Source organism: Chroicocephalus ridibundus, chromosome 6 (genome assembly GCF_963924245.1).
Source record: "Chroicocephalus ridibundus chromosome 6, bChrRid1.1, whole genome shotgun sequence".
In the NCBI taxonomy this organism is placed as follows: Eukaryota; Metazoa; Chordata; class Aves; order Charadriiformes; family Laridae; genus Chroicocephalus; species Chroicocephalus ridibundus.
In genome coordinates, this window is record NC_086289.1 from 6,691,768 (window position 1) to 6,920,724 (window position 228,957).

A 228,957-nucleotide genomic window follows, 5' to 3' on the forward strand; every position below is an offset into this window, starting at 1 on the left:
CTAAGATAACTTCATGAGACAGTTATTCACTGTATCGGAACTGTTTCCTTTGTTTCACTCGCCAAAAAAGTCTCACAGTGAATAAGGCTTAGTTTTGCAGAAAATCAGTGATTTGTTTTTCTTGTGTTTGTACACAAGGAAGCAGACTTAAACTGTATGGACATGATTAGTGTCTGATACTTATTAATTATCTGACTGTTTTTGAACAAGGGCACAAGTCTTTGTTTTAATCACATGTTTCCTGGTCAGCAATAAAAGATTTTGTTGCACTGTTCTTACATTGCAAGATACAGGCAATCTTTTATTCAGTATACTTCAAAAAAATGGATGGCATTTGTAAAGAACTGCTTTGTTCCAACTTAAATCTTCGTAGATTGATACAGTTTGGGATCTGGATTGCTGCTGTAATATCTGATCATATGTGGTGCCTGTTCAACATTGTTAGATTTAAGGGTTTCGCTATGTAATAATGTTTCTGTTCATAAAATGGCAACTGCAGCGCAATAGCTGCTGGGAAGGTCTTTGTCGTGTTTCATTTCAGCCAACTTTCCTGAATCCAGTTGATTGTTTAAAAAAAAATAAATTAAGAAGATAACTTGTGTTTTTCAGTATCACATGCATAAAATCCCCCCACACCTTTACCATCACTACAAATCAAAGAAAATGCTGAAATGTTTACTCAACGTTTTACTTTAAAAAGAAACAGGACTTTATGTTGATAAATGAGCGCTGATTTTTGTCATCTTTCTGGGGATGTATGCTGATCTAGACCATGGATGTGAATGATATGCTCTGCTCACTGACATTTAAAGGGTAATGACTCAGTTAATTTGACATCAGTAATGATTATTTGAATACAAGTTACTCTCGCTTAAATACACAGCCAGTCATGCTTTGATTGAAGCTGATCCAAATCTTGGCTATTAAAGAATTTTTGATATGCTGTGGGAAGAAATATTGCTTTACCTTGTATCTTAGTATTCAAGCTGTCAATGAGACATCAGAGTTGCATAGATGGTATTTTTTTGTTTAGAAGAAAAACGGCGTTGTGACAGGGAATTCAGTGTAAGCTGACTTTTCTGTAGTGATGGGTGATAGCATTTGAATGTTTCCCTTTGAAAACAAAGGGTCAGTCTCTGTTCTTTGCATGAACCCGGGTTCTCACTGGTCCCAGATACTTGGCAGCTGTCCTTCCCAGCCGCTCGCAGGGAAGGGAGGAGAAGGAAAGGGAAAAAAGGTGAGACGAGGTGGTATGTACGCCAGACTAGTGAGCACGATGCAGCAGCATCAGTGCCAAGTCATATTGTCAAACATCTTTAAAATCACGACAGGCTTACGCAGATACCATGGCAGTATCTGAAGGATTGTCATTGTTCAGACACAAACTTGCTTTATCTCCTTGCTTAAAATAATGTTGCTTTAAAATTGCAAAAATAGAAAACACATAAGCTTTGGCCATTTTCTTTCTGGTTCCTGAGAAAATAGATGCACATTAAACAGCCAAGTGAAAATGCCTAAGTTGACTAAACAAATAAAGAAGACTTCAAGGAGCAACTTGCACTGAGCGTCTGAATTTGTAGACATTTTCTTTAATTTGGACCTCTTAGCTTGGCATTCTGTTTGCCTGCATTGACCCTTCTGTTTGTATAATTGAAGTAGTTTGAGGCATGCACGGCTGCTTGTTGAATGTCTTCCCATTTTTAAACGTGTAACTTCTGGAGCCAGGCGTGGGTAGGAATTGAATAAGAATCACAGGTCTACCACATGAAACAGTGAATAATGCTTACATTTCCTAGATGGAAATCGACTTACCAGAGCCAACTCTGGAAGTTCAGGTATCACAGGTGATGATAAAGCTGCTGTCCTCCGTCTGAGCAGCTAGTTCTTTGACCTTAATAAACGGAGAATTATTATTAGGGTGCTGTTACATGAAAAATGCTCTGTGTGGTTTCTCTGGTCCTTCCAATGAAGCAGTTCTTTTTAATTCCGCAAATGATTTGTTTCCTTTAATGTTGGGTTATCAAGTGTGGTGGGAAAGACCAACTGATACGATTTATTGCTTAGTTCAAATCTTCCAACTGGGGTACTGACTGCAGGGAAAGTAACCCTCTTGGTTATTAAAAGGACCGTTTAATTTTGCAATATACCTTTCTAGAACCATTTCTACTTGAGTTTTACTTGCACCTGGAAAGCACAAGGAAGCTACATGAGTACACCTGAGGCCGTAAAGATGGAGTCAACCTCTTGGAGCTGCTGTTATGTGCTACAGCTGCCGTACTGGATCACTGCTGTACAGTCAAATGCTGGAAGCGTTTATTATACCTTGCTGCTTGCTTTAAGTGCAAAGCTTGTGTTCTGTAGAGAATAAATCTGTCCTGTATATTTGCAAATACTCAGAGAAGGTTGAGGTCCAACATCATCATTTTCTGAACTCTTGCTATCTTTGAATTAGGGCTTCTTTCATTTACAGGTATATGCTATGGTTTTGTAGGAGAAATTTCTGTTGTATTTTTGACTAATTATCTAGAAATGTGGCAAGTTTCAGACAGACTTCTAAGATAAACAAACCATGAATGTTTCTGGGATACTATTCCTAGATGAATCTTGCCTCCTACTTGGGTTTATGTACTTCATGGAATGAGGATATGAAAGTCTGTGAAACACCTCTCAAATTGCTTAAAAGGAACATTTTCAGAAGTGAGCAAATGACTATAAACTTGCAGTGTGCATATGACAAGACCTTGTAGAAGTGTAACAGCTCTTCGTGTGTATTGCTAATTTATTTTGAAATGGTCAATACCTAAGGTCAGAGGACCAACGTATATTGCTGAACATATGTTGCATTTTGAAGAAGACTTAAGGCCAGTATACAAGGGGATGCTGTGTTCACATTTACTTCCGAGAGCATTCCTTCCAGCATCTTTTTGCTTTATGGCCTTTTAAGAAACAATATAGAACCTGTCCTTCAGGATGTATACATGGAAATTTGGCAAAGTATGTGGTATTATGCTTTAAGTACATTTTACAAGGTCTTATCATCTAGCAACAAGCGTCTGACAAGCTGCATAGGTTAGAGAACTGATGTTTCATTGAAATGCTTCTACAGCAAAATACTGGAAGGTATTACCAAAATTTTTTTTTCCCTGTCTGTATGACTTCTAAATAAAAGGAAGGCAAGATGCAGTCTCCTTAGAAGTATCCAAGTATGTCCACAACTTAGTTTACTGAGGCTGTAGAAACAGACATGCCTTCAAACTATTTTCATTGTACAATATGCATGTGGAAACCTAAATTGTGGGTTGTGATTCAGTTATTGTTAGTGCTATAGAACTCTCATTTGTTGTACCCTGTTTTCTTGTTTCTCAATTTAATTATGTATGTTTCTAGTCAACAGAGTTGTACTTGGTTTTCATGCAGGAGACAATCTGTTGTATTTGCATCTGGTTCTTAGCAGGAACACACTGACCTCAGGTATCATTTTTAATGTTCCCCTGTATTGCAAAACTCTTTGACTTCTGTACTCTATGCGTGTTTTGATATTTGCAGATGGATGTTGAAAGCATGTGTTAAGTAACTTTTTTTTTTTGTATCTTCAGGTTCGTACAAGACTGGACATAATTCACAAAAATTGAGATTTCTTTACTGCACCTCCCCATCAGTCCTAAGTACATAGTCCAGAGAGGCTTAGAATGCTTTTAAGGTTTTGATGATGATTTCTTAATTCATTTCTAGTTGAATATATGAATATTGGTTTACCATGTCAAGATTTTTATGGCTGTAAAATTGATTATTGAAGAACACATCTCTTCATCTCAAGTTTTAATTCATGCTGCTGCTTTATTTTCTGAAAATTGTTTTTAAATTCTGCAGGTACCCTGGAGGCAAAAAAAAAAAAAGACATTTGCCTTTTTTTTTCAATTTAAAGGCAATAGAAAAGGAAAATAAAATTCCTTCTTAATTCTTTCTTCATCATAGAACAAAGAGAAACTCAAGAAGTAAGATTAGTTTAGCAGTCAGGTTTTTATCAAAGTTAAATATGCATTTAATATGAAGCTAATGAAACATTTTTACTTCTTCACTGTCAGATGCAAAGAAGAACATAAAACTTTGTTTTAAAAAAATTCACCCACTTAAATTGCAAACTTTGAAAGATTTGGTCGTGCTCTTTCCTCAGTGCAGTTTATGAAGAGATCCAGGTATAACTAGTACAAGGTAGGAGCAGAGCACTGCTGCAGTTACTTAGCCTGTGATTCAGTTTCTGCATGTTTAAATGTCGCTGCTAGAGTTTTGCAGGCTGTATTTTGGCATGCATAAAGCTGCTGGAGTTGGAGGTATTGAGGAATGTTCCACAAGATTAGGGATAAAAGTTGACCCTGTGAACCTCCTTATACTAGAAAGTATTACAAAGGAGTGAGTCAGAGCTTTCTCTGAGTTCAAAGTGAGGGGTTCTGGACGAATTCCCCTGATGTATTTAGGCAAGCCTGAAATAGAACACAGTTTTCTACCAGAATTCTCTTCAAAGCTGTTTGATGCTGTGTACCTTACAGGAAAGGGTGTATTTTCTCTCCGTGTATCTTATGAAAAGATTAAAAACATGTTTTAATGTCTGCTCTTTTACTCTGGTATTCGTGACTCTTCAGATAGTAAGTGCATTTAGCCGAGACTTAGAAAACTTGGCTTGAAACTAAAAATGGCTTGCTGGTTTAAGGTTAATATAACTAAATAGTGACTCTTGGCTTTGAACTGGAAAAAAAATAGCAGATCTTATCAACGTCAAATCACATTGCTTTCTCCAAAAGGAGTAGGCTTAACCACACTCTGGCGTATTCTAGCAGTGAGCCTGTCCCTGATTTCTTTGTGATTAAACTGTGAAAACAGGAGCTAAAATACTTCGATTAAAAATAAAATAAATCTGAGTCTCTAGGTTCACAGTACTCTGCATGCATTTCAGCATTGGCTGATTTGGAAGGAAAAACTTCAAAGCCATGTTTGCCAACCCACCAGGAACACTAAGATGAATGTACATGAAGTTTGAAACGTGGTTTTATGTGTTGAACCTGTGATACTCCAAACAGTCTGTGATTTTTATGGGTGTGTTCCCACTGATGAAAATGCCTTGTGTTTTCTGGCCAGAATGCAGTTCGCAGTGTGGCGTCTAGTCGTCTTTTCTACCGTTACCTAGAGTGTCACATCATATGACGCTAGGTTTTGCTCATCTATAGAATGAATTTAAACAGAAAGTGATCTGTTAGTATACATGTAAAAACATATCTGGGCAAAATTCTGAACTGTTAGCCATATTCAAAAAGCCCTTTGAAAGTTGTAAAATTGTAGTAATGTTTAGTTTTGCTTTCTGAGTCTTTTATAGAAGTGAGGATGAAGTGCTTAGTCCTTGGGTTTAAATGAAAATGAATTTTCTGAGAAACGAATACAGTCAAAAGCATGCTCATTTGCTTTAGAGATTTTCTGAGGAAATTTAAACATCTTGCTCTCTGTCTTTTCAGCTCATAAAACCTCATTGACAATTATGAGCCAAGACACTTAAAAGAGAAAAAAATAAAAAATTCTTACAAGGATGCTCTGGCTTTGGTAGCGCAAGCAGGAAACTTCCAATAGAATTCCCGGTGCATGGGCTTTTGAATCACACTGGTCTAGTCAGACCTTTCATGTGAGCTCTGCTTTTTCCATAGCGTCTGTTCTACCACACACCTTGGCAAAGAAAATGGTGCTGGGGACAGTGGTGCCATAAGTCTTGTACTGAGCTGAGGGAGCCAGAGGGTGTTTCCAGGTGGGACAGGATCTGACAGGGCAGCTGGAGAACACGCTGAAGCAGCAGCTCTTACTTTTTGGAGTTAGACTTGGAGCTGTTTGGAGTTAGAGCTGTTCCTGGGTAACTGTCTGAAGGAAACTTGGCAGCGGAAACGCTATTTACTGGTGAGTGTCGCCTCCAGAACAGGTGGCTGCAGCATAATGTAAACCAAGGGCTGTGAACCTAGCCTTTAATGTCCGTAGTAACACCTAGGCCATGCCGTGTTCTTGGAGTGCTTTAGAAACACATGTAGTATAACTGGAAAACAAACTTTGCAAGTCTAAAGTTAGATTCCAAAGGGGTTTTTTTTGTGTAGCAGATGGGAGTTTCCTACTTTGAATGCCTCTCCTCATTCTTAACATTTCAGATTTTAAGTTCTTACAGTCACATAAATAAGGACTACCTCTACTGAAACCAGTTGCATTATGTTGGTGTAAAGGAAATCAGGGCTTTAAATCATCAGTCAGGTTTCTCATAGTCTGTTGATTAGAGTCTTTCAACTGCAATTTGGCGTTGAAATGAGCCACACATTTTACTAATTTTCTGTGATAGTATTCTTAGTTCAGTATCCTCCAGAATAGATTTTTGCAATGGCAACAGCTAAGCACAACTGCTTCTATTTCTTTTTCAAAACCAGCTATTTAAACTTAAGTCTACCAATGACTCTTCAGGATACAAGTAAAATTTTACAATAGAATCCTTAATATCTTTGCCTGAAATCACAGATTTCTCAACTGTGTTTCTGCCTCTTTGGGTGTCTTGCACGTTCTCATTTTCTCCCCCTCACTCTCCCCTCCCACCATTCCTATCAATGTCAATGGGAAATTCGCTGAACTTCATCCAAATTTAAACTTGCCCTCATTTAGGATAATGAGTAGCCCAAGGCTTGCTGCCACACCGTATGCTGACATTTCATGTATGTACAGAATGGAGCAGGAGAGGGAGAAACCAGGCTCACGAAAGCTTTTATGTTCTATTTGAGTAGTGTTGAAAGCGAAAAGCTGAACATAAAAGATAATCAGATTGTATGATTTCATTGACTAAATGTATCTCTAAATTTCAGTACATTGCCATTTTAATGGTACACAGTTCTTCAGATGTAAGTGCAATGACTTGGTAAGTAGGCAGAGTGCATCTTCTGTATGCTGCCTGGCCTGGCCTGCCGCCTGGAGAACGTGTTGTGTTCAACAGCCAAAGGTTATCAGACAAACCCGTGGGTTACGTTAGCTTAATAATTCTTAAGGGAAGCTTTTGCTTGTGAAACTAAGGAAAAGCTGGTAAGAGAGTTGTGATGCGAGGTCAAAAAATCAATTTAAGAATGCATAGATTTGGCATGTCAACACTGGCACAGTATGAATTAAGTCATAATTAAAGTTGCATGTGGCTGTATACAGGTATTGCAGTTTATTCATGGGGAAAAAAAAAACACAAACCAAAACCCAAAAAATCCCCAGCAAATGAACCACGCATTAATATCTCCAGCAAATTCACCTGGAAGGAAGATTCCCTCATGTTATGTCTGATGAATCACAAGAGCAGGGCACGGGGAACAGGCATTGGGAACAGCGACCCTGACAGAGCAGGCACTGCTGTCCCCACCTCGGGGTACTGGCTCTGCAGGAGTAGCCCAAATGCTACTGTTTTCAAGGAAATGGGGCAAAAACAAGAAACTTAGAATTTTGTATGAAGGAAAGGAAAAGAAAATCACCTCCTGGCTTCTACAGATAGCTCTGTGGCAGCTCTGAAGGCCAGGTTTAGCAGTATACGAATGGAGTGCCAATGGGCAGCTGGACTCCGTGGGGCTTTTTGGAGACACTGGCACAGGAACAAGCACCGTGGGCACAGTCTTTGGTCTCCAAGCATTCTTGTATTTCTTAGGTACTCACATCTCCAAATCCATGAAGTTAAGTCTTAAAACTGCTCCATTAACCTCTTGTCAGTAAATTAGCTTGAAGATTATTGTCCTAGGAGTACTAATTCTTAACATTGAAAGTCAAAGGCTTTAGGGTTTTGTTACTTGATTCTTAAAATTAAAATCTGGTGGTGGCTGTATTGCTGCAGTGTAAATGTACTGCCCTGAAATTCCTGGCGTTAATGGGTATGACTGAAAAATCTTTTGGAGCGCATGTCCAAGCAGTCTTCTCCCGAATCTCACGCTGCGTATGTTGCTTTTGCGGTGCCTGTCCAGCTGCCTCACCTCTCCCGGCTGTGCCACCCGGGCACTGCTGCGGCCGTGGTTTTACCCTGTGCTCTTCCAATGCTTGCACTGAAATGCCAGTTGTGGTTCAGATACCATTGTGCCTGTCTCACACATCTGCTTGGAAACGCCACGTGCAGCTGTTGAGCCGTTCCCTCAGCAGCGTAGCAAACTTTTTTTTTTTTTTTTTTTTTTAAATCCACAGCAAGAGCCAAGAAATCTTCACCAGCTAACGCAGCTTTTGGCCCTGGTACTGAAGGCGGGAGTCCAGTGGCGCGCAGGCCAAATCACTTCAGCTGGAAGGTATTGTGCTGTTGTTTATTTTGGAAGCGCAGATGCAATTTATTCTTGCGTTCAGCATTCTGGTGTCACCAATTCCCAGGAATGAAATCTTGGCCTTGTGCGTGTCCGTGGAAAACATCCATACGTTTCAGGGAGATGGGGAGCCCATCCAAGTTCCCTCTGTGAACAGCGCTAGTTATAAATGCGTTACTGTGTGTTCAAGATGGGATTTGGCTTAGGTGGAAGTAAAACAAGTGTTGACTTGTCTGCTAGTGGTGATCCCTGTGACTTTTTAGGTATCAGTGCTATTTCCAGTGGGATTCAAGCACTCCTGTTGCCTCCTGCTACGGTTGTTCTGTGCTTCCTGAGATAATTGTCTGTCGATGGCTTACAATTTTGTTAGAATTATGAAAGTTTCTCACACTAGCTATATGCTGGATTTCTGATTAAATATTTTGGTTAAAAGTTACTTCTGAAAGTGTAAATACCTTTGTTAAAATCATAGTTGTGCTTTTCCTGTTGAGAAATAATTGTTCTATCTCTTGGAAGAGCAAAGGAGGAGCACAAGAAACTCGGCACTTCTGTTTTGGTAAGAAACGGCACAAATTCATAAAGGTGACTGTCTCGGGGAAGTGCTTTTGTTTCTTGCACCTGCTCGGCAAAGACTTCACGGTGCACGAATGCTCGGTGGAGAGCGGCCTGGTGTCCAAGAAAGGAGCCGGCTGGGGAGCAGGAGGCTTGAGGCTGGGAAGAGGAGGGAGAGATGAGATGGACGTGGGTGAACTGGAATAACGGTGCTGTCTGGAAGGGGATGGAAGGGGGAGAAGGCTGGAAGGGGCACGGCTGAGGCTGGGAAGGAAGGGGGGGAGAGGGAGTGAAGACCCATCACAGCCATGTCGCGTTTGACGGCCCGTGTCCCTCACGGCAGCGCGAAAACTCTGCTGCTCCCCCTCACCCCGTGGAGGAGCCGCCGGGCCCCGGCAGCCCCGGCCCTTTCCCGCCGTCCCGCCCCGGCCTGGCGAGCGCTGAGGGCCCGGCGGCGGGCGGGCAGCAGCGGGCGCCACCTCCCCCTCACGGGCGGCGGGCAGGGCGCGGCCACGGCGCCTGTCAGGGGGGCGGCGGGAAGCGGCGCGGGGAGCGGGGAAGGCGCGGCCGCCCCCTCCGGCTCCGGGCAGCCCGAGATGTTTAACCGGGCCGTCAGCCGCCTCAGCAGGAAGCGCCCGCCGTCAGGTAAGGGGGGAGCGGGAGCGGCCATCCCACCCCCGGCCGCATGAGGGAGGGCCGCGCGTCTCCTTCCACCGGGCGGCGGGGGAGGGAAGCGCGGCCGAGCCCCGTCCCGGCGGCGGGGGGGGCCTGGCACGGAGCCGGTCTGCCGGGCTGAGGGCAGCCGGGGGAGCTCGGGTCCCGTTACCTGGGCCTCGCCGGTTCCCGCCTCCAGCCGGGCTGAGCGGGCTCAAACTCATCCGTAGGGCGGTTCGCCGCGCTCTGGAGCGGTGCCTTGGGTTTCACATCGCGTCCGGCGTGGCCGCGGCTCTGCCCGCCCCTGGGTGACCGGCCGGCGGGGGTCCGTCGCGATGAACGACCCATCGGGACGGAACCGCGGCTCTGGCCGCTCCGGAGGCTGCTGTGGGGAACGGGGGTCTGCTCGGGTTTATGCCTCATCAGCCAAATTTTAATTGCCAGCTGCTGCCTGTCGCTGTAACTGGTAGCGAGGCGGTAGCCCAGAACCTGAAGAATCAGAGCCTGGTTCTTCAAGCTCTGAATTGTCTTTGGAGAGTTTGGAAGGGAGCGTTTTAAACCAGAAAGGAAGTTACCAAGGTGCAACAGATAATAGGACTTCGCAGTTCGCTCAGCAGACAGGCGTTGTAACGTCTATGTGCTCTTATGGAGCGCCCCGTGGCACGCTATTGCTGGTGCTGGAAGTCCATCGATTCAAAAAATATACGTCACTGCTAAAACAATTGGGGTAAAAGTTACAAAATCAGAATCCTGGAAAATAATACTGCGTTTTGTAACGTGCAGTAAGAAGTTACAACCTTTCTAAGAAAAGCCAAACGTCTAGAGTTGGGTTTTTTTGGGTATGTGTCCTTTTTTTTTTTTTTTTTGAAGGAGAGATGTCTGGTGAGCACTTCCAGAGATGCTACAAAAGCAGAACGTCCCTTTAGTTTCCTTCCTTATAGTTAAAAGTGGAATCCAATAGCCATCTGTTGTTAGAGACAGTCAAAAGAGGATGTTGAGGCTCATGCTTTGAACAACCAAAGCATGCAAAGGGCAGCCCTTCTGCAGGGAAAAGGTCTAAAATTCAGCTGCTACTAGGAAAAAATTGGTTTGTGAGGATTCATCCAGTGGCGCTTGGATACATGGAAAGTAAGGGAGTTTTCTCTTTTCAGCTGCCTACTTATGATTTTTCCCGCTGTTTCATAACCTTGGATTTATTAATTCCAGACTGGAGACTGTTGCTGGATAGGGACTCTGGTGACCGTAGGAGAAGACAAGGTATTCAGAATACGTTTAAAGTAATAATAAAGGTTTGTGGCTCGCAGCTTTATGATCTAGGTGACAAAGGGGAAAATGGAGGCGGTGTGATCAGAAGTTCTTCAAGAAGAAATTGTTAAGGCTTTTCTTAATGTTGCATATTTAAATATAGAATAAGGAATATGCTGTTTACATGGTGCTTTTGTCACATCTCCTGTTTGTGTGCCGGCTGTCTTGTTCAGGAGTTTGCAGAAGGTGTGTGGGGGAAAGAGGCAGTTAGAATAGGTGTTTAGGTGAGGGATGCATCCAGCAGGATCCTGCAAAGTGTGTGGGTCCGTGCCGCTGGATACGGTTCCACGCAGGCCGCTGTATCAACAGCCGGGGAATGACAGCAGCTTGGGACACCGCTGTAGTGCATAGCTCTTCTGGAAGGCAGACAGATTAGCATGTCTACCTCAATTAGCTACATCTGAATATCTCTAAAAGTTTGATGGATTCCCACTTTTTTTTTTTTTTTGTGGTTCTCAAAAGCCAGGGCCCAAACCATGAATTTTGACCTGCAAAGTTGTACATTTGGATGTTATTGACACTTTCTGTGGTTTCAGTCCAAGTTCCTGTTTGGAGAATGCAACTATTTGCCCCTTTTTGATACCGCACTTCAACTGATAATTAGTGTTATTAGTGCTGCACTTACCATTGTATCTGTCACTTACAAAGAGCCTTTATCCGCGGTCTAATGCGGCAGTACTATTGTGTGGTAGGGGACAGCAGCTTCTCTAAGAAGCTTCTCAAAAATAACCCTCCAGCTAATGTAACTGCCTATTTGTTGGCTTAGCATAGGGCTCTCCTCTAAAATAATGCTGCTGTTAAAATAAGCACTTAGTCATTTGCTGCGTTTGTAGGAGCAGCTGCACGTCGTGCGGGCAGTTGTGCGTTACGGCCGTACACTCAGTGGAAAGTTTGCTTCAGCAGAGGCTCTGCAATTGTGCTCTGCTTTGTTGGCTTTCTCTGCCTCTTGGTTTCTGACCTGTCTATAGCAAGCGCTCTCCTGTGACATTAAGAAACGTAGTTAGCACATCTATAATCTGTCATACGTTGTGTGTGTTCCTTTACAGAAATATTGGTGGAAGAGCTGCCATTTTGTAATACTTTTTTTTGAGGCACAAAATTATCTCCTACTTTTCAGTAACAGCAAATGTCTGCCTTCCTCATTTAAATGATCATATTAATGTATACGTTTTCGTTGTTAAACATTGGTATTGAGCTTTTTGTTTCCAAGCATGTATTACATAATTTCGTCACTAGGTGATTTTAACAGGAGAAAGTTACCTTTATAAATAACAAACAGAAAAATAGGTTTCAGGAGGGTCATTCATGTAATTACATTTATTGCAGTATTGCCTTCTGAAATAAATTGTTTCAGACTTTCATTAAATTGAACTTCAGTGGAAGTATAATTTTTAAGGTAATTTAGTAATGTGTTATGGGATATGAATTTGGAGATTAGCTTCTTGAATCATTTTTAGGGAAGACCTCTTTCCTGTCTTTTAAGCTCTTAAAATAATCCAGAAATCACACATCAAATCTGCTAAATGAAACGTGCCCGTGGGGTGGGAAGTTGTGATCCTAACTGGGGAGGGTGTCACTTTTGTATCAGAAGAATTGTTTGTGATGGTGTATTTAATGGGTCATGATAAAAATACCAGCAGTTTTAATATCCTTGTAAAATTTCAGGGCGTTTCCTACTGTCATGTGTCACGTACAGCCTGTCCACACTTGCGCTGAGGGGGGGAACGTTCATAGAATCATAGAATCATAGGGTTGGAAGGGACCTCTGGAGATCATCTAGTCCAACCCCCCTGCCAGAGCAGGGTCACCTAGAGCAGGTTACACAGGAACACGTCCAGGTGGGTTTTGAATGTCTCCAGAGTTGGAGACTCCACCACATGTTTTATGGCAGTGGCAAAGGAACACTGAACATGGGGATTAATGGTACTCAGCCCGGAGGGAGAGACCTTGATCAGTGCCATGTCCAGCACACAGACCTGAGCCCTCCAGAGCTGTTGGCACGTTCCCTGGGGTGGCTTTGGCCCCAGCCAGCCGAGTTGCCGCTGGCATGGCTGGCAGGGTGGTACCCGCCAGGCGATGTCCCCAGCAGGGCTGGTTGGATGCAATTGCTGTGTTTTTTGGGGACTGCTCAGGAGAAGAGCTGTGCTGCACTACCTGGCAGCAGGATCTAAGAGCGTTCTCTGGCCTCCTGTGTTTATTGTGTACAAGCAGTCCGAGGGTCTGCCTCCAGCGGGACACTACGGCTGGTGTCCCCTTTCCTCGGTGTGGACTGATGCTGGGAGCTGTAGCCTGGGCTGAGCTGCGATTGCGGCTGCTCGTGGCACAGTACTTTTTGGGTTGTGGGGAGATGATTAAGTGGGGAAACAAACTAAGTATCAAGAGTCCTGTACAACAAGGCTCAGCAGAGGGGACATTAGGAAGAAGTCGTGCAGGTCCTCCCTTCAACACCAAATTACTAAGGCTGTAGGAGGGAAAGGTAGGGAGAAAGGGAGCAGGTCATAGGAGAGCGCAGGGTTTGGAGGGTGACAAGGAGGAGTGAGGGGAACGTGGATGGAGTTGGGTTGTGCTGGATAGGCTGGAAGTGAGAGGAAGCTGGGGAGAATGATGATCAGGGAGGATAGAGAATGGCCAGCAACATCATGAGCGACCAGTGAAAGCAGCCAAGGGGAAGCAGGCTGAAGTATCCTGGGTGCGTGGAAGCACTTCTTCCTGCCTTTTTGTCTGCTCACCAGAAATTTTTTTTTAGGTTCTCATGGTGCTGGGTCTGCCCTGTATTGCACTGGCTCATTGAAATACATGCTTTTCAAAGTAATCATTAATGTCCACTTAAAATTTGTTTGGAAAAGGAACACTAGAATTAAAATCTCACTCCCATATGTTCTGTGCTAAATCATATATTAAATAAGGCAATGGCCTGGTTCTTCAGGCCGTTAGCAGCTGTATACACAGAGCTGCCATTGTGCTTGCAGGCGAGAGCGATCAAAACAAGAGATTCAGGCTCCTCAGAGGTAATTGTGTTCTGCTCCAATGTACTTGTCTATTCCCACTTAAATCTCACAGATTTTATTGAGATTAGGTGCTCAGATACTTTGAGTCAGGTTCCTAAAATAAATTTTGCAAGCGATAATTAAGAACCACATCCTTTTGCATGAGGGGAGGGGAAACCGAAGCACAGTTAACTTGCTGTGCTCTTGTGTCACGTGTGAAGTCTGCAGTAGTGGTTTGGAGACGATCCTCAGGTTCTGTCTCTTGACCTTTAACCAGCAGACTGCATGTTTCTCATGCAGAGCTGTAGCTATACTTGCTGCTTTGGAGACCAGTCTGCTACAGTCCTTCCCCAAATTGGTTGCGATCTTGGATCCTGAAAGGTTTTGCGCAGGCATAGAGCCGTGCTTTCAATGTGATGAAATTTCAGGTTGGTTCTGTAACTGCATCCGAGAGCGAGAGCAGGACAGGCAAAGGAGAGACAGGATCTACATGTGAAAAATGTAGCTTGCAGCAACCATTTGCTCCATCATTTCAGATGCGTTCCTTTCGTTTATGTCTGTATTTACTTGGGGCCTGAGTGTAGATCTCTCAGTATTAGGCAACGGGTATGGAATCCACAGCTCCTGAAAGTTTACCTTCTTTCCAGCATTGTACCTTTTCCTGTATAAACCGCCCCCCGCCCCCCATTCCTACGAAGGGAGAAGAGGAGATGTTCATTCATTTAAAACCGTGGTCCATCTCACTGTTAGAAAAACAAATAGACTCTACAGGTCCCTACCGACCAAAACTCAGTAGGCTTTGCTGGTGTGCCAATATTTTGTAGGGCTTTAGCCTTAGCATTTATCATTCTAGCTACCAGCTGAAAAGGGCATCTGATAGCATAGCTCTGCATCGATAGTTTTTTGAGATACTTGCTGAGGTTTAGTTTCATGGTGGAGGAAGGGTTTTTTAACAGAGCTGCAGCAGAAGTTACTAAGATCCGTATTTCCAATAAGTTGGTAGGGAGAAAAGAAGGGGTTATAAAAATAAACAGAAGATGTACTGATTACAGTAAGAGTTTTGTGCACCTTCCCGGGGTGTAGAGGAGCTCTTAGCCTGACTTCTCATGGCCTGCACTCCTGCCGCCTTCCCTGGGCGTTTCGTGTGTGAGAGGAAAGGAGGCCAAGTGCTTCATGTCTGTTCTAGAGTTTTTCAGATCAGCAGTAAAATTCCTGGAGTCTTCCCGAGTAATAGGTTTTCTGATGGGTGGCCAGCAAGCATTTTTTGTGGCATCACCAGCCTTGGATGTAACGTACTTGTCCCTGGGATAGGAAAATTCAGAAATGTGTACCATCTCTCCTACCTGTGAGAACGCTGGCTGGCAGATAAGATGTGGGCACAGTCCAGTGCACCTTATAAAAGCAGAATTTCAGTGGACTTGAAAATAAACAAGCAACAAATACCCGAATACCACTTGCCCCATAGCAGGTTGACTCAGCTGGAATGAGGCTCCTCTGCCAGCTGTCTTTCCTCCCGTTGGGCTGGGTTAGCATATTGGACTTGTTCTCGGGCTAAACAAAGCATTATTTTTCTTTCTCTCTTTGCCTTTCCTGACCAGGATTTGCTTGATAGAAGCCAATGTCGTTGACAGTGCCAGAACAAAAGGCAAATGGTCCTTATAGTGCACAGGCTGTGGTCATTGTGTTCCACATGCAAAAGGTGCTTGAACTCCTATAAAACAGTGACAGTGCCTGCTTACATGCTCATGAATTATTTAACTGCAAGGCATTTTTGCCTCCTTACAGGCAAAGCAGATTCAAATATGTGTGTGTGTTTATTTTCAGTTTTATGGTGTTTCCTTTAAAGAGAGCAGCTGTAATCCAAGGGCGCAGAGGGCAATGGGGAAGAAATGCATGTGACATTAATCACTTCTAACAAAGATATAATTTTTTCCAGAGATAAATGACAGCGAGGGTCATCCAAGCAGCAGCCACCAAACCTTGAAAGGAACCTCCAAATGGGCTACATCACTGGAGAACCTCCTCGAAGATCCAGAAGGAGTGAAACGATTTAGGGTTGCTATATTAACTATGGATATTTATATAAACTGAAATTAGGATTTAAAGCTGACTGAGTCTCAGCATAAATGGCGTAGTTGTGCCAGTGCTGCAAGCACGTAGGCATGCATCCTTCTAGATACATACCCTGAGCAGAGGTGGCAGAGTTGGAGCTGTGGCATTTGCTGAGCTTCTGAGGTAGTGCCTTTTGCCTGCTGCTGCTGCAGCTTGCTCTCGTAAGGCACAAGGGAGACTTTTGGTTGCATCTTTCTAATTGAATCTATCAGCTGTTGTAAGGATGAACAAGTTACTGTTGGATAAATGGCAGTCCCTGAGCCCCTCATCTCTCTTGCCAAGTGTTGTTTATCACTGAGGACTGATCCTGCGCTCTTTGTTCTCATATGTTGTTCTTACTTAAGCAATGACTTACCACTGACAGCTCCTGAATCCGAGAACTCTGTGTGGCCCTTATTCTGTGTTGCGGCAGCTGTACTGAAAAGAATTCCCTTTAAGTTTACTACAAAGTGTGGGTTCATGCAGCTCAAAATGCTGGCTTGAGGCTTAATTAGGTGAGGGTGGCGAGTTGGTTTTTCAAGGACTTCTTGCCACATTACCTACAGGAGTAGGAACTACCTGCTTGAAGATGGTTTTGCCCTACCACGCACTGATAAAATGCACTGGGATAAAATGGTTTCCTGCCAGACTGGTTTGAAAAGTGATGTAAACCAGAATTACAAAAAACCACTGTGATTCAGAATTCTTTAGAAAAAAAAGTAATCTTGGTGCTATTTAATTCTTGGCATTGCTTAACCTCTATTTTCTAAAACTTGAAAGTGAAAACTGATGATCTCAGAGCTATAAATATTTAATTCATTATTTTTTATAAAGAACTTTAATGTACGTTTTTTCCCCCATTTTAAAACATGCCTCACTTTTGGAGGAATGTGCTTTGTTTAAACACTGTCTAGAGAACGTAAATACATCTTCTCCTTTAGTTTACTTGAGTGAATTTATTGCCACTGATGATCATGTTTAGAAACACTTTTGTTTGTAGAGATTTTACTCATTAAAAAATCAGAAAGATACTAGATGAGAATCTCAAGTGATCTGTGGCTCTCATTAAAATAGTTCATTATGCTCAGCTGCTAATGAATTCGTATATTTTTGGATTTCCCTTTGAGTCATGACTGTAAAATTGCTCGAATTATTTAAGGGAGACTGAAGAAACTCTCTTGTTAGTTGCTGATATGCTCTGGGATTAAAAGTAGCTCATCATTCTCCAGGAATGGGCTTTCAAAGTGCTGAACATATGATGGTTTATTTGTGTCTTTGTAGTGCCTGCACTAATGCAGAAGTTTTGTTACACTGGATTACGTAAACTCATACCGTGGTAAGGCTAGCCGTAGGCGGCTTCTAGTTTTAATAGCTATAGTAGGAAGAGAGGAAAACAATTGAGAAATTGGATCCTAATGTTTGTTTGTTTGTTTTTCTTTTCCCTAGGAATTTTTAAAGAAAGAATTTAGTGAAGAAAACGTTTTGTTCTGGCTGGCATGTGAAGAATTTAAGAAAACACAGGGAAAAAAACAGGTATGTTTCCTAAATACATTTTACTTCTCAACAAACTTTCCATAGCAGAGCTGGAGTTATAACGTTTCTGTTGCATAATATGCTTCATATGAGTGCAAATAAATACATTTGAAGGAATTGCACTGAAATCAGGGTGGTGGAATTGTTTGGAAACAAAGCTGGTTCTATATCAAATCAAAACAAAGTGATGAAATTGTTAGGTTTCCCATGTTTTGAAAACTCTGGACTTTTTGTTGTTGCTTGGGAATAGCAAAAGGTTTAATTCAGTGATGTTGCATCATCATGCTTGAAAATATAAAGATGTTTCATTCAGGACTATTTTTGAAGCATGGTGGCTATTACGTGAAAATATACACCGTTATAATAATTTAGTAGAACATAAAAATAACGAATAGTGCAAACAAAAGGTTTTACAATACCAAAATGAAAAGTTTTGCCTTCTCAAGTTACAAGTTACAAAACAAAAGAAATTGAGGGTCCATTTAGACTTTTTAGTTTAAATATTTATTCAAATTGATACATACCTGCAGAGCATTTTCATTTTCATGAAAACTTTATTTTTCTAGTAGAAAATATTGTATTGGAAGTCTTTCAACCAGCCACTTCCAGTAAGTTTTTTCCACTGCTTGGATCTCTGTCTACATTTAGATCCACCAGGCACACAGGATCCGCTTTCACATTTAGGCTTTGAAGCCTATAGAGTCAGGCCTAAGGTATGTACCATGTTTTGTTTGCTTGTTTCTGAAAAAAAAAAAAAAAGTGATTTTTTAAAAATTTTTTTTTAGGAATTCCATATTTATATGATCTTTGAGACAAGGATTCTGTAAGCATGAAATGAAGTAGTTTCAAGCCTCCAGCTGAGCGTCATTGAGCAGCATTGAGAGTCAGGCTCCTAAATCCCATAAGCCCTTTTTTTGAAATCCTACCTTTATGCTTTCCATATGTGTGCAGCTCTTGTTGCCAAAGGGAGCATTTTAGAAGGCAACAAGTGCAAATGTACAGCCCCTTTTGCACTCTCCTGGCCAAAGTAAGCAGAGCTGGGAAAATACCATTTAAACCTTCTTCAAATGGGACCATACATGCTTTGAGTAGTGTCAGAAACGTCAGGGCATAGGAATGAAGTGGGGGAACTGGGCTACTAGGGGTCTTACAAAGTGCAAGTGTAAGCCCAAAAAAACCCTGGATTTTCATCAAAACGTTTTTTTGAGAGGGGAGCCTCCTTTCTGTAAACATTCTCTATTTTGTGCTGAAAAAGCATTCCCCTCAAAACAATTTGTTGTTTCAGTTGTGAATATTTTGTGGTATTGATAAATCCATCAAAAATACAAAAATAATAATTTTTGCAAGAAGAGGAAAACATTCAATTTGACTGCACTCTGTAATATTTAGCACTATTTCAGTTTTGTGTCTTTAGCTGCTTCCCTCCCTCATTAAGGTCCGCACACATAGTCTTCAGAAAAAAACAACTAATTGGGCTATTTTTCTGTAAGATGCTTAAGAGGCCTAAAGAGAAATAAAGCAAATAACATGGGATAAAAGAGGGAACCATGCTTGATGCCACTGTGATGGCAGCAGCGTCGCTAGCTGGAGTGAGGCCAGGAGTTCTCCTCTCCCCTTGCCTGTAAGGGGCTGTTCCAGCTGCAGGCTCTCTGGGTGGCACTGGAATTGCCTCCTGTCCAGGTGAGTGTGGTACCATCAGTCCCTGGTTCTGCTTTGGCACAAGCTGCAGATCTCATTATTGTCAGTCTGTGACACAGCATTTCCTCTCTTTTGTCCCCAAATGTCCATACAGCATGTCGGCTGATATGTTCGATATGCTGGGCTGGGGATCTGGGTATTCTGGATCTCTGCTCCCTTCTCCATTAAAAACTTTTGCAGTCTGAGCTGATGAAGCAGAAGTCAACATCACACTGCACGACCGAACAGGAAGAACCCTTTGCTTTGTACAGGGCAGATGTTTTTTCTATGTACATCATACACTGGCCTTGGTAAGAGATACGTAGCCTTTCCTTGGTACCCCTCAGACAGGTATCAAACTGCATTTTCAAATGGAAATGAAAGTGGAAAATCCTTCTGTTAAGGTCCCACGTTTTGCAGTGGGATAATAATCATATTTTCCCTTGCTCAATAATTTCAGTCTTTTTAGCTATTTTAGGATTGTGCATGCTAGTACAGGAAATGGTGAACTGATGTATAGAGGAGATATAACTTAATAAAGTTGTGAATGAATTGCCAAATGAATGGATAGAGACTTAACTAGGTTCCACTTAGCTTAATTATTCAGTACCAGTCATTACACAGTATAGTCAATCTGGACTCCAGTACTGCCAAAGCTATTACAACCGGCTAGAATAAACATGCTTTAGAATGACACAGATTTACAGTAAATTTTTATAGCTACTGCTTATGGATGGTTTTGTTTAGATAATTTACAAAGCTAGAAAAAGCACTAAAATTAGAAATCTTTCCAGTGTTTATGGTAGCATGAAGCATGAATTTGTCTTCTGAAAACGACTCCTGTAGAAATCACTTTATATCTATCTAATGTGAGCAAAATATTCTAAAAAAACTTTTTACTTATTTTGTAACCTGCTTCTCATTAAAACTGGTTTACCACAGAAACTAGCTCATAGACATTTAGACTTTTGGTCAGATGAAGCTGATTTCAATTTAACCCAGATCCAATGGGATTCCCCCCCCCCCCCATTTTTAAAGTAGAAGACAAACTTCTCATTACTTGACATGAGGGTGTTAGTGTGGGTTTTTTCTTGGTCAGTTTAAACTTGCAGGTAGGTCACCACCTGGTCAGTAGATTAAGTGTCCGTTGTGCCTGATGCTGTTGTCATCCCTCCAGTGGCAGCCTGGAACGGCGTTTGGTTTTGCATAGGCTGCTGTACCGTATTTACCAGGCTCACCAAATGTGCTGTCCTTCCCTCCTGTCCTTTCTGGTCATCACAGGTAGATGCAGGCTCACCCTGCTCCTGCTTTCTGTCGGTTCTGTGTAACTGTGTTAGTGCCATCCTAAGAATGTATCCTGGGCCTTTCCTCAGAGCTTATTATATTTGATTTGGTCGTCACTCTAACCGCAGTCACGAGGGCACTGCCTAGAAGCTGACATATCAAGCCAACACAGGCAGATCTTGCAAGATGCTGTGCAGATACATCTTCTCTGTCCCCTTCCTCTCGCGTGTGACCCACTGCGCAGGCAGGATTGCTCCATCACAGGAGCAGAGGCAGCGCTGGCAAGAAGCAGTCAGGCTTTTGGCTGTTGTGTTGGCTCTAGACTAATGGTGGGTAGTCAGGAGAAGGCAGAAACGGAGTTCAGACCAGACTGCTCCATGAGCCTGTGTTTGCTTTACTGTTATTTTCCTAATACAAAATGCATGCATGTTTCATGGACCAGCGGAGATTTTCAGCATCCGCAGAGCTAGACAGCAAGCAGGCTACGTTACTGGTCTAGGCAGGTTTTAGATGGACTGGATTCAGCCTGTCTTCTTGCAGCATGGAAGTCCAAACTCCTCCCCTTAATACACATTTATGTATTTTTAAAGATCCACATAATACACATGTATTTTTTAAAAAAAATTATGTTCTTTCTTTATCATTCCTTTACAACTGAAGTTAAAATAGAAATGTAATTTTTAGCGAAGGCTGAGGAAGGACTTAGGTCAAGTCCATTTGTAGCAGTGAGCTCTGCTGCCACCCATATGGTCCTCATCTTAGGACAGATATTTAATTATTAAAATGGGAGTGGTGGGGATAAGTGAATAAAATTTAACTTTAAATATTTTGTTGGAGTTAGTCATATGCTGTTGTGTTTGTGACTGTTAATGAAATAAACAACATGTCCATTGTGCTACTTCCTAAGGTTTAAATGTTTCTTCTGTTGCATCTGAGCTTTAAAAATAAATCACAGATTGTAATAAATGCTTCAAACAACAGGGACTCTTTTCAGCTATTGCTAAAACCCACCAAAATACCCGTGTCGAGAAGTTCTGTAGAGAACAATTTCAGAACAAAGGACACCTATTCAAGAGTTTCTTCTGCCACTTCCCATGTGGAATGTGGCCGTGGTTAAGCAGGACTGGGTAATGCTGCACAGCTGCTCACTGCTGGAGCCTGTTCTGATGAGCATCTGGGACTTCCATTTACCTCATTTGGGAACCACACATGCTTGAGAGCTGAATTTGACCTTAGGAAAGGAAGTGGGAAAGAATATTGTATCCACTTGAAATAGTGAGGGGGATTTCTGTAGACAGAACTTCATACTCCAAATGGGAGTTTGGCACGCATGCTGGGGCGAGCACACAGATGTAAGTGAAAAGTGCCAGAAATCCTTTAATAACCACCTGTGAACAAGATTCCAGTTTAAGTGTTTAAATTCCAGAGTAGAGTCCCCCGTGCTGAGGCATTCGTTTCAGACTGACGCAGAACCAAGAATGCCACCCACTGAACGGGGAATGTCGCTGTCTGCTCCGCTTGAACCTGACTCTCCCTGAATGTTACTTGGGGGATGTAGAAACATACCGGCAGCTTTAACTGTACTTTCTTAAAAAAAAAAAAAAATAAAAATATTGTAGTTAAACTGATGGTCTACTACTGAAGCACAGAGGTAGTGTAAGAGTTGTCCCGTGTGCAGCAGCAGCAGAACCTGCAATGTTTAGACGTGCATTTCCGTATTTCCCCATTACTATAAAGCCAGGTCCCTTGTGTCTCTCCAGCGACCCCATCTCCCTACCACAGCACTTTCACTTCCTTTCTTTGTCATTCTTCCCCACAAAATCCAGAGATCCTCCTCATTTCACCAACCTCCCACACAATGTCTTGTTTCCCCCTGTGTACTTTAAACTTCCTCTCAGCACTTCTGGTTTCACGTTTCTCCTCCAGCCTTGCTCGCTGCTCTTTCTCTGCAGTGCCCAGCTTGCTCCTGTGTTACTTCGGCAAGCAGCACCTTGTGTTGCAGCTGACGCGGAGCTACGCGTGCGTTGATTAGCCAGCCACTAAGTACCTGCTGGCTGTTCAAGTAGAGTAGATAACTTTTAAACATATATTGCAGCTTTTTCCTTAGTGCACGTGCTGCTTTTTCTCTCCCTTTCCTTTCTCTCACCCTTCTTTTTCATTGAATCAACAGAAGGGTAATTATTTCTCCGTCCTTTGCCCCTCTCTTAAATATGGTTGAAGGTGGACAGCAAGTTCAGAAGTTGTTTAGCTAGGACTGACAGACAGTACAGTCACTTAACGCTTGCTCATGTGATTGTAGCTAAAGGTACCTTTACTGTGTTTGCATTAGGGTATTAACTTTACCAATTAAAGCAGTCACACCTCTGATCGATTGGATTAATTGCTCATTTAGAACAAACATGGCTGACCGAGTCCTCCCTGATCTGTGAAAGTGAAAAGATTGGAAATTGTTATAAAACAGTTATTGTGACCTAGTGCACCTGACACATGATGTTTTACCCGCCAGATGAATACTCTGTATTAAACAGGAATAGTCCTGGAAAATATATGTCTACTTCAGCAGTGAGAGAGTTAACTCTTGAGGCCCTGTGAATTGTCAAGCACATGTAGCTTTTCTTCTAATTATCCCCAAATGTTGATTCTCAGCTGTAAAACATGAAAGAAATTCTGTGACTCCTTCATGGGCAAGAGTTTAAATGTTTCCTTCCTCAAGCCCGCTTCCCATGAAAGATGCAGCCCGTTAATTGGTGCTGGGCTGGAGATGTGGTTGCTCGTTAGATGTACAGTGGGGAACAGGGACAAGTGCCGGTGGCTTGTGATCGTACAGTGCCTGCTGCTGCATGGGCCTTGTTTTCACAGCATCATAGAATGGTTCAGGTTGGAAGGGATCATCCAGTTCCACCCCCTGCCCTGGGCAGGGACACCTCCCACCAGACCAGGTTGCTCCAAGCCCCGTCCAGCCTGGCCTTGAACCCCTCCAGGGATGGGGCAGCCACAGCTTCTCTGGGCAACCTGGGCCAGGGGCTCACCACCCTCACAGCAAAGAATTTCTTCCTGATATCTCATCTAAATCTACCCACTTCCAGTTTTCAGTGTGCAGAATTCAGATTGCAGCAGGGGAGCTCATCTCCTGGCTGCTTTGGCTCTCTTCTCTCCCACTGGCTTTCTCTTATCCGACTTTTTCGTCAAGGGGGAGCTTGCATTGAATTTCAGAGGACCGTGGCCACTCATTTACTGCTTTGAAGCCTAAATATACTAGGTGGGGTCAAAATGTTATCATTACTGATTTATCAGGAGAAGACCACTGAAACGGGATTGCTGAAATCAGGGCAAACAGTAACAAACTGCTTCATGCAAGTCACACCTTCTCTTATTTATCAGCTTTCAGAGGCTCTTGAGAGTCTTATCTTTACCATTAGCCAAAAAAATACTTCTTTTTTTTTTTTAATCATGTAGCCAGAGTTGCACGTGAGCTGCCCTGAGGTAAAAACGTGGTTATGACAAAGCATATAGTATGACAAGTCAGCAGCACTAACTTCACTTAGTTTTGCCTTGCAGCAAGTTTCCACAGTGCTTTTTCCCTCCGGGTTCCTTGCATATGTTGATTATCTGTTAGTAAAAATAGTCTTCTAAATAGTGAAGACAAGGCCTAGTTGATGAAGCTGAGCAGTTTTACACAGGATTCTCAGATTCAGACGTGACGCCCTGCTGTTTAATCGAAGTGCCAAATACTGGTAGCTTCCACTAATGTCAGTGCAGTTGGCCTGCAGAGATGTTTTTCCTCCAGTACAAATGAATATACACAAATAAGGTAATCTATGTGTATTTTTTTGTTTGTTTCTTGTTTTCTTTTTTAATTCAGACTATGTTGTGGTTTTAAGATGTGAACCTCAAGAAGTGACCCAGAGCAGTCTCCAATAAAACATTAACAAATACAGAGAATATTCCCACAGCAAATAATTCTGTAAATAAATATGTCCTTTTGCAGATGCAAGAAAAAGCTAAAGAAATTTACATGACTTTCCTGTCCAGTAAAGCTTCCTCCCAAGTCAACGTTGAAGGGCAGTCCCGTTTGAATGAGACCATTTTGGAGACACCTCACCCTCTCATGTTTCAGAAGCTCCAGGACCAGGTAAAGTTATTTCCTTCAAGAACAGAGTTTCTTTAGTTTTTGCCTGCTTTTAATGGGCTCTGCTTTCCAAGCACAAGCTAGCGTAGGGAAGGTGGGAATCTGCCTACTGCTACCTGTTGAATAGGTAGGCATGGAGCTGGGTTGCTTCCATATTGTGGATATTATTAATGCAGCCGCTCTGAGGCTGGATTCATCGTACCCCAGGTTCTTGGCCCCATCTAACTAGGGCCAATTAGTTAAAAGGCTCCACTAATTCCAGTTTAGGACTTTCCTGGAAAATTGGATGAAGTTTTGTCCTGGGTTCTTCTGCCAGTAGCTTGAGAATCATCCAGCTGACTGACTTTGTGCCTACGTTTTCCTGTGTATTCACTTGCGCTGAGTCATTGCTGATGTTTGTTTCCGTAGTTGCCACTGGTTTCCTTGAGAGCTCAAGATTCTTCACTTTGCTTTGTTTTGGTATTTATATTGATACGAATATAATGCCATTTCCTGAAGAGCCTCCTCTTCTGTAACACACAAAGCTTAAAAGAGGAGTTGGTATCTGCTTTGCCTTCTCCTATAGATCTTGGGAGGTCTGGTAGAAATTAGGTGGCATTTTGCAGGCATGTCTTTTGGTGGTAAATTTTCTTGATATTTAGCTTATTTTAATGCTTAATTTGTAAAGTGAGTCATTCTTATCTGCAGCTTTCCAGCACTTGCAGTCTGTGCTATTTTTAATTCCTGTACAATCCTCAGGACTACCTGTATTTTCCATTTGGCTCTTTTCTTTTGTGGAGAAACAGCACACTGATTTAAATAGTGTTTTCAACCCATTTCACATCAGATAGCGAATACGTTAGTTGGGCTGGATCAAGTGAAGTGGTCTAAGGATTAAAGGCTCTGCTGTCTTTCAAGCAAGTTCCAGGTCTTTAGCAGTGGGAATGTCTGAAACTCAATGCGAAGAAGCAAAGTTTTTCGTGGATGAACTTCTGACTTGAGAGAAGGGAAAGAAAATGTTGTGGTAAATCTAAGTACTGTGGTTCAGGGTGGGTGATTGCGAGGGTGAAGCTGGAGAGGCTACTGAAGTCATAATGTTTTGCAGTTTTACAGATGAACGTGCACATGAACAGCCAGGGATTTGTAACACCTGAACTGGAAACATGCTAGACCAGTGGTAGAGGAATCCCACTAGTGTGGGAAGAAAGTCTGTAAACTTTTAAAATCAAATGCAGGGCATTTATGGGTTGTTGCAGGTTTCCACTGCTTGAAGCTTCTGTTTATTGCTATGAGATAATAGTTCAGGAAGAGTTATGGTCGTCTCTGGTTTTCAATCCTTATAAAGTTATGAACAGTGGTGTAATTTGTTCTTTGAAGAACACTGTTAACTGCTGCTGGCACTGTGTGTCTGAAGTATAAAAAGGCAGAGCTTGAAAGCCACAGTCTGGTCTACAACATTACTGGTAACTAGCACTTCAGTTCTCCAGAGACCTCCTGATTGAAATGGGGCTGCTTGTGGGGTGCGGTTCTGTGCTCGTGGGATGCCCTGCAGCAAAGAGCTTGGAGGCAGTTCTTCAAGCTGAATTGTTTTAGAGTGGTTCATCTATAGATTTCAAAATATTATGGGGTAAATGTTCCCGCTCCACGGAGGCGATTAGAGGAGGGGAAGGAAAAAGAGAATTTTGCCTTTGCACATGGTTATAAAATCTGTCTATTCTGTGCATTTGGCTGACCAGACTCCAGGAGATTTTGATCTGAGAGTGCTCTTTTTCTCTGGGAGATGCTTTAAATGATACCAGGAACAAGAGGGGTCTAAGTTCTTGACACTGACTTACAACGTTTTAGCAAGTGATGTCTTCCTTACAATTTTTTTTTTCCCTTGAGGTAGTTGGGTAAATTTAATTGTGTTGTAGTTAGCCAACACCAGGAGGTGTAATTTGACTTTGCTTAACTGTATTGATTTGGGTCTACATTGAGAGGGTATTTTGGGATTTTTAGTCTTCAAACACGTAGCTTAGAAAGCATGATTTACACTGTTCTAAACATGAATTTAAATCTTTAAATATGTAAACAAACAGTGGTTAGTAAAATGCTTCATCTGATTTATTTGCAAGGGGAATATTTCAGCAAACGCACAGACAAGATCAGTCAAGTTTTGTGTGTTTGCCTTTGTCTGTCCAGGTTCCTTGAGGATGTGAAATGAAAAAGCAGTTTGAGGTTATTTTTTTTTTTCCTCCCAACTGACAGTTGTGTTGCCCAGTTGTACTAACAGTTAGAAATGAGGCCCGTAAAGGTAAAGCTCCAGTTATCCACACATGGATTATCCACACATGCAGGTCAGAATCCAGAAATCCCTCTTGGAAATTTAGTTACTCTTGAGTACCATAAAATGTGATCAGTCATGAAGCATGACTCAGAGAGGCTCCGCCAGTGAAATAATAGGCAGAGGGTGATGTAGGCTTTGGTTTTGCCTCAATTATAGTTTTGAGGTTTACTTTTTTCCTTCCCCTCTTTTTCAAGACCAAGCAAAATATAGTCCTGACCTTAACACCTGAACAGATTCCAGGCTTCTTTTGTGTTCAGAAAAACACCAAATGAGTTCTAGCTTTTTTTTGTCTGAAATGCGTATAAATAGAAGAGAAAGCAGTTGTGTTGAGGGACGAGCCTAAACTCCAGCCCTGGGAGAGAAAAGCTGTAGACCTTGCTGACTTCGTGCTTCCATGCTGTCTGCGTTACTGGCTGTGGGAATAAGGGCACGTCCTGGGCTAGTGAAAAGCCTGATGGCACAAGTTTAATCCATCACCAATTCTAAACCACACTAACTGGCAAATTACATCTGTACCAGATCAGCTTTTTGTGGCAGGTACCTACAACATTTCTGATCTGTCCTGAAACCCGTCTTGGCATTTGGTTGTGTACTAATCTAAAAAGGATAGGAGGATTGGCGTAAGTTTAAGAAACATTGGTTAAACAAGTTGTTTCAGTCTAGATTTCAGTTTGCAGTTTCAGTATTTGTGCAAAGTATTTAGTGGCTGTTCATAATTATCCAGTGTTCTGCGTGTATAACGAGCTGTTCTGTAATGTTCAAGAGTAACTGCAGTCAGAAGGTGCCTAAAAGGTACCTCTTTGTCTTCAGCTGTGCTTCGTCCCTCTCAGTGTCTTCCGACTACCCTGCCAGAAGGACGCCCTGGGTAGGCTGTGGTGGCTCTGCAGAGCTGAGGCTGCCGAGGGAGGGGACCAGGTCACGTCCTGGCTTGCCCACCCCTGCAGTTATCTGACCATCAGCTGTGAAATCCTACCTGGTGACCACGGCGTGTGACCTCCTGCTTTTCAGTGTTAGGTTTTCGAAGTTGGCTATTGTGAAAACCATAATCCGATTCTTAAACTAATACGGACATTATTGCAAAACAGCGACTGTGGAACCTAAAATATTGTTTGCGGCCCGTTTTGAGAGTTTGAAGTGTGTTTTAATGTCACGCTTTTTAGTAATGCTTTAGTACTAACAGAACAAAAATACATTAGAATTCGTACACTGTCCTCTCATTTAAAATCTAGTTTTGTTTAGGTTTTTGTGTTTTTTTCCCCTCTTACCAGATATTCAATCTCATGAAATACGACAGCTACAGCCGCTTCTTAAAGTCAGACATCTTCCTAAACCATAAGAAGTCGGAGGAGCAAGAGGAGAATTCACCAGAGGCTCAGACTGCAGCTAAAAGAGCATCAAGAATTTACAACACATGAGACAATGAATCTCTTCAGGAGAGGCAATACAATAACTAAATTACACTCAGGAACAGTCTAGGTTTATAGCAGTTACATGTAGGGCTTGAAAAGCTCAAAACCTTTTTAGGAGATACTTACCTTCTTAATTGCTTGAATGACTAATTGTTTTTGCATGATAGCTAATAACCAAACACCCATGGAAAGACTGTTTCTTAGCTAAAAGGCTGAGGTGTTCCTCCATAGCATGAATTGCATTTCATATTTCACAAGTTAAAAGGCTTTAAATTTTTGTATTTTCTTTTGTGAGGCATCATGATGATGAGAAATGGGAGACAGGGTGGCGATTTCTTTATTTTTGCCTTGTAATTTTTATTTGTGATCGGCTTTTACATCTGGAATTGCTGGGAGAAGCTATGGAGGAATGCATTTCACGTTACTTTGTGGATGAGTCATTCACAGCAAACTTAATCATGAAGGGACAGCATCTTTCAGGGCTAAGCTCAATAGAATCCAGTCCCTTCCTATGTAGCTTTTCTTTCAAGGTGATACCTGTCTTGCTTTGCCTTTGTTGTTGAATCAAAACACTTCTCTAGTCATGATTTTAATTTCTGTATTTCCTAAGTTTCCCCCATTTTTTTGCAGTAGACAATCACCTTCAGAGGATGGAGTGTCTTGTATTCCCTTGGGAACAAAATCTCTAAGATAGAGGGAATCTCTGAAGAACTTGTAACGGCCGTTAGGAAACCTGACAGTTAATATCCCACTCTGGGCACACTGATTTCAGCAAAGCTTGTCTGGGGCATGTCCTGCATGTCAGCGTAACACCAACCATCCAGTGTTGGATGCTGGTATTGGGAAGTATCTGGTCTCTTCTAGGTCTCCTGAGCAATCCTGCTCTGTGCAGCAAGAACACTTTGGCAAAGGACCGACCAACAAAGTCTGGCTTTGTTTTACTAAAATCTTTCTATTAAAATCACCTGGTCTAATTTTCTTTGCCCTAGAGAAGTGTTTCAGGGTTTCCTAATCATAACTTTTGATAGCTGCAGTGGAACAAGGGGTTGAGATTGTGGTTTAGCCATTTGCACATCAAGCATGAGACGAAGGGGAATTTATTTCTGCCCAGAGCAATCAAAGATGAAATGTCAGGGTGGTAAAGGAAGATGCTCCCAATGAGCCTTCCATATTGTCCTGGGACTGCGTCAGAGCTGAAAAGCACATTTTGGCGTACAGTTTTTCATGTGTTCATATATTTTTGAATTAATTCACTGCAGTGTTACTAAATTGCAGTTTAAGTTGGGAAAGCCTGTTAGCTACATGCTCTATTTACAAGCTTTGCAGTGTGTAGTCTAGCTGTTTCACATTCATTATTTACTCTTTCATTTTTTTGCACTGCTTTTCTTGAACTTTCGTTTATGTGCTGGCTAATCTAGATGCGCAGTTAGCTTTTGATCCTTTTATAGTTCTTTTTTTGTTGGAAAGGCCAGTTATGTTTTATACATTACTGTTGCTATCAACATTTTAAAACTAAGTCTAGGTTGTAATGTTTGAGGATGCAAACTCACTTGGTAGACTTGATGATTACTTTTAACTCTGAGCCACTCTTGCAGGTAATGCGTAAAGAAATTTTTTTCCGTGGGCTCTTCCCTAGTTAGATGTAAGAGCGGGAACAGGAGTTCTGATTCTTCCCCCAGACCTAAATGCCCTGTTCATTTTTAGGAAATCAAAGGAGAGGTCAGTGCCTCCAGGTGTGTGTTGAAGATGTAATTCTTATGCACTGAGTTTATTTTCCTTTTATGCTCTCAAAAGATCTAATGGTGAAGTCGTAATCTTGCTACAGATACTTTCAGTGGTATTTCACCTCATGCTTAAGTTGTATTTCAGTGTTTTGCTGAGTAGGAATGAAGTAAGCGCGTTCATAAATCCTTTTGTTGCGATGGGGTCTAGAAAACGGGACCATCCAGTTCTGGACCTGCCAAGTCTTTGTAATCTCAGGATTACCTCTTTTGAAAATTCTCTGTAATAACGAACTCTTAACACCTGCCACAGCAGAGGATGGAGCTTCTGAAACCATTGAAGTCCTTGGGAGGGGGCTGCTTAAACACGGTTAGGAGGTGGGATTTGTCTCTTCCCAGTTACTGCAGCAGAAGTCTTGGTGGTACAGAAACATGCAGGATGGGGACCTTCATGGGAAAAATGCAGAATGAGCTCTTACCACATTCATCACATGGATGCACAGTAGGTTCATTTTTAATCATATTGATTTTAAAAATGCATGAGTAAGGGAGAAGAGTCTTTGACTATCATGTTTTAAAATAATAATAATAATAATAATAACAACAATAATAATAATAAAAAATAAAACCAGAAGCTGTATGGACAATGGTAGGGCATTGAAAAGAGAAAATACTCATTTGTAGCTGCTCATAAACAACATTTTCCTTGGCAGTATGCTCCCTGTCAGGTACTCTACTATTTGCTTGTTAGGAGCAAATGCCCCATAGGAGTAGACACAAAGGTGCTTTACACTACTACCAACCGAAAGTTACTCAAATTAAAGTGTATTTTTAGCAGCATCTCAATGCCTGTGATGTTTATTTTGATACCTATGATGTTTCTAAGATAATACACCCGAATCCACAAAATTCTTGATCTTTGAATTGCTCTTTTGCCTCAGCAGTAAAACGTTCATTGCCCCATTGGCTGCCTTCCTTGTGGTGTCAGGTTTTGGTTTGTTTTTTAGAAGAAAACCAACAACTAGACTTGCAAGGAGCAGAAATCAAAGTGTTTTTTTCTATCCATTAGATGTATTTTCCAGTTAAAGAGAAATCAAGGTAAAGCCATGCAAGAAGATGTCTGTAATTGCAGCATGGATATACGTGAGAAGGTTATTTTGTTTCTGTTGATATTATCACTGATCAGACTTACTTTGTGAAATATATGACGTTTTCTCTATGTGCCATAGAACAAATCGCACAGACAGGAAAAGAACTGTTTCCCTATAAGTAAATCCTGCATTCCAGGAACAGCTGTAAACATTGCATCGGACCTCAGGCTGTAAGTGGGTACTCGGAGTTGCTTTATGTAGAGATTCAAGATAGGATCTACTCCTGTTCATAGAATTTACACTGAAGGTATGAGCACAAAAAGCAAGCAAGAGAAGTTTCATGCCTGATTGCATGCCTTAAACTCTACCCTATTGTGTGTTTCTCAGCTAAAAATTAAAATATTCTACAAATGCACTAAATCTGTGTGCTGACAGTTGTTTTGTCTTTTGAACACAGTTTGGGCCAACATCACTTCATATCCCGTAGTTATCCCATTTTCTGCTTTCAGTCCCTGTTAGCACAATCGCTTACCTTCTGTCAGTATGTTTTTCTCTCGGAGGACAGGAAGATGGGGTGACACAGTGGGTTTCACTTCCGAGTGAGCCCTTGTCTGAACAAATGCTAGAAAGTCACTTGAGCAGCAGCGGGTGCTTCTTGTACCTTCTTCACATCCTCCCATGTCTTTGTTCCCGCAGCATTTCTTCCATCCCTCTTGCTTCGCGTTGCTGATACGGAGAAGGAGGGTTTGAAAAACCATGGGGAGAGAGAGTAAAGGGTTTGAATGTTCAGGTTTGTCTAAAAGTTCAGAACGTGCTTATATTTTTACTGAAGATTCAGATTGATTTTAAGTGGGTAGCATTTGCATCTGGGTTAAGAGCTAATTAGGTCTATGATGCAGAGAGAGGTCCCAAATCATTCTATGATTCTTTGACTGTGGTTCAAAGCTGAAAAGGGGTATATTCCCCCTTTTATAAGTTGTTTATACCTTGTTTTGTCCTAAAACAGAGCAGGAGATCTTACAAAGTCACCCAGTTTTGGCAAGTATCTGTCCTTTGATACACCAGAACGATTGTTTACGTGACAGTGGTCGTTTCCCTGTCCCAGAGGCAGTCCCTCTTGTTTTAAATCCAACACAGCTAATGTCCGGGGGCTTCGAGTGCCCTTTTGGCACAACCACAGTTAAAAGCGAACTGCGGGGCATCGTCCAAACGATCTGTGTAACTTGACTGCGTGACTCCTGATCACTCCAATTTAGGAGCTTTATGATAATGAAGTGCAAGATGCTTTTCATCAGTGCTGCTGCTCATATCTTGGGCTGATGAGAGTGGCAAATCCATTCCAAGTCAGGAGTTAAAAAGCGTCTGATACTAAAGGGCTTGGGATGGTGGGGGAAGAAATAGGGAAGGGCGCTTTGCAGAGGGTGGTTGCTCTCGGGATGAAGGAAATAATAGCCAAATTTAACAGCGCCCTCTCCTGGCTCATGGCAGAATAACATGCAGGGCGGTTGGTCTCGGAGCAAGGCTGCAAGTACGGGGAGGTCGCAGCTGCTCCTTTCCTCCAACGGGATGGACTTGGTGAACTTTTTCTAGGCAATAAGCGCAGACAAGTTAAAATACTGCACTAAAATACTAAACCGGCTGTTTTTCATTAAAGGCAGTTAGTGTTGCTTTCATCAAAACTTCATCAAAACTTGAGGGGATCACCGTGTGTAAGAAAACTGATTAAAATTGCTTCGAAAGCTGGCATTATAGAGCAGATAATGCTCTCTGCCTCCCGAGCATACTTTGTGCCACAAAACAACTTCAGAAAAGGGCCAGCAGTTGTCCCTTCCCCCTGTCCTGTTCCTGCCCTGGGCTGGGAGCCTTTGAATTGCTCAAAGGCAGGACATTTCCCAAGGGACGCGGTGACCAGCATGCTGAGTATCGTAGCGTGGGCATGGGGAACAGATGCTGTTACACATTTGTTTCTACCCTCCTCTTCTATCACTTTAGCTTTTCCAGAGGTATCATAGAATCATAGAATCGTTAGGGTTGGAAGGGACCTTAAAGATCATCTAGTTCCAACCCCCCTGCCATGGGCAGGGACACCTCCCACCAGACCAGGTTGCTCAGAGCCCCGTCCAGCCTGGCCTTAGAAACTTCCAGGGATGGGTCTTCCACCACCTCTCTGGGCAACCATACCCCGAAGCCAAACCCGCTGCCTGTCCGCATTCCTGTGCTGCTCTCCGGCCTTGTAAAGCTTGTTTCACTTCACGCACAAATGTGCTAAACTGGAAAAAAATAGGTTGGTTGAGAAAAGCAGAATGGCAGGGCCAGGGCAGGGGGAGCGTTACCCGCTGGTTCATCTTGCAGGCAAAGGCTGCGATTGCCGTCCACGGGGTGTCCTGATGCCACCTGAGAAATGCTTGTCTTTTCCTTAACTACATTTCCAGCAGCATCTGGCTGTTTGTTTCCTTACCGGAGTGTGGCTGCAGCAACCCCTCAGTGCCTGTTTTCCCCAGGGAATCCCAGGTTTGTCTGCGAGCTGTTCTGCCTGGCCGGACCCCGCAGCCCGTGGGGAATGGCGGTGGTCGACGGGGCTTCGGCAGAAGGAGGGGGTTCAGCTGGCGGCAGCAGAGCTGAAGTTCTACCAGCGTTGACAAATGTGGTTTCCGTTTTTGTCAGGCCGATCTCAGCTGTCCGTGGGATGTGAGTGTTTCCGAGCGTTTGATTAGATAGGTTTCAAGTGTTTTTCCATGTCATTAACAAAAAGAGGTGGGAACTTGAAATACTTGAACAAGTTATGCTAACAATTGCAGCACTAAAGCTCTCCCAGTGTTACAAAAAACGTACCAACTTTGAGGTAAGTTAAAATTTTTCAGGTTCTTTTCCAAGCTACAGTCCAGAGGAACGGCCTGGCATAAATTTTTCTCGGTTCCTGTTCTGTATTTACTGACTTTGTAATTTTTCCATGGTTTGAATACTAGGTTTAGATGTTCTTTCACATCCGCAGCACACACAACATAAAAATGGCCTTTTTGCATACCTGAAATGTTACGGAGGTGGACCTGGCAGCAAAGAGTGTAGAGGACAAGCTCGATGTCCCTTTTTTTAGCCTGCAAAGAGATACTGAAGGATATGAAACCCCTGAAATTGAAGGACGAAGACGACACTGGTCCAGCTGTCACTGAGACCGAGTACCTCGGGACCAAATTGCAGGGGCAGGGCTTTGGAGCAAGTCACTCCCAAAACAAATGGGGGATCCATTTCTGCTGCTTTTCTTGCGCTATTCCGCTAGCCGCTATTAGAAGACAGGATTCTCGGCATCCTGACCTGGCTACTTGGCAAATCCGCGGGCCTAGAGAAGACCACTTGGATTAAAATTACAAGCTACCACGTAATGAAGATAATCAGGCTTGCGGAACACGTCAGGCTGCTGCTCACGCCACGTCTTCGACACCATTTCTCGTTGGGGAAGTATGAAGCTACCAGGGTTGTTGTTTTTTTTGTTGTTTTTTTTTTTTTTTTTTTAAAGCAAAGCTTTCATCCTGAAGCCAGAAGAGGACGAGCTGTGTGTTTCACCCTTTCATCCCTTTTCCCCACCCACTTCCTTTTCTACTGCAGAGAAATAAGTGAACTCTTTGTGATCTCTGCTTTCGGAAGGTTTCATCTCCCAAGCCGCTTCATAGATTATCAGCGGCGTCCCAGCTAACAGATGGCTGGAAGTGACAGCGGCGCTGCAAAGAATTAAGTAAATTATTTCCATCTCGGGATTGGTCTCGTTCACTACGTTATGGCGCTTTTAAGCATTTTCCATCCACTGGGATGAATATTTGTGTATCGTTTACGGAACACGAACAAAATCTCGCTGAACCAAAATTTCCAACCTCAAGGCGACTTGTTATTTTTGGAGTCATCATTGGGCCTCGGGCAAAGACTTAAGGGAAATCTTTTCCTCTGTAGTGGGGCCAATAACGCTGTAAACTTAAAGATGAACTGTCTTTTTCTGAGCTCAAGATTAGGCAATGAACCAACCTCTCTCTAAGCCGCTAGCAGCAGTCAGAAAAACTACTGAGTGGGGCAATTTTTTTTGGTAATTGTTTGTGTTTGTTAGTTTGACTCTTTGCTCTGGTTTGCTAAAAAATCCCTTTCATGTGCGAGTGTGGAATGTTCTTCTGTGAGAGGAGAGCTGCCAAAACCTGAATCAGTCTTTTTTTCCCTTCTTTCATTCCGCCCCCCCCTCCCCAACACACTTCAGCAGAGAGGCGACGAGCTAAAAAAAAACAGAATGTGGAAGTGATGAGTTTTTTCAGGACTCGGCGTTTTCAAAGAGGGATGCCCGAGGATGCGACCGACCCCCAGCAGGGTGGACGGAAAGGGAAAACCGCGCTGCTGAGCGCTGCCAAGAGCGGCTGGTGTTCAAGGCTGTGCTGCTGAGGCTCAGCTGTCCTTGCGCACGTAACTGCTGTCCCAGCAAAGCGCTCCAACTGGATCGGAAAAGAGAGCAGGGAGGGGAGTCGGTCTTTATCATCTGCTAAATAAAACTGAGCTGGCCAAAGGAGTGATCAAAGTGATGTAAATGAAGAAAAAGGGCATTAGTCTGCATTCGGATTAGTTTTGGCTTTGGTCCTGTGTGAGCTGACTGGTGGCACCACGGCTGTTAGAGCAGGGCGGCTGCAGCGGCGCTGGGAAAACTGTTACCGTCATCCCTCAATTTGCCTATGGATGAGTTCGGCTGGTGGCCAAGGTCTCCAAAAGCATGACGTGGGTACGTCCTGCCCACTCCAATTTTACTCAGGTGGCAGCAATCTCCTATTAGGCAGCGTCTCGCTTCGAGGCGCGTCTTGCTGCACCAGGTTGGGAGATTCACGAGCATCTGGACTGCAGCAGGACGAAGCACCCGCGTCCAAGGCGATGTGCAGTTCTCACACCCACCCGCTCTCCACTCTCGGTGGTCTCCTTCACCCCGCTCCTTTACCCCTCCAATTTCGCACAGGCATGACCCACACTGAGATTATTATCGTGCCCCCCCCTTCAAAGCTTATAAATACAATGTGTAGCGGTGGTTGTACCTCTGGAGGGCTGATGGATCACAAGCCCTCCTAGATACCCTATAAAAATCACCTTTTTTCATCGCAGGAAAGATGCAGTGCTGGGAAGAAGTGGTAATCGTTACTCAGCTTCTCAAAAAAGAGGAAATCATGGCTCACAGTAATGTGAGCATCACTGTTTTCCAGTGAAAAATATGTTAACTTGTTACAACATGTAACCTATTCCATAATTATTGTTTTTCCAAACATTTAGATGAATTACACAGTTCTGGTGCATTCATGTACCTCTGCGGTAGCCAGCGGTGGGGATTTTGCTAGCCATCCCCGGGCTCGCAGAACAGGCACGTGTCAACGTGGAGCATGAAGAGGAGAGAGTTACAACACCTTTTACCTGGGTGTGACCATTTTTTTCTATTTTGTGATGCACGCAAGCCATATACGAAATGTTTTTTTTACAAAGCAGTCCTTCTGCAGACATCAGCAAGGAGTTAAAGCAGTTGAAACAGATGGGTCACATCACACCCGCAAATTTAAGAGGACGGCCCCCGCATACTACCCTTGCTTCTCCGGCTCCCTTGGCTCGTCAGATACATTTGGTTCAAACTGGGCCGCGCTGAACCCCAGTCATCCCCGAGAAAGATCCCTGGGAAGGAGGAGGGCGCCCAGGGGAGCCGCTGCCTGAGCCTCTCAAACACAGGCACTGTTAAACGGGCCCCTGGCCGACCTCCGGCTTCCCACCGCGGCACGAGAGGAAGGCTGTCCCTACGGGGCAGAAGATACTGGTCAGAGCTTCAGCAACGTGGGAGGCTTCGCAGAAAGCGTGGGGATCACGGCTCATGCTGGTGAGTTCCCCGGGAACTGTGGCAGTGGGCATGGGGCAGGCGCGCGGGGGTGGTAAAGTGACTGTTGCTGGAGAAGGGGGCTGCTTTAAAAACAGAGAGAAGCTTTTGCTTGTGGGTATTTTTGTTTGTTTGTTTTTAATTTACTTTTTTGCTAACCAGACTAGAAACTAAGGTTTCAGTGTATTCCTGTTGTAGCTGGACTGATATAGCCTGAGCTGTGGCAAAAGTACGTTTGGCTATACCTTGCAGCAAATAATTTTGTGCGGCCAGCAGGGCCAGGGAGGGGATTCTGCCCCTCTGTTCCGCTCTGGTGAGACCCCACCTGGAGTGCTGCCTCCGGCTCTGGAGTCCTCAGCACAGGAAGGACATGGACCAGTTGGATGGGTCCAGAGGAGGCCACGAAAATGCTCAGAGGGCTGGAGCCCCTCTGCTGTGAGGACAGGCTGAGGGAGTTGGGGGCGTTCAGCCTGGAGAAGAGAAGGCTCCAGGGAGACCTTAGAGCCCCTTCCAGTATCTGAAGGGGCTACAGAAAAGCTGGGGAGGGATTTGGGATCAGGGAGTGGAGCGATAGGACAAGGGGTGACAGCTTTAAACTGGAAGAGGGGAGATTTAGATGAGATATCAGGAAGAAATTCTTTGCTGTGGGGATGGTGAGCCCCTGGCCCAGGTTGCCCAGGGAAGCTGTGGCTGCCCCATCCCTGGAGGGGTTCAAGGCCAGGCTGGACGGGGCTTGGAGCAGCCTGGGCTGGTGGGAGGTGTCCCTGCCCAGGGCAGGGGGTGGAACGGGATGAGCTTTAAGGTCCCTTCCAACCTGAACCATTCTGTGATTCTATGGTTTATGGGAGCCTGGACACGCCGCAGGTTGGCGCTGCCACGGCTAAACTGGGTAGGTATGCTTTCCAAACGCGTGTTCCACCCAGGCTGCTATCCCATTTATTTCTACAGATAACGGCACTAATTTAAAAGTGATTTAATCAGGTGACAGCTTTTGCATCTGCTGCAGGTTTCATTACATTAACACCACTAATAGATTTGCATTTTAGAGACCTGTCTTAGATGCCCGTTTGAACTGACAGAAGCCAGGGATGCAGCTGCCACCATTACGTTAATGCTGGGATTTTTCAGAGGCTCAGGCAGGACCTAAAGCTGCAGCTGGAGCCGGGGGGGGGATTGTGCTGATGGTGCCGATGGTGCTTCCACGCTTGGCGGAAGGTGGGATCTGCCGTATGTTCACGCTCCGTGTTCAACATCTTGGAAAACTCGGTTGTAAGAGACCGACGAGATCACGGCGGGAGGATGACGCTGACTGATAACGGGAAAAAAAGAAAAACCAAGGGCAACCAAGATGATTATGGGACTGGAGCACCTCCCTTATGAGGAAAGGCTGAAAGAGCTGGGACTCTTTAGCCTGGAGAAGAGAAGGTTGAGGGGGGACCTGATTAATGTTTACAAGTATCTAAAGGGTGGGTTTAAGGAGGACGGAGCCAGGCTCTTTTCAATGGTTCCCAGCGACAGGACGAGGGGCAATGGGCACAAGTTGGAACATAGGAAGTTCCGTTCAAATACACGGAAAAACTTCTTTACGGTGAGGGTGACAGAGCACTGGAACAGGCTGCCCAGGGAGGTTGTGGAGTCCCCTTCTCTGGAGATTTTCAAGACCCACCTGGATGCAGCCCTGAGGGATGTGCTTTAGGCAATCCTGCTCTAGCAGGGGAGTGGGACCAGATGATCTCTAGAGGTCCCTTCCAACTCTGAAGATTCCGTGAAAACGGAAAAAAAAAAACTACTATAATTCTGCATATCCCGCCATGGCCCTGCTCCGCTCCCCCCCGAGCTCCGCGGGGGTGCGGGGGGCAGGAGCCCTCACGGACGGGACACCCGGGTCCCCCTCGTCCCCCCCAGCCTCCCCCCCGCCCCTGCCCCGCCCCGGGCCGGCCGCCAGGGGGCGCCCCAGCGGCGGGTCCCAGCCGGCGGCAGCGTCTGCCTTCCTTGGGGCGGGGCGGGCGGGGGCGAGTTATTTCGGGTTTCGGCGTTGCCGTGTGTTGTTCTGGGGCGGCGTGAGGTGGGATCCCGGGCGTGAGGGTGTGTGATTTGTTCCCGCCCACCCGCCAGGCAGCGCAGCTGTGAGGGGACGGCACATCACACCCGGGCCCTCCCTGGAGCCACCCCCACAGGCCCAGAGGAGCAGGGACGTAGGATGGCAGGTGGGGAGGGCCGAGGTAAGGGCTCGGCGGAAGGGACACCTTGTCCTGGACCCCTCGGGTATCTCCCGGGAGAGCCGTCGGCCCCGTTGTCCGTGTGGGAAATCGCAGAGTCACAGCACGGCAGGGGCTGGAGGGGACCTCAGGAGATCATCTAGTCCAGCCCCCTGCCACAGCAGGGTCACCCAGAGCAGGCGGGATGAGTCCATGCCATGGGGATGAGCCAATGCCAGAGCGGCTTTTGGGCTGAGGGGAGTTTCTTTATGGGATGTCCAGGCGGGGAACTAAAGGCAGGGAAATGGAGGGGATGTAGGTCATTTAGGGGAGGAACAAGCGTGGGAAAATAGAGGGGTAAGGGATAAAAAGGGCTGGTCTCATCTAATTAGTTTTCTTGTTGGTACGCTTGCCATGGCCTGCGTTGGGCTGGCCCTGCCCTGCGCCCCGTCAGCGCTGGTTGGACGCCCCATGTGTCTGTGGTGGCAGCGCGCAGAGCGGGGTGGGTGGACGTAAGCGCCGTCAGCTGGAGTGGGAGCGGGGGGAGGTGGGCGCCCACGTGTCTGTGGGCCAGCGCGAGCGGGCGAGTGAGTGCTGGTGTGGATTTATGTGGTTGGACTCGATGATCTCAGAGGTCCCTTCCAACCGCTAAGATTCTGTGATCCCGCTGGCCAGTGGGTGAAGTTCGCGTGGCCGGGCTGTGTGTGAGTCTCTGAGGGTGAGCCTGTGGGCCGTCGGAGGGGCAAGGGGAGTCCCAGACGCTGCCAGAGAGACCGTGGGGTCTGGGGAGCTGTACGGCCATCCGTTTATGTATTTTTATATGCGTATATGTATACGTACGGTGTATATGTGTGTTCTGTGTGCGTCTGCCCACTGGTAGTACATCCTCAGCCTTGCTCCTGGTTGGACCTGGGGACGTGGAGCTGTGGCAGCTCTGCCTCTCCTGGGCTCTGGGATCCGGACCGGTTTCCCCCAACATGTAAACACCAAGTGGGGAGCTGCATCCCCGCCTGCCTGCACAGGGCTGCTGAGAGCACCGCTTGCCAGCCACGGGGGAACAGCTTCTCAGCGCTGGCTGTCAGGAGGTTATATCTGAAAGTGCTTTTAGCCCCGTGAGTTGCAGGCAGAGCCTCACCTCTGGCTGACCTGGGCAGCGGAGGGTCCGCAGAGGGGAAGGGGACACAGCGCCGGCATGCCAGAGCTCCGATTCCCACTTGCAGTAGGAAACGCCGCCTTCCCTACGCTCCCGTTTCAAGGCTTGTGATCCCCCAGTGCCAGCTGAGGTCGCAAGAGACAAGGCAAGGTGACTTAGCAGCGCAGGGGACGGCCGGAAGGAAAGGCAGGGTATTTCTGGAGGATTTTGCCCGTGTTCAGGTATTACCCATACAGTCTCACAGGCCCCAGACAGAACAGAATCCATGTGGATTTGAGGAGCTGTCTTATTTTTAACACTCCTTTGCTAACTTCAGTCCGCCTTTCTATCACTCCTCCTTTCCCAGATGGTTTAGCACAGGGGCTCTCCTGCTTTCCACGGAAAATTACCCAGAGGTCTTAGGGTCTGCTGAGAAACAGAGAGAGGTAACAGTCCTGAGGGTCTTCTCTGAGTCGGCCCTCCTACCCGCCAGCAGAGAAAGCAGACGTAACCTGCCCCTTCCTTCTCCAGCGGGACCCAGCTGCAGCAACATTGTCCCAGCAATGACATTTTTTCTGGCCACCAAGGGAGCAGTCCTCGGGAAAGCAACCAGGGCTTTCTAATTGTGCTCTTGACTCTCATTCTCTGCCTGCGATATTTTTGGTAGCACTGATAAAAGTTGACATCCTGGATGGGCTCTTTATTGACTTGCAAATACCGCCCTGGTACTGGTGATTGCCCTGTATCGGCTTCTTTCTGAAAAGAGACAGAGTGGTTTCCAGAAGGCGCAGGTGATCAGAACACCAGGCACTCACTGCCTGGGGGCAAAGGACACCACTTGTTAGAATATCGACCTGTTGACTTACGCGTCAATGCTTCTCTCTCTCTGCTTTCCTCTCTGTACAAGAGGACAATTTCTGCAGACAGCCGTGCTGAGGTGGAGCGTTCCAAGCTGAGCTTGCGTACTGTCAGCTTCTTTGTCACCATTTCTACAGGTGTCTTGGCCAACTGTGGCAAAGACGGACTAGGCATAAGGTTGTGAGAGCAGCAGAAACCGAGGTGGGGAGGCTGGTTTGTTTGTCTTTGTGTGAGGAGAGAGGAAACAGGGGGAAGAGCGTGGGGAGAAGAGGGAGGAGACGTCGATGGGAACAGAGCTGGCGGGAGGAAGGAAGGTGACGTGGTCATGTCTAGGCGTGCTACCAAGCGCAGCACGCAAGCGCCAGGAAAAATCCAGTGCATACCACCGAGAGACAAAGCAGAGAGGGAATCAGAGTATCTGTGAGCAGGTGAGACAAGAAATCAGCTGTGTTTTGGGGTTTTTTATGTATGTCCCAAAAAGTGGAGAAATCACCCCAGCTGAAGATGCAGGATGCCAGGAGGTGCCTTCCCCCTCCTGTGGCTCCGTGTTGCTGACACCACTTGGTGCAGCTGATAAACCTGTCAACTCTTCATTGCTCTCATGCTTTTGCAGCTCAGTTTGTCCCCAGGAGGCAACACCTGGTGAGGGCAGGACAGAAGTACGGTTGTCCTGAGCCTGTTGAGGTACCCAGACGAGTGTGGGAAGGTCCCGCACTGACGCGGTGCTTCAGCGTGGTCGGTCTGCGCAGTTTGTAGCTCCACACAGTTCAGGCACTGAATGCAGACAAAACGAATGTACCTGATGGAGCAGATCGGACCAGATCTCCGCCTGTGACAAGCAGTCACCTTCTTTATGCATCTTCCTCTACCCTGGATTTCACTCAGCCGTGGATTTGCTAATGCCTCCTTGTGCTTTAGAAGTTGCCGTGGGATGAAGCTGGAGACGAGGCACTTTGGGCCCGTGGAATAAGCACATTAGCTTAATGCGTCTGAAATACCTGGCAGTGTCAGCGCTGACATTGAAAGTCCACCTTTGGTTTCCAAAACTAATCCCTCAGAGAGGGAGGGGGCTGCTTTTATGCCTTTTAGAGCGCTTCTCTTGAAGATGTGCAATGTTGTAAAAGTGCTACAGAACTGTCAAGAGGTTCAGGTGAATTCATTCTCAGCACGGACCAGCTGCCAGCAGGGACGAGGCCATCCCACGCTGGACACCGCTGGCCCGCAGGGATCAGCGCTTTCCCTCTGCTTTCAGTCACCCAGCCAGGAAGCTCGGAAACCTGCGTTCAAAAACAGGAAAGGAAACAAAGAAAGAAAAGCCCTGAGAGCCTTGTTCTGGGAAACGCAGCAGCAAACCTCCCGGCTTCCCAGCTGCTTTATTCCGTGGCACGAAGGGTCACACCTGTCTGCTCCCATTGAGGTGCTCGTGTGGGAAAGGCTGTGCAGGACAGGAGGACAGCGGGGCGTAAATCAGAGCATTCATCACAAACACCCACAGCACTGCTCCCAAGTCAACTTCCCGTGTCCTGAGAAATGTGGGTCTTCTCCTCCTGTAGCTCTGCCTTAGATTGCGCTTCCCCTCCTAGGAGTGCAGGAGTTACATTTTTTATTCTTTTCCCATCTCTTATTTAACATCCACTTCTAATACTCCGCTTCCTGAACTCTAAGCATCCCTAATCCCTTTCCTGTACTTCAATCTACAGTCAATTTAAAAAAGAATCAGAAGGACTGAGAGATATAAATGTAATTGTGGCTCAACCTAGCCAGTGAATGTTTGCTTCAGGTTTAAAGCCGGTGATTATGACAGAAATCTCGCTATCTGGGCCGGGAGTCTCTGGTGAAAATCCGATAGTAAACATGCCACGTGAGGCGAGCATTTGACATCTGCGAACGGTGCCATCTGCTTCTTCTTTTAAGAGTATTAGCCATCTAAGAAGGGAAAAGAGAGGCATGAAACTTGGTCTGAGGTCAAAAGAGCGTGAGTGAGATCAGGGGTTTGATTGCCAAGTAAGATGGGGTATAGATTCACACCCCCAGACGCACTGGGGGGTTTTTTTTGCAAGTGGAGAGGAGATCCTTGCAATAGACACAAAGTCATGCCACCCGGATTTGGGGGAAGTCTGGATGCAGAGGCAGTGATACAGCCCCGGCTTATTTTCAGGGCTCAACCTAAGCCTTTTCTAAATGAGGAACTGAGTAACCGCAGAAGCCAAAAATTTTGACTCAGCCTTTTGCAGTTCTACTTCTGCTCCCACCCCCAGCCACTCGTCTCTGGGCAAGGAACGGCTCATTGCTTCTCTTTTCATGTCACGCTTTGCTCCCATGGTTACAAGCAAGGCCTGGCCGTCTCCTTGGCCAGCGGGTGATGGAGGTGGCGGGCTCCCCTTGGCCAGCGGGTGATGGAGGTGGCGTGCTCCCCTTGGCCAGCGGGTGATGGAGCTGCCGTGCTCCCCTCTCTTTTTCCTCGCCTCTTGGCGTTGCTTCAGGGTTGTCACGGGAGCCTCGGCGCTGCTTGGTCCCCTGCGATCCCGCCTGGCTCCGGCTCACCAAGGATTTGGGATGACCTTCCCTGGCTCCGGTCTTGGGAAACAGAGCACTTACAAGCCGGTACTTTTCACACTTTAACAAAAAACTCTTTGTAATTTAAAGGCTATGCATCATGTAAGACGGGAGTGCTCTTGATGCGAGACCGATGGCTGCGGGGAAGCAGCAGCCTGTTCTGTAGCTACCAGCTTATGTGGCAGCTCAGAGAGGTCTTGCTGAGCCCTGGGCTGTTGCAGCAGGAGCAGTGCTGGTCCTCAGGCAGACACTGGCACGTTTGTCGTACAGGACAGTAGCAGGGACACCCTTTTGACAGCAAGGAAGAAGGGATTTGCTGTGCAATTCACTTTGCTGTCTTTGTGAGTTTGCTTATGCCCACAGCCTTACGTGAGAGCATCTGTCTGGATTTTCATAGAATCACAGAATGGTTCAGGTTGGAAGGGACCTTAAAGATCATCCAGTGCCACCCCCTGCCCTGGGCAGGGACACCTCCCACCAGCCCAGGCTGCTCCAAGCCCCGTCCAGCCTGGCCTTGAACCAGGGATGGGGCAGCCACAGCTTCTCTGGGCAACCTGGGCCAGGGGCTCACCACCCCCACAGCAAAGAATTTCTTCCTGATATCTCATCTAAATCTCCCCTCTTTCAGTTTAAAGCTGTTACCCCTCGTCCTATCGCCCCACTCCCTGATAAAGAGTCCCTCCCCAGCTTTCCTGTAGCCCCTTAAGTACCGATCCCAGTTGTAGCAGCTTTTAAAGCTCCAGCTCCTGGAATGAAGGAATTAAGATGGAAACCTCCGGTTTCATTTAAAAACAAACAGCAGCAAATGCCCCTTGATTGTTCTTGTCTCTAAAAAATGAATTAAACCATCGCAAAATGTATTCAACTCATCTGGGACTCCTGTCAGACAAAGCGGCCCGTGTTGGGAACGGCAGGGTGACGCGTGTGGCAACAGCCACGCTGTGCAGGGATGAACCAAGGGTGAGGCCAGGGGGCAATGCCAGCGGTACCGAAATATTAGTAACAACATTACACAAGTAAATACAAGTAAGAATTAGTCTCAACTTAGTGGCAAATGCGGTCACAGATGGTGGCTTGGCTGGCGTGACTGGGGTGATGGAGTTAAGAGCCAGAGTGAGCAGCGGCTTTAGGGCTCTGACCGAGAAGAGAGGGCAAACCGCGCTGGACCGGCCCCAGTGCCTGTGCTGGCAAAACGACTGGTTCTGTGGACGAAGGGATGTCACACACCGCGGCTGCCGGGAGAGCTCGGCGGGTCACAGCCACGGCACTTACCCCAGTGTGGGTGGCAGCGACGGATGTTCTCGTTTGCTGCGTAAAACTATGCAGCCTTCGACGTGTTACAGCTTCACAAAGCCGATGCTGTGGGAATGAATTCATACTTTTGTAACACAAATTAGGTATCTTTAACTTGGGAAAATACTCATCGCATTGATGAATGAGCATAGCTTTCCTTATTGCTACAAGGAATTTGATAATCTATATATAAAGTGTGACACCGTGTATTTATTACTTGGTTTTGGATGTGATTTTGGATGCCACCCCCGGTTTTGGATTTGGACTTTTATTAACATCTGTGTCATTCACTGGTACTTTGAAAAATAAAACATTTCTGCTTTGCAATTTATGATTAATTTGGGATGTTATCAATCATTCACCTTACTTACGATACTTAAAGATTGGATATAAAAATAGACCAGTTCTTATTTGTTGGTAGTGGAGCAAATGCGAATGGTTGGCAATAGTAGGGGTTGTAGAAATCTAAATAATTCCTTGCATGATTTTTCTTTTGAGTGATTTACCCCCAAGGCAGAAGAACTGAGATTTGTGGCCACAAGCTGTTCATGCAAACTGCTGTAAGCAGCGCTGGCTGACCTGCCGTGAGGAATGGTATAATAATGTGACTCTCCATTTAAAAAAAAAGAAAAAGTTCTTTTTAAAAGAGTCTAAAGGTTAGGATATAAGGTGGGTAACTAATGAAGCCTATGTGCTGCCGAAAGTCGTGTTTCTTTTCACCGGAGCATCAAAGGATAATGTAAAGTTTCATGTTGAACAGGGCAGAGAGCTTTGCTGAAGGGAGAATGACCTGGGCCCCGCTGTATGCAGTAATGGTACGGTACAAGAAGGAACACGGGGTTATAAAAGGACAGACTCTGTGAGCTCCGATTTTAGACCACGGGAGCAGAATCAGAACCTCCCATTAGCACAGGAACGTGGGGCTTTTTCTTTAAAGCTCCACGCAAGTCACACGCTGTACATGGCGCTGGCATATTCATTAAGCACAGTGCGCAATTACAGATTAAAAGCTGCTGGTGTCTCACTTCAACCAGGCAAATGCTTTCACGGGAGAAGAGGGAATGAATTTTGATAATGAGAGGTTTTCAGGCTGCAGGTTTAAATGGAGAGAGGGAACTCTTTACCCTGTGGACAATCGCGGCGCGTTCGCAGGGCCCCTGCAAAGCCTCTGCTCTCACAATAGATCCCATCTCCCAAAGAAACTGTGTCAATGGCAGCGATTTCGCACAGCTCTTATTTCTCTGAATCGGACGACAGCTGTGGGCAGTGCCATGGATATCTTGATCTGGGAAATAACAAAGCCCTCCGTGGCCAGTGAAATCAGTTTCTCCTGCTGCCGCCTTGGTTTTTTTCTCCCTCTTCTCTCCGCAGGGTCAGGCAGGTTCTGCCGGCACTCGGGCTGCACCCTGCTTGTCCCGGCGGGGCTGAAGCAACGCAGACCTGCGTGTAGTGACGTGGCCTAAACGCTTACGGACGAGACCCACCTCCTGCCTGTCCACAGGGACTTATTGGTCCGGGTTTGGCTGGAACACGTCCCGAAGACAAAGATCTGGGAGGGAGAAGTAATAAATAAATAATTTTTTTTTTTTTTTTTCCTGCTAAATTGGACCAGGAAAGTCTTTCAAGGGGGAAATATGGTGCCATGAAGCCTTGTTAATGCTTTGCTAATTTTTCTCAGGTACTGCTAGCGAGGCCACGTTGTACTTACGTATTAAGGTATCATTATGTATAAAACAACAATGCAAATAATCAGGGCTGCATCAGGGATGACTCATAGTTCTATCACTTTGTGAGCATCGTGACATCTCTCCATGCAAGCTGTTACCATCAACCTCGTATTTGAATTCGCGTGTGGCTCACGCAGAGCTGTGGACGCAGCCCCTGCTCCCTGGTACCCCCCGGCGTGGGTGTAGCTGAAATGGTCACTCGCGCTGACAGCTCTGCTCTCTGCCTGACGACCGCTTTACCCTCAAATTCAACAAACGCCGGAGCCAGAACTGGTTAAAAAAAAATATGGTGTTGCCTCTTTGCATTTGGACAGTGGAGAGCTGGATGTAACTGCTTACGTGAGTTCTTTACTTATGGCTGACCTGCTTTGGTCCAGCAGCCGGGGGGGTGCTGTGGCCGGGGGTTCTGCCCTGAGCCTGCCGGGCTGCCATCTGCCAGCGCGTCTAAAGCACTAACCTGAATCCAGCTGATGGTCTCGTGGAGAAGATCCAAAGCTCTTTACGGCTCACAGTCAGCGCGTTGAATACGCGCATGCAAATATTTATGGATGCCTTGGATGGATATGGATTCCTAGCTCATCCAGGACACACAAATATTTGCATGCACGTTGCCAGAGCGTGCGAGTATTTATGGATGCCTTGGATAAGCTAGAAGCCCTGGGGGCTGAGGGGATTATAAACCCCCTCTGTCTACCTCCCACAAGCACCAGGGAGCACAGCAGTTACTCCACGGCACGTGATGGAGCAGAGGCGGTTCATCCCTGGCTACCGGTGCTCTGCAGGCAAACTGGCCACGGTGGGGCAGTGGACGGAGGTGCTGCCCTCCAAGCAGCAGGAGACATCCACTGGTCCTGCGGACCGTGAGGAGCCCCGTGCTGCCAAAGTTCATGACATACCAACTGTTGCAACGACATACATTTATCTGTCTCTAGCAGGTGATACCACTAACGTATCTTTAAATCAAAACCATGGAGCTGTTCCCCTGACTGCCCCTTCTCTAGGACAGTTAGGCTGTAAGCTCTTCGGGGCAGCTCTTGGTTCTTACTGTGAACATTTTCACAGCTTTGGCTGAAAAGAATCATGGTCTTACTGTGGCCACTTGCCAAATCTGCATTGGTGCTGGGCGGTTTGAATGCGGCACATCCCTCTCCAGACACGGCTACACCAGCAGCAAGGCAGTTCGGATCTCCTCAGATCTCCAGGGCTGTTGCCTGTCTCCAGCCATGAGGAATTTTTTGTTGCAGCTGTCTACCCTGTTTCTCTTGACCTGTCGGATGATTGTGTTGACTTACCTTTTGCCTCGCTGAGCAAAAGCCCTGAATGTTTGGCTGTCAGGGATGCCTAGCCAGCAGGGAGGGATCTGCCGGCTCCGATGTAAGCCGAGTGACAACTCCTGCGTGTGGGCTGTTGATCTTCTCTAATTGCCGTCGCGTCAGCAGTCTCATTAGGCTGTCTGGGATGACGGTATGAGACTTTGTAATCCCTGCAAATTCCCCCCCTCACCTGAACCCTTTGCGTTCGTGGTTTGGATTTACCGGCCTTCTGTGAAGAGCTTTCAGAGGTTAAAAGTGGCATTAAATGGGTTGAGGGTTCCAGACCTGAGGGAAGGCGTCACCTGCCAATGATCTCCAAGAATCCGGTTTAGGAAGAGCCGCGCTGCTCGGCGCTGTTAGCCTGTCTGCTGGCCCCAACGTTACAGATTGTCGAGGAGCTCACTAGCACGAGACCATGCGTTAGAGGAAAACTAGAAGAGAGTATTATTCTGGAACACACATCGCTTCCAACCTCTTCTGAATCGTGCTGAAATGGAGAGACCCACCTCAGTGATGTGCCTGAGAACCTGCTGTGTAAAAGACTGTAAACCGCTCTGTTTCACTGAAAATCTATCCAAGCTGGGACAACCCCAGCTCTCCAGGAACTGCAGTTTCTCTCGTAGGACGATGAAACAAAGGCGGTCAAACAGTATTACCATGTGCACCTTGCCCATCATCCCAGAATATCCAGGCTTTCAGGACATTAAGGTTTGTATGCAAAAACTCTCTTTATATGATAACTGCTGCCTGTTCTTCTCTTAGAGTTATTCCCCTACTTCCTGGTAAATTGGTATTTGATATGATGGTAAGTTTTGGGTTGTGCTTCAGTATAGAAAAGCTTAACTTAAAAGACTTTTGTTCTGCTACATTATCAAGTTGTTAAGTTTACGTTGATTATTAATTTTTAAACAACTTTTTAAAGTTTGAGGTGGGAAGGAGAGACTACTTGTTAATCAAGTCTTAGTGTTCTTCAGTCACCTGACTTATTCCAGAAGTCCGACCACTCTAGGCAGGGTCATTAGATTTGTTGGGTCCCTTCCAGAATGAAGTGTGATGGAATAGCGAGAGATCAAAAAACTGGGTTACTTTTCAGTTTACATGTCATGGCCAACCCATTATTTCTCATTTGCGCTCAATGTTTTTCATTCATTACCAGCAGGCGACACGCCAAATGCTGGTGATGGAGTGCCCTACTGAGACATTGCTGGGCTCTGAAACCAGATTTGTGGCTGGACCCTTAGCAAGTATCTAGACTTAATTAGCAATTGTCAAAAACGGCATGAATGATGGCTTTTTTTTATGCCAAAGGCATTGTTAGGCATAATAAGTGATTGCAAAATGTTCTATGGTCCTGCTGTGGCTGTCATCTACATACAGTATAGACTTTTTTAAAATTTTTTATTGACTTGAAACAGTAATATAATATAAACCAGTTCTTCCTTCAAGCTGAACTGTTAAGGATTTTCAGAGAAAAAGCCACGGTCCGGTCTAACTTGGTGTACAGAAACCGGCTGTTGCCCCTGTAGCTTGAGATGGATTGGGCTGTCTCGGAATACCTGTGGGCAAGGTGGGAATGGCGGAGCAGGAACTTTACAAACCCCAGGGGACACTGAGCTGTGGACATGGAAAGGTAATCTTTTACATAGTGAATTTCTAGCAGAATTTTCTCTCGCAGCCAATAAAAGGACTCGCAGCAGGGATCATCTCTTTCTTTGACTCTTCGAGTAACTCCAGTATTAATTTATTTGGCTGGTTAGAAAGGAGATTGGCATCCTATGGTGGGAAAGGAGGAGAAAACTCCATGCACATCTACAATATGCTGCGGGGTAATGGTAATAAACTTCATAGTTTTAAGGTGTAGAAATATATTGTGTGTGAAAATTGCAATTCTTGTAATAATACGCTGCAGCTCAGAACGGAGTTACCTGGGAGTAAGGGAAGGGAAGGGAAAACAAAGAACAAACCTCTTGCAAGTGGGATCTGGTTTTACCATGGGAAACAGCAGCTTGTCAGGCTGATGAGGTTTGAAAAGGATAAACCTGAAGTTCTGTCGATACAGACAGGTGAGAGATTCTTTCAGAAAAATAGATTTTCAGAGAGGCTACATGAAATTGTGGCAGCACATCAGAGTCAGTGGGAGGTAAAAATGCTCAGCGTTGTTAAACCTCAGCCCAAAGGACTTCTCTTCCAGGGAGGGATTGGAAGAAAACTGCTAGGTCTTCAGGGAATTTGGGTTAAGAACCTAAAACCTTCCCTCACCGCTGTTTACTGTATGGAACCATACACTTAAGATCCTTTTGCTACTTGAGCCAGTGTGTTTTAATTCAGATTTCCTTCTCCCTTCTGTCCCCAATCCTGCCTCTCCCTCCCTCCCCTATTTTAAACAGTCATCAAGAAATTATTTGGAAACTCCATCTTTCAACCAACTTTTCCAGGACTTGGAAAGAGGAAAGAGCTCCTCCTCACAGCTGAATCATTTTCCGGGCAGAGCTTCCTTAGTCCATTGCTTGGGGAGCTCCTCGAAAGGCCACCCGATGACCAGCAGTGGCTTCCACGACAAACCATTGCAAGAGTATTTCGACGAGAGGCTGATGGAGCTCAGGAACTATGAAAGTAAGAGGTCTAATAGGAAGACAAAAGTATTTGCTGATAAGAACCAGAACCCCTTCCTCGCCCGCAGAGGCTCTCGGCGCAGAAGCAGCTGCAGCGCTGTGGCGATGGTCGGGCACGGCCAGGAGGGCGAGGAGTCCTGCAGCGCAGCAAACCACGATGACAAAAAGGGGCTCGAGCGTAGCCATCGAGAGGAAACCCAGAGCGTCCCAGACCTCTACAAGGGTGACTTCTTGGGCCTTTTGACAATGTACATCGCTGCTCCCCTAGAAGCATTTGTGCAAAAATAATGATACCGGAGCTGGGTATGGCTTTTCGTGCAGTCCTGAAAATGAGGGGGAATTGTCCTTGTTCAGCACCATTCCGACTTAAGTAGTTTGCGTCTGACACAGAAATGTGCTTGTCTGTGGGAGAAAATATTCTCGCATTCTGTGTTCTTGATTAGCATTGCATATATTTGTTTTCAATTTTTTTTCGCAAAGAATCAGTATCATTGGGACATAGTTGTGACTTACTATATACAGAGTGTTCTAAATACATGCACGTTACTTGAAATTTAAGTTGCCTTAAAAAAGGTGATTAGTGTCAGAGAAGCAGCTTGGTTTCCTATTATGCAGTTTGTATTAGCTAATCTGAAGAGAGACCGTTGCATTCTGCCTAGTTACTTTGCTTGTTTTAAGCCTCTTGGTTTTTATCGTGTCACTTCGGTCCAACTCCTGGCGATGTTTTGCACAGGTGCAAATAGTTGATGAGAAATGATTGATTTTCACTCTTTGCCACATGTAATCACCAGGTGGATCACCGTAAGTGTTTGATGCACGAAGAAGCAAACACAGACATAAGTTTTAATTTTGAATATGATCAGCCATTATGGGTTCATTTGCAGACTCAAAAACCTTTGACTTAAAAAGCACTACGAGGGCAAAGAGGAGAAAATGCTAGACTTAAGTGGGAATGATGGAAGTAAGTATGAAAGAAGGCTCCTTCCCTCTTTCTTACCATGAGAACAACATGGCAGAGTCCTAATGTAATCTGAACTTCAAATTGTTTATTGTATTGAAGTGTTTATCGTGGTCATCTAAGTATACAATGTCAGCTGCAGCTGAATCTTTTCATTATGTGGAACGTCAATGTTTAATTCCCCAGCAGTACACTGACTCAACATCGGACCCAAAACAGGCAATTTTTTTAAGCTTCCAGAAAGAACTACTGCTGCCTGTGGTGTCACTGGCAATAAATTCCTCATTACAGTGTTGGTTTGAGTTCATGTTTCTGTCTTTGCTTTCAGACTTGTTTGAACGTGAGCTAACAAGTAGGCCATGTCCCTGGCTAGACCTCATCCCTTCCAGTGCTGGCTTCTCCCCATCACTTTGACCTCCCTCTTCCTCCCATTTCTCCAGCCCTGGTGAAACTCGCCCCAAGGTGTGTCTCACCCCTCCTGCAGTTCATACTTCCCCTCCTCCCCATACTTACCTATATGCAGAAGTGTTTCTTCTATTGCACTGCCTCCTCAGCCCTTGGGCCTCACAGCTCAGTCTTTCAGAGTGTGTGAGGGAATATATGCGGAGAGGAGAGGGCAGATTAAGGAATCTCTCGCATCCCTCCTGCCATCCCATCCCTGAGGAAACAACCAAGAGTTTCCCCCCTAAAAGGGAAGCGAAACAGTTAAGACTCATGACACATCTCCTTCCCAATCCTGGGATCAACAGCATCTAAGGGAACCAAGGCGGGATACTGAGAGCTCTCGTTCCTTTCTGTGTGGGAGAAAGCTTTACATTCTTAGGGTAAATGAATTTTTCAGAATTCACAGTTGCCTTACTGCTGCAAATGGAGGGGAGCAGCCAATTAGGTGAGATTTTTCCCTGAAGGAAAATATTTTTTTTAGATTCAAATGAAAGTCTGAAACACACACTATATTAGCAGATGCCATAGAGGGGATGCATCTGGTTTTCATTGTAAATCTGCCAGAGGTTAGTTTCTCCTCTAGGAGTGAACGCACAATAATAACACAGTATTAGGTGAGGGCATAAGGACAAGGGAACAATATTAATGGAACACGGGCAATCTTAATTCTTTCTTTTCTTAACCTTGTGGCTTTGCACCCTTAAATATGTGCTTTTGAAGTTCAGCTCTGCACGTCGCTTCCTACCGACAAGCTTTTTACAAAAGGCAAACTGCCTGCCTTCCTGCTGCTGATAGTTTACTCATTATCACACTGCAGTGACCCAGTGACCAGACATTAGCGGGTCTGGGGCATCCCGAGCCTCTCCGCAGACCTCTGCCATAGAAGCTAACAGAGGTACATGGAGCCTCGTACTGTTGGGGTTCTGCTGGAGTTTGCTGACACCAGAGGAAAAAGCTTGCCTTTAATTAAGAAAAAATTTAGCAGTGATAAACTGTAATAAAAAAAAAAATAGAAAGTCAGGTAAAATTTACCCAAGTGTCAATAAATGGGCTATTCAAGCTGCTCAGCCTCTGCGGCGGAGTTACTCTTCTCTACTTAGGACAAGTCAGAGCACCAATTTTTAATAGGCCCTATTTTCATTTTATTTTTTACTTTTACTGTATACCAAATATAAAATAGAATTACAAAAGCCAACGGATTAGACTCTGACTGGGGAGAAGCTTGTATTGTCTCCTCCCCTAGAAGCACCCCATAGACCCGAAATTGCCCAGTCAGGCCCATTTATGGTATTTTTTTCATCTGTAAAGCACCCTACGGGATTAAATAAGTTGTCATGTTTTTTTTAATTGGCTTTCCTTCAAAATAGTGTTATGACTTCCCTCTGAGAGGCTGCGCATCTCATGCCGGAGATAGTGGAAAAATCTAAGGGAGATTACATCTCCCAAGAGGGAACATATCTAGATGCTGCTGTACGGAAAGGACATTAAGTTACAGAGAGAACAAAACCACCAAGAATGTTAGAAAAGGAATAAAATTTCATCTCACATCCTCTCAGATTGTTAAAATGTTGTGAAAAATGGCTTGGGTTTGTTTGGAAAGTGATAATACGCATGACCTGAATTTATGCAGTCTATTACCTTAGGTTTTACGGGGTTTAGCTGTTGGATGTAGCTGCTGCTTTTGTGTAGATAATCTGTTTTCACAATGCTCTTCCATGAAACTTGATGCAAACACTGTTTGCCATTAGCAGCCTCATAAAAATATTCTCTATGCCTCCATGAAAAGGTCTTCTTTCTCCCCTTAAAGAAAAAGCACTGCACCACTTTCCTCCTGGTGACTTTGCAGCTACTCTTTGGTTTAGGTCTTTCTGTACGGCATCCAGAAGAGCACCCTTGGTTGGCTGTGGTTGTTGGTTTCCTTCTCTAACCACTTTGCCTCTGCCTAATTGGAGCTTAGGGTAAGTCCTCTGTAGGGCCTCGTAAATCAGAGAGTGCTCAACTTCAAAAAACAATAGTTCGTGTCTTCTGAAGCTTGTGTTCCTACTAGTGATTTTGTCATCCTTGAACTTGTTTCTAAGGCCATAAAGAGTTGTTTCTAAGGCCATAAAGAGTTGTTTCTAAGGCCATAAAGAGTTGTTTCAGCCGAGAGCGTGCAGTGCAGCGGAAGGCTGGGGATGTGAGGATGGGAGGCAGAGGGAGGACACCTCAGGGGAAACACAACCTGCTTGCAGATGAGAATCTGAACTTCCACAAAGTGAGATACAACCTCAGGTTGGTTTTCAGTTTCTTCAGTCTCTGTGAAGATGTGATGGGCCAGAAAATACAAAAGATGGTAATAGTAAAACATATGAATCCACAAAGGCATCTAGCAAGATCTGAGCTTCATCCCACTCTCACTGCAATGACCTTCAAGATCCCAAGGACTTGAGGAAGCTCTGTTTGATTACATGCCTCATTAAAGCAAAAAGAATAGTTTTCATGTATTTAAATTAAGGAATTTATTAAAAAAAAGCCAAAAAAACAATCAAAACAGTGGTTTGATCTAGATACAGCAGCACTGTGACATTACTAGGACATTATGTACGAAGAATCCAAGCAGCCATAGAACACAGAAGCCTTTATCTTCAGTAACAATCCCAAAATGAAACTAGCTTCATCAAACAATGTTAAAGATCTCCCTGGAAAGAGAAACAAAACCAAACAGACCCTCCCCACCCCTAACCCTTTGGATACTAGAATGATTTTTTTTGTACAATACCAACAGCCACTAGCTCTTCTAATTGAGAACACTTGCTTGAATTTATTACAAAAATGATCTGTTGCCTCAGTTATGAAAGACAACTTTTAACATTGCTTTAGAAGTGTCTGCTCCTCTTATAGACTACAGTATTAGAAGTGCTTAAAAACATTTAATCCTGGATATGCTCTTGAAATTCAACCAGAAGGATACTCTGTGTGTGTTTATATACCAAATATGATTTTTCATTTTTAAAGCAGGTGAAAAGACTAACCCTAATATGAAACTGCAATTTCACAATTTAATTATTAGTCAGATATGGGCAACCACATGATAGTTCATGAAATCTTTAGGTCTATCTACATTGCTCAGAAACACAAAATAAAGTTTTTACAACTTTCGCCTTCAAAAGGCTAAAATGTTACGTCTCGTAGAAGAGTGTCCAGTGTTTAAAAGAAATGCAATTAAGGGAGACCCCATTCAATACATGAAACATAACTCATTTGAGCTTGCTAATAAACATATCTAACAGCTGCGTGTGGGGTGACGAGACAGGAAAATGCATTTGTCATCCAGCCACTACCTGAAATGTTTCTTCTCTGGGAGTGAATCTTCTCCACAGGACCGCCGATTCTCCAGAAAACCTGGAGTTGCCCTTTGGAGCCCGCTCATCCCAGGCATGCGGTCGCCTCTTTTGTTTCCACAGCTGGGCAGTGAGTTGACCCAATGTTTGCCACACGTGCATCTTTGGGACTTCACACAGCATCTCCCTTAATTGGTACCTAGGGATTCGTTTGCAGGCTTGGCCAAGAAAAGTTGACCCAACGAATGTTATTTTGTTCCCTTCCTCATAACTATTTATTTCCAACATTAAAAAAAAAAAAGGGGAAGTGTTTGTGAATGCTGCAATTACTCGCTAGCTCTTACATTAGAAATGAATACTTCAACATTTGCACTGTCGTCTTATCCTCTGTTGGAGATGTCTTTACAGAAGTGCAGGGCATTCTGCTTCAATACCTCCAAGGAACAAAGACAAATGAATAACAAAAAAGAGCCCTAATTTACAAGAGTCATCTCCCTATTCATGTAAATAAGAGTAGCTATATTAAGCCTATTTCACTTAAATAATAATACAAAGAGTTGATATTGATGTATTTTATGCACAGACTCCAAAGTGCTTCCTTTTGATAGACAGAGAGCATCCCTCCATGTTTAAGAACGGGAAAACAAAATCGCCCAGAGGTTTGCCCAGGGCAGTGAAGAAAAACACGGGCAGAACAGGAATAGAAACCACCACTTCTGGCTCCAGCACCCAAACCAAGGAGAATACATTTGCGCCAGCAGTAATATTCATTTTAGTGAATAGGCAGCAATCTGTTGCAAATTGTTTCTTTCATAAAGCCCGTTTGTCAGTACACTAGCTTAGCTGAGCCAACTGCAGCAGCTTGTATTTGTATTATCACAGCGACGTTTGGGGGAGGTGAGCGTACAATAACTGTAGCATACTGTTGGCTTTCACCTTCTTTGGTGGTTTCCCTAAAGGAAATAATTCGCAAAATTCTCTCAGCCAATTTCTTTCTCTTTTCTTTTTGCAGTTAAGGACAGAAAGTTCTTACCAGCCAGCACTGCATAAACAATATTATTTAGTATAAAAAGAGATTGTGTCCTGCCCAGCACACAGAAGCGAAGAATTGTTTTAAACTTATGCAGTCTTTCGCTCAGCTTTGGCAGGAGGGTGTCAGTCATTATTACCCTTACTCTAAAAAATTAGTAGTATTTAAATTGCAGGTCGTATCTGTGGAAGGCTTTGCCATAGACAACTCTGGAACCTTCTGTCTTCCACGGAGCCACTGAGCAGACTGATTCTCCCAAACTTCACTGCCAAACGTACCTCCCCGCAGCCAAGACAGGCCAGGACCATCCTTGGGCAGAAGAGCCTTTAAGTCTCTGTGTCCTGTTACATCCATCACTGGACCTCTTTGTTGCAGGGCAAGACAAAAAGTGGAGTTTTATGAAGTTGGCACCTATTACCTCAGTATTATCAATTTTAGACTGGACTTCTAGAGCTCCGCAGGCTACTTTGTGCTTCATGCTACACACACGAAGGAAGATGGTCTACATCCCAAAGGGCAGATGAACCCAAGGATGTGCTTTCAAAGTGAAGGCCAGTCTTTTCAAAGATTGTACGAGAAATGCCTAGAAATGCCTGATGGATGATCTCATCTGCACTGAGATATTTAACAAGTGAGTATCACAAATCTGAACTGAAAAAAAAAAAAATCACAACTGTGGAGGAGAAGTTAAAACACCTATATCTTGTCCACAATGAAGTCAGGTCTTGCAGCCAGCCGTTCCATGGATGTCCATAAGATGAAGCAGCTGTGCTATAAGGGTGTGCATTTATTGCTCTTGCAGAAAAGTCTACATAGGGAAGTCCTGACCGAGGCTCGGATACATGGCAACAGAGCTGTGCGATGGCTGTTCATGCAGGCTGAGTGGATACCCACGTGCCTCGTCAAACTGTTACACCTGACTCTCACAGCAATCGTGTCTTTGAGCCACGGGCCAGACCCTATGCTTAATATGACCTTGTGTGGGCAATTTCAAGGTTACTCAAAAAACTGTGAGCAACATACGATGAACCAAGGAATAATGCGCAGCGATGTGTGATAATAGCTGCCATTTGACACTTGCTGAAGATTCACACACTGTGGTAGTTTTCACACTGTCCTCCAGAGCTCTCAGCTTCTCCGTCTTCCATGTCCTGCCCATGGTTTTGTCAGTATCACAGATTGATTTTCTGGTTTTCTTTTTAGCTGAAGCAACTTTAAAAGATCAACAGCAACCAGATTTGAAATGGGAGGCTTTGACAGATGAAGCAAAGAATTCAAACTGGATCATGAGGTCTGGTTGAACAACGTCAAGAGTCAGTGTCTTCAAATCAGATGCTTCAGTGGGTCAGCCAAGTCTGATTCCCAGCTGCTGATGGCACTGTTAGCCACAGCTTCTGGGGGAGGGGGATGACTGCAAACTGAGACGGTACCAAACTGTTCTTACGGATAGCTGGTATTGCCTCCAAACTGCCAGTTACCGGGCACCCCTGATCAGTAGGGCCAGACGAATGCTGCGATATTGAATTCTGCAGCTCCCTAACGCTCAGTTTGATCTCCAGTACCTGTTTGCTTTGATTATCTTCACACCTTTCCAAGCTTCACAAGCAGGTTTTTGTTCGGAAACACAACTGGGTCATGGTCATTCTTGTAAAAAAAATATCTCTCTTTAGACAATCCAGGCCAAGAATGCACACGTAAGAGTTCATTATTTGTTATTTTTTTCCTTCATTGTGCCTTTGTTTAAAAAAACCTCTCATCCAACCAGAGAGTGGGAAAAAATGCTACGAGACTTAAATGAATGATGAGACACTGTAGAAAATGAATAGCAAACATCTGAATCATAAAAACCCATAAACTAATTAGTGTTCATCAGACTACTCAGTAAAGATTTTAAAATAAAAAACATGCTTGCATAATTCCGGATCAGATTGCAAAAGACTTCTGATTCTTAAAAAGAGCTAAGTTTGCTCATCTGTCTGATAAAACAAGCAACCAGATCCGAATGTATGCATTTTTTTGAAAGAATTTGTATTGCAATCGGAAAGGAGGTACAGAAAATGTATCAGTCTGGAAAGCTATTCAATAATTACTCCTTTCTGATCCTTTGTTATGTGCAAACCTGCCTGAAAAACTATTCACTTTGAACCAAAATACTAAAAATCCCATTGCAAATGCTCTCCAAGGTTGTATGATGAAACTACAAGTCTTTTTTTTTTTTTTTTTCCCCAGAGCTCCTGCACAACCACAACTCCCAGTGTTTTTTGAATTTGGGTCCACGAAGCCAGATGCCAAGTGTCTAGGCTCAGATTGCACCTGGTCACACAGTGGAAGTGAGAGGACCGTGGCCCTTGGGTACAAGGTGAACTAGATAATTTAAAAAAAAAAAAAAAAAAAGAGAGAGAAAGAAAGGAGTAATGAAAAAGAAAATCCTGCAGGTTTTGTTGTTGTAGGCAAATCCCGACTAGAAGATTCCTAGGACTTCATTATCACTCGTAACATATGATACTGATTGAGTCTTTCAGGGCTTGGATACTGAAAGAGTACAACAATTCTGCTGCCTCTGCTGCTGTTTAAAGTTTGTCAGACAGGACAGCAACACTTGAGGGATGTGGCATGAAATCCCCTCAACTGGTTTTGTTTTCTGTCTCTCCCCTTACTCACTGACTGCTCCCAAGGGGCTGGGATCCCGAGGGACTTCATCCCAGGCTTGAAGTGCATGTAAGCATCCTTCCTCCATACCATCTTGAGGATTCAGGATATCTAACCCTAGCATAATGTCCTCCAAGCATCAGGACTCAATGAATGCCTCTCTCACCATCCGAGGACTTCGCACTGTCCCCGTGTCTCTGCTGCTAGAGTCCTAGAGGTGCCGAGTAAGGAACTGCCCCAGCTGAAAGGAGAGCAGGAGAAGGCACATTTGCTGTCATTCACTGTTGTCGTATAAAAAAGTCATCCACCACTAGTTAAGGCTGATAGCATCTAAAAGGTATAAGACCATCTACAACCTATTTGCAATTTGTTCACCAACTTTCAGGAAGGGGTTTGTTGTTATTAGGATTTTATTTCCCAAGTGGGAACTGGTACAGAAAGAAAATGTAGTCTTTGTGTGCCAAACTGGTAACATGTAGGAGATGAAGACCTTGGGCCAATAACTGCAGCTTCATCAGATTTATCCAATGAAATAGTAATGGACTAAGCTTTCCCCAACCGTCTTTTTTCCTTTCTCATGGTGGTAGGTAGATAGTATCAGCCACATTTTTCTGATGCTTGTCTCTTGCTGCAAAGTGAGATAATGGCAGTAGTGGAATAAAAGAGCTTAGTCTTTCTCTCTAGCCCCCAGCCAGCACCCCCTTCCCCTAGCATCAGTGCACAGGATGAAATCAACTGAGGCTGCAGAAGCGTATGGTATACCATACTGCTAGAAGGTGATGTCTTAAGAGCGACAGAAACAGATCAGAAATGCACAAAATCTGCAGTTCTCCAAGAAGAACTAAGATGTGTGTCTTGTCTTGTCTGAGGTACACTGATATACATCAGTTGTCTGGCTAAGATCTGTTCCTCCACTTCTCACCTACATTTCTTGAAATCAGGTGAAATCCCACATGTGAAAATCTCCTAGAGCAAGTATGTCTTCATCCAGAGCGTGCTCAAGTGACTGATCAGATTCCTGTTGACTTAGGCAGCTTTACATCAGGCCATGAGAACAGAACTGGAGGTAACAGTCCCATCTGTGCATAGTGGCTTTCGCCTCTACAATATTTCATTCCCCTCCTGTCAGGAAGCTGAAACCATTACAGATTTAGTTTGTAGCTGATACACACAGAGAAAATTACTTAAAATTCTCATCTATTACTGTCTAAAATCTTGCATCTTCCGTAAGATCTGCAATGCCATCATCTGACATGGGAGAGTGGTTGAAGCTCTCCCCGAGCACCACCACTACAGGCAAAAGGAATTTCTGGGCCACACTGATGTGAAGGAAAAAGAGGAAGAACTTCTTGGTGACATTATGGCACACTTACACAGCTTCACTAGATGTCTGCTAGGGATCAGGAAAACTGGAGGCTTGCATCTTAACATACTTTACTCTTGATAAAGGTGCCAAAGCCCAATCTCCCTTTCTTGACCTTTCTCTGTCAGCTGCTTTATGCCAGCTCTGGCCTGTTCTGTCTCTCTCCCTCATAACCTCAAGTATGTCATTCCTGTGACTTTCTCACTCAAAGCTTTGTCACTACTAACCCCATCTTTTTTCCCTTCTGCATTGGCCAGAGAGAACACATACATGACAGTTTAATTAACTTTGGCTACGAAGACTTCCGCTGGAATAGTGCTTCCTTGTACCCTGGGATAACTGCACTACTAGCCAACAGGGTTTTAGACACACCAGGCTGACCTTCAGATGTTCCTGATGACCCAAAGGTGTCAAATCACCAGTCTACTCTAGATGACACAGTAAAGAGCACAGCGAACCAACCTGTTTTACAGAACACAGTGGGCTATGGAGATTCTGCCTGCACTTAGGGGACAGACGTTTTCTAATTCCTGTTGAAGAGCAGTAACCATATTTTTGATCTGGTGTTCTTAGTAATAATAGATAGCGGCATATTTGAGAAGAGCATGATTCTGATACCTGAGGTACTGCTACTGATCCTGACTGATTCTGTTTATACTAGTGGGAACAATGTTTTTGTCAATGGTTAAAGGATCCTGGACAAAGAATGATGGAACCAAAAGTGGGAGGTATTATTTCATAACTGATTTTCTTCAATTAAGTTGAGGACCTAACTGAGGGGACGAGTCATGGTGTGTTCGGCATGACACGTGGAAGAACTCTCAAGTGCAGACACAACCTACGGGTTCTGCTACTGCTCAAAAGCAGCTCAGATCCCACTCTGAACCTCCACAGCTCAGCTCTAGAAAGCTGGCATGAATTCATGGTCAGCACAAACCAGACTACTGAGTTTCTCTCTTGCTACCTGTTTTGATATGAGCAACTATGGAAAGGCCTCGGACTTTTGACTGCACCATGGAGAACACTTTGAGTTTTACTCTCATTTCAGCAAGTGCAGGTTTCAAGTCCTTGGAAAACAAATGGTCACTTGCTTTCCTGGTCACCTCTCACTCAGTTTTGTTCTTGCTGTCATTAGAAATGGCACAAAAACTAGTGAAGGAGAAGGGCTTAAAATAGGGTTCCCTTTCTAACCAAAAGGTTTTTGATGAGCTAACAATGTAAGTGCAAATCTCAGCTGTGCTGGCCCCATGACATCACAAACCTTAGGCATAGCAAGTAGCATTCTTGAATGCATCAAAATCTTGTCTTTTAGCATTTAATGCGAGACATTACAAACTAATGAAGAGGAGAAATGTATGCAGTGTTGCTGTAAACCAAATATACAGATGTAAAATAATTAAGAATAAACTGTTCCATAAAAATGCGTGTCAGTAAAACCCAGTCTGATAAAGTGATTTATGAATAATTTTCTAGAATTACTAAAAAGAATGATTTCTCATTTGAGGCTCTGGAAGTCTTGAGTCACATTTTTTTTTTCTTTTAAAAAAATGTCTTAAAACACATGGCTTTACAGCTGCTGCTTGGAAAATATACACCTCCAAAGTCTGACTTTCATTTAAATACAAATGTACAAAATGTAAACTGAGACAATAGAGAAATTTACAAAACTTTTCTTTAAAAATAATAAAGACAAAATTCAGTTCTAGTATGATGCTGTTTAAATACGTGCAAGTAGTCATGTTCATTGAATTTCTATTGCAATGTTCTAAATAGACAAATTTGATTCACACAGTCTTGAGTGCCACCTCCAAAAACAGACCTGAGTGGAAAATTCTTCTTAAAATGCGAGGCTCCACTGAAGGAATGGATAGAAAATCTCCATTTTGGGGAGATAATATTTTTTCACTCAACGGTGGAGGCTCTCTCATCCATAGAAGCTCCATAGATTATAGTGGAAGGATGTAACGTGTTGTTTCTTAAAACTGAGTTGGAACTAGCTGCTTCCAGTGGAGTTTGAACTTACATGATTTGAATTTATGTGGTGATTTAAACTGGCCTTTGAATTTGGAGAACTCTTTGAATTGTTCTGATGCTGTAGAAAAAAGAAGACAATGCCGATTAGATTCCCCAAATATGCAATGCTTTCTTTTAGTCCAACATTGTTCATTTTATGGTGATAATGTACTGACTGGGCTGCGAGATTTTGTTTGAAGGTCTTTGGATGTAAAATATTCTTCACTTTCTTACCTGCATTCTCTCTAGGTCAGGAGGACCATGGCATTTCTTGAGGAATGCAGCAAAGAAGTCACACTCGAGCTCCAGGAGCCAAATCAATTCACTGCAAAATGTCAGTATCTGCTAAATCTGCCTAATACAGAGGATACGTGCCAATGCTCAGGCATGGTTTTAACCAGACAGAAATAGATCAGTCTAAGATTATTTAGATTTGCAGTTGGTGCCATGGTGCCTCATGAAAGCTGTATATCACTTTGTATATCACTGGTCTGCTCTCTTCTCTAGTGTCTTGGTTTCCTGACGTGACTACCTCACTCAACATTTGCATTTTCTTTTTTGTGTTTTGGTTTTTTTTTAACACTTAAATCAAAAATTTTCACAAGGAACTTATTAAAACCATATAACCGTTTTGAAAGGAATTTCAGCATATCACTGATGGGAAACCTGGGATAGGCAGTATTAGTCAGGAAATTACCAGGTAACTGTGACAGCAAGCCCTCTCTAAGAAGTACTGTCTTTCTCCTACAAAAATACCACCAGAATAGGGCTGTGACACTGGGCATCTATGGGATGCTCGTTGTCTTAGTCATAAAAGATCTCACCTGTCGTTTAAATATTCTCTGTAGCAATCCCTTCTTGGGTGGCTCTGGGGGGTAGCTTTTGTTTAGGTCTGGTGAAATAGTACCATTTGGTCCAAATACATTCAGTTCTTTGAAACACTCTGTTTCTATCATCTAGTGGAATACCATAAGAAAGAAAAAAAGAAGTTACACATCTGCATTAAATATACTGCAGTAGTGCTAGGTTATTCAAAGTCAGGATCAGGACCAGCAGCTTGAGCTATATGTCAGGAGAGTTAACAGTTGAATTCCTGCTGGTGACTATAGAAGGTAACTAGGATATATCAAAACAGAGGCTGGGGCTGCTCTGCATGTTTGCACATCAGTCATCTTAGAAGTTGCCCCATAAAGCTTTCTGTTCTTTTCTTTAGCACTGTGGAGAATATTGGGTAAAGACAGGCACGCTCAACATCCCAGCTATTACCACCCCTCTGCCCAAGTGGATCTGCAGTTTGATCCAGAGTTGGAATATAAAATCCACTGTTGGCCGTGTTTTGATACCAAACGGAAACAAAGACCCAGATCTGGAAACCTGGAGCTGCAGCGGGGACCCGGTGGAGGTACAAGACCATGGGTGAGATCATGAGATCAGGATCACCAAGGGAGGAGCCTCCCATTAGGACTTCCAGCCATCCCACGGAAGTTCCTCAGAGCTGTTGTTGAAACACCTCTGTAGAAATCCAGGAGAAGGATGTACAGGAGGATCCTTGCCAATATACACAAATATGCAGAGCCAACAGGTACAGTCACCTGAACCTGACATCTGTGGTACATTACAGATCTTGAAAGAGGCCGTTTGTAATTTATGAAAGCATTAGAGCCTGGCAAGTTACCCAATAGCTATATATTACTGGAAATATACAGCTCCTCTTAAACCACCTGTGTTAGAGGTTTTATTGGAGTACTTTTACTATGATACATCCTTACCTCATTTTGCCATGGAATAGACACTGATCCTGTGGAAAACTTGGAATAGAAATCATCATCTGTTTGGTCCAGGTTAACTCCTTTCACTGTGGAGAATTGCTCGATGTCTAAGACATCCTTGCAGTACACTGCTCTGGGCTATCTCAGCAGAAAAAAAAAAAATAAAACAGCAAGAGAAAAAATACTTCTGAGTCTGACCATGTGCTTTCATTCACAGATTCAGTCAAGTGAGAATGCCTAACAACAAGTGACTCTCTGCACTCTGCTTCTCTAGACTTGCTCTGCCCACATGTTTATCATCAAAGGCTGACTTCGCTTTAAGCATGTTAAGCTTCCCACTTTGAAGTCCTTAAAGCATCAGCACAGCTAAAGTGGGTTTTAGTCATCCATGTACCATATGGTTAAGAGGTGAGGGGAAAAGGACAGAGAGGACAAGAAAACAAAAATCAAATCCTTCTGTAGTCTTTTCTTTTAGAGAGGAAACAACAGAAAACCAGAATGTTTATGAGTGACACGCTGGAGACAGCCCTGAAAAGGGACCTCAGGTAAAAGTGTCCTTCTGCTCAGACAGCTGCGGAGTTTGCAGCTTAAAAGTTTAAAGGAATGTATACTAATTGCTAAAGAAAACAGAAGAGGTTTGGCATTTTTCCATTGTTTTTATTAATAGCTGGGCTGCTGGAAGCCGTCCAGAATCACCTCTATTAACTCTTTTAACTTGGCTGCCTTTCTTCAAACAGTCAAATGGCCTTGCCTTTTTAAACTACTTAATTTTCTGGGATGACAGAGACAGGACTCTTTGCAGTGAAGCTGCTTTTAGCTCATATTCCAGCAGTCGGCCACAGAAAGCAGAAATAGTCATCGCTGGCTACCTGTCATAGCGTGGTCATCTGCGTGCCTAGACAGCTCTCATCCACAACACATTTATCCTTTGATGCGCAGGAATAATTGAGGGGTGGCTTGTGGGACTAGCTCAACCTGCTGAACTCAAGCACGTGTTGAATCCTACTGTCTACACATGGCACCATGAAGGCACAGCCCAGAGGGCCAACCGAGCACTATTTTATCTAGATCTGAGCACTGTGACCAAACAAATCAAGCTGATTCCTGACAGAAGTCCTAGTTGCTGGTGGCTGCATCCCTCTGCATTCCTGACGGCTGCAATCCATAACATTTTTGTGGAGACAGAGTAGTCTAGAAGAGGATGGAGAGACATGGGATGGATTACAACCCCTGCCATTAGCTATATAGGTTTGGGTGATTCAGCTGACTTCAGTAAAGACTTGGAAATCTATGGATGAAATGCCAAATAAATTAAATTAGGGGCAGCTCTTGAGTTCCCAATAAATAGCCATAAAAATTTATGTGCCTCTGCTTTAGCAAATATGTCTATAAGTGGTGCCTTCTAGGCCTTACATGCCACAGTTAAGCTTTTAATACACTCTGGCGGATCCCAAATTTGAGCCCAGAATTTTCTAATTTTCTACATCAGAAAGAAATAGTAGCTTGTCTCCTATTTCTTCCCACTAAAGCAGGTTGTAACACCATGGGCTAATTGGCAGGAATAACTAGGCCGCATAGTAAAATGTAAAGCAAAACCAGAGCAGCTAAAGTAAACTTTTGTAGCGTTCAGACCACTTTGGTTTGGTCGAGTTTGCAGCAATGTGAATGAGAGCTGCCAAGACGTTACTTTCCTTAATACGTTAAAATGGCAGTGTTTACTTAGAACCATATGGGAACTTTAAGGATAGAAGGCCTAGCCAGAAAGAGAGCCCTGCAGGAGGAAAATAATCAGATAACTCTGTGTGCTGGGGTAGAGACCAATACCACAAAAGGGTGGAAAAAGTTTTGTTCTTGCCAATGCAACAAAGACTTTCAGTGTGTGCAAGACTGGTGCGTAAACCCGAGTAAGGACTCAAGGCTGGTTTCTGTGTCCCATGAACACTAACACTAGCAAGTTCAAAATGCTCTCTCAGGTCCCAGTCCCCTCCTCTGCTTGAGGTGACACTTGATATCTGAACCTGGTTCAGACTCTCTGTAAAAAATGCCTGTTTTATCCAGTCTATTCCTCAGTTCTGTAGAGCTTCAGACTTTGTAATTCTGGTTTCCCCTCAGCATATCTATCTATATATCCGTATGTGTACATGTGGCTTTCATTGCTGATTGTTCCAAGCACCACCTGGTCCTGAGCACACTTATTCTCACACTACTGCCATGGATAAGGGAACGTAAAGGTTCCCATTTTAAAAGTTTGTGAAATGAGGCATGAACAGATCAAGTGGTGCCTGTAGTGTCACAGAAGACGACTGCGGTAAAGTGAGCGGGAATGAATCAAGGCCCAGGTTACCACCCTACATGGAGGCTCACCCACCCTTCATGCACATGTCTACAGAGCAGCTCCCCTCTTCCTCCCAGCCTCCCCACGCCACCCCTACTGCTTATCACATCTTCCTAGGGCGGCTACCCATGCAGGGAGTGATGACAGCTCTAAGAGAAAGAAGTTATTTTCAGAAACAAATCTCTTGAAAGAGGCCACTGGGGGTTCTTCCTATTGTACTTACATCAGGGACAAAGGGCGGATCCAGCATTCCTGCTTCTAACCGCTTGAAATTCATGCTCTTGAAAAAGGGGTGTCTCTTCACTTCTGCTGCACCTTCCCCTTGACATCCCAGCCGCTGCTTCACATCTTTGGTGAGGAGCTGAAACATGCCAAGAGGAATGGTAAGGGTGTCAGAAAAGCAAGAGCTCCACAAAGATATTTTTATCTCTAGTTGGTTTTGAATGTGCCCAGAGGGAAGTACAGAGGGGAACTGTAATTGCTGTTACCTAATGGCCAAAGGTAAATGGATTAGGACTGCACTGTTCGACATGCTGGTGTGAAACCCTTTGAAAATTACCAGCTGTAAAGTGTTCACAGTCAAAATAGAGACTGTTGCTTCTGCTTGCTTTCAGTGAACACTTTCAAGAAGAGGTCTGACATACCCTAATAACATATATAAATGCATATTCATAAGTCCCATGTGCTTTTTCTCTGTCCTTTTTTTTTTTCTTACTCTTGTGAGAATAATTTTCCCATGTTGCTTAGGCAGGGTGACTTCACTATCAAATTCTACTTCCCCCCACCTATCACAGTATATTCCAGTACATCACACGACACATTGAACCAGCCCTTTCTGCTCATGGGCCTGTCTCTGCTGAACTCAAGGGGAGTTTCGTCCATGGAGTCAGTGTTGGTAACCATCCTTAGCTCAGCCTTGTTTGTTTTCAGAGAAGGGCAATGCACCACTTCTATCTGCTACAGCAAGTCCTGCCTGTTTCCTGGGTACCTCTAATGGAGCAATGGACACTAACTGAACTCAGCATCCTTGGTCCATTAGATAAGCAGGTCCACGAAAACAAAACACAGGGGTAGTAGGTCCTTGAAGACCTTGCATGGATGGACTAATTTATCTGCAAGACAACAGGTCAATGGAAGAACAATTCTGGCACAAACTAGTTGGTGGATGAGGAGACAGAACATTTAGCCAAATCTTCACCAAAATTCCTCTTCTTTTAAATCATATGCATAGAATCAAGTAGGATAAATCAATGCCTTAAGGTACCGTGTCTAAACAGTTGAAGAGAGGCATAGCTCAGAACGTAAATGACTGGCACAAAAAGACCATCACTTGGGACAGTGACCTTTCTAAATCTACCACTGACTTCAGGCAATCTGCTGAAAAGTGAAGGTTCACATATTTGTTTCCTTTTTTTCCTTACATTCATCTTTGAGGAAGCCTGCATGATGCTCTCTTACATAGAGGAGGAAAAATGTAACTCCGAACTCACTATAATCTGCCCAGAGATTTCAACTGCCTATTAAAGAGATGCGTAACATGTGCCTTAATACAACAGAAAACTAAACATGCATTGAAAACAGTCAAGGCTAGCTTTGCTCGAGTCTCCACTTTGGGGAAAAAACCTACATACTTACACTGCAACATCATGGAGGAAATCAGAACACCAGCTCTATTCCACAGGAAGGATATGCCTCCTGGAGCCGGGCATTCAGCCAGGCAGACACCCCACCGCTCAGCACTTTTGGTAACCTGATTTCCAAGCGTCTGCTGAAGGAAGGGGCTGACCCAGCCTGCCCTGACACCACGGCTGTGCGGCAGCCGCTGGCCCCGCCACGACCCACCGCCGCCGGCTGGGGAAGGGAGAGGGGCAGGAGGGGGATGCCCGGCGCGGCCCCGGCGGAGGGGAGCGCGGCTGCCGGTCGCGGCGGGGCCGCCGGGGGGCAGCAGAGGAAAGGGCAGCGCGGCCGGGCAGCGCGGCGGGGCCGGGGCGGCGGCCGGACGGCGCGGGGCGGCGGCGGGGCCAGGCCGGCGGCGGCGAGGCGTTCCGCGCCCTCGGGAAAGGATCCCGAATAAGGGGTCTTGGAGCTGTGTCGGGGACTCTTCCCGGGGGCAGGAGGGGGCTGGGGACCGCGTGCCCGGAGGAGGGAAAGGTTCACCGCTCACCTTCTCTCCGTCTTTGCTGCTCCCAAAGCGAGAGCTGAAAAGCAGCGATGACCCCTCGCCCCGCTCCCCAGGTGGGCTGTGCAGATCAGTCGCACTTAACGGATTAGCAAAACTCCCCGGGACCGGCTGCCCACGGGGAGGCTGGTCGCCCGTGCAGGACAGTGGGGTGGTTTGGGTTCTCTGAGCATCTGAGTCCGTGAAGGGACTGCGCCCTTGGAAATCCCCTGGATAAGTCCCTGGGTATCTTAATAGCTGTACCTGACAGCCAGGGCAGTCAGCAAACTGAGCTGTACCTTGCAGCGCCTGGCTGGGTCTCACTTAGGAGAGCAGGAGGCAAATAGCTTTGGGAGGGCTGGAGAGGAAAAGTGGTCCAGGAGATCAGGTGCAGCCCTGCAGGAGGTTGGGAAGAGGGAGCCAGGCAGCTTCCCTGCTAAGGCAGCGTTGTCTGGAGATGTGGCTCATAGGCTTTCCACCTCAGGATATGCCCCAGAACCCTCTGGATGTGTTGCTGACTCAGCCACATCACTTCAATGAGGAGGAACCTTGAAAGAGCTGTTTGTTGCTAATGTGAGGTTGGTAATCTTTCCTCTGGTGTCTGCCTAGAGCTGGGTTTTCTTGTCCTTATCACATGTTTACAGGGTCACAGCTCTTTAGGCTTCTCCGAATGCTCTGCTACCCCCTGGGCATCAGTGGCTTTCTTATCTGACTTCCACAGCCTCCTCAGTTCTGCAATTTTGCTAGGGGCCTCATTTCCAGCCTGAGACAGCAAATGGCTTTGACAATCAGCGTGCCCCCTGTATGAAGACGCCATCCTCCAGCCAGTCCTAAGCAAGCTACAACGGCAGAGGCCAAGGAGCCAGAAGAGGCAGTGAAGGGGTTTGTGGGACATAAAAGAAGAGTCTCCTACTCAGCTCCTTCTGCCTCAGCAGTAGCAGCAGCAATAGCCAGAGGAGACTGTATGGATTGAGGGATGGTGGGAAAGCTAGTAGTTCTAGCCACAACAGCAACTTCCAGCTTCCAGATAGCAATGTCCCTTTCTTCCTTACAGATTCCTGTGCCTCTGCTGCTGTCTAGGTGGTGACATCTGGTCTGACTGGTCACCACGACTGGTTGGTTCATAGATGGAGAAAGACTTGAAGAAACATCACTATGCCTTGCCATCATCTGAGCACATAGATTCACGTGATGCAACACCATATTGATCCAGCTCATAGGAAAAGATCTTTCTCAGGGCACTTCTCTGGAGCTTGCTTTCCCTGGGTAGAAGGAAAGAGGGATGTTTTGCTTTCAAATCTTTGCATAAGACTTTTGAGTTCTCATGGTCTTGAGGAAAGGTTTTTTGTTGTGGAGTTTTTAAATCCCAACAGGCATATGGATTTAGGTTACGTGAAGAAGATTGCTTTGGAATTTCCAGTCAAGATCTGGTTTGCTGTATTGTGGCTGGGCAGAGAAGACAAAAGTTCTTTTTATCTTCTGTTCTCATGTTGAGAGGACTTTCCTGACAGGTGGAAAGAAGATTCTCAAGGCAGAAGGACCACTTCGGCTTTGATATACTTTTGGAAATTATGTCTTGAAGCTTTCAGGGACAGTGCTTCTGAGGAGCAAAGGAATAGGAAGGGGCAGATTTGGATTTGCCTGGAGATGATAAAGGAGACCTGTGCAGTTTCTGCTCTACAAGTCAGCTGTGAAGGGAAGACAGGGTGTTACTCTTCTGTCTGTGCAGCCAGTAATTCTCCTGCCTCTGGAGTAAGTGGGAAGACCAAGCTAATCTGGGAATTTACCTTTGCCAGCTGTTAAATGTTCGAAGTTGTTCGGAGTGTGTGGTCAGAGGATAGGGTAGTTAAGGATAGAAAGAGGCTGTCTGGGGATTCCTGGGCTCCTGCATGATAAAGAAGAAAGTATTCAGTAACCTCAGATGCAAGAAGGAAGCCTCTGGAGCATGAATGGAGTTGGTCATGGGTGGTTGGCCACTGCAGACTGAAAGATACAAAAGGGAACAGGCCACTGGGAAACGGCTGGGACTGAAAGACCCCAGAAAGGAGAGGATTCTCTTGCAAAGCCATGCTGCAGGGGAGCAGCTGTCTACCTCTTGAGGAGAGTTCCAATGGAGAAAAAAAGTAAGAAATCAATGGAATTTGGTAAGCTGCAGCTGCAGCCAGCTCTAGGGATGGCAACAGGTGAAACGAGACACTTCTGGTTGTGGATATTAAGAGATAGCATGGACTAGAGTATTTTCCAGAAGGGAAAGTACTTGCTTTCTCCAAGGAATAATGAGTCTTGTACCAGTTCCTGCAGCCCCATCAGCTTTCTGCAATAGAAAACCTGCGTAATAGCCTGAAATATGCATCCCATTTGGGAATCTGACCAGGGAAAGAAAACGGAGATAACAACTGTATGTTTTGAGTCATCTCTACACTTTTGTTTAATTCAGTTTCAAAGGTTGTATTTAATCTGAATAGAGAGCCAAACAAAAGCAACTACATCAGGCTGATGACAAGCCCTCCTGGGACAGCAGTACAAATGAGCCAATCAAACATAATTTAAGTGTAGTTCTACAGCCAAAGCCTATGGAGAATTCACAGAGCTTCAGATCTGAAGATGGCTTAGGCCATCCAACCATGCATGAAGTTGATACCAAGCAGCAGAGCTTTATGTTCTGGTAAGAAAGGCTCCAGATGTCACTGGATGTGTGTAAATGATGGCAGGATTTAGTCTACAGAGTTACGGGCAAAGCATGACTAGAACAGACTTTCAAAGAAGAGTCTTCAGTAGCAGTGGTGAAGTTACATTAAGATCTTTTTCTTGATATAAAGAACTCTCTGATACTCTCATGTCACTCATTTGATCCCCTCTGGGGATTCAAACTCTGCAATGTCTGAGACTTTTTCCACGACTTTGTTTTGCTTCCTTTACAAAAAGAAACAACTGTTGTGAGGATTGCTAAAAAAAGCCAACAGTCCCCAAGGCGCTGCTTTATTTATCTTCATGTGATCAGTCAGTTCATGTCCAGATCATACCATGTAATAAATAACTCCAGGTCCTAAGATGTTCATCCTAAAATTGTAAGAGTTAGGGAAACTTTTTGTAGGGTGAGAGTGCAAAAAATTGATGCTCATGAAAGGAGAAAAGGGGAACAGTAAAACCACGTCCATTGACCCAGCTGATCAAATAGTTGAAGGGATCACCTAGATAAATTTCAACTCTGAAACGGAAGTAAACATAGTATTTTTAACAATTTTTAGAGAATAGAAAAGTAATGCTATGGTCACTTCTCAATTACTTAAATGAGACAAGACAGTGATGTGGGAACTGAAGATGCCAGAATGACATAAATGGCTGTATATTGCACTGCTTATGCTTATCAAACAGCCCGATCTGGCCAACCGAAGAGTCATAACTCTCTCAGGCATGGGTGACAAGCAAAGGCTTGCTACAGAAGATTTATAATTATTATTAGCAATAGCAATGATAACCATTTGAAGAGCACCTTGATGTGTGTGAGGTGCCTCTCAAGACAGATGAAGGAGCAGTTATTCTCAGGCAGCACTGATAAACTTTAAGGTGTCATAACGTGTGGACAAGTTGGTTTCCAGGGATGAAAGCAGAGAGGAGGGATGAAAGCAGGCAGAAGTAGTAGCAGTATGATGACAGTTTCTGGTGGTGAGTGAGGAAGAGAAAAAATTGCATTTCGGGAAAAAAGAATCCATCATCTTTTAGTTGGCTGGGGAGGGGCTTTGCGAAGGGAATGGAGATCAGAATCACAGAACAGCTGAGGCTGGAAGGCACCTCTGGAGATTGCCTAGCCCAATCCCGCTGCTCAAAGCAGAGTCACCTAGAGCAGGTTGTTCAAGGCCATGTCCAGTGAGGTTTTGGATATCTCCAACTGTGGAGACTCCACAGCCTCTCCAGGCAACCTGTTCCAGTATTTGACTACCTGCACCGTGGAAAAGTGTTTCCTGATGTTCAGAGGGATGCTCCTGTGTTTCAATTTGTGCTCATTGTGTCCTGTCCTGACACTGGGCACCAAACCAAGAGTTTGGCTCTGTCTTCTTTGCACCCTCCAATCATAGATCTCTTTTGCAGAGTCAAATGGGAGCTGCAGGAATAAGAAGTGGCAGGGAAAACAGTCTGCGGGAAACGTAGATAAACAGGACACTGACAGACTGACAGAAGAGCCCAGCAATATGGGTCTGTCCAATACTGTTGAATACACTTGAAGTCACATCTTTGTATGCAAGACTGCACTTGTCAGGGAAAACACGCGTGTACATCAGTGAAGTACAAGTCATAACAACAACAAACAGGGAGCATTTCCTAGAAAGATTGGATTTTTTCACAGAAAAAAACACACTATGAAGCAGTTATGTTATATGGGAACTATGGGTTGGGGAGCTTCCCAGAAAGCCAGCTGCCCCTGTTCCTAATTATTTATTATTCATCTTTGTTTCAGTCCAAAATGAGGGCTGATTTATGGGAAATGACTTACAAAATGAAACATGGAAATATGGAATGGATGATGATTAATGGGAGCTATGATATGTGCCTGCAAAAATGCAAAGGGCATAAATGTCCAGGAGGGGAAGGTTGACTTGGGTGATACTAAAGGGTTTTCATATAAGTAAATGAATAAAGACAATATATTTCCTGATGGAGACGCTGTTAGCTCATGGAGTAAGTTTTGAAGAGAAGGTTAGGAGACATGGTGGAAAACATGCCGTTCCTCACTCCTGCCCTAAAGAGTCCGCTACAGGAAAGTCTTTTGTGTTGGATCTTTGTGAAGGCTCAAGTTGGATTTATGTACTGCAATGGTAATTTTAATGCATTAATGCTCAAAAAATGACAGAGTTATCTTTGGATGTCTTTGGTTATTAAGAGTTTGCACGAACCACCTAAATAAACATGCCACGTGATTGGACAGTGAAGCAGTTATGATCGAGTTGTCAGGAATGATTTACACATAGTTCATGGTTCCCTGAGGCAAGGGAATGAACTAGACAACTTCCTGAGGTCCCTGACTCCCTGAAACCATAGACTCTATGGCTTGAAGATGAAAATGACCGCTACAGTATAATGACTTTCACTGTCTTTTCCCCTGGGAGTAGTAGGTCATGTCCGGCACAGTCCCATCAATGCTACATTTAATTCTTCTCAGTTTTAAGTTCTCATGAGCTTGGTTATTTTCAAAGTATACTTTCATTCTATTATGCCTCATGCCTGTAACTAACTACAGAACAAGCAAACAAGAATACCATTTTGCCTCATGATATTTTCATTTCATGCTAACAACAGGATGTGCACAAACTCTCTGCCACTCCAGCAGATGCTGCTCCTCACCTGGTGGGAGTTGAGATGCTACTAGAGAAGAGATGTCGGGCTGTGTGAGCACATGAAATGGTCTGTAAGAGCCTGTGGCTGTCCTAGATCCTCCCACGCCGACTTCACTGGGGGCTCTGAATCACAGATTAAGGGCAGTGAATGGCCTAGAGTATCTATCAAGAGTGATGTCAGTTAATTACTACCTCTGGGATTCAGCAATGAGTTGGTGCACTGTGAGTTAATGACTTCCAGGCATGATACTTGGCAATACTACCATTATTATTTTGCAAGGAGACTTGAATGTCTCTTCATGAAGCCAGACAACCAGAATGTTGTTGATCTGCTGTTTGCTTGCCTGTTGCACAAGATATTGGTGAAACTCTCACTACCTATTTGTTGACCTTTCTTTCCCTTCATTCTCTCTCTACCAGTACGCACAGATATGTCATTGTCTCCAAAGGAGACTTCACTCTTTAGCAGACAACATCAAGAAAAAGGCCACATCCCTTTCCAAATTACAATTCAGTCTTCTAAAGATGGATGTTGACAAGACACTGATGAATTCAGACACAACTTTGAGATTTCTCAGAGGGTTTGAGGATTTCCATTGTCAGACATGGCTATTGTGCTACGAAAATGACTCCCAGCTGAAAGAGTGAGAAAACATTTTAAAGGACAGCTTAACAGTATTAAAAAAAGCTGGATACCCTGGCACCCCGGGGGAAAAGTTGCTAACAAAGTTAGTGAGATGGGGTGGGACAACATTTGAGTGTCACAATAATTTCATTGCATAATCTTTGTCCCGCTTACCCCCAGCTCTCACCAAAGACAATGGAAGCATGGGGTTTTCAGTTCCTTGCAGGAGACAATCAGAGTCTTGCATCATCAAGTCCTTTTTATTTTTTCTACAAGGTTATAGAAGACAGAAATGCATTCTTGACTGCAAACTAACATTCAAAGTCTCCCGAGAATAGATACCGCTCCCTTGGCCATAAAACTTTGGAAAGGACTCAAGTTGACCGTGATGAATCTCACAGAGAAGCAAGCCCAAATAAACACAATTTGAATGAATAGAGAATGCAGCCATCCCATCAACAGATGAGCTTGGTTAGTCCTTGTGTCTGCAGCCCCTCTACGGCACTGTGTTACTGCTCAAACCATGTCAGATACAGCTTGCTAATGAAGCTGCCCCACTGGGCCTTCAAGCCCCTTACCATTTTACAGATGGACTTGGCCTCCTCAGAAAACTTATGGGAGTACACCTCTTCTGTCTCCAGCACTCTTCTGTCCACTTCTTCCCTCTTCACCTTCTCTTTCCTTCCACGAAATGGTGATTGCCCAGCAATCATTTCATAAATGAGACAGCCTAGCCCCCAGTAGTCAGGGCTGAGTGTGTATCTCTGGTTGTTCAACACTTCTGGAGCTGTGGAGGAGAAAGATGTATCTTGTGGAAATGCTTGATATTTACATAGGCAAAAAAATTGAATTTCTAGAAGTTCTATTTTGGTGACTGAATACACGTGCACAGAGAATGGTGGGTAAAATATAAAAATACATCCTGATTTCTGTTGATGGCATTGCAGAAAATCCAGCATGCTACATGCCTTGGTTTTTTCTCTACATAGTACATGCTGTGTGCATGCTGTCTTTTGCATTCTCTACCAAGTCAGACCAATTAAAAAAATAATAAGAAGTTGAAGCTAAGTATTAAGCAGAGGGCTAATCTTAAGAGTCTTTACAGATTTCTTCATTTAGGGAAGAAATGACATACAAACACCCATTCTGTAAACAGCAGTCACATTTCTTCAAAAGCAAATTCTGTCTTTTTGCTCAATTTATAACTTTTTTTTTCCCCCCTTTAAAAAACAAATCCATTTATTTTGTGTTGCAGCCATCCAGTGTGCTTTGGGCATACAGTCACTGTCTTGCAGGCATCCTCACTTCCGTACACGGGTACAAACACAAATACACACATGCTCAAAAGCACAGAGCCTTAGTGCGCTCACAAACTTACACTGAGATAACAAAATTTAGAAATGACAACTGATTTGCTTGCTTTCATTAAACTTTTCATATGGTGTAACAGTGGCTCATATCAGCTAGTTTCTGTTTAGTCAAATAAGCATAAGCAATTTTTATTCCAAGAAATACGCCCACCCAGAGAATGCATGAAAATAATTACACTGGATTTAGAAAACAGATCTAGTTACATCAGAGGGTGTGTTTTTTACCACTGTACAAATCTCTTCTCTTCTTTTGTGCAGCCTCCCCTGCACATAGGGGAAGACTCTGTATGACTGTGATCAAGACGACCATAGGTGCGAACTTACCCATTTTACCATAAACATATAAATACATTTTAACTATTATACAAAGTAGCAACTAGAAAGAAACTTTTCATTTATGCACATAACCCTCCTAAAATAAATCTATGCTAAAATCACTAGTATCCCAGTTGTTGTCTCTTCCTTTAATTTTGTTTGCTGATTTAAGATTAAAGACCAGACTCATTAAGAGCTGCCGTGGTCCATCCTTTCGCCCACTTCTGATTTCCACTAGCATGACTCCGTGTGGGTTGCTGCAGGGAACTGGACCCAGCTGAACGTGAATCTTTTTTTTATTCTTTTTCTTAAACCTACATGGCAGAAAGATCTCAAAAACTCAAGTAATCTCAGCAAATTATCAAAAAGATAAGCTATGGAAGACTTACCCATATACCCTACTGTTCCTACTCTTCCACGGATTGATTCACCCTCAGGGATTTTAACAGCTAGACCCAAATCAGATATTCTAATATGGCCTGGAAGGAAAAAAGAAACAAAACACACAAAGCAGATATAACAACATGACCCAAATTAGTGCAAAACCACAACTGTTGTCATTGCTACAATACTCTTGCAATTTACTGTTCAAACGTTTTAAGAAAAGAGTGTTCTGAATCATTGAATTGGAGCAGTTTCATTGATAAGGAAAAGAGGAATTATTACGGGCATTACAATGCAGTGAAATTCATTTTAACAGTGAGGCTATGGACTGTGGATTGTGTTATATATTTTAAAACCAACTAAAAAAAGGCAATGATAAGCATGCTGTGGAGAAGTATCTCGAACTGATCGCAGGGGATGGATGGGCTGACATAATTCTGTAACTGGCTGATGGCTGAAGGGGCTACATCTGGTCTGTAAGTCAGCGTGAGGTTTGATTATCGCTGCCTTCAGCAACAAACGGGTACCTGGGTTTGCATAAAATGAGAGTTGGCTCAGCAAAGGATGAAAGTACTTTTGAAAACGGAGCGGGAAGCACAGATTTAGAAATCACAGCTTCCTCTGTGTTGTGTCAGCCTCGCAACAATAAGGATGGAAAAACAATGGGAAAAGGCAGGCACCCCCAGCAAAGCCGTGCTCTCGAGAACACACCCTCCAGAGCAGCGCGGCTGCTCCTTTCCACCCGTGCGGTGAGCTCCAGCGCGTCCCCCACCCAAGACAGGAGTATTAGTGTACGCTGAGCCTCTTAGTCACTTCAGAGCATTATTTGTCTTTGTGCAATATATATCCTAAAACTAACGTAATCTACTTTACTGTGAAAGCATGTCTGTAAACCTCTGAGACTTACCATAATCATCCAGCAGGATATTTTCTGGCTTCAAATCTCTGAAAAGGAAAGATAGCAGTTATTTGTATGAAGCTGGTTTTGATAACATAACCATACGACAGTGTGTGAGTGCATTTATTACAAGTAATAAACCAATTGAGTGTCAACTCAAACAGCAAGGAACTCATGAAACCAATGCAACTTTCTACAACTCACTTCACAGATAGACTGAAACCATATGCCTTTTTCTAAACTGGAGTTACATTTTTTCACTAAGCCAAGCTTTTAGTTCCTAATCCACTCCATAACGGACTCATCCATCTAGTCCAGTAAACCCTGTAAACCAAGCCCTGTAGTCCTGTGTGTTGTTCAATCTCTGTAACATTTTCTGTTATAAAATCTTTTGTTAAAAAGAAAAATATTTTAAAATTCAAAATATTTTCTTTGGATATGAAATAGCCAACTGTTGGGCTCAAATTTTCTATGCCTGGCATCTGACTCAGACCAAATATGCGAATGTGTGTACACGCACTTGTGCACACATGTAATAATTTCAGCGAGTTTGGAAAATGAGGGGCAGAGGGAAGAATGCTGTGCCCAGACTAAGATTTTTCTTACAAACATTTGTGAAACTCTAGTGCCTATGTGGTTTGGAGCAGCGCCATGAAAATTGGCAAGGTGGTCACTCTGATGTCAAAGATGTGCCTTTTACTGCTCTTGTGAAAAAAAAATATTCCCAAATCTGGCCAAGTTATAAACTCCTGAAAAAAACAATGTCAGTTTTCATATATTTAGCAGAGCCTTGGCAGGTCATTCTTCTGAACGCTTTGTCTGCACCAAACCCGCTCCACCAGTTGTGGCTTCTAGATGCTGCCCAGGCCAGCCACGCTCGGGTCCCCTCACTTGACCAAGGCTGTTTTACAAACCTGCGGAGCTGAGCACACCCTTGCAGCCGCCGCTGATGTTCCTGGAGGCGGTGGGCTGCTGTCGGGCCTCCCCGTGCCGCTGAGCAGGGACAAGACACAGCCTGCTGTCAGTGCAGAGCGGGAATGAAGCCAGCCTTCATGGGATGGGACCGGGAGGTGTCAGAGGGAAGATGGGGACGTGCTGGGCAAGGAAGCATCCCAGAAGGGCTGTGCGACAGGAGCAGGCTGTGACGGCTCAGGAGTCCAAATAAGGCACGAGTGCTCCTCGAGAGGCAGGGAAAAACATTGCTGCAATTCACAACATCGTGCCCTGACTTTTGTCTGATCAACTCCTACTGAAACACGGCGTTTAGCCTGGTGCAAATCCAGGTCAAAGTGCTTGGCCTCGTCTTTTTTTAAGGCCTCCTTGCATTTGTGAACCAGCTTGATTCTGTTAGCTTCCCAGCAAGACACATTTCTTTTCAAAGAGCAAAGAGAGGGGGGTGTACAAGAGAAGCCCTCGCATCGGGAGATCAGCACGTTGCACAGAGCCTGTGCAGGAGCCCGCCCTGCGTTTCAATCTGTACCACTTCAGTGTCGTGAATTTTCCTGTGAGCGGAGAGGGGTATTTTGTAGTTTTGACAACACTGAGATTAAAATTTCAAAACTTGTCTCGTTTTTATTTATTATTTCAAGCAAGAACATAAGAGAGCTGTGAACAATCTCCTTTTCTTGCTTGCTTCAGAGCCTCTTGACCTCTCAAAATAAACTTCACCGGGTGCCCAGTGGTACCAAGCCTACTTTTCAAATAAACAATACTGAAATATGTGAAGGGCAGCTGAATGCAGAGAAGAAGCTGTGGTTGTGTTTAACATACCACTGTGGGCTTTCCCTGCCTATCAGCAGAAGGTTTCCAATGCTGGAGCAAAACGGTCAAGGGCATTTCCTATTTATTTTTAAAAATTTATTCCAAATCCCTTAAGAACTATTTCCTTGAAGAACTCAGATTTCATTAGTTAGTTCATCTTCTGCTCCATTAGTCCCACTTAAAGCTCCAACTGTGGCCAAATGACAAGAATCCTGCACGCAAGTTGGGAAATGTTGTCTTTGAATGAGAAATGAGAGTCCACGGGGACTCTGAGAACAGCAGCTTCGTCCTTACAGTCCTCTGCGTTTAGAGCAACTAGGGCAGTCTTTCCTTCGCCCCAGACATCTGTTGTCGTTTCTCTTTTCAGATTTCTGGTTCCTCAGGATCAAGGCTGGTTTCCTTTGCATGGCCAACACCTCCAGGTGCCAAGGAGGAATGTGATTTTTGTACTGAAATGCCTAGGAGAAATAAAACTTCCTGGTGGACGCAGTTACTTGTAATGATTCTTCCCAATGGTACAGCTGCCCGTATGTAAACTGGCCTTGCCTAAATACACCGAAACATAAACTGCTGGCACCCTGCCCATGCTGGAAAGGCGATGGTACATTATATGGCTGTACAGGACAGCATAGCCAACTCAATTAATCACGGTGGACAAGTCTTCACGGTATGTTTGTGTAATGCCTAAGACAAAGTGATTTTGATGCTGACTGGAGCTTCCAGGCATAGCTATAGCATATATAGAAATAATATGTATAATATATAATATATGATATATATAATACATAATATATACATATAAAGAAAAAATTAATATATATATTTTTACATATAAATAATTCTAGGAGAACCAGCAGCTTTTTGTGTTTGCTTTCCACGAACAATCGACCCGTTGACCTTTACTAACATGGTGCAGTTGAGAAATGTAACGTAAGCGCCATGTTTAGCAAGGGAATTCTGAATTAGATAAATCTGACGCTCAGCCTGGTTGTTCTCTCGGGTCATGTCCACAGCGTGCGTCACTGGCCCATCAGATGGGGATGTATTTTCCGATGCTGTGTTTTACTCAGAAACATTTTGTTCATGGAAAATGAAATTAAGTCTGAGGAATAAGTGTTTTGTGATGAATTATTCACCTTGAGAAAGCGGTAGCATTTAGCTGCTATATTTTATTGACCTATATAGCACTTCTCACAGGTCCCAAAACATGGTGCAGTATTACAAATTAGGGGTCTCTGCAGATGCTCCTAAAATACTGCTAGAAAATGTCACTTACAAGGATATAATATCATTCATCACCAAAATGAACGTGCCATCTGAGGTGTAAACTAGCAGCTCTTTTAAGAGTAACATGGGAACAAGTGCTTAAGGAAGTAGGATGCCATTTATCGCAGAGCCACGTACTGTCGTAGGTGGCCAGATCTAATTTGTTTTATTAGCAAGTGGCATTAGTATGACATTTTAGCAGTCACGTTATGAATGTACCAGTCATTTTCATCACTAAAGCATGCTTGGAATCTAGTAGTTTTTGAAGTACTTTTAAAAATCTACCACTTTTTTGAATGTGGTAGGATGTTTTTTAAAAAGGGAAGCCAGACGTGTCATTCCTTATGTCATTCTTCAATTGACATTAAAACACTTAATTCCATTTTCTTCCTTGGGAAAAAAACCCAAAGCCTTCTTGGGCCAGCACCAACTAAAGCAGCATGTTATCTGCCTGCCCGCCTTACGCCAGTTAGCAAGATCCAAGTCACAGTGAGGCAACCAAGTGGCAGTTTCCTAGAGATTTCCTCCAAGGAACAACAATATCATAATTCCTATGTATACAAGCATATATATAATGATTATAATACATAGGCATATAAAATGATTTAAAGTGTGGCTTAGTTTTTAAAAACAACATATTATTGTCTATTAATCATTGTCCTTGGAAGTTCTTTCACCAAGTTACAGGACCTCTTTTGTTGTGAATTACAGCAATAATGATTTCACAAGCTGGGATGATGAAGACAAACATTAAATGTTGTTTACCACTACATTGGTCATTGATTAAAAAAAAAAAAAATCCTCATGGAGTCACAAGAGCTCTGTCTGCAATCACCCTGCTTATCCAGCAAGTGAACCCTATGACGCTCTGGAAAAGTGCTTGTACAGAGCTGCAAGCCAGGCTGGAAGCAGAGAAGCTGAAATTTGTCCTTCTGGAAGCTGGCTGCCTGTCGCCGCGCTGGGCAGCATCCTGCCTGCTGGCTGCCCCCGTGGCCGGTGGGACGCTGCCAGCAGGATGCCTCCGTCCCACGGCTGTGAATGTGCCTCCTGCCATGGCTGGCAGGCTACGGCCACCATCACCACCCAATCTAGCTAATCAAACTGGTTCCCGTCCTGGCGCGTAAATCCATTCCCTGTGTCTCCAACACCCTCTTGCGCTAATTGCGCTCCTTCTGGGATAGGAGAGATGGTTTTCCCGTATCTGACGTGCTGCAGCCCCTAATGCATTATAATCTAACTAATTAAAATAGAGGCTTGAATAGAATGATTTCCATTTCATACCAACTAGAAACTAGACTCCTTAATGAAATCCCTTTAAAGGAACTTTTATAATTTTCTATGTCACCCAGGGCACGCCGAGGTAGGGTTTGGGGAGCTTTGTGTTAGTTCTGTATAATTTAGACAGGATGCATTTAGTGAAGCAACTGCTTCCTTCCATGATTACTGAGTCATGCTGTATTTGTACAGGGCTCTGCAAAATTTCAGCCCAAGCACAGAGACGTCTAGGCTGTACAGCACCCCAATGAGCAGGGAGGATGCAGGCAATTCTTTTCTACCCAAAAAAGATGTCCCAAGACTCTAGAGAGTGCTTACCTGTACACAGTATTTTCTCTGTGTAGGTCTTCTAAGCCACAAAGAATCTCTGCTGCGTAAAACAAAGCTCTTTCCTCCTCAAAGCCTGGGTTTCCCATGTTGTAGATATGAAACTTCAGGTCACCTCCATTCATTATGGTCAGAACTAAACACAGTGCATCCTTTGTTTCATAGGCATAGGCTAAATTGACCTAGAAAAAAATTTGTTGCACAGTTGGGACAGTGCAGTGAGCTGCTAAGAAGAAAGCACTAATTTTTCATAAAAGATTTTCTCTAGAAAAGGAAAAAAAATACATTGACTGAATTTGCTATGGGACTTATTACAATAGCAAACATACATATTTTAAAAGTACAGAAAAATCAGATGTTAGGATTTTAGAGATTTAATTGTTGAATCCAGCCTATTCATCATAAGAGACCCTCAAGGTTAGTGCTCAGATAGCTTCACAGGCTGGACAAACATACTAACTCCAGGCATGCTTTTCCACGTAAGAGAAATCTTAATAACCAAGTGAATCTGTGCCTCCCGCTGCCCTGTTTTGCTGGGTAGCTGTCAAAACCCCATTATCTCAGTAGGTTCCCAGGAAGGCCCGGAGAGCCCTGTCCTTCAGTGGTCAAATGGACCATGACTGAGGCATGAAGGTCAGCATCACCCCTGAAAGGCTCTGGTGGGTGCCCCAGGAATGATCAGACATGCCAAAAGCCACCCATCACTTTTAACTACGTGCCACTGTCTTTGCGTCTGCCAGAGGTAAGTAACCATCTTGCATCTGTTGTATTCACAGTGTTTCCTAATATAAGTATAAAGAACACGACAGATGCTGAGATAACAACACCTTTTTCTTTTTTTTTATCCAAATCTAAGGCAGGTTTTTAAAGAGACACAAGAGCTGGCACGACTCAGGAAAGCCCTACGTCAGGCAGACCAGCTCCACGTCACTGGCTGGATGCTCCTACTCGCCAATCTCATCTGATGTATTTGGGTTGAATCTCCTTCAGTCTCCTCCAAGCTCCTCTCTCCCAGACACTGGGAATTCAGGTAATCACACCAGATAAAAATAGCTCAGCCTGATGCAAGCCAAGGCTGTAAAATGCATCATGTTCCCATGGTAGAAACAGGCACCTTGTTTGGTGCATTTGTCACAGACCAGAGACTAAAATGAGACTCGGCAAAGGAGCACGGAGCAGGACTAAGATGCAAAGTGAAGGAAGTCGGCTTCTGGCAGCTCTCCTGCAGCAGGAGTTGGGAGAGACATCAGATTCAACGGGAGACAGTGCTCAGCAGGTGAGCAGGGAGCTGAGCGCTAGGGAGTTCAATACTCACTACAAACTGACTATTGACTTTTTCTAAAATCTGCTTTTCATTTAGTGCCATGGATTCGCCTTTCCTCTTTTTTATTCTCTTCTTCTCTAATCTCTTGCAGGCGTACATCTTCCCCGTCGCTCGGACTTGGCAAGCGCAGACCTGCGAATTAAAGAGAACAATTGCTGGGTAAGTCGAAGCAAACGCTGCGGCTGGGTTGCACTTTGCTCCTCGTGATCTGATCCGATTTAGTCCTTTTAAGGTTAGAGACCGCGGCGTAGCGAATAAGGCATAGGCGGGGGCAGCTGGGGGACCGACTACTGTTTCCAAACCTGCTGTGTAATATTGGTTTAATTATTTCACTTTCCTCCGCCTGCTTCCTATCCCACCTCCTTTTGTCTGCGCTGATTGTGATCTGCTCAGCTAAAGCCTGTCCTCCCTTTTGACTCTGCTGCCTCGGCAGCGACCTCCAGCCATCAGTAAAATACAAATAAGGGTGTGACCCTAATTCCACTGTGAATGCAACAGTCGAATACAAAATAATTCTCAGAAGTGTTCTTTTGAGATTACAGTGTCATGAGAGGTTAAGTAAAACTGTCGGCAATTAATGAAAATCAACCTCGGTCGCATCAGGCTCCTGTAACCTGCAGTGCCTGAGAAGTAAGAAACACTCTTAACAGAAAACTCTCAGAATTACTCACCTCCCCAAAGCCACCTTTCCCTAGCACCCTGTACTGCCGAAACGTGTTTTTCGTTACTGGTTGCCTGCAAGAAAAGGAAATAAAAAAAAAATAGATAAAAAAAAAAAGACACACTACATTTAATGCACTCTCTGTGATTTATTTATTTCAGAGCATACTTTTGAAAAGCAAAATAGATAAATATTATATAATCACATTATTTCAAGGTAATCATATTATCTAATACAATATATAATTATGTAATTACATTACTTCAATACTATGTATGGCTTGAACTTTTCAATTCCAACATATTAAGCTGTAATAAAATACAACACATTAGTGAGTCACCAGTATAATTTCTGCTAGCATCTTAGGACCAAGGAGGGTTCTGAATCTCCATTATGTTGCTTTGGCCTTTGTTAAGCAAAGAGGAGGCCTGAGAGCTTCCAACAAGATGCTAGTTCTCATGATATATAGGAATTTTTTAAGGGTAGTGCTGGGCTAACACTATTGCTTTGCTTGGTCTTCAAGCTGAGAAGAAGAGATCCAAAATTCAATCCACCAGGAAATAGTTTTGGTTTCTTGACCTTAAGCAAATAGGAAACTGATGTGAAACACGGGAAGAAACAATCCCGGGAACCAGCGAGGTGGGTTTAGGTCCCGTTGGCAGGAGGGGAGAAGGCCGGACTCCAAGCCCAGGGGTACCTGCCTCCTGGAAGAGCATCACGGGCAAGGAAAGAGTGAAAGCATCCCTTTCCTTTTAAGGGCCAAATGAAGGGTTAAATGAGTCTGTCTGTCTTTCTGAGGGAAGAGTGCTCCCTAATGATCACTAGACACGATCCCTATACCATCTTACAGGATTCCCACAAAATTCTGCTCTAACAAAATGGCTCCAGCCCTACATCTAACTTATGTATGTTACCGTAAAAGTTTTATAATGCGACAGAAGAAGAACTCTAGAATCAGCGAGACCCAATTTTGTATCCACAGCTTCGTCACCAAAGTTTTACAATTATATTAGCAGTGGATATGAATATTCCTCCCAGCTTTGTTTCCCTCTGGCGGGCAGCCAGCCAGCAGAGGGAGCACAATAACGTGGCTGTTCCCACAACAGCGATGGTGAGGTTGATGACAATAAGGAATAAATGTTAAAGTGAATAGTTTCATTTATGTTCATTATTGTTTTTAGAAGTAGGAGAAGAATAATACGCAGCAGGCCAAAACAAGAAGAAAAGATGCTATTTTCAGGCTTCTATGAACATACTGCAAATGTTATTTGGGTTAAAAGCAACAATTAGCAGTGATAACTACAGGCTCAGCAATGTCCCTGGAATAAATGGACTGTTTGACTCCTCCGTTGGAGCCAGCAGGCTGTCAGAAGGAGCTGCTGATCACCCTGTGCTACTAACATCTCTTTGCTAATCCTAAAAACAGTTCTCCCAGCTTCTTAAACCAGACAGGCGCATCCAATAGCTTGTCACGTTTGTTGGGGGAATGGAAAAAACAAATCCTCAAAGCATTTGAGAAAATTCCTTAGCCGCAAATGTGAAAACAGATAGGAAATAGCCTGGCTAGAGATGAATCATCTGTTGTTTTTTTTAATTGAAATGGAAGAGTAAGTGCTGGATTGAGTAAAAATGGCATGTGGAGCATGTCTTGGCATGAAATGGCTCTTCCCTCTGCCCACCGCTTCCCTTCCCTCTTGTGCAGCAGCTTTGTAGCTTTCCAGGGAGAGGAACTGGCACAGCTCCTTTGATCTCCGAGGCATCATGCTGACACACACCGCTCATGGAACTGGCCCTAACTCATCTGCCGTAATTAATTCCATTTGTGGAAACTGGGGCTTCTCTCAACTCAAGGTCACTTACCCAGCAGTGCGCGTCTGCTACAGCCCTCACCGACAAGGAGAAGGCAAAGGCGCCTTTCCTTGAAAAGTAATACCCACTGAGGCTGTCTGGTTATTAAATATGCTCAGAAATGTCTAGCCAATAAATATGGTGTGAGGACTTACATGCCATATTTTTGTCTGTTTACAGTGATTTAATAATTGTGATAACTGGTCCAGACAAAAAGTCACATATTCAGAGCGTAGCTAAACAGAAAGACAACCGAAGTTGCTGAATGTACGTTAATCATACCTAATGTACCTAATACCATTAAATGTCCAAACACTTGAGCTTTAGAAGCCAAAACTGGCTCCCTGGTGTTTTGGGGTGGATTTCTGTTTTATTCTTTACTTCCCTAGGGAGCAGCATCTGTTTCAGTCTTGCTTGGGCACAGCGTTTGCAAATGCAAAAGCCAGAGGCTCGATGTGTGTCTTAGGTTTAGCATTCTAGATGCACAAGGGCATGTTATAAAAAACTGCAACGTGTCCTTCAAGCTGTACCATGAGGAGCTCATTGTGACAACACCTACAATGAAATTCACCCCTGACGTTTCTCAGATGGCAGGAGATTTGGATCCCTATTTTTCATAGTCTGTAGGTCTTGCCCTATTCACTTGCCGTGCACAAGCATACTGCGCAAAAATGGTGCCCAAGCTGCCTGCTGGAGTATGTCACCTTCAGGAGTGCGGTGTCCCTAAGAGAGAAGGGAGTGGCTGGAGAATATTTACGGGTGTTAGCACATGGATGGATGATGAAGGAGCACTATATATGTATCACAGACACCAATCGTGCCCGTTGAATGGTCACAGCTGGAGACTCAGCTCATGGTTAAATTGAGTATAATGCCAACATAACCATGACTTTTCTATGTGGCATCTTCCTGTGGCTAAAGCCATTACCTCTTTGTGAACCTTCTAACAATGAACACTTACAAACAAATGCTAAAATTAGGAAAGCCTTCCTGGAGCTCTCTGGGAGACCTTCCCTGCAGTACTGGTCAGGAAAATGGGGAATGAGTCTTGATGGACTTTCTTGAAGGAGAACAGTGAAAAGAGCAAGATAATTAATTGTTGCACAGAGAGGGACGTAAATGGCAAACATTGGGATGAGACACAGTAATGCTGAACAAAGGCCAAACTGTCTATCTTGAAGGCAAATGTATTCATTTTTAAATAAAAAAAAAATTTAAATAATAGTGACACTTACCTTTCCAACCACTTCCATTGGAGAAACCTGTCGAAGTACATGCTGTTTAGGTATTCTTGGAATGGTTCCCCACTGAGGTGGTCAAGGACAGATCTATCTCAGATGAAAAGGATATATAAGCATTTTATAATCCTGAACTTGGAGCAAAAGAGAAACAAAACAAGAGGAGAAAATCCAGACTTCTTGTATGGTAGGATTTGCCGAGAAAGGTTGGACCAGATGATCCTTGACCAGCCCTTCCAACCTGGTATTCTACGATTTTACTTCTACTTTATTTTGTACTTTATTTTACCCGTGGTTTCAATCTAGGAACAAAGTGATATGTTTGATGTATTTCATAACAGGAGGCCTTATACAAGCTGAATAGTAATATGTGCTTGTTTTGCTTGCTGAAAATTAACAGGACGTCTCCCACTGGCTTCAATGGACTTTTACAAATGCTGTTAGTCACTAGACAACAAATATCTTTGCTTCTGTAGTAAATTAACACAACACCCTCAGGAACCGAGCTCCTGAACTTTCGGGGATGTTTACATCTGCATTGAAAATTTCTGGCTTCAGCCCATTTCTACCAACGAGGGACCATCAGAGGCATTATTTTGAGAAAAAAAATCAATTTCGACTCCTGCTCTACAGAAGAAGTAATAACTGTGATTAAAGCCAAAGGGCTTTTCCTAACAGCTATGTCCTTTGTAGAGTAAAACAGGGGAAAGAACATCTGAACAGGGATGTGGATTTGTTTATGGATCAAGAAAAGAATTTGGGAACACACACAGTGGATGCGAAGTCTTTTGCATAATCAAAGGAATAAAGGAATAAAAAGGCCAATCTGCAAATATGAGAAATAAGTATGTTGCTTGTGGCAGGCAACAAGCAGCCAGAGACCAACAGACATCTCATAAGGAAGGCCAAGGGTTCAGAGCTAGGAAAAGATGGGCTGAGCTAAGAGAGCTGCCTGAGATGAAGGTGGTCACGTTGTTTAACAGTGGGTTGATGACCTGCTGGTTTTGGTTCTTGCCTTGCTTGCTGGGGCTGCTGCATCCACCTCTGTTGGCAGCATTGTCAGGGACAAAACTTGGGTTTGGGTGAAAAATGCCCACTGGAAACGAGTATTTCTGTCCTGGTGTACACACTTTTGTGTCTGTGTCTAAGGGTATACAGACACATTTCTAGATTTTGCTGGGGGAGGAAATCCTCCCTGAAGGACTAGTCTGGTTTGGGAATGGATAATCTATGTCTTACCCTGGGGCTGTTCTAGACCTGAGCAAACAATTCGACATGAATAACGTGTCTCCTCAGTTTAGTTCCTCCTCGTTCATAAGCTACTATTCATAAGTTTTTGGGATTTCTCAGCTGTTTGAATTTTTTTTGGTAATTCTTGCACCATCAATTTGGAACAGGCAGGTAATTGCACATATTCGATAGTCAGAAGTCAAACTGTTGTTGTCTTCATTAGCTGTGATTGGACACAGATCATACGGTTTCCCCTAAGCGGATTCAAGCTTACAAAATAAAATAAAAAGTAAGTCCTAATGAGCTTTAACAATACCCAAATTCAAAGCCAAAATTATAAGGGAAATTGGAGGGGGACAAGAGCAGACAGTCAAAATACTAAAGGTCAAAGCAGAAGTTAGAGTTATACACGCATTTCTCCTGCAGACTGATCTTATCTGTGAAGACGTGTCTGAAACTCATCCCTGTTCCCGCTCCTGCAGGATAGCAAGCTTCATATTTGTATGTATGCCTCCCTTTTTTGGTCTGACTGTGAACTCTTCCAAAATTAACATTATTCAGTACATTTAGTAAATACCTACAGCAAGTTTTTAAAACTTCCTTTTGACCCCATTTCAGTCCATGTGAAATGATCAGCATATTTATTAACAAGGTCTCAAACCTGGCTCATTTATCTGTTTCAGTTAAGACGAAGGAATGGCCGCCGGTGAATACGAGCCTGAATTAAGTGGTGTCCAATGCTAGCCTATTCCATTCAGTTAATTAAAAGCTGCACGTATTTTAAAGAACAATAGCTGCCTTTCAGCAGTTGTTTGCTTTTTAATTCCCCTCTTTGGCAACAACAAAGTGCATTTTAGAGGGAACTGTCAGCTTTCAAACCGATTCGAGAACTGGAAACAGGCATCAGGGGGGTTTGTGTCGAGCACAGCTCTGCCTTTGTCATTGGGACTGGCACACACAACTGGTGCGAGTTATACGAGCATCTCTACATGACACCAGGCCAATGCAAGGAAACTGGTTATGTTATAAGAGAAGGCCAGAAATAACCCACATCTCCTACCAACGCAAAGAATAACTGAAAACAGAAAAGGTCAATGAAATGAGTCAAAACAATGAATGACAGCGGAGCGAATTTTACAAATCCCCATTACATCATCCAGGGAAAACAAACCGTGCTCAGCCAGAAACCACATGGGCCAGCTTGCGATGATCCCTCCTTTTCATATTTTTATTGGTTTATGATCTACTGGCGTGAACGTACTCGGGTCAGTGTTTGCAAATGCAGATTGCATACCTGGAGCTTTAGCGCATAATAGTACAAATCGCCTCGCCGCTACAAAAACTGATAAGCCTTTTCCCAGACAAAGGATGAAATAATGCACGTTCGTTTGAACGCCACAGACAGACAGAAAGCATTAAAAAAGCCCCATTCTCCTGGTGAAGATTTTCTGGAAAAGCCATGCGGAGCAAGTTTGCACATTCCTCTGTCTAAATGGACTGTATAGCCACTTAATTTTTATTCACTTTGAAACAGAGATGTTTTCTTTGGATACATTATCATTGTAGCTCTTTTCACACAGCATGAAATCCATGGCTGGTTTACTTGGCTGGAACACTCTGTCAAATACCTGAAACACTAAGTGCCTGTGTGTAGTGTATATAATGGCACGGAAATATTTATTATATTTCGTTCAGGTGAAATGACTTCACCGCTTGTCAGCAATGCCTCTAGGATTATGAGCATAAGCCGGAGATACATGCTTCAGGTTCAAATTGAAATGTGTCTCTCTACCTGCCACAGTCTTTACAGGCTGCTGACTGCAGCCCTGTGATCTTTGGTTATCGTGTTATACTTACTTTGTACAGTGAGAGAACAGCTCTTTGCAGGGGCTGTTTTCGAGTTTCTCCTCTGTCTGTTGGATAAGATCTTGACTGACTTCGGGAACGCAGGCTGGAGACTGGGGAGAGAAGAGAGGGGCACGTTATCCCTGTGATAAGGTGCAGATTCTCCTCTCTTAACGTGTAAAAGACGCATTCATTATTTATGCCCTGAGCTGCTTCCATTCAGTTCCAGCGGTTGTGTAAAAGCAAAGGAGCTTTACGTCAAACAGCAGTAAAATAGGATACCGTGGCAACTCGCTCCACATTCCACTCTATCCTCACATTGCTTTTCTGCCTTCTCCTGTACCTTCACCTCCTTGCCCAGCCTCATGAATATGCAGGACCCACTCCTTGCCAATTCTTTGAACTGCTCCCTTGCATCCCATGAAAAATGTGCTGGCCTAAACTGTGTACAGGCCATTCTCTTAAACAAAAGAAAATTTGCCCAGTGTTTTCACTTCATTGATGATTCATTGTGCTGTCTGAAAAATCCATCTTCTTTTCTTTTTTTTTTTTTTTTTTACCAGCAAAGGAAAACAAGAGTAGAGCACTGGTATTTATTGATTTACATATAAATAATATAAAAAGATGCTCGCAGAAGTGTCTGGACACCTTAATTCATCATTAGAAGGACAAAAATAATCCAGCAGTTTTAAAACAATCATTTCAAAAAGGAATTCTGCCAACCAAGCACATGAACTCTCTTCATCCTCTCCTCCTTTTAGAGAGAATTGTACAGTCAGCCCCTTCGAAAAGCTCTTACCAACGTGAGGTCTGTTGCAGTATGCCCTGATGGTTAACCAGTTTAGGACCTTTGGGACTAATTATCTATAAAGACAGTTTTTAGGCAGTCCACATTCTTACTCATTGACAGTATACTGTAGCTATATAAAAAAGTGTATATCCATGTGCGTGTGTTTGTGTGAGTGCGTGTGTTGTCTGTACTTACTTATAGACATTTCTCCCATTCACATGAAAGCCCCTTTATATAACCAATCGGATTTGGGTATTTTCAATAAATCCAGCCATAGATGACAAAATCCTCTTTCCTAGCAGAAGCCTTATCACTCGGTAAGGTTCCCCATCCGTGGCCACCACCACCAGATGTGCCGAGTGGGTGTGTCACAGAGCATCATCACTCATTCCTGGCCAGATGTTCTCATTAACTCACCCTTAGTTGGGGATATCTTGGCAAGCACTGAAATGCATTGTAGGCAGAGTTCAAAAACACTGGGAATGAGGACAGAGGAAGGGGCAGAGGTGGAGCCAGAGAAAATCTCCAGCATGGTGAAAGCCGAATTAAGTCTTTTACCTTTTCCTTCCCACTGCTGAAATGTGAATATGATCCTGGTTGTGACATGAAAAACTAAGTTTGTTCCACTTGAATGTTTTTAAATAGGAACATGGTTTACGGAACTGTCTGTGCGTACTGCGTAATGCAGTCTCACTATTCAACCTCGACAGACAATCTGCAGAACACGCTGGATATCTCTGACCTCACTGAAATATTTCCTCATTTCCTCCATATATTCCTCCATTTCCTCAGCAAAAGATATATAGGGAAAACCCACTTTTAATCGCAGATAGAGTATATTGCCAATAATTAAGAAGTCTCACAGTTTCTTGAGAGGTAGATGAGCCCCCACGTTGTCATCTAAAAGATGAAGGCATTGAGAAAAAGTCAAATTTTTCTCAGCTTGATTGGCCACTACGGTTGACGGGAGCTGAGAGAGAACTGTAGAACAAGTCCCAGTAAATCAGAAAATGTAAAGAAATTCCTAATGGCAGATGTCCATGACTAAATCTAAGTCCCAGTTTTAGTTCAAGAGAGTAAGTAAAGGCAAGAATGAAGCAGTGAAAGAACTAGGAAAAACCTCAGAAGTCCTGTTTTCCAGTCCTACAGCTGCTGCATTGAAACTGATGATAAAAAAAAGGGAAAAAGAAAAAAAAAAGGCTTTTAAAGGAATATTCAGATAGGAACCCACGACTAATGATTAGCAGTTAGGCAGTTGATTTCGGCTAGGAACGATATGAATTAATACCTGTGATTTTTAGTTTGCATCCTCAATGGGGTGTGTACACAAGCTCATTGGCAGCCCAAAGCTTGTGCGTGGCTGCGTGAGTCCGCTGCTTGGAGACCTGGTTATCTTGAACATCTCTCTGATTTATAGGGTACAGCAACACCACTGAACTCAATCAGCAATGTCTTCTGACGTGAATGGAGTTGCACTTAAGTAAAATTGATACTAGGGCCTCTAATTGAAGTCACTACTAATTAAATCTAGAACAGGTTCTACATTTACAGGCCAAAATTGGGATCCAAAAACTAAGTACTAAACCTCATAATTAGTCATTTAGACCAAGTGACCTGGTTCTTAGTCACATCAGGCCACTTTATTTCCTTTTGGAAATTCATTTCCCAATGGGACGTAAACTGCCTTGAGGTTAGTGCTGAAGATCATGCCCATGATGCATTATTACAGTAATAATTCCATCAAATTTTGTCTGAAATCAAAGTACATTTAAAAAAAAAATTATAAGCATCAGCTAACTCTTTTCGTAAACAAGAAATGAAATTCTTAAAGGGAAAGGGGAGAAGAATGAGCAAAAGAAACTGTAAGACAATGTGGGAAGTATTTAAAAATGGCAAGAACTGCCATTCCTCTCTCCAAGTTTGTGGGAGATACAGTCACCACTTGGTTTTTCAAAACCACTCATTGCTGACCTTTGAATCTTTGCTTCCTCTCAACAAATCAAGAGCAAGCTAACAATATCAAGGTAGGTAAAGACATAAATACAATGACATCCTGTACATGGGCTAAAGCTTTAAAGTGTAATACAAACACTTTACTAGATCACTTTGCTTTTCTATAACAAAAAAACACTTTTTTTTTTTTTTTTTTCCACAGGCTGGTCATTTCCAAAGGTTTTGCAGGCCCAGCGAAACATTTTGTGTCATTATGCAGCCCTTCATAGTGTTCAGGGCAGAGCAGCTGCACCACGTGTATGGGAGGAGCATCCCCAACCATTTCCAACTCTACCTACGGTTCTAGGGAGTCTTTGTATGATCCTTCCTGAGATTTTCCTTGAGACTTCATAGTTCCCACTGCTCCCACTAAATACCCATGACTGCCATTTTCCCTCTTTGAGTACTGTGCATACCTGCAGCCTCCAAATGTTCAAACAAAGCCAGAAACAATTACAAGTCAAAACCCAACCCACCAACCTACTTTTGCTCCCTTGGAGAACAATTAGGTAGTGCAGGTTATGAGCGCAAGAAAGCATTTGGATCCCAAGAGCGAAAGCTTCCAAAGGTAACGCTTTGCCCACTTATGGAAGAAAAAGTTGCTTCTTCCCTGGAGAGGTGCAAAGATTTCTGCAGCTCTGATGAAACGGTTATTAACACCATTCTCCCACTGCATTGTGGGTAATGGCTGTAAAAGCAAATTTGGCTTTTACAGGGGAACAGAGACACCTTTTCCAACATAATAAATGTCCTGTGGCAGCTGAGAGAGCCATACACCGTGATTAAGACCATTACATCTGAGCATGTGACGAAGAATATTCTGCTAACTCTTCAGAAACACCTGCAGAAACCCGTCACATTTTCTTGTATTCAAAACAAAACGCTGGGTAGTTTTAACAGGTACAGTCCTATATTTCCCCTAATGGCTATTCTGTTTTCTGAAGGCAAAGAAAGTGATTCTTGATCTCAATTATGACAATGTAAATCAGAACTTATGCCAGTCAAGTCAACAGAGTAACACTAGGGTAAAGCTGATGGAACCGAAACCAGATTCATGGCCCAAGATTCTGGTAGTGCAAAAAGTGCTTAAATTGATCCAACAGCAAAAATTTCTCTCATCACGTTATCCTTTTCGACCAAACAGTTTAATAAAAGTCCTAAAGTCCCAACTACTTTCACCAGGTTTTAATCGAAATCTTCTACCTCCTGTATCTTCTCATTTATGGCCAGAAACTGAAGAAACCTTCTTATAAATATTTTGCTGGCAAAGCATCATCTCACTTTTATGATGCCCTTTTGTTTAATTTTTAAGAAAAGAACGCAACTAGGAATGGGATTAGCAATTATCTGAGAAACAAGAAATGGATGTTCAGTTACTTCTGAGTGCCATTAACACACTGAGAAAAAACTCTCCACTTCTAAATTTCGTTTTTTCTGATTTAAAAAACAAAAGAGATCCTCCCAGCTGCTCTACCATTTCAGCAAATGGCATGAAAACAGCTGAGATGTCACACGCTTGTTCAAGTTCAGTTGTGTTCATGTCCACAAAAATTTGGAGATTGCTGTTCCTTCCAAATTAAGCCTCTGGGCCTGCAAGATACTTTTCGTATTTTTGCAGAGAGGCTGAATGCAGCTTCTCCCCCTTCCTCTCCTGTTCCCTAAGATGCAACCATGGTGGCTAGATTTGATGCTGGATGCAATATCACCCATAAACACCTGGTTCTTGGTGGGAGCCAAGAGCATCACAAGCCGAACGCAATCTGGTCTCTCCTGTACCACCACAGTTGTCCCTGGCAGCCTGAGTGCCAGGAGACCCGCCTTACACAGCTCTGTGTGTGCCGCATCTGGTACCGTCCATGTCCCGGCACTCAGCACCTCGCTGAAGTACTGAAAAGAAGCGAAATCTGATTCAGATCAGATGAAAGCTTCCAGGCTGTGTAACTCGCCATTATCTGTTATTTTGGATGTCATGTTGCATCACTATACTTTAAAATGTAAACTTTCCTTTTTTGACAGCTCTGTAAGTTTTGCTACAGGCCACTTCAGTCAGCCCTTCAAGACACGGTATTTGTTGACCTTCACAGAACAGGGCAGCAAACAAATATGCCTTCTCATAAAATCATTTCTATATGTTTGCCCTGGTACTTAGAACATTTCTCTGATGGTGTTTCTCCTGTGACTGTGTGGAGGACACCTGACCTTTTGTCGATCTATCAGATAACCAGATTCTTGATAAAATAAGCTGAAACGCCAGCAGTACCAAGAGAGGCATTCCAAAGACCTTCTCTGATAATTTTACTTTTTCATTAAAACATATTATTTGTTCTAATTTTCTTTAAGACAGAAATTCCAAATGTTTAAAATGTACGACTTCGGTCAAGACGTAGTTCACTACAAGTGTTGCTTTTGAGCCTGTGGAAGTGAAAGCAGGCAGGCAACTAGCAGAGATTTGCAACTTCAGTGAGCAAAAGCATCTTCCTGACAAGCCAGCAGCTGGGGTTAGCCCTTCTGAAACTGGGGTGGGGGGAGTAGCAGGTGTCTCTGGTACTCGACTCTGATTCTTTCCGAGAGCTCTAGGCAGCCCAGAGCAGATGCACACACAACACTAACCTGCATGTGTGGAGTTGGTTTATTGTGTGCGACGCTGCTGCTTCTGTGGGAAAAGTGCTTAAGTGACAAAGAGGGATGTGCTGAGACTCCAGCTAGAGACACGTATCCAGTTGGAGTCACCACCGTTTGAGAAAGCTACAGAGAGCGGACGAGAACACCAAGTGTCTGGAGGGTTGAGAAACATGCTTGGGAAAAAAATGCCAAAGGGAAGCATTGAGGAACTAGATTTGTTTAGTCTGGAAAAGTAAGAGTGAAACATGATAAAGGTCATTTAATAAAGAAATGTTTTTAATAAAGAGGGCAGGGATCAATTATTCTGCATGTTCTGCTCTACACTGGGGGAATGACGTGAAAGAATCCACTTAATTGGCTATGAAGGATTTTTTTCTAATTTTCCTCACAGGGAAGCACAAGAACAGGCATATGAATATTGTGGAATCTGTTCTCAGAGGTCTGAAAGACCTCCAAGGGCAGACATCTGTTGATGATCTAAGTGTATTTGATCTCTGTTCAGTGCAAGAGGCTCTTGAGCCCTCTCCCAATCCTTTGTACCAATGATTTTGCAAAACACCGGACTCTGTAAAATGCAGGCACGTGGCATGGCCTTGAGAACAGATGAGGAAAGGAGTTTGTATGCTGAGTGCTCACCAAAGGAAACCTGGAGCTCTGAGCAAAGGAATAAGTATCTTCTTTGCAAATGAACAGTCCTGCTTCAAAGGCACTTGTCTCGATCATCATCATCTCCTACAAAAAAGAAATAGCTTGCAGAACCCTGAACTTCAGATCAGAAAAGGGAATAGCATTGACTTCAGCCAGACTGACTTTGCTGCTACGGATCAGTGCAGGTCCGTAGTCCGTAGTTAAATGTTTACGCTTACACAGTGCCCTCCACCTAAGAACCTCGAAATACTAAAGCTTCATTGCATGATTAAGTCTTCATGAGCTAGGTGGCAACCTCACAATATTTTACAGAACAGTGAACAGGGAGGTTAAGGGTTGTGTTTTGCAGAAGAGTTGATCATCGTCTGTGGCTGAAATCAAAGAAATCAAATAAAAGCTAGAGATGCTCAGATTCCTCAAATCGGTCCATTTGTAGCTTGCAATTAGTGAATAAGGAAGAGAAACCTAGAAATACAGGCTTTCATTTTATACCAACTCTTGCCAGTCGATGTGAGTCATCATGGTTCTTACAGCACGACTGGTCATCACTACAAAAATTATATGAACCAGAAAGATACCACACTCCTTAGACTGAACAGAATTCATGCAAACTTTTGATATAAACACAACTGCTTTCCTGGCAAGTTACAGACTTGCAGCCATGATATTGAAACATGATGAGCTATCTTAAAAGTAACTTGCACAAAACAAATAACATGTGCAGCATATGTTATGTCTCAGGTTATGAAAACATTCCACAGCAAACTAGCTTAAAACAATTAAAAATGTTCAGTCAATGGACAAAAGTTCAAGCCATAACTTTCCTTGAGCTGTCTCTGGTTCCAAGCACTTCTGTCTTCATGACACGTGTATTTTCAGATGTTGACAGCAATTTTCCACATATAATCTCTTTGCAAATCTCCACACAGATTCGCTACTAGTAGAGACCTCAAAATGATTGAAGAAACAGGCTAAAATGAACTTTGGTGTGAGATGGTGCATGATGAGATGAGAAGAAATACTGGCTTCATCCAGTTGTTATGCTGCTGCATTTGATTTGCTCTCACACGGCCGTGACCCAAGACCAGCAACGGAGAGCAATGGTTTGTGTCAGGGATGGGAAGTCTGCCACATGCAATGCCATTCCTGCTGCTGCTGTTGCGCAGTCACATCCTTCTCCAGATGTTTGAGGAAGGCTCAGCTATCCGGGGGGTAGTCACCAGGACAGGTAGCAATGGTATGACTATCAGTGGTGACTGTCCTCAGTCCTTTTGAGGCAAACACTCATAAGGAGTCACAATGAGGACTGTAATCAGAGCAGATACTAGAAAAAGGGAGAACAGGTAGATATATGCAAGTCATGTTGGTAGATGCAAAATCAGGGAAAGATAAATTTATGTGCTCAAGTAATGAATGTTTTCAAAGGGGAAAAGTAATGGAAGGCAAAACAGAGACCATGAAATTGTGCCTCCAAGGCTGATCTGCTACTTGTGGCTAGAGATTCACCACAAGAACTGCCTGCGGCATCTCCACTGGGGTCTGCACTGCTGCCCCCACAGCAGGAACACACCAGCGCAGGGTACAGTTGGGGATCTCCTTGCCCCACCTCAGGGAAACATCTGGAGCCACTTTGGGTTACTCTGATGCCCCCTCATCTCCCTGTTTTGGGCAGGGGAAGGCGAATGCCAACTGGGATTCTGTCTGAGCTACAGCCTGGGAAGTGCTGACCGTGCAGCTGGTGACCAACAGAGGGGAGGTGTGAAGAGGATGGTGGTGAAAATCACAGAATCATTTAAGTTGGAAAAGACCTTTAAGATCACCGAGTCCAACCGAGAAACGCAGAGGAAAGCAATGGAGGAGGAGATAGAGTGTCTTGGTGGTACTTTGATTTTGGGAAGTCCAGGTTAGGCATGTGTTTCAACCTGGTGAGGGAAGGGCTCCCAGCACTGTCACAGCACACGCAGTCTCCTGACGCTTTTTGGTGTTATGCACAAAAATGTTGGAACATTCTTTTTTCTTGCCCTGTGTCTGATCTTGTCTGTTCGGTTTTAGCTGTATATGTAGTAAACAGCCAATTCTACATCAGGAGCAGCTGCAACTTTTTAAGTAATCAACTTCTGCATTTTCTTTTTATTTTTTTTTCCTACCACAAAGTCATCTGGGTCTGTATGAGGCAAACCAGTAAAACACAAGGCTTCATAATTCCAGGATATTTGCTTTGAGATGACAGATGCAGGAATTGGCAGTGAGGTGGACGGGGAGCGTGGAGAGCAGCTGTGTTATTAGTAGCAATTTATCTATTACGACAGCATGTAGACATTATACCTGAGAATGGGGGCCCGTAATGCCAGGCGCTACATACACATGTCATGAGAGCTAAAGCTTCCAAAGCAAACCAATCACACTAGCCCTGGGAGTAGGAACAGGGGCCAAAGACATGAAATACCTCACCCGGGACTGTGGATTGGGTCAATGACAGAGAGAAAAATTGAACCCAACCCTGCTCTCTGATCAAATGGCATTTTCAGTACTGAGGGCAGGATCGCTTGCTGGTAGCTAAATGAAGCAAATCAGCAGTGCCTATCAACTGTGGGGTTTGTTTTGTAGCTGCAAGCTGATGTGGAGTCATGATGAATCTGTTTTCCCTCATATTCTACTAAACTATCAAAACACGTGTTGACACACAGAAAAATACAATGACTGAAGACAATAGAGACCTCAGCAAACAGCTGAACATGTTCTTCTGCCTGGAGGGGTTGTACTAATCCATCACAAAAGGCAATGTTAACCACCTCGGTTCGTGAACACATTTACTGTTGTATATCTGATGTGGCTTCAGGCTGACTTGCTTGCTCCAGGCTTGCTGGGTGCCTCCGGGGCCTCGGCAAGGCCACTGGTAGGAAAACGACAAGTTTCTTCTCTGGGTTTCCGGCATCCTTCCTCTTTGGTGCTGGGGTACAAGTTGCAGTCTTGAATTACGCCCGTCCTTGGACAAACTCAGCAACCACTGAGGTTTCCTTTCTGACAAGTGCGTAGTATATAAAGCATTTTTCTTGCCTCTCCTGTTAATCAGCATCAGGATCTGCTATCTAGCTATACCTTGTTTTTCCTGTTCTCAGCAGAACTTTTTGTAGCTGCTATCCCTGAAAGCAAAAATGCTCCGTTCTAGAAACCACATTTCTGTTCCTGATGGTGGCAAACAAGCAACTGCCATGCAAATGCTGTGAGTCAAAACGTTTCCTACATAAAGATCTGCAACCCAAAATGTGGTTCCCTTGGAATGTTGAATTATTTGATTCAGAGAAATTTGGGGGTGTAACCACAACGTGAGTTTCAGAGCAACAAAGGAAGAGAAAAAGATTGCCTAGATCAAGAAGGAGAAATTTCTTTCTGGCTCCTATAGGTGACCAGAGGAAATCTTAAACACTTAAAGCCCCATAGAAAGTAATTTCAAAATAACAAAATGTCCCGTGAGACAAAATTTAGTTGTTTCAACAGCTTCTTTTGCAAGCCCAATGAATCAGCTGCAGACTTTATACTCTTCGATTAAATAAAAACACTCACCATAATCCCAACCAGCTATGGGGTTTCTGGTGCAGCTTAGTTTAAGAACCTAAACTGGTCACCATGGAAGATATGCTTTTGACTTCAATTAGTGAGAAACTGGGCCTCACAAGAAGTGCTTGGCAAGATATTTTTCAGTATCTTTAAACTCTAGTCCTTCCCAACCCATATTTTTTTAATAATTCTTTGGAAACCTGCTTATAGAGGCTTCTTTACCAAATAAACAAATTTTTCCCCCTTTCTGTAGACACATAGGTTTATTGGTGTAGGGGTGCTCATAAACTAGCCAGATGAATTTTTTTTATATAAACCTGCTGTAATGAGGGGGAAGGGGAAAGTATGTTTTACCTGTTTTTGCCTTTTTTCCACTTTAAAAGCATTTTGCACACAGATTAAAGGAGGAAAACATAGATGAAATAACCCGTCCCAATAGCCGTCATCAGGATGAGGGGGGTAGCTTATGAAACAGAATAGAAAAAAATAGTCTAATTAATACTAATCAGGATTTTCTAGCTACCTTAAAGTTAGGGTATTCACACAACCCTTGGAAGCGTCAGTTCAAAAGGTAACCTCTTTTGCTGGCAACCCAAGTGAGCCATTGTTACAGCGCATTAGTACAAGCAGCCAGATGTTTGATAAAGCTTTTTGGGAAAAGAACAGTATTCTCACAATTAGTGGCAACACAAATGACAGGACAATTTTGAAAGCTTCTGTTCTCAGAAAGTTTTTTTCTCTCGTCACGTGTGCTTGATAGGTTTGGATAGCATCCAGTGTCCAGCCTCTTATCAGAACCTTTCTACCTTTTAACGTCCTCCCGCACTGATGAATAGCCTAAACATTAGCAAGCAACCTTATGTTGCAATAGTCATAGCTTGGCTTCCTCTGGTAAACCAAATGTCATTTGTTCCATTAAAAAAAATCCCTAAATCTATAAACACTCATTTACAACCTCAACATTATTGAATGGCTTTCTTGCAGGAAAACAAACAGATCCCTGCTTGAATTCACTCCTCTTAGACATAAGCCTGCAAACACGAGTAACCCTTCCCTTGCAGGCGTTCCTCACGCTGAAGTCCACACGTTATTTGCTTTGCATGAAGGTAGCTCATGCATGAAGGCCTGATCCAGGCTGCACTCGAGTCAGTGGCTGTCCTGGTAGCGGGGATTTTGCAGAATTTGCCTTCATCTTTTTCCATTAGCAGGTCAAAATCCTGAGAAAACACTGAATGAAGAAATGAAAACCCAAAAGAGAGTTCGGGAAGGCCTTGAAAAGGATTAGGAAGTGAATCAAATAAACATCAGGCAGGAACCAGTGTCCCACTCACAGAACGACTGGAAACGCCCACAAAAGCAAACAAAATCACTACCTAGCACTGCTGGAAACGGGGCATTCCCTAATCACCTGTGTCACACGATCCATTAAGGATCATACGGTAATCGCCATCAGCGAAGAATGGAGAGGGAAGACATTTATTGTAGGAGATGACACACTGTTTGCAGTTGCACATTCCGCTCTTCCTCAGCTTTGCTTGTTGGACAAACAGCATCTGTGCCAGGATAATCAACTTGCTATACACTTGATTTTTGACTCAGGTCAGAGTCTGGCTTGATTAAAAAATAATAAATTAACATACAAGCTGAGGCTTGGCATGCAGGTTAAGTGAGTTTTGTAAGTGTAACTGCATTACTGGGAAAAAAATTAAACATGAATAGTTTGAAGTGCCACATTTCCACACCTTAAACATGCTGGTTATTTTTAAATCCATTTGTAATCAACAGATTTTTTTTTTTAAATAATTCTTTTTTTATTTTTTTACACTTATCTAATGATATTTTAATGAACTGAAGTATTTTTGTTTTCCGTGAAATTTAAAACAGTCCTTATGGTAATGCCGTGATTCCTGGTTCCAAGTTAAAATAACACACTAACATTATTAGCTTAGTGATTCTTCTAGTTGCAACACCCCAGCCAAAGATGTCAGCCTCAGGCATCTCATTTGAATTTGCCTGGCCCATTCTTGTGAGACTACTCAGCTGCTGAAGTCTCTAGATGTTTTTCCAGAATCCTAATTTCCCATTACAAGGGAATCAGACGAGAAATAAGGGGCGTTTAACTTCCATTTTCATCATGTGCCTCTTTATTCTCTTCTTTGTTGGGATCAAGCATACAGTTACCTGTTACTGCTTTTGAGTTTAGCATAATGAATCCTGAGCTCAGAGAGACATTTGTTGACCCATTATGGTTTTAGCTGCAGAAAACCAAAGCTGAACCAAGCAGGAAAGTTGCTGCAAGTCGCAGTGGGTGGACAGAAGGGCTGTGGAGGTCAGGTGTTCAAAGGGTCCCACACTACTGAGAAACCGTGCACAGAAACCTGTGTGGACATGCCATGCAGTGTAATTTAATGTACGCTGCGTTATACCTAGCGTGGAATTCCCCTCATTGCACTTTAATCATCTAAAAAACAAGACACCCAAAGTCTCCCTGGGCTTCCTGTAGTCAGTGGGCGGAAAGCGGCACCTCATCTCTCCCGTTCCAATGCCTCCCTGTGTTTGGACAACCAAGGCTGCAATCCATGTGCTGGGAGTGTAAGAAGCTGGACTCACCAGAGGTCTATTTTAATGTCAGTCTGTGCAAATGAACAAAAGCCATCTTGTGCAGATTTCTGGATGTCTTGTCAGTGTTTCAGGCAGCTGGAAAAGGCTGAATCCTTTTTCCCATGTGGCAAAATTACCAGGCAGAAGAGGCTGTTTCTGAGAAAGCTGAATGAACCTTAAAGGTTTAGAATTAACTTCCCTGACCATTGGATAATCCGTATGAACTGAGTGTCAGTGATGAGGAGTATGCAGATGGGATAGGGAAAAGACGACCCCCTGAAAACGAGAGGAGGAAACTATAAAGAGGATATTCATTAGCCAAGGGCAGACAAGTACATCCTTCCCCTTCTCAGATAATCCTGAGCAGACTGCTCTTTATTTCCACAGTGTCCTCAGCCCTTTTGATGCCCTGGCTGGTCTCCGAGAGCAGTCACAGCAGCCTGGGGGGCCTGCCCTGCCTCAGCAGACAGATGTGAGCCAGGTTTACATGTGTGGTTGACATCAATTAGCCGAAGCAAGTTTCCATTTTGCAAAGGGTCGAGTCAGAGTAATTCCAGCAAACAGAGGGAAGCTAGAAGGCTTTTGCCTGCTGACCAAGTCATCCCAATGATTTTCCTGACCACAAATGACAAACAGTTAAGAAGCACGTGAACTTGGGAGTGTAATCTCTCCAAAAAACAAGGAAGGACAAGCAGAGCTCCAACTAACAGCACTGCTTAGTATAAAACCAGAGTAGCTAATGACTCCAGCCCAAACCTTCAACCAGTCTGAGCAAACACATTGCAAATCCTGAAATCTGAAGGATGGGACACAGGGCTGCCCAAGGACCTATCCTGGGACAGCATCACCGGGACAGAGCAGACACCATGTTGTTTCCATAGGCTCTCATGCAGTTTGGCACCATTGCAAGAGACAAAAATCCTCAGTAAGTGTTTAGTTAACTAACATTTGTATTATAAACAGTGGGTAAAGGATGAGGAAATAGGACTTGAGCAAACCGTGAGAAAATGCCTTTTAGTCTGAGACCACAGCAAAGGGACTCCTAATCAAGGCAACACTGTGATTTTTTAGATTCCTCTGCCACACTATATTACAGCCTGGCCCCAGTGACAGAAGAATGCTTATTAAAATAAATTCTGATTAGAAAGCATTAATTTGAGTAACAAGGTTGCCATTCTTCTGCCCAGATATTTTCCCAGAATTGAACTTTGGAAAGCTGAGTTTATGCAGAAAGTACGCTGAGAAGGTACTTTCCTGGACTAAGACATAGTGATCAGCAGAGATATTGATCGTGCTGTCTCTGGAACAACAACAAGAATTATGTATTGATTCCTCTGGGGACTGAATTATGTATCGATTATGCTAGCTGCAAAGCAGAGGCCTAAGTAATGCTATCATCTCTGGCTAAAATGGTGCCTGTAGAGTAGTGAAGTCAATAGAAAGGGGAGATGAGAAATCCATTCAGTCAAAGGGTAAAGTCTCAGGGCAATTAATTAAATGGCAAAACTCTCCTTGGCTCAAGTAAGGCCAGGATTTCTTCTTCAGTATTTAGCATCCTGAAAAGTCTCCTAATAGGAACCCAAAGGACACAGTGAATAACGCTTTGAGAAAGTAAATAATTCCAGCCCATCCTGAATCCATGTAACACACTGTGTTCAGACAGGCACTTCATTCATTGCTTACTTCAATTGGGTCATTAATGAAATGCATAGGGTTTAGAAAAATTTGAAAACTAGCTGTGGAGATAACTCTTGGACCTAGCCTTAAGGGACCATCCACCGTAGCCAGTGAAAAGCGATATTGTGTTGGCCTTTTATCAGCAAGATAATAAGCTTACAGGGGGACAGAGATGACTCGCTGGATATAAGTGATATAAGCTGAATTTGTACGAGAGAGGTAACAATGTAGAAAACAGTCCCTGAAGGCTCACCTTTCAAAACACAAAGCCTCTGTCTCATATTAAACTCTGCAGATTGCTTTACAGAAGCTTAATGTTTCCTTCTTTCAGAGCTTCCCTTACTGTGACATTCAGCTTTTGTTTTGGCCATTCCAAAAACTAATTATAACATGCTCCCTAGAAGGCATTTAGTAAAACTGAACAGTTAGAGGAAGAAGTCTCAGTACTTGAATCCAATTCTTGGTACGGTATGACCTGCCCTTCCAGGATTCAGCCAGAATCATTAAAAAGTGATACATGAAACTTTCCTTATGGGAGATGGAAGGCTTTAGTGATCAGCAAGGATGACTCACTCAGAAGCGCAAGTGCTGAAGTTTGCATTTATTTTGGTGGTGAAAAAAGGAAGATGGAAGGAAATCTCAAGGAGAGAGCAACCGAAGGCAAAGATCCTCAGCATCAAGATTAAAACAATGGTGTTCAAAAAGAAAACTACTTTTTGCCAACGCATAGAGCTGAGAGAGGGTGTTTGTGAGCCGGAGCCTGGACTCAGCTGCTGGCTTTGTCCAGCAGAAGGGCTCATATATCATTTTAATTTCACCTCACCCATATTACATAGATGTTCTCTTCTCCAGAAAAAACTGATTTGAGAGAAGAGAGCATTTTAGCCGGCAGACAAGTGGAAGGCCAGGCACTGCTGACCAGCTTCCCTTTCACAGGACTTTTCCCTCCCTTCCTTATCCTATAATTGTTCATAAAAACAAAGACATATTTTCATTTAGCAAAATACCCATTGCTAGCCTTAGACTGGAGTAAGGAGGTTATTGCTGTGTCCAGCCAAACTCTTGCAGAAAAGAAAGAAATTGCAAGCATAGCCTTTATTCTGTGCATTTCCTGGAGGAAAGGAGACCGAACAGGAATTCAGATAAGAAAACTAATGCTGTTGCTGTTCTTCATATTCTGTGAAGTACATTAATGGGGATAACAATACACATTAGACATCCTATTCAGTAACATTTTTAGTACCCAGCTGAGTCCAAATATAAACTATAATGGCATATGGAGACCTTCTTAAGAGCCATTTCAAATCAATTTCATTTTATATAGTGTCTCTCAAAGTATCTCAAGGTGATTTACTGAGAAAAAGAAAATAATGGGCTAGTGATTTAGTAGAGTAAGGCACGGCAGCTGTCAGGCAGGAAGGCAAAAATGCTGCATGGAGATGCAAAACTCTAATTTAAAAGCAGTACAAAGGTAAACCTATCTCTTTGCTCTTCCAGTAAAAGAAGCAGCCAGGTAATGAAGCCAGGCTGGGTGCAGTTTAACTCAACCGTTCCACAAAGCACTGAGGGCTTTTCCATTTACAGACAGAACTGGAACCGAAAACTGAAACATTCCCACTCAACTGTTGAGATTAGGAAAAGCCAGGAAAGAAATATTTGTGACCAATTCCTTTTAGCAGTTTTACCATCATATTTCACAACCTCAGAAATTTTAGACTTCCTGTGGGTTGGACTTTTGCCCTAAGGACTTATTAAGTCAAGAAGGCAGCTTTAAGTGCCTTTTTCATGGAAACTGTTAAAGCCTCTCTTGAAGAAGCAAGGCTCTAGTCAAAGAAACCTTGATCTCACCAGTGTGGCAACCATTGTGCTGCTCCTGTTAAGCCACAGCAGCCTGCAGATGGAGTTCCCTTTGGATTACTGAAGTGGTAGGTGCCTTGTTTGGTGTCTTCCTCTTAACAGTCAAGGTGGCACATGCCTTGTTGGGTCTCTTCCTCTTAATGGACAAGGCCCCCTCACCAGTGCTCATCCCTACATAGCCAGCTCACAGTCGGACCTCCTCAGAGAAGTAGGTTAACAATTCTTCACAGCATGTTTCAAGGATGGGCGGTGTCTACAGCTACAGGACACCACTTCTGTGGGTTTTCACTCCCCTGCTCACCACTCAAGTGAAGCTGCTAAGGAACCCATGAAAACACTTGTATTTTGGCATCCTAAGCATGAAGATCACATGTACTCCTTACATTTCCGTTCCATCAAATAGTTCAGAATTGCCTGTTGGATATGAATGTTTCAATGAACTTTAGGCAAGAGAGTGGGAATACTGATGTCTTCCCAGATGATAAACTGAGTACATAGAATCATAGAACTGCTCAGGCTGGGAGGGACCTTTAAGATCATCTGGTCCAACCTTTCATGGGAAAGGGAGCCCAAATGAGATTATCTAGCACCCTGTCCAATAGCATCTTGAAAACCTCCAGTGATGAGGACTCTACCACATCCCTGGGGAGGTTGTTCCTACGTGCCACTTCTTTGAGAGGCCTAAACTACCTGTTTTCCCTTCCAGGTGCCAGGACATATTCAGAATTTGTCATCGCTGTTGCCTGTAGGGCAGGGAGATGGTGGAAGCCTGACCCACTCATGCTGCCCCTGGTGTGAACCATGACAAAAGGCTGACAGACCTCTTCTCAACTTCCCCAGCGAGCACATAGGGGCTGTTCAGGATGTTAAAGCTGTGAAGAGCTTGAATCATGATTTCTTGAAAAAGCGCCTCCCCCCTCAATCATCTTGGCAAGTGCTGAGCTTGTTTAGCGGCCTCGGGGCTGATGCTGAATGTTCTCACACAGACGTCTCCACGCGGGAATTCACGGCTCCCACAGGTTTGAGTCTTGCCAACTGCACAGCGCGGTGTAGCACCATCTTGCAGACAGTGGCTGCGTGTGTCACATGAGGCTGTAAGTACTGGTGTGATGTCTATTCATCTGGGGAAGTGTTTTCTTTTCCTTTCTGCTGTGCAAGTCGTATATGTTTTATTAAATAAAGTGCATGTTCCCCATGCAAATGAATGCACTTTAGAATGATGATATACTGACACATTGTGTGTTAAATATGTATGACATTTAAAAATCCAAGCAAGAACTAAAAATCATGTATAAATATTAAAGAGTATGAAGTCTACTTTTTGTTTTCATTTTGCTTCTGATCCTGCACTCTGGGAAGAATACTCCTCACGTTATAAGACTGAACTATCTGTCCAAGAACTAAACCTATAATTTTATTCTATCAGTCAAGCTGTATGTCACGCTATTTTTATATCAAGACAATCAGGTTCTTTGAAGCACAGACACACACCTACTTAAAAGAAGTGTTCCTCTGAAAGCAGACAACTTTGGAATCAGCGGCAATTTGTATCTTTCAAGGGACTGATAACTAAATGGGGAAATGCAGCTCCTAAAAAGGATTTTTTCCTTTCCCTTAGGACATTTGGGTCCAGATTCATCCCTCTTGACTGCAGGCATCTAACCTGGCATTGAATCGTTGACTTCTGATGGCTTAAAACCTGCCCTCTGGAGATTCTTATTTCTCTTTCTTGACAAGAAAGAACAGTAGGCCGTCTGAACTCCTAACCTGAGTACCTTCGTTAGGTACTAAAATCTAAAAAGAAATTAAATTAAACCAGGCCTTGCTCTAGTTTTTTAACTATCTGTTGCGTGGGAGACCTGTTAGAGAACCTGGTATTCAACCCATTGCTATGGCACAGTCACACAGTCAACCTCGCCTCTAGGAAGTACGTTCTGCTACACAGGGCTTAAACACCCCTCTTGGAAGAAGCAGAAGTTTCCCATTAAGAAAAAAAAAGTGCAGCGAGACCAATGCAGACATTAAAGCGCCACCACCAGGGGGGCAGTTTTAGATTACAAGTGAAGGAGCACAACTTTGTGTTTCCTTCTGCTGAAAGATGGTACGGTAACTTGCAAATACCATAAAAGTTTCAGAACAGACTGTAAATATCCCGTGCCCGTTTTACGTAGTGAGAAACCAGGTACGCAGGTCTCATTTGAAGTGCAGGGCATGGCAGAGAATGGAAACACCAGCTCTGGAGGCCCAGTAATTTCCCTTCGTGTAGCACCACCATTTTTTCTTGATGAAGAAGCAGCTGCTCTTCACTGCACATTCACTTACCTCAGTAAACTATTCCATGTGCTTCTTCTGCACTATGGGGCTGCTGGCAAATGCACAAGGATGGCAGGAGTGCCACGGGACAGCAGGGAAGGGATGTGGCATCTGGAAACCTGTACCAAGACCATCTGAAACAAAGCAGTACTATCCTTCTCTCACTTTACTAGCCCTGCTACCAGCAAAATGCCTTTCTCCATTTCCAGATGAGAACTAGGGTAGTGGTATATGCTATTTTCCCTTATTATTTGTCCCTCATTCCTCTATCAATAGAAAATTTAAGACAAATGGTAATTACGGTGGATTTAAGCAGTGGAACTTCATGCCCTTAATGAGTGGGCAGCAGGAACTCATGCTGGCAGTGCTCAATGGCTGCACATGAAACTAGCCAGGCTCAGTAAATGAAACCAGATCCCAAAGTGCAGTCTGAGATAACCGAAAGTATGCATTGAAATTTATTGTAGGAAAATGACTGACTGGAAAAAAAGTGGTCTGCTCTGCCCCTGCACCTCTGAAACATATTGTACCATTTAAGCACTTTAGAAAGACATCTGCCAAAAATGCAATTAATTCTCCTGAAGGTCAAATGTATTTCTCTTGTAAAGCAGTTGCAGCAGCAATTGTAGATCTTGATTACTCTTATGAAAGCAAGTTAGGAAAAATCTTAGGATTGTTCTTGTGTTTGAAGTTGGATGTTTATTGCTTACTGGCAGTGACTTTTGTTGCAAAAGTTAAACACGGTCAGCAAATGATCGAACCCCCCCCCCCCAAAAAAGGGTTTGTCCCAATGCAGTCTGTCCAAAATTCCGGCAGCAGATTTGTAGTTCTGTTTGGAGTGCCACCCTGTGGACACAGCTGCTACCACGAGCTCCTCTCCAATGCCAAGGCAGCCCCAAGACCCAACGCTGAGGAACCGACAGTGGTAGAAACAAGAAGCGGTGATAGCATCTCTCAGCTCCAAAACACACTGTCCCAGGTAAGTCTTGCATATCCCTGGCTACACTGGGGCAAATGGTAGTGAGGGAATTTATATACCAAAATACAGTATCTGTTACCAAAGACCATTTTTGCTGGTACCATCTACACAACCATGTATGAAATGCCACCACCTCTTTTGAGCTGGATAGGAAATAATTGTGGCATCTGTTGATAACAGCTGAGGTCTCTTGCATTACACCACAGATGTAGAACCTTGCACACCAAGAGACCAGAGAAACCTCCTGCTCATCCACAGATGAATTAAGCTCCTGGTAAACTCAAGTTCATCCTTAGAAGTCAATTGCTGGATTGGATTATCATTTTTTTTCCTCTCTGTTTGTGTAAGACTTGAAGGTTTATTCACTGGAGATTGCCACCATAAGTTTTAGGACTCTGTTTTACAAAGCCTATAACAATCTTGTTTAGCAAAGGTGTGCCTTGCAGCATTCCTTCAGTAATGGCACTTTGGCTGCCCCTTACCTCTGGGGTGAGGTATTTCATCATGATTTCCTTTCCTTTCTCTCCCAGCTTTTCATCTGGAGCAATTTCATATTCTTCCTGGAACAGATACATATAAAAAAAAAAAAGTCAATATTTGCACTCATATTTCACCATTATAACTTCATTTTAGATGTGGCCTTAACGGAACGCTCTGTCTGAAAAATATGAAGGGTAAATACCATTTTCTGATGGAAGTAAAACCCATACACACAATCCTATTAAAAACCTTCCACTATACTTTGACCAAACCCTAGTGGTGCATTTTCTGAGACCACGGCTCTTAATTAACATCAATAAAATGTAAGTCATTTATATTTTATAGCCTTGCTTTCAGAAAGCATTCAGTGACTAGAGACAGCAACTTTGTTTGGTTTTGCTCAAAGGGAAGATGGACACAGACGGTAAAATTATTTCTTTGAGTAGTAGAGAAAGCAAATGTTTGTTGATTCTTGCCACAGTGGTATTTCAAGCACCAGGTGAACACCTTCAGTAGATTTGTCTTTTTGGTTGATTGTGTCCCTCTCATTTATTTACGTCTTCCCCTTGGTCTAACATGTTAATCCATGAAATTTTGGATCCATGGCAGGCATTTGAAGGAAACATGCGATGCGTGGGACCCCAATGGCTAAATGACAACGACAAGTTCTTAGAGACATTCCCACTTGGCACTACCTGGGATACAGAGCTTTAGCCTTAGAATCGAAATATTTTCCAGAAAAAAAAAAATAAAAAAAGAAGGCAGCCTAACAGTTTTCATGACTGCTCGTATTTGAAAAAGGATCCCAGAAAGTCCTGCCAAACCAATTAAGTAACCTGGTCCAATACAAGCTGTCTGAGATGATAAATGAGGAGGAAGTTAAAAGAAAAAGAAAAAGGTAAATCAGACTGAACTGGCAAACACTTGGAAGAACAAATTTCAGAACTACTGCCCGCTGGAAGATGTATGTACTGCTCCAAGCTTGATGCAATAAATCCGAAGGCAGGCTGTAATGGATACCCTAGCTAAGCAGACCTAGGAATGACATGAAACCACAATGTAGTAATAATGCTATTACCCATCTCTCTGGCCAGGGCTGATTTCGCTATTGCAGCTTAAGTCTGAAACTACATATTTATACACATACGTAGCAGGTTGCCTGAACAATCTAGAACTATGATCTGATTTGGTTTGGGAAATGACAATGACGGCAAATAGCAGAGAAACCTCTATTGCCAACGAAAAATACACTGAAACCTAAAATCCGCAAGTGCAGTACTTCTCTTTTAGTGACCATTTTTGCGATGAACTGATTACGTTTTCATAAAACTTAATATAAGGGTTTAAAAAAATCTTTCATCCAATTTCCTGTCCTTTTAGATGGTATCTGAATATGGGTCATTTCAGCTCTTACAGCACAGATGCTCTCAAATGTTTACAGCATCTTAACAGCATTTTTCTCCATGATTCCTTGCTAGGGGATAAAGCAACGGCAAGAGTAACAGAAGGAACAAGTTTTTAAAAGGTCAAAATTGCATCTTATTTGGACCTTACAGTTTATGGTTACGTTCACAGACAGACTAGGTGTTTTTCATGTAAAAGAGAACAGAAACAGCGTATTTTAATCAAAGAAAATAATTGTATTTAAACGTAACAGTCTGTGCAGAAAGAAGACTGCAAAGAAAGGAGAAGTCCTTGTCATTGCCTTGGCATGGAAGCATATAGGAGATCTTCTGAGTCCTCTATTCAATGCTATTTACAATTTATCCAATAATGACCATTTCTTTCTCCTTTATTTCCTTTTAGACACTGGATCCTGGTAATATGTTGGCTCCCTAGTAAATAAAAGCTGCCATTTGAATTGCACCAGGGAGATGTCAAAAAACGTGATGTCTTTTTTGCCACAGATAACCTATGAGATCTACATCCCATCCGAATTGTACAACAGGAAGCAAATCGGGTCAGATCAAAAGAAGACGGACGTTTAGCAGGAATTAGATCAGTGTTTTGAAATGCAATTCCTGATGGGATCCAACATACGCAGGGCTAAATGCACACACACATACACACACAGAGTCTCTAGTTCTGTCTCAAGACAGTTGGGAAGGAATAAAAGGAAATTATACTTGCACTTGACATTCTCAGAAAATGCGACACTGTGGTGGTGAAGGTAGGAAGTGACAGACAAGTGAGGATGTGAGAAGGAACCATAAGCTCCAACTGTGAACAGTGTTGATTTCACTGTAGCTTCAGTACTAGAAGCCTATTTCATTTTGTTTCTAAGTTCCTTATTATTTCTCCCGTCAGTGCCACTTCCAAGCTATTCAGCAACAGATACTGGCACATTTTCAGCCAGGGACTGTTATTACAGGAAGGATTGCCCATGTAGACAGACAGAGTGACGTCCCCATGCTCAATCTGCCGCATGCCTGGGAAGCGTACCAAGGTCCTCAACTCTCAATCTTGTGCTTAAATCACAAGATACATCCCCTTCTTCCACAATACTCAAAAGCACGGCTACAGCTTGCAAATCCCTAATTGCTAGAAATAACATCGTTACTTAAAATCCATGTGGAACAAAATATTTTCCATTATTGCTTTGATGAATCCAGGCATGTGTTTCAAGGCTCCTGCTCTGAAGTCTAATAGCTTCTCCATGCCCTAGTTAGGTCAGACAGGGCCCTATTCATAGCTCATAAATGAGGGGAGGATTTACGATCACCCTGACTGCATGGGACGAGCTGCAGGGAAGGCTCTTTCTGCGGGCAGGCGCGGATCCTTCAGTCCAAATGGCGAGAGGATGTGGGCTGGCCGCCGTTTGTTGCTAACTTTTCTTTTGGCTGCTGTTTCGGAGGTAGTAGTTACCTCAGTGGGTCCTGCTTCCCTAGAAGCAACCCTGGCTGAATGGGGGCACGGGGGTGGGAACCGTCCTTCCCTTCAGAGCAGCTGCCCTCGGGATGGGCTGAGTGAGATCGGATGGGAAAATGCACTTCCACTGGGAAAGGGAGCGATGTCCCCCCTGTGGCTGGCTCTGGGACGGGGCTGTGGGCTCAGGTACAACCAAGCAAGATGTTCGGGGGCTGGAGGGTGCCTGTGACTGATGGAGAGCATCACTAGGGCAATGGCAGAGGGACCCCACGGGGGCTCACATCAGCAACCTTAATTCTGACACATCGTTTTATCTAGTGTTTGATTTTCATCTTGATATTCTCTGAGGTCCTAAAACTCTACGGCTTAAAAATATGTGAAAATTGAAAAACGGAGCCAAAGCGATCTCTCTGCAGATCTGGGAGGACTCTCTCCCACGGCAGGTAGTTGCTGTTTGCCTGCAGGAGCATGGCATGGCCACAGGAGTCGGTCCCTTGTACCCACCAGGAGATGGAGATGGGAACAGACACTGCCACCAGAGCGGTTTCAGCTTCTTAGTATAAATCAGGAACAGTGGAGTCACCTTCTGAGCAAATGCAGGAGGCTACTGGCGTTTTGGTTCCAGTTTTACACCTCTGCTTTCTCAGCTCCCTCCTCTATTATCCCCAGCATCTCTCTCTGCTCCAGCTCCTGCTCACTCCTCCCTTGGACCCCAGGCTCTGCCCTGTTACTACTCTGTGCTCCAGCGACTGCCCTTGCACTTGCCTCCGCTGGAGATTTAAAATCTGTGACTGAAAATTGGAAGGCAAAACCCAAACAGCTGGGATTCATAATAACTCGCATTTCTAAATGAAAAGTGAACTTGAAACCACATTTTTCATACTTAAACGCAGGGCAAAAAGAGCCCTTTTGACTGTTTAAAAACACATTTTGAGTTAATGAGTTTGTTGATATCAACAAACTGGCATTTCTGATGGAAAAAGCCTTGAACAGCTTTAAGACACACATACACAGATGGTTTATATACCATGTAAGGGACTTAACCAAACGAAATCTCCCTAACAGCGAGACAGGGTTTTTACAAATGGCATTAAATGGATGCTCGCTCATCCTTTTACCCTAGATAAGTGTAATGTCTAGTGAAGCGTTCAGCTGAAAAGTCCACCCGAGGAGATCGTGCCTCTCACCCCAGGCCCCATGCCCGGATAGCACAAGCAGAAACAACCTGGAGAGGCAGTGGGGCGACTTTCCTCCAGAGGATGTATTTCTGTGTGACTTCAGTGCAAAGAAATAACATCGTACAGATTAAAGAGAAAATAATGTCGAGTTATTTTCTCCTTGACCAGAATTAGCCACGTTCTCCTGCAGTCAATCTAAATCTGGTCCACATTAACATGGTAAAAGCCCTCTCCCGGAAAAAAAAATAAATTAAAAAATGATGAATGTGATTAGATGAAACAGGGAAGGGAGTTCAGAAGCTAAAGTCTTCGTTATAACAGCACGCAAAAATCGCAGGAGAGAAGAGAAGAGGGAGATGTCAGGAGCTGGCAGCCCTGGGAATGTGCTGCTGAGAAGGGGACAGGGGCGAGAGGTCCCTGCTGAACTGCCGCCTTCTTGTGCTGGAGGCACGGGCTGCGGGGAAGGAAACGCACCTTGCTAGCAGATTCCCTGCGCACTGATCTGCCCTTCAGCACAGGAAACGTATCCCCTAACACCTCATTTCAATGGCTGTCTTTCAACAGCTCCGAAGTTGTATGAAGTCACTAAAATATTTGTAAGCACAGCAAAGGGTGCTTTAAGGCTGTGCGTGAATTCTTTGTTAACGGCTTGTAGGGGAGCTGATTTAATCATAAACCATGTTCATTTAATGATAATAGTTTATGTTCGTGTAGTTTCTTCATCTGAATGGCTACAAAAGGGTCTGGTGAACTATTCATAGGAGATCTTTGTGTTTACACGCACACAGATAAGCACGCAACGCATTGAGAGGCACAGGTTGCAGCCAGCGGTACTTCTTACTAGATATTTTATCTAGTCAAGTCAGGACCTCTGTCATGAAATGGTTTGCACAATATCCGTAATAAGAGATGGCTCTCTGTCCTTATAGCTTTACCGTACCGGCTAGCAGAAGTGGCTGCTGTTGCCCCATTTCCCAGACTTCCAGCCACACCGATGGCCACTTACTGGTCCCACAGCAGCGCTGGGAACCCAAACACCCACAGCTCCACCAGCACTGTGCTGCGAAGCTCTGCACCTCTCAGTTTTTATCGCTTTTATCATTTAATGTTGGAGCCTGCTGCTTACAAATCACATAACTTTGTAGTCTGTTGTACAATTGATAGATTGTGGCTAATTACCCAAACGCTGCTCTCAGAAAACACGTAGAAACTTTATGCCTCTGAGCACTTTAATCTCAATTATTGGTTGAAATTGGCCAAGGTATTCACAGGTTTCAGAGGGAACTGACAGATACACACCTACATGAATGCAGAATTTAATGATACAAATCCTTTTTTCTTCAGAAAGCAGCCTAACAACTGTTTAACTGCCCAGACAAAAAAGCCCAGATGCTGCTATAATTACATTTGCAGGAGACTACATCAGAGCAGGTTAGTTATTTCACCCAACAGCTGAAATAAATGCCCAGCAAAGAGGGGATTTTTTTATTTCTCTTTGTGTATTCTGGTCTGGAAGATCTGGTTGATTTTACCAGTCTTTGAAAGCAAAGGTGTGAGAGAGAGCTTGCGAAACTTACTCTCACGTAAGTATGGGAATGGAGGTTGTTGGTAGGTTGTTGAGTGCCTGACTCAGCTGCTGGTTTCCTCCCAGGAGCCCCGATTGCTGCTTTCTTTGCAGGTAGTTGAGTGCACTGGTTAAAAAAAATGTATTAAAACTTCGGAGGCATCAACTACTGGCTTCTGCCAATGACTTACTGCATGACCTGGTGAAGTTACTTAGCAGCGCTCTGTAAAAGAGAGGTGGTCCTACCTCTCAATGCACAAAAAGCTCTGTGAGCCTCTTACCAACAGCTAAATATTTTCCTCTATTATTTTTTTCTTTTTTTATTTGATATTACACAAGAGCTAGGTTTTGCATCTCATGTTAGAAAAATAACTAAGTCAAAAGAAAGTGGAGGCTCTTGGGTTTTTCTGCTTGGGGTTTGTTACAGCAGGTGGTCTCCAAAAGGTTTCGCATTCCTGGTGGTCTCGGAATAGGGCTGTAAAGTCAAACTTCTGGTCTCATTATAGGACTTTTTTGCCGAATGTAGGACTTGGCCTGAATCCCACTACTCACTCAACGCAGAGTGACCCCGCTGGGCGAATTTCAGTAGCAATCATCCAAGTTAATGGCTATGAGATGTGTTGCTTGACCTTAATATTGCCTAATACAGGGATTTTCGTGGACTGGGAGCAAGCTTGTACAGAATTTGAAATCAATAAACAAAGGAGGCTGCTGCTAATTAGCATTAAAAATAAGAGAGACAGAGTAAATATTCAGACCTCCGTGCAGCCAGGCATTTTGTTCATGAAATCCTCGTACTGCCAGTCTGAGCCTAACTGGGAACAGATCGCGGGCCCAGTAAAGGTACGGAGGGCAGCTCCATTCTGCAGAAGCAACCCAGGGATGGGTGCAAAGGACACCCTCGCACAAGGATTTGAGGATATCGGTCTGGGAGTGCTCGGGGGGGAGCTTTAAAACAAAGCCAGTCCCACCACAAGCTTTCGCAGGAACGGTGTCGCCTGCACTGCACGGATGCTGGGAGGACACGGAGTTTCAGTGCTTGGCACCACTCCACAGGGTTTCGGGAGAATGAAATGACACAGTGCCCTCAATTCTCGCAGCTGGAGGCGGGCTGGGCAGCCGGCGCTGCTGGGAGATGCTGGGAGAGACTGGGAGAGACTGGAGATGATGCCGGGCAGTGCTACAGCCATGACCCCACGCCAGCCTGAAGGTTATCATGCAGTGCTCTGGGGCTGGTGGCACTGGGGACACACACACGGGGGGACAGTAACATTTCCTTTTGGCCAGATGTTATTACCACTGTCAGCTTAACCGGTGTGCCCTGGGTGCTGCTGCCAGGTGTGTGCAGGGCTCGCACAACGTGGGCTTGTTCTCCCCAGCCCCTGGGCACTGCTGGAACCAAAATGTGATGCCGGCCACTGCAAGGGGGCGTGAGAAAAGCTCAGAGCCTCGCTAACCGTCTCCAAACTGAGGACGGCTCTGTCTGTTCTGTCTGAAACGAAAACCACTTGGAAGCAAGCTTTTGTGGCTGTCTCCCAAAGGATTTCTGCGGCTTCCTAGAGCGACAGCCATCGCCTGTCTCCTTGGGGCTGCGGGCATCACACTTTCTGTGGCATTTCTGCGGGCATGCCTCCCCCTGGACGGGCACGTGTTGTGTCACCAGCGGCGGATGCCTCACCTGATGATGCCAGTTCGGCACAGGACAAACACTCCCAGGGTACCCGAAATGTCCTCCTGCCCGCCTGCCCTTGAGTACAGCTGCACAGAGCATTTGTCAGATGTAGCAGTTTCACGTACCTCAATGGCTAAACCTTTCACTGGGGAAAATCATGACCAGTGCTAGGAATATCAGGTAGAAGTTGTGACGACCTAAAACTGATTTGAAAAGGACTTTATCCAACGATTTCTGTGATGCTGTAGATTTGCCATAGATACTGCAGTACTGCCATAAACTTTAAGTGACCATGTGTCCTCTCCCAGGCCCTTACTTTCACAACTTCAGTGGGATCCTCACATCTCCCTATACTTCAGAATAGCTTCACCGTGGTACAAACAAAAAAAAATACTCCTGTTGGTATGCGTCATTTTGCTTGTGACTGCCAGTGTTATCCAGAGAGCGAAGCCCCCCGGACACTCACACTCAGCAGTGACAAGTTCATCTCCCTCTCTGGTATGACTTAGCCTTTTGGCTCATCAACACCCTACCCTTCCGCAGGTTCCCAGCAAGAAAGCCACCGAGAGACTTTTCGACTGTGAACAGCTTCTCCTGCTGGCACTACACACAGCCAAGTGCTGCCAGATTGGGAAAGAGCATCAGGTCCCCCCAGGGCTGGCGGGAGTTTGCTCAGTGGCCCAGTTAACTGATAGCTCACTGATGCGGAAAATGGAGCATATTTGTTTCTTGGTGACCTCAACCAAGTCAACTCCATACCTTGTGCCTCTGTCTTCCTATTTGAAAAACCAGGATAACCATCAGGATGTCCTTTGTAAATCACCCTGAAGACTACCGATGAAAAGGCTTGGTAAGAGATAGATAGTAGTATTATCATACTCCTCATCGTCTCTTGTCAGTCCATTCATCATCTTCCCTTTCCTCTCAGTGCCTCCCAGCACTGCAGGCTTCACCCACATCAAAAGACATTACGCACAGCAGCTCAGCTGCTTGGGCGTTGACATGAAGGGAGGCTACGCCAATGCTGTTCCAGGGTGCCCGTCCTTCTCCCGCTCCAGTGGCTTGCGCTCCCCGAGGCTGGTACCAACCCCACGTACTGCCAATGATGCTGGGATGCTGACGAGGTCAGCCCCATCCTCTCCTTGCTTTGCTCAGGTGTGTTAGACACAAAATCACATCCCATGAAACAGCGATTTCTTGGGGTCAGGGGAGTCTCCTCTGTGCCACGAAGCACCCCAAAATATCACAAGGATTGACTTACCACTGCGTCAAGGAACCTAATGCAGCACTCGAGCTCGGGTCGAGTTTCACAGAACTGCCGAAAGAGAAGCCTTCCAATCGGCTGCTTTTCGCATATGCTGCAGTAATCTCTCTCTAGAGGCAATAAAAAGAAGAGAAGCATGAAAGTTAGAAGAGTTTTGCCTTTTGGGTTGGTTAGGAGTTTAAAGCGTTGCAAATGAGTGCAGAACTACGACCCCAAATCAGAACTGCTGCTTTCTCCCCGCCACCACATTTCGGGTATCCCAATACAAACATAATTAATGGCTTTAAGACTCACACAAGAGAGGCTCAGTTTTACAGGGCTGATGTTGGTAAGAGTCCCGCAAAAGCCATTGAGCTATTATGAAAAAATAAATTCACATTTTTCTGTGGTGGAAATATATGCACTCTGCAAAGGTACGGCTCAGACATTGTGGGAATGTGGGGAGCAAATTACAACTCCTTGAATTGTGAGTCATACATTAAAGGGTAGAGAAAGTTGGAATTTGTGGAGACCTTCCTGGATGCTTCCTAGATATACAGCGAAGTGCCCCTAGTCTCTTGAAATGCTCAACCCACTCTCTGCTAAACAATTATTGCAAATTATGTCTTTTCAAAGGTTTCAAAATTTCTATTTACTCGCTGAGCATTAACGAATGGATGGAGCATATGGCATCTAGCTGGTTTCAGTTTCACACCGCACTCCTTTACAGAACTGTATTTCCCCTTAAACGCCATGTTTAAATGCCTTTCCTCTGTGCTGGTGCATCCAGAACCATCACCCCCAGTAAAGCAAAAGGGCCTTTACCCATCACAGTGACTACCTGCAGGAAAACAGGGAGAGCAGGCATCGTTAACTGGCATTGCACCAGTACAAATGCCAAGGACTTTGGATATTTTTCTGGTGAGAGCAGCAGATCCCCCAGCCTGTTTGGAGCAGCAGTACTCGCTCGAGACACGTTATTCCTCTAGAAGCACACACATGTCAAACAACATACTGTGTTTCCTTGAGCGTTCCTCTCACCACCCTCCTCGTTGCCATATGGCACTTGCTGTTATTATGGAAACAACCGGCTTCTAAACACATAACATAGCACTGCAAACAGACATACGAAACCCACACAAGTTGTCAGTGCCTTGGTTACTTCTCTCTCAGGCCTGGAGTTGCTCCTGCAATGTCTTTTATTCCCCCTTCGCTTTGTCCCCCTTCGGCTCCATCCACTCCAAGGAGAACATCTGCAGGCACAGGGCTCGCTTTTGCTATGGAGGCACCCAGCTTGCTCATCACAGGTCATAGTCTGGGGACCACGTCCTGCAAAGGCAGGACATCCCTCCTGAATGGAAAATGCAGTACGAGATGTTGGACTTGCTGACCTGTAGCTGGGTGGCAGGTGAGCAGGAGCATCCAAGGCTGCCTCTTGCAAGAGGAAGGAGGGTGCTTGCCCAGGGCTGCGCCTCTGTGCAGGTATGGCTGTACTTCAGGAACCGGCCCCTGAAGCACCTACAGGGTGGTCACTGGAGACACGGGCTGGGGCTAGCTGGACTGTGCTTTTAATTTAGTATGGTCCTGCTCTGGTTCGGTCTCCTGAAGCAGTCTGGAACAATGGGGCACAGAGTCTAGTTGGAGGTCTTTTTCTGTAAGAAGATGACTGAGGGGGGATCTTAGCAATGCTTATAAATACTTAAAGCATGGGTGTCAGGAGGATGGGGCCAGGCTCTTTTCAGTGGTGCCCAGCAACAGGACAAGCTGTAGTGGGCACAAACTTGAGCATAGGAAGTTCCACCTAAACATGCGGAGGAACTTCTTTACTTTGAGAGCCCTGGCACAGGCAGCCCAGAGAGGTGGTGGAGTCTCCGTCTCTGGAGACACTCAAAACCCACCTGGACGTGTTCCTGTGCCACCTGCTCTGGGTGACCCTGCTCTGGCAGGGAGGTTGGATTAGATAATCTCCAGAGGTCCCTTCCAACCCCTGTCATTCTGTGATTCTGTGATTCTGTGGATGGTACTGCCGGTCTGTTTTGGATCCCTCAATCTATCCAGAAGATTGCAGTGCTTTGATACCCTCTAGCAAATAAAACTGGATCAGAATCACTGACTAAATCCTAATTTGACCTATCTAACTATCAGCAGCAAGCCCACGGCACTGGTTTGTTTGCCTGAGCTGGAGCCTTCAGCATGGAACATCCCGACACAGACACGTATGGCGAGAAAGCCAGCGGGCTCGTTTGGACGCTGAGCAGCCTTGGGGTGTCCTTGCGAGTCGTACAAGCTTGTGCCATTTGACCAAGTCGCTTTTTTAGTGGGAAGGTAACTGCTGAAGGAATGTGCAGGCATGCACGGCGCTAAGGTAAGGGAAGGAGTTTGGTAAGTGCCTGAGCAGACCAAAACCGCAACTCACAATGTCCCAGAGCCTGGCACAAAGTCAGAGGCTGCGCAGCTCAGGTGAGCTCTCTCGGCAGGTCTGGAGGTTGAAGTACATCTGCCTGATGCTGTTTTCTGCTACCTTGAATAACAACTCTTATGAAGGCATGAATAAAATATACACCCTGGATATCAGTAGCACACAGCTTGCCTGATCGCAATTGCAAATTCAGTCCCTCCAGAAGCCCAAACCCACCGCAATCTCCTCATGTTAAACAAGCAGTGCAAAAATTGCGACTGTCTGAATTTGTAACAGAATAAAACTCAAAGAACAAATACATTAATCAGCCACTTTGCCCTATATTTTCTCTTGTACAGCGCTATTTGACGCACAGTGGCAATGCTTGTTGTACAAAATGCAGTTAGTTTATCAAAGTTGCTATGATATGGTGACACTCACTGTAGCAGAGGATGCTCTTCTAACAAAAGGGCTAGTGATATCAGCTAAATAAGTGTGCAAATAACACATCCAAGAACTGTACTTTATAGCACAGCAGGAAAAGCAAACAAGCAGCTAAACACTATTACATATGTGGATAAATAAAACATAAAGCAGACATGAGCACAGACTTCCTCCTACAGTGCATAACTTGGCCAACACGTGAGAAAGGGGGACCCATTCGTAATGAGGAAAAAGGAAATACCAAAAATAATCTCTGAAAACACAAGAGCCAGAGCAGTCCCCTGGAGCCATCCCCTCCTCGGTCATGTTCATTTAAGTGCTGGATATACCAATACAGACGATAAATACATGATGCAACTGCTTTCGTTCCTTGTAGGTGACACAAAATATTTTCTTAGGCCCTGATCTTGCCGTTGGCCTCACTAAGTCAGCTAAAGGAGTCTGCTCTCAACTAATTCTTGGGATGCATGGGCGCTGGAGTGGACTAAGAAGCTAAAGCAGAAAAAAGGAGTGCATAGTTTTATTATAGTAAGGAAAGAAGGAAAGCAGAAGTGTTTTAACAGCGTGCTGTGCCCCGGAGGCCTGGCTGAAGCACCCTGAGCTGTGCCCAGGAGCTGCTGCACCAGGGGAGGGGATGGAGAACCATGGAACCATGCGGATACCGCAGACAGGGGCTCCCTTGGGCTGGGGCTCATCGTCGTGTCGCTCTCGGTCTGCCTGCCAGTAAAAATATCCATCCAGTTTCAAAAGTTTAAAAAATAGAAAGAATGATTTCCTGAGGAAATGGAAATGTTAAACACTTGGAAGTGAAACCATATGCTTATGATGATGAAGTGTAACTAAAACAGCTCTGAGAGCGGTATCTTTGGTAGTCAGACCCTCCTGCTTCAGCGCAATCCTGTTTAACACCTGCAAAGTCACCCAAAACAGGGGTGAAAAGCTGGGTGGGTCACGGCTCTAGGAAAGCAGTCGCTTCCCGCTGACGCCAAGCTCTTCATTTAGAAAATATGACTGGCAGACAATGTGCTCATGCAAGTGAATATCTTCCTAACATAGTAACGACACAGATTAATATAGAAAAGGTATTATACAAAATGCCATCATAAAGATTCATAAGATAAATAAAGATAAATAACATTTATTCTAAATTCTACTGACTCATTTTCCCTTTACTTCATAGCTTATGTCTTGAAATACTACTTTAAGGAGCACCCAGTACACAGAACCTACCAAAATAGTTACACCTGCATACAGGTAACGCCATCACCATTCAAAGTCTATGGCCAAATTTTTTGCCTGGCAGATACTCTGGTAAGGTTCTGAAAAAGATCTAAGCGCACACCTAGGAAAAACAGTCCTATTAATAACTTTTCGTACTGATCAAAACATGCCATCGATGAAGTGAAAAAAACCAAGGTAATAAAGAAACTTGCTGCTGATAAAATCTCTGATTTCCAAGTAAAAGGGAAAAAAAAAAAAAATTTAATTAGTTAAAATCTCCCTGTACCTTGTGAAGATTTTTTCGTCCTAATTTCCCATTTAAATACTTAGCATTTTTTTACTGGCTCAAAAATATCACCTTAGCAATTTTGGAAACATGGAGACCGGGTCTCCCCTCCTCTTTCCCATTTGCAATATACCCGTGGGTTTCGATGGGTTAGTTGTGAGCTACAAAACTGGGTGACGACTCTTGGTTGAAAACCAGTCTTTTCTGATATCGTTTCATTCAGCGTAAACTGCAGGTGTCTAAGAGAGGCTGCTATGGAAAGCCGTACTTCTGTTTGAAGGGCTACTAATCCAACACCTGCAACCAGCTGGGGAGGTTTCCTCCTGTAGATGTCTGCGGGGCGGGATGAGCTCAGTTTAAATCTCACTTTTCAAGCCTACAAAATATAGGAAAATCTTTTTGGCTTTTTGGTCATTACTGCTGTGGCCAATGATTGCACTTATGTACTATGTATTAAGTAGCATTTTAGTTTTCTTTTTAATATACTGGAATCCCAAGAGAAGATATTTCAAAGAAATGCATTGGAGAATCGCCAAGAAGACATGCACCATGCTGCTGCACAGGAAAATTTGGACTTGGCCTCTGGATCTCTGCTCTCCTTGGCATTAAATCAGCCTGGATTAAAAATGAGTAAGATTCAAATGCAACATAATTCTGCTGCCTAAAAAAAACCCAAAAAACAAAAACGAACCCACGCAAATAAAAAAAAACAAACCTGCTTAACACCTGGAAATACTAAACTGGATGCAGGAAGAATTAATTGTTCTTTCCCTCCTCGTGCTCAATGACCCCAGACAAGAACTCATCTTCCCTTCCCAATATTTTTTTTATTTCAGGTGAATCAAAATCTTTCAAACAGATGTTGATCCAAGTCTATTATTTGTCTGCTGCTGTCTTCCTCTAGCCTGCTTTGGTCCAGAACAACAAAAAAGCACACCAAACTCCTGGGAGAAAGCTTTTGAATACAAGGGAACCCTCAGTCCCTATGCTCAAGCTGGACAATAGGGAGCAGAGCAGAGCCAGAAGGGGCTAGTAGTCAGTTCGTAAGACTGTTAGCACACCAAAAAGTAAAACTTTCTTTTTCCAAGCGGTTGAGGCCTGTCAAAGCAATTCCCACCAGCCCTCCAGCCCTGAGATGGATGGAAACTTCACCTGGAGATGTCCCACAATCGCACACACTTCATCCTCCTCATTCAACCTCAGGGGAGATGCTGCTAAAAGAGATCCAAACCACCCCAGCCCAAATCTAAATCCATTTCTGGTTGTTTTGCCCATCTCTGCTTCCTACATGTAAGCTCTCTTACAGGGGCACACAATGAAAAAGGAGGACAAAAGCAGGAACTAAAAGCAAGATTAAAAAATATGCCACATGACTGAATTAAACAGACTCTCACAGCCCACTGTACAGTGTGCACTTGTAGCAATTTCCTTCTTTTTGTCAAAAAAAAGACCAAAGCCTTTAAAGTTTACAGATTTTTTTTTTGTGTCCAGTCAAGGTAATAATGGAAAACAAACTGCGTCTTTAAACACTGAATAACCCCATTTAGAGCCATATTAATATAAATACATTTTTAATTTAAAACCAGCAAGTCTAACACTAGTGCTTATAAATATGTCTTATAATTTACTGCTGCTCTTCGCCAGCTGAAAGTGGAATTACCACTGTCTACATATAAACTTAATAAACAGTACACACTAAACTGCCTAGTCTTTGAGGCTTATGAAAGTTGCTTCTTATCAAAGGCTCCTTTGTGGATGCTTTAAAAGGATTTAAATTGCTTTGATTGCATTATTAACAGTGTCTGTGTTGCTCTTGTATTTCAGAATAAGCTGGAAAGCTGGAACATTAGCTCTTGCATTCTATAAAAGATGGTTTTCCATCTCTAATAAATACGCTTCAATACAAAAGATAATCCTTACGTTCAAAAGTAAGATCCCAAGATTGGCTGCATCAAGGCTTCTGCAGACCCACTTATTACCTTCTGATTTTTTGATGGCCTTCAGAACTGGAGATGTCACGGTCAGTCAGAGCTTCCTAAACTTTGCTGGGAACCCATGTACTTGCAGTGAAAAACATATCAGGTTTCTTTCTTTGAGAAAATCAAAATATGGGCCCATTTCTGATGAAGAAACACAGATATTGCTGTTTAAACTGTAGAACTGCGCCCAAGCGCATGTACAGTAAGGTAGTGAGGGATCTCCTTTTCATGGGAATGTTGCAGGAATGGGGGAAGCAACAGAAGGGAAGATTCTTGTCATTTTTGTCTAGTTTTTTCTGGGTTTTTGGGTTTCTTTGGTGTGAGGTTTTGGTTCTTTTTGTTTTGTTTTGTTTTTTTGAATATGGAAACCTGTTGGTGAAAAGCTGAGGACTCTCCATCTGCCCTGTCTCCAGCAATGCATTTAGAAGGTGAGGCAAGCCAGATGGTCAGAGAATACAAGACAGGAATAAAAATGCCTTTTTTCAGTTCATGCAAAAATTCCCAGGAACTGTGGCAGTAAGTCACGTTATAAAAGCCCAACACAAGCAGCTTGGCTCCCGTGGGAGTTCAGTTACCAGTACAACTAATATTCTGCGTCCTGCAGACCTCAGTGGCATGCTGTATTTAGAAAATGGGGCTAATGGTACTGCCCTACCTCAAAGCAGCGTGGCCAGAATAAGTATATCAAAGCGTGTGAGCCCAGAGTGCTACCGGATAGCCCTGTGTCTCCTTGCTATTTACTTGCAATGCAAACCCCCGGAGTGGAAATTTAGTCCGAGAGAGCACAGCAGAGTCTTTTTATACATTAACCACTATACTGCTCCATAACTTCACCTGGCACTTCACAGAGATTAAAAATGACGACGGAGCCCCTGTCTTGGAGAGTGTTGATCTTGGCAGGGCCAGAGCTGCGCAGGTGCAGGACAGAAACTCTGAAGCCAAGGGCTGTGATGAAGCTGTGTTGCTGGTGGCAAAAGCACACTCCCTCTAACAATAAATATTTCATCTGCTTTCTTTATTTTTAATAAAATACGGAAATTGTTACTACTTATGACAGGATAATGGCTTGATAGATTCCTTATTTCAAACAGCAGCTCGTCCCGCTCTGCGGTTAAAACCAGCACTTCATCGCTGTAGAACACTCTAGACCTTACACATGAAGCCCCAGGGAAGAACACATTTTTTGGCCTTGGTTGATTTTTTTCCCCTTAAATTTAAGTTTTTCTACAAAAAAGACTTGGAGACTCTCATCTATGCTGTTACAGGGAAGGTTGCTTTGGCACTGGCTATCCACGTTTAATTAATTAAAAATACAAATGCAATCAAGCTTACTTGAGACAATGGAATTACTCCAAACTGGTTTTAAGTCCTGCCAACTTAATTTTCTCTGCTTGTCAGCTGTCTTTTTTAAAACAAACAAAATTGAATCTCCTGATCATCGAACATCTAATGTAATTATTCAGACGCAGACAGTGTTTGCTTTGTATAACTTTCCTTATTTCCACTCTTTTCATGGTATTACGCTACAGGGATAAACTCCACACATCACAGCAGCATTACACTGAAGATGGAAACAGTCCAAACCTTAGAGTTGGACCAATATGTAAAAAATGTTTGGAGAATATTGTAGCAAATTCGCAGTTAAATACACTCCGGTGATATATATGGATCTTCTCATTTGTTTTTTGAAAGCAGCTGTATTGAAGCTTTGCTCATGGAATTTTATTTGAAAGTCAAATCCCACAAACAGTTGCATAAATATGTTTGTACGAGTACTTGAACCAGAACCCTTATGTGGCTTTGTTGATTTTGGACAAAGATTTTGGCAGGAGTGATAACAACCCACCCACCCTTTTTGTAGCTGCAGCAGGAGGATCAAACGAGATCCTGTGAGCTCAATATAGTCACCGCACAGAAAAACACGAGTGGGGTCCGGAGCCTGGGGAGGGACCCTCAGCTGTCTCAGGGGAGGCATTTGGTCATCCAGCCTTGTGCCAGGAGCACGGTCAAATGGCAAAGAGCAAATGCTCTGCCCTGAGACCAGGCTGTTCGCCAGTGGAAGACAAATTCTCATCCTAACAAAATCTGAGTTACTCTGCCGAGTTATTCCAGCCCTCCTCCAACAATTCTGGTATCTTCTAAAAATTACTCATTCAGGCAACTGCATCCTTTCCACGTGGGTCACTGATCGAGCCCAGAGTTCAAACGCGGACTGCAGATACTGCAGGGTCACAAGAAGGTTTAGCTTGAGAAGATGGAACCTGCCATTAATGTTTGAGCCCCTTTAAATCATAGAAGCAAAAATATATATTGTTGCATGAAGTACAGGGTGCAGGGAAAGATGACAAACAATTCTCAAAAATAACGAAGGTGATCTTTAAGCCTGATGAAATGGATGCAGAGATTCCCACCAATTCCAGTGGGTCATCGATCATGCCGAGTTTTCCCACCTGTGTCAAGCACAATTTACATGAATAAAACACTCAGTCTGTCTCTCGGCTCCACAGCCAACATCAGCACGACAGTGGAAAGGCACGCACCATGATTAATCGTCAGGAAATCTGGATTGTGAACGTGCAATGGGAATATTTCAAAACCTTTTTTTTTAACTGAACTTGCCAGGTACCATGTCCTTAAACACATCCTTTCTTTTGCATTTGGCTACCAGTTAGAATAACAGTACAGAGAAAGGGAACAAAAAAGCAAAAAAAAGCAGGGAGATGGACTGACTGACTCATAGACAGACAGATGGACAGGTATGTAACACTTCTGCTAGTTCAAAAATTCAAATGACTAGTAGTAAGCACATGCCCTTGAGTCAATGCCTTTGATGAGGTTTCCTGAGCACAGTGTCTGAACTGTTGTCTTCATGGCTGGTCACAAAGCTATTCAGGGCATGGTGGACCTCCAAACTACTTCATACCGATCACAGAAGATGCACCATCACCAAAATTTCCCAGCACTTGAATGGGGTGTTTGTTCTGCAGCCCCAGGGGAAGGGCTGCCCACACCATAACCGTGACCACCACCCCGACTAGAAAAGGAGTTTGTCTTTATCTCCTTAAATGACTTTCAACAATATCTCTGCGGCAAGGCCAGAGGAATGGAAAAAATCCCTCAAATAAATATGAAAGCTCACCTCAGAAGTGCCCTGGGAAATTCGGGGAACAAACACTTCGTTGTTCTCATTTTGTTCTGCTTTGGATCGGGATGACAGAACTGGATGATTTGTCCTCAAAGAAGGTAGCTACTGAGATATTTTTATTATTTGGACTTTTATGTCCAATCATCTTCAAGATTTTAACTGAAATACCGAACTTATTTTCTGTCTAGTGCTGTTATTTAGACTCCTGCCTGGTGATATTCTGAGTAATACGTGCTGAAAGAAAATTTCAGTAAAAGTTGTAATTTGAATGTTTAAGGTTATGAAATCTACAGAACTGTTGCTGTTGTACATAGCACAAAATAAACATCTCGATTCCAGGAAATTAAAGGAGACATCTTGTGAATCACTTTCTTAAGACGAAAAGACTTCTGCAAAACTACTCTTTGACTCTGAACCAGCCTGGGTAGAAACCGAAGCAGCCGTCAAGACTAAACCTTTACCAGGTCAATAAAATGGCAGAACGCAGACAGCCACCAGCACAGTCACTCTGCGAAGGCATATTTAAGCAACGTGCGTTGCTGACAGGCACATAATAAAACTATTCACAGGGATTACTAACTCTGCATGCCATTCAGTAGTCACTGCAAGTTCTAAACATCCCAGCCATTTTATTAGTAACCTTTAACAAAATACTAGAAGAAGAATAACAAAATACTTTCTTTTTCCTTTCAATTTTTCTCCTGCTGTTTTGAAACCCCACATTTCAAGTACAACAAAACTCCACAATCCTACACTGGTAAGTTATTTTTCTAAGTGTTTGTCAATCACAACCTTCAAAAAATTGCAAAATAACCTCAACCATCAACCTAAATAATCAAAGAGACAATAATAGACTGAAAAAAAAATAATCAATCCTCAGCAGTTTTAAGGGGTATCACTGACCTTTGACAACGCTCCTAAATTACCACTTAACTGGATCTTTGGCCCAAGTACAAGTGGTCTACGGACACTGATTTTGCTTCAGTTTCTATTCACAGGCTGGTTTGAGTGCCTGCTGAACGACAGGCACCTCTGAGTGGGCATGAAGGAGCTGAGCTGCTGAGTAAAATTGATATCAATAGTGGAAAAGAGATTCTAAAGTCATTTAGAAACCCCAAATACACTAAAATGAACTCGTGCAAGAGGGGGATTGCCAACGGAAAGTATTTTTTTCTCCCGCTTGACAGAAGTCTGCCGTACCAAGGATCCCTTCACACTGAATTATTGAGATGAGCGTGGCAGCTGGTGTCCAGACACAAGAACCGTGAACGGTCTTACTCAGGTCTATAAAAAATAATGCAATTTTAGAGAGAACTTCCTCTTCATTCTTATGAAAACTGGTTCGTCATAGGGAAACCAAGTGAGCACTTCCGTAATCTTGAACGTTATTCTAGTATTTGTATTTTTTCAGTTTATGTCTTTTCATTTTTTCTGTCATTTCTTGGTTTAGTTTCACACCGTAATGTGAATAATGTCTCACCCAGACAAAGTGTTTTTTCCCCATAACATTTTGTTTCCTAAATTTCAACACACAACTACTAAATGTTCAGCAGCACAAAATAATGGTGTTCGGACCTGCAAAACAAGAAGCCCAGACTATCACCTCCAAAGCCACTGACAGAATTTCAGCGGACAGAAGACAAAATTAAGAAAAACTTCAACTAGGGTTGCCGACCTCCTAATTCGCGCTATGGTATTTAGACACTGAAAACATATTTATAGATAGACATTTTACTTCTCACTTGGAAGATGATACTTCAACATCCCTTTGTACTATATGTTAGATCTGAAGAAATACATCAATAACTGAGATCCTAATGCATGTCTGAAGTGTTCTCCAGCACCCTTTCAGCCAAGTGCTGACCCACTCAGACACTGCTTCACTCAAGCGTATCAGCAGGAGGCCTGTACACACTGCTTGGTAAAATAAGCAGAGTGTTGAAAAATCCACTGAAATCTAATCCGGTTTTCTCACAAACTTCTATACCAGACTGACAAATGGAAAGGAATAACACTGGTGTGATAAGAGCAGCATCGCAAGCAGATGTCATTAGTCATTTCAGAAACCTGTTCCCAAGTTATTCTGGTCAAGAACGTATAGGAAGGTGGGATGGATCAGGCTAGAAATAAGCATGGGCTTATTTCCACCCGTGGGAACTCTGACAACAGCTCATGCTGCCTTTTATCAGTTGGGTAACACCACCTTCTCTCTGTGTGAAGCATCAGCTCTGTGTCCATAAGTGTGATGTGATGCTCAGAGATAAAGTGCTCTTAGGACCTTTTTCCTGGGGAAAAGGATCACTATGGGGCAGCCACTTAGATTCTGGTTGCCCTTTCAATTCTACCACCAAAGAGAGTAGCCCCCTGTGCTTCCACCTCCACGCTGACCTCCAGAATGGGTAGGGTAGATGCTGTATATGGCTTTTTGGTGCTTGAATGTTTAGAGCAAGCTGTTGCTTCACCAGCTATATTCTGTGGCCCATCTGCATGGCTAGATTGCTCCTGTTACTTCATTAGTGAGTGCAACGGTTGCTAGGAGGAGTTCACAAAATATGGAAGTCAAGATTGCCCTGGGAAATTATACCCTTAGAGATATGCAGATTCTCCTGTAAGAGTGAGATATGGGAATGCTAAGTACAGTGAGCTAGGCTGGAAGAGAACCACCAGCTAAGAGTTAACACCTACGTTCCCAGGACTGAGGTGCACTGTCTTCTGAGTCCTCAGGTGAGCCCAGGAATTGCACAGAAGACAGAGATTTCCTCTTCTGCAGACACATAAAGTGTACTTCTATGAAAGGAAAAGGGAAAAAAGGGATGGAAAAGAAGAGCCACGTGGCTAATGTGAAAGGAAAGCATGTTTGCAATGACATTGAAACATTAGAGACATTGTTCAAGAGCAGTTCATCCTTGCAAAAATATTATCCTCGTCGTGATGCCAAGGTCGGTGAAAGTATGGGCTACTTGCCATGGAAGTGCTGGATATTTAGGCTAGACCTGTCACAGGGCTTATTTACTCTCTGTGCCCAACATTTCAGACACACTCAAGCATAGTGTTCATGTCTTGGCAGGAACTTCTCATTCATGCATTTTCTCCTGGTCCCCTTTGAGGAGTCTTCCTCCTCTGACATTGCAGCAGTTGAAATTTCTTTGCTTGCTGAGAAAACCAACACTGATTAATTTCATCCTACTTGCATGGAAGAGGTAAAGTATGCAGGTCTCTAGCCAGGGACAAGGAAATCCCTGCTGCTTACATGCCGCATTAAATAAGCAGCCCATGGTTGAGGCCATTGGACTTCAACGGTCTTCATTCCACCCGCAGGAAAGCAGCAATTAACCGTAGCAGCATGGGAAGCAAACAGGAAGTAACGCAACACATTCACGTTTGATTAGAGAGGTTTTCCTTTTTTTATAAGACATAATATTCCACAAGGAAGAATTCAGCTGTAGTGTTACATTGACACACCCCAAATTATTAAAGGAACGTGATTGAGGTTGCAAAGTTAAGCCTCAAAACCTAGGAAAAAACTAAATTAATGTTGCCCGTGTATGAATGCCATTCCTCACTGTGTGTGCGTTCTGGTACAGTCTTTAATTACATCACTGCAAACTGTTTTTCCCACAGGACCTTCGCCTCATTCAACGCACAGAACAGACAGTGCTTACTTAATGAGCAGCTATTCAGCATTTTGTTTTCTCCTCTGGTTCAATGTGTGGCCCTAGACTTTATTTACTGCACACCAGTCAGGCCTGCTCTGAAGACAGGGTGATTCATTTCCCCATGGACCTTTCTGTGGTATTCTCCACTGTAGCCTTTGAATACTTCACAAGTATTCATGGATCTATTTTCACACCACCTCTGGGAGACAAAGAGGATGTCATCAGTCCAATTTTACAGATGGGGAACTTAAACATATGAAGATTAAGGTAAAAAATATCCAATGATTGGTGCAACTTGATTTTCTGTGTATTTAACTTTATACGTTATTCTCCCCATTCACAACCAATCTTCCATTTGCTTCAGTTGCAGATGTTACTACTGAGACCCAGAAATCTCAAGGCAGCTACTCAGAAAATGAAAAATGCACAATTAGAGGGCAACTGTGAAAAACTCATTTTAAGTGACTTGCCTGTCACCACATAAGACCTAGTTTGAGCAGAGTGTATCCCTGTCCAATTCCCTGGTGTGTTACTCAATGGCTTTGGCCATGAGACAATTTCCTTTGATGCTGCAAATCCCTATTGAAATTTACCACACACCTTTTACATCATGCAATAAGTGAGTCAGTCATTCTGTCCTCCTTTATTAGACAACACAGTTTCATCCCCAGACTAACTCAGTCTTTTGAACTGACTGCATTAGGGCTCCTGGGGAAGAAAATTAAGTATGTGATATATACAGAGATATGAATTTAAGCTGCATGGGCAGCCTTAATTCAAAATCCATTTTAGGTGCTCATCATTTTACCACACATTTTCTCATGTTTAATTGCCTAAGCTTTTAAGGAACTGGAAAACTGGAGAAAAAAATAAAATTGCTATGGACCAAGAGAGAAGCCCTTGCTCATTAGGAAGAGATGACACAAAAGGCTGGGAACTTTCTACTTGGCAACTTGAAGAATGTTCTTTTATCACAGCTTTTCCTGAACTCTTTCCTAAGTTTCCTTTGAAACAGGAACTCCATCATGTTGACACCCATACTGGTACCCACATCAGCAGAGCTGAAACAGGGGTGTCGCTGTATCCACTTGTGCTGCTGGGAGCTGGGAAAGGAGCTGTAAATTGTGTTAGCTGATCATCCTCTGTTCTAGGATCTCTCTGGACCATGATTCCCGGTTTTTTTCTTTCACCTTCCCTCCCTAACTTCTCGCCATCTTTTCCAGCAGCACTGCTTCTCCATCCTAGTTCCCCTAAGATGAGCAAGTTCCCTCCATTTCTACATTCATCTTGTTATTTCTAGATAATGGGTCCCAAATCTCCCCCCATTTCAGCCCAGGACTTGTCCTACACTAGCAAGATAGTATGCAGCAGTAGCTTGTACTGCTGATATGGATTTACTGGGATATGGATTTACTGCATACTGGCAGCTCTGCAACAGCTCTCCAAGTGGACATCCTTTGGGAGACATCTGCTAAGACTTTGCATCTCAGTCTGAAGTGGCTAGCTTCTTTCACTGGAGGGAAAAGCATTCAGAGATGCACAGGATGGGATCCTTCTCTGAAATGCACACTAGCTGGCCTCTTTCCTTTTTGACTTAGAGGATGTACAGGTAGATGAGTTGCAGCAAAATCCAAAAAAATCCAAAAAATTTGTGAACTCCCTCAGCAATATGCAATGTAACTAACCTCATCTGGAAGTGGAATAAACTGTCTCGCACTTAGCCTGAATATTTAAGGGAATAGCTGTAGTGATGTTAATTCACCAGTGCTCATTCCCTCAGTGGACTGATGCTGCTTTTTCATCTCTCTGATCAATCCTGGCTCCTGCTTTCAGCCTGTTATTTTTTAATTTAAAAAAAAAAAAAGAAAAAAAAAGAAAAAAAAAGAAAAAAAAGAAAAAAAAAGAAAAAATATAGCACAGAAAACATTGGGCATGGAAAATTTCAGTCTACATAACTCTGGCAAAATCTTAATCTTGCAATGTGCAATATTAGGCAACCTTAATAATGGATGGTGCTACCCAGCCCACTAGTAACAGCAACCCTTACTCAGAGGTTTGGCTTTGGGAGGAGCGTCTTTATTATTTATGATGTGTTATGGGGCCAGTTCTGTCCTGCCTGCTGATGTTTTAGGACCTTGACCTGTGAGTAGTCTCACTGAATTCAGAAGGCTTGACTGGAAAATTCAAAGAGGATGCTATATTTGAGGGTTATACGGGAATCAAAACACAAGCAGCTTCTTTTCCAGAGATTTTTTTCAGCCTAAATAGATAAACATAAAACAGCAGAATATGAGGAGAAAGAAGAGAGATTTCATAAGATTTTAGCAATGTTTTGTATAATTTTATGATTCGTAATAATTAAGCATCACTATCAGCTTATCAGTGATTAATATTACCTTCCTTTCCTTGAACTCCGTTGGTTCTTACATTATGCATATTCCACATGAGCTCTCTCTTCTCTCAGTATTTTTGGCACAAACATGAGCCTCTTTGGTAAGGACTCATAAGGTTATGAATGTCTGGACAGCCTGAGTAAAGAAAGGCCATTTGGGGCTGAACCATTGACCACAGCTTTAACTTGCCAGGAAGGATAAAACATAAAATGTAAATTAGGTACTAATAACCCATTTTCCGTCTAAATCCTTGGTACAGATATGCAGCATGAAGTACAGATTATGTTTTGAGAGAGATTTTGGAATAATTTGCAGTTAAAAATATTGTATGGGACCTTGTGTTGTGGCCTCAGAAGAGACTGAATTGTGAGTTGTTACTGCTGCCCTTGAACCCACTTCAGTCAATGGAAAGTTTCATTGGCACCTGGATTTGTTGCTTTGGGTAGCTGCCTAGCTACCAGCAAAACCCAGCACATAATACTGTCACCAGGGAAAGAGGAATGTGCAGTCCAGCAAGCAAGACATGCGTGGAAAAGTACATTTCTCCCAGCATGTTTTGCAATCTCCACGCTATTCCCTCCCCATCTTCCTTTCCACTGATCTCATCTGTGGAGATGAAGTCAAGAAGAAAATGTAGGAAGTAGCACTTGCAGGGCAAGATCATTTTACTGCCTGTTGTATGACCAACAGCAGCCTTAACACAGCTCTGACCCTCTTAATGGGGCCAGCCCCTTGTGAAAAACAGACTTTCAGCTCTGCTGTTTGTCAGTCAAGGCAACTTGAGGTTGGCTGGGTGTGTTTAATTCACATAACGAATTTGGTATTAAAGCCATGGTGTTGCATTCTGCTAGTAACAGCGTGCACTGAACTGACGGGAAACAGTTAGTTACACGTTATGCAAGTTTATGCACAATATTTCTGTTGTGTTGTTTTCAGAAGACATAAAGACATGTTCTTCATGTGTGAGCTGCAGCCTCCAGTTACATTATGTAAGAAGGCTTGAGTCTTCAGTTCCCCGCTTAGAAACCATTGTTCTTGTTCTGTTCGCTGCAACCCAACTATGAGGAAATGATGAGTTTTCCTTTTCTCACCTGGGCCCGGGACTATCTATAAATATAACCTGTGGAACTAGCTTCTTGAATTAATTATGTTCCAGGTAAAAATAAGCCTGAGATATAAAATCGCACGCTCATGTACTTGGCCTTAACGAGAGCTATAACTGCTCCTCCACCCCATGGCACACATCTCTCTTATGTGACACCCAGAATCTTGCTACCTTTCAATAGGTCAGTATGCCTGACATGGCCAATTCAAGCCACCATTCTACAGTTCAGTAATTTCTACCATTCTTTGCACTTAGAAAATAAGATAGCTCAATCAATAGTTTTAAAAATGAAATGTCTGGCGTCGGCTTGCAAAGAGGGAAAAGTGTTAACGAAGCAGCCTGTGTAGAGGAAGAACTCTGTAATGCATCAGGGTACAGTTTGGGTTATCTATCAGCCTTAAGAGGGAAACTCCGGTGGAAATACTCAAACACCCCTATGCAGGCATTTTAATATTGAAAGTAGCGTGAGCAGCGCGTTCAGAATACTGGGTAGCCCACTCAACCTCTTGACAAGGGGAAAATCAGTGGCTACTTCACTGACATGAGACTTAGGAGAGGAGAGGGGAGGGGAGGGGAGGGGAGGGGAGGGGAGGGGAGGGGAGGGGAGGGGAGAGGAGAGGAGAGGAGAGGAGAGGAGAGGAGAGGAGAGGAGAGGAGAGGAGAGGAGAGGAGAGGAGAGGAGAGGAGAGGAGAGGAGAGGAGAGGAGAGGAGAGGAGAGGAGAGGAGAGGAGAGGAGAGGAGAGGAGAGGAGAGGAGAGGAGAGGAGAGGAGAGGAGAGGAGAGGAGAGGAGACCTCCATCCTTGCAGAATTGCTTTGCTGGAATAGAGCTCTGCCTGACAAATGTCCCAGAGGACCAAAGCAGGGAAAGCGAAGTCCTGCCTCCTCATTCACTCTTCCTGTTATTAATTTGTAACATTATTACCAATAAAGATTATTTTACTGTCCTAATGCCTAATCATGGCACGGGATCAAGATCATATGAGGGGGAGCATGGCGCTAGGCACTGAATGAACACAGAAAAACAAGGCAGTCCTGCCCCGGTGAGTGGAAAGGTTTATAGAGAATACGAATAACTATTCATTGCTTTTGGATGCCTGTCGGAGACACCTTCCAAGTCTTCTCAGGTTCAACTGCTACTATTGATGTAGCAAAAGAGAATCGTGGTTTATTCAGGTAAAGGAGACTCCCTAAAAACACACGTTTTGGCAAAAGAGAAACAGACTAAACAAGCCTCTTGAAGAAATATGCATTTGAGAAACTGCCCTGATTTAAAAGATATGGGTTTTATCCTTCACTTATTACGTGGACCCATGGCACGGCAGCATGCTGGAGATACATCGTGTGATAATTCAGGGACGCTAACGCTGTGGAAAAATGAACGATACTGCAAGAGTAAGCAAAGAAACCTTGAGATTACAAAGAAAAAAACCCAACACAATCCACAAGGTCTGGTGCATGCTATCATTATTAACGTGAATCACAAATTCATGGTCCTCAGAGGAGAGCTGATGTGCTTCCCCATAAAGCAGATGTTAGGGGCATATTCATTACTAACAAAAGACAAGCACCACAGTTTGCTCTCATATAATGATCCAACAGCTGCATTTCGGTAAGCAGAATATAACCCCCCAGGCTGGAATTTGGCCAGGACACTACATTTAACATCCTAGTCTTAAAAAGAAATGCCATATAGACTGCCATGTCCAAGCAGAGCAGACACAAGCCTAAGTAAAAGATCTGATCTCATGGTCCCACACACGGCAAACTACATAGACCAGAATTCACAGTCCTGGGCAACATCAAGTGTTGAGTTGACCCTGGCTGCAACTACAAAATGTGGTATAGCACTTGGAGAACATTTGTTGTGGAGGAAAGCAAGCGTATTTTGCCTTGGAGGGTCCCAGGTATGTCCCACAGAAAAAAAAAATTGTCTGCAAAACGCCTCTCTTCCTCCTTGTTTTGTTGGCCAACTTCCCTTGTGTGTACCATCATGCTCTCAAGTGAACTCACTCATAATGTGATGACAGCCTCCCCATTTTTTGGATGCCAGGCTTTAAATGAAAGGAAATTAGGGTGTTTGGAAGGTTGTCACCTTACCCTCTGCCAAAGACCAGGAGAATTTTCTTTCATTTTTTTTAGGAGTGGCCAAACCACTTTTGAAACACATAGTCAACATGGTGAGTATGGCTGACTCACCTTAAAACAAAACTGAACACATTTACTGCACATTTACTGAATTTCGTAATTGTCTATTATTTTTACTTTTTCTACCCACCCTTTTCTTCTGCTGTCTTTCTGTACTATCATTTTACATTCTCAAGCCATACTATTTCTAGTCTTGTCTACCTATCTGCCTCTCTCTGTCTTTACTTTTCTTGCATGCTACTCTCTCCTCTCACCTAACCTAACCTAACCTAACCTAACCTAACCTAACCTAACCTAACCTAACCTAACCTAACTTAATCTCTCCTCTTTCTTCCTTTGCTTATATTTCCTTTGCATATTTCCTATTCAAATAGGAATACAGGTTAGCTCCTTCCAACCTCAAAGTTACCATACTAGTGTGCCTTATGGCAATTCACCAACCAACAGAGAGATAATATGATATTTCAGAAGATAAAAATTGAATGCCAGGCTCATCATGGCATTTAGTTCAGTCTTGTTGGTCTAATTCCATTGAATTCAGCAGAGTTGCAATGACTGGAAAAATGTGATAACCAAACAGGCTTTGGGACTTTTGCTTATTCTGTGTGACCTCCGTTATTCCAGACAGAACTCCACAGGCATTTGCAAACTAGTGTAGACATGCCTTGTGTGTGCCTGTTTTTACTCATACCATGATATTCCCATCCTGTTCTATCTACAAACTCACAGGGACTAGCCAAACTGTTTATTTTCCATTGATAACGGTTGAAGGACTCTAACAAGGATTCTATTGCTATGCTGAATGTTACTATCTGAAATTAGCTGTAAATTTCTTGTGCTGCTTAAGCTCAAGGAAGTTCACTGATCTTGAAGTTTGGTATCTAGACAAAAATCTTCCTTAAATAGCCCATCCACAGATACAAGCTAAACAGAAAGGGAATAGACTCGAAAAACCTTGCAGAAATGACTTCAAGACATTTTGCAGGCAAGGTCAGTGACTCTGCCGTATCATTGACTTATTTAATACTATTTAATTCTCAGAAGAATATTAAAATATTAATCATCGCAATCATAATGAAGCATTTAGTAGAAAAGAGTCTTTTAAATTCTGTCTGCCATAGCTCATAGCAATACTGGTAGCCAAACAGATGTAGCACTAGATTGTACAAGGGAATGTTCAATTTATCAGTGAAGTTGGAATGGAAAATATTAAGAGCATCTGGAGACACTATTCCACATCTGCTGAGGTTAGACCTGGAATTGCACCTAATGGAGAAACTCATAAGAAATATATAATTTTCTTTTAAGTATTAGCAATCTACATTTAAATCTACTATTAAAAATGTGTAGGCTGTATAAATTAACTTGCTACTGCTGAGAGTAACACACAGTTTAGACTGTTACTACTCATAGGCTTGCCAGGACCCTGCAAAGTCACTAAGTCCAGTCCCTGGTTATTTCAGGGCACCATTATCGGAAGACACCTTAGAAGAAGAAGTAAAAATGGAACGAAATACTCTTGGTATGCTTCTCTATCAGACATCGTGACACCAAACAGCACTTTCAACAGGTACAGTACTTATAAGGCTCAAATAACAACAGAAGAGGTAGTGAGATTTTGTGTAGATGGAAGAAATGTGTAATATTCACTACAACCAATGCCTTGGAAAATAAAAATATCTGAGTCATGGAGTAGGAATTGAAGGCACCAAAGTGTTTCGAACCTATGTATCCAACACTCTTAATGTCAAAGGACTCGTCCTTGGAGAAAGGAAGACAAATTGTGATATTCTGAAGTAAATTATTTTATAGTGTTCATTCCTGCATGATGCATCGGTTTTGCAATGGGGTGTTAGGAAGCAAAAAACAGCTGAAGTGTTATCAACACTCCAACCGCTTTCTGTCATATAGTGAATTAGCAAACAAAATGTGTTTGAAAAGGCTGTCAGTAGAGCAAAACCAGAAAGCAACAATGGACAAGGTTAGATGCTGGTCAGCATCCTACAGTCATTCAGGATGCACGTAGGATGGGTTCTACACCGTTTACATTTAGGTATCAATATATTTTGCTTCTTCAAGCAAAGTTAAGTAGGTTTACCACTTAGAGCAAACTAGGATTCAAACCATAAGCTTCAATCAGTACAAGAGACTCTGTAAAAAAAGGTGGTGGAGGGTATTTCCAGAACACTCTTCAAGAGTGCTTCCTATCTGACTGCTGCTAGCTGACTGAAAACATTATAGAGCGCTAGCTGCAGCCATCAAATATAAGTAAAACGTTTAAATATGCATTTACATTTTCATTTATTTAAAGTGAGGAACAGAAGATTTGTAAGTAGTCAACTCTTGGGTTTCCTGATACATGCTCAAGGAAAGAAAATCATCAATGTGGCTACATCTAATTGCTGCAACTGCATTCATCACTACTTATTTGCCTTCACAGTCCATCAGGCAAACAGGTGAAGACATCACATGGCTACTGCTGAATGCCTCAGTTGAGTTAAGGTACCATAATACATATTCTGAGATACTCCAAGAATTCATACAAAGTTCATTGATTTCATTGTGAATACTTATACTGTGTAGTTCTCCAGATCAGACAATTGATCTCATTTAAATGGTTTGCTTCTCTTTTTTCACAATTCAGCATTCTTGTGTGGTGTTTTAGCTTGTGATCTACATCAGTTTCTTATCAGATTTTCCTGCATTCCTCACTCCAGCCTCCACATAATTTTCTGATTAAATAACTGAAATCACCTGAAATAGACCATGTCTTTCAGCCTGTACTCAGAGGGGCCCAAACACTAAATTTAAGTTAAGCTAATTTAAGCACTAAATTTAAGTTTAAGCTAAGCTTTAAATTTCCCATGTAGGTATCCACATTTCAGTTGGAATGTATCTGGGTTCTTCAAATCAAGGGAAAGTAAGAAATCACTGATTACAAGCTCTGAGTTTGTCAGTTCTCACCATGGAGACAGAGACCCCTTTTTATTTCTTGTGTCCAGTATCACATCATAGCTGCGCAGCTCTGCATCAGCCCAGCTACATTGAAGGCACTGACCTCATTTTTGGATCCCACGATTCTCAGTGTCTATGAGCAGTTGGCAGCTGAGTTCTGGGTAAGAGTAGCAATTTCAAAAAACTACAGTACGTCATTCATAACAAGAAATGCCTGAAATGAAGCCTTAACATATCCTTTCTCTAAAATTAATAGGGGCATAAGTTACACATGCTGCAAATTAGAGACCAAGTGGTCCATGTAAGATCTACTTTGTAGCACTCTATTTAAGCAGAATAGACCAACAACACGAAACGACAGTAGAAGTACACTTTGAGACAGCAAATGCCTACGGGGCTATATCGCAGCTGCAACGGGCGACGGCATGAAACACCATGGCATGTTCATCTTCAGTTTGGGTGGAACCCTTCAGAAACATTAGCTGCTCCTGCTACTTCTTAATGAGCCTATGCTGCCACTCTCTTCTGGCTGTTCCCATGCACACGGCATTAAACCACCGGCAATTACACCTGTAATTCATGGACTGCTTGGGAAGGGCTGTGGACAAATGGCTTCTGCTTATCCAATCAAGAGATCATGAGAGCTTCCACCACTACAAAACCAGAGTGCCTGCTGTGGTGCTGGTTTTGTTTGTTATTTGGTTTTGCCTTTTGATGATGAGTTTCCATGGTGGCATTCATTTTTTACTACTCACCTCACCCTTATGCTGCCCGAGAGATTACAGTTTTTGTATGCACTTTCCACTGCCTTGAATTAGAGCACAAGCTGTTAGCACGGCCATAGCTCTGTCGTTCTCAGACTCTTTAACCCTGATCTGTTTGATTCTAGGTCTGAATATGACCTAGAGGCCACATTCCTTGTATTGACTGATAACCTCCTCTAGGCCACAGATAACTATTTGTCCACAGCAGTCCTTTCAGATAGGTCAGCTATATTTATTACAGCACATTGACCACATGGCCTTCCCCTTCTTCAGCGACAGAAGCTGCAGAGCAATGCCAAGCACTGATTCCCTGACCCCAGGGATTTCCATGGGAGATCCATTTCACTCCTAGCTCTCTTTCACGTTCAGAGCTTCGATGGGACAGAAGGTTCATCACATCTGGGCAGCACTGGATGTGCTCTAGGGCAGGTGAGTGACAGGCCAATCCAGTATGATTCAGGGAGATAACTGGAGCTTATAAGCCTGGGGTGAGAAATAAAACTGATTTATTTAAGCATAATGAAAAAGCCAGCATTTATGAGAGGCCATGCTGAAGGGGGATGTTTTGTCGCTCAGGTTCAGGGCTGGGCTGGATTTGCCAAGTGGTTTTCTCCTTACGACTGATGAGAAAACTGTGGGTTTGACATGTGAATATGGACCTCTCCACGGTGATTCATGCCTCTGCCGGCTTCCCGCACGCCTTCTCCCCTTTCAAATGACTGAGAGCAGCACAACGCTTTTCAATGGATTTTTCTTCCTGGGTGCCCTGTTGGAGAATTGTGCTGTACAGGGTCCCCGTGACTGTCATTAGCTAACAGTTGAGTTCCAGCTCGAGTGGAAAACACCCAGCCATAACAACCTAAATACCAGACATCTGCTGCCTCCGTGCCCCAGGCCATGTCACTTGCAATCACTCGAAGAGCCGAGTATCAGCTCAGCAGCGTGGGCTGGAGAGCAGCCTGAGCCGCAAACGCTCCTGGTGGAAGGGTTGTCTCCTCTGGAATGCACTTCCCCACTTCAGCTCTAACAGGCCTGGATTTCGTGCCCTCCAGGTCATCCTGTAGGGTCCATCTGCTTTCCCAGGCTCTGAAGGGGGAGGAGAAATTTGGGAAATCATAAGGCTACTATAGGAAACGCTTTGTCGCAGCGCGGCAGGAAGAGCTTGTGCCTTGAGACGTTGACTCAGTGGGTAGAAATTGTACTGATATGGAGCAAATCTGCCCAGAAAGCAGAATGGGGAACTGTTACTGAGCTAAAGAAACAAACACTTGTTGACTTCGTGGGACAGAAGATAGACGATTTTTTATAACCTGATAGGTAAAATTGCCCCAATTAAAGTTTTAAAGTCTATAAATAAAAAGAAAAAGAGAACTAGCAGGAAACATAGATATTACAGTCGTAAAAGGCTGGGGGGGGGGGGGATTTCATTAAGGGATTGTTCCAAGAGCCCACTTAAAATATTTAACACTGATCCCTTTGCCTTCTAGCTCCTTAAAAGAAATCACCTCTTACATCATGCCATTCAAAATGAATTATGCTTTCAATTTTCCTTATTTCCTGCCATATTCATACTAAAGTATTACACTGTACACAGGAAAGAATCCAGCAAAAGCAACTCATCTTGCTGTATGCTAGGAATGGTTGTCTTCAGATGGCTTTAATGCTGAAGACAAAGGTCAGTAATTTACCCCAAACAAAGCACTGGAATTTAATCTTTCCTCTGCTTGTGAGCAGCATGCTTTCACGGCCTTCACAGCCTTCTTCAATTACATTCCTACTGAAAAGTAGGGCTTTAAACAACCCTCTATAAAGGCTGTTCAGTTTTTTTCCTGAGAGACTTGAAGCTGTGAATACTGTATTAGGGAGCTGCCAAGTTATCTGCAGAGGTCCTCTACCATTTTACCTCTTTCAGAGACTCTTGTTTAATTAACGCATTCCACAAGCTGTAGGACTCCTCGCAGCTGCGGGTTTCTTCTGCTTCAATGCACGATCGTGCTGGAGGATGAGGGCATGGACAGTTGGTGTCAAACCCCGCAGCCCCCTGACCAGCTTTGCCTCGCACATGGACTGCGCAGCCTGAAGACACATCTCAGAGCTACGCATGAAACCAACAAACTGTGCTGTGGAACTGGGAAGGAAGGGGAAGACAGCTGGAAATGTGCATTACTTAAAATGCTGTAGGATGAGAAACAGATGCTGGCATGGCATTTCTGGAGTTGCAAGTTACACAGCTTATGCTGGCAGTTGGCAAGCTGAACTGGTATCAGACCCACAGCGATGCAAAACCCACCACCACAACTGGCACCCAGGCTGGCAGAGCCAGCCAAGAGCGAGCAATCATGGGCGCTGAAATATTCTCTCTTTTGCCATTGTACCTCCACTCTGGAAGGGACCAGAGCGGGGCACGGGAAAACAGACTGCACCTGCCTGGGAGATAAACACATTTCCCTTTCAAGGGCTACCTGTGCATTACCTGTCACCAGGACTTAAATTCACTTAAATGAAGGGAAAAAAGGGAGGAAGAAAAGCAAAGGAGTGTATTTGCTCTCTAATTCAAGTCTTGATGACCCGTATCTCACAGGCAGAGCCTCCAGCTGAACTCCCAGTGGCTTCTCTGCTCTGAGGCAGTCGAAAGAAAGAGTTTCTGAGCCCTCCCCGATGCATGTTGTAAGTGGGTGAGCTGGCAGCAAGATGAGATTCCCTTCCTTATTGCTGCCTACCAAGAAGGGAAGCCCTGGAAAACTGCCAGATCCGGGGACTTGTTAGGGAAATTCTAGTTTGCTGATGGGAGGAAAAAACCAGATGAGGCAGAATTCCACATAATTCTGCCAGCTAAAATGTTGTTTTGACTTGCATCAGTAGAAGGAAGCTATCAGCTAATTTTCACAAAGGATAAAGGCTTTTGGGGAGACGTGATTTAGCATCATCACTCCCCAGCAACTAGTGAGACAGAAGGCTAAAATCACTGGGTCTTAGAAAGAAAACATATTCTCTCCTTGGGGATGGAGAAGGACAGGTTTTCAAATGGTCTCATATATGAGAAAAAAGAAAATAAAGGAATATCCTACCTATGCTGTGAGTTACAGTGAGCAATTATGGAGTTCTATAGATTTCAAGCAGTCTATAGGTGCTTACCTGTAACTGATTGTGGGTGATGGTTACTTTCCATGTAGTTCAACAGTGCTACTGAGAATAAAATCCTATCCCTTTTTTTGAACCAGGATGGCAAGTCTCCATCAGAGCTCCTTTAGGATTTGGAACAGCGGCCAGTGCCAGAAAACTTGCGAAAACCACAGGACTACAGGGTGGATCCATGTCTTCCCTCTCTCTGTGCCGGCCCTGTTGTAATCCCAGTCTGTACTAATCCATGAAGCCCATTGCAGCACGCAGTGGGAGTAACCACAACCTTGTGTGACCTTTGCATTGGCAGCTCCTCTGCAGAGTTTGAAACTTTGCATTGCCGCCTTCCACTCCTTAAGATCTTACCTAAACAAGTTGATTTTTAACTCATAAGAAAGGCTCTGGCCCCCGAGGAGACTTTGAAGTAGATTCTAAAAAAGACATTAGCCCTAGTCATAGGACTAGGGGTTGTCCATGGCAAAGAGCAAGGAGAAAAGGCTGTAATTCTCCCTCGCAGCTCTGACCACTGATTCATAGTCACACTGGCATAGACAATACTGGCATAGACAATATTTTTAGAAGGTTGGGGTTTTTTTTCCATAGAAGATAATGAGGTTATGGCGCCCCACGGACACCCACAGTCTCCTGGGCAGGGATGAAAGCAGTCTCAGAAGTGAAGAGTCTCTACCTTGGAGGAAGAAAGCCTCCATGGAGCTAAGGACAGTCATGAGGTCCACTCCCAACACAAGGGCTGCTTAATAGCTGCTCTTTTCATGCTGACTTTTTTCTCCTCTGCTAAGCAGTACAAGCCTCAGGAATACACCCACTGACTATGCAAAGGGGATGTAACCTTATTTACTTACAGAGTTTCCCCTCCAAGCCCACCAGCTCTCCTGTCTTCCATTCTCCATCCTCCTTGGGCATGGACCTGGGGCACACAGAGGCCTCCAGAGCACACAGCGCTGACCCATTCCTACCCAAGGGACAGATTAGCTCCCTTCCACGTGGGGCCCAACCTGTCACCAGCACAGAAGATATCCCACCTAGTTACTCATGCTCAGGCTGAGAAGGTTTGGCCAAAGAGATCTGAAAAGGATATTGCTTGAAGTGGCATGGTTGCCAGTTGGCTTTGGCTGTTGAAGAGCTGATCAGCATGAATATGTCATACTTTGCTACATTAAATCAAATATTCCATGCTATTCAGTAAGTTCCCCACCATAGGTTTCTCTCTTTTGGGTTTTAGAGTCAGTTGTACCTTTGCAGGGTGTCCCTACTTACTACTTAGACCTCACTTGAGGCTCAGCGCTTGAAGTCACTGCTCATGAGACAAACTATACCCATGCCAAAATGTTAAATGCGATGAAAGTGATACACAAGTGTTGAATATTATTTGTTTGGACTGATCAGAATATTTCTGAAGTGACTTACACCAAATTCTTCCTGTGCTCAAAACCATTTTTTCTCCATAAACCATGTTTACAAATGCCAAAAATATTTTGAACCAGGAGTTATGAAAGCCTGAAAGCACTTACTTATAGAGGGCTGTTTCAGCATTGCAAATACTTATATGCAGTTGAGCCAAGTCCTGGTGCTCACGAGAACAGAATTCACCAATGTGTCAACACTGCCTTGTCCTAACTTCTCCAAGCAAGAGCTCAGAAAATCAGTGTGACGTGGAGAGACCTTCAAGGTGCCACTGTGCAAATATAATGCTGGTGCGGGGCAGGAGGATGGTGAATCTGGCAGGTACAAGGAAGTTTGTAACTTTGCACAAATTATATTTTTATAGGTCATTTAATACCATAGAGACTTCCCATCTTTTGGAATCAATTATTCTTCTGGAAAGGTAAAAACCTTCACATTTTTCTTAATATACTAAATTTAATTGTGATTTAAATGTCTTGGTCCATAACATATTTTTTAAGGATTATAAGAGTTCAGGCTTTTTGTTGACCCATTTTTACACTGAACTTTACCAATTCCGGGACAACAGAGAGTTCTTCAACAAAATCAAATAGCAATCTACCTTCTTCCCCAAACTCAGGAGATTTTTCACAGTTTGCATTATACCATCTTGCTCTGTAATTTTGTTTCCTTTCCCTACACTGGACTTTCACTCATCCTTTCCATTACTTCAGCTAAGAGACAACAGTTTAGTGTACAGAGTTTGTTTTACTTGTCTTAGAATTCCCTGGCATTGATTTAGCATGGTAAAAATGTGATTAATAAGTAAATAAAAGTACTGGCATAACCAGGAACTCTATTAAGAAATGGTCTCATAACTCCATAACTTGGCCCTGCCAAGTGGGGGTTCTATTTCAATATCAATATTTAGCAGAATTCATGGCCATGCCCCAATTTCTGATGTACAGAGCACAGAGAAATATTTCCAATTATCACCTCCAAAGTGTTTTCAAAGCAGCATATAGTGATTACCTGAAAAATAAACTGAATCTCTCAGTGACTTCAGGGATTCAGCCAAACCACCAAAAATCAGGCTTTTAACATTCCCCATGTGAATTCCCCCACACTATGTCTCAAAACCAGAATTAAAAGGTATGTGTGGGATAACCCGAAAAGCTCTCAACCTCCCCTTTCCTCAAAAGCCAGAACTCAAGGGCACTAGGATAATAATGCGCCAGATCTGCACTAAGGCACTTTATCTGGGGTCTCGCTTCAGACATGGATTTACAAGGAGTATGAATACCAACCCTGTTAACCCACAGCATAATTTGCAGTGCCTTATATTATATTTAAAACTGAAATACTGCATTTACATTCATTTTATTGTCCATTTGCGTTGTCAGGAAAGCATAACTAAACCAGTGGAACTGAAGTGCACAGATCAAGGACCTTCACAACAAAGGCAGAAGTACACCTCGTGCTGAAGAAGGACGCTTTGTGGCAAAGAGTGCTTCAGTAAAATAAGTGCTAGGAAAATAGAAATGCAACTGAAAAAGTAAGCACAAGATTGCTTTTATATTTTGCAGATATTCAAAATAGCATATATATAAAATGCGAATTTTTCTTCACTCAAAATATTTTATGGACTTTGGGGGACTTTCATAAAAATAAAGACTAAAACTTATTTTCTGGTTTTAAGTAAAGAATAGGATGTTCCCTTTTCTCCCGTGCCTCTTCCACCAAAGAAGGGCATGGAAGGAGGAAATAAAAGAAGAAAATGCTGGATTTCAGGTTTTCACCAGAATAATAACTCCCACTTTCCTAGAACATGTATTTCATCCAAAAAGCCATTTTTTGGTACAAAACCCGCAGCATTTCAGCGTGCCATACTTCTGGCATGCCTGTTTCTAGTAAAGCCTAAAGCAAAGCCCCACCACAATCCTAGAGGCCTCTATAACAACTCACAGAAGCCAAGGCAAAATAATGCCTCCCCTACCAACTACTCCAAATGACTTATTTTCCTTGACAAGCATTAACTTAGGTTAATCCCATCCCTCCAGCCTTTTAGGGTTTGGGGCTGCATTCATGCATCCCCGAACGCGAGGATTTCAGGCTGCTCTTCCCATGAGTGCCCTTTACAGCATCCCTATGCAGGTCTGGCAGATCTTTACTCTCTCTTTTCCCTCCCCACAGTTCCCTCCTTGCATTAAAAGAGGGCTCCTGTACAATTTAATTTAAGGGAAACCTTCTCACTGACTCCAGCAGCGCTGAACAGTCTCAACCAAACCAGAGGCTTGCTCTGCCCTGCCACCTTCTTCTCATCGCTACCAGTAGCAAAGTTACAAGTGAGTTCAGCGGGGAGAAGAGTCAGTTTTTATCGTTAATGTAGCCCTACCTCTCATTCCCCATATCCAGCAAGTGCTAAATTGGTTTTAAAATAAATTTCCTTAACAACCAAGTACTACTATTTAACAGGACCCGTGAGCACTTCTATGCATTTTACAATTCCAAATCACTGCATAAGTATTAATTAGCCTTAATGACTCATATTACCTAATAAGATAATGAAAAACCCTGCAGCTCACAATATCTACTTCTATTTTCAGTGAGAGATGAAATGGATCTTTTAAAAGGATCCATTATATATATTCTCTTCTAATTCCTTTTCTGCACATCCTGGAATAACTTCTGAAAATACTTCAAAGTGTGTAGTGGAATTTTTTCTTCTTCTTAATTTGTGAAGACTAATTTATTGCACCAAATAGAGTCTTTTGCCACAAAATAAAAATACAGAGGTTTAGTGCTAATACTTCTTTCTTGGGAGGCTTTCTATTAAATGATGACCGGTGTGGACTCACTGTTTGGTAAGGAGATGTGGATTTGCTGCCTGTTCTTTATGGAGAATAGCAACGTCTGTCTTGGTTTCTGTCTGGGTTGCCACTGCTAAGGTAATACTTGATGGATTAAGTCTTGTGAAATAAATTCCGTAAATAGAATGCAGGCTGAGATCATTTCAACTCATTTCCCCTGTGTCCCCTTCCCGTCCTGGAAGCTGTCAAATACAAGCAGCCTGTTCCCCCAGTGTTAGTCTTGAGTCTCATTAGATGCATAAACCAGTTTGTTTTTCACATACTTTCTGTGATGGCATTAAAAAAAAATTGCAAGCAAAAAGCCCCAACCCTTCTCAATTCCACCCATCGCTATAAACTGGATACAGCTAATCTTGCAAGGGCACCACACATTGCTCTATTTGTCCATCATTAGAGCATGAGAAACCTATGTTTATGATAGAATTATAGTTGAATCTGAAGGATTTTAAAGAAAGGAACTGAACCAACTGTGGGTCTGTAAACAAACAATATGGTTTTGACGTCAGCCATATCATTTCATGTGCTGGAACAGTTTCTATCATGTGGCCAGTTCCTGCCCCTGAAGACTATCTAATTTAATTTAGATGTATTCATGATATAGGACAGCACGTTAAACCCAAGAAACTACAGGGTACTGCTGAAGGCAAGGTCTATGCTGGAAAGATTGCATAAGCTGAACTTCGAAGGAGCAACAGAGACTTTTTGGCTCAAGGAAAAGAGGGGAAAGTTGTGTCTACTGTGGAAGAAGGAAAAAAAGGAAGTAAAAGGGAAGGGAATTGTACGGAGTGGGGACTGTCAAGGGGAAGGACTTTGTTTCTTCTTTAGAAATAAATTGGTTTGAGGGTTTTTCTCTGTATTAATGTTATTCAAAAAAATCTGCATAAATTTTTCCAGAGCTATAAATCCTATCCTCAGCTTTCGGAGTTGTTCGAATATTGCTTTCAGCCCTTCTTGGGTTCCTCACTCTCTGTGCTCTTTCTGTATGCACCCCGCAGACAACCGTCACGGAGGACAACTCATCCGGGGAGATTCTCCCTTAGGTACCGCTCCAGCATCAGAGGGACCATCCTCAGCACAGCACCACGACCAGCCCTTGAGTCCTGGCGCAGTAAGTATGACCCCAAGGGACAACGCAGAGCTCCTGTGGTAGGAGCCCCACTCCTGGGCTGCTGACAAACACCGCCGTTAGGAGCTAACACTCGGGTGATGCAAGAACACCAGCAAGACACCACTTTGCTATTGCTGACAGTGACTGAAATATATCTTATGCTGCAGTTATCTAAGGGCATCGATGTGGGAAAATTTATTTTCATACAGAGCACAATTCTGATTGCTGAAAACAAAAAACCCATCTGTTGTCAAATTAATTTAAAGGGATTCCTTGTTTGGATAAAAAATTATTTGTGAGCCTATATGTTTATCAGCTTGGGCCTTAAATGATACGAATTTCTCTGGAAATATGTTTCAATGAACAGTATAACAATGATACAGTATGTTGTCTTTTTTTTTTAAGTAGGTACTATTTTCTACTCCACTGATTCCAGTTCCCCAGGTTTGCAGAAAACCTCGTGTCTCGCAGAGGAGTTGTAGAGCTCCATGCCGGGTACTCAGCTCTGGCTGTGTGCACACACACCCCACCAGCATCTTCCCGACACAGCTACCCGTATGCCTACACGTTTGGAAAGAGAATAGGACACAATTCCCCTTTCTGTTATTTCATGCCACGGAATCCCGACTACTAGTTGAAAAACTATTTCCCATAAAAATGTAAGTATTTTTCCAAGGAAATCTGATGCTTTCTAAAAAAAAAATATTTCTCAAAAACGTAAACTCTAGTTTTAGCCAAAAGCATGAGACCAGCCTTAGGTGTAGCATTCAGACTGGTACTATAAGACAATCACAGAAGTTATAACCAGTTGTGCTCGGTTATTTACAGTGGAAGCCACGCTGCAATTCTCTCCTTTGATCTGTTTGTTGGCTGCAGGATTACATTTCTAAACCCTGCTTTTTAATCACTGTAAACATCAGAGCTGAAGAATTTGGTGGAGAGAAAATTGGCTCCTTCTTTGTGGTTTTGATCAGACCGGGCTTTTGATGCCTTCTCTTTTCCAGTTTCAGTGCCCAAGCTTTATGAGCAACACCACCCCGCAGCCTCACATTCTGGGATCTGCACATGCACTGTGCTTCTTTGCCTACATCTCCCTTCCCGGAACGGATACACCCCCGGGGGGTGACACCATCCCCAGCTGAAGTGGGGCAGGGTGCCACACAGACACATCATCCTGCGATGAACATCGATACGCCACACTGTCACTTGATCTCTGAGAGGCAGCTTCCCTCACAAGGAAGGCTGGAAACTCACACTTTGCTTTCTCCAAGGGACCCCCGTCCATGCGTTTCTCTCTGCAGCACTGGCAAACCTCTGAAGGCAAGGCACCTGGTGGGACTCCATGAAAGATGTCCCAGCACCACGGAGCAGAGCAGATGTGCCCGAGCTACCTTTGAAGGAGATAACTGGGGTATAGTAGCAGTCTTTCTGCCACAGGATGGAGCTCAGTGCAGCCTGCAAAGCATTTGTAGGAAGCTGGATAAATACTCAAGCATCTCTCTGTCACTGATGTCCATACTGCTGCTTCTTGATTGCTATCAGCACCCATGCCAGCGGCTCAAAAAACCTCATTTAGGTAGGTCTGAATCCCACTGCAGAGCCTGCACTATCCGTATGCCTCCAGGTAGATAAACTCCAAAGTGACTCAAAAAAAAATCAGGTAGGTGAAGGTCTTGATCATGTCTGAAAAAGTACAATACAAAAAAGCGGGGGGAAAAAAAGAACCAGCTTTTGTAAAAAGTGAGCATGTGAACTCTGTGGCTTCGATTTTGTCCCACTTACTCTGTTCACCATCTCCACAAAGCGTTTCTCGCATAGAAGTGTATTTTTAACAACGCTGAAAAAACCTGCCAGAATTGGAAGCTCACGCTACTTTTACCCCGGATAAATGGGACGCAAATGTCACGTAAGAGGTTAAACCTCTTTTTAAACCAAGAATGGGAAAATAAGTATTAATGAGGCTGATCTTCCTGACTGTGAAATCTCACTGAATATCAATATTTAACAAGAGAAATCATCAAGAGTTCTCCTTCTACCCGAGTACAATGCACAACCAGAAACTGCTTTACTGAAGGAGTTAAAGTTTTCTGCAATAATGCAACAAATCACTCTAAGCAACAAACAGCACATTCTGTGGCGGTTTCCCCACAAACTTCAATCTATGGGGAAAAAAAAAATCGTGATTTATTATATAGCATTTGGACAGTTGCGAAAGAAAATTTGCCAAAGATCAGAATAATCAACTCTTTCACCCAAGCAGTTTTTTTATGGAAGAAAAAAGCACAGAATGGGTCTGAGCAAAATAAATAAAAATTCCACACTTTTAACCAACAGAACCTTTTGCGTCATTCAGAAATATTTACAGACATCCAGAATCTTATCATCAAAAAGACACTCTGGCCTTTAAAATTACAACTTTTTCTTATATTTTTGTTTACTGATGGCCTTTAAACTAGTGGGTATCCCTAACTTGTGGCATCTCTTCATGCCGTGTTTGTCAAATGTAGGAATTTTTAAAGCTGCGCCTTGCTATTTTTTCCATTCCCTTGAAACATCTCTCTTTTGCTAAGCTGTGAATTTTAAAGATAGCAGAACACCATCTACTTGCAGCATCCATCACATGAGTCACTAGTGCCCCAAACTCCAGTTTTCATGGATTGAAAGGGTCGCTAGTGCCCATATTAACCAGGAAAGGGCTAGCTGTTTTAATACAACTAAATACAGCCAGGAAGAGGGCTGCAAATAGAAACATACATTAGCCATTCATAGAATACAAGTATACATATACAAGCCTCTCTCAGAGCCCAGTAAAGGTATTAGCGTAGCATCCCTGTTCCACTTGCCTATTTAATTATCACACAATGAAGGCTACTGAATTTCCCGGCAAAAGGTGTTGCGTACTTTGGACAAAAAAGAAAGGAGAAAAGAAGTTGCTTTTAAGTGCAATCCAAAAAAATAACTCCTTGGCTAAATGGCACCTTTAATAAAGATGTTTCCAGTGTTTGTTTATTTATCAAAACACAGTGTTTCTCTCGGGTGTTTTGATTTTTGTTTCTGTGCACAAGAAGGAGGGGAAAAATGGGCTTTACTAAGCAAGTCTTTCAGTAAGACACCAGATGATGGATAGTCAAACACAGAGTCTCCTGTAAACACAGAGGGAACCAAAAGGTATGAACTGACTCATAATTGTGTCAACACAGGTTGCAGACCCTTGGTTTATTTCAGCCTTCCTGTTTTTCACAGATTTCTTTTCACACTACACTATTTTTTTTAAGACACAGACGCTTTTCAGTACACCTTAGTGGGGTGCAAAGGCACACACGTTTTGACACCAAAATGTGGGCATCTACACACACATGTAGGCTGTATTGCCACGATCACAACAGCAGTGTTTTCCATCAATGGCTTACAGCTGCATTAAACTGATCCGTGCCCTTCTTCACAGCAGTCCATGCCCACTCTAAATCAAAAGGTCCGTCCCATCCCTGCCTCCAGCTTTTCCACGGAGGCTCTTGGGAAGCATCCAGGAAAGAGGAGTACAACAAAACCTCAACAGCCTAGTCCTCCAGTTCATGCAACCCTCTAAGACTCAGTGTGATTTTTTTTCTTTAACATGTGGCAAAGTGGCAAGACTGTGTCTGACCAAAACTGCTGGGAGGCTGACAGACAGCAAAGAGGTCTGTGATGAGCAAAACCTACCAGTATTTGTCTTGGTCTCCAAACACATTGAATTGAGGTTGTAGCCTTTTCCTTGTATAAAGTTGTTCTTCTCTGCCGGTTGCCATAGAGATGGGAGGAAAAAGCCTCTCTGGGGTCTTTATTTCATTATCAAATTTGATTGGCGCTGACCGATGGGTTAAGAAGTTGTTAGGGGAGGGACTGATGGCAGCTGGATCTCCTGCAAGTCATAGAGCAGTTCAGCTGACTGACCGGTGGTTCAGGGCTATGTCAGTACATTCCCTCACAAAATCACCTTCAGAGACACCTTGTCACCTGAAATCCTGAGATTCTTATAAAGGGCTTGCAGAAAATAACCAATGGAGATGAGTTAAAGCCAAGGGAGTTGTTCTTCGTCAGCAGAGATAATAAAAGGAGTGATTTAAGGCCAGACTGCAATGATCGGTAACTTGGCCTGGGATGTCCATGAGCCGCACTGAGTCCAGTGCAATGGATCAATGGATCTGCACGTGCAACAGATCCATCCTGAGCACGTTGGATCAACCACAGATGTGCAAATGACTTAATGCTATAGACCCAGAGAGTATGGCTTATCCAAGGTGTGTCAGACCCCCTGTATGAGCAAGGAGAAACTTATAAACAGTGACTGTTTGTCCGGGACGTTTCAACCTCAGCAAGATTAACTGAAAAATGGTAGAGCCAGAAAGGACAGATGACCTTACTCAGGCTGAGCAGTGCCTCATCCCTTGTGCAATCACATCCAGCTCAGTGGGAAAACTACTCAATAAAAATCAGACTCTCAGAACAAGGATTTGGACCTTCTTTCCCATTGTGTAAAAGCCAGTTGCTAGAATTCCCACTCAACAGTAATTTCTGCAGTGAAGCCAAATCCACCAAGAGCATCACAAGGGCTCTTGCCCTTTACTTCCCCAATTCATTCACAAAAAAAAATTCAAAACAAATTACATTTAGGACAAAGCTGACACACACAAAAAAAGCCAGAAACAGCATTTCAGAAGCAAATCATTGGCACAATTGATTTTTTTATGACTACTCATTTTAGAATGTGACACCTTTGTAAAGAGCAAGCATTTTATCTGGTGCCGTTTTCCCCTATAGGAACCAAGATTGATGGAACAACAGAGGTAATTCCCTATGGAAATTACAATATACTAGGTCAGATTTGCTTCCAGCAGGTTCTGTTCCTTCAGAAATTGTTCCAGGGTTTGTATGCCTGTAGAGTGGCCATAAACTGGGAAAACCTACTCTCTTTTCCTCCTGCTTCCCCCTCCTTTCTTTACCTCCTCTTAGCTCTACAGAAGATGAGGGAAGGAAAATTTACTGAAGGAGACCATGAAAAGAGTTTCAAAACATTCCACATATTTTCTCTGCATAAACATGCTGTGAATTTTGAATGTATATAGTGCCAGGGCACTGTCGGTCAGACCCCAGGAGTTCGCCCAAGTCAGACAAATTATGCTGCCCGCTATCTCAGTTGTTACAGTTTCTTGCCTTTCATTCATTTATTGCCAGTGGCTGGATTTTATGTCAGTGTAGGGGAGAAAAGGAGCCTCAATTGCTGAAGTTAACCTCTTGTGGCGAGATCAGTAATAGTGGGCTTTCCAGTGGAGAATTCACAAGGAGATAGCTGTTAGCCTTGTTTGCCAAGGCAGCAGTCAAAAGAATGATGAATTTTGGCAGGTATGAGCAGGAAGAATGCTGTGTTATGGAAATGCCCACCGCAAGCTCCCTCCCAAATCTGCAGTGTTTGGCCCATATCGATAAAACAAAGTTAAAAAAAAAAATTTACACGTACTGTAAAAAACTACATGAAGTAGTGTTGTCGTTTGAATAGAGGATGGCACTGCTGAGCAAACCTGCCTGGCAGAGGGCAGCGGCTGCCACTTCAAACATCATATCTAGAGTATAATTAATATTAACCTTCAACTACCTCAGCAATCTCTCTGCTTTCATCAAGTCTCACTTCCTCTCTGATAAAGAGCTACCTACTACATGGGAATGCCGGATGTGATGAGGGGATTAATTTCTGAATGTCGTTTCACAGCCACGTTGGCCCTGGGAGGTACCAAGTCAAAGCACCTGCCCCATATACCAGGTACTAACGATGAAGTCCCTTTAGCTCCTAGAGCTCAGGCATGCAAAGCAAAGGGCCTGGCCACTGCTAGCCCCAAGCCCGGTCTTGCAAGTACATTATGCCAGTCCCTCCTGCCTAATCCCTTTAAGAACCAGGGAGAGTTGAGTTTGCACGGCAGCATCATGGGAGGTATATGCATCGCATGCCCATCTCTAAACTGATTCCATTTAATGATGAGTACCTTTAATGCTGTTCTGCTGCACCAGTTTTGATAACACATTTTATTTATGCAATATTTCCAAAGAAGGGAAAAGCTCTTACCTATTGTTCTTCGGAGATCTTCACATTGGCTAATGTGAGGGAATTTCAAGATTTCCTTCCACTTTTTGCTTTTGCCTTTGCGTTTCCCTCCACCCCCTGCAGAGAAAGAAATATCAGGATTAGATTGCTTTGGAGACTATGCCCAATCCAGAGTTTACCATCCCAGTCACAGCTTTCATGGATATCATTAATAATTAAAGCTGAGATACGGTGGGTAGATGTATAGATCAAGTCCGAGCTTGTCTGAGCTGAAACAGACCAAAGAGGTGGCATCTGGCAGAAGATCAGCTTGCTAAAATTTGGGAGTTCAGGCTTGTGGCCCACCAGGTCCAGTTCTGGTGACAGTGCTGAACTTATAAGCATCTCCAACATCATCTCTGCCCCAACTGACAGCCATTTCATGCAAGTCAAAGGAATCTGCAAAATTACAGCTCACATCTTTTCAACCTGGATCTCCCCCTTCTGGTTTTGGGACGTGCCCCGATTCCATCTGGAAAGAAGTGGTAGAAACTGAAGACCAAAATTCAATTCTCACAATCCATCCCTCACAATACCTATACCAACAATATGGCATTACCGCTGATGTTACACACTCTGGTCACTACTGCTTCCACAGGAGGAGAACAGGGGGAGAAAAATTAATGTAATATCCTCATGAAAAGAAATCTCTTTTTGGTTCTTTTTCCCCCTTCTCACTCTTCCCTAAGTTTTCTTGAACTGAACTGTCCTCAAGGTGAATGACCTAGCTGTCTTCCTCCAGCTCTGACAGGACCAGTCCAAGACCCTCAGCCGCTCCACATTGATGAATTTCCCTCATCAACGTTCCTTCACAAATACCCTGCTGGAGGCATCACTGGCATCTCTGAGTGCCACATCTGAGCTTATCCAGCCAAGCTACCTGCTCTGGGTGTTACTCTTCCATGCTGCCCACACTTGCCTTGTCTCCCCTTCCCTCCACTCCACCTCCCCATCTCTTTTCCCCTCTCTCCTTGTCCTCTGGTTTCTCAGTTCTTCTCCTTCGTCACTCACAGGTGTCCCTTTCTGCTTTGTCAACAGTGCAGCAAAACCAAACGTGACTCACCTTCATATATTTTTAAAGGAATCTTCAAAATCTACTAGCTTGATTTGGACCTTTCTATTGCTGTTCCCAAATCAGAGAAACCCAACCACATTCTCCAGCGCAAGGATACTTTTCCCCGTTCTTTTAAAACTTGTGATATTTGCTTCCCTGCTTTAATAGCTCAGAACCCCAACAAGGCTGGGATGGGAGACTTGGGCACCAACACAGCTGTCACTAGAGCACCACAGCTCTGAGGGTCTTGTCTGCTGCTCTTTGCTTGCAAGGGGGATGCTTTCTGCACTGGGCTCTGACCAGCAAAGGTGGCATTTCCAGCATATCTCCCTTTGCTCCCTGCTGGGGTCACTAGATGACTCAGTGCCTATGGGGCTCCCTCAGCCCAAGCAGCCTAATGCAGGCTGATGTGATGTGTGTGCTCCCCCCGCACCGTCTGCTAGATGGGCACTCGGATCTGAATCCACTCAGCTTAAGAGGAAGTTTTTAGATTTATCTTGTCTTTTTTTTTTTACCTGTCATCGGGTACTTTTTTACTCCAGCCCTCCCCCGGGTTTCTCTTTTATGCCTCCACATTTTTGATGATGCCACATCAGCATTACTGCAGAGGGCAGGAGGTGTGGTGTGGTGCTGGGGGATTCATTCCCTGTTCGTGTGTGTGCCCGTCCTGCATGGAGAGGCTGCACAGCCACCGGAGAAAGAGTATCCCTCCAGACACAAAAGCCCAGATGCAGACTGAGATTCTCTGAGTTGCTGTATTTACTGCAAGTCAGTCCCTGCACACAAAATCTGATTCACTTGAGTCTATTCTACATGCGCTGGCACGTCGAATGACTAATTCAGAGCTGAGTTAATTCTATAGAGGGGCTGGTAGAGTCACAATTGCAGATGGAGGGTGTATTGGGTACTACATGAGTTTGCAGGCTAAATTAGGAGAGCATTGACTCAAAAGGTAGCAGACCATTACAGAGAAAATACGAGCCTTGGAAAAAATTGTGAAGCGTTGCTCTCTGTGGGGCATTTCTGATCACACCTTCAGGACAGGGGTGTTTCTTCAGCATCTCAACTTTCATTCCTTTGCTTTTGGTGACCAATAGTTTTGTCATTGCAGAGCTTGCCTCGAATTATTTTAAACTCCTTATTGACAGGATTTATTGTCTGTCTACGTTATGCAATGGAGCGCAGAGATATCTGCCCTAGCCATGAAGGAACTAGCTTATTTAGACTACCAGGAGTACAGCTACGCTACCCTTTCCAGGAATTAGTCTCTGGCAAAGCACAGAGAGCTGCGACGACCTCCACGCTATGCTGTATTATGCAACGCAAATGTACCCTTTGGGTCTATGATGAACTCTTCCACCTCCCATCTTCAGTGCATCCCAAACACTGCTGCTAAAGTCATTTCCTCTCCCATCCCTCCAGCCACAGTATCGGAGAGTCTGCCTTGATCTCTTGCAGCATACGACAGCTGGTCTTGCGTGCTGAAAGTCTTAGGTATGCTAAAGGTGCTGAGAAGCGTTTTGTGGGGTGGAATGGGCACTGCGATGGTTCGTTCACCCTCTCTCCTGGAGCTCGCAGCTCTGCTGTGGTCACCAGTGACTGCAGGGGTTGGATTCAACAACCCAAAGCTGTCCTCCATTGGCTTTTGCCTCCCTGAAAGCCCACTCCTGCAATCCTGCACAGCTGCTCCTGCTTGCCAGGCTCCCATCTCCACTCACCCCTCTCCTTCTCTCCCAGCAGCCTTCCTGCACACTCCTTGGTGCTCCTGCCCTTATGCCTCATCAAACTGCACTTAGACGTCTCTGCCCCCTCCCTTCGCACGCTCCTCTGGGGAATGATCCTTCCTTCAGGAATTCCCATTTCCTTCTCTTTGCCAGTCATTCTCTTTGGCTGCATTTTCTTCCCTGAACTATTGCTTCACGGTTTTCCTCACACTCATTTATCTTGTAAACTTCGAGTTCTATGCCTTAATGTCAAACCTCCATGGGAATTAAATGAATTCAGTATATATTGACTAGCCCTGGGGGAGGGATGGGAAGCAAGGGGAGGGCAAGGAGGGACGAAAACAGCTGGGCTGGTGTTGCAGCAGAATCATCCCCCTTTGCGAGCCACAGGGTTTGAATCTGGCTTTCTGGATCCTCTCCTCAGGCTGCCAGCTCCCAGAGCAGCTCATCCCACCTCCACTTACAAACATGTGCCTCTCCCACTGCAGACCCACCCTGCTCTGTAAGGGGGCAGGCAGGAGCTCTCTGCTTAAGGTACAAGCAGGCACTGCAGGCAGCTGCTTGGGCAGTGGTGCCTGCTAGAACAGGATTTCCAATCATTTCTGGACACAGGAGGCAGCAGGAGTAAGCCAGATGAAAGCATCCTTTAGGCTGCATCTGCTCAACACCGGTACACCTTCACCCATTGAAGGTCTACCCACTGGGCAAAGCACTGGAGATTTCAGAGCACACCTGCTTCCCCAGCCACCTTTACTAAAGCCCTCACAAAATGGTTGCATCTTTAGCAGCATCAAACTGTGCAGAGCATTGCAAAATAGCCCTTTGCTCTAAATGACAGCTCTGAGATTTGTCCAGAGATGAAATGATTCTGCGAAGCTGGGCCAGAATGTTTTTCAAATCCATTTGATGTAAAATATATATTGATATATTTACATTGGATGATGTATTTCTGACATTAAATTTCCATCAAAACTGGAGAAGGGCTCTGCGGTCCCCTGTTACAACCGTGATCGATACAGCCAGCGTGCTGCTTCTCTTTTGTGGCCATCCTCCAAAAATAAGCAGCCTTGCCTGATGAATCATTTGCTCTTAGCTGAGCGTGAAGTAGCGTTACTGTTTTGCCTGTGACGTCTTTATGTTAAAGATTCTGATCAACCGCTTTAATCGACCTGACCTTTCCGCTCTCAGCTTTTCTTGTGGAGCCAGCAGTGTTTGCTGGCTCCAAACGTTAATTCTAGGGGGTCTGAAGGACATAATGCAGTGAGACAGCTGAGACAGGATAAATTGTCTAGCAGAGCTAAAAGCTAAAAGGGGAGGTTGCTCTGAATAGGTCAGTAATTGTGCAGGTTGCAAAGGGAAGCTTTTCACACATCGCCTTGATTGCTGCCTTTGCACTGTCTGTTCTGGACAGGAGGATTTGCAATCTTCAAGGCAGCTTCTCAGAGCAAGACTTGACAGACGTGCCATGTTTTAGATGTCAGTTCCATCACATGGTGCTGGAGGGTCTGATTGCTTTAAAATCTTGGTTTGCTGATGATGACAAAAGGTGAGCTCCCAGCAACAGTGTGAAATCTCAGCTCCACTCCCGTGCATGAACTTAACAACTCAGCATTTGCAAACCGAGGACTGAAGCTAACTCTCTAACATGTCAACCAGTCCTACAGGAAAAAAAAGCATTTGCTCTACATCCTACCTACTGAAAAATACATGGCATTTTTCATATCATCTTGTGATTTGGGATGGCAAATCTATCTCTGATCTCTGCCTTCAACGACAGAGACATAACCAGAGGCACACATGTAAAACATTTGCAGGCAGGAGCTACCCTTAGCCTAAGGTGCCTATTTTTTTTTTGCATCCATTATTCAGGATATACTTACTCTCCTAACACCCAGAGGAGGCAGGAAAGTACCTGCACATTGTTAACTCAGTGAGATATTAAGTGGCTTGTTCAAAATGACATGAGCAAGGAGACAGAGCAAGGAGCTGAAGCCAAGGCCTTGAGCCTGTTAATTCTGCTAACGACAGGATCGAGCCATGCTCCTGCTCAGCTGATTAAAGATATTTCATAACACAGAGTTAAACATAATGATGGGTCAATTCATCCCAGCATCATGCCTGTAGCATATTCCCTTCGTGCTTCATGCCACCATGCAGGGCGGTTTTTAAGCATGGCTAAGCTGGCTTCGTACTTGTGCTGTTCTCGCCCAAGTTGATGAGCCTGCATCACATCCCATGCTTCCAGGGCTGGCTAACCCAAGACGGCCAAACACTTCATTGCCTTCAACTGCATTATCTGCAATCTAGTTAATCCACAATTTAGGTAAACTCTCCACAGATCACTGAAGGACGACAACAGTTTGTGTCTTCCATTTCGCAACAGTAGCTAGGCTCTCATCCAAGTCCTTCCCAACAAGAGCACGGAGCTCTGTATGCCCTGACTGCAAGGCCTTGATTACACAGCACGTGAAAGCAGTGAAACAAATTCCAAAAAAATATTTGAAGTCCAAACATCATGGTTAGTATCCTATTTCCACTCAAAAGAAGTTTACATTTCTTCTCCTCTTCCTCTTGCCAGCCTTCCTTTACTCACTCTCCCATCAAAGCGTATGCAGCTATATGGTATTTATGGAATTGCCATATTAGATTAAGCAAATGGTCTGTCTAGTACAGGACAGACGACAGGCAGCTTCAGAGGAAGATCTTAGAAAGCTGTTCTAAAGTATTTGGAAATCAGGAACTTTTTCCATACGCTATTAATTAGATACGGCTAACAAAGCATGAAGGTATATTACTTAAAAAAAATTCTTTTTCTTTTTTAAAATCTATGCTATTTAAATTTAGGCTGTTCTTATGCTCCTGGTAAATGCCCTGGACTGTTGAATGCCCTTTTGCCTCACGTGGGTGTGAGTCCCAGAGATTAATTGCTTATTTGTGAAGGAAAAAACCACCAATTTTAAACTGCTTATTTTCCTGGAGTGTCTCTTCCTAATGAGATGGCATGAATAAAACTTACTGGCCCATCATTTTCCCCTAAGCATTTTTCATATCTAAAACATCTAGCCTCTAAGGCTAACCATTCCACCCTTCTTAGACCTGCTTCATGAAGAAGTTCACTCAGGTTCACCGTTCTTCTTTTGTATTAGTCCCATGTACACTTAGCTGTAGTAGTAAATAAAAACGGTTCGTTTCCAAAGAATGGAAGACACTGCTTGCTCTCTGCCCTTCATTCTGCTCTTCTCATCTGGGAGAGCAGAAAAAAACACAGGAAGCACAAAGCAGGTCTTAAAACAAGCACAAGACCATCAGGAACCTCTTTACGAATCCTCTTCTATGTCACCCCAAGGAAACGGAGCAGAGTAGGAGGGCTGGATTTTCAAAAGGAGGTAGGTGTCCACCATCCACTGGGACGCAATGCCTCTGCAAACCAGTCTTTAGAGGCTTTCATTTATAAGATACAACAAAAAGGCCACAATGTGCCCACAAAAGAGAATCACGTTACATAGCTCAAGTTCTTTTAGAAGCTAATCTGTCTTTATCTCCTGCGGCCTTTTCTGATGAACGTGACTCTCTGAATAGTCATAGACCATGATAACGGTTTTGTGCCCATCTTCCCTGCTGTCACGGCATGTTTGCACATAAATCATCTGGATGATGCTACAAATACATAAGCCTGACAACCGCTGTGTAAACCATCCCATTGCTTTTTGGAAATGAACAGCAGATGTATTTCATGTTTACGCCTTCAGAATCACAGAGATGGGAATTTCATAAGCAAAAATGCAAGCTTCTCCCCAACAGAGTCAGGCTGGCTCTGCAATCTGGTTGCCAGAGGACCAGAGGGCAAAACATTTTGTATACAACTGGCATCTAAAGTCCTATTAGCATTGGCTTACAGAAGTCACTGTTCATAAACAAGTATCTATTGCAGGAATATCCACCTATTATTTAAATAAGAGGTCAAGTAGTAGTGTAAATACCACTAGTATAGTGATGAGTGATGAGTGGCCGAAGCATGACTTTAATAACACATTTTATATGTTAATAATAATGTGTATGTTAATAACACGTTTTAATAATATACAATACCCTGAAGGGACAGCCGAAGCTAAGGGATTAGGTCTTTGAAGACTGATCCTCAGGGCTTGACTATCATATGTCAAGGCCATTTTGGTACGACTCTAGGAATATAAAGAAGTCTTTACATAACCTACCTTTATGCCTAGTCAGAGCACATTGAAAGGATCTTAACTAAACTGAAAACCATGCCTTTAATTTTTTCTGTTGGTCTCGAGTGGGCATCCTAAACTGTGGCCTATAAGACTCCATCCAAGTCTGCCTGCATCCTCCATTGGGTATTTTTAATGCACATTTGAGATTATTTCGACAAGTTGTCTTTGGGTTTTGTGGGCCAGTTCACATATGCCAGGTGCACGTTTTGCTGCTACTCATGTTAACAGGGAGTTGTTTGGTGATGTGATCTCCCTGGAAGGAGTTTAATTTTCCTTTGCACAAGCACCTTTAGTTTGTCTATTACAGCGTCTCTCTCTTTAATGTCTTGTATTTTGACTGTTTTATGTTTATCTGCAGCTGATGAATGACCAAAAAGAGATCACTGGCTTTTATGCCACAAAGAAAAATAATCCAAAAGACACAAAGTAAACTGAAGATTTACAATCTGTTTAGAAAACAAACAAAAAGTAAATCTTATAAAAATAAAACTAGCTATCATCTAAAATGGTAAAATTAAGCACAGCACAGCCCAAAATTTTAACTTCTTATTTTTGACCTCAAAGTAAACTAGGCTACTGGCACAAATCCAGTAATTTTAGTGGTGTTTGGAATGCATTACTATGTATTGGGTGGTTCAACAGGCTGCTGAGATGAACTGAGTTGATGGCTTCAAAGTGAAAGGTGCCTGGATAGTTTTTGGCATTGCAGTTGGCAACAAGAGCAGAAGAGAGAAAGCAACAAGTGACTCTGGAGTCACTGCGCTTCTTTAGAAGCTGTTTCTGGACCAGTAAGGTCTCTTAGAGGAACATGCAGAGGCTATGATGTCTGAGCCTGGGGAGTATTAAGAGATTTTATCCATCAATAGCGTAGGTAACAGAAAATATTTGTCTGCAACACTTCAGTTTAGATGATTCCTATGGGAGACCAACCTTTTCAACAGAGCTGTTGAGAATCAAGGTTATCACCCTGCTATAAATGCTAAGTATCTCACTGGAGTTTTCCTTCAAACTGGAGCTGAGAGCCAGTATTTCAAAGTTCTAGAAAATTCTGATTTAAAGACATTAAACCATTTCATTTTGATAACATTTGAGTCATCTCAGTTCTCTAACGTCAAAACATTATCATAGAACATATCAAATAGAGTATTAAGATATATTATATCATTCGAACAAAATGGGTACAGCAAATTGACATCCTTTGCTTTGTTAAAATGATGTTTCTATATTGTCAAAAAGAAGATAGAAAAAGCAAATCCTTTTTTCTTTTAAGTAGACACTTTCCTGCAAACCCTTTCATTTTTGACAAAACTTCATTCTCAGAAAGGAAGATTCTTTTGTCAGAAATGTTCTCAAGCATCACATGTTTTGAAGCACACAAGAATTAAACAAGGAATGCAGCCTCCCCGTATCTGAATGTTCAAGTGAAATCTAAAGTCTTGTATTCCTTACCGGTTCCCTTAAGTGAATTTGCACAGCTGCAATTTACAGTTACTGTAGGAGACCTGCTTCCCATTCTTCCAAAGAAAGAATGCAAATCCCTGCTCCAAAAATCCTGCTTGAATAGGACTTGATAACATCTTTCCAGGAAGGAACTCCTCTTTAAGCAATGGCTTTTTAAACCTATGACCTGTTCTGTGTATTTATTACCCTGTTTTAATGACACGTATGCAAGCTGCTAACCAATGCCTCCAAACCCAAACCTGCAAATGCAACTCGTCACCCACACATAGTCCGTGTGTTGCCCATTGCCCATGTAGATTGCACGAGCGCGTGTGTAGTGCTCCTGGATTCAGTGGATTCCTCAAGCAACCCAAATTCCTCCTGGATTCCTCAAGCAACCCAAATGTTCTTAGGGCTGGCCCCTAAAGCCAAAATACCTTGAAGCGCCTTGTGGGTCCTAGTTAGACACTGAGAGAAATGACTAGAAGTCTCCGAAGACTAGAAGGCTCTGCCGATTTGCTGCTCCACGTTGTGCAATTCTGATGTTTAGCGACACAACGAGCAGCATGAGACAGGCAGAAGGAACACACAAGGAAATCTGGCCCTGGTACAGGCAATACACGGGGCTCTTCTGAAAACTCTGGTGCCAGTTCTAGAGGGAGAACATGCAAAAACCCAGCCCTGAGCAGGGAATGATGTGGGTTCAGTCTGTCCCTGTCTAAGAGCTGTGTGGGCTTTTTCTCCTGCAAATAGTTCTGCAGACTCTAAAAAAAGAACTTAGCCTCTCTGTTCCTGACATTTGAGTTTTATAAGGAGTATTTCTGAACTGTGGGGAGGCGATCCAGCTGGATGGGAGGTGAGAATTCAAGTGTGTTCCTATCAGCAGTCTGTAGCCAAGCTCTGAGAATTATGTTCTTTTCTGTTTTTCTGCCCTCACCTAAATAAACTTACCAACAGGGATAAAGAAAAGAATTTTAGTAAATGTCATGAAAAATTAATGATTTGAGACAGGCTGTTTTACTAGGCCTGACTGATTTATTAGTTCCACCTAATTGGTAGAACCGGTAAAGCTTTGAGATGCTCTGATAAGAACCCAGAAATCCAGATGTGTTTTGCTTTCCGTACATAAATAACAGCATGCTCTTTCAGTTTAGATGGTTTATGTCTGAGTCAGGAAAACAGCCACCAGAAAAGCAAGAAAGAAACCATGTAGAGCCTCCGTGAAGGAGGCAGAAGAGCAAGTCCATCAAGCATCTAGACAGTTCACCTGAATACTCAGACCTGCTCTCTGGCAGTCAGACAGGAAGACCCCAAATGTTTAGAGATGCAACACACAGGTCTCAGCTACACAGAGCCTTAATCAAAGTGACTCTGCAGCCCCTTTGTGCTGCCTGTGCCTACAAAAACTCTACCAAATCGCTGCATTACCACAGTCTCTCCTCCCACATTTAATCCCACCAGAGAACCTGGCCCAGCAAAGATGCTGATGTGGACTCTTGAGTAAGGAGGGCATGGAGGAAGCATGGAGGAAGCCCAGTACATGTTTATCTTGTGGCATTTCTTTATTTTTGCAGTGGTCTAGAGGACCATTACATTGGTTTTGCGGTGCAGGAAGATAGCTCAACAGCCATAAGAAGTGTCCTTCAGTGATGCCTGGCTGGATTCACCCTTCTCTCTCAACACTTTTCCATTGATGTAAACAAGGTTAAAATTGTGAAAATTAGGCTGGGAACTTCCTGAAACCATGTGGATGGGCTATAGTGCCAGAACTGTTTTAGAGGAACATCACTTCTGGAACATCTAAGCCCTTTTTCTTCCAGAGTCAGCCACGAAGAGAAGTACAATCACAGAATCACAGAATGGTTGGGGTTGGAAGGGACCTCCGGAGATCGTCTGGTCCAACCCCCCTGCTAAAGCAAGGTCACCCAGCGCAGGCTGCACAGGAATGCATCCAGGTGGGTTTGGAATGTCTCCAGAGACGGAGACTCCACCACCTCTCTGGGCAGCCTGTGCCAGGGCTCTGCCACCCTCAAAGTAAAGAAGTTCCTCCTCATGTTTAGATGGAACTTCCTAAGTTCAAATTTGTGCCCATTACCTCTTGTCCTGTCACTGGGCACCACGCAACATGGTAATGTGTCCTAGATTGAGTCACCTTCTGTTTGAGATCAGGATCAGACACATCTTTCTTTGCCGCAAACGCAGATAATGACCCTGTCCATCTGCCCAGCTCTCCTTGCTTGAGTAACAAGTCAGAATCTCCCTTATAGACATACATATAAATCATAAATTGAACCCTGGATATATGACAAGCCTTCACACACTCCATAGAAGAAATGTGGAGAGGGGGATGAAACCACCTTGAAATGCCTGGTTACAGTCGCAGTGACTGGCTGTCAGAGGGGGAAAGGTGCTGGAACATGCTTCGGCGTTGGAAGAAAAAAGCACTTAGTTGATGGCAGGGCAAGGGTGGAAGAGGGTGCACAGGGCTGATGCGAATCGACATGGACAGCTTTGGAGGAGACCGAGGTTGCAGCACTGCCGGAGTTTGTGGTGTGACTGGTGCCAGGAGGATGGAAGGGTTAAGATCACAGCAGGAGGGAAACAGCGCGGGCAAAAATAAGCAAAGAGACTTGGCTCAGCATTTCACCTGAATTCTCCCCCTTACTTAGCTACAAAGCTTGGCTTTAGCCCCACCATCTTGTCCAGCAACAACACACCGACAGCTCCTTTCTCTGGATCTCGCTGTCACACCCTGCTAAATCACCCCTGAAACCATAGAAAACACTGTCCTCAAAAATCACTGACAGCCCAAGACACGATGGTAACACAATTGTATGCGTCAGCATTTAGGATCATTATTGTAAAAGGTTACAGAAGGGATTCAGGTTAATGGAGGTAATCTGTGATTATCTGATGTAACAGATTGCTCTGCCAGTGACTCATTCCTTCTGCCACAATATATTGCGGGTTGCAGCTGCAAATAGCAAGCAGGATGGAGCCGGCTCCCAAGCTAAGACTGTCCCTGTTGTTCGGAGAAACCCCTATATGAGAGGGTGCCAAGCCACTGCAGGCGTGTGAAAGCCCAGCAGCGCTTTACAGAGGGGAGCGGGTCATAGCGGTGTACTACAGTCACTCATTCACCGGTGTTACTATAGCTACCAGCTGAAGGACTCAACAAGGAAAGCTGAAATAAAAAGAGAAAATTAGGAGGTAGAAGACAAAAAAGAGGAAACTTGTCATAAAGCAAAAGGCAGAGGGTTTCTCTGGTGAGCTAATGAAGTGCTTCAAAAGCAGCGGCTGAAAAATGAGGCTTGAAGGCTGCATGGCGTAAGCGTCAGATGATGCAAGCAGCTGGCCTGCTCTTGTCTCGCCTCTCCCACCCACCCACCCACCCACTCCGAGAGTGGCGGTGGTAAGCACCATCTTAATAAACACAAAACAGCAGCTCTGTGCCAGGAATGGATTAACTATTTCCTTATTGCTCATAAAGTCCTGCACTTCCACTTGCTCTCCCCAAAGCCCTGGGGCCAGAATTAAAACAAGGTATTGATTTGGGTCAATGGCCCCCTGGGAGCAGCACGGAAACAGGCCACCATGAACAATGATCATACCACCAGGGACTCCAGGAGAGAGCAAAACCGAGGTACTGTCCTAGCCTGTGAGATGAAGGAGGAAAAAGACGAAAATGCCACCATACAACGATCCCACACCAACGACGTCTCCCAGTGTGAAGACCCTGACTCTGGTTCAGAGCGGTGCTGGATGCCCAAGCAAGCCCAATGCACCAAGAGCAGCTGCAGCCAGGGACAGACACTTCTAATATGTACATAAATCTAAATAAATGTATAATTCCTGCTCACATGCTTTCCTGACAGCCAGCTGTTCCCTTTGCTTTCTGTTATCCTTGCTTGGAGATTAATGTCAGTGTCTGGGACAGCTTATTAGCAATTTTTATTATGAAGCATATATATTTGGCTGGTGGTGGGCAAAAGCTAAGCCTTTGAGTAAATAAAATACTAGGGCAGCTTGCGGGGAATGACAGAGAACAGATATCTGCAGGGTCTTTAGCCTGGCTCTGAAAGCCAATAATGGCAGGAGGTCAGAGATCACTAGCTTAATTGTCCAACGAATTAATGGTGACGAACGTCTGTTTCCCCTCTTGTTAAAACTGACACCAGATATTTCAGAGAAAGCAGAAGGGCACTTGGCCACAAAGGAATGTTTTGATGGCTGGAGCTGAGATTGTTGCCAGCCCCAGCCCGTCAGAGCAGCGCGGGTCAAACTAAGTCATTGTAGGAAACTGCTGCTGACTCCAGCACAAAACAGAACCTTCTGGGCCCAGGAGAGAAGCCACAGCTTATCCTGCTCACTTTGGAAAGAAAGACCATTTTCTTAAATTTAAAAAAAAATTAGATCCAGGTCTTTGAATGTAACAAGTGTGAAAAAAAAATAAAATTGGAGGAGTGTGAATTGCACCATATAAAACAGTCGGAGCTTGTTTCTTCCTGTTTTGAAGAAAAATCGAGAACAACAGAAAAAAAATAAATACCAAAACATATAAAAAGCAAAATTTTTCTTTACATTTTCCCTCTCCAGAAAAAGTTTCTGTTTCATTGTCCTGTATAATCCCTTTTCAGCAATGCATCTTTGAATGGAAAGTGTCATCGTGGGAGGAATAACGAAACCAGGAAATACTAGGGGACCATTTTTATCCCGTTAGTGACATTTTGTGCAGCTGGCTAACACTTTTCTATTGAAACAACTTCTTCCGCACTTAAGAATGAGGTTTACTTACTTAGTTTCTTGCTGTTGCTCAATCTCATTTCGATTCAGATTTTTGTGTGGAGTTGTAGGAACAAGGATGAAAGCTTCCCTTTGTTTTACAGTGGTTATGTTAGTTTCGAGCTCTTGTGAAACAGACTGAAGGACACATCTTTCCCGTTCATCTGAATGTACGTGGACCTTTCTGGTGTTTAATTAAAGCTACCTAAACAAGAAACAAGCCATTCTGAATTTTAAAAACTACAGTATCGACCTACCAGTCAGTTTCCGAGATCTGTAAAGTGACTTCTTACGTCATAAGTCATTCCCCTCATTATGGTACATGCTGATACCTTTAATTAATAGCGGTAACATGTAACACTGTCAACAAGGATGTGTAACGTTGAATTAGGTGTCTAAAATCTAAATATTCTTTCAGCAGTGTATTTCCACAGAGGTCACGTCGACCAGGGAACAGACACGCTGGTCTTCAGTAAATCTATGTGCTCAGTCTCTGACTGAGCTAATTATAATGGTGCCTTTAGGATTGCTGTCTTTAAGTGTCTGCCAGCATGTCCCTAACAAACCACCAGGTTCATGTTTTTCTAGCCCAGATGGAAAAGTCTGATTATCAGGTCAGAGTCAATTCTAGCTCCAAAGCTGGTGTACTTAACATCCCGCGTGAATCCGGCTTGCTGAGCTTCAATTAGCAAAGGAGAAGTCAGTGACAAGCTGTCATTGAACTCTATATTTGCCTGCTTCTCGCTTCTGCGGCTCATCAATACCCAAGGGAGGAAGGCTGCTGGGTCTATGGGGCTAAACAGTCTCCCTGAAGACTTAACGTGGTCCTAAAGGTCTAAGGGACCTTTAGGAGTCCCAGTTTGCCTGACACGCTGCAGAGCAAGTCCTGGTGTGAGACTTGCTCTTGACTTCTGACTTGGCCTGTACAGAGGTACCAGCCCACCTGGCCTCTGCCAGAGCCAGCCGTCCCCAGAGCCTGTGTCTTACCAGCCAAGCAAAATTAACAGAGGGGCTTTTGCAGCAAAAGCCTGTAAACTGGTGCTTCAGACAAGGCGGTGGTCAGGGCACAGCCCGCCCCACCTGTGACAGCACTGGCAGCACAGGGCAGGCATGATTCTGATAAATGAGGTATATGCTGCTTGTGCAGCACCAAGAATCAGTTTGGAGCCGAACAAACCTACAGAAAGACACAATCTCTGCTGCAAGAAATGTTTTCTGTCCAGGTGTTTTATAAAATCCATATTTTGGGTTGTTATTATCACTCCTTTCAGGGTGTCAGGGAAGAAAAAAAAAAAATCAGCTATTGCTTTAGTTAGTATTCTGATTTTTAAACTCACGAGAGCAAAACTGCAAGCAATTACACAGAAAATCCAAGCTCCTTATCTCATTCAGCTTCCCCAGTGACGCAGCACGCTCTGCGCTGTGCAAAGCAACACAGCAGCAAACACTGATCTTCGTGTCTAAGCATCTAAGCCCAAGTGGCACATGTGCTATTTTAGCACCTCTTGGGACCGCTCTGCGAGATAATGTAATTAATATTATTTTGGTGACGGCTATTTACCACATCCCACTGGGAAACTGCAATCTGTGCTTATGGAACTTGAACCCAATTAATACTCACTTCCAACCAGTTTCAGGTGTCTCCTAACTTGAAGCCACGTTTACAGACAAAACAGGTCAGTAACTCTTCCCAGTGAGCCAAACAGTATCTTAATCACTTATGTTTAATAGGAAACAAATGACTGAGCACTGATAAAGTTCACCATTATGCTTTTGAGGAAAAGAAAAGTGACTACAGAACAATCTGATAACAATAGAATTTGCTTCCTGTGTAACTCGATATTTATAAACCTTCTCAGTAAAGGGGCAAAAAGGAAATAATTTCAGCTGGCTGAAGTTAACATTCTAAATTACATTTTAAAATGACAACAAAAACAGGACCCCAGCTGAAAACAGTCCTTATGGGAAAGATCCGCAGATCAGCAGGGACCCGTGCTCAGCCTCTCCCACAGCAATGGGACACGGGGCGTCAGGGCTGGAAGGTGGAAGCAGGATTGTCCTGGTCGCCTTTGCCATCTTTGATAGAATGCCTGGGTTTAATAGCCTCCTCCTGTCTCCAGTAAACATACAAGTGGCTCATACGCATGAAGACACGGGATTATTTTTTTTCAAGCTAAGGGCTAGACCTTCAGCCTTACCATACTAGGAATTTCAGTTATTTTCCATGCTTTTGTATATTTAATCCTCTTGAAACACAGGCAATGATTGCCCTACCGCCTGACTAGTGTCTCAAGAGCAGAACTAGTTCTCAACAATAATAGCCTCAAGTCCCGCTATGTCAAGCACCTAAACTCCAGATGATTTCAGCAGGAGCCACGCATGCCAGCAAGCCCTTAAACAAGCCCCTTGAGAGGGAGAGATAAGGATCCGAATTGAGGAGTCCCCTCTGCACAAATTTATAAGTGCAGATTGTGTCTGGAGTAAGTGCTGGTTTCTAAGGCTTCCTGGTACGGAAGTTTTTCATGGGAGAATAACGTGGGAGATGCGGAAGAGTGCTTACAGTGATAATAAAAATAAATATAAATTATTTGTATTTTATGCTTAAAAAGGCAGTGTTCTCAATTATTAAAAAAGAAATGGTTATCTCCCAGAAGTACAGAAGCAAAGACAGGGGAAAAAAAAGTAGAAGGTGTGTCCACTTCATTTCACGTTTTCCATGATAGTAAATGACAAAGCTGTTTGCTGCCTTGGCTTCAGGTATCAAGTAAAATATTTCTGAGTTGCTTTTAAAGTATATTAATAAAAGTAATAAAGCCAACACATCCCTTGGATTTTCAGCAGTGCCCTCTACTTAAGGATCCAAAAGCATTTTGCAAACAAATATAGCAAAAGATTTTCCAGCTTAAAGATGAATTTTGCCCTCACATAAATTAGCATGACTTTTACAGTCCTGTTGAGACACTTCACATGTACAACTGGGAAAAGAAATTATCACAGACAGTTTAAATGCACAGCTTTAATTAGAAAAAAAAAAAAAAACAACCCCAAAATAAAACCAGAGCCATTCTTCTTGAAAAGTTTTACAGTTGATACTGTCAGAAGACCTAAAATAACTAGGACTGCTAGATACTAGAGGGAAAAGCACTCTTTATCGTCTGTTTACTCTGTTTGTTTTAAGCAGCCCAGCTTTGTAGAGGAAAAGCACGGGGTGCTGCTGTGTGCACTGCACACATGCAGGTGTGGTGTGGATCCCCTACACCAGCTCCAAACTCCTGGTCACTTGTCAAGGGGGTTGCATTCTGCCTTCCTACTGCCGGAAAGAGAACAAGCAGCTGGGGAGAGCGAAAAGACCTGCTGAGAAAAAGGCTGACACTCATCCTTCACCAGACACCAGAGAATCCAATGGTACCAAAGTTTCATTACTTCCACTGCTCACAGGACAACTTGTTTAACATTTGCTTTTTTGCAATGCCTGGAGGCCAACAAATTCAGGACTTCTTTGTACAAGGCAATGCATGAACACAGATCCCATCCCCAAAAGCACTGCCCATGGCATCCTAGGCCCATTGCTGTCGCTGGGGATGCTGCCTTTGCTTTGAGCAAGGGCTAGGATTTCATCCCCCATGGCTTCAGAGGGTCACAGTTTTCCCACTCATCAATGTAACTGCTTTCTGAGGAAGACCCGTTTTTCAAAACGGGATGGTATTGCTGAAAAACCATAAAAAGTTGCCAGGAAAAATCAAGGACTGTAAATACACCGTTGTCCAGATCTGACTACATTTCAAATAGATTTAATAAAAACATGAAGATGGAAAGAACATTGAAGAGTAAGGGTGAGTCAGACCAGTTGTTTTCCTTCACTTCCACCTTGCCATCTCTTGTCTTTCTGTCTTCCCCAGTTCTGTCCATCTCTATCATGTCAAGCATTAAGTTCTTGCTTCTATTTTTCAGGTCTGTCCTCTTTTCACCTCAAAACCCTTGTTGACTATCAACATCCACCAGCATTTGATGCCACCTTCTGACTCTGACCTGTTGCAAGCTGAACTGCTACCCCTCTGCATCCTTCCAACTCTTGAAAGCAACCCTAGGAATAAGTACCTGGAGCCTCTTGCTCTTCTCTTCCCTCATTTGAGGGAAAAGCCTCTAGGAGTGGACTATACAGTCCTGTTCCCTCTCACTTCTCTCTCTCTCTGGTCCATGAACCCTAAATTCTCTTCTGCATACTTGCTTGCCTTCGGCAAGCAGGAAACCCTCACTACCAGCACCACCAGCCCAACCAGCCATCTGGTGTCTAGGACATCTAGGCCTCCCATCAGGATGAGGCAAAGCCTCGTGTTTCCTGCATGCAGGCTCCAACAACTAGGATACCTAAGTACGGGGGTTTTGGGAACAGTTTCTGGCCTGTATTGAACAGCCCCTGCACCAAGTTGTGCCTAAGACCTATACGGACCTGGTGTAGGCCAAAATTGTGCCACAAAATGTCCTAACGATAAACAGCGTGGACAATTGTGTGCCATCGCTCAACTCTCCTGCCATGGCTATACCTAGTTCACTAAGATAGACGTCTTCTGTGATATAAAGAAGAAATCCTTTGTTGGTTGACTTGATCATGGCCAAAGTTTCACCATAAGTTGCTACCAGGACTTGGCTATGGCCAGAACCGCCAGCTCACGCCGATGAACTCAGTCATATTTGGATGCCTTTCACCCAATGCTGACAGAGGCATGCATCCATCTCTGAAGAATAAAATATAAGGGACGGAGCCTGGCAGTTGAAATCACTGGCCACAGGCCTCTTCATCCTCTTCACGAGCTGACACATTAAGACAACTGAATAGAAGGAATTCATGGCAATTTGCTCACACAAAAAAAAAGCCAAGAATAGGACTTAGCCTTGTCCTGAAATCCAAGAAAGATACAACAGCAGATGTCTTTCATCTATATGACCTTTTCCACTAAGACAAAAGGGAGACAGGATATTAAATCACAGTTTAAGGTTTTTATGACTCTTGGCAAGCATTTATTTCTTGTGGGTTTGTTTGTTTTGGGACTTTGTTTTTAGGCAAAGGAGTGTTATTTTTTGCACTTTTCATGGAACTTCAACTGAAATACCATAAAAATGTCCGAGACAAATTTCTTTTGGGTGATTTGCACATTTTCAAAGTCACAAGCTGACTCCCCTTCCGACTCATATTGCTCAAACCAGTGTGTTTAAACCAGGATAACCATGTGACATGAAGACAGCAATTCATTTTTCACAAAGTCATGGAAAACCTTGATGGCATGTGCAGTTATGTTAGGCGGACCGAAAATCCTTTAACTGGCAGATCTAGATAAGGAAACATGCCTAAAGGCCGTAGCGTGTCCAATGCAAATCCCTCATTGACTCCAATGGAGAACACACAGTGACAGCAGGACGCAGCACAAGGAATTTGGGAGAAAGCACGGATTAACTGCATTTGTCTCTTAATTTGCTTATACCCTTCAGCAGAGGAGAGCTCTCCCTAGCATGCTCACCTTACCATGAAGATGACTAAGCAGATGGGAGGATAGGGATGCTACTAGGAAAGATAATCCAGAGGAAAGGACATTAACCTTGGACCCAGGGAGGATTAGTTTTAAGTCCTTCCTCAAGCACAGATTTCTCACGTGATTTTAGGCTAAGAGTTAGGCTATATAAATACCTTGTGAAACTAAAGGCTCCGGCTCACAGTCACAGATGGACTCAGGTGAGATGGCTGAAGCAGTTACGGGTCTGTTCACCCAGCCCCTCTGCCAGGGGCTACTACCCTTGAGCAACATGAGATTTAATGGGCTGTGCTCTTAATTGACAGCTGCTGAAATTCACAGTATCATGCCAGGCTATAAACCATGCCTGCAGATACATACCCTAGCTAAAGCTACCTACGATCTCAAGTCAGAGCCCTTCATCTTGCCCTCAAGCAGTTCCAAGCACATAACATGAACCGAGAGTATTTCCTAAGCTTCCCTTTGATATCGATGGGTCTAAATACATTAAAGACTGGGAAGCCCTAAAACCAGATGGAAATTTTCAGTGGAGCATTTTTTCCTCAGAAAATACCAATCAGCCATAAGTAAATGTTTCACAGATGTGTCAATTCTGATATTTATTTTTTTTAAAAAGGAGAAAATTAAAAGCTTTTCAATAAGGTTAACATAGACTCTTTTAACTTTGGGTTCCAAACTATTTTCCACCCCTTTTAAAATACTGCATTATGTCATACTGAATAAAATAAAAATGGTGTTATCATTCATTAGCAAATGAAACATATAGGCTGAGTTCAAACATTTTTTCTCAGATTTATTTTTCACAGCCAATTAGAAATGTTTCCATTCCCTTTGTCTTAGAATAGAAATATGTTTTCCTGAAATTTGAGAAGAAAAACAAACAAACAAACAAACAAACAACGCCCCCAAAAAACAGGACAAAACAGCAAAACTTTTGGCCCTCAAAACCTCCCTCAGGCCCTCAGCTCTCGCAATCGCGAGGGCAGGTGAGGACAGGCTGGAACTCCGCGTGTTCTTTCTGAGTGACTAAAACACAACATGGGCCAAATGCAACCACATGATACTTCCAAAACGAGAACACATATGGCAGAGCATTTCTGAAAAGTCAAAATCTGCTCGCGCTGAAATCAATGGGCGTTTTACTCTTGACTTCTGTGGAAGCAGGGTTAAGTCAACATTGGATAAGATGGGAAAATCCCAATTAGAGATCAAGCACAGCGTTCCCCCTAAAGATTATTCATAAAGTGTGTGTAGACGTCACAAGAAAACAGAAGGTGCTACAGAGCTGTTATTTTTAAGCTGAGGGTGAGAAAATAGGCAGTGAAGCGTAGAGCATAACTTCTTATGTTGCTTTGTCACCATTCTTGTTAAGGAGCACAGGGAAATTATTTTAAAGAGAAAAAAAACATAGTTATCTCTGCTTCTTCAGTTCAGAATAGACTTATTTTTTAATTTTTTGCAGATTTTTACAGGGTTTTTTAATACTTCTGAATTTTCTGAAACTATTTCTTTCTGAATACTGCTTTTCTAAGCCCCACCCAATTTACAAAACCACCAAAAATGCTCAAGAGTACTTCTTTAAACTACCTAGAAGATATCAGAAAATATGTTCTCCAGTCCCCTGTCTTGTACAGAATTTAAATCAGGTCATAGCTGCCTGCAATGCTTTTGCAGAATTGGATACTGTGTCTACCTTCTTTGGCAAAGAGCAATCAATTTGGAAAAGCTGAGGCAGACACTGAAGTGGATCTCAGGGAGCATCTGTGCACAAAGACGGAGACCAGTTCTAATCATCGGCATCACAGGGCTGTAATCCTCAAATCCAGGCATGAGCAATTATCAGTGTAAGAGCATAATTTATTCCTTGTAGTCAGACACAAGATGGATATCCCATAGGGTACCAGTTAGATTGCTATATTTATTTTAGAAGGCTTAGCAAGACCACTTACCATGTATGTGACAGGACTAATAGCAGGCAGCCTCAGCCATCAGATGAGTTTAATAAAGGGCTTCGATAAAGTTAGCAACGTGCTCTCATTATGCATGGGGTCGAAAATGCTGGCATGTAAATGAAAGTATAGCAGCTTCTTGGACCTTTGATACTATAACATTCATACGTTTCAAATCTCTCACCCAACATACCCTCGTGCATGCAAACTTTTGGAGTATGTCACTTAACGCACCAAGGAAAAGAAAACACAAACAACAAAAATGTAGGATTTTAACACAAGCACCTTAGATTAATATTTAACTGATGGCACTCAGGAGTGGTCCTGTCTCAACTATTCTTAATAATCCTCACAACTCACCCATCTGACGATTAACAAAGAAAAAACCCAGACACATCTGTCTGTATCTCACAATCTGAATTATAGCCACTGTTTCAATAAACGCACCAGCAGTTTACCGTCTGTAAGCAACAGAGCCTGGGGCCTTCATTTGCTATCTGCCCGGGGTGACGTTCTCCAAGCACCATCCCTTCCTCCCCTCTTGCTGCTTTTCTCATCCAAATTCTGACCAGCCTCAGCTGCCTGGTTGGTGAAGCTGGACAAAAGCGGCCACTCAGTGTGGCTTGGCCGAGGCGTAAAATATATCAGAAAAGAATTTGGTTTTGCTTAGCCCAGCAGTCCCAAGCGCAACTGCGACACCCGCGATTAGGGCTTGCGGAGAACACACATCGTTACAGCTTCACCCTTGGGCATTCACCAAACGAGAGATTTGTTTTTCTAATTGGCTCAATATTTTGAGAAGGTAAATGGTGAATAATAACAGCCTCGGCAGCAACTTGAGACAGGATGAAAGCAATACAAACTACCCCTTTACGCTCTAGGCTTCATGGCGTGAGCCGCACGCCAATTGACTTCCAGCGCCAGGAGGAAACTGTCCTGCCGAAGACATCCTCCCTCGCAGCGTGGCGGGGAGTGCCCAGGGACACCTCTTTTGGCTTTGGTCACCTCATTTGGCTTTTGGCCTCGGTGAACTACAGCATATTTCTGTACAACTACAAACCTCATTCGCAGAGCAATACGTTTCCCGTAGAGTTAGGAACTCGCTTCCTTTATTGCAAAGAAGAAATAAACAGTTCTTTGAGTGAAATGGCAGTATTTCATTTGCATGAGCTGGATGCTGTTCCAAAGTTTATGCTAGGTAAAACGTTAATTTCTGCAAAGCATGTCCTCAACAAAAGCAGCTTTATAAATGGAATTCGATAATAACAACAAATCTAATATTTTTTCAGAGATTCTTAAACCTACGTACTTGGTTCTCTCAAATAAAAAGGAAAAAAATCAAAATAGCAACATCCATCATTAGGTTAAACACAATTGGCCACACTTAACCTCTGATAATTTAACCATGCAGAGTACCTTTTATTCTAAAAGCTGCAGTAAATGTAATGCAATCTATTAATATCACCAAGGCCACCGATGGCTGAGCTGTGGAGTTTGACCTCTAGGTTTCCGATTTAAATGCCCTGGGTTATGAGCACAGCGTGCTGCAGCCATTGACTGCTGTTCGGGTTCAGCGCTGACAGATGTCCCCTTCCAGATCTGTAAGGGGGAATGAATGAAAAGCCCCCACACCATTCATGGCTGCCAAACAGCACATTTTCAAATGCAACTGAGAGTCGCATCCTTCTACAGCCTGCTGATACAGCTCCAAATATCTCTCCTGCGAGCAGTCTACCTTTTTATTTTTCTGTGCATGCCATTGTTTCAAGTCTTTTTGCTTTTATGCAAAAACATAGAGCTTTCTCGCCTCAATGCCGAGGACATAATTCTCCTGTTTGCAGGGCAGCGTCTGACCTCAGTCTTCTGCTCTCCCCGAAAGAGCGTATCTTCCATTGACGTCAAGGGCTCTGCGCACGGAGGGAGGGAGATAAGCACATTGGAGGCAAGATCTGCTCCGTGAATGAGAATAGAGAATTTTGCTGTAGGAATTTACAAGCCTCTCGCAGTCTTCTCTCTTGATTAAAGCCGGTGGGATTATTACACAAATTCAGCTGCTGAGTCCTGGCTATCGGAAAGCTGCCTCACGCAGGGCTCTCTGCTGTTAACCCATCCTGATTGTTTGGGCAAGACAAAAACCACCATTATCTGAAAAAAGCAGGTCAGATGTAAAAAGGGTTGTGTCAGAGGGGAGTCACTGACAGCTCTCTGTATGGCGTGTCACACCTGTGAGCTCTGAGGAGCTCTCAGAAAACCTACATCCTGCTTGTGGTGCAGATTTTAAGCAATATGGACCTGTGGGTTAAATTAGGGGGGGTTATACCCAGTCTTAACCATTGCTTTACTAAGAATTAGCTAATTAGCCTGGGCAAAATGCCACCCTGACATGGCGCTGCTGTTTATACGTCTTCAGCAAACCTGGTCCATGCAGGCTCAGGGATCTTTGCACCGTGCTCTGCTCCACGTGCAGACATGCCCAGAGTCAGCAAAGGGACGTGAGCCTCGACTGCCAGCGTGTCTCCCTCTGCCTTGAGTTACCCAGTTTAGATACACCCCAGCACCCTCAGAAATGCACCCAAAGAATACGTCACCCTGCACAAACACCAGTCTTTTGAGAAAAGCTGCTTATCACAAACATCATTACAGCAACAACAGACCAACAGCACAATCTGATTACACTATGGTGTACATTTAACCAGGATTATCTAAAGTTAGGTTTGTGTGTAAGCTTTCCCATACTCTCACACACAATGCCGTTTCACACTTTTGTGCTGCTTTGCAGTGTCAGTCGAGTATGTTTTATCTTCACTTTATCATGTGCCACCTTTACAGGTGTTGTAGCTGTAAGGAAATAACAGCCGCGCATCACCAGCGAGTTTTTGTCGCAAGCAAGAGAAAATACAAGTTAGAAAAGATGCATGTGTAACAGCTCAATCCTAGTTTTCTGTAGCAAAATCTGGAGGGGAGGGAAGGGAATGCTGTCAGTATACCTGCAAGTACAGCCAGTGATTTTCATGGCTGGACTGCTGTACGTGGTGGAACATTGTACTAGAAACTTCCATACTCAAGGCCTGGGTAGGACCCCTGAAGAAACTGATGCCCATGTGTGTAGATGGCATATCCCATTACAAAATTTAAGAAATATTATTGGCTGTAAATTTAAACCTTGAGTGAGGAGGCATAGACAAAAGGTGAATCTTCAGTCTGACCTCTTGGGCTTTGTGGTGTCACACCCCAGAACAGCTAACCTCATATGGGCTGCCAAAAGCTGTCAGGAGCAGGAAGCAGGGCTGGTTTAAGGGCTCACGGATATATATTCCACAAAGCCAAAATAACCCCTTGCTTAGACAAAAGGTAAACATTGTGAATGAAATATTAATGGACAGAAACTTACAAAGGCCCTTACCAGCTCGGCCTGCTTCAGGGTCAAAGCTCATTCATAAATGTTTTGGCATCACAAAGGAAGGAACAAGATACTCATTTACAGCCGAGAGCCTCCTCCTTTCCTGCTTGCCTCCAGCCTAGACAGACTGGGGCAGGTACGTTAGAACAACATAGTAAATGATCAGCTTTGATATATGTAAGACAATGCCGATGTGGTTTTCAGATGATTCACGTACTCAGCTGTGAGTTATCAGTTAAGGTTCCTCAGCTTCAATCACAAAATTCATTCATTGTTTCTGCTTCTTACTTCGGAAAACAGCATTTGAAAATGCCTACTGAAGTGTTTAATGTGAAGCTGGGGAAGAGACAAATGATAGATCATATCCTGAAGTACAAGATCTCATTTTCATTTTCTTACTCTTCCCACGCAACACCACAAACTTTATAAATCATGGTAGTATCAAAGTTTTTTCAAAATGTTCCTACAAAAATAGGACTCCCTGCCAAAAAGCTGCAGCAGTGAGTTCCCCGGGTTGACTGCTCTTATGTATTAACTTTTTTCAACCATTAAGTATGGCTTTTTTCTTTTCAGCATATTGGAATATGTTTAGAAGGCCGAAACAACAAGGAAAAATGTAACGCTAAAGCTTCAGTATGATTTTATGCAGCAATTTTTCTATTCTCTAGTTACCTCTTTTTTAAAAAAAGAACACATATGAATTTCCAAAATATCCTGATCAATTGAATTAAGGCATTTCCTCCAGTTCTCCTTTTTTTTCCCTCCCCTTAGGATTTCACATAAATTGCTGGTTGTCTAGATGCCAGGGGAAATCAAGAATTAAAATACAGAGCCATCCAAAACATCCTCAAGACCGTAGTCTGACACTGTGGTTTCTGTCAGCAACCACACTTTCATCTTATTGGGATGCCCTTGAAAAAAACTACTGCTGTCGGAAGCAAAACCTGTGCCCAATTCATGGAATACATGAATGCAATATAAACCCTCACAGGCCAAGAAATTCCACAGACACCGCATGGATTAGCTGTGATAACATCTTTTCCCATAATATTGAACGGCGACAGAAGTAAAAGACGAATGTTTTTAACATTTAAAAATCCGGGGCCAGCCCAGCCCCTGAAGTAGGGCAGCGTGTGTACCGCTGCACGGGAAGAAGCTGCCCAAAAGCTGGCTTGCCTCATAGTGGAAAAATCTACCTCATGTACAGGGATCTTAGGAGGGCACAGTGCCTTCACAGCAGCACAACATCACCTCTTTGACACTTGCTTTTCTTGCACCTCAGCTGTTAGAGACCTATGCTTCAGGCGTACTTCAGCAGAGCAGCCTCCGGGCTTCTCTAATTTGTTCCTTAGGACTGGACCAAGACAGTGCAGATCCAAGGAGGGGAAGCTTTCGATCCACGTTGTACCCATCTCCCCATTTTCCGTCTGCTTTAAAAAACGCTCAGCCATAGGTGAGATCCTATTTCCCAGAACACAACAGATGCAGACCCTGATAGTTGGAGGGACAGGGTGTCAAACGGGTTCCTCATTGTTTTAGAGAAATCCCATACATAACTGGATTTGCCAGGTTATGCTTTTTGTCTTCCAGTTCTCTTGTCTTTGCATTGCAAGAACTGCAACTCTTGGCAGCGTAGGACGTTCTCCATAGGGGTTCCCCAGCTTCTCTCCTGACACATTGGTCAGCACCATGAGATGTGCCCACTGCAGAGCCAAGGCCAGGTTTGAACAGCTGCTACAAAGAAGGTAAAGTTTCAAAGGGCAGAGCTGGCCTCCCCACCCTAGTCAGGGGCTAGCAGGCAGTAATCATGAAAATCCTTTCGTGAATCACATGGATTTCTCAGGTTTTCAAAAGCCAGATGTTTAAACTAAGACTCATTCTCTACTGTTGCCATAAATCAAAGAGTGAAGCGTAGCACTGTGCAGCCAAGAAATAACTGTCTCAGAAATTGGGAGTTATAGCACTTGAAGATATACTGAATCAAACATGAAGGTACTGGGTATTTCCAAGCATTCTCCTAACCCACCTTGTCCGGGACACCTTGAGAAGCTTGACCCTTCAAATACCACTGAGAAGGAGGGACGCAGCCGTTGGGATGGCCTCCAAAGTACACCACCACAGCATGTCTGTGACCGTGATGGTCAAAAAGGCAAAGGGAGTTAACATATTTGAGGTGGTGACTTTGCTGGAAAGCATAGCTCAAAGCAAAAGATGGTCTGTCAGCTGCTCCCTGTCCAAGGGCTTCCTTTCCAGCCGGCAGTGCCCCTTCCACATCCTTTGGGCTTGCTTCAGGGGGCAACGCCTGGTGGGTGTTGGCCTCTTCTCCCAGGTGAATAATGACAGGACCAGAGGAAATGGTCTGAAGTTGCGGCAGGGGAAGTTTAGATTAGATATTAGAAGGAATGACTTTACTGAAAGAGTGGTCAGGCACTGGAACAGCCTGCCCAGGGAGGTGGTTGAGTCACCATTCCTAGGGGTATTTAAGAAACATCTAGATTTGGCATTTCAGGGCATGCTCTAGTAGCAGAGATTGTAGGGGGGTTTTTTTGTTTGTTTGTTTGTTTTTGTGTGTGTGTGTATGGTTGGACTCGATGATCTCAAAGGTCCTTTCCAACCAGAAGATTCTATGATTCTATGACCAGGGCAGAGGTGTACATCTAAAACCCCTCAGTGGTGACACCTTTCCCTAGACACACAGGTATGCTTCTCATAGCATGTTTATGTGAAACCTTGCAGGGCAATGTAATTGCACTCCTGTTAATTTCCTGTTCATCATTTATTAGCATCTTGTGTCCCGTAGAGAGCTCTTCATATCCTGTAGGCAGGATGTTTGCCAGTGAAGTGAGGAAGCTTCCAGGCCGCCATAATCCGTCCCTGGCTGAGACTCTCCTGAATGCTCTGACGCAAACCCAAGGAGGGCTATTTCAAGATCTTGTGCGGTCTTATTTGTTATTGAATGTGGAGATGATACTATGCATCATACTCATCTCTGGTGCTGCTCTCACCTCGGCTGAGCGACGGTTGGGGTGGATTTATGTCCAGCCTGTCCTTGTCTGAGACCACACACAGACAATAGAGAAGCTGAAAGCTCTTTGGGGCTCTGTCCACACTTTATGTTAAGCAGCGGTGTCCCATCCCCTCCCAGAAGCAATCAGGGGTCTTCCACACTCCGTTGATCTCTTCACATGCCTCTCAGCCAGGCCACAGCAGCTCACTGCAGCCAGATGCAAGGGAGACTTCCCACAGCAACCTCAAAGAGCCCAGCGAAGAATTTATGACAACTCCCCCCTGCAGCCCAGATAAACCAGGAGGGAGAAGCAGCGACTCACACAGCCGCTGGACAGCAGGAAGTTCAAGCAGACGTGTGATGGGCCACAGCCACAAAAGACCGGAAAGGAGAGACATGTTTCTAGCCCCAGGGGTGAGCTCCTTCCCCAGAAAACAGATTTCATGTTCCTCAGCGGTTTTTTGGCAGCCTATGCTGAGGCCCCGCCGGCGAGAACGGCAAGGTGCCCGGTCAGGAGCTGGCTCCAGGCCTGTCCCCAGCCAGCCGCGCCAAGTCGGATGTGACCACTCGTCTCAGACAGCTCCTCGTTTGCAGCACGGCACGGCAATGGCCCTTCCTCCACACATATGCAGCAAATGTACATCACCCCATGGAAAGATGTGTCTGCAGGGCTCCCCGGCTAGGACACATTTGGCCAGAGTGGGGTTTCAAATGTGGGATTCAAAACACCCAATAAAGTCGCAGGTCTGAAATGGCAGGCAGTATGAATGCAGGTGGACCTTACTTCTCTGGAGAGGTTTCAGGCTGATTACGAAGTGGAACATGTGGAGCAAAGAAGGACCAGCTCAACCTGCTAAAATGGCCAAGGGATTTGTCCCTCTAGGCAGGACAATCGGGTTACCTCACAGAGGCTACAGGGGTTATTTTGAAGGGAAATGCTGTTGGTATATGAAGGATACCGGACACGAGACTGAAGGAGACAGGCCGTTAGGCTGTTCCTCAGCGGTCGCCTTGGGAAGGAACACCACTTCTGCTGATTTGGTGAGCCTAAGGAACAAAGTGGTGCTCCCATGAGAAAGGTTCAAGCGTGACAAGCTGCACCTAGTGCCCCAGCTCCTGCCAGGTCTGTTTTCATCATCCCAGGGCCTGAGGGGAAAACGGGTGCTTTGCACTGTGTTGAACCAGCTCAACCCCTGCTGACAGACTCAGCACTTCAAGGAGAGTCTTTGGTGCTGGTCCCCTATTTAGCTGTAGGAAGAGGTCCCAGACAAAGGAGATGTTTTTCCTACGGTGCTGCCTTCAACACCTGCTGAGATTTCAGCGTCGCACTCCTGCAGCAAAGGCACACACTTTAGGAGAGCCCACACCCCACAACAAATACACAGTCACAGGGAAAGGGCAGCAAGCACTTCATACACCGTGATTTGCATAGTACAGTCTGTGTGTGGCGACTTCTGCACTTTGAAGTTTAAATCTCGGTGACAAGGAGGGGACGCAAGCTCTGTGCCTACAGAGGCACTTTGAAAATGTTGCCCAAAGCCTCAAAGATTATTCTTAAGAGGACTGGATGAGTCAGGGACACAAGTGCTGACACACATCACCTTCACCAGTATAAATCCAGTTCAGACTGGCACACCACCATTTTAATGCAGAGAGCCTCCTGCTATTGTCTCAGTGTAATTTAGAAAATCCAGGCGCTAACTTCAATGCTCTTAGAAGTCTTATTCAATGATGGAAGGCATTGTTTTGAAATAAACAGGAAACATCATGAAGGCGCTACAAAGAAAACACCCTAAACAGACTTTAAGAATAGGATTACCTATTGAAATGAGCTAGATGGTACTTGTGGTGCTCCTGGAGCGTCACTCTTGACTCTGCTCCAGTCTTACCGGGACCACCACCCCTCTTCATGCAGTAGAAAGGGGACGATGGTTGTACCATTAAACCTCTAGTGAAGATTTACACAGAATGACTGAAATAAGGAGAAAATTCACACTCACCGACTGATAAAGCACTAAAAAGCAATAAACTGTGATGTGCCAGTGGTAGGAATTAAGGGTGGCTGCAGAGAAAGAAAACATCTAAAATGCAGGGAACAGAGCTAGGGGAAGGAGACAGATCCTCTACAAAGACAGCGGCAGGCAAATTAGAGAAAGAACACAGAGGCGGATGTTAGAAAAATATAATGTTCCTGTGGGTGTATCACTTATCAGCCATTCTTGCACATAAAACACATTTTTTCAACATTTAGAAAAGAAAAAGAATGACTGATCTGTAATTAACAGAAATAAAGGCCTGGCCCAGATCCTAGGCTAGAATAACATTCTTGCAAAAGTGAATTTTGCTGAAATATTGGCATTAGACAGGGCAGGGCTGCTGCAGGAAGAGGGCAAATCCAGAATAATTGAACCAGTCTGTCCACTAAGAGCCACCCAGCTGGGGACCCCATTTAATAAGCCGTGTAAATCCTATTTAACAAGTCATTTAACAACAATATGACCCCACTGAAGGGAAATCCTGGAGAAACAATTTTGCATATTTGTTACAGGCACCTTTTGCATATCCTGCGGCCAATGTTTCCCTCTACATCCTCCTTCCTGGGGCTCACTAAGGAAAGGAATCCCACGGCACAGCCACAGACACGGTTTAGAGTTTTAAATGGGAATTGCCTTGACAGTCTCTCTTGTCCTCTTCTCTCACTGGCACAAACCCACACTCCATAGGAAGAAGATGCCATGAAAGTCTCCTCCCTACCATCAACCTGCCCCCAAATCTCCTGATTCTGAATGACAAACTGCGACTCTAAGCACTCACGGCTCTAGACGACACCATTGTTGGAGCAGCACCCTTTCTACAGCACACCTTTAATTACTGTGCCAACTTTACCTCTTCTACCTCCTCCTTCTGTCTCAGCCTCCTGTTTTCATCCCCAACCTGTGCCAGCGATGCAAAGCCAGGAATGCGGGTGAAGCTACCACCCCCTTAAGTGGGTTGATTCTTCAAAGCAACTAGAACAACAAAGGGCAGCAATTTATCAGGAAAATATCAGCTGTCAGGAAAAGCAAATGCAAATCATTTCTCTGCTGACTGTTCTTTTCACGACTGCTGTGCAATTGTCTTGTTGATTCCCACAGCTGGATGCTGTAGCTTTCTCCTTGGCATATGTAATTGAAAGTGATGCTAGAACAACTTGAGTAAATTGAAATTGATTTCATCAACTGTGTATGTATGTGTCAATGACACATGTGCCTTTTTTCCCTCCCCTCTCATTGTCCACTAGCATGTTCTCCAGCCCAGCAGCTGTTGACATTTTATCTGATGGCACATTTTCCCGCTGGGAAATGATGCTTCCATTAAACCCGAGTGTTCCATGAGAAGGTACACATTTTGTCAACATTTTCACTAAAAATGATCAAGACAATTCAGACTTGACTGGTCTGGAATACTGCAATTTGATAAGGTCAAAATGCATCATCTTGGCTTCATCATTCAGATTTCTATGTTATAAAGTCATATAACTGAACACCAGCTGATACAGCTGGAAAGCTAAATATCTCAGTCTCATCAAAATCTTTCACTGAAATACTGACCAGTGACAAAATTTGAGAGGGGAGAAACCTTTTCTAAAAAGAACACAGTTTGCATCCATGAGAAATTTCACAGCTTTCAGTGTTTGTTCTAATTGGAATCCCATTTGCTTCAATACTGCCCATGGATTTCTGTGCCCCAACCAGACCACAGCAGCCTGTAGTCCTGAGCATGGATTACTAGACAGGAGCATTTGCAGAATAGATTGCTGAAGAAACTTCTCTCTTGTTCCCCTCACACCTAGACAGAAGTCTTCATTGCTTCTAGGCAAAAGAAGAATGGATGGACTCTATCGGTGGTTCTGGGCTTTGCCGCAACCAACTTTCCTGGTGCCGTGCTGCTCTCATCCCTCTTTTGCCTCTCCGTCCACCTCCTTCTCCATTCTTCACTTTCTTGTCCTGGGAGCCACAGTCGTACTTGATTGTTGTGTCCTTTTCCAGTTCAGAGGCACGCTGGGGGTCTTGCAACAGGGTTTGTGGTTGTCCTGCATTTGCCTTAACCCACACAAGGTGAAGAGTGGGCGGTGTTGTACAGCCACAAGCTTGGCTTGCCATGCCTCAGGCTCAGTGAGTGCCATGCATTTAACTGCGCTCTTCTTGCATCATCTTTCGCTTCTAATTTCACCTTTCTACGTCCATTTTGCAAATTCTCTACATCTTCAGAGGCCAGTCTCTGGGCCTCTGAACATTTAAAGAATTTTTCATTTAAAATAGATTTACAGGCACCTACCTCCTGCTCCATTAGCCTTTAGTGCTTCCATTTTCACCGTGTTTTGTGAGCGCATGCGCTGCTCTGGGCAAATGAAGCCTAAGCATCTCTGTAGCTGTGGGCTTCTCGTATGGCAATGTCAAGGGTCTAACCACCTAGAGGGTCTTTCCAGAAATTTGTCAGGTATGAAAATTTTTCTTACAACTGATGTTTTAACGTGTAATAGCTGTATTTAAAACAACATGTAAACAAAACATCAATTGTTTTGGCACACCTGAGATAACAATTGAAGTATAACCTAGATCAAAAATTTTTAATTACAGTATTAAAAAAGGCATTATCAACTAAATAGAGCAACTGGAGAAATTACAGCTCATGAATATGCAAATTACCTGACAAAACCTTTCTGTAAACGCTTCAGTAATTTTCAGAGATAAACCTCGAACAAGCTGCCTCCTTCGTTTGCAGCTTTATTTGTTGATAAATATCCAGTGCTCTCTACCGCATTTTTAGGAAATATTTTTAATGCAACCATCATTTAAAAGCACTTCTTGTAGACGAAATGCATTAAATGTACCCAAGGTTCTCCTGCATTAAAGGGCATTTTAAAGCCTGAAGTACAAGAATTTTTATTTCCTTTTAATGCTCAACATAGCAAGGGAAGACAAGTCATCTCAGGCCTCAACGTCTGACAGTCCACAATATAGCAAAAGTCATAAAACCAAACACAAAATCGAACAACAAAATTTTATGCCCATCTAGGACAAAACTTGCGCAAGTAAATACCCCAGAGAATTTTAAGATGCTGCACTGATGTTGCCCCACAGGCTACAGCGGGAGCTTCACTCTTCTGCTCAACTGAAAGAGTGGGAGAAACCAAAGATGGGGAATACCCAGCGTCACAGGTCTGCTCAAATGCTTTGCTAAGGCACTCCAGATTGTCCCTGAAGATGAGCATTAAGATGCTCTCAGCAAGGAGGCGTGCTTGGAAGATGTGAGACGACTGTGTATTGAAGTCAAGGGGAACGCTTCAATTGCTCAGGAAGGAGACTGGTTCCTATCTGACCTACTTGCCTGGAGAGTCCCGGCACTATGGCCAAGTGCCGTATGTCCCTTTCTGCTACCCAAGAGGATGCAGATAGGCTCCCCAAGATCTCATGTACGAGATGGCATCTCCCCGCTCTCACCAACGACTGTAATCATCTCTGCTATCGACACAAGATGCATTAGAGAAGGAATTAGAAAAATGTGACCAATTCATATGTGTTTCAAAGACAGCTTGCTTTGCAATCACTTGACTTCATTTAACGAAGGTACCCAGCAGATCCCCACCTGCCCGCAGCAGGAAACCCAGTGCTGCTGAAGGACAACCACTTCTTGCCTCCCAGCCTAAGCTGCTTTCTTTTTAGCTGCTGCAGACTTGGTGGGGAAGTGAGAGCAGCCAGAGTCTGACTCACAGCAACAGCCACAGAGAGCAAGCGTGGATCTGATCTCAATTTCACAACACGCATATTTTTGATGGCCGTGCGTGCTTCCAAAGCATCAGCAGAGCTTCCTCGCCTCCTGTGTGCTGCCTGCCCTTTTGACAGACTAGCCCTTAGGCTGGGCTTTGCTACGCAGGGAATATTTAATCCATCTGGTATGAAAGCACAAGCAGATTGCCTAGCTCTCACCTACCAGCAGACTACACTGGGTTTTATTCTCATCACTATATGCAGGGAAACTTTAACTAGGGAAAAGGAGCTTTAGAAGAGTTAGTTTGCCTTAGCACAGAGACTTCCCTAGCGCGGTCCCAGGGCCTCCTTGGAAGCCACTCAAGGGTCTTTTGTTTTCACGCTTCCTCCACTGCACCCCGAACAGCCGTCACATACGTAATCCCAGCCTGAGACCCAACACATGTATTCACATCCAAGGGTCCTAAGGGCAGCCAAGGCCAGGCTGAAGGGCATGTGAATTATTTAGGTGGGGTCTGCATGATTCCAGACTGTGGACCTTTATCATCTTTAGGCTGCAAGCATACAGCCCAAGCCTTAATTTGAAAGGTGATGTCACATGATTGATTATTTTGTTATGCTCAAAATCTTATCAGTAAAGAGGAAACATACCACTTATATATGTATGAACATCTATTCAGACATATACAAAAGGCCAAGTATTTATTGTTAGCATAATTGAAGTCTTAAGACCATAATAATTATTAGTCCAGATCTATTTTTTAATTTTATTTACAGAAAAAGAATGAATAATAGCACAGTGAGAACTGCTGTACGCACACACTTAGTTCCTACCCTGTTTCCTGGCGCTACCCTCTCCCTCTCCCCATCTCTCGGGGTACCAAGGCCAGAGGTTTCATTCTGGCATTTGGGCATGTTTCAGTGAATCCCCATCACCTAGAGTCTTCCCCCAGCAGGAATATAATGTTTGTGTTGATGTTTTCTTCTTCCTCATGCTTGGATCCATTTGGGGTCATTTTTATACTTTTCCTAACAAGCTTTACACCTTTATTCTTTCTTCATTGGCCCGTAGCTCCACGTTACATCTGCATTTAGTATATATAATGGCTTTTATGTGTGCTAGATACCATTTTTTTGTATCCCCCTAACACCAGTTTTGTCCAGCTCCAGGTCTGCCTTTCTTAACTGACCGCGGGTGAGTTATTAATGGCTGCGGGGTCTCCAGCGGCACCCTGTGCCCTGCCGCTTATCATCCCCTGCCTGTACTCCTCCACACCATATCCTACATCTCCACTTCCCAAGGCTCCTCTTACCACACTAGGACTGTATTTCTCTATACTATGTCCTTATGGTAGAGTCATAAAACCATGGTGGTATCACACAAAGATAAACAAAAGTAAAACAAATTATCCATAGACATGTGGCCCATTAGAAAAATTGCTGTTACAACTAAAGCAAGTAGAAGAAAGCTGCGGGCAGGCCAAGAAAAGTTCAAACAGAGCAAGCCTCCGTCCTGAGCCCTTGCAAACTCAGTGCACTTATTAGGCCAGCTCAGGGCATTCCAGTGAAACCAGAATAGGTTAGTGAAGCATTTGAAAACATGAGTCCTGCCCCGGTGCATCAGTGGGGTAAGCAAGAGGGGAGAGAAGGACAGTTTGAGACACAGGACAGTGTGAAGTGGCCGTGGATAAATTCAGGTTAGAAAAAGAAGAAAAGCCCTTAAGATCTGGAACAATATGAGCAATGAAGGCAAAAAAACTAAGTAGTTTTAAGATGGACTGCCATCAGGTTAAAAAGGGAGTGTCTGGACATGACATGGCAGTGGCAGGGACTGGATGGAGTAACGCAGGAAAGGCTTCTCTGGGCTTACTGATTTGGGGACAGGGGAGAGGAGGGGAACCAAAGACAAGATTTCACGCACCATTTACAGAATGTAAGTAACGGTTAACTCTCTAACCTAGATGATTTTTAACACACTTTTTGGAGGTTTATATATTCTGCATAATATGAGGAGCCACAGGAGCTATAAAAACATAGAAAAGGGACAAAACCCAAGCACTTAAAAATGCAACTGAAATCCCTGTGCCTGGGGACCACTCTTCTGCAAGCAGGTATCAGGTACTAGCCACAGTTATAATGTACTTTACTTCATGAACCATATTTTTGCACAGACATTTTTCCACCATTTCCTCTAGCATTCCCTCTCATGGAGTCCACCTCACCTCATCGCCTCCAACAAATGCATTAGTAAAAGCATCAGTGCACCCAGAAAACAACACCAAGAGCCCACATAAAGCCACAGCATTGTCAAAGAGCTACTGGGTCAGGCTGTTGTGGAGCTGAGGTTCATAGGAAAGGATCCCAGATGAATTACCCTGATTTCTGGAAAGCTGTGTCTTCCTTAGGCGTATTTCTATATGTAACTATTGTGCACATCAGAAGCTTCAAATGTGTTTGTTCAAGCTGCTATTTTACAGCTTGACCACAGCCTCTCTCTTTACAAGAGGAAGCAAAGCTTCAGAAGGTGGCAATTAGCTCTGTAGCCCAAAGACACATGTGGCTTTGGTAATTTTGTGGAAGCTGGCCATGGAAATGCCTGTAGCCTGTACTGAGGGGATGCAACCCCAGCCCCCATTTTGGTGGTAGGGAGGGAGAGGAAAAAACTCTGGTCTAAAACGAGAACGGTAAGGAATGCTTTGGGATTTGAAAAGAAGAGAGGACAATGTCTCACCTTGTCCTGCCACAGTTTCAATCTATTGGATTAAGAAAGCATTAGAAAATTTAAAAAAAAAAAAAGGGAAAAAGATTGTATTTACAACGCATATGTGCTCTTCCTATATGTAAACAAAGCATGCACATACGCACGTAATGCACAGACATATGGGTGCTTGAATAGATCCTGTCCCTCTCCTCTACCTTTCATTTTTTTTATTGCCTCAGACTGCAAACTATTTGGTCATAAACAGTTCCCACAGCAGCAGGGCAGCAGGGCTCCGGTTTTGTTTAGGTCTTGGAGTGACAGCTATGATGAACACGCTACACCAAATAAAAACCTCCATAATTTAGTAACGTGGCGCTTATGTAAACACACGTGAGATCCAGAGGAGACTGAGGCAGAGCCTGCGATACTCGTATCGCCGGAAACCGAGAATATCCTGACTATGTGCAGTTTCTCAAGAAAAGAATGTGTGTGTAATTGTCATGCTGCCCAGTAGACTTATTTGTTCATTTTCCATCTCTGAAGTAGGATGTGCATTTCCCACCTCACAGAGATGGAAAAACCCCCCAGTGACTTTCTTTTCCTGCTCTGCCTGCCAGGCGACTGTCAGATCAAGGGATTAAGATACATTTTCCTCAAGGTCCAGCCAATCTCATCTGGCTTCACACAGTTACTTGTAATTACTTTTCTTTCCCCTTAAAGCCAACATTTCTTTCCCCTAGAATTACAGTCAGTTATACTTCTTAATGCAGAAAACAAATGTTTTTTCACATAAGGTTCGTTCTGCTCTTAAAAATAATTTATTTTCAGCACTGAAGGGAGAACAAACGACTTTGTATCAGAGTGATAACATAACAAAAAAGGACTACAGTGCTAAGGCAAAGGTCCTGAGCAACACTTAAAACATCACTGTTGATTTCTACATGCAATTTTAATATTTAGTATCTTAAGGCAGCACTCAGCATGCATCTTGAGAGGTACGCTAAATTTAACAGGACTTAAAGATCTCGCTGTAAGGAGCACTGGCATGAAGCAGAATATCCCAAGCACTCCCTATCTCCCAGGGAAGAGAGATGACTTTCCAGCCGTCTTTCCAGTAAAGCCATCCCAGCCTGGCCCACACACGTGACTTTTTATCAGTGCAATGAGTATGAGGCAGCTGAAATGCAGAGATATTAATGGATAATTTTATGAGTGCTTCTGCCGATAGATGCTTCTACGATGTATTTGATGGAGGGAGCGCCGAGCGATGCTGACTATCTGCGACACCCCCTCAATTTACTAGGACGGAAAAGCACTCAGGACCTCTCAGGATGTGTCCTCACTGACAAAGAGTGAAATGTCCTTTTCAGCTTGCTGGGAAGAAAAATAATAAAAGGCAAAAGCAACCCCTGAAACAGGGTAAGGTTCAGAGAATGGCTGTACAACTGTGCAGTTAGAAGCCATAATTAGCAGACGAGTCCTTGGCATCCACAAGCTCTGACTCCCTCTGATTGGAGACAGCGTTGTCACTTACTTGTGACTCATTTCCTAATATGGAAAAATAAATAATGCTGGAATCCCCAAATACCTATTTTCAGCCTTCTGATTAAATTGAGGATGTGGAAGAAGAAACGTCTCCTCTCTTGAAAGATGACAACAAAGGAATGAAATGCTCAAATATCTAATACGGATCAGTTCTTCAAAAAAAAAAAAAAAATTTAAAGCTGAATATTAAGGAGGTCCAGCTGGCCTTGTCCCAAGCATGGGGGAACTGCTATGCTCCAGAACAGCTTGAAGATCTATTTCTGCATGCAGAGGATTATTTTTTTACAGCTTTCCTAAAATCCTAAACCACTCCTGGATGGAAAGGAGAATGTAAGTGCTACTGATGTTACCGTGCTTGTGGGGATGGAGTGGGAAGGTGTCAACAGAGCGTGGAACTGGGGTCCCTGCATGTTCAAACTCAAAGGCAGAGCCGATACACGAGCCTGTAGAAGGTGTCTCCGCACTGGGAACGGCACTGTGGCTCCTCCACAGAGCACCAGATAAAACCACACCAGCCAGATAACGCTGACACCACCCCAGTTTTGCGGGCAGTGGTGGTGCTGGGAAGGGGCAGAGCGAGTTTCCTTATGTACATAGACTTGGCAAATTGAGATTATTCAAGCAAAATTTGGATTCCAAGTTTGAATGCTGGATCTCAGCGCTGACCTAAATGAAAGGCGTCCAAGCCTTTAAATTCACCTATTGCTGGATACAACATTGCCTTCGGGTCTTTTAAAAAAGGCTGTACCACAAAGCAAGGAAATGGAAAACACTAGAAAAAAAAAATAATAAAAAGTCTGCAGATGTTCTAAGTTACTCATTACCGACGCGCATAACCCTCCCCACTCAATCTGTGGGCACCATAATTTTTGTCCTCCTTCTCCGCCCCTGGGTTCTATAATGCTTTGTGTATTTATTTTCATTGAAGTCTGGTAGCAACAGAATTAACCCTGGGCCAGGCGACCTTTACGTAATGTGGGGCTGGTGGTGGCCAAGCCACTTGCACCTAACAGCTTAACCGCAGGCAGAACCACGCCATAACCGGGCCCTGGCTGCCACGCACTCGAGCGCGGGGCTGCTGTGTGCCTGCACACGGGCGCTGCCGCTAAACAACGCGTTTCTCTCCTCCACCCTCACATTCTCGTTTTCCAATGGTAACACAGAAGAAAGCACAAATAAGCATTTAATACTGTCAGTTCACCCTCACTCTGCAGAACTTGAATATCTTCCTCCCACTCTTTTTTTTTTTTTTTTTTTTAAATAATACTGAAATGTCTCGGGTGAGTTTATGAAGCACCACCAAGCCCTCAGCCAGTGCAGCAAGGGAAGCCAGGAGAACAGCTCACAAAAAGGAGCTGGGAATTTTGTTTCCAGTCTGGAGAAAGAATACAATCCTGGATTGCGAGGCAGCGTGCTGTAAGTGAGCTCTGGCTACAGAGACCTGGGCAGAGAGTTGGGACAGGGACAAACAGCTGGGTGCGCTCGTTTTTTACAATGTACATACGCATAAAAGCACTCCTGTAGGTACAGCCTGAATCCCACCGCCAACAGCGGCCACAGAATAAACACGACAACAAGGACTTGATATTATGCACAAGCAAATATTTCTGATGTTATAAAGCTGTATCAGAGAGTAGCTGTACTGAGCTCAATCAGCACATACCACAAAGTACATATACATACTGTGCACTCACAGGGTACGGCACATCCTGCACCTAAAATATGGGTCATTCAGATGAAAGAAGGTTTTCAAGGGGCTGCAAATAATGAGTGAGAGGAGTTTAATATGGCAGATGCTAGTTTGGGTCCCTGAATAGCTATAAGTGTCAAGATAACCCCTGGGATGCTAGCGGAGATCAGCTGGAGATCACAGGGATGAGAGCACGGCCTCACGTGAAGACTCAGGAAGGGTCCCCGGTAAAGCATCCCGGGATCACCGATGGAGAGCACAGAGCAGCAGAGGCACTGGTCACTGGAAAGCTGATCTGGCAGGAAGGGGGCTTCTGCAAGCAAGGTGAGTCAACAGCTCAGGGCTTTAAAATGCCAAGCCCTCCATTACAGGGGTGGCGAGGAGGAAGGATTTATTGCAGCTGGCATTTCTGGAGGAAAATAATTTACCTTAGCCTTTTAATGTTAAGCAATGCATACAGAGCTTGCTAAAAAAACACCCCAAAATGACATGAAATATCATGGTATTATATTTAGGAGAAGATTAGTCCACTGAACCTTTGCTGTTTTGTTCTGACCATAAGGTCTGGATGATGCATTAGGAAGCACATTTTCAAAGTAATTTTTTCCTCAGGCACGATATGTAAAGGTATGAGTAGAATGTATGCCTATGGATGTCCGCCACCCTCACATTATCAACACAATGTACCAAGCTCTGTTTTTTCCTTATTTATACTTTTTTTTCCCCCAGTGGTGATAACGTCAAGGAACAGGAGCGCTTGGCTTCAGCATTAAAAGCAGCACTAACCACGATCTCTCTGAGCTGATCTGGCTTCCTCTTGACAGCCCTCTAAAGTTAATATAAATACGAACCTCACAAACACTGAAATAAAGACTATGGAGAGGATCCTAAGCCCAAAATTGAGCTATGGATCCCTTCCAGGCTCAGGAATGTTTTGTGTTTCTTCCAGTTACCGAGGCCAGGTCTTCAGCTGCTGCAAACGAGCAGAAGAGGGGTTGCTGTGCCCAAGCTCCCGTTCCCCATCCTCTCCAAGAAGAAGGCAGGGAGCCAGGCCCCACCACGGGTCAGGTCCAGCCCACAAGCCGCCAGCTGCAGCTCCGCGGTCTCTCCTGACCATGGAGCATTCGCAAGACTCTCCACCGAGCTTCCTGCCATGCCAGCGGGGACGGTGGGGAGGCAGCTGGGTTGCCAGGGCGTCCGCAGAGCCGAGCCCACCACAGGGCTGGGGGCCGCGCCAGCCCCATCGCGGCTCCCAGTTGGTGCAGCAAAGGGGCAACGCTGAAACCCAAGGTACGCGGTGGCCGTGCATGGACAGACAGACAGTCAGGGAGTAGGGGGAGCCACGAGCAGTGCTGTAGACCCAGGCAGGAGGAAGGAAAATCAACTCCATGTTTCTTTGCCTGTGCCAGCCTCACGTGTCCCTGAGATGTGTAAGCACGTACCACCTCCCTCTTGCGCAGATCCAGTCGCTGAGGTCCTCAAAGGACTTAAACATCCACTTCCCGGGAAGGTCCCCTTAATCTTTGTTTATAAAGGGGGTAAACAGAAAGGTTACGAGAAATGCCTGTGATCTAACTTTTCGTAAAGGCAGAAGTTAGTTGCTGCAGAGGAGCACTGAAAACACTCGTGCTCTTCTTAAAAATAAACTATCAGGAAAATTAGGCTATCATCTGTCAAGTGACAAACTAGTATCATAACAAAAATGTTCAGCCCAGGGCCCTCAAGTTCTTCTCTAGCTATCTGGTAGCATTTAATGCTTTCCCTAAACACTGCACATACACTAGGGATTTCTCTATAACGTATAGAATCTGGCGTGCAGGGGACCTTGTGTATGAAAGATTCAATAGCACACAACTCTCCAAAGGGAAAGCTTTAGATGGACACAGGGAAAGCCTTAGATGGACACTTAAGGTGTTTAGCTTTAGATGTCAGACCAATTTAAAATTAAAACCATAGCACCAGTATTTTTTTCCAAGAATGGCATATAAAAGTAGGCATCTATCTACACAGCTCAAAAAACCAAAAGGATTGAAGCCTATAAACATCAAGTTTACAACTGTGTTAATTCTTCCTCTCACTACAGAGGTGAAAACAACCAAAAATCAAAGGGGAAAATATCAGCTTCCTCTATACCAGAATGCTATGAAACTAATCCACATGTATGACAGGATCTGGGAAAAAAATCCATAGAGAAACCTGACTGCATTTGCAAAGTCCTAAGAAGCATTGCAAACAATGGAGATTAAAAAAATGAAACTCTTTCAAAAGAAAGTAAAGCTTCTGACTCTGGGGGAGTTTTAATCCTAGGCACGTTTGGTTTCACTTCATTCAGAAGTTGAGCCAAGCCACAAAATTTGGGTCTGACCATTTCCCAAAGTTCAGAGCATTTTGAATCCAAAGATTTTGGTTTGGACCCAATGCTAATGCTGTTATTGCATGGGTCAAATATCTTATTATAATGATAGTAAACAGCAAGAGAAAGCTCTCCAACTGGCCAGGGCTCCCTCTGCCAGTTAATCACAGAAAATGTTCCCAACAGCGGAATGAAGGATGATGCTGTGGATACCAGACCTGGCCACAAACACTGCAGCACTTACGCAGCAGATCAGTGAAGAAGTGTCTGTACCCCAGGTTAAGCAAATTCAAAGTCTGAAGCAAAAATGCCTATTAACTACTGTTACTGAGGCGTCAAAAAGAGCCTTCAAACTATTGCTGTATTCAAACCTACTACTGACCCCATCACTTTTGGCCACCTGCTTTCAGAAGTTTCCAATCATAAATCTATGCAGACAAAGACATCTTCCATTCATCTCCCACTCCCTTGCCAATACTGAGTGGAAGGGAGTGAAGATCATGCACAATTGAATTAAATTTGAATTAAACGGCATATAAACTCTAGAGTGAAGGGAATGACTGTCAGATGTGGAATGTCCCTGTTTCTTGTAAGGACATAAACAGGAGAAACAGCTACAAGCAGGAACTGCTGTAAAAAGCATGCGAGGTACACAAAGCTGAAAAATGTATCACAGCAACAACCCCATACAGGAGTAAATACCTTTTATCCTTCTGTAGAAGCATAAGCTTTCCTATGGTGATCTTAAAGCACTTCTAAAATGTCTTATGATGCGTCCATCCTGGTGGGAAACTGGGTTTGTTGTCACTTTATCGACGGAGAATCAGAGGCAAAGGTGAGAAGATGCCTTGCTACAGGTTCAGCAGGGCACTGATGGAGTTTGGGCATGAAACAGAACTGGACCCCTCCCCAGCCCCTTCACTACATACCACAATACTTCCCTTGATGAGACCTAGCTATAACACAGGTAAAATATAAAAATGTCAGCTGCCTGAAAACTTACCTCATCAATAAGGTCACACCATGACTTGTGAAGCCTAATCACTTGGCTTTTAATCTCATTTTTATGCATTATCAGGAGTGCAATTTTTTAATCTTGCTTTAACTTGTGAAGCTCCCCCTGCAGTAAGCTGATTCAGTGGAGGGTCTCTGCCTGCACGCTAATGAAGAGCTTGACCTAGCAAGTACAAATGAGCGCTAGGCTTTGTCTGCAGGAACAAGTTGTTATGGTTCATTTCAAAACCCTGAAGGAGGAACAGGATGGCTAAGGAAAACATACTGTAGGGCTGAATGAATGGGGCATCAATTTCCTTGACAGAGATGTCCTGCCTGGCTGCTTTGCTCTTCTTGTATTTTTGATACACAGTTTGGTGCCTTCATTCTGTGATAGTGGGACCTCTGCCAGGTGTTGCTACAGACATTCATAGTGAATGGCTTCAAGTGTGAAATCAACCCAGTTTTCTCTTTTTACAGAGTAGGGAACTCTCTTTGTGATCCAAATAAACCTTGAAGAAGGCTTCAAGCCAACCTCGTCACTGTTTGTTCTTACGTAACTAGACTAGGAACACTCAGTACTCAGAAGTAACAACAATTCTCCTATATACCTAAAAAACTACATTTACTTTGAACTTATCAGCAGCAAAAGCCTGTCATCTTTGGACATCATCCACTAGAACTGCCCAAGACAACTTATCTATTATTTTTGGGTGCCAACAACAATGGACTTGATATTGTCTGCATTTATCAGAACGGATTTGTTACCCAAGATGCAGATAATAAAAAACAATTCCTTGCCTAGTGGGTCCAAATATTTTTCTGCTGAACTAAAGTGACTTTTTATATTATACCCACGCATGAAATACATGGCTTTAAGAATTCAAAGCAATAATATTCTGCATTTGTTCTTCAGGGCACAGATAAGCACAATCAAAACCTGTCTACAGGGATCAGCTTCCACCTTTGCTTATGGTTAGAGCAAACGATGCAGGAGCCACAGTCACCTCCTGTCTCCACACTGATGTTCTTTCAGATGGCACCACATCCTAAATAGCTGCGTTACCCTCAGCACCAGAATTGCATCCAGTGTGCAGCAGGAGCACCTGAAGATTTCAAGCTCGAGCATTACAGGACTGAGGTCCTCCATGCAGAGCTCCAGCGTGATGGATCCTGCCAGCATCAGCCCCAGCCCAGCCAGTGCTGACACTGATGGACTCCCACAGCTGAATCCCCTCCTGTGCCCGCTGGGGTCATCCTGACCACTACAGGCTTAGCCTAAATCCTGGCTGGCATCCACTGCTAAAGAATGTAGGAGATAAAAAAAATAATTGCCACCCATGTTGCGGAGTTATCACTGGAGAGTTATCTCCCCATGAAAGGAGGGGAGCAGGGGAGGCAGGTCTCCCTGCTCTGACAGCAGAAGTCTTTCTGCACCCAGCCAAATGGAGTTGGGCAGAAATGGGCTCAGGCACCTCGGGGGAGGCTTCACACCACCTGATTTAAGCATCTGACTTTGGAGTCATTGGAAACACACCAAGGGAACAAGCTGTATTTCCCGTCGGGGAGTTCCTGGTACAGGAGTCCCCAGCGGGGTGGGGTGGGTGCTTCAGAGGACCTCACTGCCAGGATGCCTGGCAGAGCCTATGGCAGACTGAATGCCCCGCAGCGGAGCAGCCCTGATTTCAGACAACAGAGAGCAGCTGTTTGCCAGGTATTGCAATTGTTCTCAAATTGCTGGTTTGGTTTTTCCCTTAGTGGCTTACAAAACTCTGACGAGCATCTGTAAGCAGCTGCCATCCTGAGCTAGCAAAGACACTGCAGGGCAACCCTCAAGCACAGGCTGCTCTGGGCAGGCTGCAAAGCCAGGCTCTCCTCCCGAAGCTGTTAACAAATTTATAACTGCTCTAGACCAGGCACAGAGGGAGAACTGTAACACGTACTCACCGCCGGGTTACGCATACACAGCCGAAACTGCTGGGTGACAGTCAAGCACAAGTCCCAGAATGTTTAACCTGCATAAAGGGCTTTAAGTTTAAAATGAAATGAAATAAAACCAGCATTTAACTGCACATACAGCTTGCTACCACCTCTGGTGGCCAAGCCAAAAGTATTAGGTAGAGTTAACTTTGGCTGACACTGCAGCATTTACTGTTTAATTTCCTGATACTTAAAAAATAATTTTTTAAAAATATCTGTATCTTGAATATATCTGTGTTACTGGGAACAGCTCCTTATTTCTTTAACAACAGCTGTGTTTTTGAATTCACATTTCACAGATTTTTCTCCTTCTAAATTCAACTCCATACAGCAGCACCCACAGCATCTTGGCAAAAACCTCCCTCCCTTGGACAAATATGTCACCAGCCGTTTCTGGCAGGCTGTCCTCTCACAGATATCTAGCATGCCGAGCTAAGAATAGGATTAGCTGCTTCTCCAGCCACTTTGTCCAGGTGCCTGCAGAAGGTCACTTGGTGAGGCTGTTCAGCTTCTCGGAGGGAGAATGCAGGACTGGACTGTATCTCAACAAATTATGAGGAAGCACGGGGAAGCATGCATGGGCGTTTGGGTCAAACACATGAAAAACCAGTACTAAGCATCAGACTTCAGCTGTCCGGTGATCCCTGGCTGATGCGACCAAAAAAACCTTCCCAAAGATTTTATTATGGGACAGTCAAAGTATTATGCCTTCCTCAGTCATCTGGCTCTAGCTATTGTCACAAAAAAACCAATCCAGACTATAGAGATGAGTAGTATGGCCTAAGACACGACTTCTTTTTAGGCACAATTGCCTAGATTTCTTATGTGCCTAATACAATACACACACAGTCCAAATTATATATATAAATAAAAAGTAAAACACTTCAGGCAAACAGGTTAAACCTTCACTGGAGAGCCAGACGTAGTGCAGGTGTACTTAAAAGATTCCTGAGTAGTATTTAACATAAAACATTTACAAGAGGTCCTAAAGCTTCGTGGCCTTTTGTAGCATTCTGCAAAACACCACTTTTTTAAAAAATTGTGAACATATCAAGTGGCAGGAGATAAAAGATCACACTTCTTGAAGAGATGCCTGTGGGGAAATAAGGAGAAAGGGGGTTTGTACAGCAATCAAGCGTTACCAAAGGCACAAAGCAAAGAAGGTGGTGACGTACGTGTCAGATTGTACCGTGAGGCAAATGAGAGGTGAGGGCTCTGGGAGAAGAGCTTGTGGACCTTGAGATAAAGAAGAACCGGAGTTCACCACAGTAAGGACAGCCAAGAGCCCCAAGAAAGGCTGCAGCAAAGGAAGAGGAATCACAGCTGGGAAAAAACTCTTGCTGTCTCCCCGAGGAATTCCAAGTGGTTTCAGCCATTAGTGCAAGGGAACGAATTCTCTGCAACTATGTGTTACACAGGGGACTGCGTATTTCTATGTGTGTATGTATGTGTGTATAATGTACATGTGTCATATGGAGACAGTATAGAAATGCAGTTTTTCAGTGATTAGACGTTTTTCTGTAGACATCCTTTCTGTAACTTCACTCCCTCTGACTACTTTAAAAGAGATCTGCAGTCTCTTCGCCAATACCCAGTGGCGAAACTGGAAGAAAATAACTGCAAGCAAAAATATCCACTTTGTCAAGTGGAGGCTTCCTCTCTCTGTGTGCGTGCAAGTACGTAATTCCCCTCCCAATGTGTCCCGGGGACATCGATTGTCCCCCAGAACAGCCGACTGGCCAGTCTCTGATTAGGCTCCAGCCACCTTATCAGCTTGCCAAGCACGCACAATTAAGATCTCAACACCAGCCTATATCCTCATCTTATCCTCGATCCAATATTTCCCTGACGCTTTTTTCTTACTTGACTGCGTGCCGCACTTAACATCCAAAGTTCTGGTGGGGACAGGAGCCCACCGAAGAGAGAAAACAAAGCGAGAGCTCCCTGCGGCTTGGCCCTGCTCCCAGCACGATAAGGGTCCCCGAGCTGCGCGGGGACAGACACACCACGATTGCTCTTACGGTACCACTATCTGCTGTGGCCAGCGAGGCTTTCCCTGCTGCTGCTGGGCTGCGCACCGGGGCTGCTCATGACTTCACGATAAATATGTGTCAACAGCTGTTTCCACATACACAAAGGAACCCAGGGCTACGATAAGAGACTGAAACTCTCCACGCCAAAAGGGAGATGCAGACAGAACAGCTCGAGGGGGGCACCGCTTCAGATGGCCAAACACACACAGTCAAACAACTGTTTCCAGCAGGTAGGAGGAAGGGATAGAAAAGTGACCTTTCCCATTAAGAATTACATATTTGTTTTGTTTCCCTACAAGTTATTTTTTCTGGCATCGTGACATATAAAACATTTTGAACTTTCTAAGGAAACTGTTATTAAAGCACTGAACATTACTGTGAGGGCGCGTTTGAAAAACAGAACAATTAGGCATTTCAAAGTTTATCTAACTTAGTCACCAGTACCTTTCAGATTTGTCATCGCTAAATGCAACCACTTTGGGGGCCATTTTAACAATTCCTGTATACAACACCCCTGCCTATAGGAAGAAGAGATCTCTTGAAAAATTATCATTGTCTATAATCTACCCTCCACCTCCCTGCTGCCGTCTACTAGTGCGCATCCTGGAAAAGGAAGGCTTTTCCAGGACAAGGGCGTTTTGTTTAAGCCTGAAGAGCCCAAACCTTTAGGGACTCACTGAGAGCAGCTCTGCGGAGCTGGGGGTCCAGCAGCCCCAGGTACACACACAGAGCCACAATGCTGGCAAAGCAACAGCAGAAACCGAGTCTCACGGGGAATAAAGCGATGTTATGTTCTTTACTTTCATTATAATTCACCGTTTCAGCTCAACTTCTACCAAGTTCCCCAGAAAAATTTTGCAGAGCCACTGCCAATGTTTAAGGCTCTCCAAAAATTCAGCCAGACAGAAGAGGAAATTCCACGCAGTGTGCAGAAAGTCTGACGGAGGGGTTTCTGCTAGATAACGGGAAAGATGTGGCTGAGCTTGGGCCAGCACTTCCCTAACCACTTGCCTGAACTTCTCAAAGGTGTTCAAATAGGAGGTTTCCTATTGATGCCAAGGGACTGCCTGAACAGAAAGGTAATTGTTAAGCACAGAAGAATTAGAAGGGAAACATGTTTCACTAAATGAGAAAACTATTTTCTTCTGAGTTGCTCTATGAGAACAGTAATGGGGAATTCATTAGCTTGCTCCTACTGGGAGGGTATTGAAGGGTAGGATTCTGCCACATTTCATGAGGTCTGTGTAAGCCAATCCATCCTGTCTTATCTGAAGCCAAATTGCTTTTCCCCCTTTTAAAATAAAATGCAGAATGTCTATTTAAATCGTATTCAAGGTCTTGAAGAGCACAGGGCACCATGGTGAAAATCCTGCTATGCCTGGAACGTGAGGCATCTCTGACCAGAAACGCTATGGAGGCATAGAGATAAAAGCCATGACTTCATTGCATTGCTTGTTAGTTTCTGCAAACAATGAACTCGAGAGTAACTGTAAGTGAAGAAAGGACAGAGGACGTGATGGCATTTGTCACAGAGAAGCTGGAGAGAACAGAATAGACGTGACTGCCAATGGCCGAGACCTGGTGTACAGCCAGGTCTGCAAGTGGGTGGCTATTTTAGCTTGAGAAAGAGAGAGGTGCAGGTGCCACGGAGGAGCGCACGGGCGATAGCACGGTGCCGAAAGGCACCGCTCATTGCCTGCCAAGCCTCTAGGGCAACACTGGTTTTTGGACCTGAGGCAAGAAGTTAAAATGGGGGGGGGGGGGGGGAATAACAACAAAAGAAGCTGGAACCTAGCTTTGATCTTAGGGTTGGAAAGCCATGATTCACAAACAGAGGTTCCCATGGCTGCTGGGAGGAAGAGGAGCTTTGACTGCAGAACAAGGGGTGGTTGCTGGAAGCAGAGCACACCAGAGATGCAGCCTGAAATCCATGGGAGGAGAAGGAGGAGGTTTGGCACGTGGAGGGGCTGCAGCTGCCTATTGGAGCATCTGTGCAAAGAAAGGTTCCTCATGGAATTTTTGGGTGGAAGAAAGTAATTTTGCTCCCAGGGTACAGTACTTTAGATAAAACTCACTTTATATTTGGCAGCCAGATGACTCACAGCACTTCTTCAACCCGGCAGCCCATATCACAACCCAGGCTGGGTCGCTCCTCACGAGGCAGCAGAGCTCAGCCCCTCGACGAAGGGCTGGTCGGTGGCTCCCACTGAGGGCTGGGTAATGCATGTCTTCAGCCAGCCCGGTGGTGGTCCAGCCCCCACGAGGAACCAGGGTTATCAGTGAGGGCTCTTTAAACCACCATTCGCAGGCACAAGAATGAAGTACCTCCTGAAACAACCCGAACAAAGGCAATCAATTCATCTCAGAATGATGATTTCAGGAGTTCCCTAACATCAGGCAAACACCAGCTCAGATGCCTCTGACTGAGGTTTGAGAAGGCTCAGGTTAGGGTTTTAACAACCCTAGCCACCTAGAAAAAGGAACTTCAACACAAGCTTAGATTTTTGCAGCAAATAACATGGCTAGCGAAATCCACAAACAGAATCCCATCTCCTGATAGGTTTAAATAAACACATAAAAAAACCCAGGCAAATCCATGGAGACATCGCACTATGTATGGAACCATGAAGGGCTTTAGAGCCCAAAATCCAAACTGGGAACCCAAGTAACTAGGATTTCCAAAGAATACTATTGCTGTCATTCCCATTCAATGCTAAAAGTCTTTTCCACACAGGAAAAGGATCTATTTATGTTTCATTAGTGCCAGTTTTGTGTATACCAATAGACTGTGTGTATATAGGAGAGAGGGGAGTACGCTACGCAGCTGTGAGCTTTCTTGGCTAATTACTTGTTTTCTCTTTCTGAGCAAAATAAATACAACAACAAAATTCAACAGGGCATAACAGCACATCTATTAAGGCTGTACATTTTCCATCAGACTCCACTGGTATTTGTCTTAGCCACGCTTAGGCTAAGAAACCCAGTCTATGGTATCATTCATAAACAGGAGGTGCAATGATCTGCACAAATGTGTATACCAAACCAAATAAAGTAATACCCTGACTTGACATGGAGCGATGTATGGTAATGATGCCAGAATGCGAGTTAAACAGGCGTTTAAGAAAGAATTCCCTCTTCAGCATCAGCAGCATCAAAACATTTTGTCCTAAATACGGAAGCCTGTTATATGCCCTCAACTTCAAAGATTTTATAGAAAACCATAGCCTGAGCTTCACTACTTACTTTTTTTAAAATCCCCAGTTTATTTCAGCCTCAGTTTTGGAAATGATAAACGTTCCATGTTGTGAGAATGCTTTTGGAGTTCAGAACACCTAAAATGCATTAAAACTGTGCTTTTAAAACAAAACCATTGCAGCACTTAATACCCCCAAGCCTAACAACACTCTAGGCAGCAGCTGAATTACAAAGTTTTACAAGATGAAACAAAAGAAAGTTTTCATAAATGATTTGCAAACACTAGCTACGATATCACAGACTGCAGCACGGTGTACTTGCAACTAAGAAGTAACAGATATTTCAGATCCCAGGCTGCCAACTGGCAAAACCTACTGGTGTTCATACACTTTGGAAACAGGTCCCAGACTAGTCCTTAAAGCAGACCGACTTGTGTATGATTGCCTCATGGAACAACGATGTGAGACGAATTCTTGGAACTCTTACAAATTTTGCTTGCAAGTCACCTTTCAGAGGTTGACTCTGAAGCCACACATGTTCTACTTTGAAGCTAGATGAACCATTCATATGTATAAGTTTCCCCATGTATGAGGGTTTGGGGAACAAATTCATATTCATAGACGAAAATCAAATATCTTTAATAACCTGCCCATACAAAAGTTATTTTCTTTTGCAGTAAAGAACGTGGTCCCTAAATGTTTAAATTAAGTTATAAATCAGAAAACAGAAAAGGAAATATTTTCCATATGTTTAATTTTACACCATAATTATTTATTAACAAAGTCTACAGATACATGTTGTTACCCTTATGGGAGTTCAAACAATATTCTTACTATTTAAAATATGTTCTTCAATTCGCCGCTAACTGGAGACATTTATTAGTTCCATATTTCACCAGCAGTAATTATTGCTGGGAGCCATACATTCACGATCTACACAGATCACAGGGAGACACCTGTGTGGATTTAAAGCTTAGCTCGCCCTAACATTACTAAACTGTCTGAGAACGTTCAAGCCATTTAAAAGAGCAAGCTGCAAATAAAACTTACTATCACCACTTTTTTTTTTTCATTACATGCCAGTATTTGATACAGCCTCATGGAAGCCCACATGGTAATTAACTGTAACTAGTAACAAGTCATAGCCATACTTAAAAAGCAGGGAAACCCACTCACTGCTCTGAGCACAGGCACACTCCACTAAATACAGTGACACTACTGAACCCAGCTCAGGCACAAGCAGAGCCTTGAGTTTTCTTGTTTGAGAACAAAGGTCCCAAAACTTTCTCTCTTCATTCTTTTTACTCCCTCCCCCTGACCTGGCCAGTCTGACCTCCCTGGGGAGCTGTGACCTGTGCCTAACGGGACTTTACTGCACAACTGAAGCTGCAGCATGTAGGCCACCAGGTTATCTCCCTCAAACCCCAGGGGACAGCACAACCTACCCAGCACTGAACTGTCCTTCACCTATTCCTCTCCTGGATGCCACAAAGGCCCATTGTCCTTGTTTTACCCCAGCACTGTGCTAGGGAGCAGAAGAGAAGCATCTTCAGCAAAGGAGGGGAGAGTCACGACTCTCTGCAGTAGATGCTGGCACTGTCCGTGCTCACAGGCTGGGACATAATACGGGGAGAAAGACTGGGGAGGACGCTCGGTGTAACTGCTTTGTCCCATATGTCCTACTATAAGAGAAGGCAAAAGCCAAGCACTATGGATCAGGAGATAGCCTGGCCACATCTGGCATGTTTAGTTGGAGCTGTACCATGCCGGGAGGGTGTTGCCCATCACTAGCTTTTAAATGTCCCCTAAGTGCATAACCAGCAGTATGGTTATTGCTCTGTGGACCCTGGAAAACACCGTAACATCTGCTGGAAGTGAAGAGCTCGTTACAACAGCTTGAGCCAGATATGGTAGAGGTGATGTGATGTTGTTTGTCCAAAACCTTTCCCTAGGACTTGCAGGGTCCTGGTTTTTTCCAGTGTCCCTCAAAACCTTTGTGAAAGAAGAAGCTATTAATGGAGCCAATCTGCTCTTTGGTTCTTTCTGTACCTTCCGCACCTGATGCAAGGGGTCAACACTGAATTCAGGGCGAGCAATCAGTCACGTGCTGTGACTAGGAGAAACATGAGCATGAGTGAAAAACCACATCACAAGCATAATTCACTTCTGCTTTATTAATCTTTAACTTCTTAATTTTGCCACAAAGTATTTTGACTGCAATTTTTAAATACATCTGAAAAGCCAATTTATGCAGCATGAATCGAACTTAAGATGTAGAAATTTTAAGCCAGTTGACAGTGAAAGCCTACATTATTATTTCAGTGTGTGACTTGTGTTGCTGGAATGCATGCACATCATCAAGTTATTAAGTTTAGCTTTGAAACCATTTGTTTTAAATAAGGTGCACATTGGCTTTTTTTTTTTTTTGGATGGAGTGGTGCTTGCAACAGTATCTCAACACAGTACTCATTTCTGTTACTCTTTATAAAAAATTGGGATAACATTTTACCTGTTCCCTACAGAGCCAAAGTATTTAACCTTAATTCGATGGGAAGAAGCAGCTTTATTGTTTGGAGCATAATGTCATAGAATGATACACTTGAATATATGTTGAGGCATGGATGAGAGAGAAGAAAAAAAAAAAAAAAAAAGTCCTGTGAAGCTGTGGGTTCTGACATTAACAGTTACTTCTTCAGTATTTTCCAGAGAAGTTCTTGTGTTTTTCATGTAAATTACTTTGTTTTTCATCAACAAGCATTTGAATCCCACTGCTTTCATACGGGGTGGCCAGCATGCTCCATCTCAGTTTAGCTGCAAGTTCAATAGGTAGCTATAGCTGCAGGAACCCTTGTTTTCCACTGTACTTTATCATATCTATATCTTGAAAAAGCTCAGACCTTAATCTGCTTAGGTAAATTGTCTGTAGGAAACAAGCAGCTGTCCACAGCCAACATACACTTTTTTCCTACAATGTCATGCCATGGCAGCTATGGTGAAACGCTATCAGTTGCGGAAATATTTGCGGTAATTTGAACAAGTAGAATTTTGCTGCATGAGAAGAAAGTTTTCTCCACAGGTTACAGTCAAGAGGTGAGGTGAAGTAACATGAATTAACTTCGTGGGCTGCAAATGCCTGCTACAACAGGCAGCCGAGGTCAGTGTGTGATGCTTAGCAGGTCTCAAGGGACGTGCGTCCTGCTGCCGCCTCTTGCCCAGAACCCCCGTGCGACCACCTGGGAGGTGCCTCTCCTCACCCTGGCCCTGCGCCTACCCGGGGCCGCAGCTTACTTAAACTCTATGTTGCTCAGAGACTGCACCATCGCTCATGGCGCTTGCCAATGCTGAGCAGCGCTAAAGGACTCTGCATCTGCAGTGCTACTATCATCAGGAGTAAACAATGAATATTTTTAAAGTTCATAAGGAGGACAGGAAACACTAACAGCTACTTCTGTGAAATTACTGAGCTGTCGTCATAGCCGCTGGAAGAGATCCCATAACTTTGCAAGAGACGGTTAAGTGCCTACATAAGGATTTTCATACCTATAAACTTTTAACTATTGCTGAATGCAAAAAATTATGCCTTTACTGTAAGGTTATAAGCTTTGCAGTTGATGCTATCAGCTTCAGAGCATGTACACATTGCCTTTCACACCTAAGCACAGAGCAGCCCAAAACTTAGAAGGCAAAACAGGACTTTCAGGAGCTTCCAGAAAATTTTCAATTATTTAATTAAGCCATACCTATTTAAAAACAAAAGTACAAATTTTGGTGATCAAATAAGGATACTCAAGAAAGTGTGAGGCGTGCTTGCTATTCAATATCGCAAAAAGAATATGGTATGCTAAACAAAGAAAGCAGTCGTGTCAAAAAAAAAAAATATATATCACGAAGCAGCAGAAAGAATTCACTGGATTAGTGATATTACCTAAATTTGAGAAGAAAGAAAGATCTGAACTTAACCCTGAGGTTCTCAATCAGCCAAAGTCTACAGTGACTTCAAAGGGAAATTTGCCTGAGTGTCAGTTATAGGATTGTTCCTTGATCTGCTTGGACATTAGTGTGGCACTAATCATGACTGCTCCGTAAGATAATTAGTGATGACATGCATTTTTCACTTTCTTACATGACACAGCTAATAGAAGAACCCAGCTGAAAAATTAGTCATAACAATTAAGTAGGGGATGATTCCTGAATAATTAGGGTAAGTTACTGTAGAATATACTGATCCATGTATTACAAATTACTACAAAACAAATAAAATATGCCAATTTATACACAGAAAATAAAACACACAAGCAGCTCTACAGCAAAACCTAAGTGCATATTTTGTGTTTTCCACACAACAGAAACATCTGCATTAATACCCATTTTATTAGATCCTCGAGGTCAGATGCTTTACAGAATAAGGTCTGTCACAGCAGAGATTTTGACCATGAAAGATAGGATAGTTAACTCAGATGTGCAAAGCAAACTAGTGGCAGACACCATTCTCCTGGTCTCTAGCCTCGTCTATTATGACTTACAAGAGGGTGGGGGGGGGAAAGTCTTGTATGCCAGTGCTGGGATGCACTACTCAAAATGGTGCTTGGTGGCCTGCTCCCACTCCAGTTTCAGTCTCCTGAGTCCTCCCCTCTTTCCAGGTGCAGGATTTACTCATAGTTAGAAAATTGCTCACCTTCTCACTGATCCCAGCCCCCTCTTAAACAGCTGCGGGTCCCTGCTACATCTCCCAGGCCTGGAAGTTTGTTCTCCAGAGGCTGCACGAAGGGGCCGTACCACTGAGACCTCTCGCTTTGCCCCTTCCCAGGCTGGCAGTGCCTCAGCTGCCAGGGAAGGGTGCCAAGCCTGTGCCAGAGAGTAGACGGCACTGTATGATTGTGGTGATGCAGCAAAGGGAATGCAGTTTCCACCGTTCACCCTGCCCAAAGCCTGGTTACAGCAGCCTCTCAGGAAGCTTCACTCAAACTTACAGCGGGCTGCAAACATTAAAACAACTAAAGGCTCTGGACAACCCCCACGCAGCTCAGTTTGCCTTGCAAAGTTTGCCAAGCAAAGCCAGGATGAAGAAAGAGGAGTTAGATCAATTCTGATTAAATAGTTACCAGTGAAAAGACCATTTCCAAACAATTTCTAAGCAGAGCTCAGCTAGGCAGAGGAATAAGCCTCTGCAATATTAGAAATACACAATATTATTATGTTTTCATGAAAAACATATAGAATAACACCACAGGCAGATGTAGATAGCTACAGATATGAACAATTATAAATGATAGCATGTTCACAGTCACGGGTCATGTCCTGGTGGAAATCCCCATCACTTCTCACTTTGTTGTAATGAGTGGTATATGGAATACCCCTGGCCAGAAAGAAAGGTGCTTGCCAACCAACACTGCTTCATTTTTAAAAACAAGTTACAGTCAGAGCACAAATTACCATCAGGCCTAGTCCAGTTGTTACAGATTTTTGTCATGGAAGTCCAGGCATTTAAGTTTTAAATATCTAGATACTGGTCTGGTCAACTAAACTGACTCTTTTATAGGCAGGTTACTGTATAGAGATGAGTTCATGGATTCTTTTCTTTAATCTGAAAAGAGAGGTTTGGGACTCGGCAAGAATGGTAAAAACAGTAAATAGAAGAGTTGGAGGAGAAAATTCAAAGAACCTACAGGCTTCACACAGTTCTATGGCTCTGGTTGTATCTATCTGCCCACTTCCCAAAGGAATAAAAAAAATATTTAGATTATATTAATACACTAAATACAAATATTTACATTTAGTGTTTAAAGAACATCAAGAACATCAGGTACAAAAGACAAATAATACAGGGCTTCATAGAGAGCCCAGAGACTGAGAGTGGCCAAGGCTAACACTTGTGCCAGTGCACGTCATCAGGTGCAGCCCAGGATGGAAAACTTGCAATGATCTTCATGTTGTTCACAACTTCTAGCTTTCAATGCACTTCTTTCAGGTGAGTGCTCTATACCCAGTCTGTCCTACAACTGTATTTGTGATCTCTGTGCTTACCCCATTGATACAAAGCAATTACTAATATTCCTGTGGAAGCAGTAAGATGGGCCTTTGGCTTATTTGTCAAAAGTGAAAGGAGCTGGCACCCAAATATGTTTTCTTGTGCTTTCAGCTTAAAAAGAAAGACACTCACGGCCAGTGGGTCCAACAGAAAACGATGCTGATTTCGCTGTGTTCCATTAACTACAATTTAATACCATTGAGCTGGAATTGAGCCTTTGGCTCCTGCCCAAATTTTGAGGCTTCCTTCTTTTGAAAGAAAACAAATATACGCTTCATGCAGAAGATCAAGACAGTGGAATAAGGCAGGAACTGTTGGGAAGATCGCCACAAAGCTGCAATAAGCCAAAGAAAGCTTCTCTCTGATACTGAAAAGAATGAATCAAAACTACAAGACCTGAGGTTATGAAAGAGAAGAGGAAAGTCGTTCCCCTTCCTTTAAATCAAGGGAGAAATGCAGCATCAGACTAAGCCTTAAGCACAATCAACACTGGGGGGGGAAGGAAAAAAAAATAATAATCAGAAGATCTTGTTACTGACTCACACCAAGGAGTGCTTTCTAGACTGCAAAACCCTGAGGTAAGTAGGTAGAAAAGGAGGGGCACATCAGCTGTGGCTCCTTTTGTAATGGTTATTACTAACTGACTGCAGCAAATGTATCAAGCAGGGTTTGTGGTGTAGAAGATGGCTTAAAATGGAAGAGATTAATATTTCATACAGTAAAAGTATCATACAGATATTTCAAAGGATGGACAAAACACGCAAACAAAAATGCAACTGTGGCCACTTTTAAAATTTATTTTAAAATCTATTTAAGAGCTGAATTTGTACCTGCTGAATAGTGTCATGGAGAGTAGTGACATTACTCTCAGACTAAGACAAGGAGTATAAGATTCTAGTCCTAAAATTAATAGCTCTGTTTACAAGCTCTTTAAGATGCTGCCTATTTTTACACAGTGAATCATTACCCTTCTTTACAAAGTATATTTCATTAATCTTAGCAATGCACACAAATCTCAGCGGAGTTACTCTGCTTACATACCAAATCTGAAGTTCTAAGTCTGAACTATTTGTCACAGTATTCAACTTTAATAAAATCTGTATTTATTGGAAGATGCCATTTCCTCACATTCTCCTAAATCAAAACAACTGATTCCTGTCAAGCTGTTCCTCTCCCTTTTCCCCCTCCCCAGAGGAAAACCGTAAGACTTACAAAGAGCAAAATTCACTCCCTTGCAAAATTATGCAATCCTAAAAATTAGCTTTATCCTCCAGCTGAACTTCATCTACTAAGATCAAATGAAACTTCATCTGCAAGAAGATATTAGAGAAGTTAATACATCACTTCTGTTTTATAAAACACACATTCATTGTGATTTGCCATCAGCCCAGATTAAAAGATTCAATGGTAATAGTGCAGATCTTTGTTAGTGAAGAGAAGTATCTGCAAATCGCATCCCATTTTTAATGAAACAAGCAAAACCTCCTTAAAAAAGATGGTCTTCACACAATCATTTGCTGAAATTAGGTGCTAGGCTTATACAAAATATGGTTTTTTTCAAATTTATTTTTTTCCCCTACTAGCAGGCAATAGCCTGGGATGTGAAGCATTTACTTTCACTGATGAGCAATTGCTCAAATTGCCTCTGTCAACAAATTATTCACTTTACGGGACTAGTCACATCTGAAATGTATTTACCTGCTTTAGCGTTTATAGGAAGGCATCTTCAGCTTGCACCTGCACTAGCAGATTCACACAGGCAGCACAGCAGCCTTCTGTGCCTTCTCTTTCAAAATGCGACGCCGTATCCTAACACCTGAGCCATCACCTCGAGCAGGGAGATTAACAAAGGGCAGAGATCAAAGCTTTGCTGCCTGCTCTCCTCGGTATCTGGCCCTAGAAACATGCCAGACCTCTCACATTTGGCTGTTCCATGCACAGAATATACATTTTAATATCCAGGGTTTCATTCCCAATATTAATTCTTTCTCAACTCATTGTATCTAAAATCCGAAACATAAAAAGAAATCACTAAGTATTTTTGAAAACTTAGGCCCAAGACTCCAAACAAAAGCATGCTCTGTCCTCAACTTGTAAAACATTTCTGGGCTTCTAAACAAGCTTAATGCCTTCACACTGCTGGTAAATGTTTGCTTAAAAATATATTCAAACAATCCTCTTGCAAAGGATTTATAACATATAGACTGGAGCTTCGTTTTGGAAGGGTCATTTACATAGCACATCCATAAGTTTTAAAAAGCTGACTTCTATTTATTCTAAACTTTCCAATTACCAGTTTGTTTATAACAACCACCACAAGGAGGTCTTAGAGAGGTCACTCAAGAAATAATATATTTCTCTACCTACTTTCCCAACTATGCTCACAAAGCCAGAGTTTACTTCCTTGACTTGGCTCCACGAATAATCCCAGTGTCATGGTATTATTCAACCTGTAAACTGCTAATAGGCAAGAATAAACTACTAGCAACTTGAAATCATAGCGAGGTTAAACATTAGTGCTGCGCAGTCATATTATGCCATTATTTTTAGGCAATGTGTTTGCAGCGCAGACTGCCACAAAAGGGTTGCAAGCAGAGCATGGCTCGTACCTGTGCTACCCACATTGACAGTCACTTGAGGTGTCTAATATTTCTGATGTACAGGGAAAAAAAAAAAGAAAAAAAGAGAGATGTGTTCCCCATGAGAGCTGGAGGCAAAGAGCATCCCAAAAAAGGAAGAGAAAACAATATGCTGAATCCATCAAAGTTTGTTACTTCATAGACTTTTCACAGCCAAATAAACATTTTGCAGCTGGAGCTTTGCATGAGCCAGAATAACAAATGTCCTGAGACCTGCTAGAGATTTCAGATTAGGCTGCCTGATGAGAGAAGTTGATCCTGTGCATGTATGCGCAGACAAAAGTAAGTATTTAGTGTACAGGTCCTGAAGAATAATTACCTGAAAGCACCTTTCTTTTCTCTTTTTCTCCCCCCCCCCCACCCGGGGACTGGCAGGGTTTGGGGGCAGGGTGGGAGATTAGGGTTGGGTTTATTTTTTTAAGCACGTGTTGGACAGTGGCCTACTGGCACGTATCATGCTCTTCTGTGGCATTAGAAGTGATTGCTGACCTTACAACAGCTTCAGGTGGTCAGAGATTTGATGGGTAAATTCAAGCAGTGCCTGTTTTAACAGTGTTCACCTGGGACCTTGTCTTTCAGGCCCTGGTGCAACCCTGATACTTTTTTTTGCCAATCCTCAGATGTCACAGGGATGGCTCCTTCGAATACTGCCATCAGCTGGCAAATTCCAACATTTCTCATTCACAGGTTTTTGCTTTTCTTCTCCACCTCTGGAACAAGTTGGCTGTAGTCAAAGCTGCTCGCACAGGTGGCTTCTGACACTTTTGAACAGTGGGGTTCTTTTGGCATTGAGTTCCACCAAAAATTCTTAAGAAAATAAACTGTTTCTGGAGAGGAGACCCTGTTGTGAGTCAGCAGCAGTTGACAAGATGAGAAATCAGGGATAAAAATTTGATAGTGGAGTGAGGCTGCTAGTGGGGTGCCACTGAGATCTGCGGTAGGACTCGGGCTACTCAGTGTATTCATAAACGGTCTGGAAAAGAGATAAATAGCAAGATGACATTTGCTGCCAAGATGAATTTCTTCAGGACAGTTGTAACAAACAGCCTGCACAGAGCTGCAGGAGTATGTTGCGGTACTGGATCACTTAAGAGTTCAGGGGAAAAAAAAAAGAAAAAAAAAGGGAGATTAAATTCTACATCAGACAGCACAGTGTTCCAGGTGAAAGAAAATGACTCTTGCTATGCACACCAAGCGATGGGCTCTAAATTAAACACTGCAGCTCAGGAGACAAATTCCTGAGGTTGTTGTCAGTAGGCCTAGTAATGAATACTTAAGATGGGGGGGGGGGGGGGGGGGGGAGAGCAAACAAACATCAAGTTAAGTTTGTTACAAGAACAAAGTATGAAGCGGTCAGCATCACTGTGCCACTGCGCATAGTGCAAACACGTGCGTGTAGTTTTGGTCACCCATTTCAAAATGGATACAGAATTAGAACATGCAAAGGGACAGAGATGATAGACTTGGGCCTTTCCATCTGGAGAAAGACTACTAAGGGGATGTGATAAAGGGTTATAAAATCATGAATGACCTAATAGAAATCAGGGTAGAAGCAATGAAATCAACATGTGAAAGAAACAATCAAAGAAACAAACCACAATGGAGTTGTTTGATTGATTTGCAGATACTTCCCTTTCTTTCCCCTCCAAGACACTTCCACATCTTCACAATGACTGCTTTCTGAGGTTGCCAAAACCTGTCATGCATCAACTGAGAGTCCCTCATGAAGTACACATGTGGAGAAGTTTGCATTCTTGATGGAACTCATTGCCACAGGAAGCTGCTCAGGCCAAAATTACAAGTGTGGCCAAAAAGGGATGGAATAAATTCATAAAGGATAGATCCCTCTATTAAACACCATAGGGCAAAGCCACCTTCTGCTCAGACTTGGGGATGGATCATTCTATCCATGCCTTTCCATAGGCACCTGCTGCTATTCAGTGTCAGTCAATAACACGTGGAAAGAAGGAACTTTACTCCAAACACTTTTCTGTTCTATTACCAGCTCTCCAAACCGAGAGCTCAGGTTTGGTTTTTTTTTTTTTTAAATTCCTGAACCATTCCTATGTCTCTCATTGAGCAAATAGTAAAAGGAGATGCACGCTAAACGCACAAGGCTTCCAGGAAAGGTGTACTGTAACCTTGAGAGAAGCTTACATCATATGTAAGTCATCTGGATAATTCTTCCTGAAACTCAGCTGCTGGCGAAATAAACAAAGCACAAACTTCCCCAGATGTGTGCTTCATGAGGAATTCTCAGTCAATGTATGATTTATAACTTGGCATCCTCAGAAACACAAAATCATGATTCAGAGATGAAATGTAGATGTGGAATTGCTATGGAGGGAGACAGAAAGGGTTTATTCATAAATTAGTCCAAACTCCTGTATTTGTAAGCTTTTTCACTACTTCCAAATGTGGCACTGGACAACTATTCTTCCTTTAACAGTAAGAGGATTATGGCTGAGTGTTCAGATTCTCTTAATTTTCCGTATTTGTTAACCAAATAAAATTTCCCGTGCAAAACTTGCAGGGTGAGCAATTGCATTTTTGCACCATGTTTCTCAATAAAAGAGGAAAGGTAGGTTGTCCCATTGGGCTTCTGCTGGAGAAAGGTTTGCCATGCAAGTAGCAAGATCACCCCTACAGAAAGCAACCCTATTGATTATCACTAAAATTGGTAGTGAGATGTTATCCCATTTATCACTATCATGTTTATCGCATGCTGATCACTAAAATTTCTCCTGCTTATCACGTACTTACGACTAAAATTTTTCCTGCTGGACCAGAGGCAACCAACTTCAAGGAGATCCAGAGGACCAAAAAGATAATAAAAAAGAAATCTGTAACAACCAAAACTAAAGATGGAAAAAGGTACACAGGCTGAATGGAATTCCCAATCTAACCTCCATCCCCAGTAAGAAACAAAACCAAACCTATGAGGGAGCAGGAAGGAAAGCAACGGGAAGATGAAATCAGCAGAAACACAAGACAAAATAGAACGTCAAGGATTGAACAGCACCAATGTGAAATACGTATGTATAACTTCCGCATATATTTTGGCAAACTTGGCTGAATGATGATTTAGCCCAGCATTCATTGTTACCAACTCATCTGCATGTTAAAGATGTCAGTCCCCTTGTGCTGTCTACAGGCGTTTTTGACAGAAGCGTCACTGAGGACTCATCGGTGTTGTTTTCACTTGGCATCACTGACATCTTCCCTTTGTTTCTGAATCTCCTCTTTGTCCAGCTGCACTTCTCTCTCTTTTTTTTTTTTTGACTTTTTTCACAAGATGAGATTCTCCACCAGTGCCTTCTGCAGATGCTGCCAAATGAATGCAACTGTAACGTCACAGAGTTTCTCCATTCTGGCAGGCAGTCCCTTTCCTGAGACAAACTAGATGGCTAGATAAAACTGAGGGAGCGAGCTCATTCAGGCAGAGTCCAAAGCTTTCATTGGGGAAAAAAAAAAAAAAAGACCTTCTATAGAATTATGAAGGTCTCCCATAACATATGGGGAGGGGAGAAGAACAATTTCAGTAATTTTTAGATAAGAGCCTTGTCACACAGACTAAACACTGACCAAAGAACAACGAAGGATAACACACAACAGAAAATACATCAAGAAAGAGAATACATACAATATGTCCAGTAAACTGACAATTAATCCCACCTAATTAAATATGCTTTAAACAGTACATCAAAGACTTCTCAAATTCAAAGGTGGTGTCAGAAACAGAAGTGCAGGAAGATAAACTAGAAACATTAGAAAAGTGGGAAGAATAAGATATGGGAATTTCAGTCTAGAAAAAATTAGACTACTGCAACAGGGAGAGGAAGCAAAACCATCCAAATTTATTCACTGGGAGAATGATGCTAGGAAAAAGGGAATAGTCCAGGAGCATTGGGAGCTAGTAAACAGCATACTAGAAGTCACCGTGTGCATACTAGAGACTGGCTCTGAGTAGTTAAGCAAAAGAGGTACTGTACTGAAAATAAGGTAATTTCTAGAACTTGTAATATAACCTCAGCCTACCAGGAAAAAGCTGGGCTCATAGTGAAATCATGCATTCAATGGGACCCAAGAGAACACTCAACCAATGCAAAAAATAGCTGCTACTGCTGCTTATTAACTGCCTCTTTGGCATCTTCAGGGCAACAGGGAACTCCATAAGCAACCTCACTGATGGAAACTAGAAACTATTCAGAAATACCCTGTTCGGTGCTATCTCTGCCCCAGTGCCCCTCTCCAACTGACCAGCGATTATTTCAGCTAATTTTTTAGGTGAGCCAGAGTGAGGAGTGGATTCAGACTGCCTGCACGACCCACTCTGTCCCCAGGCACACCTCCTCGGAACCCACTGCCGGGAGAGAACTTGTCCTAAGGACTGACTGCACGAAATTTGAGGTGGGCCCTGCAAGCCAACAAGCTAGATGGAAGAAAGAACAAAACCTGCTGAACTTGGCAAGATTATAACTGATGGGAAACAGAAAGTACCTGGAGAATGAAAACTGTAGAAAAGGGATTACGTGAGTAAGGAGCAGGAAGTAAGGAATATTTAATTAGAACAATCAAGATTTCCTGGGACTGCAAAAAAAAAAAAAAAAAAAAAAAAAAAAAACAAAACACCAAAACCAAACAACCTCAAGAGAAAGAGGTAAAGAGGTCCCATAACCTGAGTCATTTTTATACCAAAACTGTTTAAAACTTTTTTAAAAGTGCATGGAGGACAACGGACCAAATGACATAGCAGGCCTTTCCTGATGGCTGCAAATGGTTTGTTCACTTCAGTTTTATCGGTGCAGTTTTACTGACTTGAACAGCATCACAGCAATGAGAACTGACTGATCCCTGAGGTCCCAGCCTTGCAGACCACGCACAAACAAGCTGCATTTTCAATCCCCAGGAAGTCCAAGGGACTACTCATGCATAGTAAGCGGACTTCTACATGCTGGAAGTGATGGATATACAAATTTTTCAGACTTCATTGTGCCACTAAGAAGTTATCTGTGAATAACTATTTTCACCCTACAGCACAGACAGCCGCCCTTCCTTCATTAATATTATTTGCATTATTCACTCCCAGGTCCAAATTGAGTCTCAAGTACTTGTGTGCATTTCTCCTCCTTTTAGCCTGCCCTTCATTCCTGAATAAATGCTTGTGACAGTTTCTTCAACTATATCTGAAGAGACATTGTATGAACTAGAAGCAGCGGAGCCAGTTCCACAGACTTCGCAGCCTCATCCATCTTCCCCCTTACCTATGTTTTGTTCCATCCTTTCATTTTAACTGGCAATCCTATGGATTATTTTTTTAAATGAAATAAAATACCCATCATCGATGCAATATTTTCTTCAGAATGTTTACTTTAATTTTGGTTTCCCTGCCTAATCTTTCTCACAAAGTAGTATGCATTCTCAAATCCTCCTAGCAAAATAATTACAAAGATAATCCAGCTGAGTGTAATCAAACTGCAGGGTTCTTTATTTTCCTGGCCTTTTAATTTAATTTCACATCCTGTGGTCTTAAAGAAATATTAGGATTATATCATCTTGTTATTGTTTAGATTATGTGCCTGTAGAAATAAGAAGCAATCAACTCTCTTCTTACCCACTGCCACACAGAAAACTCATACAGCTTATAGAATATTTTTGAAATAGAGACCCAGGGGAAGATCTTATAGATGAGCACGAGTTAGATCCTTAGCTACCATTTTCATTGACAAAAAAAAAGAGAAACGGATGGAAAGGTAGTATTTCCTATCCAGTTGTAAAGGAAGAGGAACCCTTATTTATTTGGTGGGTTTTGACTAATATTTTATGAAGTCAGTAACTGCTTGGATAAAATAATTTGCTTTTAAACTTTTTCAATGCACCAATATGGATTCTGATGTGATTTTGTGGATATTTTACCCATGGAAATAATCCCATTGACTTTAGCACCACCACTTGCACTTGAATTAGAGCTTCAGTAGCTTTCTTTGGATCAATACAAACCAGAAGTCATTCACAGAGTAGCGCTGGCATAAAAATAGCGTAGGAGAAGAATCAGCTACATGCCTAAATACATAAGTCAACCAAGCAATAAAAATACAACTTTTGTCTCTACACATGCAAGAGGACCCTGCCTACATCCTAGCAGTCAGCTTTGAGTTTTATGAGGATCAGAGCACATCTGTATTAATAAGTCTGAACACACGATCAGGGCTTCAGACCCTTCACTGCAAGCATCAAAGTCCTCAGCACTCAGATGTTCATCTTTTCAGTTGGGGAAAGAGAAATCATTAGCAGATCTTAGTTAGCAAAGCAGTACCTGGAAAGGGAACGCATCTTCCAAGAAGTAAGACTGAAATGACGCAGGGGTGGGTTTTTTGGGTTCTTTTCAATAGTAACCTATTGTACTGTCTGCAAGTATAGAAGAAAAAGGAAGCAAGGTCAACCACTGAACAGGTATAACACACCCCCAGGGCCTAGAAACAGCAAAGACAGAGCTGGGGCATTCCTTTTTAGCTGTTTCTTCTTTATTGCCTTCAAAATGGGGCAGCGCACACATCACACAGGTGACAAAGGCATGGATACATGCAGTAGGACCCATCTCAGGGCAAGACCATGGTTGAAGCTTTCATTCTGGAGCTGCTTATCACAAAGACACGTGTTAGTTTGGTTCAAATGCTGCTGGCCTGGTAACACTCTCAATAGAACATCCCTAAAAACCACCTCTTTCAGATATTTTTGCCTAAATTATCTCAGAATAGTTAATACAGAAATCTATATATAGTCAAAAATCATGCCTATGTCTTGGTTAAATACTGAAAATTCTTTTCTGAATGGACAATTTCAGTGACACTAAGTTAAAGCCTTCTCAGAAAAGGAATATATTGATAATGAATACAGGCAATCTCTTCCTAGATTTATGATTTTGCACTTGAGGAAAGCAGTCACATGAGATTAATGGAGCAAAGGTAAGTAGCCCTATTCAAACGTCCATAGTTAACGTTTGTTCTAGAAGTTTTACTAGTTAATAGCTTCTATGTGTTAATAACCTGAGAGATCATGACAGCTCAGTCCTCAATATTCTTTAAAGTGTTTACAAACCCAACAAACTAGATGATAGCAATTAGGCTATAAAAAAAAATAAAAATCACAGTTCCACAGCAACACCACACACAAAGGGGCATAGTCCTCTCTCGTCAGTAAAGAAGTTTGGGTGGAAGAGCTCTTGGTTTCTCCAGCATTGCCACATGCCAAGACCTGCTGCCCATGATTGCAATCTGGTGTAGTCAGCAACAAGGGAAAACTCCCGAAGAACAGAATGCCCACCAAGAGCACAGCTACAGCAGCTCTAACTTGCTCTGCATCAGCCTTGCTACAAAAAACAACACATGGAAAGAGGATTTCAAGCCAGTTCTACACACGCAGACACACAAACTTGCTCTAAGCCAGGTATGGCAACAGAAATAACTCCCTTCTGTAAAAGGAGATCTTTAGTCATTCAGACTTAAACGTGCTTTTCACAAAGGCCTGAAGACTCCTATTTTCTGAATTTCCTTGATTAGAATATAATGAAATATTCTGGACTCTTTGGGATTTTTATTTTTTTTCCAGAAAGAAACAGTTACAGGCTTGAAAAGGAACCTCATTTTTTTAAACTACTGGTTAAAAGCACGCTGTTGCATGCGAAGTAATGGCTGATTCTGTTCTTGGAATTTTTATATTTTTTTTTAAGTTATTGCAGTGGTGAAGAGCTTCTGTTGAACTCCAAAAAGAAAACTAAACTGAGTCACTGCATGCAAGCTTCCTCCGCTTATAGAGACAACACTTCCCTTACAAAGTGCTTTATTTTTATATCAAGGGATACAGGACAGGACCTTAGATTCTGCATTCAAAGCACCAGTTAATGAGTTGCTAAAGTTAAGTTGCAATAATCATATTCTCCATGGGGTTTTGGCTGTCGCTATAGTCACCTTTTTTTCCTTCAAAATATGCTTTTCATTGTTCTACTGCCCTTTTTCCAATTGCTCGGCAGCCAAGTTCTTGGAAAGCAATCGCGCTTCTTGTTTAGGATTTATTGCTAGTCTTTTGCCAATAAGGACATGCACAAATCTCTCCTGTGATCATCCTGCAAAAGCAAGCTAAAAATACAGCAATTTATGACCAGGCACATTTCACATGTTATATGGCATCAGTGTGCACTCATCAAAAAATTCTGAGATATAGAAAAGAAGGTCGCCCCTTTTGGCTAGGCCCATCAAAGGCTCTGCTTGGGTGCCATAAATAAGCTTATTTTAGAATCTCAGTCTACCTAAAGAAAAAACAAAAACAAGCAGCATTTGTGTTATGTTTTAGTGGTTGAAAGTTTTTTTCCTTTTACCAGGTTTAGATGGCAAGCTTTGCACATTACCCCACGTCTGAGAAAAATAATAGTTTATCTTCCAAATTAGCTGTTTTAAAAACTGATAACCACAATGAATAATTTAGTTATCACTAAAACTTTAAAGTGGCAGGAATTGCCTTTGAACACTATAGTGGGAATTTGGTTTTGAAATGTGTTTCAGGTTGTCTGAGAAAGCTCACGTGCACAGAAGCAGCTGGTAACAGGAGGGAAGACTGCTCTCATGGCTAGGAAGGAATGGATCATGATAAAAAGTATCTAGGCAATCATGATGCCTTGGTCATGCTTATCTGACCACATTGTTTGTTTTTCATACAAACATTATAATTTAATCATCAGCCTCTTTGAAGGACTTGTCTTTTATTAGCTTATTGCTTTTGACAGGCGGGGGTAGATTCATGGCTGTATGGATGTGCTTTAAAGCTTCTCTGGGTTGGGGCTGTTAAAGTTCCTCTGAAACGCTGGGTGACTCAGTCCTCGGTCTCTCCTGGACCCCTCTGTTGGCTCCTTGGTTCTGATGATGTCCTCTGTCAAACAACTTTAAATTGGGAAAATTAATTGGGATTGATTCACCAACCTGGACTTGCTGCTAGCAGCATGATGTATCTCCATTAGTAATGGCTAGATGATTCTGTGGTTCAGACATGATTGTTCTGAGACTCAGAAACAAGAAGGCTAATGAAAAGATCCAGATAAATGTTTCACCACCTCATAATTTGGGGTTCTTACTCAACCTGAAATGACTGCAATTGTTATTATTTTGCTTTTCTTTTTATGATTCTCATCTTTCTTGTCTTCCCTTCCCTGCTTATTCTTTTCCTCAGGCAATACGAGATGGTCCCAAATACCTATTTAGTTCCTAATAATTAAACCAGATGTATTTTCTACTCAGTCCTAAAAGAGACCAGCGATTTGTGAAATGGGATTGTGCATCCAAGAAATGAGAAATGATAGCTGAGGAAATAGCGTAAATTTATTCCTAATAAATTATAAATGAACTTCCAAATACAATAAAACTCTCTTTGTTACGTGTTCAGACTGGCAGACTTCTGAGTATAACAAGCAACTTATGTGTAATTTTGTGTCAAAAACTTCATATTCTGCAAAAAAAGATTAAGATTTCCTGAAATTTATTCTTTGCTCAAAATTATTCAGTGAAATACATTTTCACCTATGTGAACTGCATTTACTCTTTCTGTCGCTCTAATAAGATTACTCGTGTATCACATGGCATCAGTTAATTCTGGGTGTGCTTCTCATTGTAATCATCAAGATTTGAGCGCAAGTATTTGTATAACAACTATAAAACTCGCTCCCTGGTATTTCAGCTAAAAAGTTCACTTTGCATCGGGGGTTGCTTTAGTGCAACTTAGTCACAAAGGAACTTCCACAAGGGACAACAGAAAAAAAACAGTCCCAAGGCCAAAGCAAATGAGTTGCAAAATTTAAACCAATATTTGCTAGAAAATATTTGCGGTGGTCACTCAGCCCTACTTCCGAGTCCCCTACAAAAGTCCTCACCGCTGGACTTAATGTTGCAGGTCTACCTAAGCCTCCCTTCAAAACTAATCTGAAATTTCCCTTTTGCTACTGATACTGGGTTTGTGTTCCCCTGGCAATTGTGATGAAACTTCTGCTTTTTCTAACATCTGCAGTGTGGATCCCATCATTTTCCTTCTTCTGACATTAAGTACCACATTGCAGGCACCAACCTCCACATAATTGAGCTAATACAGCTTTTACTTTTGACTTAACAAGTGGAAATACACACGCATGTACTTGGCTTTGGCTATGCATTCACCCAGCTAAATCTACTGATGGAGTCTGCAGGACCTGGAGCAAACTTATTTTTAAATACCATAATCCTCAATGTATTCATTTGCTTTTACTCTTGGTCTTCCATATGCTGTCCGTCTTCTTCATCTGCAATGACATCCACCTACATTACTCCTTGCAAATTTTAAAAACACTTTACTCGCAGCAGCTCGCAATGACAACTAAAAATGTGGAAACATACACAATACAGACATAATACTTGTGGCTCTGATGTCAGGTACATAACTTGTCCTTCGTTCTTCATTTCAAAAAATTTCACACCCCCTCCAAAAAAGCTTTCAAAATAAATAAGCACCAGGCCTCAAAAACGTGTTGTTGGAGCTTCATCCATGATTAAAAGAAAAGTTGCAATCTAGTTTGGAGTAAATCTTGATAAAGTTCTGCCATTGGGATTATAGTTTACAGCTTAATATGACTTTAACACAATAAAACAACATTACTGTTACCATCTTGCTGAAGATGGTAGAAAAAGACCATAAAACTGAGTGGCACATTTAAAATTACTTGCAAAATACTGGTTCTCCAAAAACAGCACACAATAACTGTAATTAATACCAGTCTTTTAAAGTATTCCTAAAGTCTACTGAAATCTAAACCAGCGCTGTATTGCTGGTAGCAACAACTGCATCCAAAACAACATTACAAATGACAACAGAAAATAAAAATTCTCCATCAAAAGTCAGAAAGTTATAATTCACTGATCTGCTGAATGGAATAATACCTTTGCCCTTATTATTTATAGAGCTTTTTTGGGAGGATCTCAGGACTTTACTCTTTATCTAAGCCTCACAAGTTCAACAGCCCATGAGTTATATAAACATTATTTTACAATTTGAACCATTTTCCCAGCAAAAGAATCACTCCAGTGAAGGACTACTTGAATGATTTCTTTCACAAGACTAATATTGCTTTACTCGTACTCCCATAGCTTCAGAGTGACCAAAGCTGAAGTCCACACCAGCGGTCCCCGGCCTCGCCAACAGGCAATTCTAGGCACTTCAGAAAACAGTGGGGGAAAAAGGCTGCAGGCTGTACCGCACCTGAAAACGCCCTGTCTAGCAAGTGTTTTCAGGGAACAGAAGTTTGAATAAAGGCTTGAAAAAATGTCTTATTTCAAACAATAAGCAAATAAATAAATACATATATAAAACCGGGTTGCAACCGGCAGAAAAGGATCACATCTTGGCAGTGATGCTGCAACCGTGAGACGTGTTGCTTGTGCGTGGCGCTCATCCCCCAGGCGGGGGGGATACTCCGGATGGCCGGGGTCTCCGCGGGGAGCCCCCGGCCCCGCCGTGGGCAGCGCCCGGCTCCGCGCCCGCGGTGCGGTGCCTTCCCTCGGGCACGCACCGAGAGAGGGAAACACCTCCCTTCCCGGAGGGGGTGGAGGGAAAGCCCTGCGAGCCCGATCTGCCGGCGGTATCGGGGTTTGCGGGTTCTTGAGGACGGAGATGCCCAAGAGAGCCCCGCGGCATCCCAGCGTATTTTCACCGCGCCGAGCAGCGGCTGCTCCGTGCCGGCGGCACCAGCATCACCCGGGGCACAGCGGGGGCAGCCCCGGGTTCAGCCAGCCCCCGCGCCTCTCCGGGGCACCGGCAGCCCGGGGGCTGAGCCCCCGGTCCTTCTGCCCGGCTCCGGCTGGGGACAAACAGACTCTCAACAATGGGCATGTTTGCAGCAACATGATATCACCTAATAACGCCGAATAAGGCAATGACTGTACGTTGTAGCGATACGATCCTGCCGGTCTCACCACACGGCGCGGAAAGCTATTTGCAGATTTGCTAAGCCCTTTTGAATGAATGCATCTGCAGCTGACCTTTAACAATAGACGCTGAAATAGCACAATCTGTGGGACCAGATTTGAGGGGGGGGATGAGGGGGGGGATAAGGGGGGGGGGGGCGGGAAGGGGGAAGGAAGAGATGGGCGAATATTGTAATCTCTGCAATCTCATTCACTTCCTTTCCCAAACCCCCGTACACAGAGGGGAAAGCGATATTTTCCTTTTCACCGGGGCTGAAAAGAGCCGTTTCCAAAGCCGGCTCGGCCACATGGCACCGGGACCGGCGCGCAGCCCCGCCGGTACCCGCCCGCACCCCCGCGGTCATCGCTCCGCGGAGGGGCGACTGCGACAAGGATGCTCTTAGCCTTCCCTCCCCTCCCGCCGCTCTCTCACCTTCCCTGGCTTTCAACAAGACGGTGTTGGCAACGATGTTTTCCAGCTCCATTGACGAGCTCGGGCAGCGTAGGCAGGCAGCGGCACTGCAGCAGGACGTCACTCCCGAGGTGCGGAGTCTCCGGGCGACCACCCGCCTCCTGCCCCTAGCCCGCTATCCCCCCGTGCATGATCCCTGCCTTCCTCCCGTCTTCTCCGCGCTTTCCCCCCCCCCGCCCCGAGCGGAGGCGGCGCTCTCCGCGCTGTCTTGCTCCCGCCGCGCCTCGCCCCGCTACTCCATCCTCCCCCCGGTGGTTTGAGGGCTCGGGAGCTCCTGCCTCCCTCCCCCGGGGGTGTGGCACGGCGGAGCGGTCCCGCAGCCCCGCGCAGGCGCCATCCCCGCCGGCTCCGCGGGGCCGGGCACGCCGGGACCTGTAGTCCTGGGGCGGCCCTACAAGCGTGCAGCCTTCCTCCGCGGAGGGACGGCGGGGAGCCCCTGCCCAGGAGAGGGCGGGGGGAGATGGGGGGTGGCCGGCGGGAACCGGCGGGGAGGAGCAGGGGGGCCCGCGGAGCGATGCGCGGAGCAGCCCTGGTACCGGGCGCCACCCCGCGGCAGCGGCCCCGGGCCGGGCCGGGCCGGGGACCCCGGGGCTGGAGGCACGGGCTTCTCGGCTTGCTGGGGATCTTAAAAGTCGCCGAAGGAGGTACCCAAGGAGGGAATCGCGTCTGCTCTGCCGCACCATTATTTCACCCCGATAAGTGGTTGTGTGAGACATCACCCACTTGTGGAAAGTTTGTGAATTTTAAGCGCTGGGTTCCAACATAAATTGTGTTCTGGCTATACAGGAGAGATGCTCCTGTCAGCATGATCCTCATTTTCCTGGCAACAGGGTAGATCGATTCAGCAGGTCAGGCAAAGAAAGAGGAATAAAACCGACCCATTAACTCTCACTAACACTTTTCCCCCATCTGCATTTGCATTGATTAAATCCACATGAAGCAAATCAAATTAACATGCACCTTCTTGTAAGCGGAGCATAGATGCTACTTTTTCTTTTTTCTTCTTTTTCTATTGTACCAATCATATTTCTTTCTACAGCAGAAATGACCTGCAGACGGCCTAGAACACATTTTCTCAACATAAGAAATAAATGAGAAATGCATTTAATGGATAATACCTTGGGCATTAGGATGAAGTGGCTATAAAGCCTTTTTTACCCGATTAAGTGTCAAGGGTTAGAACTTTGAAAGTCATTGTGTGTAGCAGGTGGCACCGCTATGTACAATCTTCCATGTCCTCTCTCCTATTGCTTCAGAAAATGTTCAGCCTCTGGAAACACTGCCATATTGTGGTTACTTTCTTTGTAATGCCAAGTTCTATATAGCAGCAGTGTCTGTAAGTACCGGAAGATTTTTCTCTGATTAAATAATTCTTAAGGGAAAAATTGCTTCCTGGAAACCAGAGCCTTAGCATAGAGATGAGGCTCCTAAGGAGTGTCTGCCCTGCTTGTTGTTTGACCACTTCTGTGCAAGGACTAATGCTCGCTTGTAAACAGAGCAAATTATGCTTAGGTTGTAAGTGCACTGCACATCCCTGGCCAGCTTCTCACTAATGGTCATCACAAGGCCAACACCAGCATCAAAACGTGGCTGATGTAGGAAGACAAAGTTACGCCTTTTTTTACATATGTTTTTAATGCTGCAAGCAACCTCTCTCTTCAAAGGAAAAATGGAAAGACGTGCCTCAGTCCCCATTTTCTGAATCAGCAGTCGCTGCAGCAGCAAACACAACTTCTGCTGACAGCAATGGGGTATCAGTGCGCTTCCCACATCCCAGGGTCAGGCTGTTCAGGGGGGAGGGATTTACCTTCACAGGAGACTCCACAGCAAGCACTGACCGTGCTTGGTGTGTAACTTTTATATAGGTGCCAGAACGAAAAGGGCGGGTCTTGAACATCTTGAGTTGCACTTGGAAATCAGCACGTGAACCTGAGGGCTCTACTGCTCCTCTTCTATCTAATATCCTTTACCTAATATCTATATGTAGCTCTAGATACTCAAGTGGTAGGCACACAGTCATCCACAGTGTCACTCTGTGGGACTCCACCATGCTGAGTTGTCCTGTATACTTTGTGAACGTTTATTTAATTCCTGAACGGGTAATCAGATTTATCAAAAGAGTTAAAACAGATCTATATGGTGTTCGGAAATCCCATGGAGCTACCTAGTGTTCATGAACGGCGCAGCTCTGAAGCACTTCACATTCCTGGCAACCAAAGGCATAGTTACATAGTCCCTTCGGAAAGAGGGGAAGCAATCGAACGGAGTGTTGTACTGCTGCCAGAGTGGTTATTTCAACTAAGCTGGATGACTTTGCATGAAAATGGACTACGAGCAGTCCCATAACTTAAATGTGGCTGGGTGCAGGGAGTGGAAAACTGAGCTCTGCCACCGGACTGCTGAGATTCTGCAATAACATGTTTGTCTTAGTTATACATCTACGCGGAGAGCAGCAATTCTGACTTCATGTTTACCAGTAACAACAATGGAGCAGGTTTTTCTATAATCCTTACAGTATTTAACAAAATAAAACTCATTTCCCATAAATTTGAGTCAATGTGGCACAGTGGGACATGGAAGGAGGTGTGTTCACTAGCACAATGCCCTACTGTGAAGAGAAAAATCAAGACAATCAGTCTTCACTGCATCTCTCTTTTCTACTAGTTTTTTAAGCCTGAATATACCACTGGTACATGACAAGGGTCTGCGTGAGTGCAGGCCTCATATGGATGGCCCCTTTCATGGATGTGGCTCCCCATGGATTACCAGAGCAAGTGCCACTGCACAGACCTACTTGCCTTAAAGTCCACCAGCTGGTCTTTGCAAAACCCACTGCAGCATTTGGATTCTTACCTCATGACTTCTTCATAGCTGTCAGTATCTTCATTTTTGTGTCACCTGGAACACCTGGTCCACAAAAACAACAAAAATAAAAAATATTAGGAAGAGGTAGATTTATTTATATCCATTTTCTCTTGTGACA

The 228,957-nt window shown here is 43.7% G+C and overlaps 3 protein-coding genes across 5 annotated transcripts; 2 read left to right on the forward strand and 1 right to left on the reverse strand.

Moving 5' to 3' along the window:
• The first annotated feature begins 9,344 nt into the window (after positions 1-9,344).
• On the forward strand, positions 9,345-31,469 carry RGS10 (regulator of G protein signaling 10). Of its 2 annotated transcripts, none has more exons than XM_063339633.1 (5): positions 9,345-9,518; positions 15,756-15,874; positions 17,357-17,443; positions 24,393-24,536; positions 28,107-31,469. In XM_063339633.1, the coding sequence occupies exons 1-5, from the start codon at positions 9,470-9,472 to the stop codon at positions 28,251-28,253; spliced, it is 546 nt and encodes a 181-aa protein (XP_063195703.1). In that variant the 5' UTR covers positions 9,345-9,469; the 3' UTR covers positions 28,254-31,469. The 2 variants fall into 2 exon arrangements, with proteins under 2 accessions (XP_063195703.1, XP_063195704.1); XM_063339634.1 differs by lacking the exon at positions 9,345-9,518 and adding an exon at positions 10,534-10,655.
• Positions 31,470-48,477: 17,008 nt separating this feature from the next.
• On the forward strand, positions 48,478-51,562 carry LOC134517784 (uncharacterized). Its single transcript, XM_063339663.1, has 2 exons — positions 48,478-48,713; positions 50,393-51,562. Exons 1-2 carry the CDS (start codon positions 48,498-48,500, stop codon positions 50,903-50,905), a joined length of 729 nt encoding a protein of 242 aa, XP_063195733.1. The 5' UTR covers positions 48,478-48,497; the 3' UTR covers positions 50,906-51,562.
• Positions 51,563-55,908: 4,346 nt separating this feature from the next.
• GRK5 (G protein-coupled receptor kinase 5) lies at positions 55,909-226,201 on the reverse strand. 2 transcript variants are annotated; one of them, XM_063338271.1, is made up of 16 exons: positions 225,936-226,201; positions 155,488-155,583; positions 118,417-118,529; positions 109,876-109,953; positions 90,369-90,469; positions 87,279-87,371; positions 84,206-84,269; positions 83,526-83,666; positions 82,202-82,392; positions 77,591-77,628; positions 76,689-76,778; positions 75,193-75,401; positions 66,722-66,859; positions 64,164-64,301; positions 63,219-63,350; positions 55,909-62,473 (listed from the first exon to the last, which is right to left on the reverse strand). In XM_063338271.1, the coding sequence occupies exons 1-16, from the start codon at positions 225,985-225,987 to the stop codon at positions 62,375-62,377; spliced, it is 1,773 nt and encodes a 590-aa protein (XP_063194341.1). In that variant the 5' UTR covers positions 225,988-226,201; the 3' UTR covers positions 55,909-62,374. The 2 variants fall into 2 exon arrangements, with proteins under 2 accessions (XP_063194341.1, XP_063194342.1); XM_063338272.1 differs by lacking the exons at positions 109,876-109,953; positions 118,417-118,529; positions 155,488-155,583; positions 225,936-226,201 and having other exon boundaries at positions 87,279-87,375; positions 90,369-90,465.
• Positions 226,202-228,957: the final 2,756 nt, after the last annotated feature.

What these genes read in the sequence shown, in the direction of transcription:
- RGS10 (XM_063339633.1), top strand. Translation starts at nt 9,470, where the DNA reads ATGTTTAACCGGGCCGTCAGCCGCCTCAGCAGGAAGCGCCCGCCGTCA. An exon ending in CAGGAAGCGCCCGCCGTCAG is followed by an intron (nt 9,519 to 15,755) that starts GTAAGGGGGGAG and finishes AATTTTTTCCAG; the next exon opens with AGATAAATGACAGCGAGGGT. An exon ending in AAGGAGTGAAACGATTTAGG is followed by an intron (nt 15,875 to 17,356) that starts GTTGCTATATTA and finishes TCTTTTCCCTAG; the next exon opens with GAATTTTTAAAGAAAGAATT.
- GRK5 (XM_063338271.1), bottom strand. Translation starts at nt 225,987, where the DNA reads ATGGAGCTGGAAAACATCGTTGCCAACACCGTCTTGTTGAAAGCCAGG. An exon ending in CTTGTTGAAAGCCAGGGAAG is followed by an intron (nt 155,584 to 225,935) that starts GTGAGAGAGCGG and finishes CTTTCTCTGCAG; the next exon opens with GGGGTGGAGGGAAACGCAAA. An exon ending in AGGAACAGTAGGGTATATGG is followed by an intron (nt 75,402 to 76,688) that starts GTAAGTCTTCCA and finishes TCTCCTCCACAG; the next exon opens with CTCCAGAAGTGTTGAACAAC.
- LOC134517784 (XM_063339663.1), top strand. Translation starts at nt 48,498, where the DNA reads ATGGAGAGACCCACCTCAGTGATGTGCCTGAGAACCTGCTGTGTAAAA. An exon ending in CAGGCTTTCAGGACATTAAG is followed by an intron (nt 48,714 to 50,392) that starts GTTTGTATGCAA and finishes TATTTTAAACAG; the next exon opens with TCATCAAGAAATTATTTGGA.